Genomic DNA, 282,990 nt, shown 5'->3' with positions numbered 1-282,990 from the left:
TGCCCTTACAGGGAGAAGAGCATGTTGGTCTGGGAGGCAGGATGTGCGGTGTGCACCTTGAGCAGTGATCACATGTGCACTTTATGCATCTTACTCAAAACTGCCCCAGCCCTGTGGCTAGGGTATGGAGAGGCTGCTTGGAAGAGGAGAGGGGCGTGTGAGTGGGGCCAGGGAAGTTGGGATAGGCATGAGGCAGAGGCTTCTGGTAGTGGTGTAGATGAGGAGGGTGGGGCTGCAGAGAAAGTGGATCCGAGCTGGTCTGGTGGCTGCCTTGTCACGACGCCTGGAGCAGGGGGGCACCTCTGAGGCCCACAGCCCTTGCAGTCAGCGTAGGTAGCCCCTATAAACTTATCACTTCTCTGCAAAGGCATCCAGGTCATCCTGCTCAACAGGATGGCATTGTGTGAGGGTCCGACGCAGGGCAAGAAAAACAGCTCCTGATTGTCCCTGATGGGTATGTCATTTATGGTAATGTCAGCTATTAAAGGATTTAACTGACAGTGGTTTGCCTGTCCTAATGATCTTGAACTTTGCGAGGCAGCTTTGAACTTGCTCCACGCAAGCCCAGAATACAAAGACAGTTGAGAGCATTCCAAATGAGGGTTGAAAGGGACCCGACAGAAAGGGGTTGTTTCTCCTAGGAAAGCGGGTGTACTGGGTGGGTCAGGGAGGCCCTGTCTTCCCAAGAAAACTGCCACCCATCGGGCCAGAGAGGCAAGCAAAGCCCATTAGCTGTGTCACTATGGTGTGTTTCCTTACAGTTAAATGGTACACTGTTTGCATAACATACAGTGAGAAGTAGTTCTTTCTTAAAGAGTATGCTTCCTGGGGCTTGGAGTCAGGGCATAGTAGATTAAGCTGCCACCTGCAATGCTGGCATCCACTATGGACACTGGTTCAAGTCTCAGCCACTGCATTTCTGATCCAGCTCCCTACTAAAGCACCTGGGAAGGCAGAGGAGGACGATCCAAGTGCTTGGACCCCTGTACCCACTTAGAGACTCTGATGCGGCTCCTGGCTTCTGCCTAGCCCAGTCCTAGCTGCTGCAGCCATTCTTGAAACAAATACTCCCTGTTAGTTCCACCAAGGAGGAGGAGGCGAACTGTAAATGCCCAGTGATAAAAAAGTAACTGATGCTGAGTGTGGGAAACATTAGGGCATGGTAGAGTCTGGGGCTGTTGGTGTGTTCAAGCTCAGAGTGGGCAAGGCATTTTCTGATTTTCTGTTCAGTTCCAATCCAGCCTGCTGACCCCTAGGGAGCCTGGTAGGACCTCAGTTTCCCCCTCTGTGATAATAGCATGACGGTTTGTTTTCAGCTGGGCAGATTCTGTCACACGGAAGATGAGTGCCTTGGCCTGTTTATAGTCCCATGACTGTCCCCACCCTACATTGCCTGTAGAATAGCTATGTCGCTGTTCAGCATGGGACTTCTGGGCAAGTTGAGGAAAGGGAACAGTTTCATCTGGGGGAGCACCCATTGTGTGTTTACTCTTTCCTCCTCCGGCCCAGAAGCTGGATGTGATGGCCAGAGCCCTGGAAGCCATTGTGGACCCTGAAGCAGCCTGTGCAACATGGAAGCCTCCCTCTGGTTCTTGGTGGCTGTGTGAGGTCACCATGGCAGACCCAGGCTGCCTGGTCCTTGTCTCTCTCACCTCCTCATGTGAGAAACCTGTGTGTGAGTGTGTATTGGTTAAGCTCCTGTCCTGTGGAGTTTTCAATCTGCCCAATTTCTTCATGGTTAAGATAATCGGGCTTCCTGTTAACAGCGAAGTCCACAAACGCAAGCACTGAAACCTATTTCCCAATATGAAGGTGTTGGGAGGCAGGACCCTAGGGGCAGGGGTGGCTGGGGCACACGGGCAGATTCCTCTCTACCCCCCACCCCTGTGGATGGAATGGGAGCCTTCCCAAGGCAGCAGGTGATGTGGGACATCAGATCTGCCAGTGCTCCTGTCCCTGCACTTCCTCACTCCAGACCTGTAAGGATCAAGTTTCCATCAGGGATAAGCACCCCTCATGAATTAAGGTACCACCTAAAAATCCCTGTGTGAAATCAAGCCAATACGTGGTCATCTTGACATCATCACAATAGCAACTGTAGGGAGATACTGAGAACACAGTCAAGCCAGCCAACCTCAGCCCTGGGCGCCCCCGCTCAGCCACTTCTGGCCCCGGGGCCCTGGGCAACCATGATTAAGACTGTGGGAACCATCCTTTCATTTCAGAGAGTGTCGTAGGATTGTGGATTATGCTTCTCCACCCACTTGACCTCAAGGATGACCTGGTAATGGCTTTGACCAGTGATGGAGAAGCCACACAGCCAAGGGCCAGCCAGGTTGGGAGCCACTCCTGGCCACTATCATCCTGGATGTGGGTCCCTAGGCAGCAACCTTCAGCTGGGCCCGTGGTGACCTTGAGGAGCAGAGCACCCTGAGGACCAGCCACGCATAAGATGCCCACATGCCAAGAGGCCAGGCCTCGGGCTGCTGGTGGCCACAGCGGCAGTCCTGCCAAGGATGTCCCGATAGCTATGCCTGCTGCACCCTGGACATTGATGCACCCCTTTGCAGCCATGGCCTCTGTGAGCAGTTTCTCTGTCTCTCCAGCCCTTGGGCTCATTCAGCCTCTCTGCATTGCCACTTCATTTTGCCATTCCCTCATTTACCCAGCACAGGGCAGGACTCACCATGGAGCAAGGAAATTCAATGCCTGTCCTTTTTACTGGGCTCCTAACTCTTTAAAAAAAAATGTATTTATGTATTTATTTGAAGGAGACAGACAGTAATCCATCTACCAGCTCACTCCCCAACAGGCTGTAAAAGCCAGAGCTGAGCCAGGAGCCAGGAACTTCTTCTAGGTCTCCCATGTGGGTGCAAGGGCCCAAGCACTTGAACCATCCTCTGGTGCTTTCCCAGGCACATTGGGAAGGAGCTGGATCAGCAATAGAGCAGCTGGGACTTAAACCAGCACCCATGTGGGATGACGATTTTACACGTTAGCTCAGCTGATCACACCACAACACAGGCCCCTCTCTTGATTGTTTCCAAGTTGCCTCATGTGAGTCGTGGTCTCATTTGAAACTCACACTAGGCAATGGGCATTGGAGCCTGTTTAGCAGCCAAGGGAACACGTCAGAGCCAAGCAGTGACTTTGCCCATATCTAGGAAAGGGTCAATGGCAAGATGCAGCGTGGCTGTGACACCCCTTGGGTTGAGAAAAGCCCAGTGCATCCAGCCCAGGAATGGACAGAGAAAAATGCAGGCACTGAGGGCCAGGGCTGCACTCATGCCAAAATGACCACCCTCTGAAGTACTGTTACAGGCATGACAAATCCACTGTCCCTGCTGTGGACACCAAGGCTGGGTGTGTGGCCTGTGTAGCTGTCCCTCATGCCTCCAACCAGCTGCCATGCCCAGCACATCTGGATCCCCAAGATCACTGAAAACAAGGCATTGCCTGCAGAAACAGCTAGATTCTTGATGTCATTCACCTGCTACCCATGGCCACCTCCCCTAAATGGTCCCTCTTCCCCATTCATGCCAATTTATGCCCCTTCCCTCCCCACCCCCTGCCACCTCCCTGCAGGAGACTTCCTTAACCACAGCTTGACTCTCAATCTTCTGCTCTAACATTTGCTCCCACAGATGGGTATTGGGCTTAGTAGACAAGACTCCCACGTCCCATATCTGAGTGCCTGCCTTTGATTCCTGGCTGTAGCTGCTGACTCCGGCTCCCTTGTTAGGTAGACCTTGGGAGGCAGTGGGGATGGCCATCCATGTGGGAAACCTGGATTAAGTTCCCAGCTCTGCCTAGCCCTGTCCTAGCTACTGCAACATTTGAGAAGTGAATAGTAGAAGGGAGTGGTTTTTTTTTCTCTCTCTCTCTCTCTGCCTATATGTACAATATGAAAGCAAAACAACTTCCACTCCCTTTGCCTACAAATTCAACTCCAAATGCCTGAATGTGGCCTCAAAGCCCTCCACATTCAGGCAGGCACCCAGATTTTCTGGTCTCAGCCCCTATTAAGGACATAAACCTGTGGCTATACTGGGCAGCTGTGTGCAGGTTAAGCTACTGCTTATGATGACAGCATCCCGTGTGAGCTCTGCTTCCAACCCAGCTCCCTGCTAATGCGCCTGGGAAAGCAGCAGATGAGAGCCCAAGTGCTAGCGTCCCTTTCCCACGATGTGGGAGACCAAATGGAGCTCCTGGCTTCTGGCTTTAGCCTGACTCAGCCCTGGCTGCTACAGCCATTGGAGGAGGAAACTGCACAAGAACAATCTCTGTCACTTTGCCTTTCCAATTTTAACCAATTACCTGAAAACAACATAAATCATTACAAACAAATGCTAGGTTAGCCACTAGTTCTGCTGGTCTGTGCCAGGCATGGCTGGCTCACATGTCTGGGTGGCTGGCTATCTGCTAATAGACTAGCCACCTGTCACTTGTCATCCCATAGATTAGCTTGCAAATGTATGAGTTTTCTGCGACAGTGCTTCCTTTTTCTGGTTTCTGTGTGCCAAGAATTTGGGAGGGTTGCTTCACTGGGTCTCCGGCCCAGGGTTTCCAAAGGCTACAGTCAAAGGCCTGTCTGTTTGGTTTTGGGTAGTACCCCCAAGGCTGCTTCAGGAGGCACTGCACCCTGGCTCACTCCCTCGGTTAGGACTCCAGTGGCTGTTGACTCGAAGTGTCCTGCCCTTGCCAGCTGGGCAACTCCATGGAGCAGTAGAGCCTGGAGTTGGATGCCCTCAGTGCCAGCCCACAAGGGGGTGAAGAAGGGAGACGAGGAGGGCAGGTTTATAGCCATTGTGTCCCCCAAAACTGTAAGTACCCGCTGTGGTTCTTGTAGTCTGCTGTTCGTTAAAGGCCACTCACCAGGTCCAGGCCACATTCAGTGGGTAAGGACTCACTGGACATGAATGCCAGAAGGGTAGGGACCAAGGGGGCTCATGTTTGGGGCTGCCCATCCCATCAGACCTGCTTCTGTGCTTCATGTCCCAAGAACAGCAAGAACAGGATCAGATATGTGCAGAGGCCCACACTCAAAGCAAGACATTGGGCCAAGCCCAGATTCAAGAGTCGGGGGTGGGGTGGGGTGGGCAAGGCAGACTCCATCTCTTCTTCCTGGGAACAGTAGCGTCGCTGTGTTACAAGGGGGGCATGGATGGGTAGTGATGACCACACAGGCTTCCCCACTGACCTCCCAAATGCTAGTGCTCACTGGGCCATTGGTAGACTGCTTCTGTCTGGTGTGCTGTCTACCCTGTATCTGCCAGTCTCAAGGCCCTCTGTGACAATCCAGCCAATAGTGAAAGCTCAGCATTTTCATCCACGCTTCACAACCCAGGGCGAAGGTCCTGTTTGTTGATTCATCTCGCAGACTTGGAGGGGTCATTTGGGTACTGGGGACCTAACTACTTTAGCCATCACCTGCTACCTCCCAGCGTGTGAATAGCAAAATAGGAGATTGGACTTGAACCCATCTGACATGGGGTACAGGCATCGCAAGTTGGGTCTTAACTGTTACACCAAATGCCCACCCCAAAGCAATAATCTTTTAAAGAGTTATTTACTTTTTTATTTGAAAAGCAGAATTATAGAGAGAAGGAGAGAGAGAGAGAGATCTTCCACCTGCTGGTTCACTCTCCAAATGACCACAACGGCCTGAGTTGGGCCAATACAAAGTCAGGAGCCTGGAGCTTCTTACGAGTCTCCCAGATGGGTGCAGGGGTCCAGGGGCTTCATTCGTCTTCTGCCGCTTTCCTAGGCCATTAGCAGTGAGCCAGAATGGAAATAGAGTTGCTGCGACTTGAACCAGCACCCATACGGGATTCTGGCACCACAAATAGATGATTAATGTGCTATATCGCAGCACCAGCACCTGCAGTAATTCTTTAATGAGAACCTACTCCAGACTCTGGTCTTTCATGCACAGCATCTTTTAGGGTCACTACTGAGGCAGGACTTGTGTCCACTTTCCAAATGTGGAAACTGAATCAGCGACTCAAACTCTGCCACCGGGTTCCTTAGTGCCAGTGCCGGGAGCCACACACACACATAGGGCTAGTTCCCAAGTCAGTTCTTCCCCTGTGCCAAGCCTCCCTCTCTACCCTCCCCCCCCCCGCCCCCACAGACTTTGTATGCAGGGCAGTAGTCGGCAGGAAGCTTGTTCCTGGCTACAGATGCAGGACAGCAGTTCTATCGGGATCTGGGTCCAGTGGTCCAGTATGCTGTGCCCAAATCACAGCCCTCCTATTCTCGGCTTGTGTGGCTCCAGCCGAAGCTCTTAACCTGTGTCTGACTCCATTTCCTCCCCTGTCAGACGGCCATAATGACAGCACACCCCTCACAGGGAATGAGTTAATGGGCCCAAGTCATTTTGCCACGCAGCCTGTAAGCATTAGCCATGACCGTGAGCCAGCCTGGTCAACCAAGGGCCACTCAGGGCTCCTGGGCATTACTCTACAGTGGAACTGTACCCCTCATCCCCACCCCTCCAACGTCACCTCCATGCATGGTCACCTGAAAGAGCTGCAAAGCTAAACACTGAGAAAAGCCCTTGGAAATGCCGAAGGGCTGTCCCACGTGCGCTGTGATGACCTTTACAGAAGGGAAACTAGAACCCCCCAGAACACCCAGCTGTCCCGCTTGCTTGTCTCCCTGCTCACACACCCCTGCCCCCATCCATCCTGGGGTGGCTCCGGCTGCAGGAATGCGATGCTATCTCGGCCCACAGACAGGCTGTTCCCAGAGGAGACGGGGCCGCCCCCCTGGGAGGCCCGGCTCTTCCCAGACCCAGCCACAGTAAACACAAGGGGGGCTGTCCGTGTTATCAGACTCGCTGGGCGGCAGCAGCGGAGACAGTCTGCCCGCTGGGAAGTAGCTGGGCAGCTGATAAGCTGGCCCTGTGGTGAACCCCCCATCTCCGCCCTACCCGGGAGGGTGCAGCCAGGGACTAGGAATCTTGGGGGCTCAGTGGTGCCAAGGGTACAGACCGCAAAGCCCACCTCCTGGCTGTGTTAATGACATTGCTCTGTGACACTTGTTCCTCCAAGTGTCTTCAAGTCCACACTCCCCAAAATCAGTCGCTGCTCATCAAACCCCTCCTGCTGGATCCACAGAGGGTCCTAAGAGTCTGCTTACAGAGCTGCAGCACTGTCCCACAACAGAAAAGCCCCCCAGCAGCTCCCAGTGCCTGGCCCCACAGCCAGAATGTGCCTCTTTAAAGTGCAGATCGCCCTTTTCCACCCCAGGCTCACCTGCTCCCCGCCAACCTTCAAGGGCCAGGGTGGGCTCCAACCACAGTGTCCTGGATCCTGTCTGGCTGGGGTTACAGAGGCAACAGATCAACATCCTGGGTGTTGGAGTTCAGCTTGCCCACGGCCTTCTGGAAAGCAACAAGTAACTGGAATGTTGGACTCGCCCATGGCTTCTGGGAACCCACTGGGTGAGCCTGAGACAGCAGTCCTGCAGTTCCAGGTTCCAGTCCCGTCTTGGCTGCTTTCCAGTTTGCTTCCCAAAGATAGACACATATTCTGGGCTTGGGTCCCAGGTCCTTGTTTCTTAATCCGTAAAACAAGCCCCCTCGTCCACCATGGCTACCTGCAGCAGTTCCTGGGTGAGTCCCGGTAAATAGCACCTGTCAGATGCCTTCTTCCTAGAAGCCTTCCCTAGTCTCTCAGCTGGAGCCTGCCCAGCCTTCTTGGAGCTGACACACCTCTCCCTGTCCCTCTTGTAGTGTCCCCAGATCCCAGAGAAGCCAGCACACATTGCATGCCCTAGAAAGTGAGGAAAAATGGACTAGTAAGTGAGATTCCCTCTCTGCCCTCTTCTAGGTGCCCACAAAGGCTTGTGCATGAGACAGTCCCTCCTGTAGGCAGAGTGACGATTCTTCCTGAACATAACACCCTGCCTTTGCCATCTTGTCACATGCTCCTAGGGACCCCAGAATCCCTTCCTGACTCAGGGCCCTTGCAGCCAAGCCCATTCTCAGGGTCCCTGTCTGAACAGCACCATGTGGCCCAGGCCTTCCTCTCCGGCTCTGCAATGCTCAGAGAAACTTGCCTGCCACCCCCTCATCCAGCACAGGCACTTGAGGTGTCTCTTCTGCTGCTGGAGCTCTCCCTTGGCAAGGCTCTCATGGAGTGAGTGGGGGTGGCTTCGTTTCTCATTAACAGGTTAACCATCCCCTCAAACAAACACAGGTATCCTAGGGACACTGGGCCATTCAGTACTGGCCCGCCCTGAATCTTCCCTGCCCCCACATCCATAGGCCCTGGATCTCAGGCTGCAAAGCTGGGCTGTGAGATGGGCTTGGAGTGGAGTCTTGCAGCAGGGTCCCCATAGTGTCTGAGCTTTTCTCAGGTCACACCTTCCTGCCCGTGCCTGCTGGACTGCTGCTGCCTCTCCCACCTCTGCCCTCAGAGCTTTCATTTTGATGAAAGAAGCAACAGAATAAATGAGCAAGACACTTAACATTTTGCATTTGCTTTACCAGTCTGCACTATGATATAGGGTCTGGAACCACGGCCTACAGTGCCAGCATCCCATATGGGCCCTGGTTTGAGACCCAGCAGCTCTACTACCAATCCAGCTTCCCTCTAATGCACCCGGGAAAACAAAAGATGGCCCAAGTTCTTGGGCCCTTGAACCCATGTGGAAGATTAGGAAGAAGCTCCTGGTTTGTAGCTTCACCTTGCCATGTGGCCATTTAGGGAATGAACCACACGGACGACTTCTCTCTCTCTCCCTCCCTTTCCCTCTCTCTCTGTGTCTCTCCTGGTCTGTCACTCAAGCTGTTTAATAAATTAATAGATCTTTCACAAATTAGCTTTAGAGCCCAACACAATGACTCAGTGGCTAAATCCTCACCTTGCACACACCTGAATCCCATGTGGGTATTGGTTCATGTCTCGGCGGCCTCGCTTCCCTCCAGCTCCCTGCTTGAGGCCTAGGAAAGCAGTAAGAGGATGGTCCAAAGCCTTGGGACCCTGCACCCATGTGGGAGATACAGAAGACACTCCTGGCTTCGGATCAGTTCAGCTCCAGCTGTTGCAGCTATTTGGGGAGTGAACTAGCAGGTGGAAAAATTCTCTCTCTCAAATAAATAAATAAGCTTTAGTGTCAGTATTTTTACCATCATAGAAAGTCAAGGCTTGGGCCTAGCACGATAGCATAACGGTTAAGGCCCTTGCCTTGAACATGGGGATCCCATATGGGTGACAGTTCTAATCCCGGCAGCTCCACTTCCCATCCAGCTCCCTGCTTATGGCCTGGGAAAGTAGTCAAGGATGGCCCAAAGCCTTGGGACCCTGTACCCATATGGAAGACCCAGAAAGAAGTTCCTGGCTCCTGGCTTCGGATCGGCACAGCACCAGCTGATGCGCTCACTTGGGGAATGAATCATCAGATGGAAGATCTTCCTCTCTGTTTCTCCTCCTCTCTACATCTGCCTTTCCAGTAAAATAAATAAATCTTTAAAAAAAAGAAAGAAAATAATACTAACAATTTTTAAAAGATTATTTTTAAAAAAAAGTCAAGGCTTTGACTACAAGTCAAGGCTGGGTGTGCTGAGGGCAGATGGGATAAAGTATGAGCAATAGGCCTGGCTGCGACGTGGCACCTGCTCGATGGAGCAACAGGTGGGCCTCCACGATCCAGGGAAGAGCATTCAGGGGTCAGTGTGTGCTCTGTCTGATTCACTCTCTTTGTCCCCCTCATCCTGGCCACCTCTGCAGCCCACACTCCTCCTATCTTTATCTGGCCTTTATTAGAATGCAGGAGGGTTCATGCGTGCTGCTTGCACCAGGGGCTCCTTGGGGCAGAGAGCCTACAACAATCGACTTCAGAATCATCGCTACCCCACCCCACATGTCTGGACACACACACAGAGCAGGCCTCAGTGACTGATTCCTGACTGAGTCATTGCTGCCCCACGCCACCTGTCTAGACACACACACACACACACACACACACACACACGGAGCAGGCCTCGGTGACTGATTCCTGACTGGAGAGTAGATAATCACAAAGGGTGCTTGGCCTCATCCAGCTGACAGAAGCCTCTCTTGTGCCTGTTCTTTGAGCCCAAGACTCGCATGGACATCAGTGGGAAGCTCTGAACCACTGAAGTGAGCAGGCTGGGAACGGGAAATTCAATGACCAGCCAGAATAGACCAGATGTGAATCCAGCCATCCTCCAAGGCAGGTAGCCCTCACGGCCCCGCCCAGCGTCCAACCCCAAGGTGAAGCACCCAAGGTGAAGCACTAACCATTTTATTTCTACTTTGGTTACATGGAGACTTGGGTTCTTTCTTTTCTGCTTTGCACACATAGCTGGCAGACCAAGGGCGGGCCACGGGTCTCTGTACTGGACATGCTTCCTCACTGGAACAGGCCTTGGCATCCATCTGCTTTCCTCCAAAACACAAGCCTACTGTGTCTGTGACTTGGCCACTACTTGTCCGTCATCCAAGTCCCCAGGGCAGATCTACGCACCATGAACCAACCCACAGTCCTCAGAAAGAGGAGACATGGACTGAAGCAGAGCAGGGAAGGAAAAGGAGGGACACGGGCCGTGAGAATGGGAATCACACTGTGCTGGGACTTCCTGAGCTGAGGACCCCACAGAATGGTATCCATAAGGACAGATGGACATCCCCATGAAAATGACAGGAGGAAAACATTTGCAATGTCTACTTGAATTCCATATCAGAGAGATTTGAGAATGGGCTTCTCCACTTAATAAATTCTTATTAAGTAATTTAAGAAGATAGTGGAATACAGCTGTGAATTTTTCACAGCTTTATCAGGTTGAGAAATTCCTCCCGTATCTACTTTATTGAGAATTTTTATCAGGAACAAAAGTCAAATTTGCTTCAGCCTTTTCTGCAGTTATTGACATGATGATAGGTTTCCCACTTCTAATCTGTCAATACAGGGAATTACATTCATTGAGCATCTTTCCAATTTTGCATCATTCTAGGAATAAATGCCACCTGAGATAATGTGTTATCTTTTCACGTGTTGCTGGATTCAATTTGATTAATTATTGTGTTTACTTTTGTGAGTAATATTGGTCTATTGTTATCCCCTTGTGGGGCAGCTTTGTTTGATTTTGGTGTGGAAATAATGCTAGCACAGGCCAGCATGATGATGTAACAGGCTAATCCTCTGCTTGTGGCACTAAGTATTCCATATGGACACCCGGTTAATGTGCGGGCTGCTCCATTTCCAATCAAGCTCCCTGATAATAGCCTTGGAAAGCAGTGCAGGACACCCTCAGTACTGGGGCCCCTACACCCACGTGAGAGACCCCTAAGAAGCTTCTGCTTCCTAGTTTTGGATCAGTCCAGCTCTGGCCACTTAGGGAGTAAACCAGCAATAGAGGATCTCTCAATCTTTCTCTTCTACTTTGTAACTCTGGCTTGCAAGTAAAACAAATCTTTGAAAGAAGAAAAGAAAAGAATACTGGCCTAACAAAATATTCCCTCCTCTTCAGTTTTCTAGACAATTTGAGGTGTTTTTGATAGGACTTTTTTTTTAAAACATCTAGTACTGCTTGGTGGGGGAATCTAGCCTAGAGTTTTCTTCCTGGGGAAGCTTTTCCCTACAAGCACAATGTTTTTCATAATTATTAGCTACGGGGATCATCTATAACTTGAGTAAATTCTGCAAGTTTGTGTCTTTCAAGAAATGTGTCCATTTCATCTCAGTTGTCAAATGTGTTGGCAGCACACATTGTACAGGACGTTCCCATATTGTCCTTTCAGTGTGGGTAGAGTGTGTGGCAACAATCCTCATTCCCCTGCCACCTCCCTGAGTTTAACCTCATTGATTTTTGCTCGGATCGTTATGATTTTCCTTCTACCACTTACATCATGCTTGCTTTGCTCTTCTCCCTAGGAGTCTCCAGTAAGCATGGAAGTAACAGACTGAAGGCATTTTTCTTCCTAAAACATTTTGACTATAATTTTTCTCCTCTAAATATTGATTTAGTCGCATCCCACAGATTTGGACATGTTTTGATTTTTTTTTTTTAATATTTCTGCATGTGTATCTGTACTTTTCTAAAAAGGTAGAGTGGCCAAGAGAAGGAGAAACAGAAAGAAAGAGCTCTTCCACCCTCTAGTTTACTTCCCAGATGGCTTTAGCAACAGCCTAGAACTCCATCCTGGTCTCACCTCGTGAACATCAGGGCCCAAACACATATGCCATCTTCTGCCCTTTTTTAGCATCAGCTGAATTAGGTGCATCACCAGGCAACTGGACTGGAAGCAGAGCAGCCAGGACTCAAACTGGTGCTCCCATATGTGATGCCAGTGTCACAAGCAGCAGCTTCGCTCACTGTGCCACAATACAAACCCATCTAATTTACATTTCTTCTTTCATCCATATTGCTTAGTTTCTAGGTGATATTTTCTAGATATCTTTCTGCTGTTATTTCTAATATTTTTCATTGTGATTAGAAAGTATGCTTGGTATGACTTGAATAATTTTCTATACATAGAAACTTAATGTCCCAGAGTGTGGCCTGTCCTGATAAAATGTAATACGTGTATATGAATAATCTATAGTTGCTAAATAGAATGTTCTAGAAGGATTATTATATTACCTTGATGAGTCTACTTCTTTATCATTATAAAATGACCTTCTTTATCCCTGGTAATATGCTTAGCTCTGATTTCTACCTAGTTTGATATTAACATAGCCACTCCAGCTTTGCTTTTTAACTTTTTGTTTGTTTGTTTGTTCGTTTTGCTTTGGTTTGGTTTGGATTGGTTTGGTTTGGTGGGATGTAGCTATGTCTTTTTTTTTAAGATTTATTTATTTTTATTACAAACTCAGATATACAGAGAGGAGGAGAGACAGAGAGGAAGATCTACTGTCCGATGATTCACTCTCCAAGTGACCACAATGGCCGGTGATATGCCAATCTGAAGCCAGGAGCCTGGAGCCTCTTCTGGGTATCCCACGTGGATGCAGGGTCCCAAGGCTTTGGATCATCCTGCACTGCTTTTCCAGGTCTCGAGCAGGGAGCTGGATGGGAAGTGGAGCTGCCAAGATTAGAACCGATGCCCATATGGGATCCCAGCGCTTTCAAGGCAAGGATTTTAGCTGCTAGGCCATAGCACCCGAGCCCAGGATGTAGCTATGTCTTCTTTGACTTATTCTTTTACTATTACTTGGGGTACACATATTAAATAACATTTAATATGATGATTAATATGGTTGACTTTAAATCTAACATTTATATATTCACTTTATATTTGTCCCATCTGTTATTTGTTCTCATCTGTTTCTTTTTCTTATTAACTGCAGTTTTCTATGATTCCACTTTATCTCTTTTGCTATTGATTAGCCATACCTCTTTTTGTGTTTTTTAAGTCGTTATTTCTCTGGTAAACGACTTGATTTTATTACAGTCCATGTTCAATTGATCTTATATCACTTCACATGGAATATAAATCTTAAAGGCAAGATTAAAGTTATCTTCCACCTCACAGATGCTCTTTGACTTATAATGGACCACATCCAATAACTTCATCCGAAACTATACATCTCCTTAGTTAAAAACACATTTAAAACAACTGCCCCACCCCCCATCATAGCTTAGCACAACCTATCTGAAACACGTGGAACGCTTAGATCAGGCCAAATACAAAGCACAAAGGCTACTTTATATTTCATATCATTTTAAGTTTCTGCTTAATGGATGTGCAATGATTTAACACTATCAAAAAGTTTTTAAAAATTCTAAGTCAGTAACAATCTGTACTTACACTTGTCCACTCCCAGACTGTGCCATTGTTGCCAGACAGTTGACAATAACCACTAGTAGTTTCATCTTAACAATTACAATTTTGAAGATATTAAGTAATAAAGTCTTAATATTTGTTATTTGCATGCTAAACACATTTCCATTCCCAATATTCTTGTCCTTTGTGTAGATCTAGGTTTTCATGAGGCAGTATATTTCTTTGGCTCTGAAAAATGTCCTTCAACAGTTCCCCAAGGGCAAATCTAGCACTGAAGAATTCTATCCTCCAACCTTATCTTTAGGTTTGAATGATGTTTTACTGTCAGTAGTTTGGGACTGTTCCACCTCTTTCTGTCTTGCACTGCCTATGATGAGTAGTCTGCTGTCATCCTTGCTTCCTATCTCTGCATGGAATGCCCACTTTCCCAGTGCTTCTACATTTCAGAGTCAGATTTCAAGCAATCTGGTTACAATGTGCTTTAGTGTAACTTCATGTTCCTTTGGCTGGGCTTTGTTGTTTTTTTGTTTGTTTGTTTTTAAACTTCTTGGATCTGTGCCTTTATAGTCTTCGTGCAATTTTGAACATTCCCAGTAGCTATTTCTTCAAATATTGCTTTGGCCCTGCCTTTTCACTCCTTTGCTTCAAGAATTCCAGTTACATGTGAGCTCCAGTTCATGTCCTGGCTGCTCTGTTTCTCATCCAGCTCCCTGCTTATGTCCCGGGAAAGCAGTGGAGGATGGCCAAAGCCTTGGGACTCTGAATCTGCATGGAAGACCTGGAAGAGGCTCTGGGCACCCCACCCCACCCTGGCTTTGAATCAGCTCATCTCTAGCCATTGCAGCCACTTGGGGAATGAACCAGTGGATCAAAGATCTTTCTCTTTCTGTCTGTCCTTTTCTCTATAAATCTGCCTTTCTAATAAAAATAAAATAAATCTTTAAAATATTAATTATTGGATGTGGTTAAATCACTTAGAATTCAGTCCTTTTAGGTCTGGCTTTTAAGTTTTACTGAGCAGGATAATAATAGCAGTTAGTCTAGGGTTATCCTCCCACTAGTGGAGTGAGAAACTCTGTAGTACTTGAATGCTCCACGGGCCCTGATGTTTTATATTGTGGCCAGTATTTTACATGCTGGGCTCTATGAATGCCCCACGCACTGTTCCTTCTACTCTTTCCAGGTTCTTTCAAACCTTGTGAAAGCCTCAGACCTGCACAGGAAACACAGCTCTGACATTTTCCCTCCCTCCATGACTCTGTAGTCTCCAGGGACTCTCCCCATGAATTCCAGCTACAGGGAACGCCTTGGGGCCCAGCTCTGTCTTCTCAAGGCAGGACCACAGCTGGGCTCTACCTGGCTTCACCTCCCTGTGGCTGTGGCCTGGAAATGCTCTCCAGACAGGGAGGTACAGCTGCTCCTACTTGTAGTCTATCTTTCCAGCATCAGGGTCTTCAATTGCTTGATAGAGTCAGCATTTCAAAGTTTTTGATTCTTCCCTTGTGTCTGGTGTTTTAGTTGTTTTTATTAACAAGGTAAATCAAATTGCTATTATTTTAAAAATCTTTCTAAAATACAATGTAAAGTAAAACAACACTAAATCATTTTAAAATATTAAACACCTATAAGGTAGGCATCTTGTGTGCAGTTAAAACATCAGTTAGATGGCAGTGTCCCACATGCGGACGTGTGACTTGCATTCCCAGCTCCTGATTGACTGCAGCTTCCTGCTAATGGGACTGTGAGAGCTAGTGGAGATGGCTCAAAGGCTTGGGTTCCTGCCATTTACGGAGTAGACCTGGACTGAGTTCCTGGCTCCTAACACTTGGGATGGGAGATTGCTCACTCTTTCCACACCTTCTCTCTTGCTCTAGTTTAATAAATAGACCAATCTACTAAAGGTAGTAAGATCTCTATACTAAAAATCAACAAATTAGGACCCATCACAATGGTTAAATGGCTAGATCCTTACCTTGCAAGTGCCAGGATCCCATTTGGGTGCCGATTCGTTTCCTGGTTGTTCTACTTCCCTTCTAGGAACCTGCTTATGGCCTGCGAAAACAGTATAGGATGGCCAAAAGCCATAGGACTCTGCATCTGTGTGGGAAACCCAGAAGTGGTTCCTGGCTCCTGGCTTCAGATCAGCTCAGCTCCAGGTGTTGTGGCCATTTGGGGAGTGAACCAGCAGATGGAAGATCTCTCCCTCTGTCTCTCCTCTATGTGTGATGTGCCTTTCCAATAAAAAATAGATAAATTTTTAAAAACAAAAAGGAAATGGATACATACATACATAAATAAATAAAGGTCAGTTCTGACTAACAAATAGATTCAAAGCAATGAAAATACCAAAGTCACGGCAGACATTTTTGTAGAAATTGACAAGCTGGCTCTAAAACCCATATGGCAATGTAAAGGAATCGAAATAGCCAAAACATTATAAAGCTCCATTAGGCAAAGCAATGTGGCATTGCCCTCAAGATAGAAAATCAAATCAAGGAAACTGAATAGAAGCCAGAAATATACCCACATATAAAAAGCCAGTTGATTTTTGACAAAGATCCCAAAATAATTTAGTGGCAGAAGGGGATTTTTAAAAAACCATTTACAAAAGAGAAAGAGAGAGAGAGCAGAAATAAAGAAGAAAGGAAGTGCTTTGTACTATATGTAAATGTTAACTCAAAACAGACATGGGCCTTAAAGCAAAACCTAACACCGTAAGATTTGGAAGGAGACATGGGAGAAAATCATTGTGGCCAAAAATAAGCAAAGATTTCCTAGATACACACCAAAAATACAATCAGCACAGAGTCTCAAAGGGGTTTGCAGAAAATGTACTTGGAAAAAAAAAAAAAACACATGAATTTCAAGTATAACTTTTCAAGATAACTTTAACTGTAGTATCCCACAATTTTTTGAAGAATCCCATTTCAAAAAAAAAGGGTATGTTAAAGTTCATCACCAAGAGTTCCGTTCATTGAATGACATAATTAAGCGGGCCAGTATCGCAGGTAAATCAGAATCCTGTGTCTCCAGCATTCCATATGAGCACTAGTTCAAGTCCTGCTGCTCTGCTTCCAATCCACCTCCCTACTAATGACCTGGGAAAGCAGCAGAAGATGGCCCGGGGGCTTGGGCCCCTTCCACCCAGGTGGGAGACCCAGAAAATTCTCCTGGGCTTCTGAGTGGCCCAACCCCAGCCGTTACAGTCATCTGCAGTGCAAACCAACAGGTAGAAGACCTCTCTGTCTGTAACTCTACTTTGAAATAAATCAATCTCTCTCTTTTTTTTTTAAGATTGATTTATTTTATTGGAAAGTCTGATCTACAGAGAGAAGGAGAGACAGAGAGGAAGATTTTCTGTCTGCTGATTCACTCCCCAAATGGTCACAATGGCCAGAGCTTTGCTGATCCAAAGCCAGGAGCCAGAAGCTCTTCCGGGTCTCCCACATGGGTGCAGGATCTCAAGGCTTTGGGCCATCCTCCACTGCTTTCCCAGGCCACAAGCAGGGAGCTGGATGGGAAGTGGGGCCACCAGGACATGAACTGGTGCCCATTTGGGATCCAGGAATGTGCAAGGCGAAGACTTTAGCCACTAGGCTACCACACTGGGCCTGAAATAAATTCATCTTAAAAAAAAAGTTAAGAGAATAAAAAGATAAGTGACAGACTGGCAGAAAATACTAGCAAACCAAGTGTTTTAAGGAAGAATTCAACCAGAATATATTAAAAACCCCTAAGACTCAACATGAGAAAAATAAACAAACAGGGCTGCTATGGGGATTCAACATTCAGTAGGCTAATTCTCTGACTCCTAGCACTGGCATGCCATATGCGCACTGGTTTATGTCCTGGCTGCTCCATTTCTTTTCTAGCTCCCTGCTTGTGGTCTAGCAAAGCCATGAGAGGATGGCCCAAGTGCTTGGGACCCTGCATCCACAAGGGAGTCCTGGCTCCTGGCTTTGGATCAGCTCAGCTCCAGCATTTGCAGCCATTTAGGGAGTAAACCAGCAGACAGAAGATCTCTTTATCGCTATCTGCCTTTCCTTCTCTCTGTAAATCTTTCTTTCAAATAAAAGTAAATAAATCTTTAAGTAAATAAACAACTCAACCTAGAAATGGACAACAGATTTTCAAAGAAAATCAGATGACGTATAAGCAATTGCAAATATGCGGTATGACACTGGTCACTAGGGAAATGTACATTAAAACCACCATGAGCTAGCACCACAGCCCTAGTAGAGACGCGAAAGCCACGGTGCGCATTGAGCCTGTGGGTTGAGATGCAGTTAGAACACCTGCATCCCGCATTAGGAGGACTGGGCTGAGCCCGCACTCCTGACTTCTGACTCCATCTTCCTGCTGATGCAAGCAGTGGGCACAGCTCAAATCACTGGGTTCCTGCTCCCCAGACTGAGTTTCCAGGTCCCAGCTTGCTCCTGGCCCAGTCCCAGCCAGCCTTGGCAGTCATTTGGAGAGCGAGCCAAAAGATAAGACTTCTCTTTCCCTCTCTCTCTAGCCCTTGCTCACTGTTTCCTGACTTTCAAAAACATAAATATTTAAAGTATATATTTAAAACCAAAAGGACAAGGAGCTGCAGAAATTGACTACTCTGCTGTAGGAAATGAAAAGGATTCATTTTACTGCAAACAGTGGAGCTATTTCTTTGAGAACTCACGATTCCACCACCCGTCTCTAGGGATTTACCTAAGAGAAGTGAGAGTTTATGTTCATGCAAAGGCTGACACACACATGTTTGTGGCAGCTTTGTTTTCAACATTAAAAGTCTGGAAACACTCCAAATACCCAACAGGTGAAGCGGGAGAGGGAAGCACATGGCATGGCTGGCATTGTGGCGTAACAGGTAAAGCCACTGCCTGTGATCCCAGCACCCCATACGGACACTGGTTCAAGACCGGACTGCTCCACTTCTGATTCAGCTTTCTGCTGGTGCTCTTGGTAAAGCAGCATATGAGCCAAGTCCTTGGGCCCCAGGACCCACGTGGGAGATCCAGAAAGAACTCCAGGCTCCTCACTTAGGACCAACTCAACTCTAGTCATTGCAATCATTTGGACAATAAACCAGCGAATGGAAGATATCTCTGTGTGTGTGTGTGTGTGTGTGTGTGTGTGTGTGTGTGTGTGTGTGTGTGTGTGTGTCTGTAAATATGCTTTTTTCTCTAAGATTTATTTATTTTTATTGCAAAGTCACATATACAGAGAGGAGGAGAGACTGAGAGGAAAATCTTCCATCCGATGATTCACTCCCCAAGTGACCTCAACTGCCAGTGTTGCACCGATCCAAAGCCAGGAGCCAGGAGCTTCCTCCCTCCAAGTCTCCCTTGCGGGTGCAGGGTCCCAAGACTTTAGGCTGTTCTCCACTGCTGTCCCGGGCCATAAGCAGGGAGCTGGATGGGAAGTAGGGCTGCTGGGATTAGAACTGGTGCCCATATGGGATGCTGGCACGTTCAAGGCAAGGACTTTAACCGTTAGCCACCATGCCACGCACTGTAAATCTGCTTTTCAAATAATAACATGGGTGAGTGAACAAATAAATTGTGGTATATTCATTTAAGGAAATATCAGTCAGCAATGAAAAGGAATGAGCTATTGATTGACAAATGTATGATATGGTTGAATCTTAGGCCAGCTCAGTGGCTCAACTGGCTAATCCTCCATCTGCATCGTGCATCCCTTATGGGCACGATTCCAATCTAGTTCCCTGATTCTGGGCTAGGAAAACAGTAGAAGATAGCCCAAAGCCTTGGGACCCTGCACCCATGTGGGAGACCCAGAAGAGGCTCCTGGCTCTGGCTTCAGATCAGCTCAGCTCTAGCTGTTGCAACCATTTTGGATAGTGAACCAGTGGATGGAAGAACCTTCTCTGTCTCTCCTTCTCTGTAAATCAGCCTTTCCAACAAATAAAACTCTTTAAAAATAGTGTCGAGCCTGGCATGGTAGCCTAGTGGCTGAAGTCCTTGCCTTGAACATGCCAGGATCCCACAAGGGCACCAGTTCTAATCCTGATGGTCCCGCTTCCCATCCAGCTCCCTGCTTGTGGCCTGGGAAAGCAGTGGAGGATGGCCCAAAGCCTTGAGATCCTGCACCCACGTGAGAGACCCAGAAGAAGTTCCTGGCTCCTGGCTTCAGATTAGTGCAGCTCCAGCCTTTGCGGTCACTTGGGGAGTGAATCAACGGAAGGAAGATCTTCCTCTCTGTCTCCTCCTCCTCTTCTCTGTATTTCTGTTTTTATAATAAAAATAAACAAATCTTTTTTTAAAAGTTATGTTGTGATTGAATCTCAAAATGATTGTATTTGGTAAAACAATCTGTATACACAAGAAATCCACATAAAATTGTTAACAATGTAAATGAATGCATAGTGACCTAAGGCAGAGCATTGGCTCCCTGGGGAGGAGAGGGGAAGATTGCCAAGCAACCCATGCAAGGTCCATATTCTTTACTGTGGTAATGAATTCAGAAGTGTAAACATGTCAAAACATACCACTTGAAATAACTATAGGGCCCGGTGCGGTGGCGCAAGTGGTTAAAGGTCCTCGCCTTGCACGCCCGGGATCCCATATGGGCGCCGGTTCTAATCCCGGCAGCCCCGCTTCCCTTCCAGCTCCCTGCCTGTGGCCTGGGAAGGCAGTCGAGGACGGCCCAAAGCCTTGGGACCCTGCACCCGCATGGGAGACCCAGAAGAGGCTCCTGGCTTCGGATCGGCATAGTATCGACCCGTTGCGCTCACTTGGGGAGTGAATCATCGGACGGAAGATCTTCCTCTCTGTCTCTCCTCTCTGTATATCCGCCTTTCCAATGAAAAAATAATAAAAATAAATCTTTAAAAAAAAAAGAAATAACTATAGGTTATTGTATGTTAGCCACACCTTAGGAGATTTTTTTTTAAGGTGGGGCGGGGGAGATAGCATGGTGGCATAGCAGCTTAGGAGCTGCCTAAGCCACCACTTGGGAGCCTGGTTTTCCATATTGGCTCAGGTTCAAGTCCCATCTGCTCTGCTTCCAATTTGACTCCCTGCTATTGGCCTGGAAAAGCAGAGGAAGATGGCTCAAGAGCTTGGACCCCTGTATCTACATGGGACATCGAGAAGAGGCTCCTGGCTCCTGGTTCTTGGCACCAGTCTGGCCCAGCCCTGACTATTGGGACCATCTGGGGAGTACATCAGTGGCCAGAAGATTCTCTTTCTCTAACTCTGCCTTTTAGATAAAGAAAAATCAATGTTAAAATAAAAATTTTTTAAATAAAAAAATGGCTTTTTTTTTTAAATGGAAGAAAAGCAAAAGTCGAGTCTGACTGGAGTCTGGGTCCAGCATCCTGGGGGATGTGGGTGGGAGGGCTGTGTTCTGTAACCCAATCAAAGTTGAGCTTCAGGGCCCGGCACGATAGCATAATGGTTAAGGTCCTTGCCTTGCACGTGCCGGCATCCCATATGGGCACCAATTCTAATCCCGGCAGCTCCACTTCCCTTCCAGCTCCCTGCTTGTGGCCCGGAAAAGCAGTGGAGGATGGTCCAATGCTGTGGGACCCTGCATCTATGTGGGAGACTCAGAAGAAGCTTCTGGCTCCTGGCTTTGGATCAGCTCAGCTCCAAATACTGTGACCATTGGAAGAATGAATCAGCGACAGATTTTTCTCTGTGTCTCTCCTTCTCTCTGTAAATCTGCCTTTCCAACAAAAATAAATAAATAAATAAATCTTAAAAAAAAAAAAAAGATTCCTGGAGTCATCCTTCCCCTGGAGAGGCTGGCTCTGTCTTATCAGCTTATCGCATGGCTTGCTCTCTCCAACATTCTTTCATCCAAGAATTTTCCAGTCAGTGAGGGCTTCTGGAAATTGGGCAGAGCAGCCTGTGGAATTCTGGGTAGCCCTTCTAGCCAGCCAGCTTCAGATAGCAGTCACGTCCCATTTCACTGGTAAACAAACTGAGGCTTCGAGAAGTGAGAGGTCTGGAGGGTGGTGGAGGTGCTGTGGAGGAGGGTCTCCTGGCCTGAACATTTCCAAATTGGGGGATCCCACTCCCCTCTGTGCCAAACTTAGGAAACCCACAAATCCCAGAGTGACTGTGATTCTCACCGTGATTATTAATTTAATGTGCAGTTTTCTCTTTCTCTTTTGGAGCCCCCTATGTGCTCTTTTTGGCAGTTTCGAAGATTTGCTTACACTCCAAGTTCCCCAGGGCCAAAAAAATCCTGTTTGTTTCAGGTCTTTGGCGAGGAGGTGTGTAGGCTGCAGAGTTGGGCGGGGGGTGGGGGGAGTTAACCCCGGGACTGAAGGCACGTTCTTCTCTGAACCTCCCAGTCCTTCTGTGATGTCAGGGTCCTGACACGTGCCCTGCAGGGTCAATGGCGATAGCCAGTCAAGCTCCATGACGTTCAAAGACCTTGGCTCAGGGGAGAACCGGCAACACTCACAACTCAAGTCTGGATGTGTGCTGGGAAGCCCGTCCCGTCGGCGCCTCCCCAGGCTCCGGCTGTTTGCCTTCAGAGTCATCTTACCTTATCAAGTCACAAGTCCCTGAGTCACCCCCAGCCCCGTGGCCAGCTCCCCGGCTGTCCCAGCAGCACTTCCTGTGGCCCTCCTCCACCCGCCCCATATTGTTCCCTGTCCCATTGCATCCAGGGGACGTGTTGTCTCCCTGGGCCTGGCGACTGTGAGCCGCTGGGAACAGGAACTGCCTAGAAACCCTGGCCATTCCCAGGAAGTCCTCATTGGAATGGACAGGACGTGTCGAGCCGCAGGCCTGTCCACCCAGCCTGGAGTCCAGCTTCCAAGCTGCTGCCCCCGCCCCCCAGCTTCATGCCAGAAATATAACAAGACGGAGCAAAGGACACAGCCCAGCATGGACACTGGGGGAGGGGAGGTGGCTTTCTGTGTCCACCCTCCCCTGCAACCTGTATAGCAGGGTCCTCTATGCCCTGGAGACACCTTCATGATTTCCTGGATGGGGAGGTGGGAGCTGGCAGGCCCAGGAGCGTGACAGGTGCAGGAGTGCATCTAGGTTGTGATCACGGCTGTGGCCGTGTCCACGCATGCCATGCAGCCCAGCAAGGCCAGCCTTGGTGCCTTACTCAGATGTCAGCCCTCCAGGAAGCCTCACAGGCCCCACCAGCCAAGATGAAGGAGCTTTCGGTTGTGCCCTGCAGACGCTTATCACTCCATGATGCCCAGAGCATGTGTAGTTTTCCTGGAAGAGACCCAAAGCTGTCTTCTCCACCCAGAGCTCCACAGGAGGGGCTGCACCTGTCAGCTAAGCAAGTAACAGGCACTGCCCCTCCTCTCCCGGATCCTTTGGATGCCTCTGTGCCTCAGTTTCCCCCTCTTGCAAATGGGGATCAAGATGGGTGCACATAGCATCTGTGGGAAGCTTTGGGGTCCAACGTCTTTTCATCCCCTTTTCACCAACCAGCTAGCACCTGCCACAGACCAGGGGCAGACAGACCCAGAATTGGCTGCTACCTAAACCCTCCTGGCTCTCCCATTCTCCCCTGGGAACACTCTGGCCTCCAATCACACCCTTGCGTTTTACCATCAGCTTGTCCATCACACTGTCAGTTGGCCAGTCATCATCAATCACAGTGGGTGCTGGAAGCCACAGATCTGATCATCTCCATGACAACCCTACAGCATCGGGACCAGGAACCTTCCATTCTACAGATAAGAAGGAGGGGGCTCTGTGAGCAGAGGTGCTCAGGGATCCTGCCCACACGTGTCTATGTTTTGACCTGAAGGACAGACAGTTTAGGCTGCACGAGACTTGTGGCAGGTGGTGGCATCTCAGACAGGGACCAGTAGGAAAGGCAAGAGGAAAGAGAGGTGACCAGGACTCTGCCCCTGCTTTGGAAACCTGACCCCATGGGCAACTGCTGCCCCTCTGCCCAATGAGACTCCAGCTGACCTTCCCCATAGGTGAATGGGACCGGGCTTAGTCCCAAGCTTGATACCCAGCTAGCTCTCCAAGCTGATCACTTCTGTAAGTTCAGGCAAGAGAGGCCAAGAGAAAAATCTGCTACTAATAAAGAAATCAATTAGTTGGTGTGCGTGTCATGAACCATTTCAACAAAGATCTCTTCTGGAGTTTTCTTCCTTTTCATCTAATTTTTCCCCAAGGAGACTTGGCTAAGGTCCTGAGCACATTTTCCAGCTTCTTCCCAGGCTCCCAGTCAGAGAGACGTGATCTGGCAGTGCCTGGAGCCCACTCCCCAACTGCATACAGCATGGGCACCTGATGGACCCTCTGGCCTCACCTGGCAAGGAACAGAGCTGGTACCCACCCTAGATCCTGAATTAACCCAGTCAAGACCCTCAAGACACTCAGAGTCCCCACAACACAGTCATTGCATGCTCACACTTGTCCACAAGTGCACACACACAATCCCACCAACCACACACACTCACACACCCAGAACTCAGACAGCCTTCACCTGCACACCCGGACATACACTCGCTCCCAACACCTTCACCAGGTGCTCACTATCCCCCTCCCACAGACTCATCCACAACTTGACACAGTCATTGCCACACCACCCCCTGTACACAGTCACCTATACCTGCTCCACACACCCTCACATACACAAACACTCCAATTACCTTCTGTGGCACCAAGAATCACACACTCATTCACACAACCATGTCCAAAAACTTGATAGGAGAATCAAGAAACATCTGAGCCAAGATGAATCTTCAGAATAGTTTATTGCAAACCCCTTCACATTACCAGTGGAAAACTGAGGCCCAGACAGCTAGCATGAATGCCAAGTGGCATTGCCCTGTCCCTTCTCACTGGAAAGTCACCTTGGGATCTGGCAGGTAAGACAGAGCAAATCATCCGGACCAAGCCCCCAAGAACTTCAGGCAAAAATCTTTTCATGAGGAAGCATAAATAATCATCAGGGCTGGCGTAGAGGCACAGTGAGTGAAACCTCTGCCTGCAACGCTGGGATCGCATATTGGAACGCCAGTTCAAGCCCTGGGGACTCTGCTAAGGTATCTAGAAAAGCAGTGGACGATGTTTTATGTGCATGGGTCCCTGCCAACCACACAGAAGACCTGGGTGGAGTTCCTGGACTCTGGTTTCCTGACACCACTCTGAACATTGCAGGCATTTGGGGAAGGAACCAGCAGACAGAAGATTACCAGTTCATGTCCTGGCTGCTCCACTTCCAAACCAGCTCTCTGTGTAGGGCCTGGGAAAGCAGTAGAGGATAGCCCAAAGTCCTTGAGTCCCATCACCCACATGGGAGACCTAGGAGAAGTCCTGTTTCCTGACTTTGGATTGGCTTAGCTCTGGTTGTTGTGGCCATTTGGAGGAGTGAATCAGTGGATGGAGGATCTTTCTATGTCTTGCCTTCCTACTGTAAATCTGCCTTTCCAATAAAAAAATAAATAAGTCTTTAAGAAAAAGGGGGAGGGGAAACGAGAATAAAATCTGCCCTCCCAGAGTTGTGGAAGCGAGGGGGATAGCAAGGTGGCATTTCCAGGGCATCTGGAACTGGGCCTGATGGGTAGTGAGCACTCAGCCAGCTCTCCTCCTTCGCCCTTCAGCCCTGGGGTCAGCCCACAGTTCCGGGGAGTGAGCTGGCATGCTCACTCATCCCCCGTCTGGACGAATCTCAGCCCCAATAGCCAGGAGCTGCCCCTACGTGGTAACCATGGCAACGGTTAGCACTCGCCCCTGGGATGCCAGGCCTCTAGGTTGGAGAGGAGCAAGGCTGTGCCCCTCAGAAGGAAGGGATGGAAGGGGCCCACAGCCTTCCTCAGCCTGGCCCGGTGAGGCTGGTATTTAAAATATTCTTCTGAAGGGAAGGAGAGACTCTGGGAGGTCTGAGGCAGGCTGGGCAGAGGGATGCGGTTGCCTAGGAAACCATGTGTTTTCACTTTTCCAGGAGAGAGGGGAGACGGGAGCCTGTGGAGGAGGCAGCCCCCCAGGGTGCATAAGGGTAAGGAATGGGGGAGGGGGATAAGAGCCCTTACATGGAGTTGGGGGGATGGAGCTGAGGAAGAAGCAGAAGCCCCTGTGGGAGAAGGGGTTCAGGAAGAGGCTTGAGGGGAAAAAAAAAGTTTATGGGGTTTCAGACACTCAAGGGCAAACCACAAACCAAAACCACTAAGATGCTTGCCAAAATGCAGATTCCCAGGCCCTGCCCAGGAACCACTAAGCAGGCAGGTGGGCAGCTGGAGGGACGTGGGAGGAGATCTGTAGGGAGCCAGCGCCTGGCCTGAAAACCCCCCGGAGGTGCCCAGCGCTGGCCTGGCCTGGTGAGGCTGGAGGACTGCAGCCTTGTCTACTACAGCAAAGTGTTCTCTAATGAAATGTCAGTTGTCCCCAGTCCCTGGTGCAGTCTAGGACCAGGTCCTCGCCCTCGGCTGCGGTTTGTAAGACTGTGAAATAGGTGCAACTTCCATTGACTGATTTTGCAGGTCTTGAAGGAGGCAAAGGAGCAACCAGGTGACAGAGGTGCCTCCTACTGCCCACCTCCCTCCCTCCCACTCCCCAAGTCCTTCCACCAGCCATTGCTCCCCTGACCCAGGTCTCTTCACCTGGGCTGACCTCAGCCTTGACCATTGACCTTGGCTATTGACAGTGAGGTGCAGGCTACCTCCTGGGTGTCCCCAGGACTTCATGGTGCCTGCTATACCCTACCCTCTCACCTCTGCACGTGTTGCCCTACAGCAGAGGTCTGTTGAGTGGCTGAGATGTGGGCTCAGACTCCACCCAAGGGAACCCTGAGAATTGCACTGCAAGTGCCCGACTCCAAGCTCCTGCAGCGATCGACCCCTTCCACTCCACCCCAGACCTCACTGGAGATTGGCACACTGGCTCTGCCTCTGTGCCACCCACAGCCAGCCCCGCTGGACCTTGGGAAAAGTCCAGGCTGCAGGGCACCCTGATGGAGCATGCTGATGAACCTGACCCATTAGTGTCCATCTTTGGGGCCCAAATCGGGACAGTTTCCACCAGCCGCCCCCTCCCTGACCACCACCCCTTCTGACAAAAGGCCCTCCAGTTCTTCCCACGCCGGCAGCCAAGGGGCCCCTTCCCTCACAGACGCGGGGCCGCCGCCAGCGCGGAGCCGCCGGGAGCGGTGGGGGAGCTGGCCCGCCAGGAGCGAGGCCGGGAGACAGAGTGGAGACAGGCCCGATAAGCCGGCAGGCTGGCGGCTCCTCCCAGCCGGGCTCGCGGTGTGGCAAAACCAAACTCAAACATCCGGCAGTGGCTGGGAGGGGGCGGGCAGGGTGCCCTGAGGCTGAGAGACCCTGAAGCACCCTCTGGTCCCAGCTTGTCTCTCAGCAGGCTGAGGGGAGAGGTATGGACTGAGATGGGGAAATGGGGGTCCTTCCTCCTTCAGGACGGGGCTATTGAAACGTCTAGGGACTGGCATGCCCAGAGCTCCCAGAGCAGCCTGAAGCCAACCAGCTTCCACTTGGTTGGGGTCAGGAGGAAGAGGTTGCCTGGGCCTAGGACTCCACCATCCCAGACACCTGACCCTCAGTCCAGTGGCTAGATGCGGCTAGCTCCAGCAGCTGCCGTTGGAGATGCTGGGAGGGGAGGGCTGAGGACTGCTTACCTGCGCTTGGAACCACAAGATGCTTCTCATGGTCTTTATTATATAGGCAGGAAGTGGGAGAGGAGCTGCAGCAAAGCCTCCTGCCCATGGCAGGTGTCTCTTTCCCATCTTCCACTGCCAATGTCTCAAGACCATGTGGCTTTAATACATCTGTGTGACCCTCTTTCACCTGCCTTAACGTACCAGCACTCCCATTCCCTGACACTCCAACAGCACCTGCCCGGCAGGGGCGCTGGGCCTGGTGGCAGCTGGTGGAAGATACAGTTTGCTGCTCACTCTAATGAGAAGGACAGACCCAGGAGCAGGGGTCTAACACTTATTGAGGGCTGAGGAGACGGGGAGCTGAGTGGGGGTGCAGAGAAAAGCCAGACTCCTAGCCCTACCAGAGGTCACCATTGGCTCAGAGATGAGGGTCAGGGCCAGGAGAAGGGGTGAGGGTATGGTCATGGGGTCTTTGGTGTGAGCCTCACACAGGCCAATGAAGCTGCCAAGAGGACCCTCTTGTGTAGAGCTGGCGTGGGGGCAAGGCATGGAAGAGAAGGGACCGCAGTAGGGGCCAAGTGTTGGGGTGCAGGATGAATATTAGAAACCCTGGGGCGCAGAGACCCCCTCTGTGCTTGAAGGAGGCCTATGCTCATTATGTAGGGTGATGGGTTAAGGTGTGGGGGACAGAGCAGGACATGCCAGGGGACTGGCCCTCCCATCTCTGCCCTGCTTTCCACAGGCTCACCCATGATCACTGGCCTTTGTGCCACTGTCCCCTGCCAGGTGCCCCTGCCCTCAGATGCTCTTGTGCAAAGATGCTCCAGGAAGTTCGTGGAAAGACAGAGTCAGAAGTTTATTTTGATGCAAGAAAATATGAAATCTACACATAGTTCTCATAATATATTTTCCTGCAAGCTTTTTTTTTTTTTAAAGATCTATTTTCATTGGAAAGTCAGATTTACAGATAGAAGGATAGACAGAGAGGAAGATCTTTCGTCTGATGATTCACTCCCCAAGTGATCATAATGGCTGGAGATGTGCCAATCCAAAGCCAGGAGCCCTGAGCCTCTTCTGGGTCTCCCACATGGGTGCAGGGTCCCAAGGCTTTGGGTTATCCTCCACTGCTTTTCCAGGCCACAGGCAGAGAGCTGGATGGGAAGTGGGGCTGCTGGGATAAGAACCGGTGCCAATATGGGATCCTGGCATGTGCAAGGCAAGGACTTTAGCTGCAAGGCTACCATGCTGGGCCCCCAGCAAGCTTTCTGATGTGCCTTTCTACACAGCAATTCTGGAATTCATGATGCTGTGTCCTCCCCTGCCCGTGTGATTGCCTCCGCTGAGGCTCCTGGGGGAGAGTCCTGCCCCTCCCTAAGTCCCAATGGGACTTCAGACTGCTCTTCCCTCTCTCTCTCAAGTCAGCCTCACCCCTGCTCAGGTTCACTCACTCCCTAGACACAGATGGCCCTTGATACTAAACATCTTTGTAAGGCCGCTAGTGGATACGCCACCTGGCTGGCCCTAGCCTCTTTAACAGCCACCTGCCCCGATACAGCAATTTCAGCTTTGCTACTCCCTTCCCCAGGCACAAACATGGAAGTCTTCCTCAACTCCTTCTCCCTTCTCCTTCGCACCTGACCCTGTGAGATTCCTTCAGATTCCAAGGTGCAGGCTCCCAGTCCTTGCAGACCACAGCCTTTCTAAGCACACACCTGCTCAGCACCTCCTTTCCCACCTGAGTCCCAGGTGCCCCACCAGCCTCTGCACCAGGTCTAGGGCCGCGTGTGTGGTCCACATCGCATACCAGCACATCTGCGTTAGTGTCCCCACTTAATCTTGATCCCACCTCCTGCCAACGTGCGTCCAGGGAAGCCACAGGCAGGCAAGGGGTGAGTGGGAGTCCCTGCCACCAGGAGACCAGGATGCAGTTCCTGGCTGCAGGCTTTGGCCTGGTCCAGCCCTAGCTGTTGTGTTACCAGCATTTGGGCAGCAAACTAGCAGCATGTGGAACATGGATCTCTGTTTCTTTCTCTTTCAAATCAAAAAGGTAAATAAATAATATGTCTTAAATAAATAACTTCCCTTCCAAGAAATTGCAAAAAAAAAAAAAAAAGAAGAAGAAGAAAAGAAAGAAAGAAAGAAAGAAAGAAAGAGAAGGACTAAGTCTCAGTTTCCTGTTTCTCTGTCCTGGTCCTGTGCAGAGACACCCCCGCGTCCAGGGAATGTGCAGAGACATCCTCCGCCACCAGGAAGCCTCCCCTGACTTCCGGCTCCTCTGGCTCAGGGACAGAATGTGGCATCATCCCAGGCTGGGGCAGCAGGGGGAGCCTGTTTGAATGATGGGACTGTGTCCACTGGCCCAGAGCCCTTCATGCCACCTGGGCAGACCCACGTAGCAGTGATCTGGAAGGCCTCTGCCATCTTGTGCCCTGGGAATCCCTCCTCAACATCCCCAGCTCTCTCCCTGTCTTCCCTGATGACCTGCAAAAGTTTCAAAAACATAAGTCTTATGACTGCTTATGAAGAAATGTATACTATTGTAATAATATGGGGGAAATCAGTTGGAGGGAGGGAATTTGGGGAGGAGGACCCTATGGAATTATGCCATAAATTTAAAAATAAAACAGAAAAAAAAAGGAAATAAATAAATCTTTTTTTTAAAGTTTCAAGAACAGAGATACCCCTGGAATTGGAATTTCTGGCTACAACCCCACCCAAGAAACAAGACCTCAAGACACGGACCCCAACTTGAGTACCTAGTAAGTGTTCCGGGTTGGAAGTCCTGCAAGGTGGGAGAGTGTTGCTGCTTCCTGCTCTTGGCACATACAGCGCAGTCCTGGGCTCCCCTCCCTAACACACAAGGCAGGGCAGCTGAGCAGGCGGGGACCCAGGGCGGTGGCCTGCTGTGCACCTGTCAAAGATGGTAGTCCCTGGCCTCACAGAGAGTTGAGATCACCTGACATGCCTATGTGACCTGGACTCAAAGGAGGACAAAACATGCCACCAACAGAAACAGGCAGACACAGAGGGTCCTCGCCTCTCACCAGGCACACCCCTTCAGTGACAGATGAGGCAACTGAGACCTCCAGACAGATGTGTGCTTGCTCAGGGTCCCAGAGCAGGCCATGGGCCAGGGCTTTCCCTGCATGGTCTGGATACACAAGTCTAGGCACATTCCGAATGCATGGGATTGGTGAGGGCGCTGGAGTTAGCTGGACGGTAGAGAGAGAAGGTTGTGATCATCCATCCCTAGAGGAAGCCAAAACTCATGGGGCCAGCTGGGGCGGGGCACACAGAGGGGCTCACAACACTTCACAAGGCACTGCACCTTCCCACTATCAGCTTTTTCTTAAAACTATTGATCAAATTTTCAAGATGGAGAAACAAACAGAGGGAAAAGGCGAGGTCTTTCCACCTGCTAGCTTACTCCCCCAAATGGCTGTAACATCCAGGCCAAAGCCAGGCGCTCCATCCGGGTCTCCCTGCATGTGGCAGGCCACATATAGAGAGGAGGCCCCCAAGGCACTCTGCTCTCTCCCACTCTGCACTCTCTCATCTAGGGCCACAATCACACCCCCTAGTGAACTTGAGTCTCCCACCGGGAGGATTGGGGAGGCTGCTTGGAGACCCAAAGGAATATGATTTAGTACACAAACCCAATCACAAGTCCACGCCCTGTCCAAGGACATCCCTCCACCCCACCCCAAGTTCACCTGTTCCACAAGCCGTGAGGTGCCTTGGCAGGAGGGCGCATGTGCACATTCCTGGATCTTTACTCAGAGCCTGCCTCTTGGCTCATGGTGCCCAGGAACTCCTACCTGTCTGTTAAAGCCTGCCTCCATGTGCCTTTCTTCTGGTGGCCTCACACCCCTTCCTGGCCTGCCCACAATGCTTTGGCCCCACCTTCAGGGCAGACTTAGCTGAGGCTGTGGGTACTCACTCTATATCGCGCTGAAAGGTGGCTTGGTGACCTCAGATCGATGTCAGCAAATAAGCGACTAAATGAATGACTTGGATGACCTAATCACCTATTCTAGGAGACTTTGACTTGACTGCCCATCTTAGTGCACAGCTTGAGCTGGCAGAGCAGCCAGCCTCCCACCCTGCCCTACCCAGACCCCCATCTCATCCACAGGGACCTTTGTAGACAGCTCCCGGTATGACAACCTCCAGCCACACTGCAGAGCTCTTTGCACGACTGCATGGGACGCTTCCCAAGTCCTCAGGAAAATGAAGTTTAAAGATACGTTTGAGGCAGGCATTTGGCCTAGACCTCAAAGCGCCCATAGGGCCCACCTATGTCACACACACACACACATACACATGAGTGTTGCCTTAACTTCAGTCCCAGTTCTGTTCCCAATTCTGCTTCCCTGGGAGGCAGTGGTGGTGGCTCAAGCAGCCCAGCCCTGGCCACCCACGCATTATGGGGAACCTGGATGCAGCTCCCGGCTCCTGGCGGAGGCGTTGGCTCAGCCCCAAGGGTTTCTGTAGAAGACATGAGCTCTCTGTCCCTTTCTCCTTCTGCTTCACAAATAAATAAAGGCATAAATTTTTCAAAGAGAGATTTATTTTTAGTGCAGGAATGTTTGTGAATCCAGCACAGTTGATTCATCATTTACATTTCCATGAACTTTGTGCAGTGTGTGTGTATGTACATACACATAACTTAAGGTTTTTCACACGTCTTCCTAACTAAGCCCTCTCAGGGGTCACAGTACTTCCACTGGGAACCACCACGCTAAGGCAGGCAATGACACACACTTTTGCTCCCATTGCACAGATGTATAAAGTGAGGACCAGCTCTGAGCCACCTCACTCAGGGCTGGAGTGCACAGCTGAACTTTCAGGCCATGAAAAGTGGTGAAGAAGCCCCCCGCTGGGGTCAGGTTCTCCCAGGCACTTCCTGTCTCAGTTTCCTCCTGCCTGAAAAGAAAGAGGCGGGGGAGCAGGGAGATTTTGAGATGCCCACCAGTACCACCACCACTGACGCTAAAGTAAGCGTAGGTTGTTGTTAAGCCCTGGCCTGCAGGCTGGAGCTGCCCGTGTCAGGTGGAGGGGGTGGGGACAGGAATGTCTGTTCCCTCCCGGCCGGCAGGCTGGCGGCCTCCCAAGGGTGCTGGGCTGGGAGGCTGGCTGGCCCCCGGCTTTCCCCAGGGCCTGATAAACCAGAAAACAAGCTAGTGCACTGAGAAGGAAAGGAAGCGCCCGCAGACAAAGGAGGGAAGGGCACACTGATTCCATCGGCTCCAGCCCTCAGCCACCCTGGCGGGCCGGGCTGGGTTGGGCGAGCAGACGGCAGCCTGGGGAGCTGGCGGCAGGCTGCTGGGAGCCCAGTGCCCCAGCCGGCGGGGCTGCAGCGGGGGGCAGCTGGGGGCGGCAGCAGGGCCAGGTCAGCAGGAGACAGGCTCCACTATGGGAGCCTGCATCACACTGGGGCCTCTAGGCTCCCATGCACCCCAGTACAGGTGTTGTCTCAGGGACCCTCCTGACAGCAGGGCAGGAGGTAGGGAGTTGGAAGGGGAGCAGGGTCGGTGTTCCACAGCCCATGAGCAAGGTCAAGTTGAAAATCAGTCCTCCGGCTCGAGGCCCACCCTCCTACCCTCAACCCCATTCCTCGCCCAAGTCCTACTGAAACCTAATTCTGTGATCTGAGAGATGGGGAAACAACAGCTGGATTTGTCCTAAAATGAGTAATGAAGAAAGACATGCACAAGGGGGCAGACGTTTGGTGCCTGTCAGTGTGTCCCAGCTCACTTCTCGTTTCAGCTCCCTGCCAATGGGCACCCAAGGAGGCCGCAGGTGATGGCTCAGGTCCCTACTGCCTGGGTGGGAGACCCGGATGGAGTTCCTGGCTCTAGGCTTCAGTTTGGCCCAGGCCCAAAATGAAGTCATTTGGAGAAAGAACCAAAGGATAGACGATCTCTCTAACTCTGCCTTTCAAATAAATAATTCTTAAAAACAAAAAAGGCACAGCTCAGATGACTTTCTTACAGCACTGTGGCAGTGGCTGAGGCTACCACCCCGGAAACTCACATTGCACCTCAGAACACCAGGTTCGGGTGTTGGCTCCTCTGCGAGTGACACAGCTGCCTGCTGAGGCATCCAGGAAGCCGCAGGTGAGGCACCACGGCTTGAGGCCTGCCACCTGCATGTGAGAGCTGCATGGCGCTTTCTGCTCCAGGCTCTGACTCCTGCCTGAACACAAGGCAAGGGCTCAAGCAGTGGGGTTCCTACCAGCCACATACGAGATTGAATTGTATTCCTGACCCTGGCTTTGGCTTTGGACCATTCCCTGTTTTGGCAGGCATTTGCTAGGAGTCCCTGGTCTCTCTGTGTCTCCATAAATAAATATCTTTTTTGAAAGTTCATAGAAAGTGGGATTAAAAGGTAAGTTTATTTTGATGCAAAAAAAAAAAAAAAAACCCTTGGAATTTTTCGAAAAAGAAAACAGTATGGGCGTTGGGTGGGAAGGCTGAACACACCCCACCCACACACCTCCACAGGTGCCCCCCACCTGGAGTCCCAAGTCACTTCTCACAGAGATTGTCCATCACAACTTATCTGAGGCTGGAGGGGCCCTGGGGGTCAGCTGGCCAGTCTCCTGTGAAGGCAGAGGCTCACAGAGGACTGCAGTGTGCCCAAGTACACACAGCACAGGTGGACGGACAAGATGGCAGCCAGGACTCCAGACTCTGCATCCAGTGCTCACTCCCCTACAGGCCACACTGCCTATCATGGTGACCCTGGTCTCCAGCTCCAAATCCATTGGGTGGTGCTGGGCTCAAAGCTGGGTGCTGCTAGGAACTCCAAGACCTTCAGCTTGGAGTGGGACCAGAGAGGGAGCGTGGGCTGCTGGGTTCTCGATGTTACAGCCAGAAGCAGAGTGCCAGGGAGGACAACCTCCTTCGTCCCCTGCCATGCAAGGGGTGCACCTCACCCCCTTACTCCCTTGGGTTCTGGAGCCCTGAGAAGTTTGGGGCACAGCAGAGTTGACCTGAAATAGTGGAGATAGAGGGCTGGTGGAGAATCCAAAACATAAAACAAACACGGAGCGTCCCCAAAGGAAAAGTCCAGAGTGTGGATTTTAAACAGGAAACTCTAGGCGTCAGGCTCCGAGGAAGATAACAGGGCCAGCTCCGCGCAGAAACAACAGAGAGAGGCAGAGGAGGGCTGGGGGAGGGCGCACCGCCCAGGCCTGGGCCCTTCCTGGCTCCCTCTGGAGTCCCAGGTCCTCCCTTGCTGTTCGGGAACAGGCACCCAGGTGGGAGGGGTGACTGTACTGAGGCTCACTTTCCCAGGAGGGAAAACAGGATTGGACCCAGCACAATAGTTCAGTTGGCTAATCCTCCCCCTTCAAGTGCTGGCATCCCATATGGGTGCTGCTTCACCTCCTATCCAGCTCCCAGCTTGTGGCCTGGGAAAGCAGTAGAGGATGGTCCAAAGCCTTAGGACCCTGCACCCACATGGGAGACCCAGAGAAGCTCCTGGCTCCTGGCTTCTAATGGATTCAACTCTGGCCATTTACAGTCACTTGGAGAGTGAACCAACTAGTGAATGAAGATCTTGCTCTCTGTAACTCTGCCTTTCCAATAAAAATAAATAAATCTCTAACAACAACAACAAAACAACAGAAACCCAGGGTTAAAAATCCCTACCCTGAGGACCAGTATTGTGGCAGAGTATATTAAGCCTCCGTCTGTAATGCCTCATCCCATTTGGGTGCTGGCTTGAGTCCCAACTGCTCTACTTCTGATTCAGCTTCCTGCTAATGCACCCAGGATAGCAGCAGAAGATACTCCAAGTTCTCGGGCCACTGTACTCATGTGGGAGACTTGGAAGAAGCTCCTGGCCACTAGCTCTGACCTTGAGCAACTCTGGTCATTATAAAGAATGAAAGAGAGAAAGAGAGAAAGAGAGAAAGAGAGAAAGAAAGAAAGAAAGAGAGGGAGGGAGGAAAGGAGGGAAGAAAGGAGGGAAGAAAGTCAAAACAGGTCCTGGTGCTTGGAACAGAAGATGCTGGCAATGGCTTTCCTGGCCCCCACTGAGTCACCTTCTCCAAAGCTTGCTGAATCAGTTTCCCCAACTGCGGTTCTCCCTGCCCACAGGGACTCCAGCAGCTCCAGCTCTTTTGTGGAGTTGTTCAACCAGGGCACAATCTGGATGGAGATGCCAGGGAGGCTCGGGCACAGTGCCAGGCCAGGTCCTGGGAGCCTGGGGCTCTCCGTGTGGCCCTGGGCAGCCAGCCCTCCTCTCTAGGCCTCAGGCTCCTCCTCTACACAGACATGCAGCTTCTAGAAAAAGCAGCAGGTAAGCCTGAGGCTGTGCTGCAAGTTTCCAACACTGCAGCAGCCCGGGCTTGTGGCCAGAGCCTTGCCTGTGCCAGGGAGATGCTCTGGGTTACCCCCAGGAGGCACAGCCCAGCCTTCAACAGCAGCCGACAACACCTCACTTCACTGTAGCACAGTGCGGTACACTGTGGTACTCCTGTTTTCAGGAGATGCGAGGTCAACCCAACAGTTGATAAAACCATTTCTCCATCTCTGCTCTGGCTGGAAAGGGAGTAACAAGCCAGAGGTGGTCAAAGATGACAGCTGGCTTACTTCTGGACCATGGCTCTGCCCTCTCATGCCTTTGCCCCAAACACCCAAGGTGACAAGCTGCCTTGCTTAGCCCTCGCTGCAAGGTGGGTGATGTTGGTCAGCAAAGCTCCAGAGAAGGGGGACTCTAAAAGAGCGAAGCCAGGTCCCCCACCCCAGGCCAAGCTGTTTCGGTGGCCCTGGGAACTGCCCCTGCTGGTTGTTAGGATAGCCACAATAACACGCGGAGCCCCAGTGTGCGTGTGTCGTGCCCCATGTGTGACAGCACAGGAAAGAGCTCATTTAAACTCCAGGCGACCCAGTGAGGGAGGGTCTGCTTCTGTCCTCTCCTGTTTTATAATTGAGGAAGATGAGGCAAAGAATGTGTGGGGAGAAGGGACTCATGAAAAACAGGCTCCTACCAGGTAGCTGGAATGCCCAGGCTGGGATTCGAAACCAAGCCTCTCTAACACCCTTCAGCCATGCTGCCTAGCTGGTGTTTGCACAGGGGAGACCCCCCTTCCCACTGTCCTGTCCACAGTGGCTCCATCCTTCCCTGCTCCACTTAGGTGTCCCACGATTCACCCTACCAGGGCGCCCTGACATGGGCACAGACACATGTACACACTGCTGGCTGGAGCCTGGCTGGAGGGAAGCCCCCTCCCACTGACTTAGCCCTGTGGCCTCTGCCTGCAGGGTCTGGAGTTGGCTCTGATCCTTTTTTTTTTTTTTTTTAAGATTTACTTTGTTTTTATTGCAAAGTCAGATATACTAAAAGGAGAAGAGACAGAGAGGAAGATCTTCCGTCCATTGATTCACTCCCCAAGCAGACGCAACAGCTGGAGCTGAACCCATCCGAAACCAGGAACCTGGTGCCTCCTCCAGGTCTCCCATGCGGGTGTAGGGTCCCAAGGCTTTGGGCTGTCCTCCACTGCTTTCCCAGGCCACAGGCAGGGAGCTGGATGGGAAGCGGGGCCACTAGGATTAGAACTAGCACCTGTATGGGATCCCGGTGCACGCAAGGCAAAAACTAGCCATTAGGCTACTGTGCCAGGCACAGCTCTGATCCTTTTTTAAGCTTCTTTCTTTTTTTACACTCACTCACATGCTCTGTGCCAGCACCTCAGGGTCAAAGTCAGGTTGAAAGCTGTGACTTGTCTGCCTGAGGGGCTCCAGACCCTAAATTCCTTCTGCCTCACAAAAACAGCCGCTGCCACCCCTGCAGGCAGAGACCAGTGCCCCGTGAGAGTACAGCCAGCTTTCCCACATCATCCCACATCATCTGGAGCGGACCTGCAACTCCTCCCTCTACGTCGCCCTCATGTGGCGGAGTGTGGCAGCTCACACAGTGGCCAAGTGGGAGTAGCGGGAGAGGACAAAGGCCAACAGCCCACTTCCGAGGCCAGAAGTTCCACCCCTGACAACAGACGGCAATCATTAGAAACCGTTTGCAAAGGGACTATCAGTAATGTTGTTTAAAAAAAAAAATCTTTGTAGGTTGGTATTTGTACCATGACCATGACTATTGTGTAGTCAAAATTGCAATTGGTCCCAAAATTGTAGAAATGACAGAAATGCACCTTTGGATTCCTTGCCCCGAGCATGGAGGTTCTCTCTCCTGACTCCTGCATGCTAATGTTCTTGGGCAATCCTTCGCACAGGTTACCTATGCTTGCCTTGTGTACTGGCCAGCACAGAGCTCTGTCACATCTGAAGTCACAGGGACTGAAACAGTTGTCAAAGGCCAGGGCAGCCTGAATACACTCAGGGCAGGTCCACCTGCTCCCTTCCCCTCCCCAACTCCTCCTTCAATCACACATTCTCCTCCCTCTCCCCTGAGGGGTGGGGAACCTGGTCCCCCACTCCCAGCCCTCCCTTCAAATTCAGCAGTTGCTCAGTCCCTGGGCGGTCAGAATCTTGCAAGCCTGGCCCCTGTGAGAAGAGCTGGTTCACATTCCTCCCGCTTGGATCCTACAAAACAGCGGGTGGGCCACGCTGTAATTAGAAGCACATTTCTATGGCACGGTGGGGCCTGTGCCAGGCTGTAGGCTAGCATCACACTCCCCTGCCAGGAATACCCACCGTGTAATTTCTGCCCCATTGTCAAAAGGCATTCTTTGTCCTTCCCAAACCACACAAAAATCCCCTCCAGAGGGCAAAGGCCTGTGCCTGCCCCAAGTTCAGGGTCAGTCCCCAGGCCCTGCAAGTAGGAGGCAAGCAGATACAGAAACCCCTCCCCTTTTCCCCATCTGGGCCTGGCACCCAGCACAGAGCCCACCATGAGTAGGCCTACCCAGTTGGGACATGGATGGGAAGGAGGGGCTTCAGGGTACCTGGTTAGGGGGGTGCCTACTCCCAAGTCCTGGAACCGGTCCCTGGGCAAACAGAGGCTGCCTGCCCACACTGAACCTGTTTCCCGGGCAAAGCTGTGTGCTGCCAGGAGCCCAGGACCTCCCATCTGGGGATCTAACCCTTTCATCAGTCTGACACACCCTTCCTCCCCGGTTTTCACACAGGCCTGGGATCCAGCCAAGATAGACATGGTGATCCCATTTAAAATAAGATTTCTTGCTTTATTTACTTGCAAAGCAGAGTTACAAAGAGAAGAAGAGACAGAGAGAGAAATCTATCTGCTGGTTCACTCCCCAGAACTAGACCAGGCTGATCAAGAGCCAGGAGCTTTTTCCAGATCTCCCACAGGGATGCAGAGACCCAAGGAATTGGTCCATCTTCTGCTGCTTTCCAAAAGCACATTAGCGGGGACCTGGATTGGAAGTGGGATGGCCAGGATGCCAACTAGTACTCAAACGGAGTGCTGGCGTTGCAGGTGCCGCCAGCCCCCATGATGATCCTATGATGAAGTGGAGGCCTAAAGAGGTGCTGACGCAGTGCCCTCAAGCTCCTGGAGCCAGGTAACAGCAACAGCAGGACTGGAACATGAAGCCAGCTGAGTCACTCCAAGTCCAGTGCTCTTGGTGCCATGGCCCAGACTCCTGGGAGGGCCTGGAGACTTCCTCACCCAGGGAGACAGAGGGCCAAGAAAAGGCCAAGGCCTGAGTTTTGAAGTCAATAGCCAGGACCTGGTCAGTTTCAAGTAACTCTTGTTTATCTTGGGCAATTTACTCTGTGTGTGTATGTGTGTGTATGTTTAAGATCTTATTATTTTTACCACAGAGGAAAGGAAGGAGAGACAGAAAGGTCTTCTATCCACTGATTCACTCCCCACATGGCTGCAACAGCCAGAGCTGAGTCAGCCCAAAGTCAGGAGCCAGGAACCTGTTAAAGGTCTCCCAGGTGGGTGCAGGGTCCCAAGGCTTTGGGCCATGCTCGACTGCTTTCCCAGGCCACAAGCAGTGAGCTGGATGGGAAGCAGGGCAGCCGGGATTAGAACCAGCAACCATATGGGATCCTGGTGCATTCAAGGTAAGGACTTTAGCCACTAGGCTACCACGCTGGGCCCCTAAATGCTTAACTTTTATTGGAAAGGCAAAGTTACAGGCAGGAGAAAGATCTTCCATCCTCTGGTTCACTCCCCAAGTGGCCAGACTGGCTGGAGCTGAGCTGATCTGAAGCCAGAAACCAGGAGCTTCCTAGAACCCTGCACTCACATAGGAAACCCAGAGGAGTCTCCGGGCTCCGGGCTTCTGGCTTGGAATCGGCTTAGCTCCAGCCGTTGCAGTCAGTTGAGGAGTAAATCAGTGGATGGCAGATCTTCCTCTCTGTCTCTCCTCTCTGTATTTCCAATTTTCCAAGAAACATAAATAAATATTTTTAAAAATTAAATATTTTTTAAAAAGGAAAGAAGTGTGCCCAGTTCAAGTAGGTCTGTTATCAGTGAGCTTTGGGGGAGAGAAGGCTGCCTGTAGGGCCATCAGGAAGGCTTCCTGGGAGGCAGGAAATTTGATGGGTGTGAGGAATCTGACAAGAGGACAAACAGGGAATTTGACAGGTAAGAGTGCTGCCCTTGAGCCCTTGTCCCAGCAGTGCCGCTGTGTGCTGTGCAGCTTTGGACCAGGGCCCTTACTCTCCCCTAAGTAAACAGAGCAGTCAGCTCACAGCAGGATCAGTTTTCTGTCTTGATTCATATTTTCTTTTTCCTTTTAAATTAATTTATTTATTGGGAAGGCAGAGTTATAGAGAAAACAGAAAAGACTGGGGGTGGGGGAGAGAGAGAGAGAGAGAGAGAATCTTCAGTCCTCTAGGTCACTCCCCAAATGGCCACAATGGCTGGAGCAAGACCAGTCCAAAGCCAGGAGCCAGGAGCTTCTTCCAGGTCTCTTATGTGGGTAAAGAGACCCAAGAATTTGAGCCAGCCTCTGCTGCTTTCCCAGGTACATTAATAGCAGAGGGATGGATTGGAAGTGGGGAAGCTGGGATTTGAATCAGTGTCCATTTAGGATACCGCCACAGGAGACAGCAGCTTTTTGTGCTATACCACGGTGCCAGCCTCTGATTCTTAATTTTGGACCAAAGCTTTGGGAGCTGGACTAAGCTCCCTGCGACCTGGGCAAGAGGTGACTGGGTGAGGAGGGCAGATACTGAGTGGACAGGCCAGGTGTGATATTTTGAGGAATTAAACTTTCCTGACCCAACACAGGGGTTCTAAATGCCTGTCATGCCTGCATATATTTTGTCAGTGACCTAAGTAATGCAGGATTGTTTCAAAAATAAAAAAGGCTTCAAAGTTATAAAATTATGGGACCAGCATTGCGGCATAGGGAATTAGGCTGTCACCTGAGACCAGCATCCCAAATGAGGGTTAGTTCTTATCCCAACTGGCTTAGGCCTGTTCCAATCCAGCCCTCTGCTAATGTGCCCAGGAAAGCAGCAGAAGATGGCCCAGACCTTGGATCCCTGTCCCCACATGGGAGATCTGGAAGAAGTTCCTGGCTGGCCCCTGCCTGCAGTCTGCCCGCTTTTCTTTCCACCCCAGCTCTCTCCTTCCACACTGTGCTGTCCCATGCATATCTGCAGGAGGCACTACCCAGAAGGCAGCTCAGGGTCTCTATTCGGTGGGGCTGGCCACCCAGGACTTGGAAGAGAACAGGTGTAGACTCTGGGGGCAGGGAGTGTCCCCAGATGAGTACTTGGGATATCTTCAAATGGTGATAACACCCCAGGGACAGGCTATGCAGGCCAAGGTCGCCCCACCACCTCCAACCAGGCCCAACCCTGCAGAGATTCCTGTCTGCTGGGCTTGCCCTGAGAGATGCTCTGGGCTGGGGTTGGTGAAGCCCTGCTCCCAGAACCACACTCACCCTCCCAGAAAGGGATCCCAGATTCAAGCCAGCTGTACAGGGGGCACCCTGTGGGCAGGCAGTAGTGCCTGGACCCAGCAACTGGGTTGCCTGCAAGAGAGGCACTCGCAGGACAGAGCGCTCCCTTGCCTGGCCAGGTGGAGGTATCGAGGCAGGGGCAGGCCCCTGGGGTGGGGTGGTGCATATGGGATCAGCTTGGAGGAGGAGGGAAGCTGTGTGCTCTGGCCTCAGCCCTGCCTTCTATCTTCCTCCGCTACCCCTGCTTCTCTCTTTCTTGATCCAGACGAATCCCACAGATATGGGGAGAGTAGGTGTTGCCAAGGCCCCTCACCATCTCCCTTCCCCTTAGTCTGTGCCACCACCATCCCTGCCCCCAGTGCTGCAGGGCAGGCCCAATCTAATCTCCCTGGGCACACAGCCAGGGGGCAGCTAAGGAGGAATGATCCCTGGGGTGTGTTGGCAGGCCTTGTACTATAAGACAAGAGTCCCTGCGGCTTGAGGAAGACCCAGGAAGACAAGCCCCCATGTCCTCCTCCCTCTGCACACAAACACGCAGCACCCCCCCCCACAGGCACCTGGAGGAGAAGCAGGAACACCTGGTCTGACCTCGCTGCTCAGAGCAGAGCACTGCAGCCACAGGACCTCAGTCTGCTCATCTGTACAATGGGCATGTGGGCGCTTTGGCACTGTACAATGGGCATGTAGGCCATGAGACCAAGTCACACAGCACCACCCCTCTGGATAAGGAATTTATCCGGACAGCCCCAGCCACCATCTATAACACCCCCAATTTCTTCACCTCACCTTCCTGGCATGGCCTGCTTAATTAGCTATGTGTTCAGACACAACAGAGAGACCCACTGGTCCCAGTTGGTTTACAACATTCTCACTTAGGCACCAACAGGTCTGTGGCCCCGAAAAGCCTTCAGGATACAAAAAGCTGTATGCCAACCTGGCCCCTGCGCCCTGAGCAGGCTAGTGACTGAGTGTGCTGCCTGCCATTCTTTGTACATGACAGCTGAGGCCCTGAGAGCCTGAGAGCAGAGAAGGGGCCTTACCCATCCAGCTCTTGCCAGCACCTGGCATGGCACCTGCCACCTACTGGATCTGCCAGGATTTGCTGAATCATAAAACTTGCGGCTTCCTCTGTGAGCCTTGCCCTGCTGCCAGTTGCTACACTCACACACACACACACACACACACACACACACACACACACACACACACAAAACTACCTGTAAAACAGGTCCAAGAGGGTAAACCGCTTGCCCAAGGCCCCGTCGTGAGGGAAGAGCTGCACAGGTCACCCACCCATGCTGACCTGTGCAGCTCCTGGAGATGGACAGCAAGGCAGGAAGAAGCCCACACCCGCCCACCATGGCCACCCAGCCCCAGTTGCTCAGCTTATGAAGTTTCTGTAGTCATCTCCAGAGACAAACTGGAGGGACACTAACCAGAGTTGTTATTTCACAGGCACATCTGGGAGAGGCCCTCTTCCCTCAGTCCTACAGGGGCTGTCTCTTTACCAGAAAAGGACCCTCCTAACCATACCACCCCTGCTCAACTTCTAAGACAAAGGAGAAAAGAGTGCCTATGGCCAACAAGGACTCAGGCGAGATCGCCCTCCTCACCCTGGCTGTGTGTCCTTACACATAGCTTACCTAACCTCTTCGAGCCTTACCAACCTCACCTGGATGGTAGAAATAACAATGGTGCCTGCCTCATGGACTTGGGGGGACAGGGTTCAGTGAAGCACCTGCTTACGTAGGCAGTTCTGAGGCTGAGCCAATGCTATGGTAGCTGATGTTACATTCATGCTTGGTTCACTCCTTCTCCCTGAAATGCCATTGCTTGCACTGGGTGCACTGCGATGTTGTCGGAGGCTACGCTGCCCCTCAGACTCACCCAGGATGCCTGTCCTCCACGTGCATCTGAAATTCCAGTGGGAGTCCCATTAGGGCAGGCAGCAGGGACACCTTAGAAGCCACAGCCTTAGGGGGTAGGTGTGATGGCTAACTGGCTAATCCTCTGCCTGCAAGCACCAGCATCCTGTATGGGCACTAGTTCTAATCCCGGCTGCTCCACTTCCCATCCAGCTCCCTGCTTGTGGCCTGGGAAAGCAGTCGAGGACGGCCCAAAGCCTTGGGACCCGGCACCTGTGTGGGATACCCGGAAGAATCTCCTGGCTCCTGGCTTCAGATCATCTTAGCTCCAGTTATTATAGCAGATGGAAGATCTTTCTATGTCTCTCCTGTCTATAAATCTACCTTTCTAATAAAAAATAACAAAATAATACTTATAATAAAGAAACCACAGCCTCAGCTGTCATGCACAAAGAATGGCAGGCAGCAGACTCAGTCACTAGCCTGCTTAGGGCGCAGGGGCCAGGTTGGCATACAGCACATGTGCCTTTGAGTTTGAGCCGCCTGCTCCTGTGTGGAGAATGAGTAACTGAATATGACCCTCACTATGATGCAAGATGAATGCTTCTAGAATACCCATGGGAAGCACCTCTTCCTGGCACACCAGCTCTAATTACTACCTCAGAGCAGCACAGCTGGATGTATGCCTCCCACCCCACCTCCCAGGCTGCAGTGTGCCCATCGGAGGAAACGGGGGGCCACCAACCTAGGGGCCACCACCACTCAGAACAGGGCACCTGCTCAGGGACCCAACAGGCCATCCCTTCCTTTCCTCTCCTTTGTGAGGACCAGGGCCAGGAGGACTGGGCCCCCATGTCACTTCAAAGTCGCTTTAGGTATGTGGCCTGGGTTGGCTGAGCTAGACGGAGGGAAGGAGGGAGAGAAGAAGACATCGGGGAGGGGGCAGAATTGGGGGTGACCGGAGAGGAGAGGAGGTAGAAAGGGGGAACACCAGGAAGAAGGACATGAAGGAGGGTGGGGGAAGGGGAGGAGAAGAAGGGGACCCAGAAGACAGAGCAGGAAGAACAAGGAGTCTGTGTGGGCAGGGTTGGGCTGGGGCCAGGGTCAGCTGTGCACTGTTTTCTAACAGGTGCTCCCCAAGGGGGGGACCCCATCTTGCCACCCCAGCTCAGCCCAGCCAGTCCCCAGGATGTACTTGGTAGGAAATCCAGGGCCTTCAAATCCCAGGAAGGCATACCCTGCCCCCACACTAACCTGATGCCCGGTTTTTACTCAACACTCCCTCCTGGCAATCCCAGCACACAAACACACTTTATACTTGAGGGGGGAAATAGCCTATTGTTTTGTTCTCTTACAAAAGTAAAAAGTGCTCACTGTGAGAAAAGTGCCAACAATGGAGCTGTGAAAACCTGAACTCCCTCTTCCCTACCCCGCCCCTTCTCACCCCACTGTGGTCCACTACACAGCACAGCCCAGGCTCACCCAGGGGGCCCAGCAGGTGCAAACCTCTCCCAGCCCTTCGCACATGTCTGCAAATACCAGGAAACTCCTGGGAGCCACTGCTTTTGATGCCTACATTCAGTTTTATCTAGTTGTATCCTGCACCCCATCCCACCAAACCACATAACCCATGTGCTGCTGCAGTAAGTCCGACATCGCAGACAGGTGGGGACAGACAGGCAACCCAAGGAAGGACGGACGCAGTAGGGGTGGGGAGAAAGGTGGCCTGGCCAGCGCCAATCTTGAAGTAGAAAAGAACTCATATCCTCCGTACACAGTACTCACACAATCAGGTGTGGGAAAATGGACTGACAAGACAGCAGGCAGGAGGCAGGCGAGAAGCAGACACCCACATATGGATGCTTGTGCCCTGAGTTCAAGTCCCAGCTCCGGCCCCTGATTCCAGCTTCCTGTTCACGAGGCCCAGGGGGCGGCAGCAGTGATGCTCAAGTTGCTGGGCTCCTGCCACCCATGTCCACCCATAGACTTGAACTGAGTGACCAGCTCCCAGTTTCAGCCTTGGCTCAGCTCTGAGGGCATCTTGGGATTCAGTGGATATGGGTCTCTCCCTCTCCTTCCTGCCTCTTAAATAAATACATAAGTTTGGGGGTGGGGAATGAGCAAAACCTCACGCTGCTTTCATTCATTGTAAGCATCCTCCTTTCTTTAGGATCCTACAGAGAAACCTAGCCAACATATTTACCTTCCTGAAGGCGGGCCACTTTTCTTAACACAAAATCTCATTCTTCACCTTTCTCTGCCAGGGCGTCACAGACAGCTCTACCAACACTGCATGTTAATCCAATGAGTCCTGCGCTCCCACCACGACTCCCAGGGTGGACAGGACAGAGCCCACTCCCTGCTGCCCAACGCAGACACACACACACTCTTACAGGTGCACACAGAGAGGACACAGAGGAAGAAATAGGATGTATTCCCTTAAAAGGCTAAAACAGAAAGACAGAAATCTTCCATCCAAATGCCTTAACAGTAGGGGCTGAGCCATGCCAAAGCCGGGAGCTTGGAACTCCATCTACGGCTCCCATGTGGCTGCAGGTGCCCAAGCACGTGGGCCATTCCCAGGCCTATCAGTAGGAGCTGGCTCAGGAGTAGAGCACCAGGAATTCTGACATACAGCTACCACAAACAGCAGTCAAATCTCCATGCCACAGTACCAGCCCCAAGTTAAATTTAAATTTTTTGACACCAAAAAAAAAAAAAAGACATTTTTATTTGAAAGGCAGAGAGAGCAATTAAAAAAAAAAAGATTTATTTGTATGGGAAAGTCAGATATACAGAGAGGAAGATTTTCCGTCTGCTGATTCACTCCCCAAGTGGCCATAACGGCAAGAGCTGAGCTGATCCAAAGCCAGGAGCCAGGAGCTTCTTCTGGGTCCCCCATGTGGGCGCAGGGTCCCAAGGGTTTGGGGCCATCCACGACTGCTTTCCTGGGCCACAAGCAGGGAGCTAGATGGGAAGCGGGGTCTCTGGGACATAAACTGGCGCATATGAGATGCTGGCCCATGCAAGGTAAGGACTTTATCCTCTAGGCTACCACACCAGACCCAGGAACTGGGACATTAGGCCAGAACTTGGCTTAGGTGATGTGGATATAGTTGGCATGCAGCTAACCCAAATAGCAACTTCACTCTGAATGCCTGCCCCCCACACAGAATGATTTCAATTCCATTTTTCTTTTTCATGAAGGAACTTTAGCAAGCATCCTTTTCTGCATAACACATATTTCTTCTCACCTGTAACATTTATTTATGGAATCTCCTGGCTGTAGTGGACATTTGCACATTTTGTGCAGGTTCATCTGGCCATCCAACAGGGTCTTAGGTCCTGACCTGCCCAAGGAGGTCCACTCTGCTCTCAGGAATACATGACAGGGATTTCCTTAAACGTTCTCTGACCAGCTTACTTTTCCTCCATAGGTCATTATCCAGATGGCTGCAACTTGCTTTTTTCCCCCTACATACCTCATACATGTTTCCACAGAAGCTAAATCTCTCTTTAAATGCTGTGCCACGTGGGGGTTACTGGGGGTCACCTCAACGAGGCTACAGTTGGCACTGGTGTGTGTGAGCCCCTGCCACCTGAGTGGACCGGCTGAAGTCCTGGCTGTGGGCTTTGGCCTGGCCCTGTCCCAGCTGCTAGAGGCGTGTGGGGAGTAAACCAGTAGATGGCAAGATGCCTCTCGTTTCTTTCAAAAACAAAAAACAAACAAAAACAACAACAAAAATCTATATTCGGTAGGTTCTATGAAATTCCTTTAAATAGTTCATGAGAGATAAAATTCAAAGATAATGTTTATTTTGGTGCAAAGTACATCCCAGTTCCACAGGCATCGAGGGCGGAGCCAGGGGTAGGTCCAGCGCAGCCTCCAGGCTAAATGCTGCCCTGTCTGTGCCCTGGAGTCCTTGCAAAAGGCCTCAGAGTGACCTGGGCTGTCTGCCTTCCACACTGAGGGGCAGCCAGGTGGGGCGGGACAGCTGCCCACTGGGGGGAAGGAGGTAGGGAGACTTGAAGATGACTGCTCCGAGTGCAAAGCCCATTTCCCAGGATTCACCCCTCCCACTTTTACCTGGTGGGCAGGTGGGCAGGCTGACTGTGCAACAGCATACTGAGGAGGTGTGTGTGTGTGTGTGTGTGTGTGTGTGTGTGTGTGTGTGTGTGTGTGTGTGTGTGTATTTTCTTTTTGCCATCCCTTAACTGTTTCCTTGGGATTCATTCCCAGAGTGGATTAGGGAGACAAAGGGTATGAATACTTTCATGCGCTCTGGTCCCCATTGCCAAATTGCTATTGCAAAGGCCTGTCCCCTGTTCTCCACAGCAGCACCATGCAAAGGGTCAGGTCCTGCAGATTGACACAGAGGACGACACGGAAGGTCCAAGCAGTCCCCAGACAGGTATCCTAACCCCGGGACAGAAATACCTTAGGGAGAAGAGGCAGACAGGCAGCTCCTCCTTCCATCACACAGCGGATGTGTGTTGCGCTGGGGGGACACGTGGGTGTTTTGTTTCTCCAAACTTCACCTCTCTTGTGAAATCCTTGCAAACCTGCCGAATAAGATGAGATTAGGAGTCGCTAGGCTTGTCTTTTAAGGAAAGGACACATCCCAAACATCTTTCCCAGTGAGGGCTCCCAGCAGCTCGGCCAGAGAAGGTACCTTGTGGGCAGGGGGTGCCCGAGACATCTCAGGGAGCCGTGGAGGACACTTCGGGGAGGGGAAATCCTGTCAGGAGGAAAAGGCCATCTGTGCACGAGGTAGTCTGAGGAGAGGGGCAGGCTGCAGGGGAGGGGGCGGCCCTGGGGCCCCCGTCGGGGTCGGGCCGAGGTGAGGGCGCGGGGCCCCCGGCTCGGCTCCTCCCCGGCGCCCGCGGGGCCCCTCGCTGGCTCGAGGAGCGGCCGATAAGGCGGGAGCGGCCTCGGCCCGGCGGGCAGGCGGGCAGCAGGCGGGAAGAGGCCCGGCCGAGCGGGCGAAGATAACGCCCAGCGCTCAGGCGGCCGCGACTCGGAGACGCCGCGGCCGCGGAGATAGAGCGCCCCGGGCGGGCGGGCGGGCGGGCGCAGCTCGGGCCGGGCTGTGGATGGGTGAGTGATGGAGCGAGGGGATCCGCGGTGCTCTGGGGTCGGGGTCTCCCTCACAGGGCTCCGGACGGGCGGTGAAGGCCTTGCCCGGAGGCTCAGGGCCTGGCTCCGGCCGCCGGCCTCCAGAAGCCCCCCAAGCGCGGCGGCCGTGGGGCCCGAGGCTCCGGCGCGCCACCGCCCCCTGCCTGCCTCGCCTTGGGAGCCTCGCCAGGAAAGCGGCGGCGAGAGTGGCATTTGCATTCGGCCTTTCGAATTCCTCAGATTCCCCACATCAACTTCAGTTGGCCGCCAGACAGAGGCGGGTGCAGCACGTGGCCTGAGGAAGGCCCGGGGCCCGGGGACAGACCTCAGCGCCGCCGCCGGGGCAGCCAGACAGAAGCAGCGACCGTGTGAGGGTGGAAATGCAACACACACACACACACACACACACACACACACACACACACACACACACACACACACACACACACACACGCCTCCCCTCGAGGCCCGGCCGTCACAGTTAGGCCCCTCCATGGACCAGCAGGGCCTGACGCCTACAAGACCCTGCCCGGCTTGGCCTCTGCTTCCTCTGCTTCCTCTGCTTCCTCTGCTTCTGACTCCCACCCACCAGTCTTCACAACTCCGAATCGTTGAAGAACTGTGCCATGAGGCTGGCATCTGTGGAAGCTAGCAGGTGAAGCCAGTGGACTTCCCCATGTGGCTGCCAGTTGGAGTCCAGGCTGCCCCACTAACAATCCTGCTCTTTGCTATTGTGTCTGAGAAAGCGGCAGAAGATGGCCTCAAATGCTTAGGCCACTGAACCCACATCAGAGCCTGGGATAAAGCTCCTGGGTCCTGGCGTCAGCCTTGCCCAGCCCTGGCTGTTGCAGCCATTTGGGGAGAGAGCCAGCACTCTGTGTAACTCTGCCCTTAGGGACAGAGCATGGATGAAAAAGGAATTAGCAGGCTTGGTTCCTGTAGGCATTTGGAACTAAGTCCACATAACACACATCTCTTTCTCTCCCAGACCTCAGACTGCCCAAAGAGAAATGGGGTTTCTTCCCCAGGGCAGCTGGGAGACAGATGGATAGCTGGGCTCACAGGACAGCCCCCTCACCAGACATACTGGGTAACAACTTGGTCCCTGCTTTCTCTCCAGGGACTCCTACATGATCAACTCCAGGAAACTGAATTATCTATCAACCTCAACAACCCAAGCCTCCCCTGGAAACACCAGCAATCCTATAACCACTCCCTCTGCCCCGTTCCTCCTATCCTCCACCCTCTGCCTTCCCCCAGCCAAGCAGGACCCTGCCCTTCTCCCCTCCCGCCTTCAGACCTGCTCCTCCAAGGGTACCCTTGTCATCGGCCCAGGGGCTCTGCACCTGTTACTAAGGTGGGATCATTTGTCCCAGGCAGGAAAGCAGGCCCACCCAATGTATTTTGAATTTCATATTTTTATATTTTTACTGATTCCCCCATCCCGCTACCCCTCCCCTACATCCTGAGTTGGGGGCGCAGGGTTTATAGGTGCCCACTAATGAACCGGGAACAGAAGGCTGCTTATTCTGTAAATATAAGCCTGGATACTCTGTGGGGACACTATGCAACCTGTTCCCTGAGGGGGTTTGCTTTGGAAAAACAGAACCCCCAGGGAGTGGGCCAGTGAGCCCCCAGGGGTGACCTTTGGGGAGTGTGTGTGGGGAAGGAGGGGCTGTTTGTCACTCCTGCATCCACACCTGCCCTACCACACCAGCCCCTCCCCCACAGGACCTTCCTTGTTGTCAGCGGTGAGGGCAGCTGGCTCCTGAGCTGGCGTTCTGGCTTCTGGAGGGATCCAACAGGGACCCTACTTTCCTCTCTGGGAGTCCAGTAAGACTCAGGGGAAATGCGCCCGCCCTGGGGCCTCCGCCCGCTCCCTCCCTGCGCGATGCCCACCATGTGCCAGGATGGGCTGAGCCACACATCCTGGGCCAGGCCTAAGGAGAGCAGCTTCACAGAGGAGGACGCAGAGGCACAAAGCCAGACTCGCCTCTTGCCACATACAAAAGTGGAAACTGAGTCCCGGGAAATCCAGACCCTCTGTCACCCTTACCCAGGCAAAGGCAAAGACAGAATGTATCTCACAGGAAGCCTGGCTCAATCACGATTGCAAACGCCTGGGAAGCACCAAGTGCGGTCGCGCAACCGTGTCAAGCCTCTCTGCTCGTTTTCCTGGCCAGGACCGTAGGCTGAGGGCAGGGTGCTGCGAGGGTGCGCCAAGGGGAGCAGTTGGGGTGAGGCAACCAGGATCTCCTTTCCGCAGTCTGCCTGGCGCCATCTGGTGACGGCGTCCTACCACTGCAGGAGTTCCCGAGACCTCCAGGTTCCAGAAGTTCAAGAAACAACCTGCAAGAAGAGTTCTGAGCCAGGAGCCAGAAGTGGCCTGAAGAATTCCGAGAAAGCTCCGCTGCAGGTCTGACCCGGAAAGGGCTCCTTCCCACAGGGTTCCTGGGGACCTGGCGTGCAGGGGGATCACCCATCACATATGTTATTGGCTTGCTACCATAAGCAGTGTCCCTCACTGTTACCACAGCAGACCTCTTCACTGGCAACCCTCTTGCCCTCTACACCTGGAGCACCCTCACCCGTGTCACTGATGGGCAGGGAGGGAGGGCCTGCACCAGTGGGCCCTGCAACCTGCTTAGTAAGGGTCAGGCAGAAATCCAAACACTGGCTGTTTCTGGAAACACACACTGCAGGGCATCGATGCAGAAGGCCCACTTGCAGATGGTTCTGGAAAAATAGCAGCATGAACGAGAGAGAATCGCGAAGCCTCATGGAGCACCCTATCAACAGTTTATGATTCTGACCGCAGGGTGTACGTGAATTCTCTGTTCTGTGATTGCAACTTTCCAGTGGGTTCTAAGTTGTTCCGGGTGTCCTCTCTTATAGTCCTGGGAAGCAAATGAAAACCCAGGCATCAGCCACGGCCTCATTCCAGATGGCTGGCTCAGCTCTGGTCTGAAGCTCTCTCTAGTTTAGAAAAAAAAAGTCACTGCTGGCAATTGTTCCAAACCCTCCATGGGCCAGAGCACCCCTGTCCTGTTGCCAGCATCAGCTCGATGCCACATGTCCCTGCAAGGTCTCCCCAGCTCTTCCCCACCCCTGCAGCCTATCCCCTCCACAGGACGCCCAGGAGAGCAGAACTGGGAGGTCAGCGAGGTGCCGTTTATGTCTCAGTTCCTGCTGATTATGAATCACGGGAGGAACTGCTCACAGACAGCAAGCCGGGGCCGCCTGGCCCGGGAGGAAGCACTTTTTAGATTTGACTTTCCCCTTGGCACCCGACCCAGCCCGGCTTGGCCAGCCCCTTCTGTTCTCAGAGGCAGAAGCATGTTTGCCGCCAAGTTCTGTCGGCCCGTCTGCCCGGCGTGTAAACAGGACCCGGTGCTGGCGGCCCCGCGCCCCCTGAAGCTGGCAGTGAGCCTGTCTTCCTCAGCCCGGCCACTTCCTCTTGACTTCCGTAGACTCTTCAGAGTTCCAGTGAGGGTTGCGAGGCCTGGGTGTTCAGAGGAGCAGTACAGATTGTGAGGGGAGAAGCTGCAGCCTTAGTCTGCAATGGTCTTCACTGGCCTCCATGGAGGGAGCAAGGGACTTGTAGGCAGGCATCAAAGCCCCATATAAAAACACCCCACTGCTCCAAGCTTGTTCCCCGTGGGGTGGAGGGTGGAGTCCATGGACAGGCAGAACACCTGTTGCATACCAAACTGTGTGGGCTTCTGAGACAGCGAGACAGCGTGTGCTGGTTAGCGTTAGTTTGCTTCTGGCAGCTGGGAGCATCTGCAGTGCAGGCTCAGTGTCCCTGACCCAGGCACAATCCCTGTATGTAGCAGCAGCTCTGGGCATTTTGGTTACGTTGACCTAGCTGGACGCAGGCAGGCCAACCAGCAGGAGCCCTGGCTGTAACCTGTAGGCCTGTTTCTGTCCTGGCCTAGGCACTCCAGAACGCAGGAGTCCTGTCCCTTTGCAGAGCTGCCTGGTTCCCTCCAGGTCTGTCTGAACCACTGGTGCCCTGAGCAAGAGATAAGGCAGCTGATTTGCTTTTTGGGACTATTTAGAACTCTGCCCCACCTCCTCAGGAGCCCCCTTCCTTCTGCCCAGGGAACGGGACCCTCCTCACAGGTGTGTGGCACCCCTGGGGAGGGCAGGGACCTCACCCTGGAAGGCTGGCACTATGCTCCCATTTCACAGGTGAGACAACTGTGGCTTAGAGGAGGAGGCTCATGGATGAGGACCATATGGCCAGAAAAAGAGTCCACTTTGAACTCAGCTTTCTGTCGCTAGTGCACAGACCTTCCTCGCACAGCCAGGTTTGTTCCCTACCCCTCTTTCTCCAATGCCCTCCCTGAGTGGGACAATGTTGTGCTTCCCCAGAAGGAGGGTGGGTGGATGTGGAGGCCGAGCTCGCCATGCTGGCTGTTCCACTCTGGGCCCCCATGCCACCATCCCATCTGTCTGGCCCTCCCTGGAGAACAGTAGATACTCACAGTGGCCTAGAACTCACTAGCCTAAGGACGACAGCCAAGATTCTGACAGGGTCCCACTGTGCTCTCAGCATGCAGGTGCCCAGGTTGGCTGTTGCGGTCCCACGGAGAAGCCAGCCTGGTGACCGGGGGCACTGGGGCACAGTGGTAGGAGTGTTGTCGATGTCCACTGCAGCCTGGATGCCTGTGTGGCTGTGCACATGTATAGACACACACACACACACACACACACACACACACACACACACACACACACGACAGCTGTGCGAAGGTAACAGCTGGTCCAAGAGTGTAGGAGAGAAAGGGGTGTGTCTGGCCCCTGTCCTGCCTTTCCCTCACATGGGCAGTGTACCCTGGCCTCTCTGGCTTGTGCCCCAGGATGATGCCCTAAGGCCAGGGCCCACTCCAGGTGCTGACTGGCCAGGAAATTCTGGGAAATGGAACCTCCCAAGGCGCGAGGGAGGGATTTTTCCCTCCATCCTCCCACGTTTTCTTTAGGGATGAGAAACCATCAGCCACATTGTACAGAATGGGAAACAGGCCTGGAGGAGAGAAAGGGGAGGTGGCATGTTCAAAGCCACTAGGCTGCTAAAACAAAGATGCAAAGGGAAGGTAAAATTGTTACCTGTGTTACTAGCAACCCATAGGGGTGGCCAGTTCGAGTCTTGGCTACTTCATTTCCGAGCCAGCTCCCTGCTAATGTGCCTGGGAAAACAATGGAAGACAGCTCAAGTCCTTGGCCTCCTATGCCGGCATGGGGGACCCAGAAGAAGCTCCTGGCTCCCGGCTTCAGCTCAGTTCAGCCTTCTAACTGTTGCCGTCACCTGAAGAGTGAAGAAGCAGATGGGAGACCTCTTTAACTCTTTCAAATGAATCTTTAAAAAAAAAATGTAGATGTGGACCAGGCATATGGCACTATGGTTAAGATGCTGCTTGAGCTGCCTGCATCCCACCAGAAGCCCGAGTTCAAGTCCCGGTGCTGCTTATGATTTCAACTTTCTGCTGATGAACAATGTGGTGAGCCAGGGGTGGTGGTGGTGGTGGGCAGGCAACAGCACGTGGTGACACAAGCTCCTGGGTCCCTGTCCCATATGGGAGACCAGGCCTGAGTTCCAGGTTACGAGCTTCTGCCTAGTCCAGGCCTGGCTGTTGCAGACAACTGGCGAGTGACCCAGCAGGAGGGCCATCTCTGTGTCTAGCTGCCTCTCCAGTAACTTTAAAAAAAAAAATTATGAAGATTTCTTTTTTGAAAGGCAGAGTTACAGAGAGAAGGAGAGAAACAGCGATCCTCCACCTGCTGGTTCACTTCTCAAATGTTTACAACAGGCAAGACTGGATTGGTCCAAAGTCAGTAGTTTCTTCTGGGTCTCCCATGTGGGTGCAGGGTCCCAAGGACTTGGGCCATCCTCTGCTACTTTCCCAGGCCACAGGCAAGGAGCTAGATGGGAAGTGAAGCAGCTGGGATGCTGGTGCTGCAGGTGGAGGCTTAGTCTACTACACCACCCTCCAATAACTTTTTAATACAGATTTAAGTAGAGGTCATTCACGCCACTGTACTCAATCTCTAGATGCCCAGGAAAGACCAGGGTCTGACTCCTGGGGCAGACCAGCAGGAAGCATGTGACCCAAGACTTGGGGCCCCTCCCTGCCTGTGAGTGGGGGATGGTGACCCTGTCTTAACTACAGACCCTGAGTGAGTGGGGGTCACATCAGCATCCAAGGACCATAGGGGCACATCTGGCCAGATGCTGACCATCTCAGCCTCCCAAGTAGAGCAGTAAGCAGGCAGGATGGCAGCTGGCCCAGGAGCGAGGGGGAGGGAGGGCAGGGTGGATGCTATCAGCCTCCTCGGCTCCAAGCGTCTCCCGCGTGCAGTGCCTAGCTGAGCGCCCGCACAGAGTGGGTGCTCAATAAACACTGTGCTATGAATGGATGTTTGCATGCAGAAAGGTTGGCGCTGGCGCTGCCGCTCCTGGGGACAATGGGGCTCCTCGGAATGGGGGGCTGTCCTGGAATGTCTGAGGGGTGAGGTCATGGGGCCGTGTGTACCGCCTGCAGGAAGCGTGCTGGCTCGAGAATGGCTGATGCCAACCCGCAGACATTTCCTGGCTGGCAGCGGTCCCTGCCTCCTCCTCCTCTTTCTCCTCTACTCCACCACAGGCACCCCCTCCCACCAGGCTGGCTTCCCTGCCTTGCCTCGGGTCCCACCTGAGAGAACACCTGGGGGTTGGTTGCCTTGATTCAGGGGAGGAGGGGAATTCTCAAGCCAAGGACCTGGGACCACCTGGTCTCCAGGAGTCAAGAAGCACAAGGCTCCTATCCCTCCCCAGAGCCACCACTTGCTCCTTCCCCTGGAACTCGCTGAGAGGGACTCTCCAGTTTGACCTCTCCCCCATTAGTCTAGCCCAGCTGATGTCTAGTCCTGGAGGAAGATGAATCCTGACTAGAAAGGGACGAGGGACAGAGGGGTCCTTCTTCAGAGGCTGAGTATGTGTCCAGAGCCACCAGACGCCCCTGTTTGAGCCCTTGGGTCACCTCATTGCTTCACAGGGACCATGTTGTACACAAATGGTGCACCTGCTCCAGAAGCCACCCCTCCCCTCAGTCCGCAGAGGCAGAAGCCGAGATGCAGGGAGGGTGAAGCAGGCTTGCTTGATTGTGCAGGATGCCATGCCAGGTGTGCCTGCTAGAGCCGAGCCCTGCTGCTGCTGTAGCCCTAAGTCTCTGGGCAGGGCCCTCCCCTGGATGCTTTTCTCACCATCTGGAAAAAGGACCATGAAGGGCCAGACACGTCTGCCCTTGCAGCCTTCCCATTGGGGTGCATTCCACCACCAATATCCCAAAGAGATCCCCACTCCTTCTCTCCTGTGCTGTGTCTCTCCTTCCACAATGGCCATGCCACTCGAGGGGGTCCATGCCCCCTCCCTGGCATGCACTAGGGCACAGGCAGCATTCCCTAACTTCCTGTGCCCCTGTCTCATAGATAGGAAAATAGAGGCCCAGTGGCTAGGATTTGAACTTGTGCCTGTGAAGAGCTGACTCATCATCCCTGCTCCCTTGGCTTGGGCACAGACACCCAGTCAATCCGTATGAGCCTGCATTCACCCTGCTGAAATCTGCTGCACCCATGAAGCAGGTCTTCGAGAGGTGAAGCTCGTCCCAGGGAAGGGCTGCCCCTTAAACTCCAGCGGGAACAGCTCAGCCTTCCCACACTCCCTGGGGGTCACCGGAGTCAGGGAGCCCTCATTCCCCCCAACACACACTGTAAAATGGGAATCACAGGCATGCTATGACTTGAGGACACCATGAGGATCTTGGGAGAATGACTTCCCTCCTTCCGCGGGCCAAAGGCTGCCAGGCCCTGCAGGCTCCGAGACAGGCAGTGCTCTGTCACTCCTCTGCCCACCGTGGAGACTCTCACATCACAGCCCAGCCACGCCCCTCCCACCAACCCTAACCTGGATGTCCCATGAGGCTGCTACCCCCAAAATGGGTAGAGTCTGCAGGAATGCTTGCTTCCAGGGCTGGGAGACCGGGACGCTGGCTGAGTGGCTGGCAGGCTCAAAGTGACCCTGCTCTCTGCAACCAGGGACCCTGCCCCCCACCAGCTGCCCACAGCCTGAACTTGGGCCTGAGATTATCTCCAACTTCACACTCTGGGACTTGCTTCATCTTTGTGGCAGCCCTATTGGTGCAGTCCAACCACCTGACCAAACAGACCACCTGACCCTCTGCATTCCCACAGCTAGCAAGGAGCAGAGTGAGTCTCTCTATGTACATGAGACCCCAGCACCAAGATCTCCTCACTCCCCCCTGCCCGGGGAGACCCAGCAAGGGCCAGACAAACTGGCTTGAGCACCTGTACCAGCCTGGCCACTTGGCTTGCATGCTGTTTGACCTCACAGTGATAAAGCCAAAGAAGCAGGCACCATCCAAAGCCCACTTCTGCCTTCATGGGCCCTCACCGAGACGGGCAGACCCCTTCACCCTTTCCTACCCCTGAAAGCATCTCCAAAGTATAAGCAACAGCACCCCCAAAGTGTCATCCTATTAGCCCCGAATATCACCTGGGGGGGGCGGGGAGGCCAGGGTCTGTATTTCAAGGAGCAACCACATCTTTATTGGGGTCTGGGAGGGGGTGACCTGACCCAGTCTTGGTTTGCCTTGGTGACCTCATAACCACCGTGTCAGTGGATGATCAAAGAGCAGGTGGAGCAGTGCCTGACCCCCACCCCCACTCCCACCACCAAGCCTAGCTTTTCAAAGTGCCTGTGTTTGCCTGAGCAGCCCTGGAGAGGCTGGCCCAGGAATGCAGGCAGAGCTGCATTGCCTTGGCTGGGACTAAGGCACAGGGCATGTTCGCCCCTGTTAGGTCTTGACCTCCAAGGAGTCTTGTTGATGACCTGGGTCTTATTAAATCTCTGGTGTTGGTTTAGGAGCTCCAGAGTGGAGTCTGGCATTAGAGGGGTCCAGGCATCAGTCACCATTCATGCCTGCTTGCCAGAGGTATGGAAGCTCAGCCTGATCCCTCTTGCTGGGCAGGACCTGACCCTTCACCTCCTCTTTCTTCGTCCCAGCATTAGGCCCGACAGTGGCCACCTGTCTGAGGTCACCCATGTAGGAATAGTCTGGACATGCCAAATGCTAAAGCAGGATGTGACCTGGGAATTAGTTCGCTTAGTCCAACTTCCCTCCACAGTTAGAGACTGAGGTAAGAGGAAGGCATGGCAGGTGTCAGGAGCGCCAGCTCTTGGTTCTTCTCTCTCCAACCCCATATGGTCAGTCAGTGACACCTGCATATCCAGACCCAGCTGAGGACAGGCCCTCTGAGGCTCCCGTTCATCAGTGACAAACAATAGAAACCACTCTGCCCTAAATCTCCAGTCCCCTGAGCTGAAAATTAGAAATGTAAGCAATGGGCTGGAATTGTAGAGCAGTGGGTTAAGCTGCTAGCTATGGTACCAGCCTCCCATATGGACACTAGTTCGAGTCCTGGCTGCTTTACTTCTCGTCCAGCTTCCTGTTAGTGTGCCTGGGAAAGCAGTGGAGGATGGTCCAAGTGTCTGGGACCCCTGCACCCAGAAGAAGTTCCTGGATCCAGGCTTTGGCCTGACCCTGCCCAATTGTGGGAAAGAAACCAATGGATGGAAGGTATGTGTGTATGTCCTCCCAGCTGAGGACAGCCCAAAGCCTTGGGACTCTGTATGTGCATGAGAGACCCCAGAAGAAGTTCCTGGCTTCTAGCTTCAAATCAGCTCAGCTCTGGCTGCTACAGTCATTTGGGAAGTGGACCAGTGGATGGAAAATCTTTCTCTCTTCTTTCCTTCTCTCTGTAAATCTGATCTGCCTTTGCAATAAATATAAATATTTTTTTAAAAAATGTTCATGGAAACATGATGAAAAGATTATGCATGGATTCCAGAGTTTTGGGCACCAAAATGAACTTATCATTTAATTTTATTTTCCAAAAACTTAATTAAAAGATAAAAAGATTTACCTATTTGAAAGAGATATGGAGAGAGAAAAGGACAAGGAGAGATTTTCTGTCCGCTGGCTCACTTGGATAGCTGCAACAGTCAGGGCTGGGCCAGAGTGCAAGAGCCAGTAGCTTTTTCCAGGCCTCCTATGTCAGCAGGAAGGACTTAGGCACCTGGGCTACCCTGCACTGCTCTCCCAGACACGTTAGCAGGGAGCCAGGTCGGAAGTGGAGCAGCTGGGACTCAAACCAGCCAGCACCCAAATGGGATGTGGTGGCTTTACTCACTGTGCCCCTTTCCTTGAACTTTCTGAAATAGCCTTGTCCATTCCACTTGAAGACGTGCACATGAAAACATGGAGTCCCAGGCTTCACCCTACTGAGTCAATAAAAGCTTGGAAGGCGGCCCAGTTGCAGTGTGGGAAACAGCCTGTGGACCTATAAACTTATAAGAGTCTGAGAATGGTGCTGGGGTAAGCTTTGTGAACATTTCCAATCGGTTCTTTGACTCACTAATTCCACTTCTAGAAAGTTATCTTGCAGATAAACTCACACGAGCGAATACATATGGGGCACAAAGCGTCTTATCAGCCTGATTGGCAATAATAGAAAACTGGACGTAGTCCAAATGGCTGTGAATGTAGTCACTTAGAGAATGAGAGGCCTTTGGGGGCGGAAGAACATGGGCTACGATTTGATGCATGGTCAACAGGTGGGGCAATATCTGTGTGAGTGGCTCATGCACACACTGGGATGTCTTGGATGACATGGTTGATGGTTAGTGTTAGCCAATGAGATGGCGACGAGAGGAGAGGGTTCACTCTGTAAAAAAAAACAAGAATAACTCTACTGTGCTTCTGCAGGATTCTGTTCTCTGGCTATGAGCAAGCATGAAGGCAGTCATGCTGCCGTTCAGCTCTGGCATGTGTTTGGTGCCTTGGGAACGGCAGACAAGAACATGTGGAAATCTCCTGCCCGCTCTCTGGTACCAACACAACAAGAAACACCGCTGTATTGCTCCATTGAAATCTGTTGACTGGACTAGATAAGGTCTGTCTGATTGTATTCCCAGATCTCTCTCTAACTCAGCTGTGGAAGAAAAGAAATGCCAGGACAGGGGTGAGGAAGAAACTGTGGTCCGTGGCTTTGTGTTCTAAGGCTTCTGAAAGCCCCATGTGTGTCCAGGGTGGCAGGGCAGTGTCAAGCTAGGCTCCTGGAGGTGGGTCTTACTATGCATTTATCCCCTTGCCACCAGCAGTGCTGCTGTACCCTGGTCATCTGCTTTGTCCCTTTCAGGTCCCCTGAGGTTCCCTGGACCATCCCACCACCCAGAGACACACAGACCATTAGAGCAGGTACAGCCTGAAGCCCTCCTATGTTAATCCCCTAATGTAATTTAATTTTTTTCTGTTTGTTTGACAGGCAGAGAGAAACAGATGACAGAAATCTTCCACCAGCCAGTGCACTCCCCCAAATGCCTGCAACAACTGGAGCCCACATCTGCAACTCCGTCTGGGTCTCCCACGTGGCTGGCAGGTGCACAAGTACGGGAGCCACCATCTGCTCCCTCCCAGCTTGTCCCTTAGCAGGATGCTGAATTTGAAACACATGACCAGGACTTCAACCCAACACTCTGGTATGGATTGTGGGTATCCTGCACGGTGACCACTGACCCCATCCCCCACCTCCTACTTGGGAAACCACCCAGAGAGGAGAGGCCAAGGTCCCCCTGCTGCCCGGGAAGCTTACAGCAAAACTAATGGCAAAATGTCCCAACCCCTTTCTGCCTGTCCCTCGTGCTTTTCTGGACCTACCTTGGCTGTCCCTTCCTCATTACCTTGCTTGTGAACTAGACAAGCCTTGAGTAAGCGCCTACTTACTGCCCTGCCCTGTTCTGCCATCTGTGTTTGCAGATGCACAGCTGGGAGCAGTGCAGACCCGGCTCCCACCTTCCCGGATCATCTGTTATTGTCCAGCGAGCGTCCACCCGCTCAGGCTTTAGTGGGTGTCCTGCTGCTCCATCCCGGCGGCCCGCAAGACCCAGGCCTGGTCCTGGAGGAGGAAAGGAGGGGCAAGAAAGAGCCTAGCAGAGCCAGTGAAAAACTCCCTAAGCCCAGCTCTTCCCCAGGGAAACAGGCCTGCCGTACAGGAGGGCGGCGTGATGAGACGCGACTCCACGGGCGCAAAGTACCTGGTGGGGGAAAGGGAAGCACAGCTGGTCCAGGTGTGTTCCTACCTTCTACAGGAGGGATTGCCAGAGCAGAGGGCATATTCAGTGGAGGAGAGGGCGGGGGCCTCTGCCTGCCCTTTTGGGGTGCTCGGAGTGGCCGGCTGGCCAGCCAGGGTCCAGTAAGCAATTCTGTGCTAGGTTTCGAGGACTTGACCTAAGATGGGTGTGGGGGTCAGGTAGTGGGTTGGGGGAAAGAGCCTCTCTGGCGAGCCTTGGAACAGTTCCATTGATGCCCCTCATGCCGTGTTGCCTCCTGGCACCCACCCTGGCCATACCCCCAAGTAAGGGCAGACCCTTTGGAGCTGGGGGTGCGAGAGGCTCTGCGCAGCACAGCTTTGGGCCCCTTCTGGCAACCTGCAGACCCCAGCCTGGGCGGGCTCCACGCCGGTGCTGCCTCGTGTAGTGTGAGCGCCCCCTAGGGGTGGCTTCCTCCAAGCGTCTCAGAGCCGCCAGACTCCTATCCCCACCCGGTCGCACACATATCCAAGCATTTCACTAGACACCGACAGGTGGGTGAGGAAATAATTTAAAACACTGTTTGGAGGGGAGAGAACCAGCAGTGGAGTACTTGGCCTTGATACCCAGCTTCAGTTCCTGAATTTCACTTTCTGTTAATACACAGCCTGGGAGATCTCAAGTTCCTGGATGGAGGTCTTAGCTCCCAGATTTGGCCTAGGATATTGCTGGCATTTGCAAGATTAAACCAGGGATAGGCGCTTCCTGTCTATCTACCTCTCCAACACAGGGTGACTTTATTAAAATAAAATTATTATATATATATATTTTTTTAAAGATTTGTTTTATTTTTATTGGAAATTCAGATATACAGAGAGGAGGATAGAGAGGAAGATCTTCCATGCGATGTTTCACTCCCTAAGTGGCCGCAATGGCTGGAGCTGAGCCAATCCGATGACAGGAGCCAGGAACCTCTTCTGGGTCTCCCACACAGGTGTAGGGTTTCAAGGTTTTGGGCCCTCCTCCACTGCTTTCTCAGGCCACAAGCAGGGAGCTGGATGGGAAGTAGGGCTGCCTGGATTAGAACTAGCACCCATATGGGATCCTGGCATGTGCAAGGCAAGGACTTTAGCTATTAAGCTACCGCACTGGGCCTATAATATACCATTTTTAAAGGGTGGGCACTTGCCAAACATTAACAATACCAGTTCAGGTCACTTTGCTCCAGGGCCAGTGCTAAGCCTCTGCCTGCAACACCGGCATCCCAATGGGTGCTGCTTCGTGTCTTGGCTGCTCCACTTCCCATCCGGCTCCCTGGGAAGTGGTGCTGGTGGCTCAAGTAGCTGATCCCTCTAGGACTGAGCTTCTGGCTCCCAGCTGGCTCCCATGGCAGGATTTTGGGAGAGAGCCAGTGGAAGAGCTCTGCCTTTCCAATAAAATGCAAATAAATTTAAAAGTGTTTCACCAGAGCATGTTGGAAAACTGGGACTACCTAAGCTGGGGTTTGCAGCTTCGCTCCCTTCTGCTTCCTCTCGTCCAAGAGGCCTTGAGATAGAAGCTACAGGAACTGACCAAAAGGTTCTTTCACTCACTCCACCCACACTACTCTGGTCACCCTGAAACCCAAGGCCTGCAGAAGGATGGGGTAACAGGAGACACAGGCACACGGGGCAGACATTCAGTCCTGCTGCTGACCAGCCCTGCTCATTAAAATCTCTGAACTCCGAATTCCCATCTGTAAAGTGGGAATAATGAGCCCTGCCCCCGGAGAGTCAGGAATGCAAGCAATCCGACCCAGCCTCTCCCACAGTACACTGGGGAGCGGGGTTGGCATCCTTCCTCCAAGGCCAGGGGCTGTCCCTTCTGACCACCAGCACACAGGGTCTGGCGCCTTGTGCCCAGGCTCTCAGGAAGAAGGGCTACTGAAATCCTGCTGACAGCTCCTGTGGGGTGCACCTGCCAAGCATGAATGGCTCTTTATGACAGGCCAGTGCTGCCAAGTCCAGCCATCCATCAGTCCTGGGCCCCCACACCCCACCAGCGAGTCTCCCTCAAACACCTGCACACATTAGAGGAGTAAGTCTGTGTTGTAGTGTTTCAAGATGTGGACAGGTGCAGCGGGTCAGGGAGGGGCCTCTCACAGGTGAGGTGGGGCCTGCAGATGGCTGGGGTCTGGCATTTACTCTCCGCCCCCCACCAATGTTGGATTCCCACTCCCCCCGCCAAGGGCAGAAAGGGGTAGCCCTACTCCCTGCCCCCCCACTGAGATCCCAATCAGCTGCTCTGAGTGGACCTTGAGAAGCATCTCCTGCCTCCTGGGACACACGCACACCACAGGAGCACACACCTGCTACACCTGGAAGCTCCCAGTCTGACAGCTTAAGAGGTGGGATCTGCCCTCTCAGAAGTGCCCCGCACCCCTTTCCCCAAGAACTCATAGCACAATGAAACACTGCCACCACCACCCCCGTCCCCATAAGCAGCATCCCCAGCAGGTCCTTGGCACCCCTGGCCTCCTGCATGGCTCAGACCCTGGGGCTCTGGAATCAGCTCCCTCTTCCCAGGACCTACTCCAGGTGATTTCCGAAAGGCGATGCTGATGCTGGGGCTGTTGTTGCTTAGGGGATGAGGATGGGGCAAGAAGGTGTTTCACCTTCCACAACACAAAAGCAACTTATTGTGTCTACCAATGTCCCAGTGCCACCTGGTCATCAATTCCCCACCCTCCTATCCTAAGCGGGTCTGCAGCTTCCCACAGTGCGACTCCTCTAATCTCACACACCCCTGCCTTCCAGCACATGGGTCCCCAATTCCCGCAGGGGAAGCTCATATGGAGTCCCAGTGTCCTGGAATCAGCCGTGCCCAGCCCCACCTGCCGTGTACATCTGGGACGTGAGCCAGTGTGTGGGAACTCAGTGTCTGTCCATCTCTCTGCCTTTAAAACACATGAAAAAATAAAATAAAATTTTAAAAACCCGCACTGAATGTTCTACGAATACAACTCCTCTCTCGGGCACAAACAGGCAGAGACAGGCTTTCTTGAGTTTGGAGTTTTATCAGGAAGCAGGTACATCCTGAGAACAACACTTTGAATTCACCTGCATCTCCCTTGGGCCCTTCTCCACACTTCCATTTATAGCAACAGGCCACGTGTTATTGTACATCATGAGATCTTCCCGACCCAGGAACCTATAACTATTTACAGACTGGAACAGTCTATTGAATTATCCTCATTTCTCATTTTTGTTACAATGACAGCAGTATCTTTGTCTGTAGATTGGCTATAAGAACTCTGCATTTGGTGAGGGGTTAGTGCAGTGCAATGGTTCAATTGGCTAATCCTCCACCTCCAAGCCCCAGCAATCCATATGGTGCCGGTTCTAGTCCTGGCTTCTCCACTTCACATCCAGTTCCTTTCCCTGGGAAAGCAGGAGAGGACAGCCCAAAGTCTTGGGACCCTGGACCCATGTTGGACACCTAGCGGAGGCTCCCGGTTTTGGATCAGCTCAGCTCCAGTTGTTGCACCCACTTGGGGGATAAAACACCAGATGGGAGATCTTTCTCTCGGGCTCTCCTTCTCTCTTATAAATCTTCTTTCCAATAAAAATAAATGAATCTTTTTTAAAAAAAAAAAAAAAGGAAGATTAAAAACTGCATCTGGTGTTGTGGCACAGGGTTAAGCCGCCACCTGCAATACCTGCATCCCATTATGCGCACTGGTTCAAGTCCAGTTGCTTCACTTTTGAGCAAGTTCCTTGCTAATATGCTTTGAAATGCAGCAGAAGGTGGCCCAGGGGTTTGGACACCTGCCACTCATGTTGGAGAACCAGATGAAGCTTCTGGCTCTGGCATGGCCCAGTTCTTGCCATTGTGCCATTTGGAGAGTGAGTCAAGAGCTGGAAGAATGGGTAAAAGGCTCAGGAAGAGAATTTTCTCCAAGATGCTTGGGCTCAGCTCCCCGCGGCTGCACCTGCTGCAGGTCAGTGGGCAGCTGCTGGGTATCCACTGCTTCTCTGCCTTTGCCTGCTTGTGGAGAAGGTGGTTCTGGCAGGAACAACGTTGTGCAGATGATGAAACTGAGGTCCCAAACCACTGGGAGGCGGGGGCACTGACCCTCATCTACCTGAGTCTAAACTGGCAGAAAAAGGAATGGCTCTAGTGTGACCCCACAACATCGCCAGCTGGGGTCTCCTGGCCTGGCCACCAGGAGCCCTCAGGTGGAAGCCAGGAGCTTCATCCCAGGTCTCCCATGCAGGTGCCGGGTCCCAAGGCTTTGGGCCGTCCTCTGCTACTTTCCCAGGCCCCAAGCAGGGAGCTGGATAGAAGTGAGGTAGCCTGGATTTGAACTGGTGTCCATATGTGATGCCAGAGCTACAGGCAATGGTATGAACTTAGCTTCTTCCAGGGGTATTTTGAAGTTCTCTTACGTAAGATCATTCGGTTTTTTCAGAGTAGCAATTTTATAACTGATGATTGAAAATCTATAATCCGAGCCTGGCGCAATAGCATAATGGTTAAAGTCCTTGACTTGAATGTGCCAGGATCCTACATAGGAGCCTGTTCTAATCCCGGAGGGCCCGCTTCCCATCCAGCTGCTTGCTTGTGGCCTGGGGATGCAGTTGAGAACGGCCCAGAGCTTTAGGACCCTGCACCCATGTGGGAAACCCAGAGGAAGCTCCTGGTTCCTGGCTTTGGATTGGTTCGGCTCCAGCCATTACAGCCACTTGGGGAGTGAACCATCAGACTATCTTCCTATCTCTCCTTCTCTTTGTATATCCGCCTCTCCAATAAAAATAAATAAATCTTTAAAAAATATATCCTGGCCCAGCAGGGTAGCCTGGTCACTAAAGTCCTCACCTCGCACACGCTGGGATCCCATATGGCCACTGATTCTATCCCAGCAGCCTCGCTTTCCATCCAGCTCCCTGCTTGTGGCCTGGGAAAGCAGTAGGAGGACGGCCCAAAGCCTTGGGACCCTGCACCTGCATGGAAGACCCAGAAGAAGCTCCTGGGTCCTCAATTCCAATGTGCTCAGCATTAGCCATTGCAGCCACTTGGGGAATGAACCAGCAGATGGAAGATCTTTCTGTCTCTCCTCTCTCTATAAATCTGAGTTTCTAATAAAAATAAGTAAGTCTTTTAAAAAGAAAAAAAGAAACATTCAACTAACAACACCCTCAGAACTCTTTTCCCTGTATCAGGGTCTCTAAGGGATCATCAAAGGACTGTCCGCCATCCCTGAGTGTTGATGTAGTTGGACAGCGAGGAACAGAGAAAAAAAAACTGAAACCTATGATGTCCCACCCTCATTCCTCCAAACCTCACCCTCCGCACCCTAAAAGAGGCCTAAATGGGCGTGTCCCTCCCAATTATGTAAACAATACTAAAGATAAAATAAAATTATCTTAAAGGATTTGTTTCTTTTTTTTTTAAAGATTTATTTTATTTTTATTGGAAAGGTGGATATACAGAGAGGAGAGACAGAGAGGAAGATCTTCCGTCCGATGATTCACTCCCCAAGTGAGCGCAATGGCCGATGCTATGCCAATCCAAAGCCAGGAGCCTCTTCTGCGTCTCCCGCGTGGGTGCAGGGTCCCAAAGCTTTGGGCCATGCTCGGCTGCTTTCCCAGGCCACAGGCAGGGAGCTGGATGGGAAGCAGGGCCACCGGGATTAGAACCAGCGCCCATATGGGATCCCGGTCATGCAAGGCGAGGACCTTAATCACTGCACCATCGTGCTGGGCCCAGGATTTGTTTCTTTTTACTAGAAAGGCAGATCAGATTTACAGAGGAGAGCCATTGTCCCAAGCCCAATAAAATTTTTTTAATTATCTTCAAGTTTCTAAATGTTTATTTATTTATTTATTTTTCTCTATTGGAAAATCAGATACACAGAGAGAAGGAGAGACAGAGAGGAAGATCTTCCATCCTTTGATTGACTCTTAAAGTGAAGCCAACTCTGAGCTGCGCCAATCTGAAGCCAGGAGCCTCTTCTGGGTCTCCCATGTGGGTACAGCTTCCCAAGACTTTGGGCTGCCCTTACCTGTTTTCCTAGGCTACGAACAATGAGCTGAATCTCAGTGCACTCAAGAAAGGACTTGAGCTACTAGGTTACCACGCCAGACCCCAATGAAAAAATTTTAAAGACTCAATAAAGATGGGCCCAGCGGTGTGGCCTAGCAGCTAAAGTCCTCACCTTGAACGCGCCAGGATCCCATGTGAGCACCAGTTCTAATTCCGGCGGCCCCAATTTCTATCCAGCTTCCTGCTTATGGCCTGGGAAAGCAGCAGAGGACAGCCCAAAGTCTTGGGACCCAGAACCCATGTGGGAGACCTGGAAGAAGTTCCTGGCTCCTGGCTTTGGATTGGCATAGCACCGGCCATTACATTCATTGCGGAGTGAATCATCACATGGAAGATATTCCACTCTATTCTCCTCCTCTCTGCATATCTGACTTTGTGTTAAAAATTAAAAAAGAAAAAGACTCAATAAAGACAAGAAGAAACTTGAGAAATTTTCCTCTAGCATAAGTTTCTCATTATCTAAGTCTGCTCTGAAAACATACCCTTCATTTAAAAGATTAAAAAAAACACACATGACATCAGCATAGGAGCCTTTTAGGACAGTTAAATGCATCATGGAACAAAGAGAGGTCCTCAGCTGGAAATGGGACTTAGGAGACGCCAGCCCTGCCCTGAAATAATCGCTTCCAACCTTATCTCAAATGGCATTTAACTTCCCTAATCCTTTTACAACGTATTTAATCCCCTAGCACCCTTTCTTTTAAAAAAAAAATTTATTTATTTTTATTGGAAAGGCAGATTTCCACAGAGAAAGAGAGACAGACCTTCTGTCCACTGGTTTACTCCCCAAGTGACCGCAACAACCGAAGCTGAGCTGATCCAGAGCCAGAAGCCAGGAGCTTCTTCTGGGTCTTCCCCACAGGTGCAGGGGCCCAAAGCTTTGGGCCGTCCTCCTACTGCTTTCCCAGGCTACAAGCAGGGAACTGGATGGAAAGTGGAGCAGTCGGGACATAAACCAGTGCCCAGATAGGATCCTAGTGCATGCAAGGCGAGGATTTAGCCACTGAGTCATCCTGTCAGTCCTTGAGTACCCCTTTCTATGAAGAAAATAATTATCTCTTTACCTTCTCTACCAAGAATACTCTCTTTGTTTATACGTTATTTCCTACCTACTGGTTCTTTGATTCACATCCTGAAACAATCCACTAACAGTTCCAAATTAAGAGGAAAACAATTTTTAAAAGAACTTAACTGTTCTAACCCTGCATTGCATTTTTTCTGTTTCATAATTATCCTTTACAAAGTGTTGTAGTTTGCGCCCAGAGCGATAGTGTAGTTGTTAAAGTCCTCGCCTTGAATGTGCCGGGAACCCATATGGTGGCCAGTTCTAATCCCGGTAGCTCCACTTCCCATCCAGCTCCTTGCTTGTGGCCTGGGAATGCAGTCGAGGACGGCCCAAAGCCTTGGGATCCTGCACCCACATGGGAGACCCAGAAGAGCTCCTGGCTCCTGGCTTCAGATTGGTGCAATACCAGCTGTTGCGCTCGCTTGGGGAGTGAAACATCAGATGGAAGATCTTCCTCTCTGTCTTTCCTCTCTGTTTATCTGAATTTCCAACAAAAATAAATAAATCTTTAAAAAATAAAAAATAAAAACAAAACAAAGTGTTACAGTTCCTAGAAACCTCAAATAAAAATTTCCATTTAGAAGACCGAAACCTCTAAGTCTAGAACAGCAATGTGTTGCTAAAAGATATAACTCCATGAACCTAATAGCAAACAGTTTCATAAAACCACAAGTGGATGACGAAAGATTTCAAATAGATGGTCACAAGGACCTGGCATTGGGGTGAAGTTTTTAAGTTCCTGTCTGTGACACCAGCATCCTGTCTGAGTGTCGGCTTGGGTCCTAGGTGCTCCACTTCTGATCCAATTCCCTGTTAATGCATCTGGAAAAGCAGGGAAAGATGGGAGACTCTACAGAAGCTCCAGGCTCCTGGCTCTGGACCAGCCCGGGCCCAGCTGTCGTGGCCATCTAAGGAGCAAACTGCCAAATGGAAGTCATGTGCTCTCCCTCTTTCTCTCTGCCTCTCCTTTACTCTGAAGTGTTTCTCAGTTTTGATTTTTTCTTTTCACATTTATTTATTTGAAAGGTAGGGTTAGAGAGAGAGAAGGAGAGACAGAAATCTTCTCTCCACTGGTTCACTGTCCAAATAGCAGCACCAGCAGGGGCTGTGCCAGGCTGAAACCAGTAGCCAGGAGGTTCATCTGGGTCTCACATGTGGGTGCAGGGGCCCAAACACCTTGAGCCATCTTCTGATTCTCCAGAACATTAGCAGGGAACTAACTCAGAAATGGAACAGCCAGGACTGCAACCAACACCCATATGGGATGCTATGTCATAGATGTGGTTCCTCTGTAACTCTGCCTTTTAAATAGAATAAAACTAAGTCTTAAAAGAAAGAGATGGTTGGACTGCCACTGTGACATAGCTGCTTAAGTCTCCATGAGTGAGCAATAAAATATTAACCGTCTGCGTCATACGGGCAAGGAGATCGGCCATCGGTCATCTAGGAGAAAAATCAAGCAGTTGGAAAACGTGGCCCTCAAGTGGTCTAGTAAGTGGTAAAAACAACAATTTTAGGGGCTGGCACTGAGCTGCAGTTACTCCATCACCTGCCATGTTGGTATCCCATCTCCTGGGTGCTCCATTTCTGATCTAGCTCCCCACTAATGTGCCTGGAAAAGAAGCAAAAGATGGCCCACTCATGTGGGAGACCCAGGTGGAGTTCCAGGTTTCTGGCTTCAGCCTGGCCCGGCTCTGGTCTTCGAAGACATTTGGGGAGTGAAGCAGTGGATGGACAATCTTTCTCTCTTCTCTCTGCAACTCTGCCTTTCAAAAACTAAACCTTTCTTCATAGCAGTTTAAAAGAAATCCTCTTAAAACCAGTTCTTGCCAACGCTGTTGACAGAGTGGTGGCATGGGTATGGGAAATGAGACATATGGCATCCTTCAGTGAGGAAGTACGAGGTAAAGACCTCAGGGTTGACTGAGACCAGGCATGGGGCCGGGCTGCTGGGCAGAAGAGACAGTGTCCGACTTGCCAGCATGAAATGAAATAGTGATGAACAGACACTTGCCCAGGTTGAGTGAAGAGGGAGGGCCTAGAGGATCTATGTGGAGGGTTTGAAAGAGTAAGATGGCCTTGTCAGATACTCTTACAAGATACTCTTGATGGAACTGGCCACAGGAGGTTGGCAGGTGTGTGGTCATTTCATTGTTCAATTCATAGATCCAGTGAGTGAGGCTAGATCAGGGGAAGGTTGAAGTGCCCATGTGTGGAATAGGCAGCTAGTTAGTTAGGTCTGCTGAGCTGAAAGCCACTAAAGAAACCCCAAATGTAGTTCTATCCTCCAACTTGTCCATCAAAATGCCCCCTTTGGGATCCCATAACTGTGGCATGTCAGATTAACCATCCAATTGTGGTACCAGGATTCCATATAGGTACTGCTTCATGTCCCTCTGCTTCACTTTCAATCCACTTCTCTAGTAATGATCCAGGAAAGTAGTGGATGACCCAAGTGCTTGAGCTCCTGCATCCACGGAGACCTGAAAGATGCTCCTAGCTTTGGATCAGCTCAGCTCTGGCCATTTTGGCTATTTGGGGTGTGAACCAGTGGATGGAAGATCTCCACCCACCCCTCTCTTGGGCTTTCCTTCTCTGTAATGCTACCTTTCAAATAAAAATGATTTTCTTTTTTGATTTATTTTTACGTTTTATTGGAAAGGCAGATTTACAGAGAGAAAGAGAGATAGATCTTCCATCCACTGGGTCACTCTCCAAGTGGCTGCAACAGACAGAGCTGAGCTGATCCAAAGCCAGGAGCCAGGAATCAGGAGATTCTTCTGGGTCTCCCATAGAGGTGCAGAATCCCAAGGCTTGGGCCATCCTCAACTGCTTTCCCAGGCCACAAGCAGGGAGCAGGAAGCAGGAAGCTAGCTGGGAAGTGGAGCAGCAGGGATATGAACCAGCACACCCGTATGGGATCCCAGCAGTTGCAAGACCAGGATTGAGCCACTAGTCTATCATGCTAGGCCTTAAAAAAAAAGAAAAGAAAAGAAAAACAAAGAAGCAGAAAACCTCCCTTTTCTGGGATGTACCACTACTCTTTTCCAAATCTGCTTCTCTCAGGCAAGTCTGGGTGGCAAGCAGAGCTGACCCTCAGGTCCAGGCGCTCCCACGTGGGACACAGCAGTCTCAACCAACAGCAGGTGCCCCACCCTGTCCTCTGGTATCTCCAGCACCAACCTTCAACGAAGACGGAAGGGATCCCAGCGTTGCTGGCTGCCTTCTGCAAAGCATGCCAGCCACCGTGAGGGGGTACCACAAGAGCCCTGCAGGGCACTCCCAGGCCTGCCTACTGGGAGTTGGTGGGGGAGGGTGGCTCAGATGTTTGAGCAGCTGCTTGAGCTGCCTTCATCAGTACTCACTGTATTAACCTGGCATGACCTCAGCGAAGCACCTCTGATGACAACACTTGATAACCAAGTTCCTGGGCTCTTGCCTCGGCTTACCCTGTCTCTTACAGTCTGTAAAACCATACAGACTGCTTCGATCTGGGCAAGTTCAAAGGGACCAAAACCATGGGGTCCATCCATCCACACCAAGCATGCGGCATCCCAGGATGGGCAGAGGCGATCAACAAGAGGACCCAGGCACCTGGGGTCTGTCCTTGACAGGGGTAAGCCTTCTTTGCCGGGGGTTGCAAAATGCTTTCATGTTAGGGTGGACCTGAGCCTTGAAATTATGCATTGAGTCGCATTTGACCTGCAGGGTTTGAATTTTTGCACATATGAAAGACACGTAAGGAGGACAAGCTGGACTGAAAGGATTACTCACTGATTTCCAGAATCCTGAGCAATTTTGACCTGCCCTATTCCCACCCAGGGGTGTAGATCACTAATAATCCCATTCAGTTGCATTAAACCTTTCTCCACAGGTATAAAAGAACTGTTTGCTACTTGCCCCGTCACTCGTGCAGGGCACTTTTGGCAGAGCTTCCAACCTGGACGCCAGCTGCCTGCTACCTGCTCCTTCACCTTCTGGAGAGGACTTTCAGCTTCGGGTCTAGACCGGACTCTCCAGCGGCCTGCCACTTTCCCTCTTGGAGACCCGGACACAACTACACGATGAGCTCCAGAGGAGACCGCTTCAACCCCGGGCCACAGGCCTTCGACCCCAACGATGAGAACCTTTCGGAGGATTCTTGGTCCGAAGAGGACAGCACTTTGGATGATGACTTCGCCTTTGTCGAGAAGGAAGCCCCCAGCAACAATGAACGCGGGAAAACGTTTCCGGCTTACGATTGTTTTCTGGATACAGACTACGTGGAGGAAACGTACCTGCTACCGTGCGTGCCCTGCAACAGCGCGCTCTGCTCCCGGCCCTCCGAGTGCCGGAATGGTGAGTGAGCAGGGCGCCAGCACCCGGGCGGGCCCCGCGGACCTGGGAGGCAGGTGGCAGCAGACCGGCCGGGTCTGACAGCTCAGCCAGACCTGCGCGGGCCAGGCCGGCGGGGAGGCGCCACCCAGTGAGGGAGCTCAGCCAGGTCCTGCAGAATCTGCAGAGGCTGGGCCAGGAGCCAACCCCCCTCAAAGAGCGTGGCATGCATGTGGGGCTCGCGCCCATCACAACTTCAAAGGCACCGAGTTCCGCTGGACTTTGTCCGTGATCCAAGACGACTTGTCTTGTTCACAGGTTCTTTTGGAAGTTGATTTTGGCACTCTGGGGCTCCGGGTCCTGGACATGCTAAGGAGTTGGGGGTAACCACGTTCTCTAATCTTCCCTGATTTACGTTTAGAGGGAAAGCTGTTGCCCGCAGACTACACGCATTACATGTTCCCAGACTGGAAGATTGTCGAAGACTACTGGAAAATTTTTGAGTCGCGGTGCCTGAAGGGGATCGTTTTCACGCAGACGTTGTGGAAGCATCTCCATTCTTCGAGCTGCCAGACAACGTATGTTCCATATTTATTGGTTTCTTGCATGGACAAAGTGTCTTGGAGAGGGAACCGGAACTATTTGGCCAAAAAGGACTTTGCTAACGAAATTTCACCAGCTAACCCGTATCAGTTCAATAAACTGCACTGTCCCCAGGATGTGGACATTTAAGATGCTATAGGCCTTTTTAACAGGCTCACTGCCTTCCCTTAAGCCTTAATCCAATCAAAGACAATCTCATAATTCTTAGATAATACTGCTTCCAGAAGGATCCATTGTTTTGTTTGTAATGGCTTACTAGTAATCGTGTTTCATATGAAAGGCTTTCTAATTGAACCTGTCTACAATACTTACCTTCCACCTAAATGCAGAATAGTTGTCCATCTTTTAAAAATTCCCAAAAATGCTTCATTTAACAGGGGGAAGATAGGACTCGAGGTTGCATAGATTGAACATTTGAAATTGCATATTCAACCTCTTAATGCCCCAAGTTGCTTCATAAGCAGAGACTGCTTATTCATTCTTTGAAATGTTTCATTTTTTAAACATGTGAAAATGATAAATTATGCTTTCAAGATGTGCTCAGGTTTTTTTAATGTGCATTAGCTATAGGTTTTTCCAGATAGAATATTTGAAAATGTGAAGTTGATTTTCAGACACAAAAAGAGATGTTTATTCATATCCAGGTTTTGCCCCTGCTCCAAGTGTCATTTCAATTTCAGCTACTAAAATCAATTTGCTTTTATACATTCCAACTGCTAACAACTAGGAGCCTTTTCAACTTGTTTTATTTTTTTTTAAGATTTATTTGTTTTTATTGTAAAGTCAGATATATAGAGAGCAAAGAGGAGGAGAGACAGAAAGGAAGATCTTCCATCCGTTGATTCACTCCCCAGGTGACCACAATGGTCGGTGCTGCGCCAATCCAAAGCCAGAAGCTCTTCCGGGTTTCCCATTAGGGCGCAGGGTCCCAAGGCTTCAGGCCGTGCTCGACTGCTTTCCCAGGCCACAGACAGGGAGCTGGATTGGAAGCAGGATTGCCAGGTTTAGAACCAGTGCCCAGATGGGATCCTGGTACGTTTAAGATGAGGACTTTAGCCACTAGGCCATGGCGCCGGGCCCTCAACTTCTGCTTTCTAAAATATCTTTGATATTAAAGATGATTTAAAACACAGTTCAAAGGACATTCCCAGACTCTTAAATGCCTTTTCCCTTGAACATTTTGAGAAAAGAGAAAGTTGATGGAAAATGATTGATTTTCCAGCGCCTGTGTCTCAATACACTAAATGCAGAAGCAAGACACGAGCAGTTAGGAAAAGGCCCTTGTGACAAACCTCTGACTGTCCCCCGGGCAAACACTTAGGCCTTGGGGAAGCAGGCCTAGTGTCTCACTTCCTCTCACCACAAACCTGGTGGCCTGTTGGGGCTTGATACAAGAAATCAGACTGGGGCAGTCTTTCTGAGTCTCACAGCAGAATGCCAGGTTGGAATCCCAAAACTTATGCTTGGATTGCAATTTCTGAAACCCATTGGGAAGGCTGGGATGCTCCTTACAGACTCCACGCATGCAGGTTCCAGCTCACTGTTAATGCAGATGAGCAGATAAATATGATGAGACTGTCTGGGCATCCTAGGAGATTAGAACCATGAGCCCACACTAGCACTGTTTTGTCTGGCAGACAGGTAGCTGACACGTGAAGCATGCAATGTGGTGATAGGGTAGTATGCTTCTTTGGACGTGGAGGAAGATGGGCTTTGAGGCTGCATGTAATTAGAATTCGAGTTGGATATCCCATCTCTTAAACCTCACTGAAATGAGTGATTGTATGCTTTGCCACATGGCAGTAAGTGTTGTCGAACTGCGGCAAAACCTACCTACTTTTACATTTGTCTTTTCCAACCATCAAGATCCTTTGAACTATTTCATTTTCTTTCACTGTAACTGTTCCACTTGGCACTCTCCCTGCCTGCTCTGTAACTATTGATTGGAAAGGCAAGAGTCCCAATAGGAGAGTTAGAACCCCAACAGGGAGCTGGATAGGGAAGCTGAGCAGGCAGCTTGAACCAGCACCCCGCTGTACCACAGCACCACGACAGTGATGCCCTTCATGGTAAAACAGGGTTTCTGTAATGTTATATAACCAGCAGTATTAAAGCACCTTAGACGGTCTGGCATGGTAGCCCAGCAGCCATAGCCTCACCTTGCACACACCAGGACCCCATATGGGAGCCGGTTCATGTCCTGTCGGCCCAGTTCCCATCCAGCTCCCTGCCTGTGGCCTGGGAAAGTAGTTAAGGACTCCCCAAAGCCTTGGGACCCTGCACCCATGTGGGAGAAACTGGCTTTGGATCAGCGCAGCTCTGGCTGTCGCAGCCACTTGGGGAGTGAATCAACGAATGGAAGATCTGTCTCTCTTCCTTTCTATAAATCAGACTTTCCAATAAAAAGAAAATAAATATTTAAAAAAAGAGAGAGAGAGAAAAAAAGAGGCACCTTAGAAATTGGGAGACTTGCCCATTGATTTGTGGCTTGACCTGGCAGACCTGGGATTATCTGTCAATGAGAAAAAAACTTTCAACTTGGAGAACTCCCAGTGATGGATGAGGCTGGCTCTCGTTGATGTCCGCCATGTTGCTGCATAAATAAAATACACAGATAAATCCCTAATGCCTAAATTTGCTTCACTCATCGTTTCCTAGGGCAGTCAGCTAAAAGTAAAATATTTGTGCCTTGCAGCATTTCTAAAACAAGGTGAGATACAGAGTGCTCCCCTCAGCTTGAAAGAGGCTAGGTGGGTCAGGAGAGAATAGCATCGAAAGTCTCTGCAGGATAATTCCCGGGACCCCTGCAGAGCAGGTGGCAGTGAGCAGCAGCAGCGCCCTGGTGTGAGACACCCTAAGGCCCAGAGAAAGTGTTCCCTCTTGCTGTCCTTGGCAAGTCCCAGCAGGAGGGCTGGGACTTTTTTTATCTCTTTGATTTTTATCTCTTTGACTTTTTTTTTTATCTCTCCTATGTCACAGATTATACCTGCCACTGTCTGACGTGATAAGGGAAGCCAACCACGATTGCATCTTATTTGCCAATGAATATCAACAGCATTGCTACATCCCACATAAAGAATCAGAAGAGAAATCAGGTGACATTTCATGGAGACTTAGACGCAGCCTCGATATTAATGAGTACGACGCTAGGTGGAGCACTAGGTATGGCACCACTCCAGGTGGCTTTCTCTTGCTCATGGTTTACGCTGACTGTGTGGAAGTTGATTCCGATGGCGTGCAAAGGCAGACCAAGAGTCTTAGGGAACCATGATTAGTACAAAACAGCTCAACAGGCCAACGTTTTAGCTAGATCACGTGAATATGTAATTGATGTGTCATAAAAAAATGGAAACGAGGGGCATGGAGGTACCCAGAGGAAATTTGCCCAAACCCTAATTGCAAAGCAGGATTTTGCCAGAGATCCAGAGGGCAAAGGACAGTGTTTGGGGGTGGGGATGCAGAGAACTAGGGCTCCTGCTTTTAAGTGTTTTTTTTGGGGGGGGGCTGCGGTGGAAGACAACTAAATAGAACTGGCAGATTAATTCTGACAACTGCTTGAGAGAGGGCAGTACCTTGATGTAAGCCCACCCATAGAGCAGAACCCAATGCAAGCACTTGGAAGTGGGGGGTGTCTGCTGAGCCAGGGCAGGGGAGAAGGACACCCAAGGCCCAGCCAGTGCTATGGCACGGCCGTTGGGAGGCTGTGGAAGCACCTTCCAAGGCCTGCAGTAGGGGGATTGTCTGTGGCCGGCACTTCTTGAAGACGTTAGCCGGTCTTCTGTTCCCAGACCCAGGCTCTGTTCTCTGAGCTCTCCAAGAGATGGCTTCCTGGCACTTCCTGTGGCTTGGCACCGGGCTTTTTTGAAATGGCATTCTTATTCGCTCATGGCTTAGTGATAATAGATGCTCTGAAGTATTTGTGGAATGAGTAAAGGAATGATTGGTTGGTCTGGAATGACAGGTTGAAACTTAGTGTGAACTGGAGGGTTCACGGGTCTGTGTTTTCCAGGAACATCTACGCCGCAGCTGTATGGTATTATCACCACTGCCAGAAAAAGATGCCCATCGTCATGGTGACGCATGAACACGCAGTTTTTGAATATGAGAACAAAGCAGAAGGCGTGCTAGTGATGAACTTCAAGGTATGCATATTAACCTGAGTGTATTTCCTCAAGGATTGCCCCTGCATCTCTAAATCCCTTTGGCAACACAGAAACACCCACAGCATTCAAGATCTGCTCAGAATGCATTCTTGCTGATGGAACAAAAACATCAATCATAACAGTATTATAGCACGATTCTTACTGATGGCATCCGAGATAGCAAGCAGTTGGACCTGGATCTACCTGAAGTTAATATTCAACACTTAGAACAGGCATACTCTGTTTGAATTTAATTCTTTGGACAATCTACCAGGTCTTTATCCTGTCCTTATTGGTGAGGAAACTTGTCCAAGAACACAGTAGAAAATGGTAGGGTTAGAACACACACACAGTCTACCTCTGGAAATTTTACTATCCTGCCTCTAGATTTTTGGTGGTGTTTTTTGTTTTGTTTTGTTTTGTTTTGTTTCTTTTCTTTAAAGATTGAGAGGTAAGGCCCAGCGTGATGGCTCAATGGCTAAATCCTTGCCTTGTGCACTGGGATCCCATATAGGCGCCAATTCATGTCCTGGCTGCTCCACTTCCCTTCCTGCTCCCTGCTTCCCTGCTTCTGGCCTGGGGAAGCAGTAGGGTGGCCCAAAGCCTTGGGACCCTGCACCCAAGTGCAAGACCTGAAAGAAGCTCCTGACTCCTGGCTTCAAATGGTCTTAGCTCTGGCCGTTCATACTTGGGGTGTGAACCAGTGGTCGCAAGATCTTTCTGTCTCTCCTCTCTGTGAATCTGCCTTTCCAATAATAATAAATCTTTAACAGGAAAAAAAGGAGACTGTCACCCCAAAATAGTACAATGGCTTGGGCTTGGCTAGTCAAACCCAGGTTCATGGAACTACATGGGTGGCAGAGGCCCAAGGACTTGGACCATCTTCTGATTTTCAGGCACATTAGCAGGGAGCTGGGATGGAAACCAAGCAGCAAGGACTCCAACCTGTGCCCCAATATGGAATGCCAGCATTGCAGGCAGCGGTGGGGGTTTCTGTTTGTTTCTTTTGTTTTTTTAATATTAATGCAGGGGGTGGGTTTAATGTGCTGTACCACAATACAGTCCACCTGCCCCCCAAAATAATTTTCTCTGCACGCATGCTTAAAAGCAATATCATTTGGAAGGCTAATCTGTTTTTTTTTCAGCTGTTCTTTAGTTTGCCCCACTTGTGATTGTTTATGGGGGGAAAGGGGGATAAATGAAGGAGGTTGAGGTGATATTTAAAGGCTGGGCGTGGCATAACCAGGGACAGTCTGGGTTGGTTGCAGGAACATAGTTGGTCCTCTCCCTTGGGTGTCTTGGAAGAACAGAATGGCTACTACTGCTCAGCAAATATGTACCGCCTCTGTCTAGCTGGTCCATCCTGCTCCTCCCGTAGACAGTATATTTTGAGGCAGAAACTCCAGACTGCTGTGGATTTGTGGAAAGCCTCATTGGGCCATGAATTCTAGGGCTCCCAAGTGCATGCCCAGGATTTTCTTGACCCTACTGTAAGAAAGTGAGTGTTCCGGCATGCCAGAGAATTCCAGGAGTACTGGTTATGGATAGCTATGCCACTCGTCACTCCTGTTGCAATATATCATGTCTTACTCCTACAGAGGACAGTTGACTTGAAAAATTATATTTTTCTACTCTTTGTGAGAATTACTTGCCTTTGTGGTCCAGCAGTACAGGATTGTTTCATTCTGCCTAGCCATCACAAGCAAACTTCATGTGTCACATCGAATTGATGGATAGCTAGAAAAAAAAAAAAGATGCAGGAATGTTTCTGGGACATGAAGTTAGATGGAAGGGCCAAGACAAAAGGACATTCCAGAACGTCTCATGACAACAGAAGTTTGATCCTGATAATTGGCCAATAGCCATAGCATGGGAGTATTATTAGTGTTACCCAGACAGAACTTCTACAAGGATCGAGGAAAGAAACGAAGCCCTTCAAACACGACTCTGAAATCAGTGTGAGGAATGCTGGTGTTGACAATAAGCACTGGCTTTGCTTTACAATTTGAGATAAGGAAATGTGCTAGAGACTTGGAATCATGATCACATCTAGTGGACCTGAATTGAGGCTTGGGCCATCACATATCAATTGATGCTGGCACCCAATATTGGCGTGCCTGTTTCGAGTCCCAGCTGATCCCTGCTAATGCGCCTGGGAAGCAGCAAGGGATGGCTCCTGCTGCTCAGGTGAGACGTCCAGATGCTCTTGGATTCAGCCTGGTCCAGCCTGGCTGTTAAGGCCATTTGGGGAGTAGAACCAGAGGATGGAAGTTCTCACACTGTCCTACTTTTTCAAGTTAAGAAATACACATTAGGGCCCAGCGGCGTGGCCTAGTGGCTAAAGTCCTTGCCTTGCATGCGCTGGGATCCCATATGGGCACCGGTTCTAATCCCGGCAGCTCCACTTCCCATCCAGCTCCTTGCTTGTGGCCTGGGAAAGCAGTTGAGGATGACCCAAAGCTTTGGGACCCTGCACCTGCATGTGGGAGACCTGGAGGAGGTTCCTGGCTCCTGGCTCCGGATCTGCACAGCACCAGCCGTTGTGGTCACTTGGGGAGTGATTCATGGGACAGATCTTCCTCTCTGTCTCTCGTCCTCTCTGTATATCTGACTTTGCAATAAAAATAAATAAATCTTATTTTTAAAAAAAGGAAATACATATTAAAAACAAGAAGAAAAAAGCATTGCCTCTGCCTTCTAGGATCCTGAGGTCTACATGAAGTGAGAAAGATTGGAAAGTGCTAAGTCATGGCCTCCCTAGGCCCCTGCTTAACTTTCTGGCATGAATGAGATGGCAGCATGGGGCCCTGGAAGGACCTGCTGCTTGCATTCAGTGGGCTGTAGTGCTAGCGAGGGACTGCACCCACACAGCTGGTCCCACACAGGTGTTTATCTGTGTTCTAACCTCATTTCCCCATGCCTTTCTTGGTCCCACACAGGAATATTTGGACAAATTCTGGCCTGATCTCAAGATGGTCCACAAACTTTTTGAGTCCCTCCATTCGAAAACCTTTAAAGAATGGATACAAAGACACGCGTATCCGTGTTATGAGTTCTTCCCACATCTTCCAGAGGAAGTATTGAAAGCCAGAGTCAAATCTGGAAGATACATCCAGGTAAGGATGGCAATCAATGGTTGTGGGTTTGTTTTCATCTGCTGTCTGAGGCTGTAGACCAGATGGGTGCAGGCAAGGCAGCCCGAGGGCAGACTTCCCACGGTGACCTGGAGGCTTCACACTGTAGGCGCCAGCTGCCTGGTTGACATCCTCCCTGGATGCGGCTTGTGTTCCATGCTGAGGCTCCCTGTGGTGGAGGGTGGAGGCAGCCTTGTGAACACCTCCTTGTCCCATGTTTTCCTATCAAGGTCTGGAGATGTGGCAACCTTGGGAAATTGATATGGAAATTTGTCAATTCCATCACCATTTTCCTGTCACTCAAGGACCTCTCTGATTTCCCTGCCCCCCACCACTCCATAATTAGACTGCGGATGCTGTCGGGACACCCAGAAAGAATAGGATGAAATGGTTCAAGCTCAACTCTTTGACACACGTGTGTGTGTGTGTGTGTGTGTAGTTGGGTCCAGCAAGAATTGCCCAGAAGGGCCAGCGTATCCCAGTCAGTCTTTGGCATTCCTAGGAGCAAGTTTGGGGACCTGCATTTTTCTTATGGCCTCCTAACCGTGTGGATTCTGAGATAATGAGCAGAGCCAGGAGTGGATGGAATTTTTTTCTGAAGAAAAGAGTCTTCAGTGATGAATGTTTAAGGGAGAATGTGAAACCTTGCAGGGGTAGTTCCCTCTAACATTTGTTAAGCATTTGGAGGTGAAATAAGCACAGATTGATGTATTATTGTCATTATTATTATTCTGGTTTTAGGGCTATCTACATGTAAACAAATGCAAGTCGCATGAAGCTTTTGTGCGCCACCAGGGACTTGACAACAAAGATTTAGGTAAGAGCCTCACATCCACATCCACACTAAAGGAAAGCTACACTACAGAGAAGTAAAGGAACGTGTGGGCCGGGGGGGGGGGGGCTCACACCTGATAAGGGGTTGTGGCTGAACATGCAGCCAAGGGTGGTAGGGTGTGGTTCTGTCTAGCCTCAGTGGCCTCACTGCTTTTCTATTTTAAAAAGTAAAATGGGGGAGAGGAGGAGGCAACAAATAAATTATAAAAACGGAGCAGCATTCTTAGCTCTTGAATGAACCGAGTGGAAACGGGAAACGCCTTGATAGGGAACAGCTTCACTAGCTGCAAAGAAAACAGTGGCTTCCTGGAGGCTTTCACCCAGTTGCTGCTGGGGTAACACAATGTCATCCCTGCACCTGCAGGCGATGCCCCTTGGGTCAAACGGGTGTAGAATCATGAAGGGATTTGACAGGGCTCCAGTCATTGCCTGGGGAAAGGGACACTGGCCTTCAAAAGCTGAAGGTGACATGTGTGCAGGCGGATTTGGGCAAATTTCCCAAGCTGTAGAGAGAAAGCAGCAGTGTGACCTTACAGGCGCCTGGGGGAATGCTGCGCTCACTGGAGCACAGAGTAGCTTTGCCAGGCTTCTGTGGCATGGACTAACAGGGCTCCTTTGCTCTACCCAAAAACACAGATTTCGATTCGGATATCATCATTCTGTGGAGTACAGCCCGGAACCGCGCATTCCATGGAGACAAGGTAGCGGTAGAGCTATTTCCTAAGGAGAAGTGGATAATCAGGAGCAGTAGAAGATGGATAGTCAAAGAAAAAGAGCCCATGCCAACAGGTGAGCCAGTGACTGCCATTCCGGCACCCAAGCTTCTCAGAGGGTTGTTGTTGTTCCACTTAACAATCCAGGACTAATCATTATTTAAATTGACAAAGAAAAAATTGCATGTAACATGAATGACGTTACTGAATGGCTACATGGAGGGAAATGACAGGTCACGCATTTTCAACCTCACGTGATGCACTGACATTCACCACAGGCATCATGCTGTGCAATGATCGTTATGGATCTCTTGACTTATGCCGATATGCTTGAGGTAAATGTGACATGACGGTTCCTGTTCCTGACTGCCAGAGCAGTCAGGGGCAGATGATTGGCATCCAACCAGTTAACCCTTTCTTCTGTTTTGTCTACCAAAAGGTTTTGTGGTGGGCATTCTTGAGAAGAAGCGGCGCGACTTTGTAGCTACGGTCACGTCGTCGTGTATAAAATACGCCTCTCGAGACAGCACCGACGAAACCAAACTTGTCGCTCTACCGACTTGGGACTACAGGATCCCAAAAGTTTTGGTAATGGCCAAAGAAGTAAAACGCTATAAGGTAAAGGATATAGCACCTCTCTGGAGTGGCCTACTTCTGTCTCCACCAGCTTTCCACACAGGGTCAGAAAGCATTCTTAACTCCCTTGAAAATTATCAGAGGCATATGGGTCAGAGTTCCGTTTTGTTAGGAGCTATCTGTGAAGGACACCGAGGTTACTCAATGAGGGCCAGAGAAAAGAGCCATCCTAGAACGAGCCATGTAGGACAGCCAGAGGGACCATATACTGTTCCGCCAATCCAACATAGAAACTTCCAAATACTTAAACTTTGCCAACATTAACTAGTTTCTCCCAGATGCACAATAGGGAATTATGAGCCATGTACCCCATGGGGTCAGTGGAGGGGCACCTCACTGAATCGATGATGCATAAAAGAATATAGCAAGAAAGATGGAAATACACATCCTGCCCAATGCAACCTGCCTGTAAATGAGACAATGACAGCTGGTGGTAGATCAGCTTCCTGGTGATCAGGCCTTGTCTTTTGTTGTGGGTTCTCAGAGGCAAGACACAGCGGAAGTGATTGGGCTGTGACCGCCATGATTACCTCACAGCAGGATCTCCACCCAAGAGCGCTCACCTCTGGAGAGCACCTCCTGCACCCTGACACACCCTGAGACCTTGGTTTCAAAACTTACCCTGGATCCTGCATCTTGGGGCTTCCCCTTGTGTTGCTAGTAGAAATCAGAACATAATTACAGTTGGCTTTCCTTCTCCAGCCCCCCTGGGTGTTGCATGGAAGGAGCACCTCCCACGTCAAAGTGCTGGGCCAGTCATTTGCAGGCTCTACCAACACAGTGCCCTTTCTGCAAAACTGGACACTCTCGTTGGGGTTCTACTTCTGTCTGCAGGTGCTTTGAACCCCTCAGTGCTATGTTCATACTTTGTCTCCTCTCGTGCAGTCTCACAGGGTGTTGGTACACATCGACAGCTGGCCCTCAAAGAGCATCTATGCAGAAGGACATGTGGTGCGTGACCTCGGACAAGCCAGAGACCTGCATGCAACCGTCAGAGTCATCATGGCAGAAAATGACATTTTCGAGCTACCTTCCTCGGAAGCTGAGGTCAGATTTCCCAGAGGCCTTGGGTCTAAGGATAGACGCTCTTGGTGCTGTGCAAGGTCTTATCAGAAGGAAAGAAAGATGTCAAACCCTCCGGGGAAGTCAGATAGTGGGAAAAATGCATCCTGGTTTGTCCTGTTTTTCCTTTTTTTTTTTGAGCCAGACCCAAGTTGGCTTGTGGTATAGGATTCATTCCCTGCAGCTTCACAGCTCTTCAATCTTTACATCTTCCAGCTGCATCATGTCTTGACAGTCACAATATATCCAACTCTACAACTCGAAGGTAGACAGCCCTAGACCCAGCAAAGATTGCCTCCCTGCCAATCACTAAACCCAGAACTGCGGGAAGGCCAGGATCCACAAGTCAGAAAGTCACTTTTCCTAACCTTTCCAGAAAACAAAAAACCCTGTGAACATAGCACATTGGCTGTTTCCAAATGTTATGACCATTGAAAACCCTCATACCCAGCTGTATATACCCAAGGCATGTGCATACTATTTTCTGTTCCATGACTTCTCACTTGAAATCATTACATATTGCCAAAAATGCTTCATTTTAATAGTTATGGTAAATTGCTGTAGGTTGTGCCCCAGTTTTGCTTAAGCTTTGGGCATTTGCTGTTTTTTTGTTTTTTGTGTTTTTTCCCAATGTTGTAGCAAAGCTAAATGTTTATCAACATTGCCTTTTCTGTTCTTTACTCCCTCACTTGGAAAGTAATTTTTAACATGAGGCTCAAAGGGCACAGAAAATTGAAATCGCTTGTAACGTGTTGGCAGACGGCTTTTCCACAGAAACTGGACCAGTTTGCATCGCCATCAGGAAGAATATGGGGTTGTTTTCATGACCATTTTCTGACAGAACAAGAGCTATAATAGAAAAATACTTTAGAATAGTTCACATCATCAAATTTTCATGTTTAACAGTAGCTTTGGAAATTATTTTGTTGATTTGCTGTGGCAGCTTAGTGAAACCATTACAGTAAAATGTGGGTTTAGGCTTCAGGACTAGACTTCTCCCTTCATTTTTAGCCTAGTTGATGGCAAATGAAAGCCTGAGACAGGTAACTGGGAAGGCGAGGGGACACAGTGCCCTAATTCTATCCTGTCCAAATCATTCCCAGCAATGAGCTAATATTTGAGACATGTTGTTCCCAACTCCCCCACACACAGTATAATGGAATTAAAAGAAGCTTTACATTTAAACACGGATCACTGGGATAAAGTACATGTGTTCTGAAAAGTCTCCCACTTCTTCCTCCAGTCCCTTCCCTAACAATGCTGCGGCATTTCCCATCAGGACACCAGGGTGTCAGGAATAGGGAGCTGTCCTTCCTGTTCCCTCCCAACAGAGCCTGGCCTGGTGCTGGACCACAGCTGCAACACCAGATCAGTGGATGATGTCACTGCGGTGGGTGGGGGCGGGGTGGGAGTGAACCTCCCTGCAGTAATGCTGGGAGTGTTCCAAAAAAAATTTTGACGGAAACCCATGGTGTAGGAGTTGCTGAAAGGCCGCATCTCTCCTGCAGATGAGTGAGTTACCAGTCAGCTCTCCAGAACACCCCTGGCAGGTAAGCCCAACAGAGGAAAAAGAGAGGAGAGACCTACGAAGCCAACTGGTGTTCACCATTGACTCGGAGGGCTGCGAGGACTTGGAGGATGCCCTCTCCTTGCGCATTCTGGACAATGGCCACCTAGAACTCGGCATCCATACTGCTGACGTCAGCTACTTCGTGGTACCAAACTCCTGCCTGGATAATGAAGCCAGGAGAAGGTAATGTGGCTTCAGCCACCACGGCGGGCGGTCACGTGTGTCTGTGACTTGGCGTCTAAGCCAGTTTCAGAGGTTTCTCTCAGTGCTAAGGTGAGGATTCCTTCCAGAAAAGGAATCCAGCTCTCTTCCATCACTTGTAGACAAACAGTGCCTGACCTTACTTGTGAGAATGCTTTCTCTCCTATGGACTTGAAGTAGGTTAAGCGTTCCCATGGCAATGTATATACACAGTCCCATGGAACTGCTGGGCCGTTACACGCCAGCGTTTCCTCTGCTGCTGGAAATTCACAGCCATTTGCCTTTCATGTGATCCTGGAAGAGTGCGTGTCACTTAGCAAAGTGGGAACCTGGGAATACTTGTGTCATCCCAGGCTGCTGCAGTTTATACAAATGCAACAGCCTCAGGGAACTGGGAGGGTCCAGGTGGCCATTTCCCCCTCCCAGAAGCTGCAAACTCAGCAGGTCGTCCCTCTGCTGAAGGTCATGTGTGCATTGTTTTCAGGGCCAACACTTTATTTCTGCCCCATAAGCGTTATGACATGATCCCCGCTGCCCTCAGTACGGACTTATGCTCCCTCCGAGAAGGCGCCGACAGGTAAGCTTCTCTCCCTGCTCGGACCACTGTCTTCCTCAGCCCCTGTTGCCCCTTCTTGCCCCTCACTGAACCTGCAGTCTGGAGAGAAGTCATGATGTGCCCGTGGTCACTGGTCTTGCAGATATGCTGTAAGCGTCATATGGGAGTTGGAGGGGACCTCTTATGACATCAAGAACGTGTGGTATGGAAGAACCATCATCCGTTCGGCCTATACCCTGACCTACGGAGTGGCCCAGGATCTCCTGGACGAGAACTTGAGTGCCGCCGAGGCCATCTTCGTCGACAAAGACCTAGACGAGAGAAGCAAAGAAACCAAGCTGAAGGAGTTAACATGGGCTCTCCAAAAGCTGAGGGTCCTAGCTAACCACTTCAGGGACCAGCGATCCAGCCAAGGGGCCCTGAATTTGAAATACTTGGACGTTGCCTTGAAACTAGACGAAAACAACAAAGTCGTCAACATCAGCCCCGCGCTAAGGCTGGATGCCCATGACATGGTGTACGAGTTGATGCTCCTGGCCAATCACTGGGTGGCCAAGAGGATCTACAAGGAGTTTCCTCATCAGTCTCTGCTGCGCCGTCATCCTCCTCCTCCACAGATTTTATTTCAAGATCTCTTGTCGTGCACCAAAGCACTGGGCTGTGACATAGATACGCGGTAAGTGTGCCACCACAGAAACGTGCAGGCGCCAGCCACTGAGCCACATGCCCGGCAGTTAGAGCTGGGAAGAGCAGGTTTACTTAAGACAAAATGTTTGCCTCATGACAATTGTGTTAAGACAGAGCTCTTTGGCTGTTCACTCAGCAAAACTGCATTCTTTGTTGCTTTTTTTTTTTTTTTAAATGCTTTCAGTATCCTTCACAGTTCCCAGGATCTAAAAAAGCAAAGGTTGGAGAGTACACAGGTGAAAGATTTATTTGAAAGGCAGAATAGATTGATCTTCTGTCCTTGCTTTCCTCTCCAAATGGGCCCAAAGACCTGGGATTGGCCCAGGTGGAAGCCAAGAGCTTCAATCTGAATTTCCCACATGATCGCAGAGACCACACTGAACCACCTTATGCAGTGATCCAAGATGTGTTCCCAGGGAGCTGCCCAAGGATTAACCAGCACATTCCGACAACTAGGCTTCTGGAATGAGTAGGAGACAAATGTATGTAGCTGCTGACACACAGGGTTCTCTGCAAGGGGACTGAACAAAGACTCTGTTCTCTGCCAGGTCCAACAAGACACTGAAGGACTCTCTTGAAAAGGTAAGGGGCCCCAACCACCCCTACTTCAAGACACTGCTGCATCACCTCACTGGGCAAGCCATGGGCAGTGCACTGTATTTCTCCACCGGATCCTGTTCAGAGCAGGAGTTCTATCATTACGGTAAGGGCTGAAAAAGCATCCCGCGTGTGCAGCCATAACCTTGAGCAAGTGGGCCTTTTTGCTTACTCCGATCTTATGGCTTCCCTTTAAAGGTCTCGCTTTAGATAAATACACCCATTTTACATCTCCGATAAGAAGATACGCAGATATTGTAGTACACCGGTTATTGATGGCAGCTCTTGCCAAGGAAAAGAAAACGGAAACGGAGGACAATCTGTTAAGCAACGAAGATCTCCAACAACTATGTGAATACCTGAATGAAAAAAGACAAGTAAGTAGGGGTTTTACAACTCTTAGCCCTCGCCTCTTGAGCACATGAGCTGCGTTGTATACTTGTGATATTCTGGAAGGATTCTGAACAAACTCCAAACATCCCCAAACGTGAGAGAGAACACGCATGGAATCTGAGATCTCACCTTCAATGCTTTCCTCATGGCAGAAAGATTCGACTCTCAGAGCCAGGGAGACTTCCAGTTGACAATCATACTAAGTAGTTAGGACTCTGGCAGGACAGCTTTGCAGTGGACACGTCCCTAACTTGAACTACAAACGGGCTTCCTTTATGAAAGAATGTAACTTTCCATGACTCCTCGAGGGACCAATCCTGGACAGTAAAGCAGAACGCCAACTGAGTGCAGGTTTTGCAACTTCCCAGGTTCTGTGTTGAGTAAATGTGCGGCTGCTGTGAGGATGTGGGGCTCAAGTCTCTTCTGAGACTGTCAGGAATCCTTTCTTTTCTAATGACACGGGCGTCTGTTGCTTCTTACAGTCAGCCAAACGATGCAAAAAGCAGACCACTGAACACATCATATGCTCTAGGGAGTGTCTGTCCGGCAAAATGAAGGCAATCGTCTACGCAATCCGCCCGGGCAGCGTGCTGGTGTTTCTCCCAAAGTAAGTCTCGTCTAGTGCCGTGGGCAGCGAGAGATCCTACCAGAGAGGAGGACATAGGAGATGGAAGTACATGTCCACGGCTCAGTGAATGCAGAGCTGACTGTCCTTCTTAAACTGCTATGCACGGCAGAGCGGTGATGTCCGCTCCCCAAAGGGCCACGGCGACTGGAGCAGAGGCTAGGCGCTTGGAACTCTGCAGTCCCCACATCGGTGGCGAGTAGTTGATACCATCAGTTGCTTTCCCAGACACTGGCAGGGAGTCTGAGCAAGGAAGAGAGCAGCTGGCCTGGAACCAGCACATCCTATGGGATGAGGGTACCGCAGGTGCCCCAAGGATTTTAGTCACCTAGCAAAATACTTGTTTCCCTTTGCAACAGCAAATGTTTGCAAGTAATTTACAGCTTTCAATCTCTAACTATCACTATTTCTGGCCACGATCCAGGGTGGGAATTACAGCTCCTGTGTATCTACCAGCAAGAGACATGGCAGAATGTGACCCTGAAGATGTTCTCATTTGGAACAATGACAAGAACCGTTTCCCACGCAAAATCACCTATGTCACCGTGTATGACAAGCTGGCCAACTTGTATCTGTTTGATGAAGTCCAGGTGAGTCCGTCTGTACGCTGTGTCCTTTGTAAGGAAAAGGACGGTGTGGTTTACTTAATCACTACAGTGTCCCTTCTCCCCTGCCACAGGTAGCGACGTATGTGAAGGAAAATGACTGGCACGGCCCTACTCGGGTACTATACCTAGAGGGCGTCACAAGACACACACTGCTACGGAAAAAACTCAAGAGACCCACCAGTGTTAAACCCATCGGCTTTTATTGGCTAAGAAATTCCAAATGGCTCTCATAGGGCTTCGTGCAGTCAGTACAAAAACTGTATTCAGGTGGTTAGCCTCCTTTCACGAACCTGTCGGTTCTCCAAAAAACTGAATCAATAAAATCTAATAAAACGCCACGGGGCATTATTTCTGTCGGCAGCCTTCTTCCGCTTCATGGGCATCGCCCCGATGAGCCAGACCTAGGCTCTAACTGCCTGTCAAGGTGATGGTCCCCTCCACCTCTAAGATCCGCCTGGATCCCCGTTGGGCATGTTCCCCACGTGTCCACAAATCTTTCCCGAGGCTGTGAAGCACTGAAGAGGATCCTTCAGCACTTGTGATCTTTTATTTAAAAAAAGGTTAATCTGTTTGTATTGGAAAATACAGAGAGGGAAATCTTCCATCCGCTGATTCACTCCACAAGTGGTTACAACGGCTGAAGCTGAACCCATCTGAAGCCAGGAGCCAGGAACCTCCTCTGGGTCTCCCACACGCAGGTGCAGGGTCCCAAGGCTTTGGGCCGTCCTCGACTGCTTTCCCAGGCTACAGGCAGGGAGCTGGATGGGAAGTGGAGCTGCCGGGATTAGAACCGGCGCCCATATGGGATACTGGTGCCCCTATAAAGAACAAAACAGTAGCTCACGTTCCTGTTTCATGCCAGGGGTCTTTCTGCCACCTTAAGACACTGCCAGCATGAATACCATCCCCAGAGGGCAGACTTCTAGGACCATGAGCCAAAATCCACCTCTTGTCTTACCAGGCTAGCCTGCATTTGGCATTTTGCTTATTTTATTTTAAATTATTTTATTATTAGAAAGGCAGATTTACAGAGGAGAGACAGAAAGATCTTCTGTCCACTGGTTCACTCCCTAAGTGGCCACAACAGCTGGAGCTGAACTGATCTGGAGCCAGGAGCTAGAAGCCTCTTCCAGGTCTCCCACGTGGGTGTAGGGTCCCTAGGTTTTGGGCCATTTAACTACTTTCCCAAGTAATACGCTGTGAGCTGGAAGGGAACTGGAGCAGCTGAGACATGAACCAGTGCCGTTTTAGGATCCTGGCACATGCAGGGTGAGGATTTCGCCACTAGGATATCATACCAGGTGATATTTAAAATAATCTTAAAAGCATCAAGAGCTGATAAGAGGCCCGGCGCCATGGCCTAGTGGCTAAAGTCCTCGCCTTGAGGACTGAAATGCTGAGATGCTGAAACTGGGAAACTCTTAACCTCCAAATTGGATTAAGGTGACCTTGTTCTGCTAATGCCTTCTCTGTAGAAACTAGTTGTCTAAAAAGATAAGCAATCATTAATGTAGCAACCCAGGACGCACAAAGTGACAAGATAGCACAGGGCCAGCTGGCTCATACACGACTCACCACACTGGAAGGGAAACTGGCTGCTTCTCTTCCGTAGAGCGAGTCACACAGATCCGACTCCTGGGCTCACCCACCGGGAGACAGCGGCGGCTTCCGGACACTGGCCTCTGGCCAGCCCCTCGCCCCCATTCACACGTCATGGCCTGCAGGTGACCCCAAGAGGCGCAATCTCAGCAGGCGCTTCTCTTAGCCTTGTGGACCACCCTTGGTGATGCGTATTCTACCTTGCCATTCGCACTTTCTCTAGCTGGAACCCCTCTGCTGTAACAGACCACCATGTCTTGGATTCTGAGGCCTGTGCACTCAGTTTTTCTCTCCCGTGGACCAAGAGGCTCTTTGGGGGCAGAACCTGCTGGTCTCAATTTCGATTTTGGCCCTTCGAGAGATGGCCACAAGGGGGCAGCAGACAGGGCTGCAGACGCGCCTTCCTCTTGACAAACTCCCACCCCTGTAGTCTCCACTTGGGTCCGTAGAGGTAGAGAGAACTGCCCCGTCCTCCCAGGCCCTCCCCAGCGCAGGGCTCCCACGTGCTAGAGTCCACACTTTTCACAGTGTCCGAGTACACCAGAACCCCTTGATTCTCAGCAGCCGCGGGAAGCAGGCAGCATCCGTCCCAGTTGAGAGACAACAGGCTGAGGCATAGGAGGGCGACCAACCAATTCGGTATTCCTCAAGCCAGGCTGCACTTTGGAATCATCAGGATCCTTTGATTTATTTATTTTTGTTGGAAAGGCAGATATACAGAGTGGAGAGACAGATCTTCCATCCATTGGTTTATTCCCAAACCACCGCAGAGGCTGAAGCTGAGCTGATCTGGAGTAAGGAGCCAGTAGCTTCTTCTGGCTATCCCATGCAAGTGTAGGGTGCCAAGTCTGTGAGCCATCCTGAACTGCCTACCTAGGCCACAGGCAGAGAGCAGCCAGGACATGAACCAATGCTCATGTCAGATGCCAGAGTGGAGAATTAGCCTATTGAGCCATGGCGCCAGCCCTTATCGGGATGCTTTAAAAACTATGCCCGAAGGGTCCGGTGCAGTAGCCTAGTGACTAAAGTCTTCACCTTGAATGCACCAGGATCCTATATGGGCGCCGGTTCTAATCCCAGCAGCTCCACTTCCCATCCAGCTCCCTGCTTGTGGCCTAGGAAAGCAGTCGAGGGCGGCCCAAAACCTTGGGACCCTGCACCTGCATGGGAGACCCGGAAGAGCTCCTGGCTCCTGGCTTTGGCTCAGCTTAGCTCCGGCCTTTGCAGTCACTTGGGGAGTGGAGTGAATCATTGGACGGAAGATCATCCTGTCTGTCTTTCTCCTCAAAAATAAATGTCTTAAAAAAAAACAAAAACAAAAACAAAAACTACACCTGTGCTTGCTTGGGCAGCACATATATTAAAATTAAAAGCCACGCCTGGGGTAGCTGTGTGGCCTAGAGGGTAAGACACCATTTAGGACACCCACACCTCTCACTGGAGGACCTGGATTCAGTTCTACAGTTCTGGCTCCCAATTCCAGCTTAGCATCCCTGGAAGGCAGCAGGGAGTTCCCAGCTCCCAACTGCAACCTGAACCCCTCCCAGCTGTCCTTAGGAACTTAGGGTGTGTGAGCCAGCCTATGGGGACCTCTTGCTCTCTGCCACTTCAATAAAGGGGTTGGGGGAGCAGGTAATTAAACCTGACTCTCTGGCTGGGGGTGGAGCCCAGGGAGTTGTTCAAGCCTTCCACCCTGCTGACCAAAATGGGGCAGCGGAATTTTGAGTCAGCAGCCAAGCCCAAGGCCATGGCCAGGGGAAAACAGAGCCCAAGTCTAGCATGGCACACATCTGAAGCCAGAGCTGGTTGTCCCATCCCAAGGCCTGGGCTGTGGCTGCCTGGGGTTCCCCCAGGGCACGCAGAGAGACCCAGAGCCAAGGCTCGGCTTCCGTGGCGCCAGCCTCTCCTTCCGTGACACCAGAACCCAGGGCGCAGCCGGGTGCAGCCAGCCACAGCCCGGGAGGACAATGGGTGACTCAGCAGCTTCCTGTTTGCTTGGCCACAGTGACAGAAGCTGATGGGGCTGCGGCTCACAGCCCAAGGTGGGAGCAGAGGTGGAACTGCAGGAGCAGAGAACTGGGCAAAGCCATGGGGGTCCTTTAGTGACCTGGAGGGCGGGTACCAACGAGGTCAACCAAGGCAGCGAGCATGGGGAGATCGGCTTTCTCAAAGAGGAAGGATTTTCTGAGTCCTGCGGACTGAAGGCGAGGCCTGAGGTCCTGCCTGTGTGGTTCAGACAAAGCAGACAGTCCAGGCAGCTGTGGGGCGGGAGAGAGGGTCCCTGCTAGGAAGCAGGTGGAGGGCCTGGGTGACTGTGTACCATAGGAGGCTCCTGCCACCACGTGGGGGTCCTGCACTGAGCTCCTAGCTCCCAGCTTCAGCCTGGTCTAGCCCCAGCCAACATAGGCCATGCAATGTACAAATCAGCAGGTGGGAGTGTGCCCCACCCCAGGCAAATAAACAAAATAGTGAATACTTCTGGAGTTTGGCACTGCAGCGTATCAAAACTAAGCCTCCATCTGTGGCCCAGCACTCCATTTGGGCACTGGTTCGAGTCCTGTCTATTCCACTTCCGATTCTGCTTCCTGCAAATGGCCTGGGAAATCAGCAGAGGCTGGCTCCAGCCCTTGGACCCTTACACCCATGTGGGAGATCTGGACGAGGCTCCTGGCTCCTGGCTTCCAGCTTCATAACAGCCCAGATCTGGCTATTGTGCCATTTGGGGGAGTGAACTAGTGGATGGAGGATCTCTCTGCCTCTCCTTTCTCTCGCTATAAATCTTTCAAATAAAAATATAAAAATTTTAAAAGTGAATATTCTGTAAAGAAAAAAAGAATGCAGAAACGGTGTTTCTTCCTCCCTGAGAAGAGGTGCTCCTGCTGGCCCAGCCTGACCAAGTCCCCTGCCTTGGGCAGCAGGTGGTAATTTAGGGAGTTGATGAGCACTCATCATGGTTAGACTCTTGGCCTCAACCACTTCCCATGGGGTCATCCTTAGATGATCCTACATTCAAAAAAAGGCAGATGTTCGGTAAAATGAACTTGGTCTTCGCAGGGCACTAAACCCAACCCCTGATGTTCAGCCACAGGGGAATGTCAACTACAGGATGGGTGGGACTACCAAGCACTGGGTACCCCCAGTGGACTACCAAGCACCCCATTCCAACTGTGAGACTTTGTTACCCAGCGTGCATTATCCCCCACTCCCCGGGAGTTGTGGGTCAGGGGTCTGGGATGCTATCAAGTGCAGAGAGGACCCACTTCCAGGTGCATCCCGAGTTGTGGGCAGACATGGTCTCGGTTGACTCTGGGCTACAGACTCGAGTCCCTGGGCCTGTGGGCATCCCCCAGGAGGGCAACTGGCATCCCTCAGAGCTGGTGGGCAAGAAAGGCCTGGGGGAAGCTCCCAGGTCTGCAGCCATGTAACCTTAGAAGGGACGCGCTTTCACTTGTGTGGCTCTCTGCTGACAAGGAAGTCCAGCCCACCATTCAAAGGCCTTGTAGACCAGGAGACCAGGGGGTGGGGGGAACAACTGGAAGCCCACATAGCAGCTCCCCCCCACCCTATGTAGTGGATGCCAAGTGTGATCTTGTTAAAGGAAGATGACCAGATGTGAACCTGAAAATGGAGGACGAGATGATGACAGCAGCAGTGGGAAGATGTGTGGTCACAACACATCTCGGACCTGAAGCTGAAGCCAGAGCATGAGGTTTGTTGCTTTGCCATGCGTGACTTATTTATGCAGGCTTTGCTTTCCCGTGATTTATTTTGCAAGCTTGAGTAACTAACTCTGGCTTCCAGAGTTGTCCTGAGGTTGATGCTGTTCAGTGGTGGCAAGACTTGGAAAGCAACCCCAGAGAGGACAGAGGGCACCCCCAAAACTGAGTTTACTGGCCCCTGACTCTGATGCCTGCCAGCAAGCAACAGTTAAGATGGGGGATTGCCCACTGCAAAGCACAAAGCTGGGAGCCCAACAGCTCTCCCTGAAATCCCACACTCGCCACCACCCCCAGCATCCCCCCACTCCCATCCTCTGCTCCCTGGGTCCTTAGGGACCAAGGCTCTCAACAGCCTGAAGCTTGGGTTGGAAGGTGCATGCCCAACTCGTGTCCAGGCTCCTGGTTGGTCGGCAGTGCTCGTGGCCTTCCTGTGATTGGTCAGCCACCTCGTGTTCTTCAGGGAGTTCTGATGAGATAAAGTGTACTTCCATCTGCCTGGGGCTACGTGCAGGTGCGTGGTCCTGACTTTCTACTCCAGGCCTGGAGTTCCTGGAAAAGAAACTGTTTGAGAGCAGCCACTGAGATGTTATCTGGAGGGGAAATCATGACCTCATGAGCCCCTGCCTGCTGGCCCTGTGCTCCTCTCTGGCCTTTCCCTGTAGCAAGTGCTTGGCTTGCGAGCACAAGGGAACTGGAAGCTGAGGGAGGGAGGCTGGGAGAGCGTGGGAAACCAGACCCTTAGGGTCTCCGTGTCTGCAACCATGTTCTCTCTCTCTCTCTCTCTCTCTCTCTCATGTATTGAAAAGGCACACTGACACAAAGATCTCCCAAATGGCTTCACTGGCTGGGGCAAGACTGAAACCAGGACCTGGAACATCACCCTAGTCCCCCATGTGGATGCAGGTTCCCAAGCTCTTGGGCCATTGTCTGCTTTTCCAGGTGCTTTAGCAGGGAGCTGGATCAGAAATGGAACAGCCAGGACTCAAACCAGGACTCCAGTGTGGGATGCCAGCATCACAGGTGGTAGCTTAACCGGCTACACCATGACCCAGCACCCCTGCCCCCGGACTCCATTTCACAATGAGAAAGCAGCAGGGATCATGGGAAAACTGCTAGAAGTGGAGTCTCAGACTGACCCCAGGCCTGCTGCTGGTCTGCAGAATGGGATAAAGATCTATATAACCGCAGTTCCGCATTCACAAGGGAAATGGGATTGGCTGTGCACAGAAACGGGCCTTGCCTGCTGTAGGCACTGGTGATGGCAGCTCCGAGGGATTGGCCAGGGCGTCCCGCAGCCATCGCCTGGCCTCATGGGTGGTCAGTCCTGAGCCACGAGCCCTGATCTCATTTCCATTCACATTGACTGAATGTGCTCCAGTTCACAGGTTGAAGTGACTTTTGAGGAAGGCCAATTTGTCCACACCCACTAAAATCACAACAATGGGGTCAACAGAGTGGGTAGTAGACTAATCCTGGGCCCTGTGGCACCAGCATTCCATGTGGACACCGGTTTTGGTCCCAGTCGCTCCATTTGCAATCCAGCTCCTTGCTAGCGGCCTGACAAAGCAGTGGAGGATGGCCCAAGTCCTGGGGCCCGTGCACCCATGTGGGAAACCAGGAGGAAGTTCCTGCTTCCCAGCTTGGGACCGGCCCAGATCTGGCCATTGCAGACATTTGGAGAATGAACCAGCAGGTGGAAGATCTTTTTCTCTGTCTCTCCTCTCTGTAACTTTGAGTTTCAAATAAAATAAATAAATCTTTTTATATAAAAAAAAAATCACAATGATCGCAGAAATTCCACTTTTTTCTTAGAAGATTTTATTTAAAAGAGTTACAGAGTGAGCTGGGATCCTGGGTTTTGTAAAGGTAGTGTTAGGGTCCTGAGGAAACAAGTAGCATCTGGCCATTTGAACTTGGTGATTACAAACACTTTTTAGTTGAAACAATTGTCATAATGGTAATTAATATAGGGAAATTCTGAATATGAAACTCAGGGACAAATTAGTACCCATGGTCTGTGTCTTCAGTATTGTAAGCAGCAGCCATTAATGTAATTTCAGAGTAACATCGTTTTGTTCCTCGGGTTGGTGGGGCCTAAACAGTGTTTGCTCTTCTCAATTTCTTCCTCTAACGGATCTTCGTGGGAAGGAGTTTTCCTTTTCGTCACTGTTCTTTCTTGTTCATTGTTCTGTTTCGGACAGCTTTAAAATAGAGATGACTGATACTTTAATCTTTTCTTGCAGGAGAGAACTCTGAATATTTTCACAGGTTATTGTGTTTGCTTTAAAGATCATCTGTGGCAGTTTGGTTCAAATGGACTTAACGTGCTTGTAGCATAGAGGTCATGTTTTAATAGGGACACTGATTGGCGAGTCCTTTGACCTTTGGTGTCACTTAGGAGAGGCCGTTGCTGTTGGAGGTGACATCTTCAGCAGCTCACGGAGGGCGGATCTGTGACCTACTCCCACCACGCGCAGGGGGCTCCAGGGAGCACCTCCGACTTATAACCAAAACTTTTTAAAAAACAGCTTCTCACTGTTCAGGTGTCCATCAGTACATGGCAGATGTTCATTCAATGTGAAGTCTCTTCATCTATATGGATTAACTTGAAATTAATTTAATCTTAAAAGCAACAAAGTTTTGAGAAGCATCTATTGAATGAGAAGGGGGGTACATGCTGATTCTGGCTAATTTAGAAGTACTGTTCATTCATGGACTAGTAGTTACTTTTTTGCAACTTTTATCAAAACAGATCATCTTCGTTTTTCTCACACAGGCAAAAACAGGTTGACACTGGTGGATTAGTTTGATAAATTAAATTTTTTTTTGCTATCAAGTGATATTCTTTTAAAATGTTATTTACATTTCTAAATTAGCTGTATTCAGGGTCCTCTGTGTGTGGGCAGGCAGTGAGAGTCCCCCAGCTGTAAGGGACATGCTCCTCCTGGCCCAATCCAGCCCTGGAGCCCGGGCATTGGACCGGTAAGTCTCCAGCGTCCTGGCCGTGCCACACAGACCGGCCTCCTCCACCACGAACACCGGGCTGCTGGCTCCGGGGAGGGGGCATTTTTGAGAGGTGACATCAGCTGTTAAAGCTGTCAGCTCTCCTGCCAGCACAGAGAGGACAGTGTCCACGGCTCCTAGCCCGCAAAACAAGAGCAGGAGCCCACGGGCCTTAGGGACCCTGGAAACCTGTGTGGAGGCAGGGACAGAAGGCAGAAAGGCAGGAGAGCAGGTGGGAAACTGCCCCAGCGCTGGCATCCACTTGGAAAAGCATCGCGGCTGTCATAAGCCCCCTCCGCATAACGTTGGGCGGGTGAAGGCCCAACCGCAGTGAGCTCAGCCTGGAGCTGGGCCTCTCAGGCATGTAGGAGATAAGGGGAGAGAGGCTGCAGGGACTGGAGCTGTGGAATAACAGATTAAGACTCTGTCTGTGGTACTGGCATCCCACATGGGCTCCAGTACATGCCCTGGCAGCTCCACTTCCCATCCAGCTCCCTGCTTGTGGCCTGGGAAAGCAGCAAAGGATGGCTCAAGTCTTTGTGGGTCCTGTACCCAAAGCTCCCAGTTCCTGGCTTTGGAACACCCAACTCCACTGCTGTAGTTATTTGAGAGGTGAACCATCAGATAGAAGATCGATCTTTCTCAGTAATTCTAACTTTCAAATACAAATATCATGGGGGTGAGGACAGCGATGTGTTCACGCACAAGGGAGAACACACACGGTAGCCATGAGTGAAGCACCAGTGTCTAGATCAGTCCCTTCTGCGTGTGGCACTTGGGCTTGCACGCGGCTAACTGTCCCTCACTGATGCCATGGCCCCTATTGCACACAGCATGCTTGACATGACAGTGTGGCTCACTTTCGCCTCCCCGTGTGGGCATTGTCCTCCCCGTGTGGGCACTGTCCTCCCCGTGTGGGCACTGTCCTCCCCGTGTGGGCATGTATGTGGGAGTTGGGCCTATGGCTCCCGACGGATTTATAGCTGGAGCTGGCTGCAGACCCAGGCAGGAGGACCCAACCCGGCGAGCTCTGGCTATGTCCTGCCTCACTGGTGTCATCCTCAGAGGGCTGCTGCTCTGAGCTCCGGAGCTGTCCCAGGCTGGTGGGAGGATTCAGTGAATTGAAGTTGACAGCAGAGGGAGTGTAGTTAGGAAGCCAGTGCCAGCCATCGCTGGCGCTGAGCCTCCCAGGAATCTGTTCTGAGGGCAGGTAGTCTGGGAGGGCTTCCTGGAGCAGGTGCTGTCCATCAAGGACCTGAAACCCAAACCAACCAAGGGACAATGTTGGGGTAATCAGCCGAGGGATGGAGGTGGGGTGAGGGAGGCAAGGGGCTGTCAGAGGAAAGGCCTTGTGGGTGGAGACTTGCAGGGACCCCATGTTCCCGCTCACCTGAGGGAAGGAATGAAGGATGGGCTGAAGAGAAGGCCTAGGTGGGAAAGCCGGCCCTGCGCTCTCCTGTGAATTTTCTCTGCTGGTACAGAGGGGTGGGAAGTGCCGGTTGCCAGCATCATTATGCCCCTCCCCGCCCTCACGTCAGAATGCAGCGGGCCCAGAAGCGTTGGGCTCCCTGTCCTCAGTGGATAGCTTAGGGCCCAGAGCCAAGGCCCCGCTGCTGACTCAGGCCCCCGTTGGCCAGCTCAGCATTCCTGCCGGCCTCCACCACCCCACCCTGCCCTGCATGAGGCTATTGAAACTCTTTGTGGAAGGAGGGGTGTGTCAGGCCATAGGACCACACCCCCAACCAGAGCCTTCTGTGGCAGTGCAGCCCCTGGCAGGGGCAGGTGGCAGGGTAGGGTAGTCAGAGCAAGCTCTGACCGCTGCTACGGGCTGCTCTGCGGAGTGTCTGTGAGCGGGGACAATCCTGGGTAAGCTGGCACAGTGAGGGGACCCCCTAAGGGAGGGATCCCACCTCCCATTAGTACTCGGGTTCCTTCAGCTTAGGTAGGAGGACTGGGCTGGGAGGCAGTGTCCTGCAGCCACCATCCAACTAGCCCTTTCCTGGGGCCAGCTGGTTTTCCTACTAGCTAGGAGCTACCTGGTTAGAGGGTGTGGCTGGCTGGGCTTCCCCCATCAGACAGGGAGCCCCTAGGTCAGCTTTGTGCAGTCCCTGGTCTCAGCCTATGCTGGTGGGGTCACCCTTCACCCACACCCTCCCCTAATAGCCTTCCCCTCTCCTGGGCCCCCCGGGCTGGTGCATGTGTTAGAGCCCTGCACAGGTCAGGCATGCTCTCTGCAGGTATGGGGCAGGGCCGGGTGCCATGAAGCCGGTGCCACTTGTCACCATTTGGTGGTTGCTGCTGCTGGGCACCACCCAGAAGTGCTTCCAGGGAGAGACCGCCTTCTACTATGGAACCTTCCCAGCGGGTACATCCATCTGTGTGTCTGTCTGTTGACATGTCCACCTCAGCTGTCTAATGTTTTTTCTTCCCAGTTGGAAGGAGGAAAAACATCCCTGCACAGGTTCTAAATGAAAGGGTGCGCCTAATCGATCTTTTACGTTACTAGAAACTTGATAGGAGATAATGTTCCTCAGAGCCACAGTTGTGCCCCAAAGGTTTTCAGGTTTTCATGTTCTAGTTTTCCCCCACCCTGACTCAGCAGGCCCTAAGGAGATGAGGGTGGGAGGAGGCTGGAGCCCAGGGTTGGTGGGGTGGGGGCTCTCCCCACATCTCTTCCACCCACCCCTGCAGGCTTCTCCTGGGGTGTTGGCAGCTCTGCTTACCAGACGGAGGGTGCGTGGGACCAGGACGGGAAAGGGCCCAGCATCTGGGACGCCTTCACGCACAGTGGCAAGGGGAAGGTGTTGGGGGATGACACAGCAGACGTGGCCTGTGACAGCTACTACAAGGTGCAGGTAAGTGGAGGCGGTGCAGGTGCATGCTGATGCACATGAGCAGGTGTCTAGGTGGGGGGTGATGTCTTCAGGGAGATCCAGTGAGTGGGGGTGAGACCATGGGGGCTTGGAGGTGCCGGAATGTAGGCGGAAGGTAAACAGGGCCTCACCTAAGCCAAGTGCTGGGGTCCTGCAGGAAACCTGGTCCCCTGCCTGTGAGCCATGCCCCTGTGGTACCCACTTTCCTCTGTAAATAGTCTGCTTTGGGGCAAGCCCCATCCGAGCTTCTGAAGATCACCCCGATGGTCTGCTCCAGAGGACCCCACATCCTGCACTTTTCTTGATTCTCGGCCAGAGGTGGAGCAGGTGTCGTCAGTTCATTGTAGAGAAAAGATGCAGGAACGAGCCTCAGCAAACCCCCCCCCCACCTGTTCCCTTAGTAACCACACCCCCCCCGTTCTGGCCTGCCTTCACAGGAGGACCTGGTTCTGCTGAGGGACCTGAACGTCAACCACTATCGATTCTCCTTGTCCTGGCCCCGGCTGCTGCCCACAGGTATCCGAGGTGAGCTGGTAGTGGTCTCTCCCAGGTCCAAGGGCAGCCCTGCAGGCACGGGCCATGTTAGCTTTGAGAGGGCTCCACAGAGGACCGGGAAGGGAGGGAGACATGTCCCTCCTGAGCCTGGTGGCTGCTGGCAGCTTGGCTCCTGGCCAATCTGTACCACTTGTTAGACCAGGAATGCTGAGGGGTGAGGGGCACCTCAGGCCAGGAGGGCCCAGAAGGCCAAGGTCTCAGTCTTCGTTCCTAGCATCCACTTTTGTTGTCTACCCCAGCTGAGCAGGTGAATGAGAAGGGAATCAAATTCTACAGCGAACTCATTGACGCCCTTGTGAAGAGCAACATCACCCCCATTGTGACCCTGCATCACTGGGACTTGCCGCAGGTGAGGGCTGGCACGTGCTCAGAGTTCCCAGGAAGATGAGAGCTGCTGGGGTTGGGGGACTGCAGGGGCTGAGGCTGGCCAAGGAGGGGCAGGGAAGAGCAACTTAATGCACCCATGCTCTCTGACCCCCGGCCATGTCTGTGAGGCTGGGAGGTGACTGCTTGGTGCCACTGTCAAAGCTTGCCATTCACTTGACAAGACTGCCCGAGTCCCTTACCCTGGACATGAACGTGGCTCTTGGTGCCACGGGGTAGACAAGGCTCTGAGCAGTCTTGGAAAGAGAGGAGGCTTCCAAGAGGTGTTAGGGAACAGGTGTGACCACCCCAGGGCCCTAATGGATTGGGCAGGAATGGGGAGGAGAGGGTACTCCAGTAGTGTAACTGAGGCCAGACCTGAAAGGTCACGAGCATTTCTAGGAACTGCGGTTTGCTCCTGTGAGAAAGGGAGACCCCAGGTGCTGGGGCGGAGGGCAGGGGTCAGAGAAGGCTTTTGGGGACTGAGTGGGAAATCAGCTTCCAGGCCGTTTCTCAGCCAAGCATCCCACAGAGCCTCCAAGGAGAGCTCTCAGCAAAGGCAAAGGAATGATAAATTGTGGGAAAATCCTGCCCTGTGAACAGGGTGGGAGAAGCTCTCGTTAGGGAAGGCAGCCCTACCTCCCCACAGAGGATCCTGGGAGGTCTCTGCCATCAGCATGTTCCTCAAAACCCTTCCCCAGAGTTCTCTGAGTGTTCATGATGCCCACCCCCTCCCCCAACATCAGATTCCTGTTCTGTTTAAGACTGTTTCTGTTTAAGCAGGTCAAGGCAGATGTCCTCCTTGGCTCCCTCCCTCTCACGCACCTGTTGCATGGCTGAAACCAGGGATTCCACATTTGAGGTGCATTGTGGTTCACACCACCACCACTGTCCTCAAGTCTGGATGCCCTTGACCTTGTCCTTTTTGCTCCCCTGAGCATCCCCTGTGCTGAGTGTCCATGTCTGCCCTGTGCATTTGGCTAGTGGTCCAGCAGGTTCCCGCAGACATCTACTTCTCTCTCTGTGGCAGCTGCTCCAGGTCAAGTATGGTGGGTGGCAAAACGTGAGCATGGCCTCCTACTTCTGCGACTATGCTGACCTCTGCTTTGGCGCCTTTGGGGACCGTGTAAAGCACTGGATCACTTTTAGCGACCCTCGGGTAAGTGGGGCACCCTCCCGGCAGGCACAGCCCCTTGGTTGCACCAGATGGCTGCCTGACAATTCCTGTGGGTCCCGTGGTACTCGCTTACTGTCCCCATAGGCCATGGTGGAGAAAGGCTACGAGACAGGCCTCCATGCACCAGGCCTGAAGCTGTCCGGCACTGGGCTGTACAAAGCAGCACACAACATCATTAAGGTGAGATGGATCCTTCTGGAAGGGTGGCCTCCAGTGCCAGCTCAGCTGCCCCGGGGTTCTGAGCTTGAGCTGGACCCTCTGTGGAGTCACCTCTGGGTGCACCTGCTCTGTGCCAGGGGCTGTATCTCATCCACCTGTGTTTTTCTGGACACTGAGACTTGCCACTGGTCACTAAGGGTCATGAGCGAGCCAAGGGGTGGCGCCTGTGGCTGTGAGGAATGGTGACCGCAGAAAGGAGTGGGGGTGTGCCTGTGAGCGAAGGGCTCAGATCGTCGGCAACTGAACCCAAAGGTGGGACCGGAGGCTGAGAAGGGAGCAGCAAGGGCTGGACGTGGTGGTCTGGACAGCCAGAGCCCCAAGGTCCTGGACTGTGGGAAAAGGAGGGTTAGGACAAAGAGTTACAATAAGACCCTTCTGGTATCTCAAGTTAAGTTATCACCTACAATAGCAGCATCCTGTTTGAGCACTGGTTCGAGTCCTGGCTGCTCCACTTCTGGTCCAGCTTCTTGCTAATGAGCCTGGAAAAGCAGTAGAGGCCAAGAGCTTGGGGCCCTGTACTCCTGTGAGAGACCCAGATGAAATTTCTGGCTTCAAACTGGTCCAATTCTAGCTGTTGGAGGCATTTGGGGGAGTTCAGTGTATGAAGCAGTGATGGGCAGTCTGTGCCATCAGCACAGCAAGGGGCTCACTGGAGACATGAAGGCCTAGAGAGTCCTATCGGGGGACATCGCCTTCATGTGGCTTATGGTCCATTTTTATTCCTTCATTTTTTTAAAAAAAGATTTATTTGTATTTGAAAGGCATATTTACAGAGAGAGGAGAGACGGCAGAGAAAAATATTTCATCAGCTTGCTTACTTCCCAAAGCAGAGATGAGCTGATCCAAAGGCTGGCAGCTTCTCCCAGGTCTCCCACGCAGGTGCAGGGTCCCAAGGACTGGGCCATCCTCCGCTGCAGAGGATTACTAGTTGAGTCACCACACCGACTCCCGACTTAGTGTTTTTAAACTGAATACCGAAAGGGGCGGGCCCTGAGGACTTGTGTAAGAGCACAGGTGGAAGGCGCCCTTCGTGCTCCGGCGAGAGGAAGCTGAGCAGAAGAGGGTCCTGGCAGTGTTCCCAGGTGGTCCACCCAGGGGACAGACCCAGGCTTTCTTCCATTGCTCTGGTTGGTCGTCACAGGCAGGAAAGACAGGTAAGTAGAGCACGTGGGGAGTGAGGCCCCGCCTCCTATAGCCGTGACAACACCCAGTTGCTACTGCGCAGACTCCAGCAGGAGTGGGACTCCTAGTTACAACACGGATTGCCACCCTGGCTCCCAGAGCATCCCATTCAGTCTGTAGGAGCTCTGGCCCTGAATTTGAATGTCAACTGACTTTCCTTAGGGGATGTATTAGCTCATGGTCTGGAATTTCCCCCTACACACACTTTTTTTTTTTAAATTATTATTATTTGAGTCAGGGTTAGGAGGAGAGACACAGAGATTTTTCCGTGTACTGGTTCACTTGCTAACGGCCAGGGCTAGGACAGGGGTAGGCCAGGGCTAAGCCAGGAGCTTCTTCTGGATGTCCCATGTGGGTGTAGGTGTTCAGGGAACTGGGTCATCCTCAGTTGCTTTTCCAGGTCCTAAGCAGGGAGCCGAACGGGAAGCAGAACAGCCAGTCAGAAACCAGAGCCCATATGGGACACTGGCATCACAGGTGGCAGCTTTAATCACTCCGCCACAGAGCTAGCCCCCGGCCTGTGCAGGTCACCTCCCATCTCTTAAACATCCAACTGACCTTGGGAACAGGCCCAGGCAGGCCTGGAGAGAGAGATGCATGGATGCTATTTTCCTAGCTTACCAAGCACCCATACCAGTTACCACAAGCAGAAGGAAGAGACAAGAAACTTTAGTAAAACTGTTAGAAATGGTAGGGAATGGCGGAGTGGTTAGCGCTGCTGGTGGCCAGTTTCTTGCCAGGTACAGAGATGGTAGGCACTCCCAGAGGTCAGGGGGAGGGAGTAGGTGGCTTGGGAGAGTCAGAGCACTGAGGGAGGCCACCCTACAAAAGAAGGGGATCAGAAGTAGCCACAGCAGTCACCCGTGCGAATTCCTGCTCCCTCCGGCAGGCCCATGCCCAGGTCTGGCACTCCTACAACGACACGTGGCGCAGCAAGCAGCGGGGTGAGTGATGAAGGCCGCCCATCCTCCACCGTGTGAAGGGACCACCGGTGCCCAAAGGGGCCACGTCAGACCCGTCCCCTGCACTCTTCTTTCTTCTCTCCCAAGGTCTGGTGGGGATTTCACTAAACTGTGACTGGGGTGAACCTGTGGACATCAGCAACCCCAAGGATGTGGAGGCTGCCGAGAGATACCTCCAATTCTGCCTGGGCTGGTTTGCCAACCCCATTTATTCTGGTGACTACCCCCAAGTCATGAAGGACCGCATAGGTGAGCCAGACGCTGGCTCCTGACTCGGGGCTCCCGCTGCACAGCAGCCATTGGCTGGGAGCTCAGACAGAGCCGACAGAGAGCAAACAGCAGGGCTTGGGGCAGCCCTGAGGGAGTCCATTATTTGGAGAGGGGAAGTTGAGAATGACCTGGAAGTTGAGGATGGCCAACCTTGGGGGTAAGAGGAACACAGGCAATTGTTTGAGCTGCCTGCCCTCTTTCTGTCTCGTGTGCCCTCCCTTGCGCCCTCTTCCCTCTGGAAGGAGGAGGGAGCCTTGGGGCAGGGTGCTGGGCAAGCGTGGTCATTGAGAACCGCGAGAGGCCTCCAGAAGGTGGTGGGGAGTGCCGTTTTAATTCCGCTGCCCTACCAGCTTTTGCCAGCTGGAGCTTTGCAAGCTCTGGTTTGTGGGTGGCAGGGAGGGTGACAAGGCCAGGAAGAGTCCCAGGACCTCCTCACTTTGGATGCTCTCACCTGCCATGGATCTACAGCAACTTGGAAAAGAGCCCAACCCTCAGGGGTGTCTTTTTCAAATGTTAAGATTTATCTACTTATTCATAAGGCAGAGTGACAGATTATCCGTCTGCTGGTTTCACTTCCTAGCTGGCTGCAACAGGCGGGACCAGGCTAAAGTCAGGAGTCAGGAGCCTGGAGCTCCGTCCCAGTCTCCCACATGAGTGGCAGGAGCCCAGGCACTTGGGCTATCCTCTGCTGCTGGTCCAGCTGCTTTAGCACAGAGCTGGACTGGAAGTGGAATAGCTGGGACTCAGCTGGAGATGTGACATGGGATGCTGGCATCACTTAATCCTGTGCCACACTGCCAGCCCCGGGGATGCCTCTGAGCACCTAGACTCCGGCTGTCTGTCCACTACACCCTGTTTTGCTAACCTGTCAATCATTGACCATAGCCACAAGATGACAGCAGCTCTGAGCTTCATATCCCTACACATTAACACCCAGCAGCCAAAAAAGGATATAGATCTAGTTTACCCCATCAATCAATGTTACCCATTTAAAAAATTAATTGAAAGGCAAACTGAGAGCAAGAAAAGATCTTCCATCTGCTAGTTTATTCCCTAAATGACCATTGTGGTCATTTAGCCAGGGCTGAACCAGGTGAAGCCAGGAGCCAGGAACTGCACCTGGGTCTCCCAGGGGAGTAAGCAGAGCGCTGGATCAGAAGTGGAGCCACGGGGGCCTGTAGGGGATGCCAGTGCCACAGCTTAGTAGGCTACAGTGCCACCCCTCGCTTTCTGTGTGTACTGCACTAAGTCCTTCATCTGAGAGAGGCTTTCTCCTCTCAGGATCGCCCGTCCAGGCTGCTCTGCATGACAGGTCAGGCCTGTTCCCGTTTGGAGTCTGGTGTGAGCCACATTTTCTTTTCCTCCTTAAATTAATCCCTAAGAGGTTTTTGTTGTTGTTGTTTTAATGCTATTGTAAACAGAATTTCCTTTCCAACTTGTTCATTATTGGTGAATTGAAGCTTAACTGATTTTTTGTGTGATTTCGTATCCTGCTACTTTGCAGCATTCCTTTGAACTAAGTCTTTTCGTCTGTGGAATCTTTGGAACTTGTATCATCCACAAACAGGTTTTTACTTCCTACTTTTCATTTGGATGCCTTTATTTTTCTTGCCTGATTGCTACAATTTTTTTAAAAAGATTTATTTTATTTTTATTGGAAAATCAGAAATACAAAGAGGAGAGACAGAGAGAAAGTAGTCGCAGGATTAGAACCAGCGCCCACATGGGATCCCAGCACGTGCAAGGCAAGGACTTTAGCCACTAGGTTACAGCGCCAGGCCCTGTGGCTACAATTTCTACTCCTCTGAACTGAGGTGGTGAAGGAGGATGTGTGTGTCTTGTTCCCAACACCTTCTGTGCTGTTGCACGTCCAGGCAGTGCCCACCATGACCAAGGCACACTGGCTGTTAACTTAAGAGTCACGTGTGATGCGTGGCTCTTGTATTAGTGTAGGGACAAGATCTTGCTTTTGTGTTTTTTCGCAAGTTGGCAACTATAACAAGGTGATAGCAAGCTACTATTTTCAAAGCATTTAATAATATGAATGTTTCACTCATTTAACCTAGGTGGGCAGCCTCTTAGAAAACACACTTATGGCCATATTTTAGACCAACTCAAAAATATTGCTTTTTTAAAGAACTGGAGGCAGAGTGAGCGAACACAAGTGAGCACACAAATGTGCCAGCTCCCACTCACCAGTTCACTTCCCACATGCCCACACAGGCAGGGCTGGTTGGGCAGAAGCCAAGAGCTGGGAATTGCCGCATGGTATCACTCACGCATGGCTGTGGCCTTCCAGCGCCATCACTGCTGCCTCCCGGGGTCTGCACTGGTGGGGATCTAGACCCAGCTTCTGGACTCAGGTCCTCTGATACACAGGTGTCCTACTAGCATTGTAACCACTAACCTCCACACAAGCCCCCAAAGGCTGCTTGCCTGTATTTACCTATTGAAAACTTTTCTTGGGGGGAGCAGGTAGGGGGCAAAGGATTATATTAGGATGTTTTTCAAACTTCCTAAAGCGCAGGAAAATACCAAAATGAAGCGAAGCTTCCCTCCCGCGGCCCTTCTCCCCTGGAGGAAGTCAGCCTCCAGAGATGGACAGTACTTCTGAGAGCAAGTTGCCACATACATCTTTTCTCACCAAGTGCACCTTGGCAGGCAGTCTGTGTGGGTGTATAGAGCACAGCCTCATTTGTTCCAACAGCTGCACAGTGTGGTTCTGGTAGACATTTTGTCTCGGTAACCAGTCTCTCTAGACAGGTGTGTGGGTTGTTCTAGTCTTTGGCTACTTGGAGCTGCAGTGGTGGTGCAGTGGGTTGGGCTGCTAGTTATGATTTTAGAATTCCTACTAGAGTGCTTGTGTGAGTCCTGGCTGCTCTATTTCCAGTTCAGCTGCCTGGAAAAGCAGCAGAGGATGGCAAGTGCCTGGGCCCCTGCCACCCATGTGAGGGAATGAACCAGTGGATGGAAGATATCTTCCTCTTCTGTCACTCTAAAAAAACCAAAAAGCCTCTGAAAGCCTACGGCTGCTCCACCTATGTAGGATTCTAGCACATGTGAGGCAGCTAAGGGCTAGGCAGATCTGGGAGGCAGGGTAAGCCTGGTGGTTAAGGCGCCGGTGAGGCTGTCTGTGTTCCATGCTGGGATATCTGGGCTGGAGGTCAGTCTCTGCCTCCTACGTCAGCTTCCTCCTAATGCAATGCGGAGGCTGGGAGGCAGCAGGTGATGGCTCAAGTCATTGCGATCCTGCCACCCATGTGGGAGACCTGCATTGAATTCTTGCTCTTGGCCTTGGCTCAAGTCAGCCCTGGCCACTGCAGGTATTTATGGAGTAAACTAGGGGATGGGAGCTTTCTCTCTTGCTGCCTTTCAAATATATATACATATATAAATATAAACATGTACACATACATGAGTATATATATACACATATATACAGATGTATACATTTGTGTGTGTATATATATATATATTTTAACATCTGGAATTGGTGAATCAAGCACACAGCTTTTACAATTCTGAGAGAGAACATTGCCCAATACAAAAATCTGAACAGCAATGTGCAAATATATTCCTGCCACATACACACACACACACACCACCACCATCTTGTGGTTCTTGTGTAAGGAACAACATAAGTCTAGCTTAGCTAGATTCCTGTAAAAACGCTGCCTGTAAGCTGTATAGGCTTTTACTTTTGGCGGGGGGGAAAAGTATCCAAATACCAAAATTCTGCCTGTGTGAGGCTATGTTTTCCTGGAGCCAGCCAGGACCTGACCTGGGTGTGGCATAAGAAAATGTGAGTAGCTCAAGCCTCGAAAGTTGTTTTGCTTCCTGACAGGGAGAAAGAGTGCCGAGCAAGGCCTGGAGGTGTCCAGGCTGCCGACGTTCTCGCTGCGGGAGAAGAGCTACGTGAGGGGCACCGCGGACTTCCTGGGCTTGGGTCATTTCACGACTCGGTATGTCACAGAGAGGAACTTCATTGCCCGCCAGGGACCCAGCTACCAGAATGACCGGGACTTGGTGGAACTTGCCGACCCGGACTGGCCCGACCTGGGGCCCCAGTGGCTCAGTTCTGTGGCCTGGGGATTCCGGAGGCTCCTCAACTTTGCTCAGGTGATTATTCGCAGCAAGGTCAAAGACATGCATCTGACTCTCCCCAGGCTCATGGCTTAAGCTTGGATGCCTGCCTCTGAAAGCAGAACAGAACATCAAACAGAGCATAACTTCACAGGCTTCAGGGAACAAGGCCTTCCAGATGAACCACTTCTATGTATGTGCTTAAGCTACTTAAAAAATAATTATTTTTACAGGGAGAGTGAAAGAGTATTTTCAGTCTGCTGGTTCACTCTGTAATTGGCTGAAGCTGCTAGGACAGGGCCAGGCACCCAAGCCGCTGGGCCATCATCTGCAGCCCTCCCAGGTGCTTTAGCAGGGTGGAAAGCAGAGCAGCTGGGACTCCCAGTGGTGCTCCCAGATGGGATGCTAGCGTGTTACAGGTACAGCCTAACCTACCTCAACACATGCAAGCCCCTTTAACTGTCTGTCTCCCAAGATGGGACAAACAGGAAGGAACAAGGCTTTAAGATCTCCCCCTCACCCCAGCCCTGCTGAGAAACAGGCTCTCTGTGGGGCTAGGCCTCCTGGTCACTCATCCCTGGGTAAACGTGGTAACCGACAGGCACTGAGTGCCCAAGCACATGGGTTGGTGGCGGCACGCTGAGGATGTTTCTGCATGAGCCTACACCCCGCCCGGCCGAAGTCAGTGCTGCAAGGTGCCTCCCGTGTTGACTCCCTTTCAGACGCAGTATGGCGACCCTCCCATATACGTGACAGAAAATGGAGCCTACCAGAGAGCACGGTGCACTCAGTTATGCGATGAATGGCGAATCCACTACCTCAAGGGATACATAAATGAGATGCTGAAAGGTGAGAGAAAGGACCAAATAGGTCCAAGGACCAAATACACCGATTCCTCAACTGACCTCACACAAATCCATCACACAACGGTCAGTTCAAAGTTGAAGTCTCTTAAGATGTTTTTCTAAGTGACATGCTAAAACAGAATAAAATGTCATTTCAGCTATAAAAGATGGTGCTAACATAAAAGGATATACTTCCTGGTCTCTCTTGGATAAATTTGAATGGGAGAAAGGCTACTCAGACAGATACGGATTATACCATGTCAAGTTCATTGACAGAAATAAGCCTCGCTATCCAAAGGCTTCCATGCGATACTACAAGAAGATCATCGCTGCCAACGGCTTCCCCAGTCCGAGACACGTAAGGCTACCTGCTGCCACCCCATGTGTGGGATCTGCAAACTTTCCTATCAGCTTTCTATCTGGCCACACCTACTGGCAGGGAATATAAATTTATAATTCTGAGTGTTTTCCTAAAAGCCATTTTTAAATCTTGTTTATCAGAATTTTTATAAGGTGAGCGCAGGGGGACTAACGATGCAAGGTATCAGCCCTCAGAGAGCCACATTACTAGACAAGCATTAGACTGACACACTGCTCTGAGATGTACCCTACTCTTCAATTTGCACACATGGGGATGCACAGTCCCATTTGAAGTACAGGTGGACTGTTAAGGCATTTACTCGTATCCCACACTTCGTTGAACAGTCTCACGAAAGACATTACTTATCTGCTGGCCTTTCATCAGGTGGCCCGCTGGCACCGCGAGGCCCTGGAGATGTGCTCCATCAACAACCAGATGCTCGCTGCAGGTGAGTGTGCATGACGCCTCACACCACACACGGCGTTACCAGAACGCCGACACGCAGACCAGTGTCAATCTTCAGAAACCCACTGATGCCTGAAACAGGTTTTTTTTCCTTTGTTTTGAAGCAATTCAAATTCATATTTATACACATTTCAGATATAAAAATCTAGCACGAGAGAAATACTTTCTCCACTCTGGTTTTGTTCCTTTGGAATCATACTGTATATTTATGCAACTGCAATTCTTGTTACAGTGGAAGGAAAATGTCAAGCCTCACACCAAGTGATAAAAAGTCAAACATTCCAGAACTTAGATTTGCTCACTAAGCAAGTACTTTCACTAAGCACTCACTATGAATTGGAGGGTATTTTAAGCCCTGGAGATACAATGACAGACAAGGGCCTGCTCTTCCAGAAGCACTTGTTCCCATGCAGATAGTGAGCAACCAGGACGCAACTATGCACAAGAAACGCCAACACACATCCTTCATTCCTTTCAATTTTTTTTTTATTGCCCCATAAGGGCAATAAGAAACACACCTCGTGGTTAACAAAGTATCTTCAATGCAGTAGCTGAAGGGGAAAGTGCTGGACCAATTCTGTCATTTTTACTGGCCAGTATACCACTACGCACCACCTCCAAACATAAACCACCAGACAGTGTTAAACTGACATTCAGTTAGAACTTAGCAATGTGATGCAGAATTTACCCATGCGCTTGTGACCTGCGCCGGGCACACGACCTACAGCAAAGGATTACATAAATGTTTACCATTCTGTCACTAGACTTGAAGAAAACTTATGCTTTAACTCCTACAAGATTATTGATGAACTGTCAACACAGACATTCCCCAACATCTCTGAAAAGCTAGGAAAATCTCTTGAAAATTTTCCTTCACAAACCTCTCCAGTAAAAACGAGAGGAGCCGTGAAATCTGCCGCCAATAGTCTGAGATGAATTGGTTCTAAGGAAGGCCTTGCTGTGCACCCACTTTACCCCACCGCATTCTCTGAAACATTTTACAAAGCGTTCAGATGGCTAATTGCAGCTGGCCAGGTTCTCCTGCACAGTACATGAGAAGAATTAGAAATGTGATCGAGCCATCCTCCAGTCAGCTCAATGGACTGGCGGAGGCTCTGTTGGCTCAGACGGCATTCAAATGAGAGGTGGGTGCTGTCTGGCCTTTCAGAGCCCCTGCTGAGCTACATGCAGATGGTGACGGAGATCGTGGTGCCCACAGTCTGCACGCTGTGTGTGCTCATCGCTGCCGTACTGCTGCTGCTGCTGCTGGGGAGGCGGCACTGAGACAGGCTGCGACCGTGACAGAGGAACCGGCCGCCATCCGCTGTGGGGTTCATGTGCATGTCAGGCTCGTTGATTTATTTCCTCCCCCTCCCCCTCTTCTGTTTTGTGCTGGGACCTATGACTTGGAAAATTTAAGCAGAAATAAAAATAAAAATCATTTATAATCTCACCTACCCCAAGTCAGCATATTTTGCGATTATGCACACCATTTCATTTTATACAAGTGAGACCACTGTATACAAACTGTTTTGTAAGTTGATTTTTAAAACATTTTTTGAATGTATTAAAAAATAAGACTTTAATATTCCACTGACTGACACTTCAGCACTGTCCTGCACATGATGGGAAAAGATCGACTGTCCCTTCAGTGGTAAATCTACTAACCGGCCAGGAGAAAAGCATGCGATCCCAAGCAAATAAACACATACCCTTGTCTGAAACAAACATTTTACATTAATTTCAATTCACTTTATTCAATGAAACACAGTACCTTGATGATTACATCTCAGCTATGTTAAAATGCTTAAATCAACTAATCTCCATGTATTTGTAGATAAAATCACTTAAGAATAATGTCAGTTTATTCACTATTTCCCATATGGGATCCCAGTGTGTGCAAGGTGAGGACTTTAGCTACTAGGCTACCTCGCCCGGGACCTCAAATCATTTTAGAAAGCAGGTTTTGATCAGGGGCTTCATCTTAAGAGTTGGGCTGAGGCTTGACACGATGGCTCAGTTGATTAATCCTTGCCTTGTAAAGTGCTGGGATCCTTTATGGACACCGGTTCCTGTCCCGGATATTCCACTTCCCATCCAGCTCCCTGCTTGTGGCCTAGGAAAGCAGAGAATGGCCCAAAGCCTTGGGATCCTGCACCTGCATGGAAGCTCCTAGTTCCTGGTTTCGGATTGGCCCAGCTCTGCCCAATGCTGCCATTTAGGGAGTGAACCAGGGAATAGAAGATCTTTCTGTCTCTCCTCTCTATAAATCTGATCTGTATGCCTTGCCAATAAAAATATATAAATCTTTTTTTAAAAAAAAAAAAAAGCAAGCTGGGTTGGTGTGAAACCACTTTTAGCAAAATTTTGCTTTCAATATCAAACTGATGTGTTGGTCAGGAGTCTGCTGTTGCTACTATAGACAGGAGAGCACTTCAGTAAATCAGGGAAAATGGAATGAAAAGACGTTTATTTTGGTGCTGTTTCTTTTTCTTCTTTTTTTTTTAATCCATATGTATTTTGGGGTGAAGTTTTAGAGCAATTTTACATAGATCACATGACACACTGGGAGGATGCAGACATCTGATCCTGCCTACCAACCTGTTGCCTTCTCTGCCTCTCAGATAAAAAATTAAAACATGCAATGTTATTCATTTCCCTGCTTTCCAGGATTTAACTGGCCAAAGAAAGCTAACTGTTCAGTAACATCTGGTAAGCCTTTGATGTAATTATTGACGATCAAATTTCTAATCAAGTGTAAAAATCATGGAACCATAAGATTTGTAATCCATCTCAGTGCATTTAGAGAATAGAAAGCAAATGTGAATACCTTGGAAGAGCCCTCAGCACACTTTACTTGAAATGCACTTGGCTACAGGTCACCAGGCTGGTGAAGGGCACCCTCTCCTCCAGGCTGCAGTTCAGGGTGAGCTCAGAGAAGTCTGTGAGCAGAGAGAGAGTCTGGTGAGGACTGTTGCTGCCGGCTGCAGGTGCCTGGCAGTGTGGGATGCTGCCCCAGGCAATACATGGCACATGTCCTCCAGGGAGGGTCTAGGAGACTGAAATCAGGCAGCACAATTCATTCCACCAGGACAGAGTCTTGATGCATTTAAAGCACGATTAAATATTCTAAAACCTAAGGCATATATATATCTTTTTGCAGTTACCTATGTTTTATGTAAGACCTCACTGTTTTGTTTTTCCGTGCCACATCAACTAGGGTTAAACAATCTTAACATATCACAATTTGTGTTTTAAGAAAAACATTCTACTTAGGAGTTATAGTCTTAAAGCTAAATGAATCCATTTGTCTCTCCTAAAGATAGACTGTGCGATTTCAAAAATAAGTGGCCCAATTAGCATCTAGATGGGATTAGGCCCATCCTTCTAGGCCTACATTTTGGCTTCCATATTTTCTCCATTTCCAGGGACCCCGTGGGGGGCAGCCCTCTCCTGGACACTGTTTTTCTCCCCCATTAAGCCCAAGTCACCATTCTTTCTCTCCATGGCAGCTCAAAGTGCGCTCTTCCTCTTGGTCTCCCTGCTTTTGGTCTCAGCGGTTTCTCCCAAGAGCACTATAGCATGGCCAGCAGGACAGGCTGGGCCTCAGCCTCAGGGGTCAGTCAGTGCAATGACATCAGCTGTCCAACTTCTTACGTGCACGTGATCTCTGACAAAACCCAAACCGTCACCGGGCTTGAATTTTCACAACTGGGACTTCGCTTGGAGAGCCCATGTCTCACAGATGAGGTTTCCCTTCAAGAGTGGGGCTCTGCGTCAGAAGTCACTGAACAACCACATCAAGAATATATAATGGGTAGAAGAGCTTACAAAGCTCAAGCTAAAACGGACTCTGAGTACATTTCCACGCATTCTAAGGCATGGTTTTGAAGGAAGAGGCAAAACTGGACCCATGCATTAGCAAACTGAAATAATTTTCACATGCAAACAGATTTCCGTTCCTTCTGAAGCAACTTGGGAGACTCTAAAAGATAAAATCAGTGCACTTTTCTAAGCTGGTATCATTGAAAACATCTGTATTTCTCATCATTATTATAAATAGGGGCTGAGCACCTTGTAGTTTTAAGATTACACTGGAATTTCCTTTTTGGAGCAGCTCATGTCACCTGCCCATTTTTTCCTGAGTGATGAACATTTCTATTGGTAACATGTGTATTCGTTGTTGGAATCTGCTGCTCTGACCCGAGATGCGCCTCTCCTTTCCTGGCCCGTCACCTAGCTGACTTTTTACGTCTCGCATTTTTTTAAATTTTTTTTTTTCTGTACAGAAGCCTGTTCGTGCAGTTGAGTTTCAATCTCTTAGGCTCCAGGTTTGGTACCACACGTGGAGACTTGGCATGACTTCAGTTGGTGAGCAGCAAGGCACCGGTCTCTGTCTCTCTAGGACTTGGGTGGTTTCCTATCTGAGCAGAGCCTCTATCTGAAACAAGTTTCTATGATATCTGAATCAAAGCACACAGGTCTGGAGAATAACTTGCAAAGCATCAATCAATAACATACAACAATGTATTCCCAGAAATCTTAGATTCCGTCTGAAACCAGTCTGTAGTCAGACAACCCTTGCAAAATTTGAATGTGGCTATTTAAAACCTACGTGAACAAGAGAAAGCAGAACACATGAAACTCCCATGCCTGGAGATGGGAGCTTTTACAGGGTCTACGGAAGGAGGAAGCCTTGGTAGTTAGCTCATTTCACAAGACTCAAAGACGGTGCCCGGCGCAGTAACCTAGCAGCTAAAATCCTCACTTTGTACACGCCAGGATCCCATATGGGTGCCTGTTTGTGTCCTGGCAGCCCTCCTTCCCATCAGCTCCCTGCTTGTGGCCTGGGAAAGCAGTCAAGAACAACCCAAAGGCCTTGGGACCCTGTGGGAGACCTGGAAGAAGCTTCTGGATCCTGGCTTCGGATCGGCACAGCACCAGCCATTGTAGTCACTTGGGGAGTGAATCAATGGACAGAAGATCTTCCTCTCTGTCTCTCCTCCTCTTTGTATATCTGACTTTCCAATAAACATAAATAAATCTTTTTTTAAAAAATAAATAAATAGAAGAAAGGGTGTAAATTCCATTCCATTATAGCCAGTCCTAGTGACATCATCCTTCAAAAAAAGACGCAAAGACATTCAAGGATGAACATGGATCAGTCTGGCAAAGTACCCACGTAGGTGTAGGGACCCAAGGCCTTGGACTCGAACTGGCACCCATATGGGAAGCTGGCACTGTATGCAGGGGCTAAACCTATTACATCATGGCACCGGTCCCCAGGTTTTTTTTTTTTTTTAAATAAAAAAAAACCTCTCTATCCAAGTTAATAAGAAAAAGTATGATTATTATGCAATGGGTGTCTCTGGTACACTTACATGTAAGATCTATGATTGGGTGGAGAGGCTACATGTGGTGTAGCAGATAAAGGCATCACTTGTGATACCAGCATTTAATGAGTGCTGGTTTAGGTCCCAGGTCTGCTCCATTTTCGATCCAGCTCCCTGTTAATGTGCCCTGGAAAAGCAGAAGATGACCCAGTGCTTGGGTTCTGTAACCACATGAGGCCTGGATATAGCTCCTGGTAGGCCAGGCCCAGCTCTGACCATTGTGGCCTTTGGGGAGGATCAGTAAGATCAATCTTTATTTCTCCATCACTCTTTAACTCTGCCTTTCAAATAAATAAAATTTTTTGAATTAAAAAATTGTTTTTTAAAGAATAAATATGCTTTACACCTAGAACTTAGGCAAACTAAAACTAGTCCCCAAGGATATGATAATAGCACCTTTATGGAATAATATATCTGAATAGGTTAAGAACTATTTACCGGGTTTGTGAAAACTCAGATGCTCTACAGGTGAGCTGTCACTCAGCTGCCAGACCGTCCTAACCTTCTTCTGGCCACTGTTGATTTCCACTCTCCACTTCTGTGGCTTCTCACTAAGGAGAGAAAAAAACAGCGATGTCCTTCCTTCTGCAGTCACTGAGTGATGTCATCTGTACAGCACTGAGGCCGGAGTCACGGCACAGGTCACAGGTAGGAGTGCGGGTGTCAGGGTGCGGCTGTCTGAGCCGTTGGGGTGCTGGGCTGAGAAACGTGCATCTCACACCTCCGTGAGATCCCCCGCTCTGCTCCTGCTCCAGCTTCCTGCTAAGGCACACCCTGAGAGACAGGGCACTCCAGCACCCACACAGGAGACCTGGATGGAGTTCCTGGTTCCCAGCTCTGGCCCCTGGCACATGCTGCTGCTGTGGGCACTCGGGGGAGTAAATCTTTGAAGTGATATCTCTGCCTCCCAAATTAAAAAAAAAAAAAAAAGAGAGAGAGTGTGAATACCAACTTTTAAGAAAACAGGAATTGAGCCTGGCCAGATGGCTCCATGGCTAAATCCTCACCTTGCAAGCCCCAGGAATCCATTTGAGCACAGGTTCATATCCTGCCTGCTCCACTCCCCATCCAGCTTGTGGCCTGGGAAAGCAGTAAAGGATGATCTAAAGTCTTGGGACCTTGCATCTGTGTGGGAGATCCAAAAGAAACTCCTGGCTTCTAGGTTTGGACTGGCTCACTCTAGCTGTTGCAACTATTCATGGAATGAACCAGTGGATAGAAGATCTTTTTCTCTCTTCTCTGTATATCTGCCTAATAGAAATAAGTAAAAAAAAAAAAAAAAAAAAGCAGTAATTGAGAAACACCAGATGTGTCGCAGGACTTGAACCCAGACTGGGGTTGGCAGAAATGAAGAATCTTCAGGGGCTGTGGCATCTGAGTGTGGATGACAGGGAAGCAGGTGGCAGAGTGACCTGTGCAGGCAGACTGAGGCAGCAAGGGTGAGGCCTGAGGAAACACAGTGATACAACAGCCACAGCTTACCAGGGGAGCAGAGCCAGCACAGGTGTCTTCATAGACCATCCCCACCGGAGCCAAGCTGAACAGGTGCCAGGCAGCCACTGCAGCAGCAGAAGTGGACAGCCCAAGGAAGAAGCTCCTGGCCTTAGATCAGTTCCACTTGAGCCGCTGTAGCCACTTGGGGAGTGTGCCAGCGAATGGATAACTTTCTCTACCTCTCCTTCTTTCTGTAAATCTGATTCTCAAATAAGAATAAATAAATCTCAAAAAAAAATAAGATGAAGAAAAAGTGCTAGGAAGATGATGAAGGGCTCATTTTTAAAAATATCTTTTAAATGGACAAAACTGTACAAATTGTTTATAAAATGATTTGGAATATATGTGTACAAAATATCCACACTGGACTGGTTAACGTAGGCATCATGTCACACAGTTCACACTTTTTGTGTGAAATGAGTGACAGCTCACCTTCACATGCACTCTTAGCATTTTCAGGGAAACAAAATCTATTGGCACATTTCTACCCTCTGACAGAGCTGGCTGGTTTCAGAGAGGACACCCTGCATAGGACTCGGATGGTGAGACGCCTCCCGCCCCACTAAGGGACATTAGTGGTGTCCGGGACCAGCGGGAGGTCCAGTGCACAAACTGTCACAAGCCCAGAGGACAAGTGAACCAAGAGCAAGGACCGTCACCCAGGGAAGCAAGAAAGAAGAAAAAGAGGGCTGAGGGTGGCCTTCTGGAAGCAAGTAAAGAAGGACCTAAAGGGAACTATTCTGGAGGTGGGGCAAGGAGACCAAGTTCAAATGCAGACAGGAGCTCTGTCCCAGGGACTACAGCAGGAGATAGGCTCAGAGGAGCAGCAGTGTCGAGTGCCAACCAGCCCTATGGGGTTGCAAAGCTATACCAAAGCAGACGGAATTGGGGGCCAGCTCATCACCCATTGGACTGAGAACATTCTGCTTCTGAAAAGCATCCTCTGAACTCAGACTGTGGGGGTCCAGCCATGACCGGGCCTCAGTGACTTCAGGACAACTGCTGGATTGATGAGGACGGAACCAACCAGAGGCAGGACCCCCGACGGACGTAAGGCCATCCTAGGCCAAGGGAGGACTCAGCGGAGACCATTACTGAGAGCACCACAGAGGCCATTCAGTGTCCCTGCGGATGACCGACCCATCCTCTCAGCCCTGTGGATCCCTGCCTCCTCTCCCAAAATGCCAAGCCATGGCCAGCCTCCCGGGGTTGTGCTCCCTGCTCTACCCTGTAAAGGGATTCCTGATGCAGAGAATGCTGGCCTGACAGGCCATTGAGGCCAGAGGGTATGCACTGACGGCGGTGACACAGCTCGGGGTCATGGAGTCCCCAAGGCCCAGGAACACTGAAGCTGCTGACGTGACAAGGGAGAGCCTTAAGGCCGGCAGTGCATAATGGACTTGCTCACCTTTGGTATAAGTTTTTCACGGCAGCTGCCCTGACTGGTAGCTGAAAAACGTGCTGTTCATCAAGAGGATTTTGTTTATAGTATTTTATGCAGGATCTAAAGACAAAACAAAAAACAAAATCACACCTGTTTTGACAAAGGAGCCACATGCAGATAAAGCAGTCAGGTGGGCTGAAGCTCAGAAGTGCCCCCACACCTCACTGGTGAGCACCAGCACAGCCCCAGCACCAAGAATTCCCCAGCCACACATGTAAACCTCAAAACATCCCCATAAACAAGACCTGACACCAGGATTTCACTTGTTTGTGAGCTATTAATGGCAGACACACTTCCCATAAATATAAAACATACTTAAGATAAGCCCAAAGAAAGGTTCTCAGAAAGACAAAATGCAGAGGTTAGAGAAAAGTCTCGGCCTCCATGTTTTTTAAGAGCCTGGCCAATTGAACAGCTGACTCGTACACACTATGCTACTGAACTTTAATAGAAAAATAAAAGCTCTTCCAGGTTGCTTAAAAAAAATAAGGTAACATTATTTGTAGTCATTTATTTGCAGTGTGGAACCTCACACATACACAAAGCACCACAATCCACACATCTGAGATCACTTCAAACTGGACCTTGAGCAAACCACGTGGGGCCGCTAAGGATAGGTCCAGAACAGACAGCAATCCTTTCTGTTCCTCCACGGGTGGAGGCAACCCTGGGCTTCGATCCTAGAAGAACAGGAGTGTAAAGAAGTGCACACAAAGTGCAAAATACCATAGAGACACTCCTGGCTTGATCTTTACAACAAACACATGAGGTTATTAGATTCTTTTCCTAACTGAGGAAATCAGATTTCATGAAAGGGAACTTGCCAAGGCAGCCAGAGAGGAACAGACCCAGGTTTCCAGGCAGATTCCTTCCTGCGACGCTGACCAGAACCAGGCATTCGGGAAGGCAGGGTGAACAGGTGCCACCCTTATTGACACTGAAACTACACACAGCTTGTCTGCAAGTTTTCAGAAGAGAATACATTCCATGTAGTAAATCATAGAGCAATAAACACTTACTGTGTTAGGGAAAAGAGCAGCTCGTGTTGAGGTTTAATGAAAAGCATGCAACCGATGACTATTTCCAGGATATGGTGGAGCTTCTGCACACGATGAACCTGCTCTTGTAACTCTACTGCTGGAGAAATGAAGTATTCCTGAAATGAAAAAAGCAAAAGCAAAACAGGACGTTAAATGAGGTTGTGCTGAAAGAAAACGGTTAGGCCTGCCACACCTGAATCTGGCGGCAGGGGGCGGGGAGGCCAGCGGGAGGCAGCTACTCAGGTTCCCCCTTCCACACTAGCCTTCACCTGGTGAGTACTGTCTTCAGTAAGAATGTTTTAAATAAGCCATTAATCCTACTGCCCCAGTGAACATGAACCACAGAACCTCACAGAGGCGGTAGGCAGTACTTCTCCAGACCCTCCAAATGAAAGTGAATGCACAATTCTCAACATGAACCTTGCTAACTTGATTCCAGTGGCCACTTCCAAAGCCGGAGAGTAAGCCTAAAGTTAGGAAATCAAGAATGTGCAATACAAAGTTCCACTCTGGTGTACTGCTTTAAGTTGGTGCAGCCTGAGGAAAACAAACTTTTCCTCTATGGTGAAGGGATGGGGTGCTTGGCCAACTTTTTTTTTTTTTTTAAAGATTTATTTAGTTTTTATTGGAAAGGTAGATTTAAAGAGAGAAAGAGCTAAGCTGGTTCACATCCCAAGTGGCCATGACGGCAACAGCTGAGTTCATCTGAAGCCAGGAGCTTCTTCTGGGTCTCCCACGTGGACGTAGGGTCCTAAGGCTTTGGGTCATCATCCTCTACTGCTTTTCCAGGCCACAAGCAGAGAGCTAGAAGGAAAATGGAGCAGCCAGGACACAAACTAGCACCCAAACAGGATCGTGGCACAAGCAAGGCAGGGAGGCTTCGAACCCCATTTCTGAGAATGCAGCCCTAGCAAGAAGCTACCACGGTACACATGCAAGGCCAGTTCTCCAATGACTCCACAACTCCTGCTCCCTAGAGTTCACACCCCACAGAATCCCTCCTGAAGTGTGGCCAGAAACTACAAACATGACTACTGAAGGAAGCTACTGCAGGAGGATCAGCAAGGACTACCACCTGGTCATTTCGGACTCATTCGTGAGTCTGTTAAAAGATGTGAAGGTTAGAGATGCCCTTGTCAGCCCCAAGCAATGAACCTCCAGCTGTGGAGAAGGCCGCGGGCCACGGACCAAGTAGCACCTCGGGTCCTGAACCAACAGCTTCTAATAAGACAGAGACCTCGGTGCCAGGGACAGTTTTTAATGGGTGTGAGAGTGTGGACGTGGATCTTTCTCTCATCATTCCTCCAGATGAATCTATAGCTAAGCTGATTCCTTGCTTTCCGTCTTGTGAAATGCACAGCACAGGAGCCAGAAAGAAAGGGCCCCATTCCAGGACCCGGAAAGTCAGACATAACATCTGTGTATTTCTGACTAAAAGTTGCTGAAGCTTCCACATCTCTGAGCTCCTGTTAGTCTGTTATGTAGAAACAAAAATCATACGCAGTAAGGAAAAATGAACCGGACTCACGGCAGGGCAGGGGACAGACCATTCTAAGTCACAGCTTACAAGATGCTAGGCAAAAATGAGATGAAAGCTAAATGTAATGGAAACTCATTTATAATTGAATCTAAAACAGGGATCTATCTCACAAAGGTTATTCTGAAATGTGAACATAGCACAGATAGCAAAATAGGCCTCGTGCCAGTCACAAGGCACCTCAACTCTGGCCACAGCTGCCATGGCTCACCCAGTTATGTGCCTGGCTTTCTACCTATTTCCGGTGGTCTGTAGGTTAGCTCTGAAGGAGCACTCCAGGTCTTCTTTTAAGGGAGCAGCACACCCAGACTGCTTTTCCCCTCTGAGCCTTCTCCGTGCATGCTGCAGCTCCCCTGTCTGCCCCCACAGCAGGTGACAGAGCTTGAGACCACTGATGACTTGGGGCCAGAGGACCTAGGGACAACAGATGTCAAGGCCTGCAGAAAAATGGCTTCCCTCCCAGTTGCTGTTTACAGAAGAGAATTACAGTTACAAATAAAACGAAGATTGTTCTTTAGTAGACCTTAAAATAGCTAAGATCTCCTGTATTCTGCCTGGGAGCCCAAGCAAATCACTTAAGCTCTTTAAAGTGGAAGAAGAGGCAGAGAGTGCCTGGGTGATGCACTGTGAGAACAGGGCCAAGAAAAGGGGTGGCCTCTGGATGTTAACAACAGCCCTGAGTTTATAGCCAGCAGGAAAGCAAAGCTTCAGCCCCCCAACTAAGAAAACGGACTTCTGCCAATTACTCGGAGGGGCAGGAAATGGATTCCACTCAAGAGCCTGGGGTCCAGCACGGTAGCCTAGTGGCTAAAGTCCTTGCCTTGCACATGCTGGGATCCCATATGGGCACCAATTCTAATATCAGTGGCCCCGATTGCCATCCAGCTCACTGCTTGTGGCGTGGGAAAGCAGTTGAGGACAGCCCAAAGCCTTGGGAGCCTGCACCCGATATGGGAGACCCGGAAGAGGCTCCTGGCTTTGGATTGGCTCAGCTCTGGCCATTGCAGCCATTTGGGGAGTAGTAAATCAGTGGATGGAAGATCTTTCTGTCTCTCATCCTCTCTGTATATTTGACTTTACAGTAAAAATAAATACATCTAAAAAAAAAAAGAAAAGACACCCTGGTTTTAGCCTGGCAAGTCTCCCCAGCAGACTTGGGAACCATGGAACTGTGAAGTAATAACCTTGTGATATTATTATTATAGAGCTGTTTACAAACTCAGAATACACAAAATATATGAAAGCTCACTGAGCGTGTGGCAGCTCATTACAGAAGACTTGTACACCTGCGTGCCATCTGCATCAGGAGCACTTAGAGAAGCTTCTGGAAAGGGACATGTTCCTGAACCCCGCATCCATGGAGCCGGCCCGGTCACCAGCATCTGGACAAGCCCTCTAGCAATCAAAGTTCAAGAACTATTGTGATAGAAGCTTAATTTTGGAATCAAGCCATATTTTGAAAAATAATAGGAACAAGAAAGGAAGCGGGGTATTTACAAACCCAAGATAATCATAATACTGGAGCGATAGGATTATGGATATATTTTTCCTATATTCTATTTCAAAATTGGAAGCAGGGCCACTGGGATTAGAACCGGTATCCATATGGGATCCTGGAGCATGCAAGGCATGGACTTAAGCCACTAGGTTATCGTGCTGGGCCCTCAAATAAATAAAATTTTAAAAACATGTATTTATATTTATTTGAAATGCAGATTTACAGAGAGGAGCCAGAGAAGAGATCAATCTTCCATCTGCTGGTCCACTCCCCAAATGGCTGACATGGCCGGAGCAGGGCTGGTCTGAAGCCAGAAGCTTCTTCTGGGGCTCCCACCTGGATCCATCTTTTGCTGCTTTCCTAGGTGCACTGCAGGGAGATGGATTGAAAGTGCCAAAGTGCCAGCACTGCAAGCAGAGGCTAACCTACCATACCATGGCAGTGGGCCCTCAAATTAACGTTTATAAACAAAACTAAACACCACCTGACTGTAACTTTTTGCTAATGCAGATGCTGGGAGGATACAGGTGGCGCCTGGTGATCACTGGGCCCCTCTCACCATGTGGCAGACCTGGTGCCCAGCTTCGGAATTGCAGGCACTTCCGGGTGCCCAGCTTTGGAACTGCAGGCATTTAGGAGAATAAATAGCACGTGGGAGTGCTCTCTCTCTCTGCCTCTCAAGTAAATAAACAATAAACAAACACATAACATCCATAAATCACTCTTGTCTAGGCTCTTCATTCTGATACATTTATATGTGTACATATAACTGCTAGAGCAGTAAGAGCATGTTTCTACTGAAAATATGTACCTTAAACAAAATGTTTAACACTAAAGTAGTAAAAATTGAGTTTCAAAAGAAGCCAACTGCCTCTTATTTTGCACAATACACATAGCTAGCTTTTCTATCTCATTTTCACAAAGGAAAAACAACAAAAAAAGTTAATACTACAAATTCATTCATGAAAGGATCTATCAATGAACAGCAAGGCTTATTATAGACACACTTCCATCTCCCAAAGTCTTCTAAATCAACAAAATACAAAATCTCATAACAATGACCCTGAAATCCAGAAGGATCTTTGCAACCACTCTGTCAAAGAACATCGTAAGGGACCAGTATCATACTACAGCAGGTGAAGTCGTCGCCTGTGACACTGGCATGCCACATGGGAGCCAGTTTGTGTGCTGGCTGCTCCAGGTCCCTGCGTAAAAGGCCTGGGAAAAGCAGCAGCCGATGGCCTGAGTGTTTCAGGTCCTGCCACCCACAGGAGAGGCCTGGATGAAGCTCTTGGCTTTGGCCTGGCCCACTCTTGGCCACTGTGGCCGCCTGGGGAGTGAACAAGCAGATGGAAGATCCTGCTCCCTCTCTGTAACTGACATTCAAATAAATAAATGCAATTGGAAAGACCAGATCACTTTTTTTTTAAATAATCTTTTAAATGTATGGTTCAAGAGACTATACAACAAGCATTTCTTTACAGAGCCTGAACAGAATTCCCTGAGCATTCCAGATCTGTGAGCATCACAGGAGCCCGCTGGCTACAGAAGATTACAGCCACGTATCATTCCCACACATTTAGAGAAGGAGAAACGACACCCAATCAGCCATTTTATTTTCAGTCTGTCTTTCTCGGCAGAAACAATTATGGGCACTGATTCTCACAGGACAGGGCATTAGACAAGTGTGCACAAAATGACTAATCAAAGGAAAACCAATTTGTGTATGAGAAATAAACTCACCAAATGATTCAAAGATGCAAGTTCTTGACCTATGAAGAAAAAAAAACACATAACACATATGTACAAACAAGGTTTAAGAACTGCCTGCTACATATTAAGGAAAAAAAAATTCATAACCTACTTACCAGAGCTGGTCAAGCCAAACAGGTACTCAGAAAAGTCCAGATTTTCTCACATATAGCACCATAAAAAAAATGCCAGTATTTATTCTAAAACTGATCAGATTTTGACTTAATGAGAGGAATCCAATGTTGTGTATTAAAACAGTATTTTATAGAAGGGCTTTTTATTTGTAACACTAAACTCATAGAATCTGAAATGTCTGAGTTAAAAACAAATACACGAAGACTAAAAAGTGTCATCGAATATCTTAACTGAAGGAAAAACCAGAGTCAGTGCAGGGAAATGCTGGCCTCACAGGCACCCAGAGCAACGCTAGACCACAGACGACCAGAGGCAAATGCAAAGACAAAATTTGAGAATACCTATGCATAATAACCAGGACGTGCATTTTCATTTTTTCAGCTGGGAAGGGGACTTACCAATGAAAAAACTGATATAATCTTTCTTGAGTTTGTCCAGACCGATCTCCAAAAGCATCTGAAGTGGAACAGTCCCCGTGAGAGAGACCGTGTCCATAGCTCCATGGTAAGACTGGTGGATGAGCTTGCTCAGCAAGCTGTTACTGCCACTGTGGAGCTGGGGACCAAGAGCACTTTATAAACCACAGGAAATCCAACAGGCAAAAGACAAGCAAAGGACCCGGGCTACACTGTAACTTGACACTCCTGGCCTCCTGACACTACAAACTACAAACCCAACATACAAGCAGGTCAGCATTTAAAAATACCTCGGGGTTTTGTTTTTAAGTTAAGTCAAGGAGACTTTAAACCTGTCCCCGCTGGGTACAATTCCACAAGAGAAGCCACAGCCGGTCCCTACAGGTTTGAATGCAAGGAATGCTTGTCTCTGGGCTGACTTAGAAAGTGCCAGGCAGCATCGTTATCCACAAGGAAAACACTCTCTCCCTGCTGGTGTCCAAGGAGCTCCTCACTGGCTACAAGAACCAACATACTAATCGGACAATTTGCAAATTAATAAGAGCTGGGAACTAGAGATTTAACGCTGGTGAACTGTTTGTTTGTTTTAATTGGAAAGGCAGTTACAGAAAGAAGAGATAGAAAGATTTCCCATCCACTGGTTCACTACCCAAGTGACAATAGCCAGAGCTGAGCCAATCCGAAGCCAGTAGCTTCTTCTGGGTCTCCCATTGAGTGCAGAGTCCCAAAGCTTTGCACCATCCTCCACTGTCTTCCAGGCCACAAGCAGGGAGCTGGATGTGAAGTGAGGCAGCCAGGACATGAACCAGTGCCAATATAGGATGCTGGCATTTTGCAAGGCAAAGATTTAGCCATTGAGCCATTCAAGCAGGTCCAACACTGCTCTAAATGTTCGTTTCAAACATATATAATCTGTCATTTTCTCATTAGTTTCCATTCTCTCCACTTTAACATTCACCCTCATCATTTGTACTTTGTTTTGCATACTCATATGTGCAGAGTAACACAATACTTGCAAATTTACAAACACAGAAACTCAAGGGACAAAAAGCTCAGTGGTTTCAACTAAAAAGCCCCAGGATCCCATAGCCCCATCAGGCAGAGCCTGCCTGCCTCTGCTTGGACACCTCCCTGTCCACATCAACATGGCCAGCTTTTATGCTCAGCAAGTGGCAGCCATATTATTTGAAATAATTCCTATTAAATGATGAGTCCTTTTGCTTCTACCTTCTTACTTAGCTTTTTCTTGCTTATAAAAGCAGTATAAGGGGCTGGCACCGTGGCGTAGTGAGTTAAGATGCTGCCTATGATGCCAGCATCTGAATGCAGGCTGATGTGCTGGCTGCTCTGTTTCTGACCAGCTCCTGCTTATGTGCCTGGACAAGCAGTGGAAGATAGGGCTAGTGCCCAGGCCCCTGCACACATGTGGGAGACCTGGAGCTCCTGGTTCCCAGCTTTGGCCCAGCCCAGGCTCGGTCACTGTGGTCATTTCAGGAGTCAAGCAGTGGATGGAGTATCTTCCTCCCTCTTTAACTTTGTTTTTCAAATGAATAAATCTAAAAAAGAAAAAAAGCACAAATTGTGCAAAATCATGAAGTACAGAAATACATAATGCCAATGGAAAAAGTCCCTTGGAACACTTCCACTAAGGTAATTACTATTAAGAATTTATTGTACTTGCTTCCAAATTTTTCTTTCCAGAAATTTGCATTGTTTATACAGTTGTGTGTAACTTAATTCTTTTACATTATGCAAATTTCTCAACATTATTTGTTAGCATTTTTAGCTTATATTACCTGTGTCATTACGTGGCTCTAGCAATACTTACACAGCCATTCCTTCAAAAAGAGAAAGGAAGGCCACTCACACATCTTTTGCTACCCTAAATGCAGCTGTGTTAATTCTGACGCATGACACCTTGACACATACTCCTGTGAATGAGCTTAGGGTAGATCCTAATCAAAAAATTCTGGTTCCAAAGGCACAATAAATTGCGGGGATTTCTAGATGGCATAAAAACTGCTTTTTAGGGAGACTGACCCAACCTGTATCCTCATGAGCAGCATAGGAGAAAGCTCCCACATGGCAGCAGGTAACAACCCGAGCAGGCTAAGTGCCCAAGCACACAACCTGGAGTCGAGCACAGGAGAACATGAACAACATTAGTTACTCCTGCGGTCACGCCGTGAGGCAGCTACTGTTCCTACTCTGGCTTTTCTGCCGATCCTAGGACTCACAGCGGGAAAGGAACCCATGCACGTATGCGGCCAGAAGGCAAGCCCTGGCAGCATGCTCCTGTGCCCACCTGCATGTCCTGAACCACTGTGATGCGCTGGGTCACACATAACCTACCCAGGGCTGGACATCGCCACGCTGCAGACTCTGGATGACCAACGTGAAACACTTCACCAGGTCTTGATAAGAGACCACACCTTGAAAAACAAGCCAGTCTAACATGACTTTCACGCCAAATACATCATCCATCTTAAAGTTACACAAACAAAATTGATTAATGCACTGCACTTTACAGATGAAAAGGAAATAATTTAAAGAGGGTTTTAAAAAAATATTTACTATATTTAAAAAATTATTTTATTTGTTAGGAGCCAGTTTTGGGGCATAGTGGGTGAAGCCATGGCCTGTGATGCGAGCACCCCATATGGGCCTTAGTTTGTGTCCCAGCTGCTCTACTTTTGGCCCAGGTCCCTGCTAATGGCCTGGGAAAACCAGTGGAGAATGGCCCAAGTAATTGGTTCCTTGCCACCCACATGGGAGACCCAGACAAGGCTCCTAGCTCTCGCCTGACCCAACCCGTCTACTGCAGCCACCTGGGGAATGAACCACAAGATGCAAGCCACCTCCCTCTCCAGTTCTGACTTTCAAACATACAAATTCTGTTTTATTTGTTTTCAAAGCAGAGACAAAAATCTGCCATTTACTGGTTCACTCAAATATATGTGAAGTCTGACTTTGGTGCTAGAGCAGGCCAAAGTCAGAGGCTGGACACTCAACCTGACCAACGGGAATCTGGAAGAAGTGGACCTGGGACTCTCATGTGGAATGTGGGCACAGGCAGCCTCATTACCATAATAAGTGACCATCCTGATTTAATACATTGCTAAAGAAAGAAGTCAAGTTCAGATTGACAAAAAATAACATAGTCAGAAAAATACAAAGGAAACACAGACTTTATACTAAGGTGTATGTTTTGATTAATATCAGTATAGCAAAAAACAACAACAACAAAAAAAAACAGCTAAGTCCCAACTTTAAAAAGCAGGATGTATGAATTGCCTTCCTCAGGACAATTCTTGGACAAAATGTGCCCAGGACCGGATACAGTGGGAACCGACTTCCATACAGTGGCCGTGCCAGGCTCTAGCACTTCATGATGATGGGAGGAGGAGCTGGGGAGAGCCGAGCACGCTCGATACCTACTGCTGCTCATCTTGCACCAGAGCTGCTCGGCGAAGTCGAGGTCTCCACGCACTGCGATGAGCACAGACCTGTCCACGGCGGCAGCGTCGGGCTTCACACCCTGGAAGAGACGCAAACACTCAGGTGTCATGGTATGGGACTGGCGGCGTGCAGAGGGGAGGGAAACTGCGGATTCAGGAACACAGAGCAGGACCCGCAGGCATTTGCTACAACTTCAGTCATGGAGGAGGAAAGGCTCAGTCAATACAGGATAACACCGAACCACAAAATTGTTTCAAAACTGTAATTCCTAAAAGCAAACACTCAACATTGCTATCATGTGGAAATCTTTCTGAAACTACCTATTTCTTTATTTCTTCCTCTATCAAATAAGAATATACCGGTTTAACTTAGTAATATCAATATTACAGTATGATAACAATCCATCTGAGAGTGTATTAACATATTCATTTCTATATCTCTACAAATGAACAACCAAATTATTATTTACAATTAATTCTCCTAAAGATACTTACCAGTTCTTAAAGAAAACAAGCACCAGTGCTGAGATTGAAGACAAAAACAACGCAAAACAAAACAAAAAAAAGCTATACCCCAAACACAGCCCTGAATATAAGAGCCTGACTCTATGAGCTCCAGTTGGGATGGTATAACATGAAACCTAACACACAACCCCATCGGAAGGGATTTCAGGGAACACTTCTCATTGGCAAGCTTCACTCACCTCTGTGTCCTTTTTCATAGAATCAGCAAATCCATCCAGCTGCTTCAAATCTAGAAAGCAGAAGTTGGTTAACTCTCGACTTTTCTGCTCTGAAAATTATTTTCATTCTCATCTCCTTTTCAAGTGGCAACTGGAAAATGTAACTGGGGGTTCCAGGTAATTCCTAAATGCTCCAGTGAGAGGAATTTGGGGTAAACATCATGTAAGGGTGAGAGCAGGAACTGAAGGGATGTTGCAGTTCCTGGTACACAACGCCAGGCACATTTTATTTTCCTCCAGTGTCAAATATGTTTATGTCACATAAATTAAAAATTAAATCTTACTGACTTTTAAAAAGCTTGTATTTTTTTTTCAATTTAAAAATTTTTATTATAAAGTCAGATATAGAGGAGAGACAGAGAGGAAGATCATCCTCCATTGATTCACTCCCCAAGTGACCACAACAGCTGGAGCTGAGCTGATATGAAGCTGGAAACTAGGAGCCTCTTCTGGGTCTCCCACGCGGGTGCAGGATCCCAAGGCTTTGGGCCACCCTTGACTGCTTTCCCAAGCCAACAACAGGGAGCTGCATGGGAAGTGGTGCTGCCGGGATTAGAACTGGTGCCCATATGGGGTCCTGGCACGTGCAAGGCAAGACTTTAGCTGCAAAGCTACTGCACTGGGCCTAAGTTTTATTTGTTTTTATTGGAAAGGCAGATATACAGAGGGAAAGATACAGAGAGAAAGATCCTCTGTCCACTGGTTTAATGCCTAAGTGGCCACAATGGTCAGAGCTGAGCTGAGCTGAAGCCAGGAGCTTCTTCTGAGTCTCCTACACGGGTGCAAGGTTCCAGGGTCTTGGGCCATCCACTACTGCTTACCCAGGCTACAAGGGAAGGGAAGTGAAGCACCTGGAACATGAACCAGCACCCATATGAGATTATGGGGATATAAGGTGAGGATTTAGCCACCAGACCATCAGGCATGACCCAAATCTTATTAATTTTTAAAGATGACTGAGATCACCAACATTTGTACTTCACAACAAAAGCTGCCCCCCTTTAACCACATTAACGCTCTCTCTACATGTTCTAATTAAAAAAAAAGATTAGACCTAAACATGAATTAAAGCACAGCAGGTATAAACTCTCCATTAAGAGCAAACAAGACAGGGCCCAGCACCTAGTGGTTAACATTCTTGCCTTTCATGCTCTGGGATACATACAGGCTGGTTTGTATTCTGGTTGGTTCACTTCTCATCCAGCTTCCTGCTTGTGCCTGGGAACAAGCGGATGGCCCAAAGCCTTGGGACCGTGCACCCGCATGGGAAACCCGGAGGAGCTCCTGGCTCCTAACTTTGCATCGGCTTAGCTCAAGCCATTGTGGCCACATGCAAGCTGAAACAGAGGGTAGAGAATCTTTCTCTGTTTCTCTTTTAATCTGACAAAGCACAATTAAAAGACAAAACAAAACACAGACAATAACCAAGAATGAATGATAGAAACAAATACCGTTCAGAAATTCCTGCACAAGTTCCACAGCAGCTTTTGCTTCCAGAGGCTCAAGCCACTCGGTGACACCAGTCCTCATGCCATCAGCCAAAACCTACGGAAGATTGCACAAAGCCCGGGAGTCTGTTAGCAGAAAACACAATGTAAGCTGCTTAAGAATATCGTTTTAACCAGGCCTGACGTGGGAGCATAGCTTAGCAGTTCCTTAAAAAGTTGAGACTCAGTGGGCCCAGTATGGTGGCCTAGTGGCTAAAGTCCTTGCCTAGAACATGCCGGGATCTCATATGGGCACCGGTTCTAATCCCAGTGGCCCTGCTTCCCATCCAGCTCCCTGCTTGTGGTCTGGGAAAGCAGTTGAGAACGGCCCAAAGCCTTGGGACCCTGCAACTACGTGAAGACCTGGAAGAGCTCCTGGCTCCTGATCGGTGCAGTACTGGCCGTTGAGGTCACTTGGGGGGTGAATCATCAGATGGAAGATCTTTCTCTCTGTCTCTTCTTCTCTCTGTATATCTGACTTTGCAATAATAAATAAATAAACGTTAAAAAAAAAAATGTTGCGACTCAGAGCAGCTTCAGCCAAGGTGTAAAGACATCTGAACCAAAGTGCTGATGGCATCACTCCCCACAGCTAGTAGAGATAACTGAGACGGCTGGCCGACTGCATTATGTCTAGGAACCAGGGACAAAGTACCACAGAAAGCAGATGAGTAGTTGCCAGGAGTTTCTCACAGGTCTCCCACATGGGTGCCGGGGCCCAAGTAATTCCACTATCTTCCACTGCTTTCCCACCTCATTAGCAGGGAGCTGGATGAGAAATGGAGTTTCAGGGGAGATTTAGCTTGCTATGTCACTGCTGTGTCACAATGCTGGCCCTTGTGGGCTGCTTGCTTATTTATTTTTATTTATTTTATATATTTATTTTTTAAATAAACAAACAAACCACATTAGGTGAAAGTAAACTTCCCAAACCATCATGATTATCTAATAGCCACATAACATTTGGAACACCTTTTGAAGAATGTAAAGTTAAAAAACGCTATCAGCAAATACTGTCACAAAGTGCTGAGGTTGGAGCACGTCAGGAACTGTGGAAGGATACTCACGAGGAGGAACCTGAGCTCTCCGTGGAGATGATTCACACGACTTCTGGGTTCTCCCAACTCCACTTTGATATTCTAAAAAAGTTTGCAAAGTCTGTCAGTTTGGCTAGTAGTCCCATAGACCTTTGCATCTCATAGCATCCACACAGCGAAAGCTCCCAACCATTAAGCTCCTGGAGAAATCAAAGCCAACACCTCATTCTGAACCTCCCACCCAGGGATCCTGTGGGTCCTGCCATCCTAGTGGGGCAACCTAAACTTGGGCCACCATGGAACTTATACTCCAGCTCAACCAGCGGCAGCCGTCTGAAGCAATGGCCATTCTTGCCCCTGAAACTTGAGGGGGGCACGGAGGAGAAATGGAAATCAAGATTCTCTCAAGAGTCACCAACGACTGGACATCAGCACACACCAGAAGTAAGGACCCCAAGAAATATGATCAGAACCCTATTTTAAACCAACAATGTGATGTCCTCATCAGGGGTCATGGCTTTAGAAACTGAAGACCTTTAAAAAAAAAAAAAAAAGCAGATGTGAACGTGCCCAAGTCTTCAGAGACCACGGGGAGCCCAGCAAGAACCAATGCACGGCCAGCAGTTCTCTGCGCCAAAACAAAGTTGTCTTTTCATTCCATTTCCCCACAAACTTTCAGAAGTACCCTCACATGTACATTCCTATTAAAGGAAACAATGACACCCACAGTGTAATTTTCCATGGTCCTATCATTTTGATGGAGTTAGTGTTTACTGATCCAGATTTCCATGAAATGGTTGTGTTCCTACTGTACATGTAATTTTATATTTTTCCCTTTTTGTGTTTAAAATGAGTGCTTCTTGGTAGAGACTACTGTTTACATTATTACAAACAGCAGAGACAATTTAATGATGTCACATTATTAATTCCTAGAAAATTCTTAGGTCCCAGAAGCACAGGGCTATGGACAACTGATAGTTCATTCAGCTCGCCAGGCAAACCTCCACTGATCAGTGTGGTGAGACTTGAGGGACCAGGCTAGCCCTTCAGAGTTGTTCAGCCTCAAGGCAACTCCCAGGCCAAGAAGCCCACAGCAGCAACCACAGGCAAGCACATGCACCCTGGGGGCCCTCAGGGCCAGCTGTGAGGGGAAGGGCCCCTCCTACCAGAGTCGCAGCTGAAGAGAGCGGAGGGCTTTGAAGAATCTCATCCACAGGACTCCAAGAGATATCCAATATGATCGTAGTATGTGATGTGCCGATGGTTTCATCCAGGGCAGTGGACTTGAAGAGCTCATACTGGGCAAAGCCCTTGGCCGTGACCTGGAAAGAACGCACCCAGCAGACCATCAGCAAAGCTTTCACATAGCCAAATGCTCACCAGATTCTTTGAGGGCCAGATGTTTGGCAGAGTGTGTAACCTGCTATGTGGTACACTCACATCCCAGGCCTGAGTATATGGATTCGAATCCTGGCTTCACTTCCCACCCAGCTTCTTGCCAGTGCACACTGGGAAGCAGCAGTGATGGCTCAGGTAACTAAATGCCTGCCACCTGCACGGGAGACCTGGTGGCGGCCCAGGCTGCTTGCTCTGGTCTGGCCAGCCCTGGCTATTGCAGGTATTTGGAGAATAAATAGCAGATGGAAGATCCTGATCTCAATCTCTCTCCATCTCTTTCTTTCTCTCTTTCTCTTTTCTTGCCTTTAGAACAAATTAAAAAATTAAACACAAGAAAATATTACTTTGATTCCTACTGCAAAAGAAGAAAAGGTACCATATTCCATCCTTTCATTCCAATGGAAAAGTGAAACAAATCTTTCAAGTCACAAAGTTTAGTTCAAGCAGGAAAGCATGAATAGTCAGTTCTATGTTTCTGGGTTCTGCATCTGTGGACTCAAAACTCTTTCTGTACTCAACAAGTACAGAGTTTTTCTCATGTCATTATCCTTAAATAATAGTGCTAACAACTATCTACATACCTTGTGTATTATAAGTAACCTAGACACAATTAATCCATACAGGCTATATGCAAATATTTCAGTATTTTCTCAAAGTGACTGAGCCTCATTAAATTCTGGTATTCAGGATAGGGTACTAGAAAAATTCCCACGGACATTGAAAGATGACTATTTTCAGTCACCGCTGATATGAAAATCAACGCAACAATTTGGTCCTACAGAAAAGTATGTGGTCATACCAGGGATGAGAAGACATTCAACCTGCAAACGCAGGAAGGCAAGAGCTTGAAGAAAATAGAATGAGTAGAAGAGAAATACTCACAGCAGAAACGTGATGCCTTTTCTTGTGTAAATTTTTTAGGTGTTCAAGATTTGCCAGATAACCTTTTTCAGCTATAGGGCATTTTTAAAAGAAAATAATTATTAAATTTTGAGGGTACCATAACATTAATAACTGAAGTTAATCATAGATGAATGTTTATAAAAGAATGAAAGTAGAACAAAGATAAATACCACCAACAAAATAGAATTAAATACCTACTGTGATATTAGAATTACATTGTCATGGATATTTGTGTGGTAGCAGAGTAGGCTAGTTCTTTGTGGCATTGGCACCCCCATATAGGTACCAGTTTGGACCCCAGCTGCTCTACTTCTGATCCAGCTCCCTGCTAATGGCTGGGAAGGCAATGGAGGATGGCTCAAGTACTTAGGCCCCAAAACCCATGTGGGAGACCTGGGAGAAGCTCCTGGCTCCCAGCTTCGAGCAGCCCAGCTCTGCCCAGCCCCGTTTGGGGAGTGAACCAGCAGACTGAAGTCCTGTCTCTCCCAGTCTCTTTGTGAATCTTTCAAGTAAGATACATTAATCTTTAAAAAAGAATTTACAGATGCTGGGCTGAGTAACATGCCAGGATTCAATTCCCAGCTCCACCTGATGCCAGCTTCCTGCTAATGCACACTTAAGAAGCAGTAGGCAGGGGCTCACGTAGTTGGGAAACTAAAATTGTATTTCTACTTCCGGGCCATGGCCTGGCTCCAGTGGGCATTTGGGGAGTGAAGCAGCGGATGAGAAATCTCTCTCTCTGCCCTTCAAATAAATATAATAAACAATGATATTATAATTCTATGCAGTGTTTTTATCCTCCAACAAAAACTACACACACAAAATCAAATGAAGCCCTAACACTCCTGTTCAGATTTTTAAAGAGCTATTTCTGTTTCCTGGGAGGCTTCCTGATGGATGAAAGGCACACACCAGAGTACACTCATATTCAAAAGCAAAGTCAAAACCATTGCTTCCACTTCCTCACAGCACTTGTCAGTTAACTACACATTAGAGAGAGTACCCACCTTTACAAGTGACCACATACAGGACGACTCCTGTGATGCTGTCATTTGTGCTGACAAGCTCAGCTCCTAGCCAACAGGTACCTTCAGGATCTGAACTGTCACATCTTGCCCAAAGAGGAGGGAGGGCAGTAACTGGCCGATCAATCTTCAAATGGGTCATGTTAGGGTTGTGAGCCATGGTGTACAACCCGATTAACTGCCTTGAAAATGCAAGGGGAAAATAAATAAATACATAAATAAATACATAAGAAAAAAAAAGAAAGAAAGAAAGAAAGAAAAGAAAACATAGGGTCCAGCACAGCAGCCTAGCGGCTAAAGTCCTTGCCTTGCACGCATCAGGATCCCATATGGGTGCCAGCTCATGTCCTGGCAGACCCACTTCCCATCCAGCTCCCTGCCTGTGGCCTGGGAAATCAGTGGAGGAGAATGACCCAAGGCCTTGGGACCCTGCACGCATGTGGGAGACAAGGAAGAGGCTGCAGGCTCGTGACTTCAGATTGGCGCAGCTCCGGCTGTTGTGGCCACATGGGGAGTGAATCAATGGAGGAAGATCTTCTTCTCTGTCTCGCCTCCTCTCTATATATCTGACTGTCCACTAAAAATAAATAAATCCTAAAAAAAAAGAAAGAAAATGCAAGGGAATAGAACAAATTACAGGGGACCTGCTGACCAAGCAAGAATTCTTCTTTTAAAAAGATATCCTGAGAGATTTCACACAGAAAAGCAAGTGGTGAAATGCAAATCAAGATAAACTTCACTCTGAGGAAGACCAGCAGAAGGGCTCACCAGGAAAATCCATGTGCATATGCTAAAGGTGAGACGTGAGCAGCCCTGGAGCCAGGGACTGGGAGGAGCAGGGCAGGGGCCTAGTAAGGAGACAGCTGTCAGCACGGCAAGAAGCGCCACTGCTCCCTGGGACAGTCAGCCACAGGCACAAACGCTGTGCTTCTAGATTTTTATCCTTGTTCTACAGCTGTGTGAGACAATGTACCTGATATCAGGAAATACACAGTGAAGCATTTACTGCTGGAAAGAACATAATGTCTCTAATAATCTGTCAATTTAAAACAGGTATGTGTATGCTCTATATTCACACACACAATACTTGGATGTATTGTACATATGTAAGAACACATGTGATTCACATCTTACACAAGGGAATCTCAAAGTTCATGGGAAAGGGAATTAAAAGATCAATCTGAAGCATTTGGTGCAGCTGTTAGGAAGCCGCTGGGGCACCCACATCCCCACCACAGTGCCTGGGCTGGACTCCTGCTTCTGAGTCAGACTCCAGCTTCCTGCCAATATGCATCTGGGAACGCAGTGAGCGACAGCCTCCGTACCTGGGTCCCTGCCACTCGGGAAGGGCACCCCCACGAAACTCGTGGCTGCTGGCTCTGACTCGGTCCAGACCCAGAGAATGGCAGGCACCTGGGGAGTGAAGCAGCAAACGGCAAGATCTCTGTTGGCTTCTCTCAGCCTTTCAAATAAATATAAAAAATTAAAGAAAAAGAAAACATAAGCTGGGAATAAGAATATGGTGTGGGGGTTAGGATGCCAGGTGGAAGGCCTATATCCCGCACAACGTCTTGGTCCAACCTTGGGCTCCACTCTCAGCCCCAGCCTCCTGCTAACGCACACCTAGGGAGGCAAGTGGCTGGGTCTCTGCCACCCACATAGGGGACCAGGCCCAAGGTCCTGGCCTCTAGATGTGGCCTGTCCCAGCTCTGCCTACTGTGCGCATTCGAGCAGTGAGCTGGTGGGTGGCAGAGGTCTAGCTCCTTCATTCCCTTTCAAACAAATTCAGTAAATTAAAAGAAAAATATTTAAGATCAATGTGTTTTTGTTACACACATTATAAGTATATAAAGCATGTTTAGACAGACATGACTCTAAATTGCTTTATGTGTCTATAAATACACAAAGAAAATGACTTGCACCTGCAACAAAATGCAAACAACTGATGAATCTGAGCTACACTACACAGAGGTTTGTTATTCTCGTAACTTTCTGTAAATCTGAAAGTACTTGTGTGTCAAAATTAAAAGTTACTGAAAAATGCAGTTTGAACTTGTATTTCTCAGGGAGATGAAAACTGAATTTATTAGCAACAGATGTTTGAGGATGGAATTTCGAAGGGATTTTATTTCCAAGAGGAAGTACAGTAATCCCAGGAGGAAGTCTAAGAGACAGGAAGAAACGGAGTGCCAAGCAGAGGCAAGCACGTGCCTCGCGCATGTGAGCATGGTGGGAGACAGCACAGCACACAGCAAGTCGCGGGCAGAGGAGGAACAGGACAAAGCGGACTAAAATCAAGGAACTATGAAGGAAAAGATTCAGCTACAGCCAGAAACTTTCTGAAGCACCAGAGGGCAAAACCGCCAGCACAGTAATTTTCTTCTCGTGTTAGCTGCAGAACGCCAGGACTCCGACGGCAGGGCCTCTTGGTTCCGCACGAGGCCCCACAATGGGGAGGCCGGAAGCAAGGCACCAGGATTTCTAGGAGTCACCCCGCTGGCATGCCGGGTGCAGTGATTCCTCACTGGCAAGACAGCTCCAGGCACTACAGGACATTCATACATGCCAAGGGCTCCCCTCCTTCATCTATCAACAGAAACTACCCCTCCTTGGGCCCGGCGCAGTGGCGCAGTGGTTAAGGTCCTCGCCTTGCACGCCTGGGATCCCCTATGGGTTCTAATCCAGGTGGCCCCGCTTCCCATCCAGCTCCCTGCCCGTGGCCTGGGAAAGCAGTCGAGGATGGCCCAAAGCCTTGGGACCCTGCACCCGCGTGGGAGACCCGGAAGAGGCTCCTGGCTTCGGATCGGCATAGCATCGACCATTGTAGTCACTTGGGGAGTGAATCATCAGATGGAAGATCTTCCTCTCTGTCTCTCCTCCTCTCTGTATATCTGCCTTTCCAATAAAAATAAAATAAATCTTTAAAAAAAAAAAAAAAGAAACTACTCCTCCACTGGGCTGGGCAGTATGGTACTGGAGGCTAAGTCCCTGCCTGTGAAGCCTGTAGATCCTGTCGAAGTGCCCGACAGTGCCAGCTGCTCTGCGTCCAATATCCAACTTCCGCTAACCCCCATGAGAAGGCAGATAGACTTAGCTTCAGCCTGGCTCAGTACCAACTACAATTGGCATTTGACAAGTAAATCTGTTACTCTACCCTTCAAATAAATAAATCCTAAAAAACAAAAACAGAAACATAGGTCAATGTCATGGAACAGCAGTTTTAGCTGCCACCTGCAATGCCAGCATCCCATACGGTACCAGTTCAAGTCCTGGCTGCTCCATTTCTAACCCAGCTCCCTGTTAATGCAACTGCAAAAGCAGAAGAAGATAGCTCAAGTGCTTGGGACCTGACACTTATATGAGAGATGTGGAAGAAGCTCCTGGCTCCTGGTTTCAGCTTGGCCCAGCCCAGCCCAGCCGCTGTAGCCATTTAGGGGATGAACCAACAGATCTATCTCTCCTTCTCTCTCTGTAATAAGATTTCTCTTTCTTTATTTGAAGGGCACAGTTAGAGGAATGGAGAGCGAGGAGAAAAGAGAAGGGGAGACAGAGAGATGGTGCGAGAAGAGAATGGATAGGGGAGAGAAAATTTTCAATCTGCTGATTCACTATTCAAATGGTTCCAATGGCTGGGGCTGGATCGAGCTAAAACCAGGACCTGGACCATGGGTGAGGGGGCCCAAGTATTTGGGTCATATTCTGTTGCCTTCCCATATGCACCAGCAGGGAACTGGATCAAATGTAGAGCAGCTGGGGTACTGAAACGGCAGCACACGGGATGCTGGCATCATAGGTGGCAGCTTTACATGCTACGCCATGGTGCTAGCCCTAAACTAAACCTTAAAGAGCATACTATTCCTGGGCCCGGCGCGGTGGCGCAAGTGGCTGAGGTCCTTGCCTTGCACACCCGGGATCCCATATGGGCACCGGTTCTATCCCGGCAGCCCCACTTCCCTTCCAGCACCCTGCCTGTGGCCCGGGAAAGCAGTCGAGGACAGCCCAGAGCTTTGGGACCCTGCACCCGCGTGGGAGACCCGGAAGAGGCTCCTGGCTTCGGATTGGCATAGCATCGGCCGTTGTGCTCACTTGGGGAGTGAATCATCGGACGGAAGATCTTCCTCTCTGTCTCTCCTCTCTGTATATCCACCTTTCCAATAAAACATTATAAAAATAAATCTTTAAAAAAAAAAAAAGAGCATACTACTCCTGGCCCTGCTGCCACCACCTTGTGGCAGGAGGAACCTAGGGGGTGGGTGTTTGACCGCAGGGTTTGGGAAAAAGGAGCCCTAAGCATCGTGGTGGCTGCGAAGGCTACCTGAGCCAGGTTGGACCCAATGCTTGGGCCTCTGACCATGGACTCACGGTGAGTGAATCTTGAGCTTTTGGGAGGCCAGCGTGCCATGCGGTGCGAGGCTCCGCCTACTGGCCATCCGGCGGCGAGCTCTAGGGGTTATTGGTATGTAATTGCTGCCTAAAGACATCCATGGATAAGGCCAAGGTGAGGAATGAATTCAGTGTGACTCCCAGCTTTGGGGTCACTGAAACTGTTGGCAAGTGTGGGGACTGAGACCTCGTGGTTTGGAGGGGAGAGTCTGTAAGATCTGTTTGGGTCAGACTGATTCACTAGCTCACATGGGAGTCCTGAGATGGGCTGTTAAAGCACAACATCACTCATTGCCACACGCCAGCCCACACGAAAGCTATGGCTGAGGCCTGTCTGGCAGGGCTAGATCCCAGTACCTGACTGAGTGTCCGAACAGGGGACGGGGTCACATCAGGAAGGGTCATGACATCAACCAGCACTCAAGAACCAGGTCTGGGAGTATATTCTGCAGGGGATAAATGGGCCCATCCCTGTAAGTCCTGCTGGTTAGCTTAAGAGTTGGGGGTGGCGATTCATGGAACCTGCCATCACTCACGGGTAAAGGAACCAACAACCATCTGGGAAGGTCAGGGCAGCAGTACCCGAATGTACATTCTAAAACTGGGTGTTGGGTGGACCGGGCTGCAATGTTCACCAGCTAATTACAAGGCCAGGACAGAGCGGTAGACTATGCCAGGTATGGGCCTAACACCCATTAGCATGTATGAGATCTGGGTCTGGGAGTGGGTCAAGTGAGGGAGCTTGGGAAACTCCCCTAATGGGCCGTAACTCTCACTGACGATCACACAATCCGGACCTGGGAGTCGGGCAAGCTGGGCAAAGTAGCTCCAATGGCTGGCTAATGTGTGGGTTGGTTGTGGAAGAGGGTGGACTGGGCGGGGCTGAGCAACCCTTAGCTCAGCAGCAGGAACAGATCAGGATGGAGCTCCGGTCATGCTGAGCTAGGCTCTTGCATGGCTCTTGCTGGTTTGCGTGAGCCAGGGATGCCAGGCTACAGTATCTAAGGCAAAGGCCAAGACAGATGAAGGGTATGCCAGGCTGGATCAGAGCAACCACTGAAATGTGCATGATCTATGGCTGAGAACAGGCCTGGTTGGGGAACTAAGAGGATACCCTGGCTGAGTTGGGGTTCCCACTGGTGAGTGCTAGGGCCAGAGTAGGGGCTGTGTTCTGGTCTGGTTATGGCTACAGTGTCCCTTAGCACAAGTGTGGACTGGGACTGGGCACACCAAGTCGGACTAGACTCCAGCACCATCTGGTGCTCTGGAGGACCAGGGTAGATATAGGATGGACTAGGCTAGGTCTCTGCCCCTACTGAGCCATGTGTGAGCTGTGTCTGGGTATGGATGGGCTTTGGCTGGGCTGGAACATCCAACAGTAAGAACCAGAAGGGGTTGAAGGCCAGTCAGGAAAGGCCACTGTTACTGCCAGGACAGGAGGTGGACTAAATAGGGATGGCCCATGAACCCACCGGTATGTGTGAGATCTGGCATAGGGAGAGGTTCTGATGGAGGAGCTTGGGCAACTCCCCTGTCAAGACAAAGTTCCTGCAGGTGAGCACAAGAACCACAATAGGGAGAAGCCCAGACTATGCCAAGAAAAGGTACCCATCAGCATACATTTGGCATAGGTCAGGGGCGAACCAGGCTTAACAAGTTCACATCACCCACTGGCGAATCCCAACATCAGAACAGAGTATGGGTCAGGCCAGGTTTGATTGCAACATATACCACTACACAGTAAGTCTGGGATTGGGTGCCTGCTGGGATGAGCTAGGATGTAACCCCAGCAGCGTCAGCTGGCATTGGGGGTGCGCTGAGCTGGGCCAAGCTAAAGCAATCATTGGTAAAAATCAAGGTGAGGGAGGCCATACCACACTGGGCCACAGCACCCAACTAGCGAACGTAAAATCCAGGGGGGGAGGGAACAGAACCAGTGGGGGAAATGTGGAGGGTTTCCTTGCTAGACCACCACTCCCACTGGAGAGCAGGAGTTGGGATGGCAGACGACCAGACCAGGCATGGCTGCAACACCTGTGGGCCTCATGTGAGCTGGATCAGGGAAAAGCCAGGCTGGGCCGACAGCTCCCACTGGTACAAGCATAAATCAGAGTGGGTGAGGGTTAGTTGGGCTTTGCTGCAGCATCAGCTGGCACAGGCTGGCACTGGGGGCTAATTCTGTCAAGTTAAACTACAGAACCATCTGGAGAGTGCATGATCCAGGAGTGGGAATGGGTCCAGGAGGGAAATAGCGGGCATCTCCCTCTGGGATTATCACTCCCACTGGAGAACATGAAAACCAGGACTGGGGCAGCAGTGGCTAGACAGAAAGGCACCTACCAGCATGTGAGTGGGCTGGATAGTGGGGCTGGTTGGGTTGAACTAGGCTTCAATGCCTATCGACACGTATGAGAGCTGAGTGGGATGTGGCACAGACTGGACAGGTCTGCTGTGCATGCTGGTGGGCACAGGAACCAGGGCTGGGGATGAGCCTGGTGGAGGTTATTGCAGGTCGATCCAATTAGGCTACAGCTCCCACTGGTTTGCTGAGGGCCAAGTGTGTGCTGGGCAGAATCAGGCTGGAGTCTACACCCATTGGTTTGTGCAGAAGACAGGACTGGAAGCACTGATGACCCAGCAGTGTGGCCACAAGCATATGCATAAGCTGACTGAGGCAACAGATTGTGCCAGACCCTATATTGGCATGTACACAAAAAAATCGGATCTGGGATCACCTCAGATGAAGTTTCTTTGGGGATCCCTCCAAATGAACTGCTGATCTCAGAACCCCAACCATGAAAAAGTACAGGTTCCATGGTCTGACCATGGAGTGCAGGTGTCAAAACTGAGCCTCCTTAGTGGCTCAGACAGAGCAGTGGACAGCATATCCAGGTGCACATGGAGGATATGGCAGTCCACTGAAGGCTGCAAAGGACACTGGTACCACAACAGAGAACAGAGGACAGAGCGAATCAATCAACTACCCCAGCCATGTGTTGGCAGTGAAAATCTGGACAGACTTTAAAGTGGACTATGTCAACCAGTGGATTCTGCAGTGATTTCATCGTGCTTAGAATGGCAAGACTGGTAGAAATTCAAAAGTGTTTCAACTATCAAAACCACCTGAGCAGGACCCTTGGAGCATGCCCCAGCCAGGGACTTGGGATGGTGGGAGGGTGGGTGGGGCTTCTCCCTTTATCTCCCCCCTTACCCCAGATACAGAAAAGAAATAATAATTCTGTTGAAACAATGGTCTTACCCACTGTCCTGTATCCCTTGATCCTTTGTGCCCTAATCAGCAATGTAAAGACTGTCAAAATAAAATAATTTTTTAAAAGAGCCCGGTGCAGTGGCCTAGCAGCTAAAGTCCTTACCTTGAACGCACCAGGATCCCATATGGGCAATAAAACTATTTTTATTTATGACTTTGCAATAAAAATACATAAACCTTAACAAAAAAAAAGCACACTACTTCTGCCTATTTCTAGTGAGCACTGGGTTCAGTTCCCATCCCTGGGGGAGGAGGACCACTGGGGAGAAACAGGGAACTCTGTCATGAAGGCAGTGAAGACACACTAAGATTTTAAGCAGGGAAGTGATACAGCCTGGTTTTAATTTTACCAACATTACTCGAGTAGTCAGGAGGAAAAGTGACTGAAGGGGCCCCAGATCAGACACAAGGGAAACTATGGTACAGCAACGATGAGTGGGCAGAGAGGGCTGGGGAAGGGACGGTGCCTGCAGCCGCCCTGGTCGCGGCTGGGTTCTGCACGGCTTTCCAGAAGAGCCATCCTTGGAAAGCTGAAGCTGGGTGCTGTTCCCCAGTGTGTACCAGGACCTTCCTCCCCTTCCCCCATACTGAGAAAGAATTTACCTGGCTCTCCTGACTGGCAAAGCAAGGGGCCCCACATTTTCACCAGTAGAGAAATCCAAAATGGCAGTTTCTTCAGGCTGTGATTCTTCCACATGACTCGTCTCTTTCTTTTCTAAGGGCTTTAAAAACATTTGCTTATTATTCAGCCAAATAAAAGATTACTTCAAACAACAGCCAACTCCTCACTATGCTAGGAAATAAGTACAAAGGACACAAGCTACTGTTTCTCTACTCTTAAGCACAAATGATTGGTGCAGTAGCCTAGTGGCTAAAGTCCTCATCCTGAATGCGCTGGGATCCATATGGGTGCCAGTTTGTGTCCCAGTTGCCCCGCTTCCCATCCAGCTCTTTGCTTGTGGCCTGAGAAAGCAAACGAGGACGGCCCAAAGCCTTGGGACACTGTACCCGCCTGGAAGACCTGGAAGAAGCTCCTGGCTCCTGGCTTTGGATTGGCTCAGCTCCGACTGTTGTGGCTATTTAGGGAGTGATTCAGCAGATGGAAGATTTTTGTCTCTTTCTGTCTCCTCTCTGTATATCTGACTTTCCAATACAAATAAATAAAACCTTAGAAGAAGAGAGAGAAGCATTCTAATGTGGCCAAAATGACTAGCTAAAAGCAAAATGCCAGAAGAAACCTGTGGGAGGTGCTGAGATGTGGGCATTTCCATTCTCCAAACTGGAAGACCCTCCTGCTCAGCTGTGACCATGGACGCACCACCCTCCTTGTAGAACTATCAGCTCCGCCAGTCCCACCAAGAACAGGCATGGACATTTCCTGCACATTACTATTTGGTATGCACGGTTTCTAACATCTCTGTTGTGTTAATGATGTTATGCCCACACCGAGGAGTACTACTCAGCATGAAGAGAAATAAACTACTGCGTGCTGAGAAACTGGGTGAATCCTAAGGGTGCTACATGAGGTGAAGAAGTCATCCATGCTGTGGAGTCCACGCATCACAGTGAGAGAAGGGCTCAGAGGGGGCCGGGCCGGGGCTGGCGGAGGCTGTCATCACACAGGGATGCTGTGCACCCGTTTTCTTGGGAGATGGAGCTATTCTGGATCCTGGTGATCACAAGAACTGATATTTGTGCAGAAATTCATAGAACCACAAGCAAAAGAAGAGAGTCAGCTTAATGATCACTTCATATCTTTTCTTTTCTTAATGAGACCATCAGAAAATTTCAAATTACGTTTGTGCCTCACATTACATTTCTATTAGACCATACTTATTACTCTTGAAAGAATTCACTAGTGCTGCTGAAACAACATATGTTTAAGAGTATTTTTTTTTTTTCACCACTAAGGCAATAGCTGCAGCTGGTGCAGGTGTGTAGGTATAGGTGTAGGTGCAGGTGTGTAGGTGCAGGTGTGCAGGTGTGCAGGTGTATAGGCGCAGGTGTAGGTGTTAGCAGTACTGTCCTTACTAGGCATTTATTGGACGGTACCACAACCCCAAGAAAAGGATGGTTAGAGGGTATTTTTAAGGAATAAAATATTATAACCTAAAATCAAACAACTGGGACCAGCATTGTGATATAACAAATTAAGTGGCCACCCACAACACCAGCATTTCACATGGGTCTGAGCTCTGGTTGTTCCACTTCTGAGCCAGTTCCCTACTAATGCATCTGTAAAAGCAGTGGCAGGTGGCCCAAGTACATTAGCTCCTGCCATGCATGTGGGAAACCTTGTTGAAGCTTCTGGCTCCTTGTGTGTCAGCCCTGCCCAGCCTCGGTCATTGTGGTCATTTGGGGAATGACCAGTGGACAAATGATCTCTGCTTCTATACCTCTACCTTCCAAATAAATAAATAGATCATCTTAAAGCCTAAGCACGACTTACCACTTGTTCCACAATGAATATAACGTCATTTTCCTTCAGGATATTTCCCAAGGGGTTTGGCTGCCCTTTGCTGATCAACTGTACTTGAACGTCAGCCTGCTCAAAACAGATGACGAGCCATGTTACTCTCACATATATTTTTCATACATACTTTCAAACCTAAGAGCAGTTCTATGCAAATGGACTGGAAGAGAGAAGCTGAATGAGACCGTGTTACAAGTTCCTCTGCAGGTTCAGAAAATGCAGCTCCCTGCTTCGAGGCATTCCCGTAGCGCACCTGGCCTTACAAAGACCCTACCGACTCACGGTATCTCCTGGTCAGCCCATCCCATCAGCACCTCACTAAGCATTGTGCTGACTTTAGAACTTAATCGCCTGCTAAGACCTATGTACTTTTTCATTCCAATTGCAATACATGTTTGTTGTAGAAAGCTTGAAGACATAGCTAAAAGAAGTTTCTTTTGTTGTTGCTGTTTTGTTTTTACATCACTATAATTCTACAACTCAGCTCACTGACCACTGGTTTTGGTTGGTCTGTCTCTACCAGATCTTTTTACAGGCACATGAACAAATCTATTCAAACAGAAACGCATCTTTTTGGATATCCAGAAACAATCTTGCTCAGTGGCTTTATACAGTGATACTCTGGCTGTCTAGGCCCATAGCTCCAGCATCACAGAGTGAAATCCACAGAGTTCAACACTTGGATCTTCAATTCTGCTAAGATGAAGCCCGACAGTCACATGTCTTGCAAACACGCCCTACCTACACACACGTTTACCTTCCGTCGCCTCTATCTGCACCCCGAGTTTTCAGGGCCTGTGTATCTGCTCACTGATGAGGCTCAGTCATCTCTGATGACAAATCCCCCTCCTTCCTGGAACACTTCATCTCCCAGTCTGACTCTTGAGGTGGGAGGGCCAAGCACTCTAGGTTATTTTCATCATCTGAGATTTGAGGACTGATGCGTGCCACCTACAAAGATGTCTTGACCTCTGGCTCCTCTGAAATGCGCTCTTCTCTGGAAGCAGCCTCTGCAGATGCGATCAAGTTAAGAGAAGATTCTATCTGCAACAGGACAGGTCCTAAATCCAATGACTGCTGTACGTCAGGATAGAAAGATTATAGACACCTAAACACATAGAGAGAAAGCTGTGTGCTAGGGAGGGAGTTAAGCAGATGTGTCTACAAGCTAGGTAACACCAAGGCTTGCTGGGAATCACCCAAAGCCAAGAAAAAGCATGGTGGGTGGCAGGAGCCCTCTACAGCCTCCAGGAGAGGCACGGCCCTGCCCACACTTGGATTACAGTCTTAGAATCTCCAATACTGGGAGAGAAAAAGCTTCTGCTCCAGTAAGCTGCCTCATTTGTGGCACCCTGAGTCAGCACCTCTACGAAACTGACCCATAACAAGCAAAAATAATGCATAAAGACTAGGCTGGGCTGCAGCACCCATGGGTTCATGAGAGATACAGGGCCGAGGCAGAACTGACCAAGCTCGGCCCGGCACCATGGCCTAGCAGCTAAAGTCCTTGCCTTGAACGCCTGGGATGCCATATGGGTGCCGGTTCTAATCCCGGCAGCTCCACTTCCCATCCAGCTCCCTGCCTGTGGCCTGGGAAAGCAGTCAAAGATGGCCCAATGCTTTGGGATCCTGCACCCACGTGGGAGACATGGAGGAGGTTCCTGGCTCCTGGCTTTGGATTAGGACAGCTCCGGCCGTTGCACTCACTTGGGGAGTGATTTATTGGACAGAAGATCTTCCTCTCTGTCTCTCCTTCTCTCTGTATATCTGACCTTGTAATGAGAATAAAATAAATCTTTAAAAAAAAAAAAAAGAACTGGGCCCGGCGCAGTGGCGCAGTGGTTAAGGTCCTCGCCTGGCACGCCCGGGATCCCATATGGGCGCCGGTTCTATCCCGGCAGCCCCGTTTCCCTTCCAGCTCCCTGCCTGTGGTTCAGGAAAGCAGTCGAGGATGGCCCAAAGCTTTGGGACACTGCACCCGTGTGGGAGACCCGGAAGAGGCTCCTGGCTTCGGACCGGCATGGTATCGGCCGTTGTGCTCACTTGGGGAGTGAATCATCGGAGGGAAGATCTTCCTCTCTGTCTCTCCTCTCTGTATATCCGCCTTTCCCATAAAAAAAAAAAGAACTGATCAAGCTGTGGCCACTGGTATGTGCACTGGTTGGTGCAGAGGACAGACCGCACCTGACCTGCACTGGCTGGCACATGTAAGAGTCAAGACTGAGGTCACCCCAAGTAAGGTCTCTTGAGAGGACTGCCTGATTGGAATGCTGGACTCAGACTTTGGCCACAGGGAGAACCACAGGATATGTGGTTCAACCTTACAGTGTACTGGACTGGGCCTCCTCAATTGCCGATGCCTGTGCAGTGGACAGCATGTCCAGATGCAATGAGGGACAAGACAACCAGCTCAGAGAACGTTAACTGCCTCATCAGAGGATGGAAAGCAGAACAGGTTGGACAGTTCTCCCGGACAAGCTTTGCAGCATCTTCGTGGGTCTGTGGACACACTAAAGTGGACTTTGCCAAACCATACATCTTGGAAATGAAAGACTTCCTCAACCTGGGAACAATGAAACCAACAACTTTTCAGAACTATCAAAGCCACTCAAGTAACACCGTGGGAACACTTTTCCACCTCAGGGTTTCTAGGGCATCATCAAAGGACAAACTTCCCCTCCTCCCCTGCAGACACAGGAGAAAAAAAGACTAAAACATGTGTCCCACCCACTTCCCCCATACCTGACCCCCCACTCTAATCAGAGGCCCATACAGGCATGCATCCCTCTCACCTATATAAACAATATTAAAAAATACTAAAAAATAAAATAAAATAAAAAGCAATAGGGGAATATCAGTAACTGCCTGGATACATCTGACCCTTGGATTTGCTAAGGGAAAGGTGTGCCTGCATTCTTCCATGAGAATCCAGCCCCCCTCCCTTGCTCGGTCTACAACTTTGCCTTGCAAATCAGTATTTTCTTAAAAGTATCAAATTGCTCATACCTCATAGATAAACGGGTCCTTAGATATTCCTTTCTTTTCTTCATTAAATTTCCTAAAAAACAGAACAATCATTTATGCTGTTACTTACACTCACCAGTTAAAAACATCATTTGAATTTCGTGTGACCTCAATAAGAAAAAAGTAGGATTAAAAAAAGAGAAAAAAACATGATGTAAAGAACAGACTCGTGACAGAGGTTCCAGGTGGCAGTCCACAAGCGGGTCCCATGGCTTTGCAGAGGTGGCTGTGGAAGTGGGGTTACTGTTGATCTCATCTATCTTGCCAACTATACCACGATTAACATGATGCTGGAGAAAGATCTTTCATATACCAGGTGCATAACCAAGAAGGTAAAGCAACTTTAAGAATTCATGCCTTAGGTGTTTTCCTTTTTCTTTTTTTTTTTTTTTTTTTAAGATTTATATATTTCTCATTGGAAAGATACATTTTACAGAAAGCAGCTGAGACAGAAAGACAGACCTTCCATCTGCTGGTTCATTCCCCAAGTGGCCGCAAAGGCTGGAACCCCCTCAGAGTCTCTCACGCGGGTGCAGGGTTCCAAGGCTTTGGGCTATCCTCTACTGTTTTCTCAGGCCACAAGCAGGAAACTGCAAAGGAAGTGGAGCTGCCGGGATCAGAACCAATGGCCATATGCAATCCTGGTGCATATAAGGTGAGTACTTTAGTTACCAGGCTAACATGCTGGGCCCCAGAGATTAGATTTCTATGATTGTTTCATGAGCTCTTATTAAAAAACTAGGAAATGTGAGTGACTGGCATAGGTGTTACAGCACAGCAGCTTAAGTCTCCCTTTGGGGAGTACTGGCTTATGTTCTAACTACTTCCAACCCAGTTTTCCACCCATACGTTAGTCAGCAGGTGGTAGCCCAAACTCTTGGGTTCCTTCCACCCATGCAGGAGACCAAAATGGAGCTCCTGGCTTTGGCAGACATCAGAGTTAACAAGCAGATGAAAAATCTTTCTCTCTGCCTTTCAAAAATATACATATACTTCAAAAGCACCAAATTAAGATATCACTTAATTTTTTAAAGGATCTATTTATTTGAAAGAGTGAGTTTTAGAGAGAGATCTTTCATCTACTAGTACACTTCATTTAAGAAAGTTTGTAAACAGGGATCAGCATGGTAGCCTAGTAGCTAAAGTTCTTGCCTTGAACACGCTGCGAGCCTGTATGGGCGCCAGTTCATATCCCGGTAGCCCTGCTGCCCATCCAGCTCCCTGCTTGCGGGCTGGGAAAGCAGTCGAGGATGGCCCAAAGCCTTGGGACCCTGCACCAGTGTGGGAGCCTCGATAGAGGATCTTGGCTTCTGGTTTCAGCTTGGCTCAGTTCTGGCCATTGTGGCTGCTTGTGGAGTGAATTATCAGACAGAAGATCTTCCTTTCTGTCTCTCCTCCTCTCTATGTATCTGACTTTGCAATAAAAATAGATAAATCTTAAAAAAAAAAAAAGTTTGTAAACAGTGACCCCAAAGCAGGTAAGCTCTAACAGTAAGATGCACATCAGACTGCAGACACTGAGAGACAAAAGCATCCTTGGTCCTTGAAGGAAGCCAAGACAGGTGCTTCTCAGGCAGCTGGCCTGGGGCAATGCTGATCCTTAAAGAGGGGCACAATGTTTAAGTGCAGGAAAACAGCAAAGACCTCACCACACTGCCAGGTCACAGCAGGCTGTGGCTCAAGGGGCTCATCTGCCACCTGCCTCGCTGGCATCCCTTCTGAGGGCCAGTTCCACTCCCACTTGCTCCAGTCGGATCCAGCTCCCGGTAAAGCAGCTGGGAAAGCAGCAGAGGACGCACCACATGCTAGGGTCCCTGCCATCCACACCCAAAGAAGGCTGCTGACCTTGGCCTCACCTAGCACTAACTGTGGATCAGAAGGTGGAAGCTGTTTCTCCCCCTGCGACTCTTTTTCTACATTTAAAAATCAACGGGCTAGAGGGTATCAGTAGTTCCCAAGCTACAACCACCTGCTGGCAATCACCATTTCTAGGATTTGTCACCGAGGCACCTACGCCACCTAACGCTAAAACGTGGGAAGCAGCGGGTGCTCCTCGGATGTGGGGGCAACCACACTGACAGTGTAGGCCGCCTGCAAGGGCGTTAGCAGCTGCTTTTCCCTCTCTTGGGGGCGCCTCCACTTGACCCAGGGCTGTGCACCCCACATGGACCAGTAGTTTCTGCCAACACTGGTTCGATCTACACAGACGTGCTCTCCCGGAGGACAGGCGCCAGCTCTGACGTGGGCCCAGCTCTCCTCTCTCCTTCCTCCTCCCGGACCCCGCAAAGCAGAAGCGCGAATCCTCCAGGACAGGAGCCGAGCCCGGGCGCCAGGCGACGGCAGGAACCAACACTCACTGCAGCAGACCGGCGTACAGCTCCTCCGCCGCCCGGTTGGCCCGCGCCCACATCACGGACCCCGTGCTGGACCCGAAGTCTACACTTCCCAACCGAATCGCGCGCCGCACTGCCGACGTCACGGGCCACCACCCCGCCCCGCCGGGACTACTTTTACAACGCCCCCCAGTCCCGCTTTTCCGACAAGTTCAATTTTTTTCTCTTTCAAAACCCCCAGATTCTTGTCTTCCTTGTTCCGTGACCTTCCATTTCCATTGAGGGGCGGGAGGGGGGAGAAAAAGTATTTTTAAAAGTGCAGTGGTGGCGGGAGGGGTAGCGTGGGAGCAAGTCTCGCGAGAGTTGATGACGCCCCTCCCTCGTGCGGATGACTCCGCGAAAAAAGAGTCCCTGGTTTCTGAGCACTATTACTAGCTTTGAAACCCAATATATACCTTAACCGACTCAGATTCAGGAATAAAACGCTATTTATGATTGACCCTAGGTGATCTCAGGGAAGTTTGGTGGCTCGATTTGGGTCGGAGTCAGTGCAAGGTGGGGACCCGGGTGGAAGGTTACATAGCGGGCGGGCGTGACTACCACTTCCTTTTCCTGTGAGAGCCGTCGGGCTGCGAGGAGCGTGGCCGTCAGCTCTCTCGCCATGGTGAGTGCGGGGCGGCCGGGTCGGGCTCTACGGCCCTGCTGGCCGTGTGTGCGTCAGGGAAGGATAATCGGGCTTAGAAGCGCGCGGCGGCGGGAGCGGGGAAGAGCCGATACTCCCGCCGGCTGTCCTGCTCGGGATGCTGCGCTGCGGGGCCGGCGGCAGCCATCTTAAAGGGACAACGTGGGCCTCCCGGCCCGGGAGTTTCCTGACGGGGCTGAGGAGAGCCTGCGGGAGGCCGAGACCGAGTGGGTTGGAGAGAGCCGACGGGAGGCCGGAATCGAGGGGCTGAGCAGAGCCGGTTGGGTGCCGAGACCGAGTGGGCTGAGGAGAGCCGATGGAAGTCCCGTATCGAGAGAGCTGAGGAGACCCGTGGGATTCCGGGACGAGGGGCTGAGGACAGCAGGAGGCAGGCTGGGACCGAGGATGACACGTGGGAATGGCTGCCGGGATTCCCGCGGGTCTTGGGGAAGCAGCACGTGTGGGGGCCAGGTCGCCTGCCATGATGTCGTAATTTGCGTCTGACTCTGTTCGCGGCGACAGTTGCCTGCTGTCACTACGCCGGTTCAGAAGGTTGACGAAAATTGTCACTGAGCAGGACTTACTTGCTGGGGTTAGGATGTGTGGCAGGAGGAGGAAGAGCGAACGGGAGTGATACAGCCGGAAACAGCTTGGGCGGTGGGAGGCGATACATGCGTCCTGACAAGTTCCAGGGGTGCAGACCAGATAGTGTGTCCCCAAGCTGCGGCCTTTGGCTTCTGCTCAGGTGTGCGGTTTTGAACAATACCTGTGGGCTAAGCTCAGGATACGCAAATAGGAGTGGAATCCTGTGGGGGTCGAGAAAAGTTTGTGTGGCAGGGTGATTGGTCCTAGGCGTCCTGCCTGGTACGATGTGCTCCAAGGTGGACAACTCGGTGATCTGGCAGTGTTGTCTTGGGTTCTGAGCCTGACTGTCCCTCCCTCGTGCCCAGGCGTGCGCTCGGCCACTGATCTCGGTGTATTCGGAGAAGGGGGAGTCCTCGGGCAAGAATGTCACGCTGCCCGCCGTGTTCAAGGCCCCCATCCGCCCCGACATCGTGAACTTTGTTCACACCAACCTGCGCAAGAACAACCGGCAACCCTATGCCGTCAGTGAACTGGCAGGTACTGATTTGGGTCCTTGGTGGCTTGGTGCTTGGGCAGGGGTTTGTGGCAATTTCCAGTGGTGATGAAATTCCAATTCATTGGTCCGTGTTTCTGAATCCAGTGATTGTTTTGGATGCTCTGATGCTACTTGTTCTGATAATTTTAGTTGACTGGTGTGATCATTATCTGAAGCTAACATTTTCCCTCCCACACTTTCAGGTCACCAAACCAGTGCCGAGTCTTGGGGTACTGGCCGAGCTGTGGCTCGAATTCCCAGGGTGCGAGGCGGTGGCACCCACAGATCCGGCCAGGGTGCTTTTGGGAATGTATCCTTTGCTTCAGAAGCTGCTTTGGTCAGCTGTCATGGAGTTGAATGGATTGCACCTGTTTCACAGATGGAGCATAGAAATATATAGAGAGATGCATGCTTAGATTTTGTTTTCCATGAAAGTCAAGAATTGCCAGCTGATGGTTCACTCCCCAGATGGCTGCTGGAGCCAGTGAGATGCTTCTTAGTGTCTCCCATGTGAATGGAGAGGCCCAAGGACTCAGTCATTATCTGCCTTTTTCCGGTTTGGATCCAGACGGGAGCAGCCAGGACTAAGACCATGGCAGAGGTTTAGCCTACAGCATCACCATACTGACCTCAGTTACAACCACAATGCTAGGGGTGAGCCAGTTAGCGTAGCTCTAGAGATTTGAAAGCTGGTGTGTTCAAGTCTGATGTTTTCTTAGGGGCTGTGTGTGGGGGAAGGCTGCTTGCCATGATGTCGTAATTTGCGTCTGACGCTGTTCTCGGCGACAGTTGCCTGCTGTCACTACGCCGGTTCAGAAGGTTGACGAAAATTGTCACTGAGCAAGACGATCCTTCTCCAAAACAATGACTGGAACTTGAAAGAAAGGAATATGACACTTAACTGCGTCTCTAGATGTGCCGAGGAGGCCGCATGTTTGCACCAACCAAAACCTGGCGCCGCTGGCACCGCAGGGTGAACACCACCCAGAAGCGCTACGCCATCTGCTCGGCTCTGGCTGCCTCTGCCCTGCCAGCCCTGGTCATGTCAAAAGGTTTGTGAGGACAGCCCTGCCTTTGTGTCCCGGTGGCCTATGTAAGGCCTGTTCATCCTCAGTACTGAGCACTGTGGTGTTGGAGGGTGTGGAGTCAGTCCCGAGTCCCAACTGCTCTCTAGGAACTCTGCAAATAGGAAGCAACTGTCAGAATGATGAGATTCCACTTCATTGGTCCGTGTTTCTGAAAAGCATGATAATTGTGGAGATTCTGATTGACAAATCTTAGCATATATAAGTTTTTTTTCCAAAGTGCTAAGGGTAGCCAGGTAACGGCTGGTTTTGACAGGTCACCGTATTGAGGAAGTCCCCGAGCTCCCTCTGGTGGTTGAAGATAAAGTGGAAGGCTACAAGAAGACCAAGGAGGCGGTCTTGCTTCTCAAGAAACTGAAGGCGTGGAATGATATCAAAAAGGTGGGTTGGATCAGCACAGTCAGGATTCCTGGCATGATCTCAGATCATAAGGATGAGGAACAGAGACTCTGAGAGTTGGTTCTGTGGCATCCAGACATGCTAATGTCCCTTAGACTAGGACGACTCTTTTTTAAGTATTTTACATGAAGTATGATACCTGATAGAAGGGGTGAAGGGATGTAGGAGTGTGTTGAATGTAGACACATGTACATGAATATTAAACGTTTGGTTGGAACCACAATGCAGAACACAAAAGAGAAGTGCCTCATCCAGTGAAACCTTAGTTAGCCCTGGAGCTGGTGGTCACAGCAGTCGGTGACCTCGAGTATGTTTCTTGGTCTTCACATCATCAGCTCATGCTGGTTTTCTTCAGGAAGCTCGATTACAAAGATTGTATCTTACTCAGAATACTAATGCCATTCTAGGTTTACGCCTCCCAGCGCATGAGGGCTGGTAAGGGGAAGATGAGAAACCGCCGGAGGATCCAGCGCCGTGGGCCCTGCATCATATACAATGAGGACAATGGCATCATCAAGGCCTTCAGAAACATCCCAGGTAATTCTGGGTGATCTGTTCTCTCCACTGCCAGCTCACTCGTCTTTCATGATGAAATTCCACCATGGTCCGTGTTTCTGAAATAACGTGATTTTGTGGAACTTCTGATTTGTGCCTGAGTGAGCTGCACTGTTGATGCTCGCAGATAGATGGTAGGCAGCAAGATCTCTGTGCACTTAGGTTTGTGATCCCCTAATTGTCCTTCCCCACTGAAGGAATCACACTGCTCAACGTGAGCAAGCTGAACATTCTGAAGCTCGCTCCTGGGGGCCACGTGGGGCGCTTCTGCATCTGGACCGAGAGCGCCTTCCGCAAGCTAGATGACTTGTACGGCACGTGGCGCAAAGCTGCCTCTCTGAAGAGTAACTACAAGTGAGTCCTTCCACTCTCCTACATTGGATGCACCTATTGAAATTGGACGCTTGAGTTACAGTTTGCCTGTTTCTGTTCAGTTGATTTTTTTTCCCTCTGCTTAACATGCGACATTGAGGTTTGTGGGAGTTTACTGGAACTGAGGATTTGGAATTCATTGTCAGTGCTCTCCCTGCAGCCTGCCCATGCACAAGATGCTCAATACAGACCTCAGCCGGATCCTGAAGAGCCCCGAGATCCAGAGAGCCCTGCGGGCACCACGGTACGGAGACACTTGGCATGCAGCACTGCTCCTGCCTCCTGCGGCCGAGTACTGAGTATGGAACTTGGCAATGTAAGTATGATGCTGAGACGCAGTGCTGTGCTTCTTCCAGCAAGAAGATTCACCGCAGAGTCCTGAAGAAGAACCCGCTGAAGAACCTCAGGATCATGCTGAAGCTGAACCCCTACGCCAAGACCATGCGGCGGAACACCATCCTGCGGCAGGCCAGGAATGTGAGTGCGCCCTCTGCCCTGGGCTGGGGCTCCTGTCCCACCTGACGCTAACCTAACCTTTGTACCTCACCTGTCACAGCACAAACTGCGTGTGGAGAGGGCAGCTGCAGTGCTGGCCGCCAAGTCCGACAAGAAGGAGGGTGCAGACAAGAAGCCTGTGGTGCTGAAGAAGGTCAAGAAACCGAGGGCTGTGGGCATCAAGCAGAAGAAGCCAGTGGTGGGGAAGAAGGCCGCCACGGCCAAGAAACCAGCAGGTGCCAAGAAACCTACTGACAAGAAAACGGCCCCAGAAGACAAGAAGTCCACGGCATAAACTCAGATGTGCTTGTTGCAGAAGGCTCAGTTCCTTTTGGGGCAACTTATTTTGAATAAAGGCCCGATCACAAAGATAATCTGTGTTGTGCATTTTCTGTTTTCACTCCCTCCCCTCCATTTCCTGGTGTGTATGTTGAGCGCCTGCGGCTGAGGAGCAGTCTGTTCTGCAGGAGCTGTTCTTGGACACAGCTGTCCCAGGGCTGCCGAGGGGAGCAGAGGTCCTGTGCTGCCTGCCCGGCTGGAGGGGAGCCCCTAAAGGGGCATGGCTCACCAGGGGGCCGCTGCAGAGAAGGCTCTTCCAGCTGCTGGGCAGGATCCCTGTGTGGGCCTCCCACGCGGGTGCGCGGTCCCAAGGCTTCGGGCTTTCCCGGCCATAAGCAGGATGGGAAGTGGGGCTGCCGGGATTAGAACCGGTGCCCACATGGGATCCTGATGTGTGCAAGGTGAGCAGCACTTTGGCCACTAGGCTACCGTGCCCCGAATGGGATTTTGGGGAGCAGCATATTTCCTAACGTGTGTGCAGACTTCAAGTGCACTCCAGTCGGTCCCGCAGCCGGAGAGGAGCTGCCCGGAAGCGGGGTCTCGCTGGAGGCTGCGCCGGGGCCAGGGTCAAGTGGGCGGACGGGGTGCGGCACCGCCTGCCCTAGAGGCGGCCGGTCTCCCCCATGATCGCATTGCCTTTGAGCAGCCGAGCGCCCGGTGCCGCTCGACCACCTCGGGCGCGCCGTTGCCCGCACGTGCGTCACCGGAAGGCCCGGCAGCCTCGCCGGAAGCAGCCCCTGCCGACCTTCCCAGCATGGGCGTCAGCCCGCCCGCCGTCGCAGTCCCGGAAGTCGGTGCGCGCGTCATCTGTGAGCGACCAGACGGCGGGACGGCGGCGACGCGAAGGCCACCATGCTGAGCCGGCTGCAGGAGCTGCGCAAGGAGGAGGAGACGCTTCTGAAGCTGAAGGCGGTGCTGCACGACCAGCTGAACCGCCTCAAGGTCAGCCGCCACGCGCGCGGCCCCGGGCCCCGGGCCTCGGAGCCTTGCCCCTGCAGGTCTGAGCCGACCCGGGACCGCCCCGCGCTTTGCCCCCGCCGTACCCGCCGGGTCGGGAGCAGCGGTCCCGGGAGGCCAGAGACCACGCCGGGCAAGCCTAGGTGCCCAGAGCCGTGACGACGGGCCGGACGTGGGAGCGACCCCCGAGAGCGCGTCCCGGGACAGCCAGCGGCCCTCGGAGTGCTTTGGTCCACATGGTCCCTGGCAGCCCCGGAGAGGGTGTTGGTGATGCCCTCCCCGACGCTCCAGCCCGCGGCCCTGCCTTAGTCATAGCCGAGTGGACCAGCGCGCAGGCCTAAGCCGTCTGGCCCTGTGGGGCGTGGGAGAGTGACAGTGAGCTGCTGCGTCTGGTAGTGTTGCGGTGGGAGCCTGGGCTGCCCAAGGAGCAGGGGCTGGAGTTGTTGCTCTCCCTAGCAGGTAGGGAAGGCTTAAACTGCCCCTCCCAGGCCACACCCCATCATGGCGGCACCAGTAGCTTAGTGGAATAGTCGTTCTCTTCTGTTGCAGGTAGAGGAACTAGCCCTCCAAGCAATGATTAATTCTGGAAGAGGGGAGGAGATGCCGACCTCCCTGCCCGTACCACAGCAGCCCCAAGATGTAAGCGTCATCCGGACAGGCTTGGGAGGGACGGGCCAGTGCACTGTGCTCACGTGACCCTGTCTGGAGAGCCCTGGGAGCACCAAGCAGAGTCTTAGGCTTTAATAAGCTTTTTGCCAGCCAGTCACACAGTCCTGGTTAAGGAGTTACCGACATTGCTTCCACCCTCCTGGCCGCTCCTGCTCGCTCCTCGCACAGATGAGTCCAGCGTATGGAGACAGTTACAGGGCCAGGTCACAGTCCTTGCTTGCTTTGGGAATCAGGAATTTCAGCACGGGAAAATAGAGTGTGACTTCACCTTCCAATCTACAGCACGGCAAGCTCCAAGTTCAATCCTCATGTCGCCCCTCTTCCCAAAGCCTTCAGATGAGGCCATGAACTCCCAGGCTTTCTAAAGGCCCCATGAGAGCTGTTCTCCTCCGTGAACGTTACACGGTGGCCCAGCCCAGCCCAGTTCTTACGTCAGGGCTGTGTGCACGCCAAACAAGGGTTTAGTCAACCTGGGGGCAGTTAGCAATGGGGATGGGCAGAGGAGTGGCAGCCAGGGCACTTGGTCATAATTAAAGCAAGTAACTATCATTCCTTGATTTTAAAGCTTTTTCTAGAATGTGCTAATGTGTAGTGTCTTTGGCTAACACAGATGTTGCTGCATGTGGACAATGAGGCGTCCATCAACCAGACTGCACTGGAGTTGAGTACAAGGAGCCATGTGATGGAAGAGGAGGAGGAGGAGGAGGAGGAGGAAGAAGACGACTCAGACTCCTAAAGAAGGCAAAGATCTACTTCAAGAAACCCTCGTTGCCTGGCCGTGGGCCTGGCTCACCGAGGAAGCCAGGAGGATGTGCCGCGGTAAGAGCCACTCCGGCAGAAACTCAAGTTCCACAATCTCCTGCCACAGCCTGCTGCACAGCAAGGTGTGCGAGGTGCTGTGTCCAACACAGAACGTCCTCTGGAGTGATGAGAAAGTCTGGCATCTGCAGAATGGACAGAGTTTACATTTCAAACCGCCATTTCCAAAGGCAATTAATGAAAGACTGTTTGCCACTGAACTGTTGGGAAAGATGATAAGGGGCAGGCCAGCGGCATTGAGTGACACTGCCAGTTAACAGGCTGCTTGGGAGAAGTTAGGACATCCAGCTCAGGCAGCAGAGACATGATGCGCTTAAAGATACACCAAGAAAAGCGGTCAGGAAGTGCAACAGGCAGCAGGATGGTTTGAGCCCGTGTGGGCCCGCAGGAGCAGGGCAGTGGAGGCACAGGGAGGGCTTAGGGGACAGCCGGGTCAGAGCACACGGATTCATGTCCTGTTGCTTCCAGGGAGTCAGAGAACGCAAGTGTTGGGTCCCCTGCCACACCATGTCGGAGACCAGGGGACCCAGATGGAGTCCTAGCTCCCAGCCTGGCCCTGGATTTATTCCTCAACAGTGATCCAGTAGGTGGAGAAAATGAACAAATAAATCACTGTGCTTGGGTGACTGACTGAATCTTTATCAGAAAAAGAGCAGCTTTAGAGTCAGTGCGGAGCTTCCTGTCTGAGGGTGGGATTCATGTCAGCAGCTAGTCGCATTCCCACTGAAAATGGCTAAAGCCACGGTCATTTGATGCTATATATCTTCCCCCCCTGCCAGAGGAACACTCCAGACAAGGAAAACACCGCCTACATGTCCACCTGCTCCAGAAAGCATAGATACCTTTTGTCAACCAGTAATTTATTCCAATTACTGCGAGCTTCCTCCCACAGGAATGAGGTAGTTCTTTGGAACAGACACTTTTGCAGCTCCATTTAAAATGCAACTAGGGAGTGTGATTAAACAAACAGAGACAGTTCCCATCTCCGGTTCACTTTCACACTACCTGCAACTCTTGTGTGTGTAGATAGGAACCCAACTGCTCAGCATTCACCTCTGCCCTCCCGGCATCTGTGTTAGCAGGAAGCTGCAGTCAGGACTACACCCGGGGTGCACTAAAGTGGGAACCGCTGGCTGCAGACCCCACCGAAACAACCATCATCTTCCCAAGTGTGACAGCCAGCTGTCCTCTTGGCTCTGGCGATGGTGAGGTGCTCATGTGGTCCCACTTCAGAATCCCACGGGGGCTGAGGTCTCAGTAAAAGGAAGCTGGAGGAAGGAGCGGGCCCATAACACCAAAAGATGCACATGCTGCGTGGTGGTGTAGTGAGGTAATCCTCTACCTGCGGTGCCCTCATAAGGGCTGCTCCACTTCTGATCCACCTCCCTGCTAATGGGGATAGCAGAAGCAGCAGAGCATGGCTCAAGGTCATGGGTGCCTGCAGCCTGATGGGAAACTGGGAAGAAACTCAGCTCCTGGCTCCCAGCTTTGGACTAGCCCATCTCTGGCCACTGCAGCTATTTGGAGAGTGAGCCAGCAGATGAAAGATATCTTTACCCCCATTCTGACTTGTGAGTAAAATAATTTTTCTCACATCAATTGGCAGAGATTTAGAGGACCCCTCAAGACACAAAGCATTCACAACGTACTTGAAGCTAGGCTAAAGGTTTCATTGTTCTTCCCACCTAATTAGTGGCGACATGGGGCTTAATATGGTGCTGCAGAGGCAGGGGTTAGGCTGCTGGCCTGGGCAGCTGCGGGCGCTCTGGCTGTGTGGACCCCATGTGCCGGGGCTCTTGGGGTGACTGCCTACCCACAATGCTTTACCTTAAGGCCAGCTTTAGGCCTTTCACTATTTTTGTTGTTGCTGTTGAAAAAGCTGGGGGAGAGGGGCCATCTCCCATTTGCTAGTTCATTCCCCAAATGGCTGCAATGGCCTGAGCTAGACTGTCCAAAGCCAGTAGCTTCCCCTGGATTTCCTGCATGCAGATGCCCACCCCAGCACTTGAGCCATCCTCTTCTGCTTTCCCAGGGAACTATCAGAAGTGGGGCAGCCGGGATTCAAACTCCCACCCATATAGGATATAGGTGCCAGCCTCAGGCTTGGCTTTACTTTGAAATACATAAGTTAGCTTTGGTTTTCTAAAACCTGCCCCTTCAAAGAAAGGAAGGAGCAAGGTGGTAGCCAGACTCCACCACATGTACCACAGTTCCCAGTCATCCCACACAGAAGGCACCCTGGGGTACCAGTGCCACCCCACAGACACCAACAAACCCATGCCAGGCACACTCGTCCTCTTCTGGATTGAGGTGCAGGCTCCATCATGGAAAAGGAGACACTAAGTGGAGACAGTGACTCTGAGGTGTACCCTGCCGCCTCCCCTCCCCGTGTACAGGGAAGAGTTCCCAGGGCCTGGGAGTGTGATCGCAGGGAGACCCATGGGTCCCAGCCCCGGCTCAGTCATGCCACTTCTTACCTGCTGCAGGGCACAAAAAAGGCCACCACAAATGCAGCCATCTCCCAGCCTTCTCAATGTGATAGTGTATTTATTAGAATAAGAGATTTGATTTTGTTAAACATCTGGATTAAAATGGTTAAAAGGACTTCCATACAATTTATAGGCACTATACACATGGCTGTTTACAATAGCATAGGTACTGAGATTGGGAGGAAAGAGAAATCTGACATACTTTAATGCCTTGATCCATTTGCAACATTCAAAATAACTCCACCGTTTTAGAAACAGTACTCCAATCTTGGAGACATTTACCACTAAATATCCCACACAGTGTATTTAAAAAATAAATATAGAAACACAGCCAGCAGTCTACGCATCCCCACGGTAGACAGACTGGTGAAGCCCCAGCTATCCTGGCAGTGAGGGGCTCTGGGTAGTCTGATGGAAACTGGGGAGTTCTACATCAAGAGCAAAGGAAAAAAAACCCAAAAACAAAGCCACCCGGTAAGAAAAGTAATGCGATGTGCACTTCCTGGTGCTCGCTTCATAGCAGCAAAGCATGCTTCACATGCACTGCCTGGGAATGGGCCTGGGGCGTCCTGCCCGCAAGGGGGAGTGCCACCAAGTGTCGGGGAGTCCTGGAGCCGGGGGTCACCAGAGGGTTCACTGCAGCTGAGCCTGGCACATGTTTTGATCACCCACAAACTCATAAACAGCCCCAAGCACAAAGCCAATCCACTCAGGGGAGTCACAACAGTATTAAGGAGAGACAGCGACAGAGTGACACCAAGAGATTTGGCACATGCTGTGTTCTTCATCCTTTGTCACAGGTGAAATGTACGCCTGAACAGAGACGGGCATGGGGAAGAGACCCGAAAGCAGCACGCACATCGAAGGGCAGGGGCCGCGCTCACACACCAGCCGCGTGGGTCGGTGTGCTGGGCTGATTCAGGCCGATGGTGGAGCATAGCCAACCTGCAAAATCTACTTCCTCAGCGTCCGATCTCTTGATGAAAGCATGAACCTGCAAATGGGGAAATGGGGGAGAAGAGGCATTTTAAGAGTCAGAAAGAAAGACCGCAGAGGACAGGGGTGTAGAGCTTCCAGAGCCTAGCCTGGAGGCCTTGGCCAGCATAGGACAAGACAGGCCTACGTGGTCACAGGGCTAGCAGGGCTGCAGAAGAGGGTGCCCAAGGCCCAGCAGGCTGGTCAGGCGCTGGCATGTGAGCAAGTGTGCTGGCCCCTTTCCTTTGGATTTCCCTGACTGTGGGGTCCCCTGGCTTTTTCTTCACGGAAGGACAGAGGTGGCTGGTGCCAGGCAGCCCACTAAACAGGCTCAGCTGGGTCACAGGTGTCAGGCTCAGGGGGCCCCACGCAGGTGACCCACGGGCATGGGGACAGGCCTGGAATACACGGACTCACCATAAGCTGCTTTAGATCCGCTCTCTCGGCAGGGTTCTTTATCAAGCTGTGGAAGAGACGAGACTGGGTGAGGACACTGCCTGGCATTGCTTCCCACAACTGCTCCTGCTGCCCCTACCTCTGCCCAGAGCAGTTCCTGGGCCATGCTGGCCTCTCCCCGCTATCTTAGCCCAACAGCACAGGGACTCCTGCCCAAACTGAGGTCACAAAGCACCATGCCAGTCCCTGGAGAGCAATGCCAAGGGCAGCGGCTACAGCAAGGCACACCACACAGCCCCCAAACTGCAAGAAGGGATGTCTGGGTATGCATAGGGGCACATGTGGCATACCCAACAGAGGCCAGGATGTTGGGTGGGAGCCAACTTACCATTTATTCACAAAATCTTGAAACTCCAGGCTGAAGACTGCACTGGGCAGTTTCGGAGGAGGCTGTAAACAAAGGGCAGGCCATGAGACACACCTGCCTACAGCTCCAGGCGGCACCCTGGCCTGCCCCAGCCCCACCCTGCCAGAACCACAGGCCTCACAGGGCACAGGCAGGACCAGCACCAAGCCAAGCATTCTACTACTTGCTTGCCTGGTGATGTCCAACAAATCACTGAGCCTCAATGTTCCCTGCCTATGACAAGAGGTGGCTTGAGCTCTGTCTATACAACTGAAAATCCTGCAGGGTGGCCTGGACCCAAACCAGCAGTGACTAGCAGCAGCAGCTAGGGGGCAGTGCAAGCCACCAGGCAGAGCTCAGACCAGGGCATAAAACCAGGGAAAATAGTCCCTTTTTAAGAGCAGCACCCAGCAGGAGAAAGGCCACCTGCAGGCTGGGGACTAAGAGTTCACTTAGGCACAGCAGGCAGCGTGTCAATGCACAGCCCCACATCAACAGGCGATCTGCAATGAAACAGACCTGATGCCCTCTACTAGAAAGCCCTGCCTGCCTTTCGGAGGCCCTTTGTGTCTGAGCTGAGCTTAACGCCTAGGAACACGAGTAAGCCCCGCCACTGAGCGCATGTGCAGGCTGCAAGGAATGAAGGCAGAGTAGCAGCTCAGTCCCAGCACGCCTACATCCACTCCTTCCCAGGGGATGGCAAAAGACTGGGTGGGCAGAGCCGGACTCCTCTGTGTGAAGTCACACAGGAGTGTGAGGCTGTGGAAGCCTGCAGCACACCCAGGAGAGCAGGGCAGGCCCCCTCCTGCTCCCATGGGTCCCCAGAGCCACCAGTGTGGGGCCTGAGCAGTACAGGATGGACAACAGATGGCTCCTCCTGAAAACGGGCATGCACCCCGCCTCCCGTAAAATCTGAACATCCTGCTGCTGTGCACAGGACTTCGTGCAAAGCTGGGTAGATACTAGTGAGCTGTCAATCAAACCCTGGCGACTGGGAACTTGTGCCAGGGAGAGCTTGGCTTGCGGCCTGCTGGGTCTGTGACAGACCTGGGGACCTTGAGCCTTTCCTGTAGTGGTCCTGTGGGCCATGGAGTCCAAGACGCTGCAGCCCAGGCCCACGGTGCCCATGCAGCCCGAAATTCAGTTTGCTAAGAAAGTGCAGGATGCACTTTCATAAGAGAATAGAGCTAGCCCGCTGGTCCTACACGGCAGCCAACGGTAGGCTGTCAGCTGCCTCCCAACTCGCCAGAATTTGTCCCTTCCCTGCAACCAGCCAGGGTTCTCCCCCCTGAAGCAGGGAACACTGACCGTGCCTTCTCCACCCCCCAAGATCCCCCAGCTGGCCCATCCATGTCCAACAGTCCTGTAGCTCCTCCACACGCCCTCCTTGCAATTCCTTAGGGGTGGAGAGGTATTCGCCTTGTCTGTCCCACAAATTCCAGGGACTTGGTGTTTCTCCATCCCGCTACTGTTCCCGCCCCCACCTGCAGTCCTTGGGACACAGTGGGTGCACAAGAAAACCTGAGGATGCCTTGGAGTCCTGGCTTGGAGGGACGCGCAGCCACCCAGGGACCACCAGAGTTTCAGTTCCTGCAGTGCCATATGCAAAGCAGAACCCTGGAACCCTGGGCCCACATAGAGTGACCTGCAGGTATCCCAGTTGGCTCAGCTGTGGGTGTTTTCTGAAGAGAAGTAAACCCAAGCAGCCAGGTGGTGCTTACCTCATTGACGATGTAATCCAACAGCTCAAAAATCGCCATGGGAGGCCGGCTGTCCATGCCGTACGCTACACGTTTTGTGGAAGGAAAAGAGAATGCTGTTCAGAGCCAGCTGCAAGATGGGCACAGATCCCGGGGGCCCACAAAAGTCATGGAGCACAAACAGGTGGCACAGCCACAGAGGAGGGCTGCCTACAGAGGGACCCACACACCGTCATGGCCAGCCCGTTGGGGTCCAAGCCCAAGGGCTGGGATTTGTAAAGCAGAGGGAGAATGTAACTACCCTCTTGCTCATGCTGAGAGCCAATAAGACAACATACTAGCTAATGGCGGGACTTGGCTTTGCTCCTCCCTGAACGTGGGTTTCTTTGTTCCACAGTGCAGAGCTACAAGCCAGCTCAGGGGCTCCAGCCATCGGCTACTTCTGGCCAATCTGCTCCTTCCACATGTGCTGTCGTTCTCCATATAGACCTCAGGGAGCCAAGGCTAGTCTCCTCGGCCAGAGTTCTCCCCGGTGCCAGGTAGACCCCTGGACACGCACACCCCGAGGAGGATAGCGGTCATCCTGGGAGTCAAGCATTCTGTGGCCCCGTTTGCTCAGCTCCACAATGGAGCCCAGAGCGCAGAACTCACAGCTACCCTGCTCTTAAACACAGATGATGCTGGGTAAGTCGTGGGGACAGAAGGAAGGTCAGGTGCTGCCAGCAGACAGGGCAGGAATGCTAATGGGACCGGACTCTCCCTGTGGGCTGATGCAAATGGTCTGGAATGAAACATCTGTGAGGAGCTAGACACCACAGCACCTGACACTTCCACATTGTATGCCCTGTGGACTGTATCAAATGAAAAACCGACCGCAACAGGTCATGATGAACAGCCAGCTGAGATCAAAAGCATAAGCCAATCTGTGGAACCCAGTGGGAACCCCACAAATGACAGGAAACTGTTAACATAATTTTGCCCACCACCCCAGCACCTAGGGCCAACCCAGCCTTCCTGAAACCGCTGACCGTGAGGAAATGTCCCTCCCCAGGCCACTCACAGCTGAGGGGCCTGCCAGGGGTCCGAGGCCTGGCCGGGGTCTCGGCTGCCTCTCCCTCCACCTGGCACCCGAACAGCAGCTCCAGCTCCTTGGCGTCAGGTGGCGGGATGGGGTAGCGGCCCACAGCCATCTCCACCAGAGACAGCCCCATGCTCCAGATGTCGGACTGCACGGAGTAGTGCGTGCCCTGCAGTCTCTCCGGCTGTGGACAGAGACACACGCAATTAGGACCCCAGGCCCGCCAGCCCACCCCTGCTCCTAAACTCCATGCCCACCAAACCCTCTCTCGATCCCCCCTTCCACCGTTCTGCCTGCTACTCTTACCTGCAGTGCCTACCCAAAGCCCCACCCAAGAAGCTGACAGTGGGTCGGAATCTTACGTGGGAAGCAGGGAGCACACATCACAGCACCCTGCCTCACAACCCAATCAAATCTGATCACTCCCCTAGGCTCCACCATCAGGCACCCTAGGGTAACTCCACTCCATCCTTAATGTATGAATCAAGACATAGGGTTCTGGACCATGCACAACATGGTGCACTGGGTGGACAGAACAAAGGGTCTGAGAGTCCAAGTCCCATCTTTGGGTTGTCAAGGAGTTCCTAAGCTTCAGCTTCCTCTTTATAAAAATGGATTGTGGGGCCTGGCGTTGTGGCCTAGCAGCTAAAGTCCTCATCTTGAATGTGCTGGGATCCCATATGGGCACCGGTTCTAATCCTGGCAGCTCTACTTCCCATACAGCTCCCTGCTTGTGGCCTAGGAAAGCAGTGGAGGACGGCCCAAAGCTTTGGGACCCTGCACCCGTGTGGGAGACCCAGAAGAAGTTCCTGAATCCTGGTTTCAGATTGGCATAGCATCGGCCGTTGCGCTCACTTGGAGAGTGAATCATCAGATGGAAGATCTTCCTCTCTGACTTTCCCCTCCTCTCTGTATATCTGACTTTCCAATAAATAAATAAATCTTAAAAAAAAAAAAATGGATTGTGGTGCTGGGGTGGTAGCTCAACAGGCTAATCCCTCCACTTGTAAGTGCCAGTATCCCATACTGGCACCAGTTTGTGACATAGCTGTTCCACTTTCCTTCTAGCTGCTCCCTGATGGTGGCTGGGAAAAGCAGCAGAGGATGATCCAGGTCCTTGGGCCCCTGCACCCATGTGAGAGAACCAAAGGAAATTCCTGGCTTCAGATCAGCTCAGCTCTGGCCATTGTGGCCATTTGGGGAGTAAACCAGTAGATAGAAGATCTTTCTTTGTCTCTCCTCTCTGAAAATTTCCCTTTCAAATGAAAATAAATAAATCCTTATATTAAAAGCGGGGGCTGCTGCTGCTGCTGGTGACAGTGACAACACGGCCAAATGCTCACCCTACTCCTTAGTTAACTGAGAAGGGCGGATGAAATGAAGCCTTACACTGCATGCTGAAAGGTGCTGCACAATCAAGTATGATTGACAGTGGTTGAATGAGCCTAATAGAAAAACCTACACAGAACTACACAAAAATGTATTTCAAGAACTTTATGAGAACATTTTTATTCTGACTCTAGTATATTTATTTAGACTGACTTCTCCCTCAGGGTTTTGCACCAACTCTGTTTTGCAGCCAACCACAGAAGGAACCACAGAGATTCAAACCACTGTACCCTGGGCTGCCAAGGCCCACTGCCTGCTGATCAAATTTGAACCTGGAAGTTGGCAGTGGAGTAGCTCAGGACAGCAGCTGCTTAGCTCAGAGCTGTGTGGGGAAGAAGCTGGGAGGCGAGGTGCGGGAGAGCTCTCCCATGGGTCACTCACTGCACAGCACAGAAGCAGGACAGGGCACTCGGGTATGGCAGAACGCACTGGTTACTGGGCTGCCCAGTGAGGTGGCTTTCAGTCCTGCCTGATCAGGGCTAGGGCTGGAGCATCTGTGTCCCTGTAATCAGGGCTTCAGTTCCCAAAGTCTTCAGTGGTTGGCATGGAGAGGGTGGAGACATACTATAACACCCATGGTTGGAGGTGAGGTCTGTGGGCTGTGACTGGACCCTAAAAGTCACAGGGTAAAGCCCCAATTCTGAATCCCAGGGCTTAGTAGGGAGCCACAAGCACACACTCTCACACCATGACTCCTGCCAAGGGATGCTCTGGCCTCACTGGAACTAGGACTATCACTTTGGACACAAATCTGCGTGGCCACTTGGGACACCTTCCTCTCATACCTGAATGCCAATTCAAGTCTCAGCAATAGCACCCTCAATCCAGCTACCTGGGAATGTAGCCTGGGAGGCAGCCAGGAGGGCTCAGTGCTTGGGTTCCTATCACCCAAAGGGGAGACCTAGATGGAGCTCCTGGCTCCTGGCTTTGGCCCAGCCCCAGCCCTGGTTGCTGTAGCCATTTGCAGATTTGGAGAATGAAACAGTAGGGGGGTGGGGGGGCGGGGCAGGTAGGTTGTAGTTATAGCTTCTCTAGAATTTGGGCTTTCAAGTAGATGAAAATCAGTTTTTTAAAAAGTGAGCCAAAAGAGCTTTTGCTCCTGAAAGTGCCTTTTTCTTTCTTTCTTTCCTTTTTTTTTTTTTGTGATCTCCTTTCGAGTTTTTAATTATCTGCTTTTGCTCTACTTGAAAAAGAAAGATCGATCAAAGCTGGGGGCCCTGCAAGGGCTCAAAGGGCAGAATAACAGGGGAGGTATGTAGGAGACAGGGAGCTTACTGTCTCCCAAAGGGAGGCCGAATTCTGTCCCCAAACACCCAGGGCCTGCTGGGGGGCAAGGCCCCAGGCATGTAGGTGCGTCTGGGCCTGTGAAAGGCTGCAGCCTTGTTGGACGGGGGATGCAGTACCATGGCTCAGCCTTCACCCATCACTCAACACAGTACTGGAGCCAGAAAGGCATCCCCTGGCTCCCATCTGTGACTGCCCCTGCTATGGCTGCACGTACCGACATGTAGGACCTAGTGCCCACGAAGGAGTTGGCCATGGAGTCGATGAGCTGCCCACTGACCCCAAAGTCGCAGAGCTTTATCTCCCCACGCGAGTTGACCAGGATGTTGGAGGGCTTGACATCTGAGAGGGAGAGAAAGTAGAAGTGAGGGATGGCTGCCATGCAGGCTGGACACAAGAAGGCTCTGTGCCCCACACAGGCCTGGAACAAATTTCCTGTCCTGACCAGAGCTAATCTTCAGCTTGCAAATGCTGGGCTGTGTGGCCCCTGATCTGCCCATCTTGACGAGGGTGAGGAAAAACTGTCAGGAGATGAAACAGCCACTGCTGTGATCATAAGATAGCAAGCTGGGCACCTCCACATTCCAGGGACACAGACGTGGCCATATGACATGCAGGACAAGATGTCATCATGAATACCCAAGGTCTCCATCCACTGCTTCAACCCCACCTCCGCCCCCACCCTCATTCGGGCAACACACAGGGCCTTGGACTGCTCAGAAAGGAGGCAGACACACCCACCACTGAGGCCATGACTCAGACACCAAAGGGATGGCTGACGGGCAGCTCCTGTTACTGACTTCCATGTTAGGAACTCATGTGGCAGCCAGTAGCCCTGCCACTCAGAGCAGCAGCCCTTCCCTGCACCCCCAGCCTTGCCCACTGGCCATGACCTATACTAGGCCTCCATCTGCAGAGAGAAGCCACCTGCCTCAGCTTCACACAACCACCCTGCAGAGTGGACAGGCCAGAGCCTGCACTCCTCAGTGTTCAATGGGCAGCCTCAGTAAGTAATGAGAGACGCACCATGGGCAGGCCATGTCCAGAGTCAAGATCCTAAGCGCAGACAGGCCCCACCTCCCAACCACTATCTCAGGGGATATCCAAGAAGTCCTCACCACCCGCCAGGGCCATCACTAATATTGCACTACTTCCCTCTAATGGCCATCTCTTTCGTCTCAGACGGAATCTAACAAGGCTACTGAAGTACCTCTCCAAGAACTGAAGGGGGAAAAAAAAAAAAGAGTATAACCCCCACAGCGGCCTAGAAGTCCCTCTCAGCCCCAGCCTCTCTCCACCCTATCGGCCCTAAGCACCATGGGGCAGAAGAGAACATGGGCCCAAGCAGGTGAACGGACATAGGCTGGCAGGTGACGCATGCACACACGTACTCATGGCCACTGATGCAGACTGGCCAAAGCTTGGCCATCATCCCTTTCTGTGGTCTCCCAGGCAGCACCAGACCTTACCAAGCCCTATACAACCTGCAGCCTTGACAGCCTTCCAGGACATCTGGCTCCTCCCCTTTCCCGATGCAGAGTCCCAGGTCCCCACAGTCACTCTGCCTCGGCTTTAACATAACAGAGCACTAATTGATTTGGAAAGACAGCAAGCAGGTCCTATGGCCTCCCAGGGACCTATGGGGAGAGCCAGCACTCCCAAACAGGCCTGGTGCAGCGGCAGTCAAGGAGTAAACTTGGCAGCTGCTGATCGAGACCTGACCCCAATCCAAAGCACTCAGAACCACTCTGAGGGGACAGAGCCCTGGAGGTGGGATGCGTTCAGGGTGGAAGAAGCAGGGAAGAGAGCTGGGCCTGCCCCATGCCTGCTGGGGCTCTCCCACCAGAGCCCACCTCCCTCCACACACCACAGCCTCTTGTACCCAGGCTGGACCTTGCTGCCCTCGCACCTCTGACTATACCAAATGTCCCCGATGGCCTGTCTGGACATGATCTGTCAGGCCTTGTTTGGGAGTGGGAGAACGGCACTGGCTAAGAGAAGACAAGCTGGGATGCAGTCCTGGCCCTAGCACCAGCTGGCCACCCAGATAGCCCAGCCTGCAGCAAGTCACTTCATGCTGTTTCTGATGTGGAAGCAGCCACCATGGGCTCCCAACACTCAACACAGAGGAGCAGTAACCCAAGCAAAGCAGAGCGCAAACAGCTGCCATGGAGACGAGTACAAGGGTTGGGCCTGCCACAAGCGCCCTGCCCAAGTGCAGCGTCAGGGAGGCAGGGCCCACTCCTCCCCTGCAGCCACTTCTCCCCCTGCCGCGCGCCTCTAGCTGTCCCTGGATTCTGTTTTCCAGTCGCACGGCACAAACAGAACTCCTCTTGTCAAACTTACATAATGCTGCCGTCAGCTCTGGCTTCTCCTGCCCCAGGGAGGGCAGCCTGGGGGCTGGGTAAGGAGGACAGCTTGAGGGGCTCTTCTGCAGGAGCCATGGGGACCTGGCAAGTAGAGGCTGAGGACCACCCCCAGACCCCACAGCCCATCCCACAGCTCTCAGGCCACAGCAGAATGGAAGTGTGTGATGGCAGACCAGGCCCTGACCTCCCTGGGTCCCTAAGCTGGCTCCCACAGCAGCCAGCCCCTCCCCACAAAGCCCCTGTCCCCACTTGTCCGCACAACAACTGTGGCTCCCAGCTGCCTGCCAGAGCACGCTGGGCTTCCTCAGGCCTGGCTTGCTAAGTCCTCCAGGGGTCCTTCCTTACCTCTCTGCCTTCACCCCAACATGCCCCTCCTCCTCCTCCCTGACCAGCCCTGCCCAGCCTTCTCCACCCCTCCTTCCCCTATGCTGCTCCCCTCATGTGACCCATCCTCCTATCTATCTACCCTCTCACCTCCACTGCTGGGTGCCCCTTCTCCCCATTCCCCTCCCCAACCTTGAAGATTGCCCTGGCACAAGCACACTGTCCTAGCAGAATCCTTAAAGGCTGTTCCCATCACAGCCCATCTCCACCTCCCAAAGCCCCTTTCAGGCTGGGGGCCGGGCTGTGTGCTGGAGTACCACTAGCCCTTGGTCAGGCTGGGCGAGGCTTCCCAAAGAGCCCTGCGGGCCACTGAGACATGACAGCCACCCCTTGCAACCATGGGGATGGGAAGCAGTGCTTTCTGCAAAAATTAATGATGAGGTTTAAGAAAAAACGAGAAATACATTGTTCTGATTCTTCTCTGTCCCAGAAATAACCACCGCTCCAAGTCCTGGCTGCCTTCACGGGCACAGGCTGTGAAGCAGAACTCCAGAGCATCCCCCTCCTTGCAAATCAGAGACCTGACTACAATCCTTCAGGGGGCTGTGTGTTCTAGGCACACAGGAAGTGCCTGCTCTGAGCAGCGAGTACAAGGGACACAGCCCTTGTCCCTATCCCCACACCACCCCTGCAGACAGAACCCAACAAATCACCAGCATACAAGTGTCCTGACAGCTGAGATGGAGTAAATCAGTGGATGAAAAATCTCTCTCCATCTCTGCTTCTCTCTGTAACGGTCTTCAGATAAAAATTAATAAATCTTAAAAGAGAAAATAACAAAAGGCCTCAATCCCAAGAAAAGGCAGAAGAGGGGGTGCAAGGAGGAAAAAAAGGAAGACAACAAAGGTGGGACAAAGGTGAAAGCTGTGTCTCCCACCTGAGACACAGAACTAATCCAGAACTGAGAGGACATTGGCTAAACCAGAATTTAAGGGCTTTTTTGTTTGCTTTTTAAATAAAGACTCTGAGTTGATTTAAATGGTGGTTTAGCCTCCGCCCACCTCCCCGGCAGGGCTGGCTGTGGCCTTCTCCCAAGATGGCCGATGAGGTTTCTGGGAGTCACCTCGGGCTCTCTAGGGCCTCAGGGAGCTCACTGAGCAGCAGATAGAAGGCAGAGGACACCCAAACCCTCCAAGGAGCATTCCCTGACACCTCCCTCTGCCACCCGAGCTCTTGTTCTTCAGAGTGCTGACAGAGGGTCCCAGCTTTCTCCTGTCCCCTTGCCAAGGCAAGCAAGGGGGTGGGGTGGGGGCAGAGCTGACAGGTGAAAACAGCCGAGGGGAGCAGGGGAAGCGCCTGGGTTCAGCACACTCAGACCAGATGGCACCCTCCCCAGGGCAGACTGCGAGCAGCAGGCATGCCATCCAGGAACTGGGGCCAGGGTCCAGTCACCCCTGCTCCAAATGCTGAAAAAGAGAAGGCAGAGCCTGGTGGGGCTGGGTCGAGGAGAGAGCACAAAGCTTCCTGTTCAGCTCCAGCCATCATGCTCCTTGACAAGCCCAAGGGCAGCTGCATGTTGTTCCCACTCCCTCTGATGAACCACCTCATGCCAATGAGGAGCCTCTGGAGCTGCCCGCCAGGGCCTGACCAGCTGCTATTTTGGTCTCTCTCTCCTTGTAAGAGTCTCACAGCCAAACTGAGCAACTGTGCTGCAGGGTCTGCTCCCTTCCCATCCAAGACTCCTAGGGTTTTACTCCTCTTCCCCACACCCTGCTTGCTCCCTGACAGCCTGCTGCTCCCTGCCCTCACCCCCACTCAGGCACACAACCGTGATGTGACATGATGGTTCAAGGGTTCAGGACTGGCTTTCCATTCATGCACACCATTCTAACACATGGCCTACATTTGTCAAACACTATGCAGCGAAAGTCGGAGCTCGGGGAACGAGGGATACACTAGAGGGAGTTGAGGGGAAGCCAGCGGCTGGGATAAGAATGGAAAGAGCTCCCAGATGTCCGGGCTTGCTCCCAGTGACTGCATCTGGCAGAGCAGGCCTATTTTACAGAGACGGGGGCTCAGGCTGAAGTCCGCCACGCTCACACCCTTTCCCATCTGGAGACCTTGTACTGGAGCACCGTGTCTCGCCCTGTGGACTGCATGGGATACTTGGGGAGAGGAGCAGGCAATGTGTCTGTCACAAAGTCAAGCAACCACTCACAGGCAGGAAAAGCATGCTGGCCAATGGGGATACACATGCTGTTCAAGAAAGGGCAAGACGTGGGGAACAAGCCTCAACCCACTGAAGGCCAATCCTGCCCAGCAGGAAGAGATGGGGAAACACAAATTATGACGAAAGCAGGCAGGCCGGATGGAGCACCAAGCACTTGTGAGGGGTGGGCGAGAACTTCCAATGAGGCCACTCTATTTATGGTAACCCAGGTTCCGCCCAAGTAAGGCATCACCAATTGTGCCCAGGGTCCACTCAGCATAAAACACTGAAAAAGTAGTCTAAGGGCTTGTGTAGCACTTTAAGCTGCTGCTGCTGCCACTGCCTAGAACGCTGGCACCCCATATGTGGGCACTGATTCAAATCTAGGATGCTGTGCTTCCAATCCAACTCCCAGCTAGCTACTGGGTCTGGGAAAACAGCAGATGATGACCCCAGCTACTGCAGCCATTTGGGGAGTGAACCAGAGGATGAAAGATCTCTGTCTCTTTGTCTCTGTCCTTCTCCCAGCTTAGTGGAGGTGAAGGAGGAATTCACCACAGTGTGTGGAGACTCAAGGAAAGATGTCAGGTAGACATCAAAGATAATCCTAGCTGAGACCGCTGAGAACTGTCCCTGTCATGTACGCCTCTTCAGGGAACATGCTGCTACCCTCTCTCCAAGCAAGAGCTTCAGCTGAAGACTGAGGCAGCCCAAACCACGCACACCAGCCCATCCACCTTCCCATCCTTCCTGTCTTCCACTCCAGGGAGTAGGGAGAGGGCTGCCTAACTCACAGGCACCCCTTCCTGCCCACTCTGTGCTCAGAGCTGCTGGCACCCCGTGGGGCTGGGTCAGATGCATACTACTGGCTGGAGGGTGGCATCTTCCTTCTGCCATAGAGAAGCGAGGAAAGCAGAGCTGCAGGTGTGTGTCCTGTCTGTTCCCAGGGGACGGGCTGCAACTGGCCTCAGGAAGGGTCCCCCTGTTGTGTGACATTGGCTTGGGCTGCTTTCTGTTCTTGTAACCAAGAACCCTCTGCGAACAAAACCCAGCTCTGGAAAGCCACCTGAATCCCACTGCTCCCCAGACCCCTCTTCCTGATGTCTTTGTAACACTTGTGGCATCAGTACAAGTGTCACTTTCTTCTAACCATCTTTTCTGGGGAAAAAATTCAAAATATGCATAAAAGTAGAGACAGCAACTACATATCCCCCAACATTCAGCTTCCACTAAGCTCCCCTGCTGCCAATCCTACTGCTCTAAGCTGCCTGGCATTTCCTTTGCAGTGCGGAGTGGGAGGAAAAGATTGTGTAAAGGCAGGCACCCTTTGCTTTCCACTGGAGCCACTTAGTATTTCCTTTAAGGACAGATCCCTGTTTTGCTGCCTCCATGTCAGGCATCCTGTGCTCCACTCCCCATGGAATTGCTTTCCCAAAACTGCCACACACCATCTACCAAATTGCAAAGTCCCACTCACCACCTCTTGCTCCATGAGCACACCCTAAAGAAATTCCTCTGGTATGGGGTGGAGTGGTACTGGGAGGGCATACACCCCCACCTCAACATCCTGCCTGCTTCTCTGGAGAAGCTAGGAGACACACTCACCTACAGTTAATATCCTATGGGTGGCATGATTCCACACCAGAGAGCATGGGATTCACATTCCTAATGGGGACACTGCAGGGGTGGGGAATAACAACTAGATTCTGGCTACCAAGGAACCAGGGCAGTCTACAACTGGTCCCTCGTCCCTGCAAACTCACTGTCCCCCGCAAGCTCTCCCTGCCACAGTTATGAGAGTGACAGCTCAGGCTCACCAGAGGTGCAGAGGACAGAAACCTAGAGAAGATCTCAGGCCAGCGCCTTATGCGGGTTGCAGAAATCACTCAGGAATTCACTCAAGCAGCTTCCAACACAACAAAGCGAGAACACACTCGTGCCACCTCAGACTGTACCCACAAGCCAAGGTAAGAGGAGGAATTTGGAAACTCCCTGCTGGGTGCAACTTGGACACCCATGGGCGTTCTGTGCTAACTCTGCCCTGGAGAGTAAGAGCCTCCCCTGGCTGCCTATCAGCACAGCCCGGCTCTGGTCTGAACCAGTCTATACCACGTGTCCTTAACACATTCAGGCTGCCTTTCAGCACACCCTAGAGGTCCAGGTTGCTAAGTCAACACTGGGCGCAAGGTTCAGGCAGGCCACCCACTATTGTGTGTGACAGAGGAGAGACAAAGCAAGCTGAGGTGTGACTTAACACCATTCTCAGCAGTTACTGATCTTCCTCAGACGGCATCTCCAGGGCTAAGCCATGTTGATCCAAGTCATGCAAACCTTCTGCAGGGTCTTGATCAGAGCAGGCTAAGCAAAGCCAGGGCAACACACACCCCTGCTGCCCACAGCTCCAGACATGGCCACACCCTGCTGTCCTCTCTTCCCCCAACCCCTGAGCTCACAGGTAGACAACAGACCACGCAGGAGTGGAACCTGCAGCTACCACGGACAACATCAGGACTTGACAGAAACCAAGCTCCAGCTCCACAGCTCCAGCTCATTCTCCCTGCCGAGTTCATCCACAGCATTAGCTTTCTGCTGAAATTCTCAACTTCATGGACAGATGAAGTAATCAGGTGAGTTCTTTGAAAAGAACCAAGGGAGGACACCACTCTGGTTTTGAAGGCCTCACAGTCATTCTTCCAGAGGTAACTTCTCACACCTAGCCCTGTAGCCCCAGGGCAGCCACACAAACCACCCTGGGAGGCTGTGAGCCAACAAAGCTTCATCTGGGGATGAAAGCTAAAAGCCACCCTCAGTGAGCAGGCCATGAAGCAAGAGGCAGCAGGGCAGGTGGGGCTTGGGGGCCATTTGTCCCATCCCTGCTGCACAAAATCCTGCCTTCAGCAGCTTTCCTGTTGTCCTACCCAATACTTGGTAATAACTTGTCATGTAAATACTTGGTTTAGCTCTGATGGCTCCCTGTGCACAGTGACAGGTGGGGGACGGAGGCAGGTGCTCTTAAGTGCTGACCCAGTAAGGAGTTCTTCCTCCAGGACAGGCAGCTCTAGGGAACAGATATGCCTGTGGCTGGTGAGGCCAAGCCTGGCCCAGTGAGGATGATCTCACACAAGGAAGCCCACCCAGGAATAAACAAAGTTGATAGGCCAGCATCGTGGTCCACTGGGTTAAGAAACGGCCTGTGGTGCCGGCATTCCACTTGAGCACAGGTTTGAATCCTAGCAGCTCTGCTTCCAATCCAGCTCCCTGTTAACGCTCCTGGAAAGGCAATGGAATAAGACTCAAGGGCTTGGGCCCCGGCTCACACGTGGAAGACCTGGGTGGGATTCCTGACCCAGCCCCAGCTGTGGTGGCCATTGGGAAATTAACTAGCACACAGAAAATTTTCTTTGCCTTCCCACCCTCACTGCATTAAGTCTGCCTTTCAAATAAATAAAGAAACCTTAAAAAAAAAAAAAAATAAAGCAAAGCCAAGCAGAAAACAGCGTCCTGGGGTGTCGCGTCCAGTCCATTCCTCCTGCCTTCACCCAATGCTGACTCAAGTCAGTACTCTCTTTCGATGAAGTCATGTTGAACTGGTTTCTGCCACAACCAGAGAATTCTAAGAAATGGCATCACAGCTAACTCCACCCAAGAGGAGGCAGGGCAGTGACTAGGGTGGAACCCTCAGCAGGCACCCCGGCTCTCCACACTGATTCACTGCACTGGACCTTGGGATTCAGCAGCTGCTCCACACACATCACAACCACCAGCAACTTGTCTGGTGGGGAAAGACAGAAGGAGAGGGGCACGTGAACACAGGAGAGCACACACACTTTCTCCCAGCTACGGGGCTCACAAACCAATGGCCAGCTCTGCTCAGCAGCCCCCACGCCACAGTGGACCACAGAGACGGCCATGGCCCTGAACACCAGGGTTGAAGAACAGAGTATGTGTTCTGCCTAATGGCACAGCAGCATCCAGAGAAGGAGCCCAGGCCACCAGTACCAGGCTGCTCTCATACTGCCCAGGGACAGCAGGGACCGATCACCTCTCAGGAAGGAAGATGACAGGTGCTGCCCACCCAGGTTCCTACCTGGTGTGCACAGTATACACAAAAGCTGGCCACACTGCCCAGCAAGGCAGTAGGCCCCTCCAGGGTACACAGAGTACCCTGGCCACTATAGTACACAGATGCCTTGGCCAGCTGGAAGCACTGCACCTAAATGGTATCTGAAAACCCAGGGTGGCCCTGGTGCCATAGCCTATTAGCTAAAGTGCTCGCCTTGCACACACCAAGACCCCATATGGACACAAGTTCTAATCCAGACTATTCCGTTTTCCATCCAGCTCTCTGTGGCCAGGAAAGGCAGTCGAGGACGACCCTTCACCCACATGGGAGCAGGGACCCTGAACCCACATGGGAGACCCAGAAGAAGCTCCTGGCTCCTGGCTTTGGATCAGCTCAGCTTCAGCCATTGTGGCCATTTAGGAAGTGAATCAGAGGACAGATGATCTATTTTTATCTTTCTCTCTCCCTCTCTCTCTTCCTCTCTGTGTATCTGGCTTTCCAACAAAAATAAATAAATCTTTAAAAAAGGGAGAGGGGGACTCAGCGCAGAGGCCTAGAGGCTAAAGCCTCGCCTTGAACGCTCCGGGATCCCATATGGGCACCGGGTCTAATCCCGGCAGCTCTGTTTCCCATCTAGCTCCCTGCTTGTGGCCTGGGAAAGCAGTCAGGGTTGGTCCAAAGCTTTGGGATTCTGCACCTGCGTGGGAAACCTGGAGGAAGTTTCTGGCTTTGGATTGGCGCAACACCAGCCACTGCGGCCACTTGGGGAGTGAATCACTGAACGGAAGATCTTCCTCTCTGTCTCTCCTCCTCCTCTCTGTTTATCTGACTTCCCAATAAAAATAAATTTGAAAAAAAAAGTGACTGGTTTCCCTCCATACATCACAAATGCATTTCCTCTCTCACTAAGTATTTCAGCTGCCATGATGGCTGGCTATGTGGTACTATCATATTCCCTTTTCAAATCCTCACTCCTTCATTCTTTCTTTCATTTTGTATGTTGTTTACACAGTTGACAAGGATGGATGCATATGTGGACCACTGATTTAATTAGGGTGGGGGTGGTCGAAGCTTGGGGGAAGGTGGGTTAGGCAAATGCTTCCAATTTTCCTTTTCTTCCCTTTTCTCCTGTATCTGGCAGGCAAGGAGGGATGTACTGCCATAATGCTGGAAAGAAATGCCCGAGCCAGGCTGCAGCAACTCACTTGGCTTTTTGACGACCATGAGACCATGTCTGAAGGGCATGCTTTGATACAGGAAAGAATTACCTCAGTTTTCTCCAAGATACACACCTATAAGTCACTCTCAACTTAGTCATCAGAAGCCAGGAGTGCCAGCTGAGGGCACAGGGTACCGATCTGTGCCCAACACCAGGCAGAACCCTCTGGGATGTAGCCAAGCTCAGCTGGCATGTGGTTAGCTGTGGGCAGGGGCAGCTGCTTCCCTGCTTGAGTGGCCCAGAGCTGCTTAGTTTGCTGTCCTGGTTGGGGGTGCAGTTCAGCCCCTCCACGGATGCCCCAAGTTCCCGGGGGTCCTGCTCAGGAGTGAGTTTGGGAAGCTGAGCAACCGGTCACACAGCAGCTAAGGGTTACTAAGTGCCGTGCGCCCAGCTCTGCTCTCCGCACTCCATGCACAGTATCTGAAGGTATCCACACAATCCATGGCCTAGGCCATCCTCTCCAGCTTCCTGAGTTTACAGCTGAACAACAAATGCCAGGGTTACAAAGCAAGCAGCACAGTCAAAACTTGGATCCTGGACTTGATCACTGACAAAGTCACTGGAAAAAACAGGTCACAGTATCTTACAGCTCCCTCCAGCAAGAGGCGGAGTCTTCACTCTGCCTTTGAAATCTTGGCTTGACCACGTGATTTGCTTTGGCCAGCAGGTTGTAAACAAACAGAATGACTCACAAGCCTAACAGGGGGCTTGCATTTGGGCTACTGGAAAGCCCAAGACCAGCAGGGGAAGATTCAGCAAGGGTAGCTATCACATGGGGGCAGGATCCTGCCAATCCACAAAGCAGTAGGAAGTTAGCAAACTATTTATGCCTTGTTATATGCTACATAATAATTGGGGGGGGGGGGAGTGTAGGGCGTGGTACAGTGTTAAGCCAATGCTTGTGACACCTGCATTTCATATTGAAGCAGTGGTTCAAGTCCCAATTGCTTCACTTCCAATCTAGCTTCCCTGCGAATGCACCTAGAGAAACAGTGGAGGAGAGCCACAGTGCTCATGTTCCTGCCCCACATGGGAGACGCAGATGGAATTTCAGGCTCTAGACTTCAGCCTAGACCAGCTCAGCTCATTACAGCCATGTAAGGAATAAAGCAGCAGATGGATGATCTCTCTCTCTCTCTCTCTCTCTCTCAAACTCCTATTTTCAAATAAATATCTTCAAAAAAATCAATTTATGTTAAGAAAAAAAAATTGGGGCTGGCACAGTGGCATAGCAAGCTAACCGTCCTCCTTCAACACTGGCATCCCATATTGGCACCTGTTCATGCTCCGGCTACTCCACTTACAATCCAGCTCCCTATAAATGGTTTGGAAAAACAGTGGAGGGTGGCTCAAATCCCTGGGCCCCTGCACCTGAGAGAGAAGTTAGACTGGGTAGTAAGTAGTTAGAGTATTCTGGGTCTCCAAGTCATCATTTTTTTTTCTCAAATATAAAATGGTATTTTCCCCACCAGGGCACGTTTCTCCAAGACAAGTACATATTTTAACATATCAAGAACACACTTCCCCAAGAGACAAGGGCAACACTAACATACCAATTTCCCACCTGAAGCGTCAGCCCTATTCTACCTCTGGCCATTGCCAAGGGGGAGGACCTCAGACTGGTCTCTTCATCATTAGAAAGGGACCGAAGAAGTTGGCTGGTGACACCTCTCTGGGCCTTTGTCCAAGGGCCAGGTAGGTACTATGAAAACCAGGAATTCAGGGCCCAGTGCAATACTGTAATGGTTAAGGTCCTCGCCTTGAACGTGCCAGGATCCCATATGGGCGCTGGTTCTGATCCCTGCAGCTCCACTTCCCATCTAGCTCCCTGCTTGTGGCCTAGGAAAGCAGTTGAGGACGGCCCAAGGCCTTGGGACCCTGCACCCGTGTGGGAGACCTGGAAAGAAGTTCCTGGTTCTGGATCGGCTCAGCACCAGCCGTTGCGCTCACTTGGGGAGCGAATCATAGGATAGAAGATCTTCCTCTCTGTCTCTCCTCCTCTCTGTACATCTGCCTTTCCAATAAAATAAATAAATCTTTCAAAAACAACAACAAAACCAGGAATTCTCCTTTGTTTATGGAGAAACATCTTTGAGGTGAACCTTTAAAAGATGCTTTCCCCACCATTAATACAGATTTTTCCCTCTTTCCTCCTCCTGCCACTATGGCAGGAGATATGAGTCTTTTCTATCTCAAAACCCCCTCCCGTCACTAGGACAGGAGCTCCTTTTCTCAGCTTTTCTGATAAATCTTGCTTTAAAACTAAACTGTGTCTGCATGAAAATTCGAGACAAGAATTGAGGCTGCTGCTGTATTCGGGGTCAAAAATCCTACAAAACACCCACATGGGAGACCTGGGAAAAGTTTCTGGCTCATGGCTCCAGATCAGCTCCAGCCATTGTGGCCATTTATGGAGTGAACTATCAGATGAAGATCTCTCTCTGTCTCTCCTTCTCTCTATAAATCTGCTTTTCCAATAAAAATAAATAAACATTTAAAAAATAATAATAAAAAGTTGAGGCAGAGGAAAAAGCCTCTGTACTCTTTCCCAGGCTTCCTCAAGGACAGAATAAGAAATGAGTAGAAATTTCATTAGGAAACACTGTCTTTAGACCAGAAGCAGATTGTACTGGCAGCACAGAAGCCAGGAACAACCACAGGGAGACTAAGCCTCTGCTTGCAGTGCCAGCATCCCATATGGACTCTCTCCCATGCACCCCCTGTGTCAGGTTTCCACTTGCTGAGCTTCCTGCTTGGGGGCCCAGCGGTGCAGAGCACCATTCCACAGCCCAGGCCTCTCATCTCCTCACCCTGGCTGAGCTGAGCACCAAGGACAGGCCAGCCCAGACAAGCAATGCTTCCTGGGGCACACACCTTCTTCCCCTTCACAGCTGTGCCAGTGGAGAATTGCACCCAAGACATCTAAGTAGGGTCTGGCTCAAGAAGCCATTCTTCATGCCAAAGAGTAGTAATTGGTAAAACCAGAAAAGCAAGCCTGGGGGAGGCAGGGGCAGCATGGAGCAGGGGACGGAGTAGACCTCTTTCTCCACTGGGAATGGAAATAAAGCCAGAGTATACCATTGAACAGCACAGAACTCGGCCTACAGGAGGTGCTCGGTAAAGACACCAGCATGTCAAACCCGTGAGGAGGATGAAGAGAGTGGGATCTGAAGCCCAGGCCACCAAATGAACAAGAACTTGTACTAATGCCCAACAGGGTGTTTGTGATCAAAAGGCATTTACATCACAACCAAACACAAGACAAGAGAATGCCACAAACTCCGCATGTCAGCCAGAATTCCACACCCGCCCAGGGCTGCTCACCTCGGTGCATGATCTTGTGCTTCTCCCTCAGGTACGTCAGGCCCTTGATCACCTGCAGGGAGGACAGTGTGTGAGGCCGCGGAACACAAGCAGCAGCGTCTAGCATGCTCTAGATCTGCTTTCCCAGGGGCTGGGAAACAGCTTGGCTACCAGCACAATTTTGCCCTCCTATGTTATGTTTGTGTGTGCGTATAACCTGCTCTACCAAGCAGTCACCTTTTAACATGGTTGATAGAGAATATTTTCAAGTAAAATCAGCGATTATAAGTTTAATCAAGTCTGACACCACCACCCACGCATGCACGTCTGCCTCCCACACCTGAATGAGGATTCTGGATCTCTCGGTCCTACTTTCTCAAAACACAGACTGTAACACAAAGAAAGTCATTTTGCTTGCTCATACAAATGGGAGACACTATTACATAGATTTCACAGAGGGAACATGCTAATGATAAAGTCTTGTTCAAAGCTTCCACCTAACTTCTCCCTCCCTCCCACCTCACAAGCTTCCAGAGAGGGCCCTCAGAAGGAACAGCCCAGAGCATACTCACAGCAATGCTAACTTTCCCCAGAATCTGCTCAGGAATCCGTCCAGCTTTCTTGAGGACTTGATCCAAGGAACCACCATCCTAAGAACAAGAGCAGCCCATGAGTGACAACTCCAGCTCGTCTTCCAACTGCCAAGCTGCACAGGGAGAGCTGGACTCACAGACCCCCCTAGAAGGCCAGGGCCTCACACTGGCCTCGGCAACAGACATGAAACAGAATGACCATGAGCCACATGGAAGGAGGTGACACGGAATGAGCAGCTCAAATCATTTGGCTATCGCTGTACAAGTCTCTAATTCAGCGGTCATGAAAAGGCTTGTAGGGTGAGTGCTACAGCACAGCGGGGGAAATCCGTGCCTGGGACAGCTGAACCCATCTCCAACTTCGGGTCTGAGCCCCAGTTACTCCACACTTTAGATCCAGCTTCATGCTCATGTGCCTGAGAGGCAGCAGCTGATAACCCAAGGACTTGGCTCCTGTTACCCATGTGGGAGACCCGGCTGGGGTTCAAGGCTCCCTGCTTTGGCCTGGTGAAGGCCAGATGATATCTCCGTCCCTCCTTTTTTCTCTGTCACTCTGCTTTTAAAATAAATAATCAACTGTCTAAATCTGAATCTCAACTCTCCCACTATCTGGGAGACCTGAACCAAGTTACTCAACTGATAAAGTAAGGATGGTAATGAATAAGGCCATTCTTTTTTTTTTTTAAGATTTATTTTATTTTCATTGGAAAGTCAGATATACATAGAGGAGGAGAGACAGAGAGGAAGATCTTCCGTCCGATGGGTCATTCCCCAAGTGAGCGCAACGGCTGGTGATGTACCAATCCAAAGCCAGGAGTCAGGAACCTCTTCCGGGTATCCCACACGGGTGCAGGGTCTCAAGGCTCTGGGCTGTCCTCGACTGCCTTCCCAGGCCACAAGCAGGGAGCTGGATGGGAAGTGGAGCTGCCGGGACTAGAACTGGTGCCCATATGGGATCCCGGAGCATTCAAGGTGAGGACTTTAGTTGCTAGGCCACGCTGCCGGGCCCGAATAAGGCCGTTCTAATAGCAACAGGGCTACCACAGAATTAATCAAGCTAACAGAAATGAAGCACTTAGAAAAATGTGTAGCACGTAATAAATACTCAGGAACTATTAGCCACTTTATCATGAGCATCTAAGTCACAACTTGGTATAATTCTGACAAATCATGGTTAGTACAAAGCAAAACAGTTCATTCAGTCCACAAACCCTACCAAGCATCATGGATTGAGTTAGGTTCTACAAGGGCAGATACATGAATAAGAGCTGATAGCTGCTCCCAATAAACATATTAACTAACATAACAAAACAAAACAAAAAAACCCACAGAGTAAAAGCAGTGGACACAGAGTTAAGAGGGAATTCTAACTTCAGCTAGAAAGATGGCATTTGAACTAAACCTCCCTCAAAGGATGAGCATGACTTGCACACTTGGAAAGGGACAAAGCAAGAGGAGAAAGGAGTGGCAGGCCTCAGGGAGGACCACGGCAGAGCAGTACTGAACTGTTTAGTGCTCCCAGAGCCACATGCAGCCCCTGGCCCTATGGGTGTGTGGACTGCTGCAGTGAGGAGAAATCGAGCCAGGGAGAGCCACCTGAGGCCAGAGCCCCAGCCAGGAACCAGCACCTTACTGCCTGCAGGCAAGATGGGCTGCACCCCAGCTGAAAAAAAGGGACAAGACTAGCAAGGAGGTGATTCGGAGATAGCAACTGGTCGGAGAGGGGCCTGGGGAAGACCCCAGGAGGAAGGGATGCATGCTGTGAGGCCAGAACATGCACAGCTCCACACTTTAGTCTGTGAATGATTAGAAACCCTGCACTCAGAGAAGCCCAGTACTTCACAGCAGAAGCGGGGAGACCCCCATGGCCTCAGGAAGCCCGTGAGCACCAGCAACTTGAAATCACCCTTGCAGGCAGAGGGATCTCCTGCATACTCCAACTGACCTTCTAAATACCCTGTCTAGACTGAGCAGTTACAGCCCCATCTGCCACATATCCACCACCTCTGCATAAGGCACAGGGGCATAGAACAGTGCTCTCTACACAGATGGAATGTACTCCTCTGACCAGGACAACCAATATGCAAAGGCAGAGCAGTGAAAAGTCCTCCCCTGAAACCAAGCAGGCAACAACCACTGAATGAAGAGATGATGCTATGGGAAAGATGGATAAGGATGAGACTTGATTCTGGAATGACAGAGACGCCCTTAAGGTGGGCAAAACCCAGAGAAGCAGAGGTAGGTGTCCTCACACACCAGCCCGAATGTGGCAGCCATCAGTGCAACCTCAAGGAACACCATGCAAAGCAGTAAACGAAAAGGACAGAGCACAGCCCCACTGCTGTAAAAATAAATCACGTGTAAACTCACAAAAACAAAATCGCAATTGTCAACACAGCAACTGTCACGGGTTTCTACCCCATGATATTTCCATCCTTATGCTTTCCTACTCTTTACAGATTTTCTGCAATAGAATAAATGCTTCACTTTTCTAAATGATTCTAAAATTACTGAACTCATCTGCAGGAGTGGATAAACAACATCAATAAATCAATTAGCAGATACTAAGCACCCAGTTTGTGCCAAGACATTGTTAGGTAGACACAAAACCACTTTCTTTTGAGAAGAGATAAAAAAAAATAATTAATAATAGTAAATAAGAGTCTCATCCAAGGATATACTTTCCCAGGAGGTAATATTTCAATCAATGCTAAAACATTCTATGTGTATACAAAGAGTCTGGGCCAATTGATGTCTGATCACAGACACTGAGGGGAAGAAAACCTACATACCTGTGGATGCTAAAAGACAGGGTAATCCCACCTACCACACCAGCTGCCCTGCCACAGCACAGCTTTGGGGCATCACAAACCTGGTACAACTTCCTGGTGGGCAGGAGGCAACCAAGGCACACAGCGGAGTCTGGGTTGGCCTAGCCTTTCCTATGAGGCACAGACAGCCCCACACCTGCAGCACAGGTGCATGACGCCCCCTGAAACACAACAATTCTTCCAGAGCCCCTGGAAGAACCCTGCTCCAGGCTGAGGCCCAAGCAATCAAACAAATGTCACATTCTGGGCTGCCTTAACAAAACAGTCAGCCGCATGGCCAAGTCAGGACAAAACCACAGCCCAGTGGCTACACCTGAGTCAACAGCTCCTGGAACTAGCACAACACCCAGAGCTGTCCTTCACCCCTGGGAACAGGGACTCAGTGCAGAAAGTTCCACAAGATTTTTTCTGCCCCTGATGCAATACAGCTACTGTGCAGACAGGCTCTGCCTGGACCACTTTCCCAAACAGCCAGAGAAAACCACAAACCTAGATATGTACAGAGCCACTCTGTCCAAACTGGCTTCAGAGGAGACAGAAAGCTACACACCTGCAGTTCTCAGATCGCTTCCTCCACTCCATCATTGAACTTTATACCCCAACTAACTCAGACAGACTCCAGGGGCTGGGCAGAGGGCAGGCAGCCAACAGTCTACTGTCCTCAGCACTGGGTACAGCAAACATTTCTACTGCAGAAGAAGAGGCACTGGTCCCTTCCCTCATTCTCCCCTCGAGCTCTGAGCAGAGGGACAGCTTGGACGATGAAAGGGACAGTGCCAAGCAGCCCGCGGCGAACCCTACAGCGCTCTCCTGCTGCTTCGAGAACCTGCCAAGAACTTGCCGTCACCAACTACAGCTGCTGAATGCATGCTTATTTTTAGAAACCAATTATTAACAAAACCAGTGGTGCTTCTGTGAAAGTATTCCAGGGGAGGGACTCATGCTTGATGAAGAGAAGAGCTCAAAAGCTTTATTCCTCTCCCTGTATCAGCTCTCAACCCCAGGTCCCTGCTTGCTCAGTGCCTCCTCCCCAGGGGAGCAGGAAGCAACTTCTCTGAGGACAAAAGTATTTCTGCTCTGATTGGGGAACACCCTCGCCCTGGCCCATGTCACCTCACTCATACAGGACACTGCAAACATGGCCTGTTTCTAGGAAGGGCCAGGGCACACTGTACACACGACACAGGTCTACTTTAAAATGCATCCCTTGAAAGTGATCAGAACAATGTCTCCATGATACGCAGTTGTGCAAATACAGCGGCATCAGCTGCGGACATGGGCTGGCAGGTTTTCAGGTGGACACTGGATACTTGCTTCCACTTTGTGCACACTTGAAAACGTTCACACCGAAGGGCTGCATCAAGCACAGGCAGCAGTGAATGCCAGGCAAAGGCTGTGACACAGAGCAGCTCAGAGCCCCGGAGGAGTGTGCTGTGGGGTAGAGCTCCCTACGGGACACCACCTATCAGTGCTGAAGGCGAGGCGAGGCAGCAAGCCCGAAAACAGTGGCAGGCAGCGGCTGGAGTTTTCCCACCCATGGGGACAGCCCATGTAGGAGCTCAAGGAACAGATAAGTGGTCAGAGTGCCCAGAGATGGAAGTGAAAACTACCCTCAGTTGCACGGACTTTGAGCTATGGCTACTTCTGACACAGTCCTGCTGGGTCCCTCCAGCAGCTGGGAGCCTCTGCTCTCATACTCCCAGACTGTCCCAGCTGCCCTTAGGAGCCAGGACTGCCGAGACAGAGCCCCCCAGTACTGACTCTAAGACACAACTCTTCCCTTGGGCTCCAGGCCATAGTGGGCCTTTCCCCATCCTGGCCACCATCCGTCATTCAGCACACACCGCATTGCCCCCATCAATACTGCATTGCACTCCCAGGTTCTGGCCAGTTTTCCAAGATCAAGCTCTCCAGGGTAATCCTGGAGATGGCTGCAGTTTTGGTGCCTTGGTTGGGAGAACATCTCACTGCCCCCTCTGAGAGCATGGGCAAGCAGCCCCTTCCCATCCTTCATCATCTTCTGGGAGGAAGGCCTGGGGAAAGGGAACATGGCACTTCATAAAGGATGTGACCAATGGTTGTGGATCTGGAGTGAAAGAGGACCCCAGGATGCAAGCCCCCTCAGGATTGCACAACATGCCAGTGTGAGACAAACAGAAGCATTTGCCTCATCTCAGCGGGTTCTCAAACAGCAGGCCACCAGCAACAGCGGAGCCCAGGGCTAACCTCTGAAGCACGGGCCCTGGTGTCCAACCATGCTGGGCTACAGATGGCCTCCTGGTCACACTGCTGAAAGGAGAATGCTGGATGGCACAGACCTTGGAGCTCACTCTTGACAGAAGCACAGAAGATTCCTTCTGGCAGCAAAAGGCAGAGCAAACTCCCACCAGAGCTCAGCAACACTTACCTCCACACTGCCAGCCCTCACCTGAGAGATGCTGGCACACAGCAAAGATTTCTCTGTCTCTCTACTTTCCAAATAATTCTTTACAAGAAAAAGCTCTCTGAAGGTAGGGGCTGTTTTATTTACCTTCATAACCAAGACTTTGGACCTGGCTCACTGCGCTGCCTACAGTGACTGGATTTTCAAACTCATCCACCAGGTTTGCCCCACCAGAACAGGGCACTAGCAAATGCGCTCCAAGCACACCCTCAGGGGCACATGCAGGTCCCGTCCTCTTGTGAACATTCAAGTTCACAAGCTTCCCCAACACTCCCGACTACAGCCAGCTAGGACCAAGCCAGAGGCCGGATCCCTCCCCTGGCAGGCCCCGTACCATGTGCTCCATGCATATGCTGATCTCGCCATCACTGTAGAAGGCCCCGTAGAAGCCCACGATGTAAGGCGAGTTGCACTCGTGCAGGACCTGCAGCTCCCGTATGATCTGGTTGCGGATGGCCGGCTTGATCTCCAGGTGAATGAGCTGGGGAAGAGGTCATAAATGGGTGGACGGTGAATGCAGGGGAGCCAGAAGTCTTTCTTCAAACATCTCAAGTCGTCAAAAGAGGAGACAAATTTTAACACATAAGTTGCTGCTCAAAGCCCTGAGTATCCAGACACCAAGGCCAGCGCTGGCACTGGTTCCTGCTAGGAGCCACACTGAGGAGAACACCAGGCCTGGCTCTCCTGAGCACAGGGGCAGATGGGAGGAGTGGACAAGAAGGGAAGGAACACTGGCCATAAGGACACAGTTCACACACACGGGCTGGGGGACAGAAAGGCTCAAGAACTGGGGTATGATTCCCTGAGCTGCCTGGCAGTCGCCCCTGGACTTCAGGAGCCTGAAGTGGCTGAAATTCACCGAAGGTCTCAGGTGCTACCTAATCTCCAGACACTGTCCCTTGCTCCAGCTGCAAGAAGGTGTCAGGCCATAATGTGGTTACCTAGCAAGGTAAAGTCTCTACAAAATGGCATGGGCAGTGAGGACAGGGGACGGTGGTCATCAGCATGGACAACAGCAGCTGGGGAGTCAGATATGAGGCAGTCCTGGGAGATGGATGGGCAGAAGGAACAGCAGGGACAGGCAGAAACAAAGGGACAAGAATGGGTGTGATGCTGGAGTCAGGGACAAGCCTGAAGAGGTGGGCTGAGGGTAGAAAAGAGGGGATGTCCAGCTGGAAGGCTGCACACCACAGTGGGAGGTACAGGCACTGCACTGGTGAGGCTGGGGCCAGGGAGCAGAGCGGCAACTGGTACTTGGTGCTGTGTGTGCCAATGGGGCTGAGAGATCCAAAGCAGCTTCGCTGGCACTTGGTAACTGACACACAGGCCCCCCGGCACCCTCTCCTGGGCACACAGACAGCTGACGAAAGGTCACTTCCCTCCCAGACTGAGAATGATGACTAATACATTAACACGGCCATTAGTGTGTTTATTCATAATCTGAGAGATAACAGGAGTTCAAAATGTATAGCTCAAAGTTCCTGGGTAAGAAGGATTGGTCCCAGCCTCCAGCTCTCCCAGGTGATCATTCCCTCATCTTCCCATCGAGACAAACTCACCTTCCTGGCCATGACCAGGCCGGACGGCTTGTGGGAGACCTTGAAGACCACGCCACCGTTGCCGGCCCCCAACTCACTGATCTTTTCAAAGTCATCGTCCTTCAGCTCTCCCACCTTCTGCTTCTGGGTGAGAAAGGCCTCAAGTCGCTTCCGCTGCTGCTCGTCCAGCTCCAGCTCCTCCAGCTTCTTCTGCAAGGCCTCCAGATTGGTCCTGCCCAAGGAGGCAGCACATCTCAGCACCAGCACCCCTGCCCCAGGACCCCGGCTGTCCCCGTGAGTCACCCAGCACACTTTCCCACTCAGGTCTTTAGCGCCCCTGTGTCAAATGAAGGAACTACGTTCCTCTCAACACGTTACAAAGTCATGAGAGAAACCAAAGAATCTACAAAACTCCAGAATGAGCCACTTGATTTGTCTTAAAAGTCCCACTTCTCCTGTTGGTTTTTACTGGTAAGCTCACACCATACACATAGTGAAATCCCCCAAACCCACTGAGCTAAAACCAAACCAGCTCTGAGCTAAAACACAACTGCAGAAATGTTCACTTCCGATGTGATCAAGTTCAGGCACCAGATTAATCAAGACAACCACAGCCAGGAATCAGACAAATGATATGCCTGTGGGAATGAGGGCTGGAACAGGCCAGACCACAGGCACCAACACAGTCAGATAGATAGAGGTGGTACGTTCTCAAGTTCCACAGCACAGCAGGTGACTGCATCACATACTGACTGGAGGAAGGAGCAGGCAGGGCCCCTACTGTGTTCTCTACAAAAATGTATTTAGTTTTAGGAGCTGGCCACTTGGTACCAGCTTGGTACAGCTGCATCCCACATCAGAGTGAATGACTGGGTCAAGTCCTGCCTGCTCCACTTCCAATCCAGCTTCCTGCTGCTGCACATTTCCTCAGAAGCAGCAAATAAAGACTCAAGCACCTGCACCCTTACCATTGACATAGAGACCCAAAGGAAGTGCTGGGCTCCTGCTCTGGCTTGACTTAGCTGGGCCACAAAGCACTTAACAAGTCACAGGCACTGTGGAGTCCTGAGCTGCTCATTACTAGCTCTGTGGCCATGGATAGATCATGTAACCTTGTCACATCTCAGCCTTCTCACCAGTGAAAGAGTAACAACCCAAAGTTTACAGGGAGAGGATCAAAACAAAACAAACAGGAAAAATCCACAATTGATGTATTGCTTTACTAATGCTGATGGGGGAGGAAGGGAACTGGGGAAAGGCAGGGCAGCACCAGCCCAATCCTTCCTTTTTAATTGAATGACTCCTAGAGCACTGGCCAAGTTTTCAGGAATCCTTTTAAGGAAACCCAAGACCGTGTGAAGGCGAAATGAAGACCTTAGGATAGCAGTGGCTTTCAGTTCTCATTAAAAAGCAATCAATAACATCAATAATACAAGTGGTGGTCAGTGCTGCTTCCTCTTGGAGCCGGAGTCACCCAGACAAGGTGAAATGCTGCAAGCCAAGGAGGAAAGGAAGGAGGGGCCCCCTCAAAAACTGCCATTGTTCAGAGGGCTGGAACCTGCCTCCTTCTTCGCCTTCTAGTTAACTGAAATGACACTCTGGGAGCTCGGGCAGCACAGCCCATCTCCACTACACGCACAGCTCGCACTCCAGGAACTCTTGTCACATTCTGCACAGCACAGCACATGGCTATGGCTGACAGTAAACACACAGTCACAGAGATACAAGATTATGGGTTTACAATGGAGCACAAGAGAAAAAAACAAGGCTTGTCATGTGCACCCTGCCAGCACTAGGCAGCACAATGAGAAGGGTGGGTAAAGGCGGTCCTGAGAGCCAGAGCCCCTCCTTCCCACAAGCTCCACCATCTGCTCAACCACATCAGGCACCCACAGCTGGAATCTGCCACATGGGGCTAAGTGGCACAAATCAATAAGTTGCACAGAACGCAACGTAAGGAGAGATCTGATGTAGTCCTGGAGAAGGGGGACCTGAGGCCCAGAAGGAACAACATGCTACGGCTCCTGGCAAGCAATCTCTTAGTCCTCCAACACAGGGTCCTTTCCAGGGTCCACACTGGCTCCTCCAAGCTTTGAACTTGAAGGCTGGCCCAAGAAACCATTGAAGAAGAAAATAGAGGTAAGGCTCTATCAAAAGAAGGGGTTCTTTAACCTACCATACCCAAAAGAATTGGGGTATCCCTGCGTACAAGGCACCCCCTTGGCTGCTGCCAGCTCTGGCGGGGGATGGGAGCAGCAAGCCTCTATAATCACATTGGGAGAAGAGAAAGGGCCAGGCCTACCTGGTAGGTAGCATCTGACCCAGGGAGAATGCTACCGGACAGGAAACAAGCCAGGCAGTATGGAAGAGAGAGGCAAGGAGAGGCAGAGACCCAAGCCAACAGACTGGCCACAGATCCTGACTCACACACTTTGCCACTCCCCAGGTGTAGGATCACAGATGGGTCACTTTCCCCAGTTTCCACACATATAAAAGACATACAAGGGAAGTCACCCAAGTCTCCCTGAAGCCTGAGTTTGCCAACATGGCAGATGGGAATGGGGGCAGGTGCAGAAACAGGCAATGACAAGTTCAAGTCCAGGAGCTGAGTGGCTGCACGAGGGGGTAAGGAGAACAAAGTCAAGCATGGGCATCAGGGTCTCAGCAGTCAAACCCATGAAGTGAGGACTGCAGGGTGGAGTACCAGAGCAGTGAAGGAGAATGGACCTGGAGAGGGAAGGCAGAGGGGTCCAAGGCTCAGCTCATCAACTCCTGGATTCCATCCACCTGGGTGAGGGAGTGGGAACTGCAGGTGCACTGACCAGGGCCCGCTGGGACAACACGGGGAGGCAGGTGACCTGCACCCTCCCACTCCCCACCCTGCAGATTACTCCAGGAGGCGCGGTGCAGCAGTGCAGCTACCCAGGCAATAGAAGTCCAGGACTGTGCATTAGGGCCCTGAGAAAGAAACCAAACACAACAGACTAGCTCATGCCATCTACATCAACTTTCAAAAAGGGCAAAACTAACCTATGCCACTAAGCTAGGAAACGGGCAGAAACCAGGGACACTTTGTAATGGTGAACTTTATATGGCATCGCAGTGCCAGGATACCAGGTCAAAACACTGCTCAGCGTGTTTTTTTTTTTTTAAGAAAAAAATTATTTTTGTTGGAAAGACAGATCAGATTTATGCAAATTAGGAAAGACAGAGAGAAAGAACTTTCATTTGCTGGTTCACTTAACAAATGGCTGCGATGGCCAGAGCTGAACCGATCCAAAGCCAGGAGTCAGGAGTTTCTTCCCTACACGGGGGCACCTTCCCAAGGCTTTGGGTCATTCTTCACCACTTTTCCAGACCATAACCAGGGAGCTGAATGGGGAATGGAGCAGCCAGGACGCAAACTGGTGCCCATAAGGGACCCTGGCGCTTGCAAGGCGAGGATTTAGCCATCATGCCAGGCCCTGTTCTGGGTATTTTTGTGCAGCATTCATGGCTTGAGAAGCAGGGGTAGGAAACAAGATTAATGTCTATGCTGGTGAACTGTGGCTGAAGTGGATGACTCCCCGCCACCCCATGATGTGGGTGGGCCTCTGCCAAGCAGCTGAAGGCCTGAACAGACACAGACTGCTCTCCACAGGGGGAGGGAGATGCCGACTCCTCTGGACTGCACTCCAGCCTGCTGGTCTACCTGCAGACTCAAGGCTTTCCATGTCCCATGACGTTGTGAGCCAATTCCTTATTCAATCCCTCCCCCTCTGTCCCTCTCAATACACTCACTCTCTCTACATACACACACACACACACACATACTCACTCTCTCTATCTCAGTTCTCCCTGGTCACAGACCCCTGTCTAACATAAGGAATCCCAGGGTGCTGGGAAGGGCAGGCCTGAGTGCCAGTGACACGGTGCATTCAGTTTCTGAAACTCCATCAAGTTGTGTGCTTCCCTCTCATTTAATGTCTACAACTGGGGCCAGCATAGTGGCGTAGTGGATAAAGTTGCCTCCTGCAGCACTGGCATCTCATATGGGCACTAGTTCCAGGCTCAACTGCTCCAATTCCCATCCAGCTTCCTGCCTGGTGAAAATAACAGAAGATGATCCAAGTGCTTGGGCTCCTCCATCCGTGCTGGGGACCCAGCTGAAGCTCTTGGCTTCAAGCACGGCCCAGCCCTAGCCCTTGCAGCCATCTAAGGAATGGCCCAGCAACAACAGAGCACGCTTTCTCTAACTTTGCATATCAAATAAGTAAATCTTAAAAAAAAAAAAAATGGATACAATCTCTACAACCACCCCTTACCTATATGCACATCTGGACTTAACCTACCCCAGCTTCTAGATTCATCTCACTCTTTCACCAATGGCCACAACGCACACATTCTCAGAAGAGACATGGAAGACAATCTACTCTTAAAGGAAAGGCAAGAATGGGGTAACTGTGGAGGGCAGGAAGTAATAACCAATGCTAATCTGGAACAGCTGACTTCCCACATCCACCATGGCCCCAAGCGTGGGGCTAGGTGCTGCCTCCAGGAAGGACAGCTGCGAGGCTTTCCCACCTACACATCTGTCAGCAAGTGGAGGAGAGCAGGCACTCAGGGCATGATGCGCATGGAGCAACCAGCACTGGGTAAAAATAAATCCCTGTTGAAGTCAGTGCCTCCTAAAGCACGGGAGAGGAAGGGCTGCGCCAAAGAATGCTTCCCACGAAGGACTCAGAGCCCAAACCTTGCACAAGATGTAGCTTGGGACACCCATTGCCTGTGTGGGACCTTGGTTCAAGTCCCAGCTCTATTCCAATTCTGGCTTCCTGCTAATGCACACCCTGGCAGGCAGCAGGGCATGGCTCCTCCAGGAATCAGGTAGGAGATACGAAAGGATGAGCTCCAGGCCCTTGCTTCAGTATGACCCAGCATGGGTTATGGCAGGAGTTTGGGACGTAAACCATGAGACCAGTGCCATAGTTGAATAGACTAAGCCTCCACCTGAGAGGCTGGCATCCCATATGGGCACTGATTCAAGTCCAGGATATTCTACTTCCCATCCGGCTCCCCACTTATGGCCAGGGAAAGAAGCAAAGGATGCCCCCAAAGACTTGAGTCCCTGAGATCACTTGGGAGACTCAGAAGAAACTTCTGGCTTCGGACTAGCCCAGTTCAGATCACTGCGACCATTTGGGGAGCAAACCAGCAGCTGAAAGAACTCTGTCTCTCTTTTGAAAAGAAAAGAAAACCAAGAGAAATAGACTCAGAGATGACCCAGACATTGAAACTACTGGACAAGGACATCAGAATAACTAATCAATATTTCAACTGTGGACAACATAACTTATGAAATAAGGATTTTTGCCAGAAATGCAAACCAAAATCAGAGCCAGGTGAAAATGCTAAGCTTTTTTTTTTAAAGATTTAATTTTTATTATTTTGTTTATTGGAAAGGCGGATATACAGAGAGGAGAGACAGAGAGGAAGATCTTCCGTCCAGTGATTCACTCCCCAAGTGAGCCACAACGGCCAATGCTATGCCAGTCCGAAGCCAGAAGCCTCTTCCAGGTCTCCCACACAGGTGCAGGGTCCCAAAGCTTTGGGCCGTCCTCGACTGCTTTCCCGGGCCACAGGCAGGGAGCTGGAAGGGAAGCGGGGCTGCCGGGATTAGAACCGGCGCCCATATGGGATCCCGGGAGTGCCAGGCGAGGACCTTAACCATTGTGCCACCGCGCCGGGCCCTAAACTTTTTTTTAAAAGATTTGTTTTTTTTATTATTATTAGAAAGTCAGATATATAAAGAGGAGGAGAGACAGAGAGGAAGATTTCCCGTCCGATGATTCACTCCTCAAGCGGTCACAACAGCTGGAGCTGAGTCAATCCGAAGTCAAGAGCCAGGAACTTCCTCCAGGTATCCCACTCGGGTGCAGGGTCCCAAGGCTCTGGGCCGTCCCCCACTGCTTTCCCAGGCCACAAGCAGGGAGCTGGATGGGAAGTGGGGCTGCCTGGATTAGAATCAGCGCCCATATGGGATCCCGGGCACTCAAGGCAAGGACTTTAACCACTATACTATCATGCTGGCCCAAACTTTTTTTTTAAAGATTTATTTATTTTTATTGGAAAACCAGATACACAAAGAGGAGACAGGAAGATTTTCCATCTGTTAATTCACTCCCCAAGTGGCTGCAATGGCTGTAGCTGAGCCAATCAAAAGCCAGGAGCCTGGAGCCTCCTCTGGGTCTCCCACGTGGGTGCAGGGTCCCAAGGCATTGGGCTGCCTTCCACTGCTTTTTCAAGACACAAGCAGGGCGCTGGATGGGAAGTGGGGTCGCCGGGGTTAGAACTGGCATCCATATGAGATCCCAGCAGGGGCGAGGCAAGGAATTTAGCTGCTAGGCTACGATGCCACGCCCCAAATGCTAAACTTTTACAAGATCAGAAGTTACCAGGCTCATCCACAGACTCAACAGAATGGAAAAATAACCTGTGGAACTAGGGCTGGAGTTGTTGCGTTAGCAAGTTAAGCCACCACCTATAATAGCAGCACCCCATATGAACAACCAAATCAAGTCCCGGCTGGTCCACTTCTTCTTTTTTTTTTTTTAAAGATTTATTTTTATTGGAAAATCAGGTTTACAGAGAGAAGGAGAAACAGAGGAAGATCTTCCATCTACTGGTTCACTCCAAAAGTGGACACAACGGCCAGAGCTGAGCTGATCTGAAGCCAGGAGCTTCTTCTGGGTCTGTCATGTGGGTGCAGGGTCCCCATGCTTTGAGGCATTCTCTAGTGCTTTCCCAGGCCATAAGCAGGGATCTGGGAGGGAAGCAGAGCAACCAGGATACAAACCAGTGCCTATATGGCATCCTTGGAAGCAAAGATTTTAGCCACTAGGCTACAGTACCAGGCCCCAGACTATTTCACTTCTAATCCAGCTAGCCGCTAATGCACCTGGACAAACAGCAGAGGATGGCTCCAGCCCTGGCTGTCGTAGCCATTCAAGGAGTGATCAGTGGATAAAAGAATTGTCTGTATTTTCCTTCCCTATTCTATCCCATAACTCATAAATCTTGAAAATAATGACCAAAAATTTGTTTTAAAAAAATCTAGAGCCAACGCAACGGCTCAGGTAGCTAATCCTCAGCCTGCAAGCACCAGCATCCCATACGGGTGCCAGTTCGTGTTCTGACTGCGCAACTTTCCCTCCAGCTCCTGGGAGAGCAGCGAAGATGGCCCAACACCTTAGGACTTTGCACCCACATGAGAAACTCAGAAGCAGCTTCTGGCTCCTGGTTCAGGTTGGCTCCTTTTCAGTCATTATTGCCATTGGGGGAGTGAACCAGAGGACGGGCACACATTCTCTCTGTCTCCTTCTCTCTCTGTAACTCTTTCAATGAAATCAATACATCTTTAAAAAGTGGAGAGCCCAGAGCAGCAGCCTGGTGGCTACAGTCCTTGCGTTGCATGTGCAAGGATCCCATATGGACACCAGTTTGTATTCAGCTGCTCCACTTCCAATCCAACTCCCTGCCTGTGGCCTGGGAGAGCAGCGAAGGATGGCCCAAAGTCTTGGGGCTCTGCCCCCATGTGGGAAACCCAGAAGAGGCTCCAGGTTCCTGACTTCAGATTGGCTCAGCTCCAGCTATTGCAACCATTTGGGGAGTGAAGCAGCAGACAGAAGATCTTTGTCTCGCCTTCTCTCTGTAATCTGATTTTTCAATAAAAATAAATAATTCTTTTTTAAAAAGATTTATTTTTATTATTTTGTTTATTGGAAAGGCGGATATACAGAGAGGACGAGAGACAGAGAGGAAGATCTTCCATCCAGTGATTCACTCCCCAAGTGAGCGCAACGGTCGATGCTATGCCGATCCGAAGCCAGGAGCCTCTTCCAGGTCTCCCACACAGGTGCAGGGTCCCAAAGCTTTGGGCTGTCCTCGACTGCTTTCCCAGGCTACAGGCAGGGAGCTGGATGGGAAGAGGAGCCGCCGGGATTAGAACCGGTGCCCATATGGGATCCCGGGTGTGCAAGGCGAGGACTTAACCACTGCGCCACCGTGCTGGGCCCCAAAAATAAATATTAAAAAAAAAAAACTAATGAGAAAACATTCATCCACAGGGGAAAAAGAAAAGGAAATATCATAGGCAAGGAATAAAAAAGGCATTCCATCAACGTTCTCATCAGAAACATGCAAGCGAAAAGATAATGTAGTGACACATTTAAAGTAGCAAATGAGAAAAGGTCAACTTCTATGCCAGCCACACTCAAAAACAAGGGGCTGGTGCACTGGCACTGGCACAGCTAGCTAATCACCCGCCTGCAGTGCAGCTATGCTTATGGATATGGATTTGAGTTCCAGGCTGCTCCACTTCCGATCCAGCTTTCCTGCTAATGAGCTGGAAAAGCAGTGGGTGATAGCCCAAGTACCTGGGCTCCAGCATGCACCCCTGTGGCAGATACAGAAGAAGCTTCTGGCTGCAGACAGCATCAGCTCCAGCAAGAGCCAGAAAGCCAGAAAGCCAGAACTGGCATTAGACCTAGGCAAAGAGCAAGTGCAATGGCTCAGGTAAGGGTTGCTTCCAAATGGTTCATGCAGCCTGTTTGGAACCTCCAGCCACCTGAATCATGAGCCCAATGAACTTTTTGATATGCAAGTTGCTCAGCTGCAAGGATCCTATTATAGCAACACAGAAGAGACCAAACATAGTGTTCCGGGTGGGTGAAATTTAAAAAAAAGAAGAGAGCTAGAATGGGTACTAATCTTTAGTTTCACTTTAAATCGGGTAGCTTCCAGGCTGATAAACAGGTCTGATTAAAATAAATAAGTAAGAATCAAAATGAGTAAGAAACAAACTTACCCCCTGGACTCAAACAGGCTTTTGAAATAATGTAAATTACCTTCCCACAGTATGCGTCTCAGAGTCATGCTGAAAAATACACTTAAACACAGAGAAAGAGAGCGAGAGGGAGCACACGACTACTTGCATGACGGGACCACACACTCCCAACAGTAGACCCTTCTCAAATACACAATATCCTGAACTAGGAAGGGAGTTTATCAAGTGTTGTTCAAAATACCTGACAGCCCATGGGACAAAGTGTCTCATGACAGTCACATATGAAATTAGCTCCAATGAAGTGGTCTTCTCTGCAGAAGTCAAAAAAGCCAACTTTATGGAGTTCAAAAAGGAATGAAGATCTCAAGACAGGGCCCGGTGCCGTGGCCTGGTGGCTAAATTCCTCGCCTTGAACGCGCCAGGATCCCATATGGGCGCCGGTTCTAATCCCGGGAGCTCCACTTCCCATCCAGCTCCCTGCTTGTGGCCTGGGAAAGCAGTGGAAGACAGCCCTAGGCCTTGGGACCCTGCACCTGTGTGGGAGACCTGGAGGAAGTTCTAGGCTCCTGGCTCTGGATCGGCGCAGAATCGGCCGTTGTGGTCACTTGGGGAGTGATTCATAGGACAGATCTTCCTCTTAGTCTCTCCTCCTCTCTGTATGTCTGCCTTTGCAATAAAAATAAAATAAGTATTTAAAAAAATCTCAAAATAAAGGACAAAATGTAACATTAACTTGTGACGGGGACAGCAACCTGTTAAACAATGAAACCAGATGCAGCTTGCTGAACACTGGGCACAGGATGCCCTCAGCCCATCTAATTTCCACATTAAAATTATACAAGTATGTTGTTCCTACTTGACAGAAACAGAGATCAAGGTTCAGGAACAGGCAGGTGATTAAGCCAAGGTTAGAGTAGGAACTGCCTCCTGTAATGAAAAAGAGCAGGTGTTTCAAACAAAACTCCAGACCAGCTCATCCCTAACCTCAGGCAGTTCCCCACTGCTGAGTTATACCTGGGGTAAAGAACTGTGTTCTGCTAAAATGTAAAGCATTCCTCAAAGGACAGTGAATTAAATCTGCCCACTGTGTCACCTTTCCCTAAAGAGTACAAAATACCTGAGGCAGCCTTGCTTTGTAAAGCATAGAGGTTTACTGTGCCAAGCCCAAACAGCACATTAGACGCCCATAACAGGTGGCATGGTATACACAAGGAAAGGGTGGCAGAGCCAGCAAAGTAAGAGAGGCTGAGCCCAAACTCAAGCCCTTAGAACAATACACTTGTAAGAACCACCTTCCAATCCCAAGACTTCAATAGGAACCACCTCTTAAACACCAGAACTGAATTAGGCTTGGTATTATTAAATTATGACTCTAGAGGTTTACTTTTTAAAAATATAATTTATCTGAAATATAAACAGGAGAAGGGAGAAAGAGTGAGAGAGAGGGAGAGAGAATCAATTTTCTATCCATTGGTTCACTCACCAAATGGCTCCATTAGACATGACTGGACCAGCTGAAGCCAGGAGCCCAGAACTCCTTCTAGGTTTCCTACATGGATGGCAGGGCCTGAATATAGGATGTCATATATATATATGTACTTTTGTATATACTATATACTTTTTTTTTAAATTATTAATTGCATTGCATTATGTGACATAGTGTTATGGGCACTGAGATTCCCCCCACCCCTCCCCGAACCCTCTCCCCATGGTGGATTTCTCCATCTATACTATATACTTTTAAAATAAAGATTTATTTATCTAAAAGGCAAAGTACAAAACTGATCTTCCATGTACTAGTTCATTCTCCCAAATGTCACAACAGGTAGGTCTAGGCCAAGCTGCAGCTGGGAACCAGGGCTCCCACCCTGGTCTCCCACATGAGTGGCAGCAGCCTTCTCAGGCACATCAGTAGACAGCAGGAACAGAACAGAGGAGCTGGGACATGACTCACACTCCAACATGGGATGGTGACCATGCAAGTGGCACCTTAACCTGGTGCACCATAAAGCTGTCCCCAACTTTGAAGTTTAAAGTCCTGGGGATATCTGAAGGCCACATCATATTCAAACCCCATAGTGCCCCAAGATGAGCCCTCTGCAGGGGACTGTCCAAGGCCAATACATTTTGATTGCAGTGGATGGACAAGGGCCAGGATACTGTCCTGGTTAAAGCACAGGGGTAAAAGCAGTGAATAGTCAAAGTTCTAGTGGCCACAAGGGACCTGAGGCGTGACCATGGCAGAGGGGAGGGGGCACGGGAAGGAGGAGAACACCAAAGCAACCCAGGCAGGAAAGCTGATGAACATGTAGCTGCAGCAGATCAGCCAAGGTGCCTTGGTCTGCTTACTACAGGTGATCGCATGTTTGACATTACTCACTTTCTTGGAAATCAAACCCAGAGCAAGATCTTCAGGAAGTCCCTGTGTTACAAAGGCCCACATTGCTCTCTAACGGAGGTTTTCTCTCCAATGAAGGAAAGGCACAGGAGTCAGTGCGACCACCATGTTAGCCTCGTGGCCCAGAACCCAGAGTCCCCAAGCCAACACCCTGAAGTACAGCGATGAGCAGGAAAGTGCCATTACAAGAAACACAAGGCATGGGCACTACAGGGCAGCCGGTTAAGGTGCCACTTGGTTTTAATCACTTGGTTGGTTTGAGTCTCAGCCACTGCATGGTTCTGATTCAGCTTACTGCTAGTGTGCCTGATGGTCCCAAATGATGATCTAGATGCCCACATCCCTGCCACCCACGTGGGGAGGTTTGGACAGAGTTCTCAGCTCCTGATTTCAGCTTGTCCTAACCCAACCTACTACTGGGAAGTGAACCAGTGAATGGAAGAGTTCTGTCTCTCCCTTGTCACCCTTTCAAATAAATGTCTTTTTTAAAAAAGAAGTATTCAAAATGAGCCTGGATTTCTGGTCCACATTCAAAATCCTCTGTTTCTCAGACCTGAATTCTCCTTCCCTCCAAGAGCAGGCTGTCACCTATCACACCTGCCACTCCTCCGTACTCGAAGTATGCACAGGAAGGATCAGCAAAGCTCAGCCCCAAGCACTCAGAACCTCCAGGGGACCCTGCCCCCAACTCGCTGGCCTGCCACACTCAAGGGATGGCAAGAACCCATTACGACCAACCACACCTGATAAACATACCTGACACCTCCAGGTTTCAAGCTGTCTGTACCGCTGTCATATACCACATCCTCCCTGCCCCACACCTTCAGCCCAATCTGCCAAGCACACAAACAACTTTGTGTGTAGTTTGTTTGTACTGTTGTTTGGTGGAAACCAAGGGAAGGGGGCCAAATTGCACACTGGTTCCACACAGAGCAAGGAGGTTATCACAATATAAGCTAAACACAGGAAAGGATCCAAACAAGTACAGCTACCATCATGGGACAGGAAGAGCCAAAATGCTCTGCCTCGGGTGGGCCCAGGTTGCTTCAGGAACAAAGCAACAGATAGCAATTCCATCAAAGACGGAGTATTGACAATGACAGAAAAAGAAATGCCCAGGTCTAGTCCTGGAGAAGATTGGTTTCCACAATAGGAGGGAAGGGGAGAGTAGTCCAGCCTGGGGCATCAGTGGGGCAAAATGGCCCTGAATGTTACAAACTATCATGTGTGCTCAGACAACAGGTGCACTCAGAGAGTGCAATCAGACCGGAGGAGCACAACACAATATGCTTAGGAGTAAGGCGTGGGGTCAGGTTAGACGTGTCGTCAGTAGACAACATCTATAATTTTACAGGCAGGTGAAAGTGATACATGGGCCTGGTACAATAGGCTAGTGGCTAGATTCTAGCCTTACATCTGCTGGGATCCCATTTAGGCAACGGTTCATAACCCAGTTGCTGCACTTCCCATCCAGCTCCCTTCTTGTGGCCTGGGAAGGCAGTCAAGGATGGACCAAAGGCTTGGGACCCTGCACCCGTGTGGGACACCTGGAGGAAGCTCTTGGCTTCGGATCAGCTCAGCTCTGCTTTGTCCATTGTGGTCACTTGGGGAGTGAGCAAATGGATGGAAGATCTTTTGTTGGAGTATAGGTAAATGCTATGATATTAGATATTAGATATTAGAATGCTAGAAGAGGATGTTTTTGTTGGGCAGTGTGAGATTCCCTTGTGCTGAAGAAACTGCTACTTTGCTAGGCCAGGAGGCGCTGGACTTTGGGAGAATTCCGCTCTAGCGATTAATCTGTTCTTTGCTGCCCTGCAAATTTGTGAACCCAGTTGGGGGTGGAGGGGGGAAGGGCTCAGTTCTTCTCCAGTCCCAGGAACAGGAGGAAGATAAGGGTGTGAGAATGGGATGAGCCATACAGATAGCGGGTATGGGAACAGAACAGGTTCCCTGTGCCTGGAAGCCATAAAAATGAACATGTCTAAGGTTGTTACTTTCGATGTATTTCCGAGCCCAAAAGGGCCTATATAAGCTTCTGTATTGGGCTGTTCGGCACCCTGCTTGGCTGGCCTGTGTGCCCCAGTGCAGTCTGGCCCAGCATGCTGGCACAATAAACTCTGTTTGCTGTTTGCATTACCAGTGAGACTCTGTCGTTCTCTGGGGGTTGACTAGCTCTCACCCTGACTTCGAGGGCTTTAGCCCGGACTCTAACACTTTCTCTATATATCTCCTTCTCTCTGTATACCTGCCTTCCCAATCTAGTATGCGTGTGTGTGTATATGTGTGTGTGTGTGTGTGTGTGTGTGTATATGCTCATTACATCCATTAGCCCAGAAATATAGAGCCCACAAAATCAAACTGTGCTTGCCTTCCCTCAAGTAACCACTGTCACCAATGTTGGCTATAGAGCCTTCCAGCTGTTATCTCAGTGTACTTCTAGTAAGTATATATGTCTTGTTTGGTTTTACAAAAATGGAATTCTAATAGAACACACATTGTTCTAGAACATTACATCCTGAAGCCAGAAAGTGACCAGATCAGTTTTACATTTTGAAACCAAGAATCTGACAATAATAGGAAGATTCCAGATGGGGAGAAGGGGCAGGGGAAAAAGCTGGAAGACAGCAAGGAGAGCTACAGCAGATAACAGCCTAGACACCCAGTGGCCAGGAGACTTAGACATGTAGATCCAGGAGAGCATTTGGATGGTGAAAAAAGGGAGACAAGCAGAGATGACAGTTCTCAAGGGGCTGCTGCTTACCAGTCACAAAGATGAGGACACGCAGCCTCAAGGCAGGAGGACACTGTATGATAAAGAACTGGACTGGCCTATGTCCCCCAGTGTCTGCCAGGTAGCCTCTAAACCTTGGGACTTTTTCCAATTAATAGAAATTTCAGCAGTCACGATCATCAGTGACAGCTTACACCCACAAAGGGACTTCCAGTGGGCCCCTATACAGTCAGACCCCAGGAGACAACACAGGATCGGAGGTGGCCATAGCAAGGAGACCAATTATGGAATTAGGGGGTTGGGACTTCAATCATGTCATATCAGCCAAATCTGCACAGAAGACGGAGACTAGAAAATGAATTCAAACACGAGGTTAATGACTCAATCCATAATGTCTATGAAATGTATCTCCAAACAAAGCAACACTGAAGTTCACCTGAGCACCCCTGGTGAACCACACCCTAAGCCAGTGACACCAGGAAAGGATACAAGGGCCTATAACAGGGTCTCTTCCCAGACCTCAGGCTAAGTGAATTTTTATTTTCTCATTTTAAAGACAGAGAGACAGACATAGAACCAGCTAAAGATCTTCCATCCACTACTTTATTCCCTATATGCCACAAAAGCCAGGCATCCATAACACTATCTGAGTCTCCCAAGTGGGTGACAGGGACCAAGTACTTGAGCCTTTCATTGCTATCTGAAAGGTTGTGCAATACAGGAAGCCAGAATGCGAACCTGGATGCAGAAAGCCGAGCCAGCATCGAATCCAGGCAGCCCAGTGTTGGATGCACGAGGTTGCAAACGGTGTCTTAATCAGCATATCACATGCCCACCCCTACACCACACCAAACACCTGTCTTGGCTGCTCCTAACGGGTCTTTTTATTACAACCACAAGTGCATGCTTTCCTGAATTCTATGATGTACTAAAAGGGTAGTGGGAAGCCTTGAATTTGAGTTCATCAGAAGTTGTTGTGGCCTGGGAACCCACAGGCTTGCCGGTTGATGTTTGCAATAAGGGCAATCCAGTGGGGTCTGTCCTGAACCTGTGGCATATAGTATAACTCTGGGGAGTTAGTATCAGAAGGCACTACAGAAGACAAGATTACAAAGCCACTCTTAGGACGAGCTGAAGGTAACCAGCAGACTCCAGCATCAGGGTCACATTGTACGCGGCTGAACAGCAAAGCCAGGAACCCAGAACAGGGTCCTGCAAGTTCAACAGTATAATGTCGTGATGGGATCATGAGGCAGACGACTCAAAGGCCAAGCATGACATGCAAATATGGGAGGCTAAAGAACCCTGAGGCAGGACAAAGTCCCAACTAGGGGAACAGTCTACAGCTCTGTCTCAAGGCCCCGGCAGTCACTTTGGGTTCCCTTGGGCTCCACCCTGCTCTCCACCAGAGTTCAAGCACCTGTCACACAGCAGTAGTGTGCTCTCAGCATTGCCCAACCAGGCTGAAGCATCCTCCAAAGTGGTTCTAACCTACTGTAAGGACTGCAATAACTAAAACAGTGAGAATTTGCATGAGGAATAGCTTCTTGTGCTTGTTCAGATTATCTGTTCTCACCAAATGATGCAGTTCAGAATTATGAATAAGTAGATGGTGCTAGCATTGTGGCAAAGCAGCTTCAGCCACTACCTACAAAGCCAGCATTCCACATAAGCACCAATGGCTGCTTCGCTTCTGATCAAGCTCCCTGCCAGTGTGCCTGGGAAGGCAGCAAAGATGGTTCAAGTGCTTGTGTCCCAGCCGCCCACCCACACGGGAGATTCACAGACTTCAGGTTCCTGGCTTTGACCTAGTCCCATCCTGGCAGTCACAGCCATTTGAGAAGTGAACCAGGGGATGCAAGACCTCTCTCTGTCACTCTTCTCAGACTCTACCTTTCAAAGAACCAAGTAAAACCTAAAAACATAAAATTACAAATTGGCAGATGCTGGGAGGTATGAGAACTGCAAATGCCCACAAATGTCTCTTCCTGTCTAGACTAGGTTATCTGCTCTGTCGCTACACTTCTGTCTTCCCGTTTGCTCCAGCTCCTGAGGGAAGGGGCAATATGGATGCAGCCAAGGTAGACGGGACAGGTTGGCCACTTAAGTGAGCCAGGCCCAGAACACCAGCATCACTCGCCTTGGGATATGCAGGCTCAGTGAAAAGTGCTTGGCAGCTCCCCAAAAAAACACCGTGAGAAGAGCTGCTTCCATGTTGAAACATTCACAATTCACTCCAGACACTGCAGCTCAACCAGGGCACAATTTAAATATGCAGCTTGAGGGCTAAAGCATTCATGCATGCCCTCATACCAAGGAGATTTTGGGGGAGGGTAAAAAAATCAGTTTGAATCCTTCAATGAAATGCAGCCAAGAATGACACAAACTCAGGCCGGCTTCTCAGGGGTGTAGAGTGAGGTGGGAATCTGAGATCTCAGTCCAGCTTCCCAGGTCCCTGAAGCCCACTGGGAATGGCTCTTTTTGGTCCTTAGCCTTTCCATCATCCAAGCAGCCAAGCCAAACCAACTCTGTGTACCTGCAGCAGCAAAGGCAGGGGGCTCCCTGCCCACATGCCATGCCCAACACTCCTCACTAGCACTGCTATCTAAAAGTGTAGTGAGTGCTTTCCCAGCAGCACTGGTGCTCACCCAATTCAGTCACCCAAGCCACCTCACTGCTGGACTCTCCAGGGCTATTTTTGTTTGCAAAATTATACTCTCTTGCCCATCATTTTCCTGCACTATATAAACTATGTTTATAACAAAAGGTACCGAGATGATGAAAACAACCCTGGGCTGGAAATCAGGAGCTCTGGAGTCCCCATCAACTTCACTGGTCCGCTGACTTTGAATGCCATCTCTTATCTGTATTCAATGGGAGCATATCCCTGCCCTGGATCACAGGGGCTGTTATGGACCAAGACTAGGTAGAAATGTATCCTGAGATGCATAAATGGGTAAACTCACTCAAGAGTACTTTTCTTTAAAAACATAAACAGACCCGTATCTTTCTTCTACCTTGAAAAGAGCATCATTGTAGACATCTCCCTGTGACTTGTCAAAGGGCATTAAAGAATACACCAGTGATCAAGATGCAAGAAACCAAAATCTACAAAGGCAACAGTGCACTGCATGTGACGCCTGAGTTGCCTGGCTGTGGCTCTGGGAAAAACCAGACATCTCTGCAAAGCAGTGGCAGGAGCACCTGACAGTTCTTGGTCCCTCTGGGTGTAAATTCTGCAAGGTCAGCCTAGAGTTTTAGAAAACAGCAAGCCCTTAGAGCAGCAGATCTAAGACCTGTCCACCAAGCTCTTCCTCTTCACTCCTCCCCAGCTACTTCCCTTTCTTCCAGAGGAGGATGCACTCATCACCACTGGTTCACCACATCCTGTCTCAGAAGCTACTTCCTAGGAGTGGCCTGGGCTGTTCTGAGAGGAGCTTTAACTCCTTCAGGCCCTCAGCCCACCAGTGGATTTAGGACACTCATATCCTCCCAACCATTATTTAAGACCTAGTGAGGGCCCAGCGCCATGGCCTGGAGGCTAAAGTCCTTGCCCTGAACACACCAGGATCCCATATGGGCGCCAGTTCTTTTTTTTTTTTTTAAAGATTTATTTTTATTATTATTTTTTTTTTATTGGAAAGGCGGATATACAGAGAGGAGAGACAGAGAGGAAGATCTTCCGTCCAATGGTTCACTCCCCAAGTGAGCGCAACGGGCCGATACTATGCCGATCCGAAGCCAGGAGCCTCTTCCAGGTCTCCCACGCGGGTGCAGGTTCCCATAGCTTTGGGCTTTGGGCCGTCCTTGACTGCTTTCCCAGGCCACAGGCAGGGAGCTGGAAGGGAAGCGGGGCTGCCGGGATTAGAACCGGCGCCCATATGGGATCCCGGGCGTGCAAGGCGAGGACCTTTAACCACTTGCGCCACTGCGCCGGGCCCAATGGGCGCCAGTTCTAATCCCAGCAGCTCCACTTCCCATCCAGCTTGTGGCCTGGGAAAACAGTCGAGGACAGCCCAAAGCCTTGGGACCCTGCACCCACATGGAAGACCTGAAGGAAGTTTCTGGCTCCTGGCTTTGGATCACTGCAGTCACTTGGGGAGTGAATCGTTGGACAGAAAATGTTCCTCTCTGTCTCTCCTCCTCTCTGTATATCTGAATGTGTAATAAAAATAAATCTTAAAAAATAAAATAAGATAAAATTAAACCTAGTGAGCAGAAGGTAGCCAACTAGGGAATACTCCCAGCTTCCTTCACACCAGACATCATACTAAGCACCTGGGGCTCCAACTATCCCCAGCTTGCTTGATCAGTCAAAAGGAATAAAAAGACAAAGTAATCAGAAAATGGTCATCACGAAAGTCAAAGAACATAATGTTGTCTTCAACTGAATGCAGCGGTGTCTGCTGCACAGGAATTCTGTGAGTCAGCACTGGCTAGCATTCACCCATCGACTGATCACCTAGGACAGTGAGCCTGGGCTGGAGGCTGGACAGCAAGAGGGAATGCAGGAGCTCTGGAAGCTCACAGCACAGATGGAAAGCAGCACAACAGATTGGCATGAAGATGGCCAAGCGAGGAGTCTCCTTGAGGCTCCTGCACGGTCCCTGTAGAAGTTCCTGGAAGAGCCTATGATGGAGACAACATCTGACTTCAGCAGCCAAGAGGAACTAGGCTCCCAAACGTTGGCAATGAACGGGAAGGACATACCCCAAATCATAAGTAAAGCTGCACAGAGGATCTTGCTTCTCTGATCCTCCAAATAACCTCACAAGTTATTATCACTCCCAGGTTGTGAGAAAAGCTGGAGATGCCCAATCAGGACAACTGAGGGTTGGTGCTACAGATCCAACCTCAACTGCCTGCCTCCTGACATTGCCCTGGGATTCACAGCAAAAGTCCCACTAAGGGGCAGCTCCTCCTCGGTTACATCTAACAAGCAGCTGGTAGATCAGCATGGAGGACATAATTGGTATCTCTATCTCCACCCCGCTTCGAGAAGCCCTGAAATGTTTGTAGTTTAGAGGAGGAAGATTTCATTCTCAATCAAGATACTGAGGGAGGGCACTTTGCATATTGGATTAGGACACTGCCTGGGAGCCCGCATCCTGCGGTGGGGTTCAGGTCCCTGCTCCCAACTCCATTTCAGATTTCCACTAATGCAGCAGTGATGGTTCAACCACTTGGGTCCCAGACAACCACAAGGCAGATCTGTACATTGCAGGCATCTGGGGAGTGAGCCAGCAGATGGGAGATCACCATCTCTCCTTCCTCATGTAAAATATAAATCTCCTTTTGAATCGGTAAACACCAACTCCCAACTACATGTAAGCTACGATGAAGAGGAAAGCCATATCTTCAGCAAGGTGACGACCGGGCCACCTGCCACATATATCCTGAGCTTGTGTAAGGCCCGTCTGGCTTGGCCAAGTATCCCTCCCAAGAGTTCCCACCAGAGAGTTCACCTGCCCCAACAGCAGGGGATCAGGGAGTACTGGGGGGGAGGGGTAAAAGCCAGAGCCAATCCCCTGGGCTCCCCAAGCCAACCAGAAGCAGCAGTGCTGGGTCTGGCACCGTGGCCTAAGAGCTAAAGTCCTCGGGTGCAGGTTCTAATCCCAGTAGCCCAGCTTCCCATCAGCTCCCTGCTTGTAGCTTGGGAAAGCAGTCGAGGATGGCCCAAAGCCTTGGAATGCTGCACCCGTGTGGGAGACCCAGAAGAGGCCCCAACTCCTGGCTTCAGAGCTTTGGATCGGCTTAGCTCCGGCCATTGCAGCCACTTGAGGAGTGAATCATAGGATGGAATACCTTCCTCTCTGTCTCTCCTCTCTATATCTGACTTCGCAATACAATAAAAAAAATCTTTTTAAAAAGAAAAAGAAAGGAAAACCAGCAGCAGCAGTAGCACTGAAATGCCTGCAACAAACAGCTCAACCTGGACCACTGGTTGCATGTGAGTCATTCTTGGCAGTCTGCACACTTGCCTTCAGGGCCCACATCTGCCTGGACACTTGCCTTTGGGGCCCTCATGTCTGAGACCTAAAATTAGATAATCTTCAGGATCAAAGAGCCAAAAGGCATGATTCTATTATTGAAGAAGAACTGTTAAGAAACAAGGTAACAAACAATCACCTTTTTTCAAATATACTTTTTCTGCCTCTTTTTTCTTCTCTCTGCAAAAGCCAAATCCTATTGGTAAAACCCACACAGAGTTAACCCCTGGGCTGCACCTAAAAATCTATGCAGATTTGAATGGGTCTTCCAAAGATGCCTCAAGAGAAAATGTGTGCAAACAGGGACTCAATTCACCCTGCACTAGAGGCCTTTAACACTACGTATATGTGCAACTTTACCTTCATCCATTTCAAACTGAGCACTTCACAGCCACTGCCTTGCTTGTAAGCAACATATAAGGGCAGGCAGAAAACAGGAGCCCTGCATTTTGACCTGTCTTCACCAGCCAACTCCCTAGTCTCCCTGGGCCTGGAGCTCTTCCCCCACACAAGTGCATGTGGCTGGCTCAACTGCCCCACCCTCCTCCATTGCTGAAATGTAAGGACAGGCAGCTGTACTTTCAGGGGATGGGACAGTGCACAAAAGGGTGATTAATGCACCCAGCCCTCACCTCATCAGCCCAGATTGATTAGTGGGTGCGAGGCTTGTTGGGGGAGTAGGGCTGGGAATCATAGCCGCCTACAGTGACATGAAGCTCTGTTCCTAAACGGGCTCCGTGGCAGCGCGATTTATCCAGTTCCAGGGTGTGAAAGCCTACCAGCAGCAGGAACCCACGGTATCGACATGGTGTCAATGTGCAAGCTTAACTCTGCCCCAGAATGCTTTGCAGAGAGGATGTACAGATGAGAATCCCTTGCCTGTGGCCATCTGTCCCACCCTAGTCCCAGGAGGGGAATGAAGGGATATGTGAGACGCCACGGGTGTCCTGTACCCGTTACAGGGTGCAGCATACCTGTTAGGAATCAGCACAGGGCTCAGCTGCACGCCGGGCTCATCAAACAGCCCCAGGTTTTCTTGGAGGCCGGGCCTGGGTCCAAAGACACTGCCCAGAACAGGGACAATGGCATTGACATCAGGGGCTGACCTAGAAGGACCTGCTGGCTTGAGAAGGCAGCATGGAAGCCTGTGTAACATGCACAGGTCCTTGTGCCACAACTGGTTATCTACCCGAGGCGGAGATAGCAATCACCAGACATGCCTCATGGGTCTGGGAGGGGAAGAGCTCAGAGGAAATGCCACCACGGCCACCAACACCGATACCCATGCATACCCAGCATGTTGTAGACAGAGAACCATCAACCATCACCACCAACGGCCCACCCTGCCTTTTGGAAACAGCCCCACCCCTCTTTCTGTAGGCTCAAGATTTGCTGACTCATTCAACCCCACCACCCCAGATGCCAGGGAGTAGGCTTGGCACGGGGGAAAGGACAAGACACAGTCCCAACAGTCAGTGTGGCAGGCTGTGCCCAGAGCACTGCGGGGGCGCCCACAGAAGGGTCTTGGGAGTCCCAGTGAGCTTCCACATGCAGAGATCTGGGTTTCATGATGCCGCCCATTGAGGAAAATGTCAGTGATGCCCAACGTCTGGCTTCAGTTACCGGAAGGGGCTTGTCTCCTAGCTATGTCACAAAGGCCAGAGACTACCCTTCCTCAACCACCAACCATGCTTTCCCCTGCACACACATAGCCCTGGAAATCTACTTGAACTCAGGGGAGACAGCTGCTGAGCTTCTGGGTGGTACTGGCAGGCCGACAGTGTCCCAGAGGGACTGGGAGGAGTCTATGCCAGAATGCACTGTGTGGCAAGGGCTTTCCTAGACATTACTGCAGACTCCTGTTTGTAAGTAATATTTCTGCCCCAGCCCTCTGGAGAGAGGACGCTGCAGTGCAGGGCAGTCTCCTGTCAAGTGAACAGCTGCACCGGAGAAGGAGCTCAACCCTCGTGCTATCGTGCCTCTGTGCTACACAAGGCACTATTATTCCAAAGCACCAGAGCCTGGAGATTTCTAGACAATTCTGGAAGAGGGGCTGGTCTCTGGGTTCAAATATAACTGTAGGAGCTGTCACTCAACACACAACAGGGAAGCTGGCCTTTTACTGCACTCAGAGCACTCAGTGCAAGCACTGCTGAGAGGTGAGTGGCTGCTGGCTCTAAAGTCCCATCAGCCTTTCACAGATGCTACAAGTCAGAACCCACTTTTTTTAAAAAAAAAATTATTTTATTTTTATTGGAAAATCAGATATACATAGAGGAGGAGAGACAGAGAGGAAGATCTTCCATCTGATTCACTCCTCAAGTGACCACAGCGGCCGGTGCTGCACTGATCTGAAGCCAGGAGCCAGGAACCTCCTCCAGGTCTCCCACATGGGTGCAGGGTCCCAAGGCCTTGGGCCATCCTTGACTGCTTCCCCAGGCCACAAGCAGGGAGCTGGATGGGAAGTGGAGCTGCCTGGACTAGAACCGGCACCCATATGGGACCCTGGCACATTCGAGGTGAGGACCTTAGCCACTAGGCCACGCCGTTGGGCCCCAGAATCCACTTTCTAAAACCAAACAGGAAAGGGCAGGCAGTATGGTTCAGAGCATGGCTTCCAGGCCAGACCCTTCATTTCTGTTCCAGCTCCTTGCTAAGGAAACAGCAAAGGACAGCCCACTACCTGGACCCCTGCCACATGGGGGACCCAGATGGAGTTCTGGGGCTCCTGGGTTGGGCTATGGCATTTGAGGAATGAGCCAGCAGGTGGGAGAACTCTCCCTCTGACCCTCTTCCAAATCAATCAATCAACCAAAAAAAGAAAAGGAAAAAGAGAAAAGAAAAGAAAAAAGCAGGGATTCTGCAAAGGGTCCGCTGCCTTCCCACGTGACCCAGAAGTCAGGGCCCCTAGGGACCCCTCTCCAGCTGCTCCCACCCTCCTTACAGTCGTTCCCCTTGCCTGGGCACTCAGGGAAAATGGGCACATTCCTGGGCACCTTGGCCTCATTCCAACATCTCCACCTTTCACTGTCTCTGCAGATTCTTACACATGACGTTAACATTTTAAAAAAAAGAGAGACACCCAGAACTTTAACTTACCAGTTTCTGAAAGACAGCTCTCGCTAAAGCCATGAGCCTGTTAGTTCTACTGAAATCAAACATTACATTTAGGCTTTCTAAAAATACCAACCCAGTACAATGCCTCCTTTTTTTGCTCCCACATGTCCATAAAACCAAAAACGCACACATACTTCAGACTGCCATGCAGACACTGAAGGGTGTAATTCGAATATGTCTAATAGCATCTACTGGCAAGACATTCACACATGTTTCTTCGCTTTACTTTAGAGCTGTGATTTAAACCAATTATACTGACTTCCATGACTAACCAGGTGGCTAAATGGATGGCAAAATGCATCCGACTTGTCTATATAATACACTCATCATTTCTCATTTTAGCAGAAGTTCTTGCAGTTCACATCTGGAAATCTAGTGTACGGATGTAGTAAGTATATACTAAATGTCAGTTCAATGGCTATTAAGACATTTTAATCATAATACACCAGTAAGAAATGTACTGTAATTGTGATCTAAATCTATTTGGCCCTAACACAAAAGCCATTTGAACTGGCAGCAAGTAACGGGCAGCTGTTTGCCAAATATTCATACCTCTGTCACTGGAACTGTTTTTGAAGTTGGTATTATTTGAAAGACAAATGGATAGCAGCTGCAAGTGCAATTACAAAGTGCTTGGTAGAAAAGCAGGAAACGAGCTGAGGAATACAGTGGCATTTCATGTGTTAACCATGGAATTTTTTTTTTCCAATAAGCATCTTTCATTTCCTTGGGAGAAACTAATCCGGACATGCCCTTTGACCTTGGGAAAACACATGCCTTGGGAGAAAGAAACCTAGTCTAGAGACTGAGCAAAGCTGTTGTTTGTTTCTAAGGGAGAGTATGAGGAATGGGAAAAGCTACCAGCCAGTCCATCCAAAGGTCTGGATTAGTAAGAAGTATAACGCTGAATAAGCTGCTTCCTTCCTCCATCCTTCAACACAATAAAACTTAATGAAATAAAAGCATAAGATGGACAGACACCCACAGCAGCACTGACAGGGACTTTTTCCCCCAATGACAGAAGCATTCTACGCCGTGCACTCCAGTGCGGCAACCATTGCCCACCGGTAACCACCTGTGAAATGTGGTGAGTGCAACTCGGGAACTGATTTTTTAATTTGTTGGAACTACCAGAAGCCATGGGTAGCCAGAGGCTGGTATCTGGAAGCACACAGCTCTAGAGCAGACCTCCAGCATCTGGCCCTGTGCACGGAGGGCCGAATGGACTAAGTTTGCATCTGCAGCAACAGACCTGGATTCTAAACTTAGCTCTGCCACTCACTGGTTGTGCAATCTCGCTTAACTTCCCGGAGCTGTATTTTCCTCCTCGGTACAACAGGATACGAAGCTTTCTTGCACAACCTTGGTGCAGACTCAAGATAATGGGTGTTAAGAGACCAGAAAGGCTTCCAGTAACCGGGAGCTCGTCTCCCAGTTACAATGTCTAGCAGGAGTCCCAGGCTCTTCCAACTTCACCCTCCCTGATCCTTCTGAATCAGCATCTGTTTTCATTCGGCCTCAGATTAAAAGCTGGGGTCCTACAGAGGTAGTCACAGATGCAGGCTTGTCTATCAAGAAAGCAACTTGCTTAGGAATTGTTCCAGGCCCTCGGTGCTGGGCAAGCTTCCAGCAACACAAGTGCTCTGCCTCCGGAACCACTGGTTTCCGTTTACCCTCTCCCTTCCACCTCATCTGTCATTCAGGAATTCACAGATCTTCCCTGTGATGGTGATGGAGGATCAAGCTGAGAGCTTGTTCAGCTCAACCAAAACACCTGTTGGCAGTTCCTGGTTGGTACTTTCTTAATTCTACCCTTGACTGCCTCTGTTAAGCACATGACAGCTCTTTGATTTGGAAATAACTTTAGGGTGTTTTTTTTAATTCCATTATTCAATGATTTAAAACACTCTGAGAGAAATGTAGCAAGCTGCATTCATGCTAAGCCAGCACTGGTTCAGTCACCAAAACAAAAACAAGGCAGAGGGCATTGTGTTGTGGAAGGGCTGTCCTAGTAAAATGATGAAAGCTACCATCTCAAATGTCACAAGGCCTGCTAAGGGCCTCACCAGTGAAGGGAACCTCTCCCAGGTGCCAATAGCCAGGACTAACCAGTGGACACATGGAGTGCCAAAGACAGGCAGGATACATTTTCTACTGCCTCAACAATTGCCAGAATGAATGTTAAGCGGCTTCCTTGCCCCCATCAGTCCACAGACTCCAGGAGGCTGAGAGGAGCTAGAATCAAAGAGGCTCGCATTTCGGAGGACTCCAATCTGCATGTTGAGTGAGCCTTATACACAAAAGGCCCCCAGTTGGTGGCCGTGGCATTCTGGCCGCCTCCTCTGACAGAGGCATTCTTGAAAGACTGCTTCCAGAGAGGTCTGAAAGCAGACTGTGGACTCCAATGTGCTGAGCGCCTGAGCTAACTTTCTAAACTGACCAGGGTCTGTAAGTTATATTTCAAAGGGGGGAGGGGGGTAGAATTAGTCTGAACCCTGATGAACCAACAAACCCGGGGGACCAACTATGCAGAGCCAATGAGCCTTATCTTCTCCCTCCACTCCTCCCAGTGTAAGAATTAACCTGAGCCTGGAGCCAGTGTAGACTATTGACTTAAATCATCTGTTCCATTCTGCCTGAAAAGTAAACGTGTTTCAGGGCGTTCAAGATTCTAAACTCTTTTTGGTAACTGCTAAACCCAAAATAGGTCAATTCCAGAAAGCCACTCATTTCTAGGGGACTTTCGCCTGTGGTTATTCTGAAAACCACTGCTTTTAAAACTTGACATTATGAAGCTTAAAAATAGGAGCTCCTCCTAAGTAAGGATCAAGGACGAAAACCCCCTTCCTCCCCTGTCGCCTTCTCCTCTTTCCCTCGATGGCCCAGGAGAGCGGTGGCACAGATGGGTGACTCCTCCAGAGCTTTGGACAAGCACTTGGAAGCATTGTGTGTTTTTTTTTTTTAAAACACTTGCTTTTGAAGGATATTGGATAAAGCTACCAAAATGCAGTACTAGATAAATTTGGAAATTTTTCAAATGAGTAATTGTTGCCAGTGAAAACACATCATGTACACACACAGGAGAGTCGGGAGCAAGATTCGGCCACCTCCTCCCACCGCAGCAGGTGCCTGTGCTCAAGGGGGCTGACTTCTTCACCTCCCCACCCCCGTGAGCAGCAAGGTAGCCGTGCACGGCCCCGGACAGCCCTGGCCACTCTAGCTTCTCTGAAGCTGGGCAGCTGCTCTTATTTTCCTGGTTCCATCGAAGGAACCACAAAAGCCCAGACGGGCCTTGGGGTACCTCTTTGGACTTGACAGTGGTCCTCTGAGACATAGAAATGGCCACTGAGGGCATCACGGGACGAGACCACTGACAAATATAGAATGCCCTGGAATAGAAAAGAGGCTCTGCCGATGACACTGGCAAATGTAGGAATGTGTATCTATCCGGTCAAAAAAGATGCCAGATGTAAGTGAATCTAACAGAGTTGAAGGATATACACGAGTCATACAAATCAAACCATGGTCAGGAGGGACAATCAGATCTAAAAATGTCCAATCACCACAGCACCAAAACGAGAAGTATTTGAAATACAGACTCAAGACACAGAAGTTCAGAAATTTTAGAAAGTTAGATCAGGCCCTCACCACATTAGAGAGTCCAGAGTCAAAGAAATTCATTGTAACAGGAAAAAAAGAAGACATTAATAAGCTATGCCCATAAAAAATTTTCAAATTTTCTTCAGCCTTTCTAAATTATACAACTAGGAAAACTATATAAAAGCACATCAAGAAGAAATGTTAGAAACACAGATCAAATACCAACAAGTACAGGTAAACCTAAAGCTACAGCAGGCAGATACGTAAATCATATTGAAGCAATCATATTCACAGTATGAATGATAAATATTGATTACAAATTCATATGAATTCATAAACCATAAGTAAATCACCCTCTGTGAGAGCACAGAGCTCATTGTAGGAAATTAGCTCAGATTCATACTCCACACCAAATGCATGGACTCCAGATAGAAGAGTCAGCCAAAGAAGGGAGAGAAAAGGCGAGACAAAAAAACTAAGCCTTTGCTAGCTGAAGACCTGTCCTAACACCGGTGAAAAGCAGTTTGTTCCACAACACACATGCCTTTGAAGATGCAAAGAATAACTACTCTGATTACAACATGAATCACAACGGGACACTGCAGTGACCATACAATAAAAATTTTAAAATATAAACTATTTAGAAGTCCCTTTAACAACACAGCCACGAGGGCGGCACAGTGTGCCTGTGACGGCTCCCACAGTGCCAGCCCACCTACCCACCTCTCCAGCTTCATCTCTGGCCCCTGCACCCGGGTGCCCGGCACTCCACTGGTTGGCTCCCGAGCACATCCCAAGCTTTCCCACTTATGTGAAGCCGCTCATCCTGTGTGTTCTTCCTGCCACGCCTCCCATTCCCGTGGAAATCCTAGCCATCCTCCAAAACCCAGTTCAAGTGTCATCTCCTCCGGGGCGGCTCTGCTAATCTCCCCACAAGGCGGGCGGTCTCCCCCCTCTGCACTGGCTCGGTCAGTGTGCTCTTTGTAGCCCCTCTTTTGGGACACTTTTCTGATTTTGTGATCATTCTTTCTTTCTCCTTGTTTCCTGCCATCTCCCTCTTCCTTCCTTTATTGGATCTGAAGATGCTCAGAGACAGAGACCCTTACTCATCTTTGGGTCACCTGCTGCGGCTTAACACTCAGGAAGCACACAACAAATATCAGTTTACACTGAATTGGTGGAATACAGAAAATAACCCCATCTCAAAGCCACAGTTAGCAAAGGAAAGCAAGCTGACTTTTAAAGGAGCCCCTATCTACCAAACAATCAAAACACAAAGCAAAAAAAAAAAAAAAAAAAAGACCTGGATAAAGAGTTCAAACACACACCCAGTAACCTGGTTCGCAGTCTGTTAATATGTAACAGCAGCAGTTACTGGGTCCAGGGTCCCCGGTCTGATGAACCAACTCAACTAGAAGTAAAACAGAATAAACCGGCTCAAAACCATTCACAGGAATACCAAACAGTTTTTAAAAACCTGGAAGCCACCAATATCATTCACAAAGTTATCAATTGCTCAGTCAAATCCTAACAAACTCCATTTGACAGCCAATCAAAATGACAATGGTGAAGATCATGTCCATGTGTAAAAATCAAGAGTAAGGAACTTGCTGACTGATCTCAACTATCTGAAAATGCACACAGTGGGATAGTCAACAAAACCTGGAGAATTTCACGACCTTTGAAAGGTGTTTATATTTAATCAGGTATTTAGGGTCTTTAGGTGTCCCTAATCAGGCAATTATTTATTACAAAAAAAAAAAAAGCGGTCACTCTAGTCCCAAGTGCTCCCCCTTTTTGACATCTGAGAGGCAGGACCAGCATTTTCAGAAGTTGGCCCTTCTCCAGGACTGGGTGAACACCTGCTGTCTTAAAACAAAACGCCATTCATCCCCGGAGGAATCCTCCAAGGGTTCTGCTGGGCTCTGGGGAAGCAAAACCAGGACATAAGACATGAAGTCAAATACAATCCAGCAGCAGGGTGTTTCAAACTCAGCCATTTCTGGAAGGGAAAAATCAAGAAACAAGATCGGCATGTAAGCTTTTTTTTTTTTTTAAATATTTTATTTTTATTTGAGAGGCAGATTTACAGAGGAGAGAAAGAGAGAAATATTTTCCATCCACTGGTTTACTTTCCAAATGGTCACAATGGCTGGAGCTGAGCTGATCTGAAGCCAGGACCCAGGAGCCCCCTCGGGGTCTCCCTTGTGGGTGCAGGGTCCCAAGGCTTTTCCCAGGCCTTTCCCACAAGCAGAGAGCTGGATAGTAAATGGAGTAGCCAAAGCACAAATCAACGCCTATGTGGGATGCTTGGTTTGCAGGTGGAAGATTAGCCAATTGAGCCACGACACTGGTCTCTCTCCTCATCACCCCCACAAGCTCAGCATTCGTGCCAGGCTGGCCTCACTGGCTTCCCACTATTTGAAAACGTCTGTGGATCCTTAGCACCGTTTCACCAGCATGTTGGGGGAAAGAACTACCACTGCACAGAGGCGAGACTAAAACAGCACAAAGTCAGAGAGTAAGGTACTAAAGTGAGCTTCATCAAAGAGTGAGAGTGTATCTAGTGCGTGGCTTGTGTCACTCCAGAGGGAAAAAAATAAAATAAAATGAAACAGGAAAACCCACAACTAACCAACAACATCACTGAGAGCACCCGGCCCCATCTGCTCATCCACTGGTCGTGCACGTGGAATGTTTTTCCTGCATCACCTCCACATAAGCTGCCCGCATGAACACAAGTTCTCCCACAGAATCTCCAACACGGCATTCACAAACATGGTCTTTCTGTTTTTAAAGAAAGGAAGTGATATACAACGTTAGGCTGCTAACTGCTTCTGCTCAGACACTCCCACGCCATATGTGGGACAGGCATGGGAGTGAGGGGCCCGCAGACCATAAGAGAAGCAAAGGTCTCCCGAGACCCTGCCCTCTGCAAGACAGCAGGGCCACTTTCCTCAGGAAACCAGGAGCCGAGGTGATTTGTGTCACTTCTTCTCGGACACAGTGGAGCAATTACTACAGCTAAAAGAAATTAATATTCACATGCTTCAAATTTCCCCCATGGTCCCAAGAGGGCATGACTACTGTTTTTCTTTCCCCCTCAAGTTGTATGCATCTGTTTAAAAGAAGATTGAAAGACTGACAGACAGGCCGACATATCTTCCACCTACTAGTTCATTCCCCAAATGCTCACAGCAGCTGGACCAGGCTAAAGCCAAGAGCCTGGAAGTCAATCTGGATCTCCCATGAGGGCAGCCATTGCCCCAGCACTTGGGCCACTGTCCAAGCCTCCCAGGCAGGGAGCTGGATCAGCAACTGAGGCAGACCCCATTCCAAGCACGCCAATATGGAATGCAGGTGTCCCAAGCAGCAGCTTAACTCACTGCACCACAGCACCTGATACTGTGAGCCAGTACCCAGCTGAGGTCTAGGCAGTATGTCAGATAGGCCCGTCTCTCTCTAGAGCACTGCTTTTCATGAGATCAACTGGGTTGTCTTAGCAAACGCTCCACATCCTGAATTTGTCTGATTATTTCCTCCTGGTGTCACTAAATTGTCCCTGCAATTGCTATAAACAGGAAGTTGGGTCCCCAAGCTTGATTAACTGCACGTTTAGGCTAGATTTTGAAGGACAGCAAACATACTAAATGTATAAATATAAATCAACATGATTTATCAAGATTAAGAACAAAAGAGAGACTTGCATGATGGCACAGAAAATCAAGCTGCCACCTGCAATGCTGGTGTCCCACATGGTTCAAGTCCCAGTTGCTTCACTTTCGGCCTAGCTCGCTGCTCCCTGCTAATACACCTGGGAGGTTGCAGAAGATGGCCCAAGTCCTTTGACTCCTGCCACCCATGTGAGAGATGCAGACGAAGTTTCAGGCTCCTGGCTTTGGTCTGACCCAGCCATAGCCACTGCAGCCACTGGGGAGAGGAAACATTTAAAAGATTTTTCTCGGGCCCGGTACGGTGGCACAAGTGGTTAAGGTCCTCGCCTTGCACACCCGGGATCCCATATAGGCGCCAGTTCTATCCCGGCAGTCCCGCTCCCTTCCAGCTCCCTGCCTGTGGCCTGGGAAAGCAGTCGAGGACGGCCCAAAGCTTTGGAAACCTGCACCCGCGTGGGAGACCCAGAAGAGGCTCCTGGCTTCTGATCGGCATAGCATCGGCTGTTGTGCTTACTTGGGGAGTGAATCACTGGATGGAAGTTCTTCCTCTCTGTCTCTCGTCCTCTCTGTATATCCGCCTTTCCAATAAAAAAAAAAAAAAAAAAAAAGATTTTTCTCTCTCCTCCTCCCTAACTCTGCCTCTCAAATAAATAAATTTTTAAAAATGAATAGAACATTCAACTTCCTGAGAAGGAAGACATGAAAGCTCTCCTCAGAACACACACCTGCCCTGAACAGCACTACAGCGAGCACAATGGTCACTGCCATACACTACTCGGAATGAGGCTCATTGGCCGCTCTGCTTATACCTGTGCTCCCACCACCTTGGCTGTCCACATGAGGACAACGAGGCTCAATGAATAGCCACGGTCAGTTAGGAGGAGATGGGATTAGGAGGTGACATAACAACAAGCCTTGCGCGGAGACACTCAGAAAAAGCCACAGACACGGGAGGTGAAGCCCAGGCTGGGTCTTCAAACTGCGTAGCATTGATTCAATCATTCATTCATACCGGGTACTGTGCTAACCACTGGGGAGACATGCTGGGCACCGTACCTGCTCTCACAGAAGCTAGAACCATGCCGACAACAGAAAACAAAAGATAACATCACACCAGCAAATGGGGGAGGACACTGCAGACACAGAGCAGAGTGAGAGCAGACAGCGGGAGGACGCAGCGTGCGGAGGGCGAGGACGGGGATAGAACAGGGTTACTCAGTGAGGACCAAAGCCGGGAACCCAGGAAGTGGACAGGTAAGGCCAGGCCAGCAGCTTCTCTCCTCCTGGGTCCCCATCCCCTTCTTGCAAAGTCTGTGCAAGTGGACTCTGAATGTCTGAGAGCCCCACACATCTTAAAAAATCTTAAAAAAGAGCCCCACACATCTCATCATGGACCAAGTTGAATCTCTTGGTCAATTCTATGGCTGTGGCAACGACAACGGTCAGCTTCCCGAGGCCACAGGCTTAGCAGGCCCTACTTGTCAGCTGCTCCTGCTCTGAACATGGCACTGCCACTGACTGCATCAATGACCACCATCATAAGCACCCAGGATCTAAACTACAAATCCCATGCTGAGCCCTCTCACAGACTCCTGGGTATCCCAGCACCCATCTCAGAAAAGGCCATGCATGAGGCCCACAAAGCCCATCTGACATACCCAAAGGCACATGACAGACAACAGGATCCTGTAATCCAACGGAGGTGCCTCTTCAAAGGATGCCAAGAAAAGTGGGTGGTACAACACTTCAGGGCTAGCTCTAGGCACAGCACCTAGGTCTGTGAGGCAGGCATGGACGGCCAATGGCGCTTAGAACTTACACAGAGAGAATAAAGACACCCTGTAAGGACTTGAGGACTGACAGGATGTGTCATCTCTTAGACCGTGACCTCTCAACACCCCCAGGGCCTTCTCAAAACCCCCACCCCGAGGGGTGTCAACAGACCAAGGAACAACAGGGACACCCTCTCCCCCACCCCTCTATACCCACAACACCCAGGAGCACATCTCACTCACCCCTGCTACCCTGGCCCTCTCCATCCCTCCCAGAGGTCCACAGGGATCTGCAGTCCCCACCCCCTCACCTCTGAATTGAATGTGAAAAACAAAATAATGACTTTGTTATGAAACAAACAAATAAATTTTCAAAATCTTTTTGAAAGATACAAATACAACAACACCAAGGCAAAGGATTTTCCTCAGCAGGGCCGGGCATTAGAAGCCAAGCTGGTAAAGCTTCTATCACCTTACCTACAGCACAGAAAACCACAACTCGGACAGCACAGGGCCTGGCTGGGTCCGCCAGAGCCCTGGCAAGGTCTTGGCCCGCAGCCTGGTCTCTCCTGGGACTTGTACTTGGGGAGGGAGCCTGCAGGCCATGTTTTTGAAGAACAACCCTTCAGAGATGAGGCTCTGTGAGGGAAGTCTCATCCTGGCAGGAGAGGCAACGGGTCCCCTCAAGAACTCATGGTCCCACTTCTGAGTCCACTTCACAGCAACCATCCCCAGGGACCCAAGAGGATATGGCGAAGGTGGACCAGGATGGTGGGCATGGCAGCAAAGATGACTGACGTGCAAGGTGGAGCTGCACATCCTTGGCTCTCTGTACCCAAAGAAGCAACGAATCAGACCCACATACAGCATCAGGAAGACACCCCCAAAAACATGGCCTAAAAAAAAAGCAGGTCCAGCACAGTAGCCTAGTGGCTAGAGTCCTCATCCTTCATGCACCGAGATCCCATATGGCCACCGGTTTATGTCCCAGCTGCTCCACTTCCCATCCAGCTCCCTGCTTGTGGCCTGGGAAAGCAGTAGAGGAGGCCCAAAGCCTTGGGACCCTGCACCCACATGTGGGAGACCTAGAAGCTCTGGCTCCTGGCTTCAGATCAGCTCAGCTCTGGCCACTGCGGCCACTTGAACCTGCAAATAGAAGATCTTTCTCTCTCTCCTTCTCTTTATAAATCTGACTTTCCAATAAAAATAAATAAATCTTAAAAAAAAAAAAAAAGGCAGCTGGGCTGAGGGGGCCAGCGAGCACCTGTGAGGACTGAGGCTGAAGCAGAGCAAGCAGCACAGACTGCTTCTTCCCTAGCGGGCAAAGGGAGCGGTGACTCAGCCGGGCAAGGACCTGAAGGGAGCTAGGTCCACCCCAGAGGGGAAGTGAAAGAGCACCAGAGCGGAGGAAGACAGGAGGAGCAGGAAGGGAGGGAAACGGAGAGACAAGTCAGGCAGGCAGCTCGTCCAGGTCTCCCATTCCAACCGAAGGAGCTGGGGTTTTATTATAATTGCAATGGGACCAGAAAAACTTCTTATAGATGTGTTTTATTTAGTTGGCAAGCAGACTTACAGAGAGAAATGACACCCAGAGAAATCTACCCTCTGACTCACTGCCTACACGGGCCTGCTCAGTGAGGGCCGGGTCAGGTTGGAGCCAGAAGTCAGGAACTCCCACCCAGGTCTCCCCTTTTCCACAGTGGCTGTGCCTGACACCCACATCCAGAAAAGCATTCTAAACAGAGCAAAGACACGATCTTGTTCCAATTTATTTCATTACACCGAGGACCATAGCAATACGCTTATGTGTTTTGGCAAAATTTGCAAAAGAAAACTGTTTGTATTCTTTTTAAGTACTTTGAAAACGGCATAAATTTCAGATCTCATATTACCCAGCTCCATCTCTGAATGTGGAACATCAGAGATACATCAAAAGATTCATGGAGGGCCCAGTAAGACAGCCTAGTGGCTAAAGTCCTCGCCCTGCACACTCTGGGATCTCATATGATCACCAGTTCGTGTCCCGGCTGCTCCACTTCCAGTCCAGCTCCCCGCCTGTGGCCTGGGGAGCAGTAGAAGATGACCCACGTGGGAGACCCAGAAGAAGCTCCTGGCTCCTAGCTTTGGATTGGCTCAACTCTGGACATTGAAGCCATTTGAGGAGTACACCAGCAAGTGGAAATCTGTCTGCCTCTCCTTCCTATGACTCTTTCAAATAAATAAATAATTTTTAAGAATTAGTGAAAAATGTAACTACAAGTATTTCTGTGCCCAAAATGTCCTCTAAAATCCATTCCTCATAGGAGTAAATTAGAGATAACCCCAAGGTACTGGAGAAAAGCAACCTTACCAGTACCGTACCAAGACGTCTGTGTTTTTCCCTCTTTAGCTCGCACTGACAGTGTTCAAAAGCATGCTCGGGCTCTGACCACAGAAATCCTGAGCAGCACAGAGAAGGGCCCAGAAACCCTCAGAGGGCTGAGATGTGGAGATGTGTGCTAGTGAGTGTGGGGGAGCAGTCCCAGTCTATCTCCAGCAGCCTACTCAAAGCTGCCTCCCATCATAACAGAGCGATGAGTCACGGAGGTGGGTGCAGATGGCATGGCAAACGCAGCTAAGGAGGGCGGCCGGTCCAGGAGCAAAAGCACCTTCACACACACCTCGGCCGCCACCACCCGAAACGGCAGTCCCACTTCCTGCAGCCCTCCCCGCCGTCACCCTAGAGAAGCAGCCAGGGACCAACACTCTCACAGGGCTGACCATGGACCAAGATCCCTTCAGCATCACAGCTACCCAAAGCCAGTTCTAGTAGGAATCTCATTTTTTGCACATGGAAAAACTAAAATGAACCCAGAAAAAGACTAAAACACTTACCCCAAGGGCTGGGGTTGTGGTGCAGCACATTAAGCAGCTTGGGATTCCCACATCCCACATCTAGAGTGCCTGGGACCAATTCCTGCCTCTGCTTCTGCCCCAGCTTCCTGCCAGGACACCTAGAACGGCAGTAAGTGAAGGCTTAAAGACGGGGACCCCTTCACCCACCCATGAAAGATCTGGAAGGAGCTCTTGGCTCCTGCCTTTAGCCTGGCCCAGCTCTGGCTGTTGAAGTGAACCAATAGATATTGCTCTGCCTTTCAAATAACTAAAATCTTAAAAACAAACAGAGCCCAGGGCAGTGGCCTAGTGACTAAAGTCCTCACCTTGCATGCCCTTCCAGCTCCCTGTTTATGGCCTGGGAAAGCAACAGAGAATCACCCAAGGTCTTGGGACCCTGCAGCCATGTGCGAGACTGAAAAAAACTCCTGGTTTCTGGCTTCAGATCAACTCAGCCCCAGCTGTTGCTTCCATTAAGGGAATGAATCGGAAGATGAAAGATCTTCTCTGTCTTTCCTCTCTATAAACCTATCTTTCAAACAGAAATAGATAAATCTTTAAGATATTTATTTATTGTTGGAGAGGGGTGAGAAAGAACAACAGATCTTGGATCACTCCCCCAAATGGCCACAGAAGCCAGAGCTGGGCAGCTGGGACAGGCTTCACGTGCTATCCCCCATCACCAGCCCCGGAGCCCAACTTTGTAATATCGCAGATCACCTCCCACTCCCGCTCAAATGCTTGTGCCACTAACTCCTGCTAGCTTCTTCTCCTCTCCTGCAGCTTTCTTAAAATCAAATTGCTCTTGCCCCTACCCCCTCCCCGGCCAATGACAGCCACTGTAACTTCCAAATCAAGCAGGGAAAAGGCTGATTGTGGGGTCCCGACACATGCTCAGAATGCAAGCGGCCCAAGCCTCATTCTGAAAACAGGGAGCACTACTGAGGGGATGGCTCACTAGACCCTAAAACTAAACAGGAGTGGGGGTTGCAAACACAGACGCACTTGTAGGAGACAACACCGTGGGAAACAGAGCCTGCAGTTCCCAAGGGGGACGGGGCTTAGCAGGAGGGTCTGCCGGGAGCCTGGCTGAGCTCACACCTATACAGGGATCAGCACCAAAGGCAACAAGTTTCCAAGTGCAAAAATCTAAGGGCATCAGGAGCCACACAGGGCAGAACAACCCTGCCTTCATCAGCTAAGCTTCCTTAAGTCTGCCGTGTGCAGGTCAAAGATCAAGACTCTGGGCCGGCACAGTGGCTCAACAGGCTAATCCTCTACCTTGTGGAGCCAGCAACACTTAAGGGAGCCAGTTCCCTTCCAGCTCCCCCAGTTGCCAGCTGCTCCAGTTCCCTTCCAGCTCCCCCTGCTTGTGGCCCAGGAAAGTAATAAAGGATGGCCCAAAGGTTTGGGATCTTGCACCCACGTGGAAAACCCAGAGGAATCTCCTGGCTTCGGATCGGCTCAGCTCCGGCCATTGTGGCCACTTGGGGAGTGAACCAGTGGATGGAAGATCTTTTAGTCTCTTCTCTCTGTAAATCTGCCTTCCCCATAAAAATAAATATGCAACCCCGTTCATGTCGTCTCCAAGATCCAAGAGAGGGAGTGATGGGAACCCAGAGCGGTCCCATCAAGCTGTTGCCTGGAGAGTTAATGAAATCAGTGGTCTGCGAGCAGAAACCGACGGGAGCCTGGACAGGTCTGAGCCCGCGTGGGGTGTCAGCCCAACCCAGTCTCAGATCTAAAGTGGAGGGTTCCTAGCGAAGTGAGCAAAAGCCATCGGGTTAGCAATACCGGCCAGGAGCCGGCTTGGGGAATGAATGAAGGGTCCCACAACGACAGGAAAGGCTTTGTATTTAGTTTTCCCTCGGAGCTAGACGGCGGAGCGCCCCCAGAATCAGCCGGGGAAAGCCCACGGGGCACTGCGGAGTCCGCCGGGGCCCCACAGGTGTCCGGCACGCAGGGGAGGACGCGCGGGCCCCCCGGGACAGCAGCCGGCGGAGCCTGGGGGGACGGGGGACACGCGGCTCCCGGCCGCGCCGTCCGTGCTTAGTCACCGAGCCCCGGCTGCCCGCGCCTGGCCCCCCGCACTCACTCGGCCGAGCTGGTGCCGTTCACCGCCGAGCCGTCGGGCGCGGGGTTCAGCTGGATGGGCGTCGGCTTCTTCTTGGGCATGTTGGAGCCGCTGCTTCCTCCCTCTGGCGGCGCGGGGCCGGGGTCCGTTTAGGGGTGAGCGGTCAGAGGGTAAGGGGGTCTCAGGGAGACCCCGGCCCGAACTCGCCCGGGAAGCTCAAGGGCCGCCCCGCCGGCGCGCGCGGCTCCGCAGCTCCCCGCTTCCGCCAAGCCAGCCCTGGACTCGGACGCACCCGCGGAGCCCCGAGCCACCCGCGCCCGGAAAGTGCAGCCGCCGCCACCGCCGCCGCGATCGGGCCGCTCCGCGCAGCCGCGCAGGGAGGGCGGCCGACGCCTGGCCACACGCCCGCCCGGCCCCGCCCCCGCCGCGCACGACAGCCAATGGCAGCCGAGCTGGACGGCAGATGACGCGGAAATGCGTCACGGGGCTCCAGGGCGCCCTCTGCTGCCGCGAGGCTCCAGGTGCACGCACCGGGAGGGGGCAGGGAAGGGTCCCAGGTGGGTGTCCTAGTGCTGGGGGCGCCGGGGGGCCAGGCCTAGGGGAACTGGACCTCCCCCAGTGGGCCGAGACGCGGTGATGGAGATGAAACAATAAGTCAGGAAGAAGACCCATCCTTGGGTCTCCCTACGAGGGGCAGCATGCGAGAATAAAAAACTATTCGGACTCTTGGCCCCAAACGGGCATACACATGTACAAGAGTTCGTTTGTTCTTACACTACTGACGGAACACAGGGAGATGGATGCTCAACGCTTATGAAACAGATCGGTGCAGGTTTTTTTTTTTTTTTTGAGAATTTATTTATTTTTATTGAAAGCTAAGATTTAAAGAGAGAAGAGACAGAAAGATTTTTCATCCACTGTTTTACTCCCCAAGCGGCCACAACAGCCAGAGCTGAGCCCATCCAAAGCCAGGAGCCAGGAGCTTCTTCCGGGTCTCCCATGCGGGTACAGGGTCCAAGGCTTTCTGCCATCCTCTGCCGCTTTCCCGGGCTACAAGCAGGGAGCTGGATGGGAAGTGGAACAGCAGGGATATAGGAAGCCAGCACTTGCATGGTAGAGAGTCAACCCATGGAGTGAGGCGCGGGCCCCAGGTGCAGTAGTTTTTGACAGTGAATGGATCAAGCTTTTACAACCTTAAAAACCTTTGCTTGATCCAAGAATTTCAGTTCTATGAAACTTGCTGTGGAAATAGCGAACTTAATGGCCACAGTCATCATTTAAAAATGTACAGTGTTCCTCCTCGCCATCTCCTTCCTTGGTAGTCACTCCTGAAGACATCAGGAGCGTGCAGAACCCAACAGGAGCACCTGCACCTGGCAGCCTGGAAGGCCAATGCCAACCCCAGGAGGGTGAATTGCTGGAGTCCGTGTAGTGGGTGTGGAAGACACAAAGGTGTAAGGAGAACTGTTCCACTGCAGGCAAGGCCACGAGGAATTTCCCGCTGCATGGTAAGGCCCGGCAGATGTCTCTGCATCCACCTGAAGGTAGTTCCACCTCCCTTTGCATGGACACCGGACAACCCCACTGAGATTTCTGTAATCTATTTAGGCATTGTCTGCCTCTGCGGAGTTAGTTTTTGTTATCAGTGTGAGCTGGGAAGTTGATGTTGCTGATAACGTGTTAGCAAAAAGACCTCTTACTATTTTTGCTGTCTCAGCTGCCCCCATTGACCATATGCTAATCAAGGGTGTTAAGTCACTAGGTGTTGTGGGAATCTATTCTTTCCCTCTTTCCTTGATCTTTAGGTCCCTCCCTCTGTGATTTCACTTCCTCCCTTAACTGATTCAAGACTAAGTTGTAGAATGAGGATTGTAGTAGGATTGCTGCTGATTGATATGTGCCATCTATTGAGAACCTCCTGACCACAAGATCAGGATGGCTGATATCCTGCCTCGAGGAGAAACAACTGGCAGAACTATCCTTAGGAATGTCTCTTTGACCGGGTGTGAAAAGTCTGTGCCAGCCTTTGTGACTGCTTCTGTATAAATAAAGTGGACATCTTTCTTGCATTGTCCATTATAATCCTGAAATTGTAGTGGTCCGTTTCTTTTCTAGGCCTATACATGCACCCTTCTCGAGTTCCGAACTCGGTTGGAGCTGGACTCTGGCAGTGAAGGCCTGCAGGCCAGGGAAGCAGCCCTCCCCAGGGTCTGCCAGGGAGGAACAGCCAGTTTACATGAGAGGGCAGTTGCATAGAGAACGACAGATAAAACAGCTAAATAAAGGAAACATTAATGAAGCTAGATGTCTCAGATTGGGAAAGCAGAAGACCTTGTGCTGTTGCATTGGAATGGGAGGTGTTAGTGTGAACACTCTGCACCCATTTGTCTAACAACGTTCATTGTGCATATTTGAAATTCATAATGTGATGTGAGGGATGCATATGGAGCGTCAAGCGGCCACTGAAATGAAACAACTTAACCTACCTCTAACATACTCTGTTCTGATGAGCAGCTAAGATTTCACCTAAAGGCAATCTGAAATACAACTCCATCCACTGTAACCTTTGTGTGGTGCAGCAGAGCTCCAGACTTTCTATCTTAGTTACTTTGTATCCTTTAACCGAGGCCTTCCCACTCCTTGGCCAGTCCCATAGCTGACAGTGTATAGGAACAGATATGAGGCCAGCATTGTGGTGCAGCAGGTAGCACTGAGGCACCACTGACATGCAGCACCCAGCTAGAATATTAGTAGGAGTCCCAGCTGCTCCACTTCCAATCCAGCTCCCTACTTACACACCTGGGAGAATGTGAAAGGTGGACCTCTGCACCCAAGTGGCAGAGCTGGATACAGTTTCAGGCTTCCAGCTTTCAGTTTGGTCTAACCCTGGCTGGTGTGGCCATCTGGAGGAATGAACCAGTAAATTAAAGGACCTGCCTCACTCTGTTCCTCTCTCTGTAACTCTGCCTTTCAAATAAATAAATACTTTAAAAATTTGAAAAAGGAATTGAGGAGTCTGCATGCATGTGTGCATAGCAGTGACTAATTTTATCTATACTAAATGCAAAATTGTTAGTATTAGGGGCCAGTGCCATGATGGAGCCAGTAAAGCTTCTACATACAGTGCTGGCATCACAGATTGGTGCTGGTTCAAGATCTTGCTGCTCAACTTCTCATGCAGCTCCCTGCTCATGTACGTGGAAAAAGCATTGGAGGACGGCCCTAGTGCTTGAGCCCCTTCTTCCCCATTGGAGACCCAGAAAGAAGTTCCTGGTTTTGGACAGGCCTGGCTCTCACTATTGTAGCCCATAGGGGTGAGCCAACAGACAGAAAACCTCTCTTTGTAACTCTGTCTTTCAAATAAATAAATACTTTTTCTAAAATGTCAGTATCAGGGCCAGGAGTGATAGCCTAGGGGCTAATGTCCTTGCCTTGCTCACACCTTCTGGGTGCCGGTCCATGTCCCAGCTGCTCCACTTCCCATTCAGCTCCCTGCTTGTGATCTAGGGAAAGCAATCAAGGACGGCCCAAAGCCTTGGGTTCCTGCACCCATGTCCCATGTGGGAGACCCAAAAGAAGCTCCTGGCTCCTGGCTTTGGATCAGCTCAGCACTGGCTGTTGCGGTCACTTTGGGAGTGAATCACCGGATGGAAGGTCTTTCTGTCTCTCCTTCTCTCTACATATCTGACTTTGTAATAAAAATCAACAAATCTTAAAAAAAAAAAAAGTTTGCTGGAAAGCAATCTGGATTTCAAGCATACTTACCCTGGGGCAGGCAGTGTGGGTGAGCCAGTGAAGCCACCCTTTTGGAATGCCCACATCCCATATCAGAGTGCCTGGTACAAGTCCTGGTACTTTGCTTCCCACCCAACTCCTGGAAAAGCATCAGAGAATGGAGCAAATACTGTAGTTCCTGCTACCTGTGTAGGAGACCCAGATCGAGTTCCAGGCACCCGACTTTAGCCCGTCCCAGCCCTGGCCATGGTGGCCATTTGGGGAGTGAATAATTGTCTTGCATGGGGCCAGGGCAGTGGCACAACAGGCTTAAGTGTTAGCTTGCAACACCAGCATCTCATAAGGGCAATGGTTTGAGCCCCAGCGATTTTTCTTCCTACCCGTTATTTGTGGAATTACCAAGACTCTCAGCATCTTCCTCATTGGAGAGACTCGGTGACTATTATGTAAACTCATCTCACCCATCTACTATCCGGCTAAATAGCAGAAACTTCGTAAATGATGATTGTCCTGGCAATTAGAGCACATACCTTCTACCTGTAACTAGGTAAGTGACCTTGGAGGACCCCTTTTAGCCCTCTGAGACTGAGTTTCCCCTTTGTAAAGCTGTGAGACTGGGCACTACAACTCTTATAACACAGCTCTAAACTCTTTTATTATTATTATTTTTTTTTAATTGGAAAGGCGGATATACAGAGAGGAGATACAGAGAGGAAGATCTTCCGTCCAATGATTCACTCCCCAAGTGAGCCGCAACGGTCGATACTATGCCGATCCGAAGCCAGGAGCCTCTTCCGGGTCTCCCACGCGGGTGCAGGGTCCCAAAGCTTTGGGCCGTCCTCGACTGCTTTCCCAGGCCACAGGCAGGGAGCTGGAAGGGAAGCGGGGCTGCTGGGATAGAACCGGCGCCCATATGGGATCCCGGGCGTGCAAGGCGAGGACTTAACCACTTGTGCCACGGCGCCGGGCCCAGCTCTAAACTCTTAAAATGAGAAGCCAGTGTCGTGTTGTAACAGGAAAAGCTGCCTGCTGAAACAGTAAAATCCCGTGTGGTCACCTGGTTTGTGTCCTGGTTGCTCCACGTCCCATCCATCTCCCTGCAGATGGCCCTCATATGTGGGTCCTTGCCACCCACATGGAAGACCTGGAAGAAGTTCCTAACTTCTTCTGACTTCGGTCTGGTCCAGCCTGGGCTATTGCGGTTAGCTGGGAAATGAATCAACAGATGGAAAATCTCTTCTTTCTGTGTCTTCCTCTCTGAGTAACTCTGGCTTTCCAATACTAAAGAGAAAAATTTAAAGAAAGAAACTCCTAAAATGAGCTCAACCTCTTACTCTGCAAAGGCAAAGCCTCATGTCAGGTGCAGTTCCCAGCTCTGCCTGTTCTGACAGAGCCTGGAGAGGAACAGGGTACATAGCTGTGTGTGTATGTGTGGCTGGGCAGTAATCCCTATGCAGTAGTGTTAGTGTTCTAATAACAGTCGGAGTATTTTATTTCACAGACGGCTGTACAATTACAGCATTGGGGCACCTGCTAGGGAAGAGATTCCATGATCCCTGGGCCCATGTAAAACTACAAAGCACATGGATGGACCCACAATTATAGTTTGGAAGATCCTAAAATATACAGAAACCCAGGACCATGGGCCAGGCACTCAGTACATTGCTGCAAATGAAACTTCTCCCAGATATTTGCAGGTTTCTATGAGCTGTCTGCCCCAGAAGGAGAGTGAATTATAGGAGAGCGATGGGCAGTCTTTAATATGGCTCCAGGGTTGGGACTGATTGCAACAGGTTAAGCCTGAAATGCTCACATCCCCAGTTCAAGCCCAGCTACTACGCATCTGATTCATCTTCCTGTTGAGGCAGCAATGATTCAATCCTTGGGTCCCTGCCACTCTTGTGAAAGACCACTGGGCGGCGCTCTGGGACCCTGGCTTGTGCCTGGCCTAGCCCTGTATATTGTGAGCATTTGTCTGGCATGAACCAGTAGGTGGAAAGTAAGTGTGTATGTGTGTGTGTGTGTGTGTCTGTGTGTGTGTGTGTGAGACTAACTTTCAAGCAGATGGAAACAAAGAAACATGAGAAATGCAAAGAAGGTAGCATCGCTCCCACATGTTCTTATCACAACTCTCAGATCAATCTAAGGCGAAGAGTCACTCTTGTTTTAAATTTCCTGCTTGTAATCTTGCCAAGAAAATGATGTTGCAGGGGTTTTCCACTGGGGGAGAAGCAAGCCTTTAAAGAAAATGATGACAACATTTGAATCATTGCCCTTGGAACAGAGATTGGAGATTCGTGAACTCTCATACCAGACACTATAGGAGCCTGGACTGTGATTGCAAAGGAAGTGGAGACTTCCTTCTCCCCAGCTGTCCTCGAGGACACTGGCTTGTCCCAAGTGTTCTCTTCTTCCTCTAAAAGACCCCCTCCCCCGGGCTCCAGAGCCAAGCATCACAGCAGCACTTCTGGTCAAGCCCCCAACTCCCCTCCCCAGAGGTGCAGGATCTGACATCCTGTCTGGTTGAACCCACTTCCTCTCAGAGCAGTGAGTACCACTCAGCCTCTGCCTCATGCAGGAATCTTCTTCCAGTGAGGGGCCAGCAACCATTAAAAAGAGGCTCCCAAAATAGCCCTGTAGTTTCATCGCCTTTGGAATGTGTGACATCATTACACAGAAGCGAGGACGGATGCATCTGGGGGGGTGGGGTTGCAGGGTTCCCCATCCCCCCTTCACTCAGTTCCTCCACAGGGACAGCTGCCAACCCCCCAGGAGCTTACATACCGGGATCATGGCTTATATTCCTCAGCCATCAGCTATTCATTTCAAACCTTTTAAAATTAGATTCACCCTGTGCAGAATTACAGGCAAAGGAAGTTAATGATGGGATAAGCATTTAGTAAAAAGCCAGAATTCTCTCGTGATGTGGTATGGGGTGGAGGGAGGCAAAAAGGTTACATGGGATTTCTTCACATGGAATGACTTGTCCTTTGGCAATAACTGGAGAGTTTTTCTTGTGGGTTTCCCAACAACTGAGTTTTTCATAATAAAAAGAGTCAGAAGCCTTAGCATGTGAAAAAACAAATACTGGCTTGCCTTTGAAACAAACGAAAAAACCTGACATTTCACAAAGCCTCAGATCCTACTCGATCAACTGCCTGTGAGAATGGCTGATACTAAACACAGACTCCGTCAGGTAAAGAGGTCAGCATTAGTGATACAGCAAGAAGGGCTCACGTTGGGTCCAGTGCCATGGTTCAATTAGCTATTCCTCCATCTTGCAAGTACTGGCATTCCATATGGGTGCCAGTCCATATCCCAATGCTCTACTTCCCATCTAGCTCCTTGCTTCTGGCCTGGGAAAGCAGTAGAGGACAATCCAAAGCCTTGGGACCCTACATCCACGTGGCCGACCCAAAAGAAGCTCTTGCCTTTAAATAACCTCAGCTCTAGCCATTGTGACAATTTAGGGACTGAGTCAGTGAAAGAAAGGGTCTTTGTCTCTCCTGGTCTCTGTAAGTCGGCCTTTCCAATAAGAGAAAATAAATCTTCAAAAAAAGAATGGTTTGGGGCCCGGCACGATGCCGCAGTGGTAAAGGTCCTTGCCTTGCACGCCCGGGATCCCATATGGGCGTAGCTTCTAATCCCGGCAGCCCCACTTCCCTTCCAGCTCCCTTCCTGTGGCCCGGGAAAGCAGTGGAGGACGGCCCAAAGCCTTGGGACCCTGCACCCGCGTGGGAGACCCGGAAGAGGCTCCTGGCTTTGAATTGGCTCAGCTCCAGCTGTTGCGCTCACTTGGGGAGTGAATCATCGGACAGAAGATCTTCCTCTGCCTCTTTTCCTCTGTATATCCGCCTTTCCAATAAAAATAAAATAAATCTTAAAAAAAAACGGTTTGTTATCTTTCGCATAATTTTCTGCCCTACTTGTCCTTACACACACCACACATAATCTAGTACTAGTTGCATAATTTAAAAAACATACAATTTGATACAAAACACACCTAATGTGCAGAAGAATTGATATGTTTGATGTGAAATAGGTGTGGCTCTGACACTGTGGCACACCAGGTGAAGCTGTAGCTTGTTACTCCTGTGACACAGAACACTGCTTCTAGTCTCAGACGCTCCACTCCTGATCCAGCTCCCTCCTATGCGGCTTGGGAAAGCCAGCTCGTTGTTCTTACCTGGCCCAGGCGTGGTTGGTGCAGTTATTTTAAGGAGTGAACCAACAGATTTGCTTATTTTTTTAAATATTTATTTATTTTAAATATTTATTATTGAAAAGTCAGATATACAGAGAAGAGAGACAGAGAGAAAGATCTGTGCGATGATCCACTCCCCAAGTGACCACAACAGCAGGTGCTTAGCCAATCCAGAGCCAGGAGCCACGAACTTCTTTCGGGTCTACTACACGGGTGCAGGGTCCCAAGGCATTGGGCCGTCCTCGACTGCTTTCCCAGGCCACAGGCAGGGAGCTGGATGGGAAGTAGGGCCACAGGGATTAGATCTGGTGCCCATATGGGATCCCGGTGTGATCAAGGCAAGGACTTTAGCCGCTAGGCCACTGCTCCGGGCCAAGGGTTGTGAAATTTGAATCAGCTTTGTCACAACTCAACCTCCCTGTGCTGTAGCACCTGCTCCTCTGGGTGAGCATTTTAGAAATACTTTTCCTGGGCCCGGCGCGGTGGCACAAGTGGTTAAGGTCCTCGCCTTGCACGCCCGGGATCCCATATGGGCGCCGGTTCTATCCTGGCAGCCCTGCTTCCCTTCTAGCTCCCTGCCTGTGGCCCGGGAAAGCAGTCGAGGGCGGCCCAAAGCTTTGGGACCCTGCACCCACGTGGGAGACCTGGAAGAGTCTCCTGGCTTCAGATTGGTGCAACACAAGCTGTAGCAGTCACTCGGGGAGTGGATCATCGGATGGAAGATCTTCCTCTCTGTCTCTCCTCCTCTCTGTATATCTGACTTTGTAATAAAAATAAATAAATATTGTAAAGGAAGGAAGGAAGGAAGGAAAGAAGGAAGGAAGGAAGGAAGAACGAAAGGAAGGAAGAAAGAAAGGAAGGAAGGAAGAAAGAAAAGGCAACTATGTTGGCATACTGGCATAGTTAACGCAAGTTTGGAATTAGCCCAGTCCAGCATGCCTGCCAGCTATTGGCTGCTTTTATCCCAGCAGTGTAACACTGACCTAGGTACAATGCAACCTAGGCAAATGCCTACAGCCAGGGTGCCTTTTTGTTTATTTAAGAGAAAGTCTCAATTTTGATGCAATCTACTTTTGATACAATCCAATTGATATTTTTCTTTTGTAGTTTGTGCTTTCTTTGTCCTTTCCAGAATATAACACCATCCAAACGCAGTCAGGGAGGTTTTCTTCTGTGAGTTGAATAATATCCCTCAGATTCTGGTCTTTAAAATACGCCTCTTGCTTACAGAAAGGCCCTGGGAACAGCTCTCTAGCTCCCTCACGTGGTGAGAACACATATCTCACCAGCACACACTTCAAAGTTTTGAGTGAAAAAGTACCTACAGTTTCTGATTTTTCAGAATTTTAAAATATCTTACCATTTGGGCCAGCTACGTGACATAGTAGGTGAAGCTTCCGGTGCGGCTCCCTGTTGATGGCCTGGGAAAGCAAAAGAGAATGGCTGAAGTTCTTGGGCCTCTGTACCTACGTGAGAGTTTCCAAGGAAGTTCCTGGCTTTAGCTCGGCCCAGCTCCAGCCACTGTGGATATCTGAGGAGTGAACAAGTGGGTCGAGGACTTACTTCTCTGTCTCTCCTCTCTGTCACCATGCCTTTCATTTAAAATAAAATAAATCTTTTTTTAAAAAGGTCAAATTGTTCTGGCTTCTCTCTATAATTGAATCTCTAATTCCATTCTATCTCACTTTTTTTTTCTTTATTTTTGACAATCTTTACATAGCCGATTGGGGCACAAAAGGTTAAGGGTTACAGGAAAGTGGGTCAGACTATTGTTTCCACATTGTTATTATTATTTTTTTCTGTATCTGGGGTAAAGGAGGAGATAAAGGGAGAAGCCCCACCCAGCTTCACACCCATCCCAGGTCCCCGATGTGGGGCATGCTCCAAGGGTCCTGCTCAAGTGGTTTTGATAATTCAACAGTTATGAATTGCTGTCAGTCTTGCCATTCTAAGCACGATGAAATCGCTGCAGAATCGACTGTTAACATAGTCCAGCTTAGAGTCTCTGTTTGCCCAGATTTTCACTTCCAGCATATGGCTGGGGTCGTTGACTGAGTTGTTCTGTCCTCTGTTGTGGTACCAGGTGTCCTCTGTAGGTTCCAATGGACTGCCATATCCTCCATGTGCACCTAGATGTGCTGTCCACTGCTCCATCTGAGCCTCTGAGGAAGCTCAGCTTTGATACTTGAACTCCATGGTCAGACCATGGAACCTGCACTTCTCTTCATGGTTGGGGTTCTGAGCCCAGCAGTTCGATTGGGGGAATCCTGATCCCAGACGAGATTCTTGTGTGTACTTGCCAATACAGGGCTTGGCACAGTCCGTTGCCCCCAATGAGCTGGTGGGTGCAACTGCTGGGTCAGTTCTGTTTCCAGCCCTGTCTTCCACTCGAACCAATAGGTGTTGCAGTCCAGCCTGGTTCTGCCCAGCATACACTCGGCCCCCACATAAACCAGTGGGAGCTGCAGCCTAGTTGGAGCGACCCACAATCTATCTCACTTTTGGAATACTTTCTTATCACTCTGCATTTCCATCCAGTTTTATTTGCAATTAAAATTCTTTAATTTTCCCTACCGCTAATGCGTGCGCGCACGCACACACACACACACACACACACAGAAAGAGAGAGAGAGAGAGAGAGATCTCATGTAGTAATTTACTGCCCTAATGTCACAATGGCCAGGGCTTGGCCAGGACCAAAGTCTTAGACTAGGAACTCAATCCAGGTTTCTCACACAGGTGGCAGGAACCCATTACCTGCTGCCTCTGGGCAGGTGCATTACAAGGAAGCTATAGTCATAGACAAACACAGGGACTCTGAATGTGGGATGTGAGTGTCTTGACTTGGTCTTAAGCCCTGGCTCAAAGCCCTCCTCTGGGAAGCCTAACACATGGGAGAAAGGAGTGTGCTTGCCTGAAGGAATATTGTGTTGTAATAGGTTCTTCATTTTAAAAAATTTCTTTATTTTGTTTTATTTTACTTTTATTGGGAAGGCAGATATACAGAGGAAAAGAGGCAGAGAGGAAGATATTCCGTCCTATGGTTCACTCCCCAAGCGAGCACAATGGCTGGAGCTGAGCCAATCCAAAGCTGGGATCCAGGAGCTCTGCTAGGTCTCTCACGCAGGTGCTGGGTCCCAAGGCTTTGGGCCATCCTCGAGACTGCTTTCCCACGCCACAAGCAGGGAGCTGGATGGGAAGTGGGGCTGCTGGGATCCCAACTATATGGGATCCCTGTGGGCACATGCAAGGTGAGGACTTTAACCACTGCACTATGGCGCCAGGCCCCGTAATACGTACTTCAAATTGGTGAGACTCCGCCTACACCAACTCTGACTCCTGTGTCAGTTGGCTCCAAGCCTGGGAAAGCTATCTGCATAAAAGACCAGATGGAAAGGAGAGAGAAAAGCAGGGCAGCTTGTGTGCAGGTGAAGACTTTGTCAGCTACAATGTAACCTGCCCCCAGGAACACCAGATGAGTGATTCATTCAGAACAGAGGTGAGATTGAGAAGGTGTGAACTGGCAGAAGTCTTGGGGGAAATGCTCTCAGCTTCCAGCTGCAGTGGAAGTGGTCAGTGTTTAAGTATGCCTACTCCATGAGAGACTTCTGTTTGTATTCTAGGCCTTTGCATAATCCCCAGCTGAAAGCCTCCAACACACACACACTCCACTCCACTTTTTAAAAGGTTAATTGATTTTGACTGGAAAGACAGATTTCCAGAGAGAAGGAGAGACAAATGGAGTTCCCAAATGGACTCAATGGCTTAGAGCTGACCTGATTCAAAATTTGGAGCCAGGAGTCTCCCAGGGTCTCACACGGGCGCAAGGTTCCAAGGCTTTGGACCATCTTCCACTGCTTTTCTAGGCCTTTAGCAGGGAGCTGGATGGGAAGTGGAGCAGCTGGGACACGAACTGGTGCCCATATAGGATTATGGTGCTTGTAGGTGGAGGATTAGGCTGTTGAGCCATTGCTCGCTCTGTGCCCAATATTAGTACCTTAATTTAAAAAATTTATTAATATATGGGGCACAGCGCAGTAGCATAATGGTTAAGGTCCTCGCCTTGAACATGCTGTGTTCCCATATGGGTGCTGGTTCTAGTCCTGGTGGCTCTCTTCCCATCTAGCTCCCTGCTTATGGCCTGGGAAAGCAGTCGAGGACGGCCCAGGGCCTTGGGACCCTGCACCTGTGTGGGAGACCCAGAAAGAGGTTCCTGGCTCCTGGCTTCGGATTGGCTAAGCACCAGCCATTGCAGCCACTTGGGGAGTGAACCATTGGATGGAAGATCTTCCTCTCTGTACATCTGCCTTTCCAATGAAGCAAATAAATATTAAAATTTTTTTATTAATATGTAATACACTTTTCTTCCCCCTGGGGAACAGTGTAGCAATTTGGTACATATGAGCAACATAAGCCAATCTAACCAGGTGACTAGTCCACCGGTTTGCTTCTCTTTATATTTGGAGCTCACCTGCTTCTTTTATCCAGGACATTCATTTATCCAGGACACAATACATCATCGTGCACTGTCGTTACCTTGCTGTTAGGTTTTAATAAAGACACAGCAAAGTAGAGAATAATTTTGCCAATGTCTCCCAATTATCTTCTAGATTTGTCCACTCTTATTATTTTAGTTTCAGGTGATGCTCTTAAATTTAGCTTCACGGCTAATATACTTTTTTTTTTTAAATTTATTGTTAGTAACATTGTATTATGTGAAACAGTTTTATAGGTACTGGGATTCCCCCCACCCCTCCCACAACCCTCCATCCATGGTGGATTCCTCCACCTTGCTGCATAACCACAGTTCAAGTTCAGTTGAGATTCCTTTGTTGCAAGCTAATATATTTCTATATCCGAACAATATTCTAGCCGATGGAAGGCATGTCAGGACTCACTGTTTCTGAAACAGAAAAGATGACACATATTCTGGGGATTTTCACGTCTGCACTCCTACCTCCCAAATCCTTATTTCTCTTGTGTTTTGTTAAGAGTGTGGGAAAAATGTTATTGTTGGGCAGTGTGAGATTCCTTTGTGCTGAGATTACTGCTACTCTACTAGACCAGGAGGTGTCTGGACTTTGGGAGGATTCCACTTTAGTGATAAATCTGTTCCTTGCTGCCCTGCGACCTTGTGATCTAACCCAGGTGCAGGGGGGTGAGGGCACAATTCTTCTCTGGTCTCAGGAACAGGCGGAAGATAAGGGTGTGAGAATGGGCTGAGCCATAAAGATAATGGGTATGGGAACGGATCAGGCTGCCTGTGTCTAAGGTTGTTACTTTTGATGTATTCTGATGTATTTCTCAGCCCAAAAGGGCCTATATAATCTTCTGTCTTGGGCTCCTTCAGGGTCAGTCTGCGGCTTGGCTGGCCTGTGTGCCCCAAGTGCGGTCTGGCCCAGCATGCTGGTGCAATAAACTCTGTTTGCTGTTTGCATTACCAGCAAGACTCTTTGTCGTTCTCTGGGGATTGACTAGCTCGCACCCTGACTTCCGGGGGCTTTAGCCCAGACTCTTTAACAGTTTCAAAACATACTGAAACTTTTATGTTCAATGATTCCTATTCACTCTCCAAAAGTGGCAGTTTCTCATCCAGTACTGGGCCTTTTAACCTTTCTATTCCGCTTGCTACTCAGTTTTCTAAAAACCGCAATTCAGTCCTAGAGCTTAATAACTTGCCACAAATGGCCCACTGCACTCAGCGATGGGGGCGGACGTCGCGCATGCGCCTTCGGAAGGGCACGGAGGGATGCCGGAAATACAAAGCCGGACATGTGTGGGCGGGCCTGCCAGACCCCGCCCAGAGCACGCGCAGATTTGGCGCCAAACCGCTAGTTCTCTTCTCGCGGCCGCGGTCTGGGATCTCGCGAGGAGCACAGCGCCCTGTATCCAGATCTCCGCGGTGGGTTTGTGGCTGTTTGGGAGGTGAGAGCGCGGAGTGGTGGGCGGGTGAGGGGCCTGAGGCGGCGGGGCCGGCGGTGTAGACGCCGGGCGGCGGGGCCGGCGGGCGAGGGGCCTGAGGCGGCGGGGCCGGCGGGCGAGGGGCCTGAGGCGGCGGGGCCGGCGGGCGAGGGGCCTGAGGCGGCGGGCCAGGGCCCTGAGGTGGAGGAGCGGAGCGGCTGGGCGGCCAGGGCCAGGCCTGCGGAGCCGCGGGGGAGCGCACCGAGGGATGAGGCGGACACCTGGCTCGAGCGGGACTGGATGGGCGGGGAGGCCGGGCCCGCGTCGCCCTGTAGGGCACACGCCTCGCTCTGCTGCTCCCCACGAGCCTTTCCCCGGGAGGCCCCGCGTTCCTGACGGTCCCGCGACCCCGAATTCTGCCTGGGATTCTCCAAGCCTTGCGAAGCGCGCTGGGAGTTGGCGGGGGATTTTTAGGGGTACCATCCGGGGAAGGGGGTGGGGATGTCCACTCAGCCTCGGGAGGTGGAGGACACTGGGAGCGAATTGTGTGTGGGACATTACAGCTGTGACCGTCTCTTGCTTGGGAGTTTGTTGTCCATGTATTAAGAAAACTCACCTTACTGATAACCCAATATCTAATATGTCCGTACTTGTCCTCGACTTCTGAGGTGCTTGTCGGGCTTTGAAGAAGTATGAATCCCACTTCCCCCAACGGGGTTTCATCAGCATGGAGCTAAACCGACTCCTCCCGGCGAGAAAGCCGGTTAGATGAAGGGAGGCCTAGCTGCCTTTCTAGTTGGGTCACTCATTTTTCATTGGGGATTTTACAAAGATGAAGAGGCAGAAAAATCTTCCGTGCGCTGGTTCACTTGCTGCATGGCCACAACAGCCAGAGCTGCCCTTGTCTGAAGTCAGGAGACAGGAACCTCTTCCAGGTCTCCCACGCAGGTGCAGGGTCCCAAGGCTTTGGGCCACCCTCTACTGCTTTCCCAGGTCACAAGCAGGGAGCTGGATGGGAGGTGGAACGGCATCCCCCATATGGGATGTCAGGGCCACAGGACTGAGAACATAAACATAGAGTGCCACGTTGAGGCCCCCCAGCCCTGCCCATGGCCAGAAGTTGGTTTTTTTTTTTTTTTCAAACATTTGTTTATTTTTATTGGAAAGTCCGATGGATGGTTAACTCCCCAAGTGACCACAGCGGCCAGAGCTGAGCCGATGTGAAGCCAGGTGCCAGGAGCTTTTTACAGGTCTCACATATGGGTGCAGAGGCTCAAAGACCTGGGCCATTCTCTATTGCTGTCATAGGGCACAAGCATGGAGTAGTTGGGACAGAAACTGGCACCCATATGGGCTGCTGCTGCTTGTAGATGGAGGATTAGCCATTTGACCCATTTTTGGCTCTTTTCTGCAAATCTGCCTTTCCAATACAATAATAAATTAAAAGATGTCAAACATGATGTAATTGGGCCCGGCGCCGTGGCCTAGCGGCTACAGTCCTTACCCTGAACACACCGGGATCCCATATGGGCGCCGGTTCTAATCCTGGCACCTCCACTTCCCATCCAGCTCTCTGCTTGTGGCCTGGGAAAGCAGTCGAGGACGGCCCAAAGCCTTGGGACCCTGTGCCCGTGTGGGAGACGTGGAGGAAGTTTGTGGCTCCTGGCTCCGGATTGGCGTAATACCGGCCATTGCACTCACTTGGGGAGTGAATCATCGGATAGAAGAACTTTCTCTCTCTTTCTCCTCCTCTGTGTATCTGACTTTGTAATTAAAAAAAATCTTAAAAAAAAAAAAGATTTACTTATTTGAAAAAGTTACAGAGAGAGGGAGAGAGGTCTTGCATCTGCTGGTTTACTTTCCGAATGGCTGCAGTGGCTGGAGCTAAACCCATTCAGAGCCAGGAACCTGGTGCTTCTTGGTCTCCCTCGTGGGCACTGGGACCCAGGGTTTGGGACTGTGTTCTGCAACTTTCCCAGGCATATTGGCAGGGAGTAGGGTAGGAGGTAGAACATGGGGGATTCAAACCCTTGTTCATCAATGTGGTATGTCAGTACTCCAGGTGACTGCTTTACCTTCTGTGCTGCAGGGCCAGCCCTTAAATTTTGAAGATTTACTTGTTTTATTGAAACGTCACATTTACAAAGAGGAGGAGAGACAGAAGTGGCCACAATGGCCAGAGGTGTGCTGATCCAAAGCCTGGAGCCAGGAGCTGCTTCTGGGTCTCCCAAGTGGGTGTAGGGTCCTAAGGCTTTGGGCCATCCTTTACTGCTTTTCCTTGCCATAAGCAGGGGGAGTTGGAAGGGAAGTGGGGCAGCTAGGATATGAACTGGTACCTATATGGGATCCCAGCACATGGAAGGTGAGGACTTTATCCACTAGGCTACCACACCAGAGCTCCCTGAATTGTGATCTTCTTTTTGTGGTGTGTGATTTGTGACTGTTTGAAAGAAGAATTTGCTGCAGATGAAAGTTGACTTATATAAGATGGAGACTATATAGATGAATACAATTTTATACATTTAAATGAATTTTTTAAAAAGTGACATTTTTCCACTGCAGGGGAAGAGATGCTAGAACCGCAGGAGGATGGCCTGGTTGACCTACCAGATTATGAACATACAGAAGATGAAATGTTCCCTGCTTTCCCCCCTCCGGCCTCTCCAGAGAGACGAGATGAAGAGGCGGAGCGTGAGGAAGGTCTGTATGGAGCGGCAGAGCAGTGTTGCAAGTCTTGTTATACCCTCACCAGCTTAGCTGTGTTGCAATTTGTGAGGCTTCAATTATGTAATACTAAATCTTAGTGTATTTCATTAGAGTCAGGGAGTGGAGTACGTGTTCCTGTGCCTCCAAAGAGAACAGTTAAAAGGAACTTGCCCAAGCTGGACGCTCAGAGGTACAGTCACGATTTTCTTGTACATTTTGTATTTTTTCTTAATGCCCATCTTTTTTGTTGTTGTTGTTAAAGATTTACTTATTTTTGTTGGAAATCAGATATACAGAGAGGAGGAGAGACAGGAAGATCTTTCATCTGATAATTCACATCCCAAGTGACCACAACGGCTGGTGCGGTGCTGATCTGAAGCCAGGAGCCAGAAACTTTTCCGGGTCTCCCACACGGGTGCAGGGTCCCAAGGCTTTGGGCCATCCTCGACTGCTTTCCCAGGCCACAAGCAGGGAGCTGGATGGGAAGTGGGGCTGGCCAGGATTAGAACCAGTGCCCATATGGGATCCCAGCATGTGCAAGGCGAGGACCTTAGTCACTAGTCTACTCTGCTAGGCCCTAGTTTTTCTTTTAATGGTAGAACTTTTAGTTAGAATAATTTAGAAGTCAGAGATTGCTAGAAGTTTTTGTTTTTCCAACTCGGTAGAAATGATGTTTTTTCTTCTTTCTAGTCTTGGTTTGGACATGACGTTGGAATTGATATATTCAAAATATGTTTTTACCTACAGGTTAATTTCTGAGAGAGGACTTCCAGCCTTAAGGCATGTGTTTGATAAGACAAAATTCAAGGGTAAAGGTCATGAGGTGAGAAATTCTTGGGTTTATGTTCTTTATTTTTTTTATGGAAAGGCAGATTTACTGAGAGACAAATTTTTATCTGCTGATCCTCTTCCAAGTGGTCACAGTAGCTGATGTGAAGCCAGGAGCCATCAGCTTGTTGGTCTCTCTTGTGGGTGTGGAGGCCCAAGGACTTCAACCATGCATGGTTGCTTTCCTACACCATGGCAGGAGCTAGATTGGAACTGGCACCCATATGAGATGCTGCCCTTGCAGGTGAGGATTAACGTGCTACACGCATGAGATACCACTGCATCAGTTCCTGGTTTTCATTTTAAACTTACATTTTTAAAAAATAGCAAAAGTGGGGCCTGGCACAATGGTTATATGGCTACATTCTTACCTTCAAACTACTGGGATCTCATATAGGTACTGGTTCATGTCCCAGCTGCCCTGCTTCCCATCAGCTCCCTGCTTGTGGCCTGGGAAAGCAGTGGAGGATGGTTCAAAGCCTTGGGACTCTGCACCTGTGTGGCAGATGTGAAAGACTCTTCTGGCTTCTGGCTCCTGATCGACTCAGCTCCAGCCATTGTGGCCATTTGGGGAGTGAGCCAATGTAAGAAGATCTTTCTGTCTTTCCTTTATTACATAAAGCTGATCTGCCTTTCCAATAAAAGTAAGTAAATCTTTTTTAAAGATCTATTTTTGGGCCCGATGGCGTGGCCTAGCAGCTAAAGTCCTCGCCTTGAATGCCAGGATCCCATATGGGCACCGGTTCTAATCTCGGCAGCTCCACATCCCATCCAGCTCTCTGCTTGTGGCCTGGGAGGGCAGTCAAGGATGGCCCAAAGCTTTGAGACCCTGCACCTGTGTGGGAGACCCAGAAGAAGCTGCTGGATCCTGGTTCTGGATCGGCATAGCACCGGCCGTTGCACTCACTTGTGGAGTGAATCATCGGATGGAAGATATTCCTCTCTGTCTCTCCTCCTGTCTGTATATCTGACTTTCCAATAAATAAATAAATCTTTAAAAAAAAAAAGATCTATTTTTATTGGAAAGTTAGATATACAGAGAGGAGACGCAGAGAGGAAGATCTTCCATCCACTGATTCATTCCCCAGGTATCCGTCATGGCTGGAGGTGTGCCGATGCGAAGCCAGGAGCCAGGGATTTCTTCCTGGTCTTCCACATGGGTACAAGGTCCAAGGTCTTGTGCTATCCTCGACTGCTTTCTCGGGCCACCAGCAGGGAGCTGGAAGGGAAGTGGAGTAGCTGGGATACAAACTGGTGCCCATTTTAGATCCTGGTGGATGAAAGGCAAGTATTTCTCTGTTAGGCTATCATGTCAGGCCTAAAGTAAGTAAAGCTTAAAAAACAAAAAACAAAAAACGCCCAAAAATCGTGATGGATGTTTAAATTTATAGTTAAGGCTGCGGTAGGGACACTTGCAGCTCATGTTAGAATAACTGAGTTCCTGTTCTAGGCCTGTTCTCAATTCTGCTAACCTGCATCTTGGAGACAGTGACCCAAAGGGGACCTAGATTGAGTTCCTGGCCCTGTCCCCACCTCTGTCATAGTCAGCATTCAGGGAGTGAGCCAGTGGGTGCGAGAGCTATTTGTGTGTCTGTGTTTTTCTTGTCCCCTCAAAGATATAAAGGAATTAATTGTGAAAATAGCGATCAAACTTTGATTCATTATGTTCTTGGGAATCCCAGAATACTTTACAGATAGTATGATTACTTATATCTCTTGAGAAACAGTGGTGATGCAGTGGAAAAGTGTTTTTTTTAGTGAAGATTTCATTTATTTGAAGACTTAGTTGCTGTTTGAAAAATGGAGTTATAGAGAGCAAGGAAAGTGAAAGAGGCCTTTCATCTTCTGTTTCACTCCTTGGATGATGCAATGTCTCTGCCCGGCCAGCTGAAACTAGGAGCCAGGGGCTTCTGGATCTCCCATGGGGATGCAGAGTCCAAGATGTTAGACCATGTTCTGCTGCTTTCCCCGGTACATTAGTAGGGAACTAGATCAGAAGTGGAGTGGCCCGTTCTGAACTGACACCCATATGGGATGCTGGCATTGCAGATTGAGGCTTATTTATTTTTGAAGTTTATTTATTTTTATTGGAAGGCAGATCAGATTTCCAGAGAGGAATATGTTCCTTCATTTACACTGTAATCAAAGGTTAGTCTCAGTAAAGAGTCCAACAAATAACAAATAACAAAATGCAACAGTAGGTCTAACATTTGTGTAATGTTTTCAGATAGGAAAACAGGGCACTGAGAATGAAGTGGGGAGTCCCACAGAGGCGGGAGGGGAGTTTGCAGCCGTGCAATCTTCTGCACCAGAGCTTGGGCCTTCGTTCTCTCCTGGAACGTGCTGCCAAGGAGAGAAGATCTTCACTTGATCTTAGCCAAAAGACCGAGAAGCAATAGAGAGAAGATCTTTTATGTTAAAACTGGCACTGCTAGTGTTTCTCTTCAGTAAAATCTTTGGTTTCTTTTTTTTTTTCTATATAAAAAATGCTTAGTTGCAGTTTTAAACATACAGAAGTACCTGGGATTGTTAACTTTCTTACTAGTCTTTGCCCTTGCATTCTCTGCATATATTCTCCTGTTCTGAATGCTTGCTTCTCTGCATGTGGTTCAGGAACCTGTCACAATCATTTTGAGATATTTTATTGAAGCATATTTGGGAGTTTTACTGTAAGTATGTGAAAAACATTTTTTTTTAAAGATTTATTTTATTCTTATTACAAAGTCAGATATACAGACAGGAGGAGAGACAGAGAGGAATATCTTCCATCCAATGATTCACTCCCCAAGTGAGCGCAACGGCCGGTGCTATGCTGATCCGAAGCCAGGAGCCAGGAACCTCGCCAGGTCTCCCACACAGGTGCAGGGTCCCAAGGCTTTGGGCCGTCCTTGACTTCTTTCCCAGGCCACAAGCAGAGAGCTGGATGGGAAGTGGAGCTGCCGGGATTAGAACCGGTGCCCATATGGGATCCCGGCGTTCAAGGCGAGGACTTTAGCTGCTAGGCCATGCCGCCAGGCTCGAAAAGATTTTTTTATGTATAAAGATTTAATATGGGATTCTCCTTCAACATTATTACATTTTCGTACAGGGATGTTTTATTTTAATCTGATTTTTAAAAGTCTATATCCAGTGTTCGTTTATATTGCCATTCTCTAAGCCCTAAGTCAAGATTTTTCTTTCTGCGCTTCCTTCTGAAAGTGTCTCAACCTTACTAATGTAAAATGTCACCGGTGACTTTGGTGTTGCTTTTCAGCTCTGCAATCTGCTGACAGGGCCCTCCGTTTAGCATTTTTCTTTTTATGTGCCAGGCTGAGGACTTGAAGACGCTCATCAGACACATGGAGCACTGGGCGCACAGACTGTTCCCCAGGCTGCAATTTGAAGATTTTATTGACAGAGTTGAATATCTGGGAAATAAAAAGGAGGTTCAGGTAAGTGTTGAGGTGATTATGAATATCATTCATAAAACACAGGGATAGATGGAGTTGGACCTGAATTGCTTTTTGGGATCTTCAATTTGAAATGTGTATTGGTAGGCAAAATTAATAGTGGTTATCTGAGGAGCAGTTTTGTTATTATTTTTTTTTTTTTAGCAGTACTTGTAAAACTAAGATTTGCTTAAATGACCATTCCCCACTGTAAAATTATTGTTGAAAATGTCAAAATACATTTTTTTTGAAATTTTTCAGACCTGTCTAAAACGAATTCGACTTGATCTCCCTATTTTGCATGATGATTTTGTTGGCAGTAACGGTAAGAATGTGGGTTTATTTACTTTATAATAATTTTACTTTTAAAAGTGGTTGTGGTTGTTACGGGCAGTATTAGAGGATTGTATGTTTAGTCTTTGATTCTGTATATAATTACAGTACTGTATTTAGGAATGGGTTTAAATGCCTTGATGCACCTCGGATATTGTGTATGAAACTTTTCTTTTTAAATGTGGTTAAAAAAACAAAACATGGTTGAAGGGGTCTGGCACCTTGGTATAGGAGGTTGTTTCTGTCTGTGGCACCAACATTCCATATGGGCACTGTGTTGAGTCCTGGCTATTTCACTTCTGATCATCTTTCTGCTTATGGCCTGGAAAAGCAGCAGAGGGTGGCTCGAGTTCTTGGGATCCTGCAGCCATAGTGAGCTGCTGGGATAAGAACCGGCGCCCATATGGAATCCCAGCGCGTGCAAGGTGAGGACATTTTTATTTTTAAAGATTTATTAGTTTTTCTTAGAAAGGCAGGTTTACATAGAGGAGAGACGGAGAGAAGGGTCTTCCATCTGCTGGTTCACTCCCCAAGTAAGCGCAACGGCTAGAGCTGAGCTGATCTGAAGCCAGGAGTCAGAAGGCAGGTGAGGGCAGTCCTCTACTGTCTTCTCAGGCCACAAGCAGTGAGCTGAATGGGAAATGGGGCAACTGGGAACAGAACTGGTGCCCATATGGGATTCCAGGGGATGCAAGGTGAGGACTTTAGCTACTAGGCTACAGCTCTGGGAAGAGAGATTCTTTATCCACTGGTAGACTCCCTAAGTGGCTACTCTGGTTGGGGCTGGTCCATGTCAAAGCCAGGAACCACGATTTCCCTAAGAGTCTCCTATATAGATGATACCGTCTTTGGGTGCCTTAGCAGGGAGCTGGCTTGGAATGCAAATCAGTGCTCTAATATGGGATGCTGATACCACAGGTAATGCCTGAGCCACAGAAAAGGACTTTTGAGAACTCTAGGGATCCCTCAGTCCTTCATAGTACTTGTTTATAAAAATACACATCATGAGATGATGTATGTATACAGCATTGGAGAAGATAGTTCTGGGGAATTGGGCAGAAAGCTGTGGACGAAAGTTTGCTTTTTTACCTGTGCAGATCCTGGCTTGAGCAGGGCCTCTGTGACTGTTCCTGGTATGGGTTGCATTTGTTAGTTGTGCGGTGTAACCATAGACAGTCACACACATCAAAGCACATGGTTCCTGCCGACAGAGTCTGTATAGTTATCAGATTTTCTGTGCGATGGCTCCATACATGAATGTTTTGTCTCTTGTTTCTTCGTAGATGTGGAAAATGCATGTTCCACATGGGAGTTCTACAAGGTTATTTATTTATTTACTTACTTTAAAACCTTTATTTTTATTTTATTTTATTTTTTTTCATTTCTACAAATACTTTATTGGGTAGCATATGACTCAGGGAACTCACTGGCTATGGGGACCAGTGTCCCTCCACCCTCCCACGGGGAGAGCTCCAGGCAGGACGTGAATGGACATGGCCGGGCTGCACAGCAGGGGGCCAGGCAGGTGGTCACTTCTCCAAGGGCGCATAGTTGAGCAGTTGCTCAATCAGATCCACATGGGACAGCAGCATGCGGCGGCAGCAGTAGCGCTTCAGGCCCAGGGCATCCAGGGCGTCCCCCTCGGTGTACTCGGCCTGCAACAGCCCCAGCTAGGCCTCCCACTTGTTGCCCACGATCTTGCCGCAGTGAAGCAGCGCACGGGGATGATCATGGCGGCGCGCCAGGCTCTGAGCTCCACCGGACGCCGACTCTGCTTCACCTCCTGGAGCGTGTCTACTGGAGGGGGCGTGCAGGGCGCCGATTGGCTAAAACCTTTATTTTAGAGTTCCAGACAGAGGGGGAGAGACAGATTTTCCACAGCCAGGAACTTCCTCTGAGTCTCCCACATGGGGACTCCCACATGGGTCCCAGCATTTGGCCCACCCCTCACTGATTGTCCAGGCCCTGAGCACGAAGCTGGAGCTGGTATAGCAGCTGAGACCTGAGCCTGCACTCCTGTGGGGTGTTGGCGTTGCAGATGGCAGCTATGGCCACTATACCACAGTGCTGCTGTCACCCAAACTTATAAGTTGCTTTTAAAAAATTGTGAAGGAATGTGGTTTAAGCAATCGAGGATTTTAATTATGGCTATTCTGCATACATATGTCCCAGGATTAATTTGTATAAAGAAATGAGCTACTAAAGTATTAGATCCCACAACATGTGCCACTGGGTTAGTTTATTCATTCAGCAGCACTTTTGGAGCCACTGACTGTGTACTAAGCATTCAGGAGTGAAAGATGAGTCGCCTTAGACAGGTCAGACTAGCAAGAAGTTAAGACAGACAGGTCATTTCCAGTTGAGTGGTGGGTGATTCTGTAGGGGAGAGGAGCGCTCCGCAGAGGAGGGATCCCACAGAATCTGAGTGAGAAGCACTGAATGTTAGGCCCAGGTGACTTGGTGCAGAGGCATGCCTTCGCAGGGATGGCCGAGGGAGCAGAAGGGGACCTAGATGCGGGCTGCGCGTGAGGAGGCACAAATCAGATCCCGATTTGTTGTAGAGTCTGTTTTGTTTGTGTGTGTGTCTTAACAGAATAATCTTCAAACCTTTTTTGTAGATCACAAGAGTAAAATGTTTTGAATGTTTATTTAATGTGCCAATGAAGTACATATGCTTCTGTATAACACTTGTTTTTATTCTCACCAAAAATATATCATATTACAGTTTCAAAGTAAGGACAGTTGGATTAAATATTACATTGAATAAATATTTCTAAATCTGTTGGGCTAATATTTGTTGGTGTGGTTGGAGCTTGATGATTTTTTTTTAAGATTTTTTTTTTTATTGGAAAGTCAGATATACAGAGAGGAAGATCTTCTGTCTGATGATTTACTCCCCAAGCAGCTGCAATGGCCATAGCTTAGCCAATCCGAAGCCAGGAGCCAGGAACTTCTTCCAGGTCTCCCATGTGGCTGCAAGGTCCCAAGGCTTTGGGCTGTCCTTGACTGCTTTGCCAGGCCACAAGCAGGGAGCTGGATGGGAAGTGGAGCTACCGGAATTAGAACTGGTGCCCATATGGGATCCCGGCGCGTTCAAGATGAGGACTTTAGTCACTAGGCCATGCCGCCGGGCCCAAGATTTGGATTTTTTTTTTTTTTAAAAAAACAACCTATTTTATTGGAGGGGCAGATTTACATAGAGAAGGAGAGACAGAGAAATATTTTCCATCTGCCAGTTCACTCCACATATGCAGTCATAGCTGAGTTGATCTGAATTCAGGAGCTTCTTCTGGGTCTCCCACGTGGTTGCAGGGTCAAAAAACTTTGGGCCATCCTCTGCTACTTTGCCAGGCATGAGCTGGCGACTGGATTGGGAAGAAGAGCTGCCAAGACACGAACTGGCCTCTTTTAAGGGATGCTAGCATTTGCAGATGAAGAATTTGCCGGTTGAGCCATCAAGCTGGCTCCAAGATTTGGATTGTTTAAGTTCTCTTACTGGGTCAACCATAAAATATTACTAATCATCCCTAAAAACTCTTCTTTTCATGTATATTTTAAGTAATACTTCCATCTCTGCAGCATTCCTTGTTATAAGTAATTTATAAATGTATCTTGTCTAAGGTAAGCATATCTTTTTACATTCTCATGCCTCACAGGTGTTTCTTCAGGTCTGACACCTTGCGCATTTAAATTAGCTTTCAATTGAGTCCTTTGTGTAACTAGTTAATACTACAAATCCACTAATTTTTTTTTTTCCTTTTCTGATGCAGAAGAAGTAGGGGAAAATAATGGCCATGATGTAACTGCTACTGAATTTGATCCCTTTTTCACAAACTCGTCTGAAAGGGAGAAGCTTGCTTCTGACTCAAGTAGAACGCTAACAGAAGAACAACAACAGAGAATTGAGAGAAATAAACAACTGGCCTTGGAAAGAAGGCAGGCAAAGCTGCTGAGTAATAGTCAATCCTCAGGAAATGGTAAATTTTATGTTTGTTTTTTTTTTTTTTCCTTTAATGTGCTGCCATTAATATCAAAGTCCAATATAAATTTAATGTTTGTATTTATTAAGTTTGAATTTAAGTTAATGTATGTTGAAGGATGAAGGACTTAGAGTGTGTGTTCACTTTTTAGGCTCCCCAAAGAATGATTGAGTCATAGGTGGCTTTCTGGATAGCTGAGTACTTTTTTTCTTAATTTTTGTTAAGATTTATTTATTTTATTGGAAAGGCAGATGTACAGAGAGGAGGAGAGACACAGAGGAAGATTTTCCATCTGATGATTCACTCCACAAGTGGCTGCAATGGCCAGCGCTGTGTCGATCTGAAGCCAGGAGCCAGGAACCTCTTCCAGGTCTCCCACGCAGGTGCAGGGTCCCAAGGCTTTGGGCCATCCTTGACTGCTTACCCAGGCCACAAGCAGGGAGCTGGATGGGAAGTGGTGCTGCCGGGATTAGAACCGGCACCCATATGGGATCCCGGCACGTTCAAGGCGAGGACTTTAACCATTACGCTATCGCGCCGGGCCTAGCTGAGTACTTAAAAAAAATAGAGTGGATGTGTTTGTCCTAGTGTATCAGCTGCAGGTTGCGTGGCCTGGTGTGCTAGTCTAATGGCTAAATCCTCATCTTGCATGTGCTGAGATCCCATTTGGGCATTGGTTCTTGTCCCTGCTGCTCCACTTCCCATCCAGCTTCCTGCTTGTGGCTGAAGAAAGCAATAGAGGATAGTCCAAAGCCTTGGGACCCTGCACCTGCTTGTGACACCTACCTCCTGGCTTTGGATCAGCTCAACTCTGGCCATTACCGCCGTTTGGGGTGTGAACCAGTGGATGGAAGATCTCTGTCTCTCCTTCTCTCTGTAAATGTGGTCTGCCTTTCCATTAAAATAGTTATTTGATTTGCACAGATGGAGAAGGAGAGGCAGATGCTCCAGCCACTATTTCATTGCACCAACTCCAGGAGCTGCATCTGGGTCACCCACATGGATGCAGGGACCTAAGCTCCCCTGCTTTCTCAGGCACACGCACAAGGAGCTGGCTTATAAGCTGGAGCAAGTGCTTGAACTTGTGCCCATGTCGTAGGCTATGCTTTCCTTGCTGTCCCATAATACTGGCACTTTTTTTTTCTAATTTAATTTTTTCCTCTGACATTTATTCATTTGAAAGTATACTGAGAAAAAAGAGATACCAAGAGGTTTTCCATCCACCAGTTCACTTCTCAGATGATTACAATAGTTGAGGCTGGGCCAGGCTAAAGCCAAGAGACTGTAAGTCCATCTGGATGACAAGGACCAAGGGACTTGGACAGTTTTCTGCTGCCTTTCCAGGAACATTGATTAGCAGGAATTAATATAGTAAATGGAACAGTCTGGATGGCATCTGGTGCTGCAATATGGAATGCTGGCATTATTGGTACAGATGGTGATTTAAGACACTGGACCACAGTACAGGTTCCTGCAAGTTGGTTGGGATTGGAATGAAACAAGTAGGATTTCATGTTCTTCTCAATTTCCAATCCGGTATTTCTTCTAAAAATGGGGAAATAGGGTATATAGTAAGTAGAACATTTCACTCAATATAAATGATCAAGTGAAAACTTAAAATGATATCACTTTTTTTTCCAATTAGAATGAGTTTGTTTTATATTTACAGTAGATGTTTTATTAATACCATGTGAAAAATTAGAGCTGCAGTGCCTGTTTTTGCCACCAGTGTCAACATATACCTGAAAAAAATTTTTTCAAAGATTAATTTGTATTGGAATGATATACAGAAAGGAAGATCTGACCACTGAATCACTCCCCAAGCAGCCATAACAGCTGGAGCGAGCTGATCCAAAGCCAAAAGCCAGGAGCCTCTTCCCCGTCTTCCATGCAGGTGCAGGGTCCCAAGGCTTTGGGCTGTCCTCGACTGCTTTCCCAGACGACAAGCAGGGAGCTGGATGGGAAGTGGGGCTCCCGGGACACAAACTGGTGCCCGTATGGGATCTCAGCAGTGTGTACAAGGCAAGGACTTTAGCTACTATGCTACCTTGCCACAGTCCTAGTGTTTTTATTTACAGAAAGGAGACATCTTTAATTCACAGGTCCTCTTTCAGTTGGCTAGCCAATATGAAGTTGGGAACCAGGACAATCTGCACCCTTGTCGTTAGCAAGGATTTTGGCTATCTCCCTCCCTTTATGCTCCCGGTATTTGAAGGAGTAGGATTCGCCTGTTGTGCTAACCCCATGAAAATAAGGCTCACTTCCTGTTTATGAATTTGTTCACTTATTTACTTGGATGGTTAAGTGACTGAGAGGTCCTCCATCCTTTGATTTCTACCTCCAAATACCTGCAACAGCCAGAACTGGTCAGGCTGAAGCCAGGAGCCAGGAATTTCATCCGTGGCTCCTACATGGGTAACAGGAACCCGTGTATTTGAGGCATTATCTACTGCCTCCCACGTGTGCAACAGGAAGTCTGATCTAAGTGGAGGCTGGGCTTGAGCTGAGGTTCCACAGTGTGAGATGCAAGCATCCCAAGTGGCAGCCTAAGTTGCTGTACCACCATGCCCGCCCCAACAGAGTCAGACTCATCCACTGGCTCACTTCCCATGTGCCAAGGACGAGGTTGGATTCATAGTTTGAAATTTGTCTTTGCGGTTGGGCTAAAATCAAAAAGTGGTAATGGTTTTATTTCCCTTTGAGACACTGTGATGAACACATCCGGGATCCCGATCATTGAAGACGTTGATACTGCTGAGGATCAGGAGGAGGAGGCCTCTGGAGCGAGCAGAGGCGTCTCAGATGGGCCGCCTGCCCACGCTGTGGCCGAAGAGGAAGGAAGCACAGAGGAACAAGAGGACGTGCTGTGGCTGGGCCAGCCCTCTTAGACTGGGCCGCAGAGCTGTGGACTTCATCTGGGTAAAGGCGTCTGTTCAGTCACTTGTCCACGTGTGTGGGAGTACTGTATATTGTGTACTTGGTGTGAAAATCCTTAGGGAGTCTTGAGTTTTCATGTACTAAAACTCAGCTTTAGTTATTAAGCGTATTTATTCTCTCTACTGTTAGGACCTCCTCAAATGATCAGTGGTTAATAAGCAGCCTCTGCTGTTGCTGTGTGCCTTGGATTCCTTGTTCAGTGGATGTTGATACATAACTACAATTCTTGTTGCCATTTCGTTGTACATGTTATACTTGCGGTAAATGTTGACAGTTGGGACTTCACTGAAGAACTTGACTTACCAAAGCCTTAACAATTGACACACACACGAGACTGACAGCTCGAGACTGACAGCTCATTGCAAAGCCTGCGGTGCCCAGGACTAGTCAGCATCAGGTGACTTGATAAGCAGATCCTGAACACGTTTCCAGAGTATCAGGAGGTGGCTACAGAACCATCACAGTGCTAAGGCTGATAGTGTCGGACACTGCTTTGTTTACATTTCCCTTGATTGTGAGTTGTACATGTGCTGTTATTGTTGAGGAAAAATGGAAAAATAGACTCAGCTCCAATGTTGCATGGGTGATGGACCTTTTCTCAGTGTTTCTGAGCTACCCGTGAATGGACCTGTGTGTTCTCCAAATCCGTGTTTAAGAGTTAGCTGCATTCTGAATAACTTCTTGGAGATCACAGGTGCTGGGTCCAGTGCTGTAGCCTAGTGGCTAAAGTCCTCGCCTTGAATGCCGGGATCCCATATGGGCACCGGTTCTAATCCCGGCAGCTCCACTTCCCATCCAGCTCCCTGCCTGTGGCCTGGGAAAGCAGTCGAGGACAGCCCAAAGCCTTGGGACCCTGCACCTGCGTGTGGGAGACCCAGAGGAAGTTCCTGGCTCCTGGCTTCAGATGGGTTCAGCTTCAGCCATTGTGACCACTTTTGGAGTGAATCAGCGGATGGAAGATTTCCCTCTCTGTATTTTCCAATACAAACAAATTAACCTTTTTTTTAATAAAAGAGCACAAGTGCTGAAGGATCCTCTTCAGTGCTTCACAGCCTCGGGAAAGATTTGTGGACACGTGGGGAACATACCCGCCGGGGATCCAGGCGGATCTTAGAGGTGGAGGGGACCATCACCTTGACAGGCAGTTAGAGCCTAGGAATGGCTCATCGGGGGCGATGCCCATGAAGCGGAAGAAGGCTGCCGACAGAAATAATGCCCCGTGGCGTTTTATTAGATTTTATTGATTCAGTTTTTTGGAGAACCGACGGGTTCGTGAAAGGAGGCTAACCACCTGAATACAGTTTTTGTACTGACTGCACGAAGCCCTATGAGAGCCATTTGGAATTTCTTAGCCAATAAAAGCCGATGGGTTTAACACTGGTGGGTCTCTTGAGTTTTTTCCGTAGCAGTGTGTGTCTTGTGACGCCCTCTAGGTATAGTACCCGAGTAGGGCCGTGCCAGTCATTTTCCTTCACATACGTCGCTACCTGTGGCAGGGGAGAAGGGACACTGTAGTGATTAAGTAAACCACACCGTCCTTTTCCTTACAAAGGACACAGCATACAGACGGACTCACCTGGACTTCATCAAACAGATACAAGTTGGCCAGCTTGTCATACACGGTGACATAGGTGATTTTGCGTGGGAAACGGTTCTTGTCATTGTTCCAAATGAGAACATCTTCAGGGTCACATTCTGCCATGTCTCTTGCTGGTAGATACACAGGAGCTGTAATTCCCATCCTGGATCGTGGCCAGAAATAGTGATAGTTAGAGATTGAAAGCTGTAAATTACTTGCAAACATTTGTTGTTGCAAAGGGAAACAAGTATTTTGCTAGGTGAGTAAAATCCTTGGGGCACCTGCGGTACCCTCATCCGATAGGATGTGCTGGTTCCAGGCCAGCTGCTCTCTTCCTCGCTCAGACTCCCTGCCAGTGTCTGGGAAAGCAACTGATGGTATCAACTACTCGCCACCGATGTGGGGACTGCAGAGTTCCAAGCGCCTAGCCTCTGCTCCAGTCGCCGTGGCCCTTTGGGGAGCGGACATCACCGCTCTGCCGTGCATAGCAGTTTAAGAAGGACAGTCAGCTCTGCATTCACTGTGCCGTGGACATGTACTTCCATCTCCTATGTCCTCCTCTCTGGTAGGATCTCTCGCTGCCCACGGCACTAGACGAGACTTACTTTGGGAGAAACACCAGCACGCTGCCCGGGCGGATTGCGTAGACGATTGCCTTCATTTTGCCGGACAGACACTCCCTAGAGCATATGATGTGTTCAGTGGTCTGCTTTTTGCATCGTTTGGCTGACTGTAAGAAGCAACAGACGCCCGTGTCATTATAAAAGAAAGGATTCCTGACAGTCTCAGAAGAGACTTGAGCCCCACATCCTCACAGCAGCCGCACATTTACTCAACACAGAACCTGGGAAGTTGCAAAACCTGCACTCAGTTGGCGTTCCGCTTTACTCTCCAGGATTGGTCCCTCGAGGGGTCATGGAAAGTTACATTCTTTCATAAAGGAACCCCGTTTGTAGTTCAAGTTAGGGACGTGTCCACTGCAAAGCTGTCCTGCCAGAATCCTAACTACTTAGTATGATTGTCAGCTGGAAGTCTCCCTGGCTCTGAGAGTTGAATCTTTCTGCCATGAGGAAAGCATTGAAGGTGAGATCTCAAATTCCATGCGTGTTCTCTCTCACGTTTGGGGATGTTTGGAGTTTGTTCAGAATCCTTCCAGAATATCACAAGTATACAACGCAGCTCATGTGCTCAAGAGGCGAGGGCTAAGAGTTGTAAAACCCCTACTTACTTGTCTTTTCTCATTCAGGTATTCACATAGTTGTTGGAGATCTTCGTTGCTTAACAGATTGTCCTCCGTTTCTGTTTTCTTTTCCTTGGCAAGAGCTGCCATCAATAACCGGTGTACTACAATATCTGCGTATCTTCTTATCGGAGATGTAAAATGGGTGTATTTATCTAAAGCGAGACCTTTAAAGGGAAGCCATAAGATCAGAGTAAGCAAAAGGGCCCACTTGCTCAAGGTTATGGCTGCACACGCGGGACGCTTTTTCAGCCCTTACCGTAATGATAGAACTCCTGCTCTGAACAGGATCCGGTGGAGAAATACAGTGCACTGCCCATGGCTTGCCCAGCGAGGTGATGCAGCAGTGTCTTGAAGTAGGGGCGGTTGGGGCCCCTTACCTTTTCAAGAGAGTCCTTCAGTGTCTTGTTGGACCTGGCAGAGAACAGTCTTTGTTCAGTCCCCTTGCAGAGAGAACCCTTTGTGTGTCAGCAGCTACATACATTTGTCTCCTACTCATTCCAGAAGCCTAGTTGTCGGAATGTGCTGGTTAATCCTTGGGCAGCTCCCTGGGAACACATCTTGGATCACTGCATAAGGTGGTTCAGTGTGGTCTCTGCGATCATGTGGGAAACTCAGATTGAAGCTCTTGGCTTCCACCTGGGCCAATCCCAGGTCTTTGGGCCCATTTGGAGAGGAAAGCAAGGACAGAAGATCAATCTATTCTGCCTTTCAAATAAATCTTTCACCTGTGTACTCTCCAACCTTTGCTTTTTTAGATCCTGGGAACTGTGAAGGATACTGAAAGCATTTAAAAAAAAAAAAAAGCAACAAAGAATGCAGTTTTGCTGAGTGAACAGCCAAAGAGCTCTGTCTTAACACAATTGTCATGAGGCAAACATTTTGTCTTAAGTAAACCTGCTTTCCTTTGCGCTCTTCCCAGCTCTAACTGCCGGGCATGTGGCTCAGTGGCTGGCGCCTGCACGTTTCTGTGGTGGCACACTTACCGCGTATCTATGTCACAGCCCAGTGCTTTGGTGCACGACAAGAGATCTTGAAATAAAATCTGTGGAGGAGGAGGATGACGGCGCAGCAGAGACTGATGAGGAAACTCCTTGCAGATCCTCTTGGCCACCCAGTGATTGGCCAGGAGCATCAACTCGTACACCATGTCATGGGCATCCAGCCTTAGCGCGGGGCTGATGTTGACGACTTTGTTGTTTTCGTCTAGTTTCAAGGCAACGTCCAAGTATTTCAAATTCAGGGCCCCTTGGCTGGATCGCTGGTCCCTGAAGTGGTTAGCTAGGACCCTCAGCTTTTGGAGAGCCCATGTTAACTCCTTCAGCTTGGTTTCTTTGCTTCTCTCGTCTAGGTCTTTGTCGACGAAGATGGCCTCGGCGGCACTCAAGTTCTCGTCCAGGAGATCCTGGGCCACTCCGTAGGTCAGGGTATAGGCCGAACGGATGATGGTTCTTCCATACCACACGTTCTTGATGTCATAAGAGGTCCCCTCCAACTCCCATATGACGCTTACAGCATATCTGCAAAACCAGTGACCACGGGCACATCATGACTTCTCTCCAGACTGGAGGTTCAGTGAGGGGCAAGAAGGGGCAACAGGGGCTGAGGAAGACAGTGGTCCGAGCAGGGAGAGCTTACCTGTCGGCGCCTTCTCGGAGGGAGCATAAGTCCGTACTGAGGGCAGCGGGGATCATGTCGTAACGCTTATGGGGCAGAAATAAAGTGTTGGCCCTGAAAACAATGCACACATGACCTTCAGCAGAGGGACGACCTGCTGAGTTTGCAGCTCCCGGGAGGGGGAAATGGCCACCTGGACCCTCCCAGTTCCCTGAGGCTGTTGCATTTGTATAAACTGCAGCAGCCTGGGATGACACAAGTATTCCCAGGTTCCCACTTTGCTAAGTGACACACACTCTTCCAGGATCACGTGAAAGGCAAATGGCTGTGAATTTCCAGCAGCAGAAGAAACGCTGGCGTGTAACGGCCCAGCAGTTCCATGGGACTGTGTATATATATTGCCATGGGAACGCTTAACCTACTTCAAGTCCATAGGAGAGAAAGCATTCTCACAAGTAAGGTCAGGCACTGTTTGTCTACAAGTGATGGAAGAGAGCTGGATTCCTTTTCTGGAAGGAATCCTCACCTTAGCACTGAGAGAAACCTCTGAAACTGGCTTAGACGCCAAGTCACAGACACACGTGACCGCCCGCCGTGGTGGCTGAAGCCACATTACCTTCTCCTGGCTTCATTATCCAGGCAGGAGTTTGGTACCACGAAGTAGCTGACGTCAGCAGTATGGATGCCGAGTTCTAGGTGGCCATTGTCCAGAATGCGCAAGGAGAGGGCATCCTCCAAGTCCTCGCAGCCCTCCGAGTCGACGGTGAACACCAGTTGGCTTCGTAGGTCTCTCCTCTCTTTTTCCTCTGTTGGGCTTACCCGCCAGGGGTGCTCTGGAGAGCTGACTGGTAACTCACTCATCTGCAGGAGAGATGCGGCCTTTCAGCAACTCCTACACCATGGGTTTCCGTCAAAATTTTTTTTGGAACACTCCCAGCATTACTGCAGGGAGGTTCACTCCCACCCCGCCCCCACCCACCGCAGTGACATCATCCACTGATCTGGTGTTGCAGCTGTGGTCCAACACCAGGCCAGGCTCTGTTGGGAGGGAACAGGAAGGACGGCTCCCTATTCCTGACACCCTGGTGTCCTGATGGGAAATGTCGCAGCATTGTTAGGGAAGGGACTGGAGGAAGAAGTGGGAGACTTTTCAGAACACATGTACTTTATCCCAGTGATCCGTGTTTAAATGTAAAGCTTCTTTTAATTCCATTATACTGTGTGTGGGGGAGTTGGGAACATGTCTCAAATATTAGAAGCTCATTGCTGGGAATGATTTGGACAGGATGGAATTAGGGCACTGTGTCCCCTCGCCTTCCCAGTTACCTGTCTCAGGCTTTCATTTGCCATCAACTAGGCTAAAAATGAAGGGAGAAGTCTAGTCCTGAAGCCTAAACCCACATTTTACTGTAATGGTTTCACTAAGCTGCCACAGCAAATCAACAAAATAATTTCCAAAGCTACTGTTAAACATGAAAATTTAATGATGTGAACTATTCTAAAGTATTTTTCTATTATAGCTCTTGTTCTGTCAGAAAATGGTCATGAAGACAACCCCATATTCTTCCTGATGGCGATGCAAACTGGTCCAGTTTCTGTGGAAAAGCCGTCTGCCAACACGTTACAAGCGATTTCAATTTTCTGTGTCCTTTGAGCCTCATGTTAAAAATTACTTTCCAAGTGAGGGAGTAAAGAACAGAAAAGGCAATGTTGATAAACATTTAGCTTTGCTACAACATTGGGAAAAAAAGCAATGCCCAAAGCTTAAACAAAACTGGGGTACAACCTACAGCAATTTACCATAACTATTAAAATGAAGCATTTTTGGCAATATGTAATGATTTCAAGTGAGAAGTCATGGAACAGAATATAGTATGCACATGCCTTGGGTATATACAGCTGGGTATGAGGGTTTTCAATGGTCATAACATTTGGAAACAGCCAATGTGCTATGTTCACAGGGTTTTTTGTTTTCTGGAAAGGTTAGGAAAAGTGACTTTCTGACTTGTGGATCCTGGCCTTCCCGCAGTTCTGGGTTTAGTGATTGGCAGGGAGGCAATCTTTGCTGGGTCTAGGGCTGTCTACCTTCGAGTTGTAGAATTGGATATATTGTGACCGTCAAGACATGATGCAGCTGGAAGATGTAAAGATTGAAGAGCTGTGAAGCTGCAGGGAATGAATCCTATACCACAAGCCAACTTGGTCTGGCTCAAAAAAAAAAAAAAAAAAAAAAAAAAGAAAAGAAAAACGGGCCAAACCAGGATGCATTTTACCCATTATCTGACTTCCCCGGAGGGTTTGACATCTTTCTTTCCTTGTCTATCCTTAGACCCAAGGCCTCTGGGAAATCTGACCTCAGCTTCTGAGGAAGGTAGCTCGAAAATGTCATTTTCTGCCATAATGACTCTGACGGTTGCATGCAGGTCTCTGGCTTGTCCGAGGTCACGCACCACATGTCCTTCTGCATAGATGCTCTTTGAGGGCCAGCTGTCGATGTGTACTAACACCCTGTGAGACTGCACGAGAGGAGACAAAGTATGAACATAGCACTGAGGGGTTCAAAGCACCTGCAGACAGAAGTAGAATCCCAACGAGAGTGTCCAGTTGTGCAGAAAGGGCACTGTGTTGGTGGAGCCTGCAAATGACTGGCCCAGCACTTTGACGTGGGAGGTGCTTCTTCCATGCAACACCCAGGGGGGCTGGAGAAGGAAAGCCAACTGTAATTATGTTCTGATTTCTACTAGCAACACAAGGGGAAGCCCCAAGATGCAGGATCCAGGGTAAGTTTTGAAACCAAGGTCTCAGGGTGTGTCAGGGTGCAGGAGGTGCTCTCCAGAGGTGAGCGCTCTTGGGTGGAGATCCTGCTGTGAGGTAATCATGGCGGTCACAGCCCAATCACCTCCACTGTGGCTTGCCTCTGAGAACCCACAACAAAAGACAAGGCCTGGATCACCAGGCAGCTGATCTACCACCAGCTGTCATTGTCTCATTTACAGGCAGGTTGCATTGGGCAGGATGTGTATTTCCATCTTTCTTGCTATATTCTTTTATGCATCATCGATTCAGTGAGGTGCCCCTCCACTGACCCTGTGGGGTACATGGCTCATAATTCCCTATTGTGCATCTGGGAGAAACTAGTTAATGTTGGCAAAGTTTAAGTATTTGGAAGTTTCTATGTTGGATTGGCGGAACAGTATATGGTCCCTCTGGCTGTCCTACATGGCTCGTTCTAGGATGGCTCTTTTCTCTGGCCCTCATTGAGTAACCTCGGTGTCCTTCTAGATAGCTCCTAATAAAACGGAACTCTGACCCATATGCCTCTGATAATTTTCAAGGGAGTTAAGAATGCTTTCTGACCCTGTGTGGAAAGCTGGTGGAGACAGAAGTAGGCCACTCCAGAGAGGTGCTATATCCTTTACCTTATAGCGTTTTACTTCTTTGGCCATTACCAAAACTTTTGGGATCCTGTAGTCCCAAGTCGGTAGAGCGACAAGTTTGGTTTCGTCGGTGCTGTCTCGAGAGGCGTATTTTATACACGACGACGTGACCGTAGCTACGAAGTCACGCCGCTTCTTCTCAAGAATGCCCACCACAAAACCTTTTGGTAGACAAAACAGAAGAAAGGGTTAACTGGTTGGATGCCAATCATCTGCCCCTGACTGCTCTGGCAGTCAGGAACAGGAACCGTCATGTCACATTTACCTCAAGCATATCGGCATAAGTCAAGAGATCCATAACGATCATTGCACAGCATGATGCCTGTGGTGAATGTCAGTGCATCACGTGAGGTTGAAAATGCGTGACCTGTCAGTTCCCTCCATGTAGCCATTCAGTAACATCATTCATGTTACATGCAATTTTTTCTTTGTCAATTTAAATAATGATTAGTCCTGCATTGTTAAGTGGAACAACAGCAACAACCCTCTGAGAAGCTTGGGTGCCGGAATGGCAGTCACTGGCTCACCTGTTGGCATGGGCTCTTTTTCTTTGACTATCCATCTTCTACTGCTCCTGATTATCCACTTCTCCTTAGGAAATAGCTCTACCGCTACCTTGTCTCCATGGAATGCGCGGTTCCGGGCTGTACTCCACAGAATGATGATATCCGAATCGAAATCTGTGTTTTTGGGTAGAGCAAAGGAGCCCTGTTAGTCCATGCCACAGAAGCCTGGCAAAGCTACTCTGTGCTCCAGTGAGCGCAGCATTCCCCCAGGCGCCTGTAATGTCACACTGCTGCTTTCTTTCTACAGCTTGGGAAATTTGCCCAAATCCGCCTGCACACATGTCACCTTCAGCTTTTGAAGGCCAGTGTCCCTTTCCCCAGGCAATGACTGGAGCCCTGTCAAATCCCTTCATGATTCTACACCCATTTGACCCAAGGGGCATCGCCTGCAGGTGCAGGGATGACATTGTGTTACCCCAGCAGCAACTGGGTGAAAGCCTCCAGGAAGCCACTGTTTTCTTTGCAGCTAGTGAAGCTGTTCCCTATCAAGGCTTTTCCCGTTTCCACTCGGTTCATTCAAGAGCTAAGAATGCTCCTCCGTTTTTATAATTTATTTGTTGCCTCCTCCTCTCCCCCATTTTACTTTTTAAAATAGAAAAGCAGTGAGGCCACTGAGGCTAGACAGAACCACACCCTACTGCCCTTGGCTGCATGTTCAGCCCCAACCCCTTATCAGGTGTGAGCCCCCCGGCCCACACGTTCCTTTACTTCTCTGTAGTGTAGCTTTCCTTTAGTGTGGATGTGGATGTGAGGCTCTTACCTAAATCTTTGTTGTCAAGTCCCTGGTGGCGCACAAAAGCTTCATGCGACTTGCATTTGTTTACATGTAGATAGCCCTAAAACCAGAATAATAATAATAATAATGACAATAATACATCAATGTGAAATCAATCTGTGCTTATTTCACCTCCAAATGCTTAACAAATGTTAGAGGGAACTACCCCTGCAAGGTTTCACATTCTCCCTTAAACATTCATCACTGAAGACTCTTTTCTCCAGAAAAAAATTCCATCCACTCCTGGCTCTGCTCATTATCTCAGAATCCACACGGTTAGGAGGCCAGAAGAAAAATGCAGGTCCCCAAACTTGCTCCTAGGAATGCCAGAGACTGACTGGGATACACTGGCCCTTCTGGGCAATTCTTGCTGGACCCAACTACACACACACACACACACACACACACACACACACACACGTGTGTCAAAGAGTTAAGCTTGAACCATTTCATCCTATTCTTTCTGGGTGTCCCGACAGCATCCGCAGTCTAATTATGGAGTGGTGGGGGGCAGGGAAATCAGAGAGGTCCTTGAGTGACAGGAAAATGGTGATGGAATTGACAAATTTCCATATCATCAATTTCCCAAGGTTGCCACATCTCCAGAGCTTGATAGGAAAACATGGGACAAGGAGGTATTCACAAGGCTGCCTCCACCCTCCACCACAGGGAGCCTCAGCATGGAACACAAGCCGCATCCAGGGAGGATGTCAACCAGGCAGCTGGTGCCTATAGTGTAAAGCCTCCAGGTCACCGTGGGAAGTCTGCCCTCAGGCTGCCTTGCCTGCACCCATCTGGTCTACAGCCTCAGACAGCAGATGAAAACAAACCCACAACCATTGATTGCCATCCTTACCTGGATGTATCTTCCAGATTTGACTCTGGCTTTCAATACTTCCTCTGGAAGATGTGGGAAGAACTCATAGCACGGATACTCATGTCTTTGTATCCATTCTTTAAAGGCTTTCGAATGGAGGGACTCAAAGAGTTTGTGAACCATCTTGAGATCAGGCCAGAATTTGTCCAAATATTCCTGTGTGGGACCAAGAAAGGCATGGGGAAATGAGGTTAGAACACAAATGAACACCTGTCTGGGACCAGCTGTGTGGGTGCAGTCCCTCGCTAGCAGTACAGCCCACTGAATGCAAGCAGCAGGTCCTTCCAGGGCCCCATGCTGCCATCTCATTCATGCCAGAAAGTTAAGCAGGGGCCTAGGGAGGCCATGACTTAGCACTTTCCAATCTTTCTCACTTCATGTAGACCTCAGGATCCTAGAAGGCAGAGGCAATGCTTTTTTCTTCTTGTTTTTAATATGTATTTCTTTTTTTAAAATAAGATTTATTTATTTTTATTACAAAGTCAGATATACAGAGAGGACGAGAGACAGAGAGGAAGATCTGTCCCATGAATCACTCCCCAAGTGACCACAACGGCTGGTGCTGTGCAGATCCGGAGCCAGGAGCCAGGAACCTCCTCCAGGTCTCCCAAGCAGGTGCAGGGTCCCAAAGCTTTGGGTCATCCTCGACTACTTTCCCAGGCCACAAGCAAGGAGCTGGATGGGAAGTGGAGCTGCCGGGATAAGAACCGGTGCCCATATGGGATCCCAGCGCATGCAAGGCAAGGACTTTAGCCACTAGGCCATGCCGCCGGACACTAATGTGTATTTCTTAACTTGAAAAAGTAGGACAGTGTGAGAACTTCCATCCTCTGGTTCTACTCCCCAAATGGCCTTAACAGCCAGGCTGGACCAGGCTGAATCCAAGAGCATGTGGACGTCTCACCAGAGCAGCAGGAGCCATCCCTTGCTGCTTCCCAGGCGCATTAGCAGGGACCAGCTGGGACTCGAAACAGGCACGCCAATATTGGGTGCCAGCATCAATTGATATGTGATGGCCCAAGCCTCAGTTCAGGTCCACTAGATGTGATCATGATTCCAAGTCTCTAGCACATTTCCTTATCTCAAATTGTAAAGCAAAGCCAGTGCTTATTGTCAACACCAGCATTCCTCACACTGATTTCAGAGTCGTGTTTGAAGGGCTTCGTTTCTTTCCTCGATCCTTGTAGAAGTTCTGTCTGGGTAACACTAATAATACTCCCATGCTATGGCTATTGGCCAATTATCAGGATCAAACTTCTGTTGTCATGAGACGTTCTGGAATGTCCTTTTGTCTTGGCCCTTCCATCTAACTTCATGTCCCAGAAACATTCCTGCATCTTTTTTTTTTTTCTAGCTATCCATCAATTCGATGTGACACATGAAGTTTGCTTGTGATGGCTAGGCAGAATGAAACAATCCTGTACTGCTGGACCACAAAGGCAAGTAATTCTCACAAAGAGTAGAAAAATATAATTTTTCAAGTCAACTGTCTTCTGTAGGAGTAAGACATGATATATTGCAACAGGAGCGACGAGTGGCATAGCTATCCATAACCAGTACCCCTGGAATTCTCTGGCATGCCGGAACACTCACTTTCTTACAGTAGGGTCAAGAAAATCTTGGGCATGCACTTGGGAGCCCTAGAATTCATGGCCCAACGAGGCTTTCCACAAATCCACAGCAGTCTGGAGTTTCTGCCTCAAAATGTACTGTCTACGGGAGGAGCAGGATGGACCAGCTAGACAGAGGCGGTACATACATATTTGCTGAGCAGTAGTAGCCATTCTGTTCTTCCAAGACACCCAAGGGAGAGGACCAACTATGTTCCTGCAACCAACCCAGACTGTCCCTGGTTATGCCATGCCCAGCCTTTAAATATCACCTCAACCTCCTTCATTTATCCCCCTTTTCCCCCATAAACAATCACAAGTGGGGCAAACTAAAGAACAGCTGAAAAAAAAAAAAGCAGATTAGCCTTCCAAATGATTTTGCTTTTAAGCATGCGTGCAGAGAAAATTATTTTAGGGGGCAGGTGGACTGTATTGTGGTACAGCACATTAAACCCACCCCCTGCATTAATATTAAAAAAACAAAACAAACAAACAGAAACCCCCACTGCTGCCTGCAATGCTGGCATTCCATATTGGGGCACAGGTTGGAGTCCTTGCTGCTTGGTTTCCATCCCAGCTCCCTGCTAATGTGCCTGAAAATCAGAAGATGGTCCAAGTCCTTGGGCCTCTGCCACCCATGTAGTTCCATGAACCTGGGTTTGACTGGCCAAGCTGAAGCCATTGTACTATTTTGGGGTGACAGTCTCCTTTTTTTCCTGTTAAAGATTTATTATTATTGGAAAGGCAGATTCACAGAGAGAAGAGACAGAAAGATCTTGCGACCACTGGTTCACACCCCAGTATGAACGGCCAGAGCTAAGACCATTCGAATCCAGGATTCAGGAACTTCTTCCAGGTATTGCACTTGGGTGCAGGGTCCCAAGGCTTTGGGCCACCCTACTGCTTCCCCAGGCCAGAAGCAGGGAAGCAGGGAGCAGGAAGGGAAGTGGAGCAGCCAGGACATGAACTGGTGCCTATATGGGATCCCAGTGCACAAGGCAAGGATTTAGCCACTGAGCCATCACGCTGGGCCTTGCCTCTCAAATCTTTAAAGAAAAGAAACAAAACAAAACAAAACAAACAAAAAACACCACCAAAAATCTAGAGGCAGGATAGTAAAATTTCCAGAGGTAGACTGTGTGTTCTAACCCTACCATTTTCTACTATGTTCTTGGACAAGTTTCCTCACCAATAAGGACAGGATAAAGACCTGGTAGATTGTCCAAAGAATTAAATTCAACCAGAGTATGCCTGTTCTAAGTGTTGAATATTAACTTCAGGTAGATCCAGGTCCAACTGCTTGCTATCTCGGATGCCATCAGTAAGAATCGTGCTATAATACTGTTATGATTGATGTTTTTGTTCCATCAGCAAGAATGCATTCTGAGCAGATCTTGAATGCTGTGGGTGTTTCTGTGTTGCCAAAGGGATTTAGAGATGCAGGGGCAATCCTTGAGGAAATACACTCAGGTTAATATGCATACCTTGAAGTTCATCACTAGCACGCCTTCTGCTTTGTTCTCATATTCAAAAACTGCGTGTTCATGCGTCACCATGACGATGGGCATCTTTTTCTGGCAGTGGTGATAATACCATACAGCTGCGGCGTAGATGTTCCTGGAAAACACAGACCCGTGAACCCTCCAGTTCACACTAAGTTTCAACCTGTCATTCCAGACCAACCAATCATTCCTTTACTCATTCCACAAATACTTCAGAGCATCTATTATCACTAAGCCATGAGCGAATAAGAATGCCATTTCAAAAAAGCCCGGTGCCAAGCCACAGGAAGTGCCAGGAAGCCATCTCTTGGAGAGCTCAGAGAACAGAGCCTGGGTCTGGGAACAGAAGACCGGCTAACGTCTTCAAGAAGTGCCGGCCACAGACAATCCCCCTACTGCAGGCCTTGGAAGGTGCTTCCACAGCTTCCCAACGGCCATGCCATAGCACTGGCTGGGCCTTGGGTGTCCTTCTCCCCTGCCCTGGCTCAGCAGATACCCCACTTCCAAGTGCTTGCATTGGGTTCTGCTCTATGGGTGGGCTTACATCAAGGTACTGCCCTCTCTCAAGCAGTTGTCAGAATTAATCTGCCAGTTCTATTCAGTTGTCCTCCACCGCCCCCCCCCAAAAAAAAACACTTAAAAGCAGGAGCCCTAGTTCTCTGCATCCCCACCCCCAAACACTGTCCTTTGCCCTCTGGATCTCTGGCAAAATCCTGCTTTGCAATTAGGGTTTGGGCAAATTTCCTCTGGGTACCTCCATGCCCCTCGTTTCCATTTTTTTATGACACATCAATTACATATTCACGTGATCTAGCTAAAACGTTGGCCTGTTGAGCAGTTTTGTACTAATCATGGTTCCCTAAGACTCTTGGTCTGCCTTTGCATGCCATCGGAATCAACTTCCACACAGTCAGCGATGTGGCAGTAAACGAGGAGCAACAGAAAGCCACCTGGAGTGGTGCCATACCTAGTGCTCCACCTAGCGTCGTACTCATTAATATCGAGGCTGCGTCTACGTCTCCATGAAATGTCACCTGATTTCTCTTCTGATTCTTTATGTGGGATGTAGCAATGCTGTTGATATTCATTGGCAAATAAGATGCAATCGTGGTTGGCTTCCCTTATCACGTCAGACAGTGGCAGGTATAATCTGTGACATAGGAGAGATAAAAAAATGTCAAAGGGCAGCCCTCCTGCTGGGACTTGCCAAGGACAGCAAGAGGGAACACTTTCTCTGGGCCTTAGGGTGTCTCACACCAGGGCGCTGCTGCTGCTCACTGCCACCTGCTCTGCAGGGGTCCCGGGAATTATCCTGCAGAGACTTTTGATGCTATTCTCTCCTGACCCACCTAGCCTCTTTCAAGCTGAGGGGAGCGCTCTGTATCTCACCTTGTTTTAGAAATGCTGCAAGGCACAAATATTTTACTTTTAGCTGACTGCCCTAGGAAACGATGAGGGAAGCAAATTTAGGCATTAGGGATTTATCTGTGTATTTTATTTATGCAGCAACATGGCGGACATCAACGAGAGCCAGCCTCTGGGAGTTCTCCAAGTTGAAAGTTTTTTTCTCATTGACAGATAATCCCAGGTCTGCCAGGTCAAGCCACAAATCAATGGGCAAGTCTCCCAATTTCTAAGGTGCCTCTTTTTTTTCTCTCTCTCTTTTTAAAAAATATTTATTTTCTTTTTATTGGAAAGTCTGATATATAGAAAGGAAGAGAGACAGATCTTCCATTCGTTGATTCACTCCCCGAGTGGCTGCGACAGCCAGAGCTGCGCTGATCCAAAGCCAGTTTCTCCCACATGGGTGCAGGGTTCCAAGGCTTTGGGGAGTCCTTAACTACTTTCCCAGGCCACAGGCAGGGAGCTGGATGGGAAGTGGGCCGACAGGACATGAACCGGCTCCCATATGGGGTCCTGGTGTGTGCAAGGTGAGGCTATGGCTGCTGGGCTACTATGCCAGACCGTCTAAGGTGCTTTAATACTGCTGGTTATATAACATTACAGAAACCCCGTTTTACCATGAAGGGCATCACTGTCGTGGTGCTGTGGTACAGCGGGGTGCTGGTTCAAGCTGCCTGCTCAGCTTCCCTATCCAGCTCCCTGTTGGGGTTCTAACTCTCCTATTGGGACTCTTGCCTTTCCAATCAATAGTTACAGAGCAGGCAGGGAGAGTGCCAAGTGGAACAGTTACAGTGAAAGAAAATGAAATAGTTCAAAGGATCTTGATGGTTGGAAAAGACAAATGTAAAAGTAGGTAGGTTTTGCCGCAGTTCGACAACACTTACTGCCATGTGGCAAAGCAATCACTCATTTCAGTGAGGTTTAAGAGATGGGATATCCAACTCGAATTCTAATTACATGCAGCCTCAAAGCCCATCTTCCTCCACGTCCAAAGAAGCATACTACCCTATCACCACATTGCATGCTTCACGTGTCAGCTACCTGTCTGCCAGACAAAACAGTGCTAGTGTGGGCTCATGGTTCTAATCTCCTAGGATGCCCAGACAGTCTCATCATATTTATCTGCTCATCTGCATTAACAGTGAGCTGGAACCTGCATGCGTGGAGTCTGTAAGGAGCATCCCAGCCTTCCCAATGGGCTTCAGAAATTGCAATCCAAGCATAAGTTTTGGGATTCCAACCTGGCATTCTGCTGTGAGACTCAGAAAGACTGCCCCAGTCTGATTTCTTGTATCAAGCCCCAACAGGCCACCAGGTTTGTGGTGAGAGGAAGTGAGACACTAGGCCTGCTTCCCCAAGGCCTAAGTGTTTGCCCGGGGGACAGTCAGAGGGTTGTCACAAGGGCCTTTTTCCTAACTGCTCGTGTCTTGCTTCTGCATTTAGTGTATTGAGACACAGGCGCTGGAAAATCAATCATTTTCCATCAACTTTCTCTTTTCTCAAAATGTTCAAGGGAAAAGGCATTTAAGAGTCTGGGAATGTCCTTTGAACTGTGTTTTAAAACATCTTTAATATCAAAGATATTTTAGAAAGCAGAAGTTGAGGGCCCGGCGCCATGGCCTAGTGGCTAAAGTCCTCATCTTAAACATACCAGGATCCCATCTGGGCACTGGTTCTAATCCTGGCAATCCTGCTTCCAATCTGGCTCCCTGCCTGTGGCCTGGGAAAGCAGTCGAGCACGGCCTGAAGCCTTGGGACCCTGCGCCCTAATGGGAAACCCGGAAGAGCTTCTGGCTTTGGATTGGTGCAGCACCGGCCATTGTGGTCACCTGGGGAGTGAATCAACGGATGGAAGATCTTCCTTTCTGTCTCTCCTCCTCTTTTCTCTTTATATATCTGACTTTACAATAAAAACAAATAAATCTTAAAAAAAAAAATAAAACAAGTTGAAAAGGCTCCTAGTTGTTAGCAGTTGGAATGTATAAAAGCAAATTGATTTTAGTAGCTGAAATTGAAATGACACTTGGAGCAGGGGCAAAACCTGGATATGAATAAACATCTCTATTTTTGTGTCTGAAAATCAACTTCAAATTTTCAAATATTCTATCTGGAAAAACCTATAGCTAATGCACATTAAAAAACCTGAGCATATCTTGAAAGCATAATTTATCATTTTCACATGTTTAAAAAATGAAACATTTCAAAGAATGAATAAGCAGTCTCTGCTTATGAAGCAACTTGGGGGATTAAGAGGTTGAATATGCAATTTCAAATGTTCAATCTATGCAACCTCGAATCCTATCTTCCCCCTGTTAAATGAAGCATTTTTGGGAATTTTTAAAAGATGGACAACTATTCTGCATTTAGGTGGAAGGTAAGTATTGTAGACAGGTTCAATTAGAAAGCCTTTCATATGAAACACGATTACTAGTAAGCCATTACAAACAAAACAATGGATCCTTCTGGAAGCAGTATTATCTAAGAATTATGAGATTGTCTTTGATTGGATTAAGGCTTAAGGGAAGGCAGTGAGCCTGTTAAAAAGGCCTATAGACTCTTAAATGTCCACATCCTGGGGACAGTGCAGCTTATTGAACTGATACGGGTTAGCTGGTGAAATTTTGTTAGCAAAGTCCTTTTTGGCCAAATAGTTCCAGTTCCCTCTCCAAGACACTTTGTCCATGCAAGAAACCAATAAATATGGAACATACGTTGTCTGGCAGCTCGAAGAATGGAGATGCTTCCACAACGTCTGCGTGAAAACGATCCCCTTCAGGCACCGCGACTCAAAAATTTCCCAGTAATCTTCGACAATCTTCCAGTCTGGGAACATGTAATGCGTGTAGTCTGCGGGCAACAGCTTTCCCTCTAAACGTAAATCAGGGAAGATTAGAGAACATGGTTAACCCCAACTCCTTAGCATGTCCAGGACCTGGAGCCCCAGAGTGCCAATATCAACTTCCAAAAGAACCTGTGAACAAGACAAGTCGTCTTGGATCACGGACAAAGTCCAGCGGAACTCGGTGCCTTTCAAGTTGTGATGGGCACGAGCCCCACATGCATGCCACGCTCTTTGAGGGGGGTTGGCTCCTGGCCCAGCCTCTGCAGATTCTGCAGGACCTGGCTGAGCTCCCTCACTGGGTGGCGCCTCCCCGCCGGCCTGGCCCGCGCAGGTCTGGCTGAGCTGTCAGACCCGGCCGGCCTGCTGCCACCTGCCTCCCAGGTCCGCGGGGCCCGCCCGGGTGCTGGCGCCCTGCTCACTCACCATTCCGGCACTCGGAGGGCCGGGAGCAGAGCGCGCTGTTGCAGGGCACGCACGGTAGCAGGTACGTTTCCTCCACGTAGTCTGTATCCAGAAAACAATCGTAAGCCGGAAACGTTTTCCCGCGTTCATTGTTGCTGGGGGCTTCCTTCTCGACAAAGGCGAAGTCATCATCCAAAGTGCTGTCCTCTTCGGACCAAGAATCCTCTGAAAGGTTCTCATCGTTGGGGTCGAAGGCCTGTGGCCCGGGGTTGAAGCGGTCTCCTCCGGAGCTCATCGTGTAGTTGTGTCCGGGTCTCCAAGAGGGAAAGTGGCAGGCCGCTGGAGAGTCCGGTCTAGACCCGAAGCTGAAAGTCCTCTCCAGAAGGTGAAGGAGCAGGTAGCAGGCAGCTGGCGTCCAGGTTGGAAGCTCTGCCAAAAGTGCCCTGCACGAGTGACGGGGCAAGTAGCAAACAGTTCTTTTATACCTGTGGAGAAAGGTTTAATGCAACTGAATGGGATTATTAGTGATCTACACCCCTGGGTGGGAATAGGGCAGGTCAAAATTGCTCAGGATTCTGGAAATCAGTGAGTAATCCTTTCAGTCCAGCTTGTCCTCCTTACAGAAAAACTCATCCCTATTTGAAATTGCACGTGTCTTTCATATGTGCAAAAATTCAAACCCTGCAGGTCAAATGCGACTCAATGCATAATTTCAAGGCTCAGGTCCACCTTAACATGAAAGCATTTTGCAACCCCCGGCCAAAGAAGGCTTAACCCTGTCAAGGACAGACCCCAGGTGCCTGGGTCCTCTTGTTGATCACCTCTGGCCATCCTGGGATGCCGCATGCTTGGTGTGGATGGATGAACCCCATGGTTTTGGTCCCTTTGAACTTGCCCAGATCGAAGCAGTCTGTATGGTTTTACAGACTGTAAGAGACAGGGTAAGCCGAACCAAGAGCCCCGGAACTTGGTTATCAAGTGTTGTCATCAGAGGTGCTTCGCTGAGGTCATGCCAGGTTAGTACAGTGAGTACTGATGAAGGCAGCTCAAGCAGCTGCTCAAACATCTGAGCCACCCTCCCCCACCAACTCCCAGTAGGCAGGCCTGGGAGTGCCCTGCAGGGCTCTTGTGGTACCCCCTCACGGTGGCTGGCATGCTTTGCAGAAGGCAGCCAGCAATGCTGGGATCCCTTCCGTCTTCGTTGAAGGTTGGTGCTGGAGACACCAGAGGACAGGGTGGGGCACCTGCTGTTGGTTGAGACTGCTGTGTCCCACGTGGGAGCGCCTGGACCTGAGGGTCAGCTCTGCTTGCCACCCAGACTTGCCTGAGAGAAGCAGATTTGGAAAAGGGTAGTGGTACATCCCAGAAAAGGGAGGTTTTCTGCTTCTTTTCTTTTCTTTTCTTTTCTTTTCTTTTCTTTTCTTTTCTTTTCTTTTCTTTTCTTTTCTTTTCTTTTCTTTTCTTTTCTTATCTTTTCTTATCTTATCTTATCTTATCTTATCTTATCTTTTCTTTTCTTTTCTTTTCTTTTCCTTTCTTTTCCTTTCTTTTTTTTTTAAGGCCTAGCATGATAGACTAGTGGCTCAATCCTCGTCTTGCAACTGCTGGGATCCCATACGGGTGTGCTGGTTCATATCCCTGCTGCTCCACTTCCCAGCTAGCTTCCTGCTTCCTGCTCCCTGCTTGTGGCCTGGGAAAGCAGTTGAGGATGGCCCAAGCCTTGGGATTCTGCACCTCTATGGGAGACCCAGAAGAATCTCCTGATTCCTGGCTCCTGGCTTTGGATCAGCTCAGCTCTGTCTGTTGCAGCCACTTGGAGAGTGACCCAGTGGATGGAAGATCTATCTCTCTTTCTCTCTGTAAATCTGCCTTTCCAATAAAACGTAAAAATAAATCAAAAAAGAAAATCATTTTTATTTGAAAGGTAGCATTACAGAGAAGGAAAGCCCAAGAGAGGGGTGGGTGGAGATCTTCCATCCACTGGTTCACTCCCCAAATAGCCATAATGGACAGAGCTGAGCTGATCCAAAGCTAGGAGCATCTTTCAGGTCTCCGTGGATGCAGGAGCTCAAGCACTTGGGTCATCCACTACTTTCCCGGATCATTACTAGAGAAGTGGATTGAAAGTGAAGCAGAGGGACATGAAGCAGTACCTATATGGAATCCTGGTACCACAATTGGATGGTTAATCTGACATGCCACAGTTATGGGATCCCAAAGGGGGCATTTTGATGGACAAGTTGGAGGATAGAACTACATTTGGGGTTGCTTTAGCGGCTTTCAGCTCAGCAGACCTAACTAACTAGCTGCCTATTCCACACATGGGCACTTCAACCTTCCCCTGATCTAGCCTCACTCACTGGATCTATGACTTGAACAATGAAATGACCACACACCTGCCAACCTCCTGTGGCCAGTTCCATCAAGAGTATCTTGTAAGAGTATCTGACAAGGCCATCTTACTCTTTCAAACCCTTCACATAGATCCTCTAGGCCCTCCCTCTTCGCTCAACCTGGGCAAGTGTCTGTTCATCACTATTTCATTTCATGCTGGCAAGTCGGACACTGTCTCTTCTGCCCAGCAGCCCGGCCCCATGCCTGGTCTCAGTCAACCCTGAGGTCTTTACCTCGTACTTCCTCACTGAAGGATGCCATATGTCTCATTTCCCATACCCATGCCACCACTCTGTCAACAGCGTTGGCAAGAACTGGTTTTAAGAGGATTTCTTTTAAACTGCTATGAAGAAAGGTTTAGTTTTTGAAAGGCAGAGTTGCAGAGAGAAAGAAGGAAAGATTGTCCATTCACTGCTTCACTCCCCAAATGTCTTCAAAGACCAGAGCCGGGCCAGGCTGAAGCCAGAAACCTGGAACTCCACCTGGGTCTCCCACATGAGTGGGCCATCTTCTGCTTCTTTTCCAGGCACATTAGTGGGGAGCTAGATCAGAAATGGAGCACCCAGGAGATGGGATACCAACATGGCAGGTGATGGAGTAACTGCAGCTCAGTGCCAGCCCCTAAAGTTGTTGTTTTCACCACTTACTAGACCACTTGAGGGCCACGTTTTCCAACTGCTTGATTTTTCTCCTAGATGACCGATGGCCGAACTCCTTGCCCGTATGACGCAGACGGTTAATATTTTATTGCTCACTCATGGAGACTTAAGCAGCTATGTCACAGTAGCAGTCCAACCATCTTTTTCTTTTAAGACTTAGTTTTATTCTATTTAAAAGGCAGAGTTACAGAGGAACCATATCTATGAAATAGCATCCCATATGGGTGCTGGTTGCAGTCCTGGCTGTTTCGTTTCTGAGTTAGTTCCCTGCTAATGTTCTGGAGAATCAGAAGAAGATGGCTCAAGGTGTTTGGGCCCCTGCACCCACATGTGAGACCCAGATGAACCTCCTGGCTACTGGTTTCAGCCTGGTGCAGCCCCTGCTGGTGCTGCTATTTGGACAGTGAACCAGTGGAGAGAAGATTTCTGTCTCTCCTTCTCTCTCTCTAACCCTACCTTTCAAATAAATATATGTGAAAAGAAAAAATCAAAACTGAGAAACACTTCAGAGTAAAGGAGAGGCAGAGAGAAAGAGGGAGAGCACATGACTTCCATTTGGCAGTTTGCTCCTTAGATGGCCACGACAGCTGGGCCTGGGCTGGTCCAGAGCCAGGAGCCTGGAGCTTCTGTAGAGTCTCCCATCTTTCCCTGCTTTTCCAGGTGCATCAACAGGGACTTGGGTCAGAAGTGGAGCACCTAGGACCCAAGCCGACACTCAGATGGGATGCTGGTGTCACAGACAGGAACTTAAATATTTCACCCCAATGCCAGGTCCTTGTGACCATCTATTTGAAATTTTTCGTCATCCACTTGTGGTTTTATGAAACTGTTTGCTATTAGGTTCATGGAGTTATATCTTTTAGCAACACATTGCTGTTCTAGACTTAGAGGTTTTGATCTTCTAAATGGAAATTTTCATTTGAGGTTTCTAGGAACTGCAACACTTTGTTTTGTTTTTATTTTTTATTTTTTAAAGATTTATTTATTTTTGTTGGAAATTCAGATAAACAGAGAGGAAAGACAGAGAGGAAGATCTTCTATCTGATGCTTCACTCCCCAAGTGAGCGCAATGTCTGGTACTGCAACAATCTGAAGCCAGGACCCAGGAGCTCTTCTGGGTCTCCCATGTAGGTGCAGGGTCCCAAGGCTTTGGTCCATGCTCGACTGCTTTGCCAGGCCACAAGCAGGGAGCTGGATGGGAAGCAGGGCTACCAGGATTAGAACCGGCTACCATATGGGTTCCTAGCACTTTCAAGGTGAGGACTTTAACCACTACACTATCGCTCTGGGCGCAAACTACCACACTTTGTAAAGGATAATTATGAAACAGAAAAAATGCAATGCAGGGTTAGAACAGTTAAGTTCTTTTAAAAACTGTTTTCCTCTTAATTTGGAACTGTTAGAGGATTGTTTCAGGATGTGAATCAAAGAACCAGTAGGTAGGAAATAACATATAAACAAGGAGAGTATTCTTGGTAGAGAAGGTAAAGAGATAATTATTTTCTTCATAGAAAGGGGTACTCAAGGATTGACACGATGGCTCAGTGGCTAAATCCTCACCTTGCATGCACTAGGATCCTATCTGGGCACTGGTTTATGTCCCGACTGCTCCACTTTCCATCCAGCTCCCTGCTTGTGGCCTGGAAAAGCAGTAGGAGGACGGCCCAAAGCTTTGGGCCCCTGCACCTGTGGGGAAGACCCAGAAGAAGCTCCTGGCTTCTGGCTCTGGATCAGCTCAGCTTTGGTTGTTGCGGTCACTTGGGGAGTGAACCAGTGGATAGAAGATCTGTCTCTCCTCTGTAGAATTTTGCCTTTCCAATAAAAATAAATAAATATATATATATTTTTTTAAAAAAGAAAGAGTACTGAGGTATTAAATATGTTGTACAAGGATTAGGGAAGTTAAATGTCATTTGAGATAAGGTTGGAAGCGATTATTTCAGGGCAGGGCTGGCGTCTCCTAAGTCCCATTTCCAGCTGAGGACCTCTCTTTGTTCCATGATGCATTTAACTGTCCTAAAAGGCTCCTATGCTGATGTCATGTGTGTTTATTTATTCATTTTAATCAAGGGTATATTTTTAGAGCTGACCTAGATAATGAAAACCTTATGCTAGAGGAAAATTTCTCAAGTTTCTTGTCTTTATTGAGTCTTTAATTTTTTTTTTTAAATTGTGGGTGGTAGCCTTATCTTGAACGTGTTGGGATCTCATAGGGTCGCCGGTTCCAATCCCGGCTGCCCTGCTTCCCTTTTAGCTCCCTGTTTGTGGCTTGGGAAAGCAGGCAAGGACAGCCCAAAGCCTTGCGACCTTGTTCCGGTGTGGGAGACCCGGAAGAGGCTCCTGGCTTCAGGTTGGCACAGCTCCAAATCTGATTCTCTTAGGGAGTGAATCAATGGATAGAACATCTTCCTCTCTGTTTCTTCTCTCTGTATATCTGACTTTAGAATAAATAAATGTATAAATAAATAAATAAGGAAATAAGTAAATAAACATTTAGAAAATTAAAGATAATTAATAATTTTTATTGGGCTTGGACAATGGCCCTTCCCTCTGTAAGTCTGATCTGTCTTTCTAGTAAAAAGAAATACATCCTTTAAGATAATTTTATTTTATGTTTAGCATTGTTTACATAATTGGGAGGGACACGCCCATTTAGGCCTCTTTTAGGGTGCGGAGGGTGAGGTTTGGAGGAATGAGGGTGGGACATCATAGGTTTCAGTTTTATTTTTTCTCTGTTCCTCGCTGTCCAACTACATCAACACTCAGGGATGGCGGACAGTCCTTTGATGATCCCTTAGAGACCCTGATACAGGGAAAAGAGTTCTGAGGGTGTTGTTAGTTGAATGTTTTTTTTTTTTTTTCTTTTTAAAAGACTTACTTATTTTTATTAGAAAGTCAGATTTACAGAGAGAGGAGAGACAAAGAGAAAGATCTTCAATTTGCTGGTTCACTCCCCAAGTGGCCGCAATGGCCAGTGCTGAGCACATTGGAATCTAGCACCCAGGAGCTTCTTCTGGATCTCCCACGCAGGTGTAGGGTCTCAAGGCTTTGGGCCGTCCTCAGCTGCTTTCCCAGGCCACAAGCAGGGAGCTGGATGGAAAGCGAGGCTGCAGGTTTGCTGGGCCAGGGTGTTTTTTTTTTTTTTTTTTTTTAAGATTTATTTATTTTTATTGGAAAGGCGGATATACAGTGAGAAGAGCAGGAAGATAGTCCGATGGTTCACTCCCTGAGTGGCCGCAATGGCCGGAGCTGAGCCAATCCAAAGCCAGGAACCAGGAACTTCCTCCGGGTCTCCCCCATGGGTACAGGGTCCCAAAGCTTTGGGCCATCCTCGACTGCTTTCTCAGACCACAGGCAGGGAGCCGGATGGGAAGTGGGGCTGTTGGGATTAAAACTGGTGCCCTTCTGGGACCCTGGTGGGTTTAAGGCGAGGACTTTAAACACTATGCTATGTCGCCAGACCCCCGGTGGTTTTAATAGTTGTGAGATGTCATCAGTTTTGTTGCTCTAGGATTAAGAAAATCTTTCCAAGCTCTGTTGGTTGACAAAGTCCACCTTAGTGCATCCACAGATTTGGGAACATGCTGTCAGCCTCACGAGAAGAGTTGTCCATCCAGTTCTGCTTTCCAACTTTTGACCAGGCAGTCAATGTCCGCTGCTGGCCTAGGTGAGCTGGCTGTCATGTCCCCATGTACATCTGGACGTGCTGTCTACTGTACAGGCATCAGCCATTGAGGATGCCCACTCTGAATACATGCACTCCAAGGTTGGTGAATCCTGTGATTTTCTGGGGTGACCAGTGTCTGAGTCCAGTGGTCTAGCTGGGGGAGTCCCCCAGAAAACCCTATTTGGGGTGACCACAGCAGTGTGTGGGTGCCAACCAGTGCAGGGCCATGATCAGTAGGTCACCTGCACCAGCTGATGCACCTGTTGGTGGATACAGCTGCCTGATCACTTCCTTCTTAGCTCCATATCTCACACAAAAAGAGAGCTGCTGTGGCCCAGTCCAACTAGCTTATAACAGTCCTGGTTCTCATACATACCCCTGGATGCTGTGGTAACAGGTCCACCTCCAGCCCCTGTTTTTGTGTGTGTCAGCCTCTGTTCTGGCCTCGCCCAGCCCAGTCCAGCCCAGTTCACACCCCATCCAGCTCTTGTGTATACTTATGGGTGCTGTGGCTTAGCTCAACCTGACCCACTCCCAGACCTGGTCATCACATATATAGACAGATGCTGTCACCTTGTCCAACCTGTCTGCTCCCAGCCCTTGTTATTGTGCTCAGCAGTGGGAGCTATATCTTAGTGGGAGAAATCCCATGGTTCCCCTGCCAGGCATGCTTCCAACTCCGGGATCTGGCACCTACCAGAGTACTGTGGTCCAGCCTGACATGACTCACACTTAGTCCTGGCATTTGTCAGCTGATGCTGTGGCCTAGCCCAGCTGGCACACACCCATTCTGGCTGTCATGTATGCCAAAGATGCAGCAGCCTAGTCCAGCATGGCTTGCCACCAGTGCCAGTTTCACACTCATCAGTGGAAGCAGTGGTCCAGCAATGGAGTCCCTGAAGTTCTCCCTACTAGGCTGTTCCCAGCTCTGGGTATTGCATATGCTAGAGGGTGCCATTGTCCAGTCTGAGATGGTCTGCCCCCAGTCTCACCATTTGCAAGCAGGCAGATGCTTCAGCCTGGCTCAGCCTGGCCTGCCCCTCCCTCATGTGAACTGGCAGATATTGCAGTCCAACCCAGCCTGGCCTGTACCTTGTCCTGGCTCTCACTTCTGCTAGTATATGCTGTGGACTGACCCTGCCTGACCTTCCCCCACCTCCAGCTTGCACATATGCCAATGAATGCTGCATCCCAGGCTAGTCTAGCCTGCTCTTAGCTCTGATTCTCTCTCTCTCTCTTTCTTTTTTTAATTGGAAAGGTGGATTTACAGAGAGTAGCAGAGACAGAGAGGAAGATCTTTCACCCAATGGTTCACAACCCAAGCGGCCACAACAGCTGGAGCTGAGCCAATCCAAAGCCAGGAGCCAGGAACTCTTCTGGGTCTCCCACGCGGGTGCAGGGTCCCAAGGCTTTGGGCCATCCTCGACTGCTTTCCCAGGCCACAAGCAGGGAGCTGGATGGGAAGCAGGGCCGCCGGGAGTAGAACTGGCGCCCATATGGGATCCTGGTGCATGCAAGGCAAGGACTTTAACCACTATGCTATTGCGCTGGGCCCTAGCTCTGATTCTTGCAGTGGGGCTGTGCTTTCCTGGGGAGTTCCCCAAGTTTCCCTACCAGGCCCACTCCCAGCAACAGATCTGACATGTGCTGACAAGTGCTGCTATCCAGTCTGACATGGCCAGCCCCCAGTCCTGGCATTCGTTGGTGAGTACTGTTGCTTAGTCTGACTAGCCCATCTCCATTCCAGCTCTCACCAATGGTTGGGTACAGCTTAGCCCAGACTAGCCCATCCTCAGATCCAGCTCTCATGTGAACCTGTGGTACCGCAGCCTAACGTGGCCTGATCCATACCCATCCTGGCTTTTATAACTGCCAGCAGGTCCTGGAGCATAGCCCTGTCTTGCTCACACCCAGATATAGCCCACATGCATGTCAATGGGGCAGGAGTTAGCAGTTCTTGCATTATTCCTGGGTAAATAAGGAGTTGGGTTCATGGGTGTTTGCAACCTTGCCCAGCCTGGTCTGCTCATAGTTCCAGCACTTGCACTCACTAATGGGAGCTATAGCCCAGCAGGAGGGTCCTCAGAGTTCCCTTACCAGGACCATTCCCAGCCTTGGGTCTTGCACATGCTGGTGGATGCTTCAACCCAGCTATTGCTGGCAGGTGTTACAATCTAGCCCAGCCAGGTACCCCGACAGGTGATAGGGCCCAGCCCAGCCTGGCCTATATCCGGACCCAGCTCCCACATGCACTGATGAGTACTGCAGCCTTGTCTAGCCTAGTATGGCCCTGGGCCCAGCTCTGTGTTCTCCAGCAGGAACTGCCTAGTAGGGCAGTTTCTATGTGCCCCTATCAAGGCTGCTCCCAGCCCTGGATCTTACTCATGGGGCATGATGTGTCCTCAGTTCTAGCTCTTGCATGTGCTGTTGGGTGCTGCAGCCTGATCCCTCCAGCCTCCTCCCAGCACCAACTTCTGTGAGTGTCAGGTGGGTTTCTGTCAGGTGATTTTTGTGGTCCAGCCTAGCTTGGCCCTTCAACACCCCCTAGTTCTTCCTGTAAACTGACAGGTGCTGCAGTCCCAACAGAGGTGAGCTCACAAGTCCCCTACAGATCTTTTTTTTTTTTTTTTTATTGGAAAGGCGGATATACAGAGAGGAGAGACAGAGAGGAAGATCTTCCGTCCGATGATTCACGCCCCAAGTGAGCGCAACGGCTGATACTATGCCGATCCAAAGCCAGGAGCCTCTTCTCAGTCTCCCATGCAGGTGCAAGGTCCCAAAGCTTTGGGCCGTCCTCGACTGCTTTCCCGGGTCACAGGCAGGGAGCTGGAAGGGAAGCGGGGCTGCCGGGATAGAACCTACGCCCAAATGGGATCCCGGGTGTGCAAGGCGAGGACTTAACCACTTGTGCCACCGCACTGGGCCCCCCTACAGATCTTAATCTCTCATGTTCTGGTGGGTGCTGTGGCCCAGCCTGACTTGGTCCACTCCAACACTCACAGGTGGGTATTGCAACCAGGCATGGCCCCCCAACTCCAACTTTTGTGTGTACCATCAGGTGGTGGGCAATGCTATTTAGCCCAGCCTAGGTTTCCCACATGGACAGGTGCCTTGGCCTGACCCAGATCTGCTGTCCAGTTCTCTTTTCTCTAAGCCACTCCATCTCAGCCTCCTCACTGAGCTGTGAGTAGTTTCCTGGTGCATGGAATGCCCAGGAGCTATTTATCTGCTCAACCACTCCCACATGTCCCCAGATCCTCTTCCCTGGGAAATCTGCAGCCACCCCAAATGGGGACTGGGGTGGCATGTCCTGGCCTGGCAATCCCTGCCTTCCCCATTTCTCTTAATAAACAAACAACAAGAATAAAAAAAGAATAAGCAACTATACTGGCATACTAGTACAGTTAACACAATTTTGGCATTAAACAGGCTCAGAACCCCTGCCAGCTATTGGCTGCTTTTCTCCCCACAGGATAACACTTGCCTAGGTACAAGGCAACCTAGGCAGTTGTCTACAGCTGGGGTTTCATTGAATCATGATTGCTTGGAAAAGAAAGATTCTTATAGGAGTTAACATTAACTATTTTTGAATGTTTGAGTGATTATCTTAACTCTAATTAGACCTGGACCCCAGCCATGGTTTGAAGTGTTCAGGTTAAATGGATTATTACTTCTACAAAAGTCTAAGATTCTATTTTGACTAATTGGTTTGATCCCTTCACTTATTTAATTTAATTCCTTCAATTGAACATTCTGACCTGAGTCTTTTGACTTTGAGACTTGTGGGTGTTTCCTTGTATCTCAAAGGATGGCATTCTGAACTTGAAGAGATAATGGCTGTGTGAGACAATTTAGGTTGTGTTAAGAAGCAGCATAAGGTTACAAAATGATGCCAAAACTGTGTGTGCTTACTTAAAGGTCTAATGTTCTATGTTGCAGGGTCAATGGGTTGCAGTTCTAGAGTGAACCCATCCCCCCATGGCTTTGTAGCCGACACAGATTGTCTGCATGTTGCATGGGTTGGGTTGGTGCAGGCGTCTGCAGTTCCTTCAATCCTTTAAGGAAAGAGACTTAGGGGAATAAAAAGAGAGATGGATAGACGGTAGAAGGTCGGCGCGGTGGCACAGTGGTTAAGGTCCTCGCCTTGCACACCCGGGATCCCATATGGGTGCCGGTTCTAATCCCGGCAGCCCCGCTTCCCTTCCAGCTCCCTGCCTGTGGCCCGGGAAAGCATTCTAGGACGGCCCAAGGCTTTGGGAGACCGCGTGGGAGACCCGGAAGAGGCTCCTGGCTTCGGATCAGCATAGTATAGGCCATTGCGCTCACTTGGGAGTGAGTCATCGGATGGAAGATCTTCCTCTCTGTCTCTCCTCTCTGTATATCCACCTTTCCAATAAAAAAAATAATAATAAAATTTAAAAAAGCTTAATCTTAACTGGAAGGACACAGCTATCCTCCTGGGAACCTTCTCTGCCTCCTCGTCAGGAGAATTGAATCCCAGTTTCCTGGGTGACAGGTGGGAGTACTTTTCACTACACTAATGAAGAGACCATCTTGGGTACCTTCTTTTTTTTTTTTTTAAGATTTATTTCTTTCTATTGGAAGGTCAGATTTACAGAGCGAGGAGAGACAGACAGGAAGATCTTCTGTCTATTGACTCACTCCCCAAGTGGTTGCAACGGCCAGAATTGAGTTCTGATCTGAAGCCAGGAGCTTCCTCCAGGTCTCCCACAGACGTACAGGGACCCAAGGGCTTGGGCCATCCTCTTCTGCTTTCCCAGGCCACAAACAGGGAGCTGGATGAGAAGTGGAACAACAAGGACAGGAAGCAGCACCCATATGGAATTCTGGTGTATGTAAGGCAAGGACTTTAGCCACTAGGCTACTGTAGTGGGACCTTGGGTACTGTCTTAAGTCCTAGAAAGATCACACTGCTTAAACACACTCATGACTGTAGGTTTCCAGCTCAGGCCATGCCTGATCTTAGAAAGAAGCTTCAGAGATTAGGGACAGGACTGAGCACTCTGTTGGCTGGCATCCTAAAGGCTTGCCTTCCCTTGTCGGTCTGCTTTAACGGAGGCCAGGAGGAAGAGAAAGGAACCAAGCAGATGGAGCAGGCAAGCGTAGATGCAGGCCTCGCAGAGAGCTGCCTTACTC

The 282,990-nt window shown here is 49.9% G+C and overlaps 8 protein-coding genes, 6 non-coding genes and 1 pseudogene across 17 annotated transcripts; 11 read left to right on the top strand and 4 right to left on the bottom strand.

Annotated features, from left to right (window-relative positions):
• The first annotated feature begins 71,521 nt into the window (after nucleotides 1-71,521).
• Nucleotides 71,522-89,897, top strand: LOC121148413 (DIS3-like exonuclease 1). The gene is made up of 17 exons (XM_040968458.1): nucleotides 71,522-71,795; nucleotides 72,193-72,349; nucleotides 75,354-75,536; nucleotides 76,384-76,516; nucleotides 79,456-79,632; nucleotides 80,392-80,467; nucleotides 81,121-81,273; nucleotides 81,637-81,815; nucleotides 82,719-82,880; nucleotides 84,404-84,648; nucleotides 85,151-85,243; nucleotides 85,365-85,898; nucleotides 86,458-86,612; nucleotides 86,705-86,883; nucleotides 87,382-87,506; nucleotides 87,949-88,114; nucleotides 89,745-89,897. Exons 1-17 carry the CDS (start codon nucleotides 71,522-71,524, stop codon nucleotides 89,895-89,897), a joined length of 3,144 nt encoding a protein of 1,047 aa, XP_040824392.1.
• An 8,374-nt stretch (nucleotides 89,898-98,271) lies between these two features.
• On the top strand, nucleotides 98,272-111,261 carry LCTL (lactase like). The gene is made up of 14 exons (XM_040969568.1): nucleotides 98,272-98,319; nucleotides 98,691-98,818; nucleotides 99,145-99,308; nucleotides 99,764-99,851; nucleotides 100,121-100,230; nucleotides 101,275-101,403; nucleotides 101,506-101,601; nucleotides 103,712-103,766; nucleotides 103,872-104,033; nucleotides 107,899-108,173; nucleotides 108,860-108,986; nucleotides 109,141-109,340; nucleotides 109,728-109,791; nucleotides 110,977-111,261. Exons 2-14 carry the CDS (start codon nucleotides 98,713-98,715, stop codon nucleotides 111,090-111,092), a joined length of 1,692 nt encoding a protein of 563 aa, XP_040825502.1. The 5' UTR covers nucleotides 98,272-98,319; nucleotides 98,691-98,712; the 3' UTR covers nucleotides 111,093-111,261.
• Nucleotides 111,112-150,129, bottom strand: ZWILCH (zwilch kinetochore protein). The gene is made up of 19 exons (XM_040969567.1): nucleotides 150,077-150,129; nucleotides 147,702-147,753; nucleotides 144,672-144,767; nucleotides 142,826-142,944; nucleotides 134,551-134,750; nucleotides 133,523-133,593; nucleotides 132,409-132,564; nucleotides 131,273-131,344; nucleotides 130,170-130,263; nucleotides 128,680-128,729; nucleotides 127,956-128,055; nucleotides 126,870-126,949; nucleotides 124,500-124,656; nucleotides 123,958-123,986; nucleotides 119,159-119,295; nucleotides 118,104-118,199; nucleotides 115,640-115,752; nucleotides 112,639-112,750; nucleotides 111,112-111,213 (listed from the first exon to the last, which is right to left on the bottom strand). The coding sequence occupies exons 1-18, from the start codon at nucleotides 150,127-150,129 to the stop codon at nucleotides 112,662-112,664; spliced, it is 1,764 nt and encodes a 587-aa protein (XP_040825501.1). The 3' UTR covers nucleotides 111,112-111,213; nucleotides 112,639-112,661.
• A 507-nt stretch (nucleotides 150,130-150,636) lies between these two features.
• RPL4 (ribosomal protein L4) lies at nucleotides 150,637-155,129 on the top strand. The gene is made up of 10 exons (XM_040969058.1): nucleotides 150,637-150,716; nucleotides 151,685-151,856; nucleotides 152,058-152,164; nucleotides 152,768-152,906; nucleotides 153,196-153,320; nucleotides 153,746-153,875; nucleotides 154,091-154,247; nucleotides 154,426-154,509; nucleotides 154,622-154,742; nucleotides 154,822-155,129. Exons 1-10 carry the CDS (start codon nucleotides 150,714-150,716, stop codon nucleotides 155,053-155,055), a joined length of 1,272 nt encoding a protein of 423 aa, XP_040824992.1. The 5' UTR covers nucleotides 150,637-150,713; the 3' UTR covers nucleotides 155,056-155,129.
• On the top strand, nucleotides 151,212-151,310 carry LOC121149679. Its single transcript, XR_005882815.1, has one exon. It is a non-coding gene; the product is annotated as a small nucleolar RNA SNORD16 (small nucleolar RNA).
• On the top strand, nucleotides 151,913-151,984 carry LOC121149576. Its single transcript, XR_005882725.1, has one exon. It is a non-coding gene; the product is annotated as a small nucleolar RNA SNORD18 (small nucleolar RNA).
• On the top strand, nucleotides 152,599-152,697 carry LOC121149680. The gene has a single exon (XR_005882816.1). It is a non-coding gene; the product is annotated as a small nucleolar RNA SNORD16 (small nucleolar RNA).
• Nucleotides 153,054-153,125, top strand: LOC121149574. The gene has a single exon (XR_005882723.1). It is a non-coding gene; the product is annotated as a small nucleolar RNA SNORD18 (small nucleolar RNA).
• LOC121149575 lies at nucleotides 153,919-153,987 on the top strand. The gene has a single exon (XR_005882724.1). It is a non-coding gene; the product is annotated as a small nucleolar RNA SNORD18 (small nucleolar RNA).
• Nucleotides 155,130-155,927: 798 nt separating the features above from the next.
• On the top strand, nucleotides 155,928-158,508 carry SNAPC5 (small nuclear RNA activating complex polypeptide 5). 2 transcript variants are annotated; one of them, XM_040968894.1, is made up of 3 exons: nucleotides 155,928-156,041; nucleotides 156,606-156,695; nucleotides 157,336-158,508. In XM_040968894.1, exons 1-3 carry the CDS (start codon nucleotides 155,952-155,954, stop codon nucleotides 157,459-157,461), a joined length of 306 nt encoding a protein of 101 aa, XP_040824828.1. In that variant the 5' UTR covers nucleotides 155,928-155,951; the 3' UTR covers nucleotides 157,462-158,508. The 2 variants fall into 2 exon arrangements, with proteins under 2 accessions (XP_040824828.1, XP_040824829.1); XM_040968895.1 differs by lacking the exon at nucleotides 156,606-156,695.
• Nucleotides 158,509-160,074: 1,566 nt separating this feature from the next.
• MAP2K1 (mitogen-activated protein kinase kinase 1) lies at nucleotides 160,075-225,545 on the bottom strand. Its single transcript, XM_040969935.1, has 11 exons — nucleotides 225,232-225,545; nucleotides 188,175-188,385; nucleotides 186,950-187,096; nucleotides 181,321-181,398; nucleotides 180,770-180,821; nucleotides 167,479-167,603; nucleotides 164,571-164,772; nucleotides 163,532-163,596; nucleotides 161,793-161,854; nucleotides 161,426-161,471; nucleotides 160,075-161,027 (listed from the first exon to the last, which is right to left on the bottom strand). The coding sequence occupies exons 1-11, from the start codon at nucleotides 225,309-225,311 to the stop codon at nucleotides 160,914-160,916; spliced, it is 1,182 nt and encodes a 393-aa protein (XP_040825869.1). The 5' UTR covers nucleotides 225,312-225,545; the 3' UTR covers nucleotides 160,075-160,913.
• Nucleotides 225,546-239,010: 13,465 nt separating this feature from the next.
• TIPIN (TIMELESS interacting protein) lies at nucleotides 239,011-253,501 on the top strand. 3 transcript variants are annotated; one of them, XM_040969569.1, is made up of 8 exons: nucleotides 239,011-239,074; nucleotides 241,613-241,750; nucleotides 241,868-241,946; nucleotides 242,504-242,579; nucleotides 245,893-246,015; nucleotides 246,274-246,337; nucleotides 250,116-250,322; nucleotides 253,029-253,501. In XM_040969569.1, the coding sequence occupies exons 2-8, from the start codon at nucleotides 241,621-241,623 to the stop codon at nucleotides 253,211-253,213; spliced, it is 864 nt and encodes a 287-aa protein (XP_040825503.1). In that variant the 5' UTR covers nucleotides 239,011-239,074; nucleotides 241,613-241,620; the 3' UTR covers nucleotides 253,214-253,501. The 3 variants fall into 3 exon arrangements, with proteins under 3 accessions (XP_040825503.1, XP_040825505.1, XP_040825504.1); XM_040969571.1 differs by lacking the exon at nucleotides 253,029-253,501 and having other exon boundaries at nucleotides 250,192-250,279; XM_040969570.1 differs by lacking the exon at nucleotides 239,011-239,074 and having other exon boundaries at nucleotides 241,600-241,750.
• Nucleotides 247,466-247,601, top strand: LOC121149694. The gene has a single exon (XR_005882828.1).
• LOC121149120 lies at nucleotides 247,730-248,077 on the bottom strand (annotated as a pseudogene).
• Nucleotides 253,502-255,225: 1,724 nt separating the features above from the next.
• LOC121148412 (DIS3-like exonuclease 1) lies at nucleotides 255,226-258,622 on the bottom strand. The gene is made up of 7 exons (XM_040968457.1): nucleotides 258,315-258,622; nucleotides 257,720-257,812; nucleotides 257,068-257,601; nucleotides 256,341-256,495; nucleotides 256,070-256,248; nucleotides 255,447-255,571; nucleotides 255,226-255,292 (listed from the first exon to the last, which is right to left on the bottom strand). Exons 1-7 carry the CDS (start codon nucleotides 258,557-258,559, stop codon nucleotides 255,226-255,228), a joined length of 1,398 nt encoding a protein of 465 aa, XP_040824391.1. The 5' UTR covers nucleotides 258,560-258,622.
• Between the last annotated feature and the right edge of the window lie 24,368 nt (nucleotides 258,623-282,990).

Source organism: Ochotona curzoniae, unplaced genomic scaffold (assembly GCF_017591425.1).
Source record: "Ochotona curzoniae isolate NIBS_2020 unplaced genomic scaffold, NIBS_Ocur_1.0 scaffold_4701, whole genome shotgun sequence".
Taxonomy (NCBI): Eukaryota; Metazoa; Chordata; class Mammalia; order Lagomorpha; family Ochotonidae; genus Ochotona; species Ochotona curzoniae.
The sequence above is the reverse complement of the archived record's forward strand: the minus strand, read 5'-3'. Positions and strand labels throughout refer to the sequence as shown.

Coding starts and splice junctions, on each gene's coding strand:
- LOC121148413 (XM_040968458.1), top strand. CDS start 71,522: ATGAGCTCCAGAGGAGACCGCTTCAACCCCGGGCCACAGGCCTTCGAC. Junction 72,350..75,353: donor TCTTCGAGCTGCCAGACAAC/GTATGTTCCATA, acceptor CCTATGTCACAG/ATTATACCTGCCACTGTCTG. Junction 84,649..85,150: donor GATAATGAAGCCAGGAGAAG/GTAATGTGGCTT, acceptor CATTGTTTTCAG/GGCCAACACTTTATTTCTGC.
- LCTL (XM_040969568.1), top strand. CDS start 98,713: ATGAAGCCGGTGCCACTTGTCACCATTTGGTGGTTGCTGCTGCTGGGC. Junction 103,767..103,871: donor GTGGCGCAGCAAGCAGCGGG/GTGAGTGATGAA, acceptor TTCTCTCCCAAG/GTCTGGTGGGGATTTCACTA. Junction 108,174..108,859: donor GGCTCCTCAACTTTGCTCAG/GTGATTATTCGC, acceptor ACTCCCTTTCAG/ACGCAGTATGGCGACCCTCC.
- ZWILCH (XM_040969567.1), bottom strand. CDS start 150,129: ATGTGGGCGCGGGCCAACCGGGCGGCGGAGGAGCTGTACGCCGGTCTG. Junction 123,987..124,499: donor TTATATCAGTTTTTTCATTG/GTAAGTCCCCTT, acceptor TTTTCTTCATAG/GTCAAGAACTTGCATCTTTG. Junction 119,296..123,957: donor TTGCATCTTTGAATCATTTG/GTGAGTTTATTT, acceptor TTTTCATTTCAG/GAATACTTCATTTCTCCAGC.
- RPL4 (XM_040969058.1), top strand. Junction 154,248..154,425: donor TCTCTGAAGAGTAACTACAA/GTGAGTCCTTCC, acceptor CTCTCCCTGCAG/CCTGCCCATGCACAAGATGC. Junction 154,743..154,821: donor TCCTGCGGCAGGCCAGGAAT/GTGAGTGCGCCC, acceptor CACCTGTCACAG/CACAAACTGCGTGTGGAGAG.
- SNAPC5 (XM_040968894.1), top strand. CDS start 155,952: ATGCTGAGCCGGCTGCAGGAGCTGCGCAAGGAGGAGGAGACGCTTCTG. Junction 156,042..156,605: donor ACCAGCTGAACCGCCTCAAG/GTCAGCCGCCAC, acceptor CTTCTGTTGCAG/GTAGAGGAACTAGCCCTCCA. Junction 156,696..157,335: donor TACCACAGCAGCCCCAAGAT/GTAAGCGTCATC, acceptor TGGCTAACACAG/ATGTTGCTGCATGTGGACAA.
- MAP2K1 (XM_040969935.1), bottom strand. CDS start 225,311: ATGCCCAAGAAGAAGCCGACGCCCATCCAGCTGAACCCCGCGCCCGAC. Junction 164,773..167,478: donor GCACTAGGTCCTACATGTCG/GTACGTGCAGCC, acceptor CTCTGTCCACAG/CCGGAGAGACTGCAGGGCAC. Junction 161,028..161,425: donor CGGATCTAAAGCAGCTTATG/GTGAGTCCGTGT, acceptor CCCCATTTGCAG/GTTCATGCTTTCATCAAGAG.
- TIPIN (XM_040969569.1), top strand. CDS start 241,621: ATGCTAGAACCGCAGGAGGATGGCCTGGTTGACCTACCAGATTATGAA. Junction 241,751..241,867: donor AGAGGCGGAGCGTGAGGAAG/GTCTGTATGGAG, acceptor GTATTTCATTAG/AGTCAGGGAGTGGAGTACGT. Junction 241,947..242,503: donor CCCAAGCTGGACGCTCAGAG/GTACAGTCACGA, acceptor TTTTACCTACAG/GTTAATTTCTGAGAGAGGAC.
- LOC121148412 (XM_040968457.1), bottom strand. CDS start 258,559: ATGAGTGAGTTACCAGTCAGCTCTCCAGAGCACCCCTGGCGGGTAAGC. Junction 257,813..258,314: donor GATAATGAAGCCAGGAGAAG/GTAATGTGGCTT, acceptor CATTGTTTTCAG/GGCCAACACTTTATTTCTGC. Junction 256,496..257,067: donor GGCTGTGACATAGATACGCG/GTAAGTGTGCCA, acceptor GTTCTCTGCCAG/GTCCAACAAGACACTGAAGG.